This window comes from Hordeum vulgare, chromosome 6H, assembly GCF_904849725.1.
Source record: "Hordeum vulgare subsp. vulgare chromosome 6H, MorexV3_pseudomolecules_assembly, whole genome shotgun sequence".
NCBI lineage: Eukaryota > Viridiplantae > Streptophyta > Magnoliopsida > Poales > Poaceae > Hordeum > Hordeum vulgare.
The window spans coordinates 357,233,672-357,522,029 of NC_058523.1; positions in this window are offsets into that span (position 1 = coordinate 357,233,672).

Genomic DNA, 288,358 nt, shown 5'->3' on the forward strand with positions numbered 1-288,358 from the left:
ACATCTGGTCTTGTGCATAATATCGCATAGATAATAGTTCCTATGGTTGAAGCATAGGGGATGAAACTCATTTTCTCTCTATCCTCCTAGTCAATAGGCATTGAGTTTTAGTCACCTTCACGCCTTGTAGGACACGCAAGAACCCCTTCTTCGACTGATCCATTTTGAACTTCTTCACAACCTTATCATCGTATGTGCTTTGTGAAAGTCCAATTAAGCGTCTCGATCTATCTCTATAGATCATTATGCCTAATATGTAAGCAGCTTCTCCGAGGTCCTTCATTAAAAAACTCTTGTTCAAATATATCTTCACGCTTTCCAAAAGTTATATATTCTTTCCAATTAGCAATATGGCATCCACATATAATATTAGAAACGCTATAGAGCTCCCACTCACTTTCTTGTAAATACAAGCTTCTCCTTAAACTTGTATAAACCCAAATGCTTTGATCACCTCATCTAAGTGAAGATTCCAACTCTGAGATGTCTACACCAGTCCATAAATGGATCGCTGGAGCTTGCATACTTTGTGAGCATTCTATGCATCGACAAAACCTTCTCCTTGCATCATATAACACTCTTCCTTAAGGAACTCGTTTAGGAACATTGTTTTGACATCCATGTAACATATTTCATAATCAAAAAATGCAGCTATTGCCAACATGATTGTGGCGGACTTAAGCATCGCTACGGGTGAGAAAGTCTCATGGTAGTCAACTCCTTGAACTTGAGAAAACCTCTCTTCCACAAGTTGGGCTTTATAGACAGTAACATTACCATCTACGTCCGTTTTCCTATTAAAGATCCATTTGTTCTGATATCCTTTCAAGCTTCAGGTAATACTTCCAAAGTCCACACTTTGTATTCATACATGGATCCTTTCTTGGATTTCATGGCCGCTAGCCATTTGTTGGAATCCGGGCCCACCATCGCTTCTCCATAGCTCGTAGTTTCATTGTTGTCCATCAATATGACCTCTAAGACATGATTACCGTACCACTCAGGAGCAGTACGCGTCCTTGTCGACCTACGGGGTTTGGTAGCAACTTGACCTGAAGCTTCATGATCACCATCATTAGCTTCATCTTTAACTAGTGTAGGCGTCACAGGAACATCTTCGTGCGCCTTACTACTATGTCGTTCAAGTGACAGTACAATAACCTCATCAAGTTCTTTCGAGAGGAACTCTTTCTCAAGAAAGGCCCCGTTCTTAGCAAAAAACACTTTTCCCTCGGACCAGAGATAGAATTTATAGCCAACTGTTTCCTTTGGGTATCCTATGATGACGCACTTATCCGCTTTGGGTTCGAGCTTATCAGGCTATAGCCTTTTTACATAAGCGTTGCAGCCCCAAACTTTAAGAAACGACAACTTAGGTTTCTTGCCAAACAATAATTCATACAGTGTCGTCTCAACGGACCTGGATGGTTCCCTATTTAAAGTGAATGCATCTGTCTCTAATGCATAACCCCAAAATGATAGTGCCAAATCAGTAAGAGACATCATAGAACGCACCATATCTAATAAGGTGACGTAAGCTATGAAACAACTCCACACTGTCTTAAGTGCATGTCAAACTCATAACTCAGATATTCTCCTCCTTGATCAGATCACATAACTTAATGTTCATGTTACAATGATTCTCCATTTCACTCTAAAATTGCTTAAACTTTTCAAACATTACAAACTTGTGTTTCATCAAGTAAATATATATATATCTACTCAAATCATCTGTGAAGGTGTAAAAATAACGGTATCCACCGCGCGCCTCAACACTCATTGGACCACAAACATCCGTATGTATGATCTCCAACAAGTCACTTGTCTGTTCCATTGTACCGAAAAAAGGGGTTTTAGTTATCTTGCCCATGAGGCATAGTTCACACGTGTCAAGTGATTCAAAATAAGGTGACTCCAAAAGTCCATCACCATGGAGCTTCTTCATGCGTTTTACGCAAATATGACCTAAGCGACAGTGCCACAAGAAAGTGGTGCTATCATTAACTCTACAACTTTTGGCATCAATGTTATAAACGTGTGTATCATCACCATCGAGATTCAACAACAACAAACCATTCACATTGGGTCCATGACAATAAAAGATATTACTCATACAAATAGAAAAACCATTATTCTCTGATTTAAATGAGTAACCATCTGACATTAAACAAGATCCATATATAATGTTCATGCTCAACGGAGGCACCAAATAACAATTATTTAGGTTCATAAATAGTACCGATGTCAATGAAAGAGCGAGGGGTGCCGAGTGTGATCACATCAACCTTGAAACCATTTCCCACGCGCATCGTCACTTTATCCTTTGCCAGCCTCCATTTATTCCGTAGTTTCTGTTTTGAGTTGAAAATATGAGCAACCGAGCTAGTATCAAATGCATGCCTTATTATCGGCCAAATACTTGGGGCAATTACGCTTCGAGTGGATAGTTCCCTTGCAATAGAAGCACTGAGTCTCAGGCTTGTGGCCAGCCTTGGGTTTCTTCACAGGAGCGGCAACTAACTTACCGTTCTTCCTAAATTTTCCCTTGTTCTTGCCCTTTCCCTTCTTGAAACCAGTGGTTTTATTCACCATCAACACTTGATGCTCCTTTTTGATTTCTACATCCATGACTTTCAGCATCGCGAATAGATCGAGGGTGACTTGTTCATCTTTGCATATTATACTTCATGTTAAAGCTCTTGTATCTAGGTGGTAGTGACTGAAGTACTCTGTTAGTGACCATCTTAGGTGGAAGCTCAACTCCCAACTGAATCGAACGGATGTAGTACCTAGAAATTTTGAGTATGTGTTCACTGACAGAACTATTTTCCTCCATTTTGCAGGCAAAGAATTTATCGGAGGTCTCATACCTCTTGATTCAGGCCTTAGCTTCAAAAACTAACTTCAACTCATGGAACATCTCATTTGCTCCATGGCATTCAAAACGCCTTTGAAGTCCCGATTCCAAGCCATACAACATGGCACACTGAACAAACAAGTAGTCATCAGCACGCTCCTGCCGAACATTCACAACATCTGCGGACGCGACCAGAGGGCTGATACTCATGATCTCTGTTGGTTTTTCCGTGAAGAGGAATGGGTTATCGTGGAACAAAGTGGGTAAGTATTTCTCTCAGTTATGAAACCAAGGTTTATCGAGCCAATAGGAATACCAACCACAACCATCTTCAGTGGTTGCACACAATACAATAAACAACTTGCACCCAACATGGGCAAGAGGGTTGTGTCCGTGTCAAAACCGGCAGATCTCGGGTAGGGGGTCCCAAACTGTGGAACTTGGATTGATGGGTTGTAGGAAGAAGGGGGAGACAACGGTTTACCGACGTTCTGGCCCTCCTATGGAGGTAACACCTTACGTCCTGCTTGATTGTATTGATGAAGATGATTACAGAGTAGATCTACCCCAAGATTGTATATGCTAAACCCTAGATGATTCAGCCTCTTCTACACGAATAGGGGTCTCTGGTTTATATAGACACCAGGGACCCTAGGGTTTACAAAATACTAACTATAGTCGAGGGTGGATGAGCCGACCTAGTCCTTTCAAGCTTGGAGTCCACTCCAGTCCTTGGAGCCTTCCTTTCTGCGTACGAGGTTGTCAACTATCCAGACTTCGATGATACGGTCCATGGGCCGGCACCCCGAGGACCCCTTAATACATGACTCCCTGAGTGGCCCCTGAACTAGCCTTCCACTCCATTGTGTATAGTATTCGACATCTTCCACACGTATCTGGTAGTCGGCTTGAAAGACGAGTTTCTCCCCCAATTTGTAACATGATGAACTAGTCTTTGGTGAATCCATGAATATTGAAGAGTTGCGGGACCCATAACTTTTAATTTGGCCCTCAAATTTTAATAGTATTCATTGAATACCGTGTGCCTTAAAGTAAGCACACGTCCCAACAATTCAATAGAACCGGAGTCCACCTCCTTTTTAAATAAACAAGGATTCAGGTCTAAGGCCTTATCGCCACTCCCCCTCCACAAGTGCTGCCAAGAAACCCTAGAGTCCCAGCACTTAGATCCATGGCGGGCTCTTCTTCTCGTCGCTTTGTCCCTCAACCAGAAGAATGGGCCTGTTGCTATGTCTCCCAACTTCTGTTGCTAGACCTTCAAGTCCAAGGGTATGTTCGCTCGTCTGATCTCGCGCCCACGCGCACCAGCCTAACCGCCTTCAATGGCGAAGCCCTCGCAGAAAAATCCCCCACCCCACAAAGAGGCGAAAGGATGTGTTTTACTTCTTTCCTACTATGTGGGCTGGGATTTCCCATTCACCCATTTCTGAGGGGTGTGCTACAGTTTTAGGGTTGCAGCTCCATAGTCTCTCCATAATCTGACGCCAGGTTCAATCTGCCACATCTCAGGCTTCGTAGCCCTATGTGAGATGTTTCTAGGTTGCGAACCTCTCTTCGATTTGTGGAGAAAATACTTCTGCCTTGTCCACTGCAATGATGGAACGTCCATTCGGGAAGTTGGTGGGGCCGAGGTGTGGCGTATAGCAAGCACCGGATACCCTGTCGGAACTCTGAATGAGGTGACCGATGAATGGTCTTCGGAGTGGTTTTAATTCGACGATGTTCATTTATTTGGGCCAGTTCCGAGAGGCCTTCCCGAGTACTCGGTGGCTCCTTAGAAGAAACTATTTTGTTGGCGTCCGAAGAGTACCTCCCAAGAGGAGAGCTCGGAAGTGAAGTGCCTACCTTCCAGGGTAAAAATCTTGGCTCACGGTGGGCTGACCATCGTACAAGTGATGACTACCGTAATCACCACGTGCGCCCAACCGCTTCAGCAGCGCATACTCCCTTTGTGGAATTACAACGGGACTAATGACTCAACATACTCCAAGCGGCAAGGACCAAACACCGGGAACCTTTAGCAGTTATTCTGACTGATTTTTTCAATGGGGAAAGGAAGATTTCGCCCGTATCACCTTCAGGGAAGGCTTTGCATCGTATAACCCCGTTCCGTGGATAAGTATATAGATGTTTATAGTTATCTCGTCCATTCAAGTTACGATAGTCGTAAACCCTTTGATCCCCAGCTCGATGACTTTGCTTGTAGGATTGGGGGTGTTGGATCGAGATAATGAAATGCCTCGCTCCACAGCCCAAGGACTTTGCTCATGATGACGACCATTGATTTCACGAGGATCCGGAAATTTCCATTATCTTTGAGGATGGGGTATTTTACCAGGAGAGCCTTGACGGACAAGTGGTGGCCCTTCTGGTCCCTCCCATCTCCAGCAAGAGATCAAAAGGTGGCCACTCGTCGCGGGAATGTTCCAAAAAGTCATCAGAACGTCTCGAACAACGTCTCGTGTTCCCCCGGCCGGGGTTACGTTGATCGAGGAAAAAGTTCCCGAATAGGAGGTGGCAGGAAAAGACTCGACCATCCCTTCAGCCAGGTACACATACCCACCATTTCTCTTTACAATAACATCGATTTCTTTGGTATATTGACAACCCCTTTGCCGATAGTTGTAGAAACCGAGCGTGACCCTTCTTGTATGAAAACATGGCCGAGGTTTTGGAAAGCCAGCCCAACCCACAGTATTCGGCAAATGCTGGGGCTCCGAAAAGTTTTGTGGCACCCAGCCCTGTCGAGGACATTTTAGCAACAAACTCTAAAAATGAGAGCGCCATGAATCATCGGAAGCCCAAGGAGTCCTTAAGACACCCTATCTTCTTTGAGTAAGAGTTTAATGATCTAAACTCGATTGATGCCTATCTTGGCACTTCGTGGAACAACCTCAAAGAAGTGGCCTTGCAAACGTCAGCCAAACTACAGGTATTCATCGGCATTTTGGTAATTGAACCAAAGTTTAGTCCTAGTAGCCTTAATTTGGTCGGAACGGCCGTGTTAAGGCTCAACCTGACCATTGATCTTGCTTTTCCAGGCTTTGGAGCAAGAGAATAAAAAATTTCCCTCGGATGAGCAACGGATCAAAACCGAACTCCAAGCCAGCAGGGAAATTATTTACCAGCGAAGCTCATGGTAAGAGTAATTTGATTGATGGTGTGGCGAATTACATAGGGCCACTTACTTATAAGAAGAAGTTTTGATATAGCAGGCGAATCCATAAGTCATATGCAGAAGGATCTAGACTCATCTCGTGATTCTCAAAGGTATGCTAAATCCTAGCTTGAAGCCGATCATCGTGTATTAGCAAGATGTCGCGAAGAAAAAAACCAGCTCAAGGAGGAGAAGAAAAATTAGGCCGAAGAGATTGAAGATTTAAAAGCTCAACTAGCACATAACAACAAAGAGAATCAATATTTAAAGAGCGGTTTATATTGTAAGTAAATATCCCTGACCTGTTTGTTTGAAAATCACTGTATGATGATGGTATACTAAAAGACTTCCGTCGTTCTTTGTTTCTGAAAAGGTCTCTTGACTGGGCGTCCCATGACAGAAGTCGATTCCTTCGGGGGGATTTGCTACAAGAGCTTTCCGCTGCTCATGAGCAGGCTCGAAAAGCCATGCGGAGTATGATCCGAGCTTTATGACGAGACCAAGTGCCACCACAAGGGATGGCTGAACTATCCGAACTGTTCAAAAGAGCACGGAGCCGTTCCGAGCCGTGGAAGATTTTAGCCTGCCGAGAAGGAGCTCGGCAAGCATGGGCCAGGGTGAAGACCCGCTTCGCCCGTCTTGATCCGAAACTCGTGGCCCAAGTTGGTCCATCAGGCCATGATGGTACAGAGATACCTCTACACACTATTGGAAACAGAAAATTTGCCATGTGCCTAATCTTTGCCGTCAGCTGGCGGTCGACAAAGAAGATCTTTGCCGTCAGCTTACAACTGGCATACGGCAACGAGAAGGCTGATGGCATAGAGATTGTTTGTCATCTGCCTTTTATTTGCCGTATGCTGGCAGATGGCAAAGAGACCAAAGGCAGACGGCAAAGAGGTGCTAGGTCTTTAACGTCTGCTGGCGGATGGCAAATAAAATCAAGGCAGACGGCAAAGGGCTCCCCCATGCGCTCCTAACGACCATTTTCCACCCCCAACCCCCACCTCTTTGCTGTTCGCCCCCAGACGGCAAAAAGCTCCCCCCACGTGCTCCTAACGGCCGACGCTCCTCCCACCCCAACCCCCACTCACCCGCTCCACCCCCTCTCTCTCACCCAGCCACCCGCGCCGTCGCCCCCCTCCCACCTGCTCCCTCTGGCCGCCGCCCAGCTCCACCTCCCTCGCATCGGCGACCCTCTCCCCGTGTGACCCCTGCCCAGCCCCACCTCCCTCCTGGCCGCCGCCCCCCTCCCACCTGCTCCCTCCTGACCGCCGCACCAGCCCCACCTCCCTTGCGCTGCCGACCCCCTCTCACCTGCTCTCTCCCGGCCGCCGCCCCAGCCTCACCTCCCCTGCGCTGGCGAGCCCCCTCCTCGTGTGCCACCTCCCCTGTGTCGACGACCCCCTCCCCGTGTGCCCCCTGCCCAGCGCCGACGACCCCCTCCCCGACACCTAGGCGCCCTCCTTCGCACCCCGGCGCCCTCCGGTGAGTTTTTTTTCTTCTTTTATGTTTTTGTATCTGTTTTTCTACTTCTTTTTTGCTGTTTAATTGTTAGATTAGATTATGTATGTAGTTTAGTGCTAGGTTTAGTGTTAGATTAGATTAGGTTAGTGCTAGGTTTACTGCTTGGAAGAATAAGTAGAAGGAGGAAGAAGAAGATGAAGGAGAAGAAGAAAAAGAAGAAGAGGAGGAGGTGGAGAAGGAAGAAGAAGAAGAAGAAGAAGAAGAAGAAGAAGAGAAAGACGAAGAAGAAAGAAAGATAAGAGTAGAGGAAGAGGAGAAGAGGAGGGGGAGGAGGAGAAAGAAGAAGAAGAAGAAGAAGTAGAAGAAGAAGAAGAAGAAGAAGAAGAGGAGGATGAGGAGGAGGAAGAGGATAAGAAAAAAGAAGAAGAAGAATAAGAAGAAGAAGAAAAAGAGGAGAGCGGAGGAGAAAAAAGAATAATAATAATAATAAGAAGAAGAAGAAGTAGAAGAAGAAGAAAAAGTGGAGAGGGGAGAAGAAGAAAGAAGAGGAAAAAGGAACCCCGACACCCCGGCACTGACCCTCAACCCACGACGCCCGACTCCACTGACCCTCGACCCTCGAACCCTGACGCCACTCAACCTCGACCCCCGACCCCCGACGCCACTGAACCGATCCCGACCCCGACCCCCGACGCCCGACACCACTGACCCTTGACCCCCGACGCCACTGACCCTCGACCCCCGACCACCGACGCCACGGACCCTCGAGCCCCGACCATCGATCCCTGACCCCGCACCCCCGACCCCCGACGCCACTGACCCCCAACCCCCGACTCCCGACAACTCTTCGACCTCTTGTTGACCGAAAAGACCACCGACCCCCGACGCCACTGACCCTCGACCCCCGACCACACCGACACCCGACTACCGACGCCACTAACCCCGACCCCCGACGCCACCGACACCCGACACCACTGACTCCCGATGCCACTAAGCCCAGACCCCCGACACCTCTTCTGCCTCATGTTGAACGAGAAGGTGCTTTTCGGCCTTCCAAAGGCTGACGGGGTCATAGTTTTGTAAATTATAAGGTAGGTCACATATTTTCCGATTATGTTAATTATAAAAATATCATATTTGTGTTGATCGGGTGAATTTCAATGTGCAGTTGTTTGACGACCTCCACTTGCATTGGACAAGCTCCGCCTGTGTGTTTTTTGGTGAGCACAAATGACTTCTCCTCCTACCCCCTCAATTTGCCCTGTTCCGATCTTTGTGCCGATGAAACTTGCTAGCTATAAGTTTCTTCAATCATGAGTATGCATGACCAATATGCGTCTCCCGTTCGAAAGGGCGACATCTATAAATGTGCATGTCTTTGCATATTTATAACCGCCATCCTTTTGAATTGTCCAACGTTGTCCATGGACAACCCAAGTATGTGTAGATTGGGTTCTTTTTCCGTATGTTGTGCCTCGGATCTGATGCGGAATTTCGTTAGTGCCTCCCTGTTGTTCTCCGGGTACACATCCTCTCTGCTTATTGCCGAGACATGTATCAGGAGAACAGCGGGGAGGTGCTACCGAAATTCCGCGTCGGATCTCGAGCAGAGCATGGGAAAACGAACCCAATCTACACATACTCGGGTGGGATTAGGACCTATCTTTACCTATTAGCGTGTAGGTTGCATGTACATAATAAAACTGACAAACTTGATTAGCGGATGAATATAGATGATGAATTATATATTTATTTCTTGTGTGCCGGTAGGTAGCTAGGCAAGATGAGTGATCGTGCTTGGATGTACACGGGTCACCCTAGTCAGAAAGACATGACCCATGAATGGTTAACAAAAACCAAGGGGTTTGTGAAAGCCGCATGTGCAAATGGCCAGCAAAAAACATGGTGGCCCTGTCCCAACTGCGACAACTGGAAAAGTAGACAGAGTTTGAAATGGGTAAACACCTGCAGAAGTGGGGATTTACGCCTAATTATACGGTGTGGACTTTTCATGGTGAGTCTGACCAACGTGCCAGAGCTGAGCTGATTCGTCATCGCACCGACGAGCATGGTACCGGGATCGAAGACATGGTGCAAGACTTTGATGATGCTCGGGATTTGGGCGATGAGATGGAGGAATCTGCAAAGGTCTTCTATGAAATGTTGGAGTCTTCAAAACGTCCTCTCCACAAGCAGACTGAGCTTTTTCAGCTGGATGCCATTGCGCAAGTAATGGCTCAGGAGGCTAAATTCAATCTAGGCAGAGAGTGCTACGACGCGATGATGACAATATTTGTACGCTTTCTACCCAAAGGCCATGTACTGCCTACAAACCTGTACCAGTCAGAGAAAATCCTTCGTGTACTTAAGATGCCCTATGAGAAGATACATGCCTGTGAGAATGGATGTGCCTTATTTAGGCTTAAGTATGCGGCCTTGAACTATTGCCCCATTTGCAATTCTTTCAGGTATATTGTGGTAGACAACGGTATGGGTGAGAAGAATCAGACGAAAATCCCCATTAGTGTTCTTTGGTATATGCCAATCGTACCAAGACTTCAAAGTATTTTCATGGTTGAAGAGACGGCCAGACAGATGACATGGCACAAATTGGGCAAAAGAACCGAACTAGATGCGGACGGGAACAAGATGTTGGTACACACTTCAGATGGTTTTGCATGGGAGCACTTTGATGCATTACATAAGGATAAATCGGAAGATCCAAGGCATCCTAGAGTTGCCATCAGCACGGATGGGTTCGATGTGTATGGTATGACGGCAGCACAATACAACTGTTGTTATGTATTTGTCATTCCACTCAATCTCCCACCCGGAGATATTATGAAAAGAAAGAACATTTTCCTGATGTTGATAATTCCAGGGCCCAACTATCGGGGAAGAATATGAATGTGTACATGCAGCCGCTTAAGGATGAGTTGCAGGAAGCCTGTGATAACGGGATCAAGACATACAACGCCGCTACCAAAACAAATTTCAAAATGCATGTGTGGTACATGTACTCGGCGCATGATTATCCGGCGTTTGCTCTATTCGCCGGCTGGTGTGTGCATGGAAGGTTCCCGTGCACCACATGCAAGGCAGCTCTTCAGTTCCGTTGGCTGCAGGCTGGTCGCAAGTGTTCTTGCTTCGACATGCATAGTCAGTTCCTGGATCCTGATGATAAGTTCAGAAAAGACAAGAAGAATTTCATCAAAGGTAGAGTTGTAAAAAACACTGCACCAGCTGCGTTGACAGGCCAACAGATCCTTGATCAGTTAAATGCTCTCGAGCCTGATCCTTTGCTTCCAGGGTACTTCAAAGGGTATAATACAGAACACGCCTGGACTCACAAGTCATGCTTATGGGATCTGCCTTACTTCAAAGACCTCCTTTGCCCACACAACGTTGACGTGATGCACACTGAAAAGAATATTGCGGAGGCCATTTTTGGTACATTATTTGGCATAGAGGGGAAGTCATAAGATAATCCTAAGGCTAGAATTGGTCTGGAGGCTCTATGTGATAGACCGTTAGAAAACTTGCGACAACGAAAAGGAAAGCAAAGCATAGCGAAGCCAAAGGCATGGTTCAATCTTAAAAGGCCATCTATGACGGAAATGCTATTGTGGGTGAAAATGCGGTTGACGTTCCGCGATGGGTTTGCTGCAAATCTAAAGAGGGGAGCGAGTCTTGAGAAATTGAAAATATTTGGTCTCAAGAGTCATGATTGGCACATATGGATTGAGCGGGTATTGCCGGTGATGTTGCGTGGCTTTATCCCTGAGAATGAATGGCTAGTACTATCAGAGCTGAGCTATTTCTTCTATTCTCTTTGTGCGAAAGAACTATCGCCTGGCGTGCTAGATGAAATGGAAGAGTTAGCGGCGGAGTTGATCTGGAAATTAGAAAAGATCTTTCCACCGGGCTTCTTTAATCCAATGCAGCATTTGATTTTGCATCTCCCGACCGAGGCAAGATTGGGGGGGGGGGGCATTCAAAATCGATGGTGCTACTCAACTGAGAGGATGCACAAGACGCTTCGAGCTAAATGTAAAAATAAACGTAGAATTGAAGCGTCGATGGCCGAGGCATTCATTACTGAGGAGGCGGCAAACTTCGTGACAGCACACTACGAAGCCAAAGATCATCATTTGCATAACCCGAAGCCTTGGTACAATGATGGCGATCCTAAAAAAGGTCGATCCAACCTTAGCCTATTCGAAGGGAAGCTCGCACCATCCGGTGCTTCGAAAGGGAAATCGTTGGATGTCGAAGAATGGCGGACAATTTTATTGTATATCTTCACCAACCTAACAGAAGTGCGGCCGTACATCGAGTAAGTTCTCGGTAAATTATTGTTCCACAACTTCTAATTCCTTTGAAATACTCTTATTCCCGGATATTTGATATAGTCGATACGTCGCCGAATTCTCGGATGGAGCGATCATCGAAAAGGATTCCGTCGAAGAGTATGAGCTTCTCGCAAAGCATGGAGGCGACTATCCCGGTTTCATCTCTTGGTTCAAACAAATGGTAATTAATTACCATTAATGGGCCATTTGATTTCTTGGTCTAATTTACGGCTAATGCATCCATTCTTTCGTATTAAACTTGTAGGATGATGTAGAGTCTATGGACGCCGAGTTGAGACAAGTCGCTAATGGTTTTGACTATAAGGTCAGCTCATTTGACAAATACAACATCAACGGGTATCACTTTCATACCTTTGGCAAAGAGCTATCTATGCCCGACCTAAAGACTACAAATTGTTCTATCTCTGCTATCGATGAAGGAGGCAACGAGTATTATGGAAGAGTTGAAGCAATTTATGAACTTATATTCTATGGTGAAAACCCACCGACCGCCGTAGTCTTCAAATGTTATTGGTTTGAGCCGAGGGAGACTAGAAGGACTCATGAACATATAGAACTAGTCGAAATCAACCAAAACACCCACTTAGATGTTCCCGATGTCTATATTACGGCTCAACAAGCGACACAAGTTCCCGATGTCTTGTTTGCAGATCTACTACAGGTGTGAGGAGGGATACGAGGAGGACATGACAAAGGTTATTGAAACTGAATGTCGCCGCCTACTTCAAAACTTTTGGCACGAGGCTCGGGTGCAGGCTGTTTGAGACTAATATGCCTCGCGGCGTATTAGGAAGGACAAGGCGAAGTGTCACGATCCTAAGATGGATAAGGAGCATTACATGGAGGTAATTACATATTATTAAGGCCTTGTAGTTAGTTTCCTTGAATTGATTCTTACGCGTTGCACTCAAATTTCTCTTTATTAACTTAGGTGCCCCCGAGATGGTGCGTGGATAAGATGGATTGTTGGGAGGCCTTGGTGGATGAGTGGTGCTCCGAAACGTGGGAGGCCAGCCACAACAACGCCAAGGAGAGGCGTGGAAAAATGGTTGGTGCGCCACACCATCAAGGGAGCGTCAACTTAATCCAATTTGGCGAGAACTGGGTATGTGGTTTGCTTCATGCCTCATGCAATTCATTCTTAATGCTATGTTGATCCCTTTACTAATACATTTTTCTTCTCTCTCTCTTTTAGGCGCGTCACAATAAGACGGAGGTGCCAGAGATGTACGACCTGTATGCGATGGCCCATACTAACTCGTACAAGAAGGTCAAGGCATTCTATGAGTCTGACCTCGAGCATCCAAAAAACATCACCAACATCTCCTCCCACCACAAGCTCGTGAAGTACAGAGATCACGGGAAGGTGAGGATAGGGGAGGACTTTAACCAGAGTGAGGGGCCTATTGATCCAGAGCTAGTGATGATAGCTGGCAACGGGAGGCCCCATTGCTCGATCGCCATTGGAGACGGCCTTATACGTTGTCCTAGCACTCTCCGGCAGATAAAGGCACGCCAAACAAGCTCCTGCCCTAAGATAACACCTCATCCACGGCGAGTCGAGCTCGCCATCGAGGTTAGTTTAATGGACTGAACTATCTTTTCGCATTATGTTGTGCGTGGGAACCAATATGATTACAATGCTAACAACGAGTTGTGTTGCAGGTTGCTATTCTGAAAGAGAGACAGAGGCAATGCAAGCGCTTTTGGCGGAGAAGGATAAGGAGATGAAGGAGTTGGAGGAGAGGACGGCTGCGTTGGTGGAGGCGGAGAGGGCAGGAAATGATGCGTCTAACAGGGCCATGTACGAGCTCTTCGTGGTAAGTTTCTTCTTCATATTTTGTCAAATCTTGCATTTTAATGCCTGTTTCATTAATAACTAAAAAGTTTGACTTGTCGAAACAAAATGTACAGTTTATGTGCGAGAAGACCGGCCATGTCCCTCTGGCGATGCCAGTCATTAACATGGCGGGGACGGTGAGTTTCATTTCAATGAAGTGATCTCAAGAGTGTCATCATCCTAACGACACATTGCAAACGATGTTTGGTGCAGAATATATCCCGGAACGCATCGCACGACCCTTCTACAGTGGAGCCTTCTCTAGCTGAAACAAGCCATAGCCACCGTGCTTCACCGTCGTGATGACGATAATGGTATGTTATTTCTAGTGTTTTTCTTAACAACTGCATAATAGCTTCAAAATGACCTATTTTACCCAAGTTAGCTCCGAAATGACCTATAGTTAGCTAGGCTTCCACCTAAATGACATAATTAGCTTAGTTAGCTCCAAAATGGTCTGTTTAATAAAAAATGACCTATGTTTAGCTAATTATCGTCCAAAATGACATAATTAGCTCCAAAAAGGCAAACTTAGCTAATTTAGCTCGAAGAAGAGGACAAGAGGAGAAGAAATAGGAAAAATGAAAAGAATGAAGAAAAAGAAGAAGAGAAGAAGAAGAGAAGAAGGAGGAGAAGAAGGAGAAGGAGCCCTCCTTCTTCTCCTCCTTCTTCTCCTTCTTCTCTCCTCCTTCTTCTCCTTCTTCTTCTCTTCTTCTTTTCTTCTTCTTCTCCTCCTCCTTCTCCTTCTCCTTCTCCTCCTCCTTGTCCTCCTTCTTCTTTTTATTCTCCTTCTTCTTCTCTTCTTTCTTCTTCTCTTTCTTCTTCTTCATAGCTTATTTTCCCCAACAAAGACATAATTAACTAATTATCCTCCAAAATGGCATAATTAGCTTAGTTAGATTCAAAATGGTCTATTTAATAGAAAATGACCTATACTTAGCTAATTATCCTCCAAAATGACATAATTAGCTCCAAAAAGGCATACTTAGCTAATTTAGGTCAAAGAAGAGGACAAGAGGAAAAGAAATAGGAAAAATGAAAAGAAGGAAGAAGAAGAAGAAGAGAAGAAGAAGAGAAGAATAAGGAGAAGGAGGAGAAGAAGGAGAAGGAGCCCTTCTTCTTCTCCTTCTTCTTCAATCCTCCTTCTTCTCCTTCTTCTTCTCCTTCTTCTTTTCTTCTTATTTTCTTCTTCTCCTCCTCCTCCTCCTCCTCCTTCTTATTTTGCTCCTCCTCCTCCTCGTCTTTTTTTTCTTCTTCTTCTTCTCTTCTTGCTTCTTCTCTTTCTTCTTCTACGTAGCTTATTTTCCCTAACAAAGACAAACTTAGCTAACTATCCTCCAAAATGACATAATTAGATTAGTTAGGTAAAAACATCATAAGAACCTTGGTTATCTCATTAAAATAACTAATTTAGCTCCAAAATGACATAATAAGCTCAAAATGGCATAAGAACACTGGTTAGCTCATGAATATTACATACTTAGCTTGTTTTCCTCTAAAATGACATAATTAGCCCATTTAGCTCCAAAAAGACATACTTAACTAATTTAGCTCCGAGAAGAGGAGAAGAGGAGAAATGAAAAGAAGGAAGAAGAAGAAGAAGAGAAGAAGAGAAGGAGAAGGAGAAGAAGAAGGAGAAGGAGGAGAAGACGAAGAAGGAATCCTACTTCTCCTCCTTCTCCTTCTCCTTCTTCTTCTCCTCCTTCTTCTTCTCCTATAGTCTTCGTTTCGTCCTGAATGATGTAGTAAGCTAAATTAGCTCCGAAATGACCTATACTTCTCTTCTTCATCTAGTCTTCTTCTTCTAACTTACTTATTTCCCATTTTGTAGATTACATTCACTTCACGGAAGCTTGGATTATAATGATGGAGTGCTTCAATATGGTTTCTTCTAAAATGGCTTCACGGAAGCTTGGATTGAAACTATTTTAGTAAATGGATATGAAACTTCGTATGTATGGATGAAACTAGTGTAATATATGGTTTGGTATGGATGAAACTTGCATAATATGTATGTATTATGGATGAAACTTATTTTAATATGGTTATGAGTATGGGGCAGTTTGTGTGAAATATATTATATATTATGGATTATGGATGAAACTGTCAAATATATATTATGTATTATGGATGAAGCTGTCAAATATATATATATATATATATATATATATATATATATATATTCCTGTGTGAAAATTGCTGGATATTATTAAAAATAAAATAAACAAGGGCAGTTTGGACCCTTTGTCGTCTACCCACCGACAGCAAAGGGGCTACATCAGACGACAAAGGGCCCAAACTGTCCCTGTTGAAGCAAACTGGGTCAAAAGGGTGCCCCCTTTGCCGTCAGCCCACAAGCAGGACAGACGACAAAGACTCCAACGAAAGGGGCTCGGTGCCACCCTTTGCCGTCAGCCCACAAGCATGGCAGACGACAAAGGGGGGGGGGGTAGGGCAGACGACAAAGGCTGTGTGGGCCCAGCAGGCTGCCTTTAACACTTGACGGAGGTGCCCGCCGATGTGCCGTCCCATATTATTTGCCGTCTCCCCCCACGCAAAGATCATTTGCCGTCAGCAGGCCCAATGCAGACGGCAAAGAGGCCCTTCACCGGATTTTTGTTTGTCATCCAGTTTGCCGTCTGCAGATGGACGACAAAGGCCTTTGTCGTCCGGGGTCTGCCTCTTTGTCGTCATCCATGGCAGACGGCAAAGTATCTGATCCCTGTAGTGACACATGGTGTATGACCAAGTGATGTCGGCTGCCCGTCTATCGCCGTAAGATTGTGTATTGGATACTATAATAGATGATGTCGGCCAACCAAGGGGGTAACTGATGGGGTCATAGTCCTAGGGTAGGGTCATAGGCCTGTCCTACAGGTCCTACCCAAGGACTACCCCACGCAAGGGACAGGACCTTATGTATGCCCGACTGTATTGAGGTGCCCCCATCATCCAGTCGGTAACGGGCTCAGGATCATCCAGTCGGGGACTAAGACTCGGAGGACACCGGACCTACCGACTGGATACACTCGGTGCGTCGTAACCTCTCTGGAGGGAAACTGCCGTGCGTTTCCGGGTGCATTAACTAGCATTTATAGCATACGTTACCTGTAACGCATGCATTCAATCGCCACTACTCCACCCTTGAATCAGAACCGTTGTGGAGGGCAGCGCACTCTATATAAGCCGCCCTCCCCCACTGGTAAAAGGGTTAGAAAAACATTGTACTCCATATTACACTCGGTAACCAGCTCCAAGAGCACTGAGACGTAGGGCTATTACCTCCACCGTAGAGGGGCCTGAACTCATACAACCTCGCCGTAGCTAGGACTCTGCCCATCTCATTCGTACCCTACACATCTACTGTCAGGCTTATACCCACGACAGTTGGCGCCCAACGTGGGGCAGGCGTCTAAGCGACTTCCGGCGAGTTTGCGACTACTTCCTTTCGTCATGTCGTCCGGTGGAGTTTCGAGCATGGGTCACCAGATCCTCTTCGGTGCTCTCTCCTTCGTCGTCGACGATTCGGTGTGGCTTCGGGAGGCACCCCTTGACGTCAAGGCGCTTCCCCGTCGCGGGGCCACGCACTTTCGTGCCGGTGCTCGCGGCGTTCTTCTTCTCCAACAATCGGCTCTGTTGCCGGCTTGCACCTTCGTCACGCGCCGCAACAGGCAATCTCGCAGTCCGCGTCTACAACGTTGGGTGCAGCATGCCTGAGCGCGCCAGTTCGCCTCCTCTCAGGTGGCAGTCCTGGAGTCTGTTGTAGTCGCCCCACGCTCCCAGTGCTCGGACTCGGTTCCGACTGAGCTTCCTACCGAGTACGTGGGTCGTGGGCCTGCAGCAGAAGTACACATGGCCAACTCCCATGAAGATCCTCGTCAAGCTGACCAAGGTGAAGTTGGCGAAGCATCCGGTGCACGTCGTACGCTTCATCGTTCTGCCAGCCGACACACTCAGCGGAGCAACGTGGAGGTGTTCCGCACGCCTCTCCTCAACCTGGCCGCGGCTGCCCAGATTGCCGATTCCCTCCAGCCGACTGATTCAGAGGCAGGAAGGGGAATCGAACAAATCCGAGCCCTGTTGCGCACGGCGCAGCAGCAGAATTCAGCAGTCTCCCAGTCACACAATCGCATCCACAATAGTTCCGTCCATGCAAACACGCATAGATCGGTTCACAGCCCTGGATCTAATCAGTATCGCCATCGCTCACGCACCCCTCCGCGGGGTGGGCCCTATGGGTCCCGGCATCATGATGATCGGCGTTCAGTCGGCGACACCCACGACCCAAGACCCGACGCAAGGGGCCGAATCGCCCAACGAAGAGTTGACAGGGGTCGAGCCCACCGCGATGGACGCGATATGGACCGTCCGAGTGGAAGCAGGGCCATCGTATCTGGCCCCGATTGTTTTAGTCGAGCCATCCGCTCGGCTGATATCCCGCCCAATTTCCGATTGGCTGCGGGAATCGGTAAATTCTCAGGAGAGTCCAAGCCCGAAACATGGCTAGACGACTACCGAGTTGCGGTCCAGATCAGAGGAGGAGACGACCATGTCGCCATGAAGCACCTCCCTCTGATGCTGGACGGCTCAGCCCGAGCCTGGCTGAACCAGTTGGCCCCCTCAAGCATTTACAGTTGGGCAGATCTAGCCCGAGTGTTCATCACAACCTTCGAAGGAACATGCAAGCGCCCTGCAGGTCTTGTGGAGCTTCAGCACTGTGTCCAGAAGCCGAATGAACCCTTGCGCGACTTCTTCCAGCGATGGACGACTCTCTACCACACGGTGGAGAACGTCACCGAGCATCAAGCAGTCTGCGCTTTCAAGGCAGGCGTGCGGTACAGGGAGCTGTACTTGAAGTTTGGTCGAACCGGCGACATCTCCATGAGCAAGATGATGGAGATAGCAACTCGCTATGCAAATGGCGAAGAAGAGGACCGCATCCGGAGCGGTAAACACAAGACAGTCGGCGACGTCGACGGGGGTAACACTCGGAAGCAGAAACCGAAGGTTCCGCCCACACCGCAAGCAGAAGCTGCAGCTGTAACTAGCGCCAAATTCAAGGGCAAAGGGAAAGCGCAGTTCACCCCCAAGAAAAAGCCTTTCAACAATCCCATACTGGACCAGCCTTGTCCAATCCATACGAAGATGGATGAGGAAGGTAACCCCATATACGCAAAACACACCACTCGGCAGTGCCGTCTCCTGATCCAGGGTTTCAGCGAAGGGCAGCCGAGTGAGAAGAATCCTGAACAGGATGAGGAGGACAAGGAGGATCCGTTCCCCCAAGTCCATGCAACCCTCATGATCTTCGCTGACGTCGAAAGCAAAAGTCGACTGAAGCTAGTAAACAGAGAAGTCAACATGGCTGTTCCAACTGCCCCCAAGTTTCTCAAATGGTCTCAGACTGCGATTACATTCGATCAGTCGGATCATCCAACACATGTCCCCACCCCGGGAAGGCAGGCTCTGGTCGTCGACCCGGTGGTGGAAGGAGTCCGACTGCGCAAAGTCCTAATGGACGGCGGCAGCGGATTGAATATTATGTACGCCGACACTCTCAAGGGGATGGGCATTCCGATGTCCAGACTCAGCGAGAGCAATATGCAGTTCCACGGAGTCGTCCCAGGGCGGAAGGCCAAATCACTCGGTCAGATCGCATTGGAGGTCATCTTCGGCTCCGACAAGAATTTTCGCAAGGAGAAGCTCATATTCGAGGTGGTGGACTTCCAGAGCGCTTACCATGCAATTCTGGGCCGCCCGACATATGTGAGTTTCATGGCACGACCGTGCTATGTGTACTTGAAGTTGAAAATACCCGGTCCAAAAGGCGTTATCACCATCACCGGCAACTGCCAGCGAGCCGAGGAGTGTCTGCAAGAGGGGTCGAGGATCGCCGACCATCAGATGGCTGTACTCGAGCTCGAAGAGTACAAGAAGACAGTCGACCCCGCTGACTTAATGCGCTCGAAGAAGCCAGCTTCTGAGTCCGCGTTTCAGTCGGCAAGGGAGACTAAGAAGGTTAGCATCCACCCGATAGACGAGTCTGCCGCCCCGACGAACATCTCCACCACCCTGGATCCCAAATAGGAAGCCGAGCTCACCCAATTCCTCCGTGAGAACTGGGACATCTTTGCATGGAAGCCATCTGACATGCCGGGTGTACCTAGGGAGTTGGCTGAGCACCGACTGCATGTGGATCCCGCTGCTCGACCCGTCCGAGAGCGCCTGCGCCGGTCCGCCGCGCACAAAAGGAAGGCAATCGGAGAAGAGGTGGCTAAGCTGCTAGCTGCCAGATTCATTCGCGAGGTTCACCACTCCGAGTGCCTCGCCAATGTAGTCATGGTGCCCAAGAAGGACAAGTCACTCCGAATGTGCATTGACTTCAAGCACCTCAATAAGGTCTGCCCGAAAGACCATTTTCCACTCCCCCGCATAGATGAAATTGTCGATTCGACTGCGGGGTGCGAGCGTTTATCATTTCTTGATGCCTACTCGGGTTATCATCAGATCCGTCTGTATGGTCCCGATGAGTTGAAAACAGCTTTCATCACCCCGTTTGGGTGCTTCTCCTACATCACCATGCCTTTCGGTGTGAAGAATGCAGGAGCTACCTTTATGCGCATGATCCAAAAATGCCTCCTCGACCAGATTGGTCGCAATGTGGAGGCATACATGGATGATATCGTAGTCAAGTCCCGCAAAGGTTCCGACCTGCTGACTGACTTGGCAGAAACATTCGCCAACCTTCGTAGGTACGATATCAAGCTAAATCCCGCCAAGTGTTCATTCGGTGTTCCCAGCGGAAAGTTACTCGGTTTCTTCGTTTCCGAACGAGGGATCGATGTTAACCCCGAAAAGATCGGGACCATCGTCCGAATGGAGAGGCCGGTCAGAATACACGATGTTCAACGACTCACAGGTTGCTTAGCAGCTTTGAGCAGGTTCATCAGTTGACTCGGCGAAAAAGCACTTCCTCAGTACCGACTCATGAGGAAATCAGATACCTTCGAGTGGACAGACGAAGCCCAAGTCGTGTTCGACGACCTCAAAGTCCTACTTTCCACCCAGCCGGTTCTTACTGCTCCGCTCAGTAAAGAGCCCCTTCTTCTGTATATCGCAGCTACAAATCAAGTCGTCAGTACTGTTCTTACAGTCGAGCGAGAAGAAGAAGGCAAAGCATACAAAGTTCAATGGCCAGTGTACTATGTCTTCGAGGACCTGACCCCTTCCAAGCAGAGGTATCCCCATTATCAAAAGCTTATCTATGGGATCTATTTGACTGCGAAGAAGGTTGCTCATTATTTCCAAGACCACTCGGTATCTGTCGTTTCTGATTCTCCTTTGTCGGAAATTCTCCACAATCGAGACGCGTCAGGCCGAGTGGCGAAGTGGGCGATGGAGATGTTGTACTATGACATCAAGTTCGAGGCCAAGAAAGCTATTAAGTCTCAAGCCCTAGCTGACTTTATAGCAGAATGGGTAGAACAACAGCAACCGACTCACATCTACTCGGCTCATTGGACAATGTTCTTCGATGGGTCTAAGATGTTGAATGGATCCGATGCTGGCGTTGTGATCGTATCACCAAGGGGTGACAAGCTCAAGTATGTGCTTCAGATACACTTTGATTCCTCTAACAATGAGGCAGAGTATGAAGCTCTTCTGTACGGATTGCGCATGGCCATCTCACTCGGCGTCCGTCGCCTGATGGTCTACGGCGATTCAGACTTGGTGGTCAACCAAGTGATGAAATAGTGGGACGTAAGGAACCCCACTATGACAACCTACTGCAATGCAGTCAGGAAGCTCGAGAAGAAGTTTGAAGGTCTAGAACGTCATCATGTTCCAAGGCTGAAGAACCAAGCGGCGGACGAATTGGCTAAGCTCGGATCCACTCGGACACCCGTCCCGAGTGATGTCTGCCTCGAGCACCTCCATCTTCCTTCAGTCAAAGAAGATCCCTTCACGGAAGAGCCTGTGCAACCCAAGAGCGCAACAGACCCGACTGAAGTCGATGTGCCTGCTATGGTTGATCTGGTCACAGAGATTCTGGTAATTATCCCCGAGTGGACTGCGTCGATTATGGCATATATCCTAAGGCAAGAGCTTCCAGAAGACGAAGTCCAAGCCCGAAAAATAGTCCGCAGGTCGAAGGCGTTTACTGTCATTGACGGTCAATTGTATAAGGAGAGTGTTTCAGGCGTTCTCCAATGTTGCATTTCCCCAGAGGAAGGGCAGTTGATCCTAGAGGATATCCACTCGGGAACCTGCGGCCATCATGCTTCGTCAAGAACAATCATCGCCAAGGCATTCAGGGCTGGATTCTTCTGGCTGCAGGCTAACGAAATGGCCAAAGCTATGGTCGATTGATGCGAAGGCTGTCAGTTCTACTCCAACAAGTCCCACAAGCCAACATCTGCACTAAAGACAATCCCACTTGTGTGGCCGTTTGCAGTTTGGGGATTAGACACAGTCGGACCATTCAAGACAGGCCAAGGAGGCTACACACATCTAATGGTGGCAGTCGACATGTTTACAAAGTGGATAGAAGCCAAGCCCATCAAGAAACTCGACGCCTCCACAGCCGTGAAGTTTGTCAGAGACATCATCTCCAGATTCGGAGTGCCTCACAGCATAATCACGGACAATGGGACAAACTTCGAATCAGACAGATTCAAAGGTTTCTGCGCGAATCAAGGTATCCGAGTGGATTTTGCTTCCGTAGCACATCCGCAATCCAACGGACAAGCTGAGCGTGCAAATGGACTTATCCTTCAAGGTTTGAAGCCTCGACTCTTGCGAGAGATAGGACACGCTGCTGGTGCGTGGGTAACCGAGTTACCTTCAGTACTTTGGGGTCTCCGCACCACTCCGAACAGATCAACGGGGTGATCACCGTTCTTCCTCGTCTATGGAGCAGAAGCGGTCCTTCCGAGTGACCTGCTTCACAATGCCCCGTGAGTCGAACTCTTCTCCGAAGCCGAAGCAGAACAAGCAAGGCAAGATGGAGTCGATCTTCTAGAGGAGGAGCGTGAAATGGCACTTACTCGCTCAACAATTTATCAGCAAGATCTGCGACGTTTTCATGCACGACATGTCAGAAGCCGCACGTTCCAGGCTAGCGATTTGGTGCTCCGAGTGGATCAGCAGAGACCACACAAGTTGGCTCCGGCCTGGGAAGGTCCTTTTATCATTTCAAAGGTGCTGAACAACGGAGCATACAGACTCTACAACATTCAGAAGGAGACCGACGAACCCCGCGCGTGGAACGGAGACCTCCTCAAGCGTTTTTATACACGATCGCCGACTGAAGCATTGTAGCGAACAAGTTTTGGAGAAATAATATAGAGTACATTTAGTTTCTTTTGCAGATTCAGAGTTCTTCCGTGGTTGCAGACTATGGTCACAAAAAAACTTAGCTGCGATCCTGCATCGCCTAAGTATTAACTTCCTCCGAGTGTGCACTTTGCGTCACACTCGGGGACTTAGCTGCGATCCCGCATCGCCTAAGTATTAACTTCCTCCAAGTGTGCACTTTGCGTCACACTCGGGGACCTAGCTGCGATCCTGCATCGCCTAAGTATTAACTTCCTCCGAGTGTGCACTTTGCGTCACACTCGGGGACTTAGCTGCGATCCCGCATCGCCTAAGTATTAACTTCCTCCGAGTGTGCACTTTGCGTCACACTCGGGGACTTAGCTGCGATCCCGAATCGCCTAAGTATTAACTTCTCCGAGTGTGCACTTCACGTCGCACTCGGGGACTTACTCGGATGTCATCGCGCAAACAACAGACTACGACAACACCCACTGGGTTACAGAAGAAAAGTAAGTACTTACTAGGGTACTTACTCGGATGTCATCGCGCAGCTCCAAGCTCCGCTGATATAAAGCAGCAGCGGAGTCATAAACCCTCTTGGCCTCTCCAGCCATGAGCTCCGCCCGAACCATGGTCCCCTTGACCGCCCCCACCTGCTCCTCCAGGACACACCGAATGTTGCATTCGGCGTGCGATGAACCGGGAATCAGGGGGAGATCCGGGTTCATCCCAAGGTTCGCCCCCGTAGGTTCCTCACCCGTCAGCGCCGGTTCAGCCGGCGGAGGCGCTTCGTTTGGTAGAGCGTCGGTGGCGGGGGCGGCGGCAGGAGAAGCAGCCTCAGGTACAGGCTCTTCGACGGGCTCCGCGGTCGGGTCAGTTTTCTCCCCTGACAAGCCGAATAACACGGTGCTTCAGAAGAAGAAAGAGATGGAGCAGTCTGCAGGAATAAAATACCCGACTCTCCCACAACGTACCTGGCTGCGATGAAATGACATCATCCGCGTCCATGGGGTCGTCCCCTTGGCGAGCCGGCGAGGTCACAGAAGTGGCAACCCTGTCGAGTGAAGACCATTCCACTTGTAAAACAAGAGTTCACTCGATCAACAGAAAGGACCGAAAACTAGATTCGCTTACGTGGAGGTAACGGGGATGGCCATCCTCATCCGAGGTAGGGCCTTCCGAGGTTTGGACCCGCTCGATTTGGGCGCCTTGGAGGACTGGCCCGCAGGTTCAGTGGCTGCGTCCCTGGCTCTTTTGATACCTCGAACACTCGGTGCAGCCGGGGAAGGTGGCGGGGCACTTGGCGACGCAGGGGGAACTGAAGAGACAGCGGACTCTTGCCGGCGCTTATTCCGATGCTCTGGCCGCGGAGGCAGCGAGTCTGGCTCTACATATTTTTCCTCTTCCTCGCTGTTTTCCTCCTCACACTCTTCGCTGCCGAAGATGTATTCGTCGCTCTCCACGCTTTCCTCCTGGCTGCCTTCTTCATCTTCCTCCTCCAGTTTCCCGCTCGAGACGAGGGAGAACCAGTTGGTCCACGCCTGCAGTTGGAAACGTCAAGCATCACGGGGAGATATAAATGAGTTGCTGAAATTAAAGCAGTTCAACGCACTCGGATAATGCTACTCACCTGATTCGGTGGAGGATTGTCCGCACCATAAGGCGCCACTCGGCGGGCTCCCTTGGGATTCTCACAGGGACCTGTGATTTGGAGCACCTTAGAGGTCACCTTCTCCTCGAGAATGCCCTCCACGTTGGTCCGAGTGGAGTCTTCAGGTCCTGCGTAGTGCTAAATGGCGTGGTGGCGGGCTTGCAGAGGCTGGATTCGCCGACCGATGAAGACTTCCAGCAAGTCCATCCCAGTGACCCCCCTCCTGACAACATCCGCGAGCGCCTCAACCAATGGCTGGATGTATTTCTTCTCCGCTTTCGAGAGAGCGAGTTGCTTGGGAGGAGCAGGGCGGTCTAGACTGAATGGAGGCAGCCCAGTCGACGCGTTCGGACAGGCTATGTCCTGGCAGTAAAACCACGTCGACTGCCAGTTCCTAACCGACTCACTCAACTGCAAAGCAGGGCAAATACTCCGATTCTTCTTCTGAAACCCTAAACCCCCACAAAGCTGGAGGAGATGCGTCTTGTCATCCGATTGACTAAGACGTTTTATGGTTTGGGAGCGGACGGAAAAAATGTGTTTGAATAAACCCCAATGAGGGGGGCAACCGATAAAGCATTCACACAGAACAATGAAGGCAGAAAGATGGGCAATAGCATTTGGAGGGAAGTGATGGAGTTGTGCACCAAAATGATTCATGATACCCTTGAAGAAAGGGTGGGGAGGCAGAGAGAAACCTCGGTGAACGTGGCTGAGGAGCAAGACACGCTCTCCCTCCCGTGGCGCCGGCTCAACCTCGTCGTCCGCCGGCAACCTCCAAGATTTATGCACGAGCTGGCCGTGCTCTACCAGCTCCAGCAGGTCCCCCTCCGTCACGGTGGAGGGGAGAAAGTCTCCCTGGATCCATCCCGCTGGCAATGGCCGCTGCCGCCGCTGGGCAGCCACCGCCTTGCCCTTCTTCTTCCTGGCCCCCATCTTGCTGGTCTGGCCCTTGGTCATGGCGGCGATGGCGAGCTTTCGAGAAGGATGGAAAGAGAAAGGTGTATGAGCGCAAGAGGTGGCGAAGAAGACGGAGCAAGCGAGAGCAGAGGATTCGGCGAGCGTAACCGAAGGGTCTCGTCGCCCGGAGTTAAATAGAGCACCGATTGGGTCGCTGGCGAGCGGGCCCGAAATCTTATCCGCCCAACCAGCCACGACGATATCGGCGGAAGAGTTGAAGGCGCGAGGATCGAGGAGTCAGGCGCTACTCGAGCGCGCTGACGTCGCCCCCGCTAAGCGCACGGAACCCGAAATTTGAGATCCCGGAAATCCGCCGCTGTCAGTTGACCGGTCGTGTCAAAAGATGCCGCGAAGGCACTCGGTTCCCGACAGTCCGTTCTGCATAACACATTCACTCGGATCATCGGCCAAGAGAGATAGAATGGATAGAGGCAAGCAACGCCTAAGCTGAACCTAGTCCAGTCGGATCTGAGCATCGAGCATTGCTTTGACGTTTCAACCCCAATCCATTCGGGGACTAATGATGGGGTCATAGTCCTAGGGTAGGGTCATAGGCCTGTCCTACAGGTCCTACCCAAGGACTACCCCACGCAAGGGACAGGACCTTATGTATGCCCGACTGTATTGAGGTGCCCCCATCATCCAGTCGGTAACGGGCTCAGGATCATCCAGTCGGAGACTAAGACTTGGAGGACACCGGACCTACCGACTGGATACACTCGGTGCGTCGTAACCTCTCTGGAGGGAAACTGCCGTGCGTTTCCGGGTGCATTAACTAGCATTTATAGCATACGTTACCTGTAACGCATGCATTCAATCGCCACTACTCCACCCTTGAATCAGAACCGTTGTGGAGGGCAGCGCACTCTATATAAGCCGCCCTCCCCCACTGGTAAAAGGGTTAGAAAAACATTGTACTCCATATTACACTCGGTAACCAACTCCAAGAGCACTGAGACGTAGGGCTATTACCTCCACCGTAGAGGGGCCTGAACTCATACAACCTCGCCGTAGCTACGACTCTGCCTATCTCATTCGTACCCTACACATCTACTGTCAGGCTTATACCCACGACAGTAACCATGTGTAATGTTTATATTTTGTGTAATAAGACACTTCCCTTCAAATTTATAGCATTTGTCATAAACCGTCCATTGGCTTCTACCTCCCGTGCTTAAATAACCCGGGAGTGTTTCGTACTTTATACCCGATGATAGCAGGAATGAATTTCCGAGAACAATGCAATCTGACCATGTGGTACGAACACAAAAAGACGGTATGAGGGGATTATGCTATATTACGATGAAGCGTAAGAAACATCTTCCGGAAAAAATAGTTCCTTTATGGGTTCCATTTTTCGGGTTGCTAGATAATCTGTAGTTGTTGAGAATGTATTTCTGACTAACACAGATGTGCGATGGTGAGGACTGCCGATTACATTGACCTCATTCACGGCCGACCAAGTTGTATATTAAGTATGCTAGCTTTCGGATTCACCCGTCTGAGGTACGAGTCCAGCCGAACTGGTTGTATCAATCACAGAGGTGCTTCCTTTACTCTCTAGCCGAATAGATTGGGAATGTAGAGAGTGAGCGTAGGAGCGAGGCAACTGAGCTTTGCAAAGATCTGAAGTCCAATTGATGCATGCCTGTGACAGCTCGAGACCGTTGCTCTAGAAGATTCCCCTCTTGTTACATTGCCCCCGTGCGATTAGATTGTTTGTCACATTCATCATCGCATCATGCGCATCATCTGCATTGCATCGGCACTGCGTTGTTGTCTGTTTTCAAAACTTGCATCCGTTCGTAGTTGCCGGCTCTCTCTGTTTGTGTCGTTGATCGTTTGGAGACCAACCACCCCGCACGCGTCCGCGGCATCGTTAAAATCATGTTTTTAGGAGTGTGTATAAAATATTCTCGGATTGGGTTGAAACTAGGCATGCGGTCTTTTTTTAATGTAGGTAGACCGCCTACCAAATTTTGTCGCAATCGGAGTTTGTTTGATACCTGAACGGTCGACCATAGCGACACCATCATCGGTTTATTCGTCAGATGTTTTCGCGATTTAAACATCGTGTCACGGGCTGCCACTTCCCCTCTTCTTGGCCCATCCCACTCTGCACAGTCCAGTAACCCATCCTAGCCAACCCACGATCGGAGCCGTCCGATCGTCATCAAACGCTACGAAAAAGGACAAAACCTCCTAACCTAGCCCCTTCCATATTTATCGACCCCCTGCCTAATTAGCGGCAAACCCTAACTCCTAGAGATCTCTCCCATAGCCGGCGCCACCCACCTCACTTTCGCCATCGTGCCAGTACCGATCCCCCTTGCAGCCAACCAACAACCAGAGCCCGTGGCCACATCCAACCATCTTGACGCGCCCGCGCGCCCGTAGAGGGCTTTGTCCGTGCGACCACGGGAGAGGAGCTCCTGCAGCCACACAATCTCCACGAGGCCGCGTCCACGGCCTCGTCCCCGATCCGCAGGAGCCGATCTTCTCTGCTCGCGAGCCTTGCCCAACCCCCTGCTCGCTGCGCCCAATGCCAAACGGTCGTGTCGTCGATCCCACGCGCGGGAGCCTCGAGCTTCTCCCACGGATGCCCGCGCCAGAAGGAGCGCACATGACTCTGCTGCCTCGCCGGAGTACGCTGTCGCCTCGCCGGCTCGCCGGAAACAGGCCTGTCGCCCGAGTCCCTTCCCTCCCCTTTCTCCCATTTCTATCTCTCTCTCTTGTTAAGCACTCTCTCTCTCTTCTCTCGTTGAACACAGCACAAGAATCATCGTCGCCGCCATGGAGGTTGCCCGTGTGGGCCTCCTCAAGCCCCTCGTCGTTGGGAATGGGTTGTTCGTGCCCGGACCAGTCGTCTCCGTGTTCCCCACCGTTTGGAACCTCCTCCACGCCCCCAAGACCCAACCTCCAGAGCTGCGCTGCACCTGCCTCTGCTCGTCCGGTGGAGACGAACGCCAGCGCAACTCGTGGTCGTTGACCTTGGGTTCACTCGCTTGGGATCCATCCGAGTGCCAAGGCCCAGCGCATGCCTCCTCGTGCCCATCTACATCGCCCAAGCCTCATCCTGCATCAAGCCAGCCCCACGCTAGCCACCGCTGACGTTGTTGCCCTCTATAAGGAAGTTTCCTCCAAACTGAAGTATTCATGTTTTTTTAAGTTCCATTCTCGCATGTTGAGGTTATTTCAAATAGGTGCTATGTTTTTACATGAGCACAGTACTAACCGAAGTCGCCAGCTCCACCCAATTCCATCAAGAGATCGCGGGATCAAATCCCAGTGCTTGCTATTATTCTTAGTTGTTGTTCTCTTTTTTACACATCCTGTGTGCACACATTCATGTTTGTCCTGCGCCCAGAACCAGAACCAACATCAACACACATCTAGCTTAGTGGCTTGGCATTGAGCCATCGAACTAGGGATCTGGGTTCGAATCTCAGCTTCCCCCATTTGTTTTGCCTCTATTTTTTTTCTGCTGTTCTGCAAGCCAATGTCGGCTGCTCTTAGTTCAGTTAGCTCTGGTTTGTCATTTGACCATATTCGATTCCAAGTCACACTGGATGTCCTACCATGTTTGCATCCAAGGGATCCTTGGTTAGAAACCCATGCACCCCAATTTTACCATGTTTCTGTATTTTTTTGCACACGCACATAACTGCACCCCGTCATGGCTAGTTGATGTATATTTGAAGTCCTTGAGTTTAGTGCAGTGGCTAGCAATCTTGTTTTTAACCGAGAGGTCCTGGGATCAAATTCCCTAGAGACAAAATTATTTTGTCTCTATTTTATTTTCTTTCCTTTTTATTTTGCACCTTCTAGTATTTTCTTAGTTGCATGTACCATGTTATTTGTAACTTTGACACGTGGGAACATGGTAACCGGGACCATCCCACTATCTTGCATGAAACACATAGGATCACACTTTCCTGTACCGACCTTCTGATGAGTTGCAGGATCACCGAAATGTTGGTGTGACAGTGTTTTCATTATCGTCGTCGTTTCGTGCCTTGCATAATCAAATCGGACATGCATCATATGTGTTGTACATCAGATTGTGCATCTGTTGTGGTGTTACCGTGTGTTGATTGTTGTTCCGGGTTGTTTCTTCACGATAGTGTTCCGAACCACTTTAGAGTGTGAGGATTTGTTCGACTACGTCGGTTCACCTGCTTCACAGATTCGTTCTTCTTCCAAGCGTGATCTTAGGCAAGATGACCATTTCCCTAGATACCGTTACTATCAATGCCATGCTAGTTGTCTCGTTTCTTTCGTTGTGTCTCGTTGCCTACCAATTGTTAAATGTGAGCCTCTTGTCGTGGGTATAAACCTGACAGTAGATGTGTAGGGTACGAATGAGATGGGCAGAGTCCTAGCTACGGCGAGGATGTATGAGTTCGGACCCCTCTGCGGTGGAGGTAACAGCCCTACGTCTTAGAGCTCTCGGAGCTGGTTGTCGAGTGTGATACGGAATACAATGATTTGCTAACCCCTTTACCAGTGGGGGAGGGCGGCTTATATAGAGTGCGCTGCCCTCCATAACGGTTCTGATTCAGGGGCAGAGTAGTGGCGATTGAATGCGTACGTTACAGGTAACGTAGGCTCTAAATGCTAATAAATGCACCCAGAAACGTACGGCAGTTTCCCTCCAGAGAGGTTACGATGTACCGAGTGTATCCAGCCGGTTAGCCCGGTGCCCTCCGAATGCTACTCTCCGACTGGATGATTCAGGGCCTGTTGCCGACTGGATGATGGGGACTCCTTAATTCATTCGGGGCAGACTTAGGGTCCTATCCTTTGTGTGGGGTAGTCCTTGGGTAGGACCTGTACGGCAGACCTATGACCCTACCCTAGGACTATGACCCCATCATTAGTCCCCGAATGGATTGGGGGTTGAAACGACGAAGCGGTGCTTGAAGTTCGGATACGACTGGATTAGATTCGGCTTGGGCATTGCTTGCCTCTATCCATTTTACCTTTTCTGACCAACAATCCGAGTGGAAGTTCTTGCGAAACCGACTGTCGGGAGCCGAGTGTTTCCGCGACATCTTTTGACGCGACCGGTGAACTGACAGTGGCGGATTTTCCGGGATCTCAAATTTCGGGTTCCGCGCGCTCAGCGGGGCGACGTCAGCGCACTCTAGTAGCGCCTGACGCCTCGATTCTCGCGCCTTCAAGTCCTCCACTGATATCGCCGCGGCCGATCGGGCGGATAAGGTTTCGGGGCAACCCGCCAGCGACCCAGTCGGAACCCTATTTAAATCTGGGCGGCGAGGCTTCTTCGTTACACTCACCGAATCTTTCGCTCTCGCCTGCTCTGTCTTCCTCGCCACCCCCCGCGCTCCTACGCTCCTTCCTTTCCTCCCTCTCGAGGGTTCGCCGTCGCCTCCATGACCAAGGGTCAGACCAGCAAGATGGAGGCGAGGAAGAAGAAGAACAAGGCGGCAGCGCCTGCTCAGCGGCGGCAGCGGCCGCTGCCGGTGGGGTGGATCCAAGGAGACTTCCTTCCCTCTACGGTGACGGAGGGAGATCTGCTGGAGCTGGTGGAGCACGGAATGCTCGTGCATAAGTCCTGGAGACTGCCGGCGGACGACGAGGTCGAGCCAGCGCCTCGGGAGGGGGAGCGCGTCCTGCTCCTCAACCATGTTCACAGAGGTTTTTCTTTGCCCCCGCATCCCTTCTTTAAAGGCATCATGAATCACTTCGGGGCTCAACTCCACCACTTTCCTCCGAATGCCATCGCCCATCTTTCTGCCTTTATTGTTTTGTGCGAGTGTTTCATCGGTTGTCCCCCCCATTGGGGTTTGTTCAAACACATCTTCTCCGCTCGATCCCAGACTATCAAACAACTTAGCCAGTCGGATGATAAGACTCACCTCCTCCAGATCTTCGGAGGTTTAGGATTCCAGAAGAAGAGTCGGAGTAGCTATCCTGCTCTCCAGTTGAGTGAGTCGGTTAGGAACTGGCAGTCGACGTGGTTCTACTGCTAGGACATCGCCTGTCCGAATGCGTCGACTGGGCTGCCTCCTTTTAGCCTAGACCGGCCCGCCCCGCCTAAGCAGCTCGCGCTCTCGAAGGCCGAGAAGAACGGCATCCAGCCTTTGGTTGAGGCACTCGTGGATGTCGTCAGGAGGGGGGTCACCGGTATAGACCTGCTGGAAGTCTTCCTTGGTCAGCGGATCCAGCCTCTGCAGGCTCGCGACCATGCTATGTGGCATTACACGGGGCCCGAAGATTCCACTCGGACCAACGTGGTGGGCGTGACCGAGGAGCGGGTAACCTCGTGGGTGCTCCAAATCACGGGTCCCTGTGAGAATCCCAAAGGAGCTCGCCGAGTGAAGCCTTACAACGCGGATCATCCCCCACCGAATCAGGTGAGTGGCACTAGTCGAGTGCATTGAACTATCTTAATTCCAGTCGTTTGCTTATATCTCCGTGTGATGCCTACTGTTTCCGACTGAACTTTATGCAGGCGTGGACCAACTGGTTCTCCCCTATTTCGAATGGGAATCTGGAGGAGGAAGAGGAGGAAGACAGCCAGGAGGGCAGCGTGGAGAGCGCCGAATACGTCTCCGACAGCAAGGAATCGGAGGAGGAGGAAGAGGAGGAGGAAGAAGATGAGGAGCAAGACTCGCCACCTCCACGACCAGAGCATCGGACCGAGTGCCGACACGAGCCCGCCGTCCCTTCAGCTCCCCCTGCGTCGTCGAGTGCTCCACCTACTGCTCCGGTGGTCCCGAATGTTCGAGGCACCAAGAGGGCCAGGGACGCCGCCGCTGAGCCCGCGGGCCAGTCTTCCAGGGCACCCAAGCCGAGTGGGCCTAAGCCTCGGAAGGCTCTGCCGCGAATGAGGGTTGCTATCCCTGTCACCTCCACGTAAGTGTATCTAGCTTTCGGCTCTTTCTGTTATCCGAGTGAACTCCTGATTACAGGTCGAATGGGTTTCACTCGACAGGGTCGCTACCTCTGCCACCTCTCCGGCCCGCCAAGGGGACGACCCCATGGACACGGACAATGTCGTTTCGTCCCAGCCAGGTGTATTATAGGAGAGTCGGGTGTTTTATCCCATCGCGTCTCCAATTCTATCATAGGGCTTGTTTCTTTCTTTTTCTGAGACGTCATGTTATTCGACTTGTCAGGGGCGATTTTCCTGGACGAGGACGACCAGGGGAGTGCCGACCCTGCCGTGGAGCCTGTTCTTGAGGCTGCTCCTCCTGCTGCCGCTCCCGCCGCCGACGTCCCGCCGACTGAAGTGCCGCCACCGACTGAACCAGTGCTGGTGGGGGAGGAGCCGACTGGGGCGGACCTTGGGATGCCTCAGGAACCTCCGACGATTCCAGGTTCGTCGAATGCTGAATTCAGCATCCGGCGTCTTCTGGAGGAGCAGGTGGGAGCGGCCAAGGGGGCCATGGTGCAGGCAGAGCTGATGGCTGTAGAAGCCAAGAGGGCTTATGACTCCGTTGCGGCCTTGTACCAGCGGAGCTTGGAGCTGCGTGATGATATCCGAGTAAGTGGTCTAGTAAGTATTTACTTTTCCCCTGTAGCCCACTGAGTGTTATTGAATATCAGCTGTTGTTTGCAATGGGTTCACTCTGAGTGAACCCAGTGGGTGTAGTCCCCGAGACTTCTGTCGAGTGCTTGCACCGACAGTTGTCTTTATACACTTTGCCTTGAGTTTGGTTGTGTCTGTAAATAGGATTACCGAGTGCGAGTAATTGTTGCAGTCTGAGTGCACTTACGGTAAGAGTCCCCGAGAGTAAGTTGTACTCAGGTCGGGTAGTATTAGCCTCGGAGGCGTAGGTGATAACATGCATTTCAATAGGGCAGGCCTGCTTGAGGTGCATGCTAGTGGGGTCATTCTTAGTGAACCCACTGGGTGTAGTCCCCGAGACCGCTGTCGAATGCTTGCGTCGGCAGGGGTCTGAAGAACTTAGACTGTTAACTGTTGAACTTTCTGATTGTCCCTTGTTTCTTGTTTGGAGAAAACTTGTGAAATGGGGACGGCCTATGAGGCTCTCAAGGCGGAGAGGAATCAGTTCGCTGGTGAACTTGATGCGGCCATGCTTGCAATGGTCCGCATGAAGGAAGCTCTGGCGGAACGGGAGAAGTCATTGGAGCAGGCGCGTGAAGTGAACAAGGTGTTGACTGAGGAAGTGGAAAGGATGGGGAAGCAGAGGACTGCGCTGATGAGTCAGATGGACGTGCTGAACAAACGATGTAGAGCACAAGAGAAATATGTGAGCAATTGGGCTCGGCAGATGATGACGCGTCTGGCTGGTAAATCCTTATTTTTCTGAGTGGTTGTGCTATGCGCGTAGCACTCGGCGCTTATTGTCTATTTGTCCTATTGTCGCAGATTTTTGCTTTGACGCGAAGCTGAAGCGGCTGACGTGGAGCGTTCGATTCTTGAGAACGTTCCACTCGGCGACGATGCCAATCGGGATCTGCTCCGTGTGCACATCTGCGTGGGCAAAGTTGGTCCTTTCATCGGTCGACTGAGAGAAGTCGTCGGCCGAATTGACAAGGAGCTTTGGCCAGAAGATGAGTCGCGGCAGGAGATGGAGAACCTGATGAGTCGACTGGCGGAGATTCCCAACAGAGTGCAGTCGTGGAAGAAATCTTCAGCTCGTTGTGGTGCAGATGTTGCTCTGTCCCTGGTCCGAGTCCATTGCAAGGAGGTGCGTGAGGAAAAACTGAAGACGCTGAAGGTCACCAACACGAAGAAGCTTCGATTCGAAGACTTCATGGAGATGTTCCTTGAGAGTGCTACCCGCATCGCCAACGTAATCGACTTGGACACTTTCATGGAGCCCTCTAGTCCTGGTGCCGGCCCAGCTGACGCGTAAGAAACTTTATCCTCGGTATTCCGAGTGTTTATCTGTAAGGTACTCTGGCCACTTCTGTTGGCCATCACACTTTTAAATCGGTGCGGGTAAACTTGATCCGCATCGAGTTAGCTATCTTTGCGAGAATTTTGGAATCCGATTTTTGCTCTTTTGTTGCAATGTTGATTCTAGTTTTTGGTTGGCGTTTCTTGGTGAAGCCAAAGGCAAACAGCCGATGCTGGATCGCTGTTAATCTCCCTCCGTGTGTGACGTGAAGTGCACACTCGGAGAAGGTTATTACTTAGGCGATGCTGTATCGCAGCTAAGCCCCCCGAGTGTGACGTGTAGTGCACACTCGGAGAAGGTTAATACTTAGGCGATGCTGGATCGCAGCTAAGCCGCCGAGTGTGACGTTAAGTGCACACTCGGAGAAAGTTAATACTTAGGCGATGCTGGATCGCAGCTAAGCTCCCGAGTGTGACGTTAAGTGCACACTCGGAGAAAGTTAATACTTAGGCGATGCTGGATCGCAGCTAAGGCCCCGAGTGTGACGTTAAGTGCACACTCGGAGAGAGTTAATACTTAGGCGATGCTGGATCGCAGCTAAGCCCCCGAGTGTGAGGTTAAGTGCACACCCGGAGAAAGTTAATACTTAGGCGATGCTGGATCGCAGCTAAGCCCCCGAGTGTGACGTTAAGTGCACACTCGGAGAAAGTTAATACTTAGGCGATGCTGGATCGCAGCTAAGCCCCCGAGTGTGACGTTAAGTGCACATTCGGAGAGATTTAATACTTAGGCGATGCTGGATCGCAGCTAAGCCCCCGAGTGTGACGTTAAGTGCACACCCGGAGAAAGTTAATACTTAGGCGATGCTGGATCGCAGCTAAGCCCCCGAGTGTGACGTTAAGTGCACACTCGGAGAGAGTTAATACTTAGGCCATGCTGGATCACAGCTAAGCCCCCAGTGTGACGTTAAGTGCACACTCGGAGAAAGTTAATACTTAGGGGATGCTGGATCGCAGCTAAGCCCCCGAGTGTGACGTTAAGTGCACACTCCGAGAAAGTTAATACTTAGGCGATGCTGGATCGCAGCTAAGCCCCCGAGTGTGACGTTAAGTGCACACTCGGAGAGAGTTAATACTTAGGCGATGCTGGATCGCAGCTAAGCCCCCGAGTGTGACGTTAAGTGCACACTCGGAGAAGGTTAATACTTAGGCGATGCTGGATCGCAGCTAAGCCCCCGAGTGTGACGTTAAGTGCACACTCGTAGAAAGTTAATACTTAGGCGATGCTGGATCGCAGCTAAGCCCCCGAGTGTGACGTTAAGTGCACACTCGGAGAAAGTTAATACTTAGGCGGTGCTGGATCACAGCTAAGCCCCCGAGTGTGACGTTAAGTGCACATTCGGAGGGAGTTAATACTTAGGCGATGCTGGATCGCAGCTAACCCTCGAGTGTGACGTTAAGTGCACACTCGGAGAAAGTTAACACTTAGGCGATGCTGAATCGCGGCTAAGCCCCCGAGTGTGACATTAAGTGCACATTCGGAGAGAGTTAATACTTAGGCGATGCTGGATCGCAGCCAAGATTTTTTTTGAGACCGAAGTCTGTGACCGCGGAAGAACTTTGAACCTACAAAAAACTCAATCTGCTTTATATTATTTCGCCAATACTTGTTCGTTACATCGCTTCAGTCGACGGTCACGTGTAGAAGCGCTTCAGGAGGTCTCCGTTCCATGCGCGCGGCTCGTCTGTCTCCCTCTGAATGTTGTAGAGTCTGTATGCTCCGTTGTTCAGCACCTTGGAGATGATGAAGGGTCCTTCCTAGGCCGGAGCCAACTTGGGTCTTTGTTGATCCACTCGGAGCACCAGGTCGCCTGCTTGGAACGTCCGACTTCTGACGTGGCGTGCATGAAAACGCTGCAGATTTTGTTGATAAATGGTCGAGCGAGTTAACTCCATCTCGCGCTCCTCTTCCAGAAGATCCACTCCGTCTTGCCTTGCTTGTTCTGCTTCGGCTTCGGAGAAGAGTTCGACTCGTGGCGCATTGTGAAGCAAGTCACTCGGAAGGACCGCTTGTGCTCCATAAACGAGGAAGAACGGTGATCGCCCTGTAGATCTGTTCGGGGTTGTTCGAAGTCCCCAAAGCACTGAAGGTAGCTCGGTAACCCAAGCGCCAGCGGCATGTCCTATCTCTCGCAGGAGTCGGGGCTTTAATCCTTGCAAAATAAGCCCGTTTGCCCGCTCTGCTTGTCCATTGGACTGAGGATGTGCTACGGAAGCAAAATCCACTCGGATGCCCTGGCTTGTACAGAACCCTTTGAATCTGTCCAACTCAAAGTTTGTCCCGTTGTCCGTAATTATGGTGTGAGGTACACCGAATCTGAAGATGATGTCCCTGACAAACTTGACGGCTGTCGAAGCGTCGAGCTTCTTGATGGGCTTTGCTTCGATCCATTTCGTGAACTTGTCGACTGCCACCAACAGATGTGTGTATGCACCTTAGCCTGTTTTGAACGGGCCGACTGTATCTAATCCTCACACTGCAAACGGCCACACCAGAGGGATCATCTTCAACGCAGACGTTGACTTGTGGGACTTGTTGGAGTAGAACTGGCAGCCCTCACATCGATCAACCATATCCTTAGCCATCTCGTTAGCCTGCAGCCAAAAGAAGCCAGCCCTGAATGCCTTGGCTAAGATTGCTCTCGAAGAGGCGTGATGACCGCAGATCCCCGAGTGAATATCCTCCAGAATCAGCTACCCCTCCTCTGGGGAGATGCATCGTTGAAGAACGCCTGAGATACTCTCCTTGTACAATTGGCCTTCAATGACAGTGAATGACTTCGATCTGCGGACTATCTGCCTGGCTTGGACTTCGTCTTCTGGAAGTTCTTGCCTCAAGATATATGCCATGATCGGCACAATCCAATCGGGAATGATAGCCAGAATCTCCATGACCAGATCAACCACAGCAGGTACATCGACTTCAGTCGGATCTGTTGTGCTCTTGGGTTGTATCGGTTCTCTGTGAAAGGATCTTCTTTGACTGAGGGGAGGTGGAGGTGCTCGAGGCAGACGTCACTCGGGACTGGTCTCCGAGTGGATCCGAGTTTTGCTAACCCGTCAGCTGCTTGGTTCTTCAGTCTTGGAACATGGTGGAGCTCTAGACCTTCAAACTTCTTCTCCAGCTTCCTCACTGCACTGCAGTATGTGGTCATGATGGGGTTCCTGACGTCCCACTCTTTCATCACTTGATTGACCACCAAATCCGAATCGCCGTAGACCATCAAGCGATGGACGCCGAGTGAGATGGCCATGCGCAATCCGTAGAGGAGAGCTTCATATTCTGCCTCGTTGTTGGAGGAATCAAAGTGTATCTGCAACACGTACTTGAGCTTGTCGCCCTTTGGTGATATGTTCACAACACCAGCGCCGGGGCCATTCAACATCTTAGACCCATCAAAGAACATTGTCCAATGAGCCGAGTAGATGTGGGTCGGTTGCTGTTGTTCTACCCATTCTGCTATAAAGTCAGCCAGGGCTTGAGACTTAATAGCTTTCTTGGCCTCGAACTTGATGTCACAGTACAATGTCTCCATTGCCCACTTCGCCACTCGGCCTGATGCGAGTCGATTGTGGAGAATTTCCGACAACGGAGCATCAGAAGTGACAGATACCGAGTGGTCTTGGAAATAATGAGCCACCTTCTTCGCAGTCATATAGATCCCATAGATAAGTTTTTGATAATGGGGATACCTCTGCTTGGAAGGGGTCAGGACTTCGGAGACGTAGTACACTGGCCGCTGAACTTTGTATGCTTTGCCTTCTTCTTCTCGCTCGACTGTAAGAACAGTACTGACAACTTGATTTGTAGCCGCGATATATAGAAGAAGGGGCTCTTTACTGAGCGGAGCAGTAAGAACCGGCTGGGTGGAAAGTAGGACTTTGAGGTCGTCGAATGCGACTTGGGATTCGTCTGTCTACTCGAAGGTATCTGATTTCTTCATGAGTCGGTACAGAGGAAGTGCTTTTTCACCGAGTCGACTGATGAACCTGCATAAAGCCGCTAGGCAACCTGTGAGCCGTTGAACATCGTGTATTCTGACCGACCTCTCCATTCGGACGATGGTCCTGATCTTTTCGGGGTTGACGTCGATCCCTCGTTCGGAAACGAAGAAACCGAGTAACTTTCCGCTAGGAACACCGAATGAACATTTGGCTGGGTTGGGCTTGATATCGTACCTACGAAGGTTGGCGAATGTTTCTGCCAAGTCAGTCAGCAGGTCGGAACCTTTGCGTGACTTGACTACGATATCATCCATATATGCCTCCACATTGCGACCGATCTGGTCGAGGAGACATTTTTGGATCATGCGCATAAAGGTAGCTCCTGCATTCTTCAGACTGAAAGGCATAGTGATGTAGCAAAAGCACCCGAATGGGGTGATGAAGGCTGTCTTTAACTCATCGGGACCATACAGACGGATCTGATGATAGCCCGAGTAGGCATCGAGAAACGACAGACGCTCGCAACCCGTAGTCGAATCGACAATTTGATCTATGCGGGGGAGCGGAAAATGGTCTTTCGGGCAGACCTTATTGAGATGCTTGAAGTCGATGCACATTCGGAGCGACTTGTCCTTCTTGGGCACCATGACGACATTGGCGAGCCACTCGGAGTGGTGAACCTCGCGAATGAAGTTGGCTGCCAGCAGCTTGGCCACCTCTTCCCCGATTGCCTTCCTCTTGTGCGCGGCGGACCGACGCAGACGTTCTCGGACAGGCCGAGCCGTGGAATCCACGTGCAGTCGGTGCTCAGCCAACTCCCTGGGTACACCTGGCATGTCGGAGGGTTTCCATGCGAAGATGTCCCAGTTCTCACAGAGGAATTGGGTGAGCTCGGCTTCCTATTTAGGATCGAGGGTGGTGGATATGTTCGTCGGGGCAGCAGTGGCGTCCGTCGGGTGGATGCTGGCCTTCTTCGTCTCTCCCACCGACTGAAATGCAGACTCTGAAGCCGGATTTTTCGAGCGCATCAGGTCGGCGGGGTCGACTGTTTTCTTGTACTCGTCTAGCTCGAGGACGGCCATCTGCTGGTCGGCGATTCTTGATCCCTGCTGCAGACACTCTTCAGCCCGTTGCCGATTGCCTGTGATGGTGATCACGCCTTTCGGGCCTGGCATCTTCAGCTTCAGGTACACGTAACATGGACGGGCCATGAAGTGCGCGTACGGGGGGCGACCCAGAATTGCGTGATAAGTGCTTTGGAAGTCAACCACTTCGAACATCAGCTTCTCCTTGCGGAAGTTCTTGTCGGATCCAAAAACAACGTCCAACGCGATCTGGCCGAGTGAGTTGGCCTTCCGTCTAGGAACGACTCCGTGGAAGTGCATGCTGCTCTCGCTGAGTCTGGACATCGGGATGCCCATCCCCTTGAGGGTGTCGGCGTACATGATGTTCAAGCCGCTGCCGCCATCCATGAGGACTTTGCGCAGTCGGACTCCTTCTACCACCGGGTCGACGACCAGGGCCTGTCTTCTCGGGGTGGGTACATGTGCCGGGTGATCCGACTGGTCGAAGGTGATCGCAGTCTGGGACCATTTGAGGAACTTGGGGTTGGAAGGGGTGGCCATGTTCACCTCTCTGTTTACCAGCTTCAGTCGGCTCTTGCTCTCGACGTCAGCAAAGATCATCAGGGTTGCATGGACTTGGGGGAACGGATCCTCCTTATCCTCCTCATCTTGTTCAGGATCCTTCTCACTCGGTTGTCCCTCGCTGAACCCCTGGATCAGGAGACGACACTGTCGAGTGATATGCTTTGCGTATATGGGGTTGCCTTCTTCGTACATCTTCATGTGAACCGGACAAGGCTGGTCCAGGATGGGATTGTTGAACGGCTTCTTCTTGGGGGTAAACTGCGCCTTCCCTTTGCCCTTGAACTTGGCATTGGTCACGGCTGCAGCTTCTGCTTGCGGTGTGGGCGGAGCTTTCTGTTTCTGCTTCCGAGTGTTACCTCCGTCAACATCGCCGACTGTCTTGTGCTTGCCGCTCCGGATGCGATCTTCTTCTTCGCCGTTTGCATAGCGAGCCGCTATCTCCATCATCTTGCTCATGGAGATGTCGCCCGTTCGACCTAACTTTAGGTACAGCTCTCTGTACCGTACGCCTGCCTTGAAGGCGCAGACTGCTTGATGCTCGGAGACGTTCTCCACCGTGTGGTAGAGAGTTGTCCAGCGCTGGATGAAGTCACGCAGGGGCTCATTCTGCTTCTGGACGCAGTGCTGGAGCTCCACAAGGCTAGCAGGGCGCTTGCATGTTCCTTCGAAGGTCTTGATGAACACTCGGGCCAGATCTGCCCAACTGTAGATGATTGAGGGGGCCAACTGGTTCAGCCATGCTCGCGCCGAGCCGTCGAGCATCAGAGGGAGGTGCTTCATGGCGACATGGTCGTCCCCTCCTCCGATCTGGACTGCCACTCGGTAGTCATCCAGCCATGTTTCCGGCTTGGACTCTCGTGTAAACTTACTGATTCCCGCCGCCAATCGGAAGTTAGGCGGGATGTCAGCCGAGCGGATGGCTCGACTAAAACACTCGGGACTAGACACGATGGCCCTACTTCCACTCGGACGGTCCATATCGCGACCATCGCGGTGGGCTCGACCTCTGTTGACTCTTCGCTGGGCGATACGTCCTCTTGCATCGGGTCTTGGGTCATAAGTGTCGCCGACTGAACGCCGATCATCATGATGTCGGGACCCATAGGGCCCACCCCGCGGAGGGGTGCGTGAGCGGCGGCGATCCTCATGGATCACGGAACGACTGCCTCCCCTGTGGCGCTGATGGGATCCAGGGCTGTGAACCGACCGATGCGTGTTCGCGTGGACGGAGCTGTTATAGATCCGGTTGTGCGACTGGGAGACTACAGAATTCTGCTGCTGCGCCGTTTGCAACAGGGCTCGAATCTGCTCGATCCCTCTGCCAGCTTCTGAATCAGTCGGCTGGAGGGAATCGGCTATTTTGGCAGCTGCAGCCAAGTTGAGGAGAGGTGTGCGGAACAGCTCCACGTTGCTCTGCCGAGTCTGCCGACTAGCAGAACGGCGAGGTGGACGACGTGCGCCGGACGTTTCGCCGATCTCGCGCTCGTTCCGGCCAAACTGACGGGGATCTTCGTGGGAGTTGGCCATGTGAACTTCTCCTGCAGGCCCGCGGCCCGCGTACTCGGAAGGAAACTCAGTCGGAACTGAGCCCGAGTGCTGGGAACGCGGGGCAACCACAACAAACTCCAGAACTGCCACTTGAGAAGACGCGATCTGACGAGCTCGGGCATGCTGCACCCAATGTTGGAGACGCGGACGGCGGGACCGCTTGTTACGGCGCATGATGGAGGTGCAGGTCGACAACGGAGCCGATTGTTGGAGAAGAAGAACGCCGCGGGTGCCGGCACGGAAGTGTGTGGCCCCGCGACGGGGAAGCGCCTCGACGTCGAGAGGTGCCTCCCGAAGCCACGCCGAATCGTCGACGGTGAAGGAGAGACCGCCGAAGAAGATCTGGTGACCCATGCTCGAATCTCCACCGGACGACATGACGAAAGGAAGGAATCGCAAACTCGTCGGAAGTCGCTTAGAGGCCTGCCCCACGGTGGGCGCCAACTGTCGTGGGTATAAACCTGACAGTAGATGTGTAGGGTACGAATGAGATGGGCAGAGTCCTAGCTACGGCGAGGTTGTATGAGTTCGGGCCCCTGTGCGGTCGAGGTAACAGCCCTACGTCTCAGAGCTCTCGGAGCTGGTTGTCGAGTGTGATACGGAATACAATGATTTGCTAACCCCTTTACCAGTGGGGGAGGGCGGCTTATATAGAGTGCGCTGCCCTCCACAACGGTTCTGATTCAGGGTCGGAGTAGTGGCGATTGAATGCGTACGTTACAGGTAACGTAGGCTCTAAATGCTAATAAATGCACCCGGAAACGTACGGCAGTTTCCCTCCAGAGAGGTTACGATGTACCGAGTGTATCCAGCCGGTTAGCCCGGTGCCCTCCGAATGCTAGTCTCCGACTGGATGATTCAGGGCCTGTTGCCGACTGGATGATGGGGACTCCTTAATTCAGTCGGGGCAGACTTAGGGTCCTGTCCTTTATGTGGGGTAGTCCTTGGGTAGGACCTGTACGGCAGGCCTATGACCCTACCCTAGGACTATGACCCCATCACCTCTCAACATTGCCATGAAAACCTTCAACCTTTCTACAACCTAGTAAACCACTGTTTGGCTATGTTACCACTTGCTTAACCATTTGATAGCATTGCTAGTTGCAGGTGCAGTTTATTCCATGTGATAACATGGGTTCCTTTTTATATCACCATATTAATGTTATTTAATTTAATACACCTATATACTTGGTAAAAGGTGGATGGCTCGGCCTTTCTAGCCTGGTGTTTTATTCCACCTTTGCCGCCTTAGTTTCGGCTACCGGTGTTATATTCCATAATTGAGCGCTCCTAACACGATCAGGGTTGTTATGGCGACCCCTTGATAATTCGTCTTAGATTAAAACGGGTCTCGCAAGGCCCAACTTTGGTACTATATTTGCCTAACTAACTAATGAACTGCATAGGGTTCGATTGCCCCGTGGATAATTTAATCAACCCTCGGGCCAGTGCTCCTCATGAGTGTTGGTCCAATCCAGAGCAGCTTATTAATGCCCCCCGGGCAACACGGTGTTTAGGCATGATAACCATCGCTCATCCGTCGTGTTCTGAGAACGACATACGCGGCTCCTATCGGGTACGTCGACACGTCGGGCGGCCTTGGTGGATTAATTTTACCTTTGATGAAATAACTTGTGCATTGGGATTCCGGTGATGCTTTGAGCTATCCCAGAGTTGAGGTTTTCCACTAAGGAATCCGAGGAGATCACGAGTTTCGTGATCGAGGCTTTCTATGCGGCTTGTGGTAATTTGTGATCGACTAGTTGGAGCACCCTGTAGGGTTAAATATTTCAGAAAATTGTGCCCGCGGTTATGTGGCAAACATGGAAGCTTTGTTTAATATCCGGTTCTAGACGACCTGAAGTAAACTTAATTAAAACTTACCAACTGAGTGCGTAACCGTGATCATCTCTTTCGTGAGCTCCTTCTCCGACTGAGGACACTGTGGGGTTATGTCTGACGTAAGTAGGTGTTCAGGATCATCCATTTGATCATTATTAGCTCATGTATGATTATGCATAGATCATCCTGCCTCGTTTATTCTTGTACTCGTAAGTTAGCCACCTCAAATAAATGCTTAGTCGCTTGTTGCACCCTCACCACTTAACCATACCCTACCCATTAAGCTTTGCTAGTCTTCATACCTTTGGAAATGAGATTGGTGAGTCCCTGTGGCTCACAGATTACTACAACACCAGTTGCAGGTATATGTAAAGGATATTAAGACATGAGTGCAATGATTGTTCATTTGGAGTTTGTTCTTCTTCTTCTTCGTCGTCGATCTAGGATGGGTTTCAAGCCGACAACCTGGGATTGCAAGGATGGACTTCATTCTTTTATCGTTTGTTTTCGTCTGTAGTCGTACCCTGCTCTTCTTCATGATGACTGGATATTGTTGCATTGATGTGATCTTGATGTAACTTCTGGCGAGTGTAAGCCAATTATTTATTCTCATCTTTTCAATACATTTAGTTGTAACGATATCCATTCTTGCGAAACGACGAGATGTGTTTCTATCCCTGTCGAGGCCCTCACACCAAAATAAGGATAGGACCGCATCTTGGGCGTTACAAGTTGGTATCAGAGCAGTACCAACCTAGGAGCCCCCTTGATTGATCGAACTTGGCCGACTCAAGTCTAGTGAAAAAAATGCTTTGATTCTAGTTATATATCAGAGAGTAGGTTTCTTTTTACTCCTCTTCTGTGCTCTGGTGAGGAATCTTGACGTAATAATTTTAATTCTACTCCTCTTCTCACTCAATTTTTTTAGGATAACGTGGATATTTTTGGAATCTATATGACGCTGATGTGACAGAGTTCTGACTTGGTGCCTCCTGTTGTGTTGTTTTTATTCTGGGGAGTTGAGCTCTAGGGGATTCTTGAGCACATCATTATCATTTAGATTTCTTAGTATCCCAGAACGGAGGATGTTCGAAATTGCTTCAATGCCGGAGGTGGCAAGATAACCCCGACATCCGCAGTACTGGTGCACAGAGTTCGGGGGTACTGCCATACTTAGTATCATTGTGATCACGAGGGTCTGAGATAGATGAGTTTTCGAGATCTCTGGTTATGTGTTGATGGATGTGATACACTGGACGGGTAGTGTTATTGCTAGGAGTTGAGTGATGAATTATTGCTAGGAGTTGGGTGATGAATTTTACTCCTTGTATCCGTGGACCCGATTCCATGACCAGAAAACTTTGGGAGTTCTTAGGTAGGAATTCAAGTAGTTACTTATACGATAATCTTCCAACAGATGCATGATGTGAGGTTGGGGTTCGATATCTAGTGGATTCGTTTGTTAATGGTCGTCTGGTGTAAGAAGTTTCGATATCTTGTTGCTCCCAATCTATCCTTGTTTCTTGTAGTGGTTGGTTGTCACCTCATATTTGTTGAGATGATTGTCATAAACCCACTACTATCTTGTTCTTTTCGTTGTTGGTTTTCCAACTACCACGGCAATTCTGCTGTCCGGAGGCTCTTCAATTTGATTGTGATGATACTTGTCATTCTCTCTTCATTCTCTTCTTCCGTATGAGCTAGTTCATATTACCTTCTTCCAGAGGCCTTGTGATGTTGCTCTTTTGGGTCTGTCATGTTGTTCTACCAAGATCATGGTGTTCCCTTGTTCTATTTAGTTGTTTGTTATGAATATTATCTATTTCTTCCATCTTATCGAATTTTTTGTCCCATTTTCCTATCGAAGTGCTGCCGAAATTTTCCGTGAATTCTTGCTTCCTTCTCATATCAGTCCTCATCTCTTTGCAACTTTCAAGGATCGTTGGTTTCACTCGTTGGTAAAGAAGCGACTAAGTTTTTACCTCTTGTTCTTTCTCATCCTCTCCCCCCTTTCATTCTTGGATCTCGGGGCGAGATCCTCTTGTAGTGTAGGAGAGTTGTGACAGCCCGAGACCGACGTCCAGAAGATTCCCTTTTTATTTTCCGTTTCCGTCGTGTGATTGGTTTTATTTGTTGCATCGTCATTTAGTTTGCATCGTCGCATCATGCATGGCATCTTGTCAACTGTGTTTTGTCGGTGTTGCTTGTTGCTCCGTGTTGTTGGGTGTTAGTGCTTTGTGAGTGTGACGTCGTTTGTTGGCGTGATGAGAATGCGTGCGTGAGAGTCACCGCTAAACCCTTTTGCACCGAGGACGTAAACCTTCTCTCCCCTCTCTTTTATTTGTTTTGCGGTTTGCTAAAGTTTCCGTTTTAACCCCGTCAAAAGATTCGTCTTCTTTTAAAACCCTTTTGTTAAATGTGGGGCAACCCTTGGGTTTTGATTTTATTTTTCCTTTTGTTTAATTTTTAAAACCGTCTCATTTTCTTTTCTCTTTTAAAAGGCTTTTATTTTATTCTTTAAATAAAAGGGCTTTATGTTATTCTTAAAAAGGGTTTTATTCTTTACTTCTTTAGAAACGCCCAATCTATTTTTATATATAGTTGGGGTTTATTTTATTTTTCAAAGGAGCACAGGCATTTTTTTAAATTTCAGATTAGTTAAAAGTTTTCTTTGTTTAAGATTTTCTGTTTTAATTTTTTTTAAAAAAGCCCCATTTAGAGGAGGCCCAGCCGGCCCAAGGCCAAACCAGGCCTCCAACCCTAGCGCCAGGGAGAGCCAGGCTCGATCCCTCGTTCTCCTCCCGTCCAGCGCCGTCACCCCATCCTCCCCTCGTCCCAGCGCGTCCTCCCTCCCGTTCCCTAGCCCTCTGCCCGATTCCCTCTTCTCCCCTGTGCCGCCTCCTCCATGGCCCGATCCCTAGACCCTCGTCGACCTCGCTGCTCGTCCCGAGCGCGCAGCCCTCGCCGGCTGCCTCCCTGCTCGACGCCCGCCTCCAGGTTCCCTATCGCGCCGCGAGGAGGTGCTCCGCCCCACCGCCAGCAGCTCACCGTTCCGCGCTGCAGCGCCTCCCAGGTAGCCGCGCCCGCCTCGCCGCCTCGCCGCCGGCCACAACCTCCCCCGTCACCAGCCACAGCTCCTGCCGAGCTGCTGTTCCTTGCCGCCGCTTCCCATGCGCTGGTGCCGAGCATGTAGCCTGCGCACGTTGCTGCTGCCCTGCTTGCCTACAGTCGTCGGTGCTGCTTGCTGTTGCTGCTGTGTGCTGTAGTTAGCTGCTGGAGCCGTGCCGTTTTGCTGCTACTGCTATGCAAGCTGTTATGCTTGCTTGCTGCCGAGCTTGTGCTCCTGCTGTGCCTTGCTGATATTGTTGCTAGGTTGCTGTTGCCCGATTTGCTAGTTGTTGCTGTTGCTGCGGTACCATGCCTGCGTTTTGCTAGCTAGCCTGCTGCTGCATGCTGTAGCCGCTGCTATGCTGCTGTCGTAGATGCTGGTGCCTGTAGTTGCTATTGCTGCCGATGCATGCCTTTGCTGCCCTGCTTGCCTGTCGATTCATGCATGCTGCTGCCTTCCCGTGCCCGATGCTAGATGCTAGCCGCTGCTGCCAGCTAATGTAGCTTGCTGCCGCGTTGTTGCTGTGGTGTTGACTGTCGTCGCCGCTTGCTGTTGCCGTGCCCGGCTGCCTGTGGGAACATCGCCGCTTAGACCATCCCCGCCACCATGGTTCGTTGACAAGATCGCGTGTACAACTACGTCCTCGACGACCCCCGGAACGAGTTCGACCATCGTCGCCGAAGACCGTGAACCACGACGCCGAGTATGACTACCGTCGACGAGACCGAGTACCTCGACTTCCACGACGACCACGACCTCCACGACGATCGTTGATCTCCTTCACCGACCTGATCCCCTCCGATTCGCACGCGTTGAAGGTATAACGATGAGACGTGTCATGTACCGAATGCATGTTGTATGAGATGAATGTATGTTTGCACCGTATGTTGCCCATTGCCCGTTGTCTTCTTTCGTCGTGCCTCGACACATGGGAACCCGATATACGGGATCACCCCATTCTTTATTTAACGTTCCCGCACGCGTTCCCAGTACGTTGGCACGAGATCTCGACGAGTTGTCGGGATAGGAACATTGTCGTGGCATCGTTTCCGTTTTGCCGCCATGGTTCCCTCTCGCTCGCCGTGGCGACACATGTTTTCCTTCTCTTCTTACCCGTGATATTTGAACTCCCATGCATGACGCATTCATGGCATATACATCTTGTGTTGCATGTTCTTGTGCCGTAGCTCCGATCTATGCTCCGTGTGTTAACCGAGTAGGATGTCATGTAGGATCATCGCTTCACCCCTTGCCATGCTAACAACAGTTTAAAATTGCCGTGTAAATAATCGAGAGTAAATTAAATAATTACTCGTGGAGTTTCGTCGATATGCAACCCGTTGCATATCGAGCTTCATTTAATGTGTAGTGTTTGCGTGAGGTGATTTGCCATGCCATCCCGTGCATTTTGATCTGATCATGCATCATAGAAGGTTATGCATCATGTCTTGCGTTTGTCGTGGTGAATATTTGTGTTGATGTTTGTTTCCGGTTTGCCCGTCTCGATAGAGTTCCGCAAGCGTGTCGGAATGTGAGGACCCGTTCGACTACGTTGGTTCGCTGACTTCACAGAGTTGTTCTTCTTCCAAGCGGGATCTCAGGCAAGATGATCATTTCCCCAGATACCATTACTATCATTGTCATGCTAGTTTATCGGTTCTATCGTTTATGTCTCGTTGCCTACCACATGTTAAATACCAGCCTCTCAACAATGCCATGAAACCTTCAACCTGTTCAACCTAGCAAACCACTGATTGGCTATGTTACTACTTGCTTAACCCTGTGTTAGCGTTGCTAGTTGCAGGTGCAGTTGCTTCCATGTGATAGCATGGGTACCTTGTCATATCACCATATTAAATGCTATTTAATTTAATGCACCTATATACTTTGTAAAAGGTGGAAGGCTCGGCCGTCCTAGCCTGGTGTTTTGTTCCACCTTTGCCCCCTTAGTTTCGGCTACCGGTGTTATGTTCCATAAACGAGCGCTCCTAACACGATCGGGGTTGTTATGGGGACCCCCTTGTTAATTCGTTTTAGATTAAAGCTGGTCCCGCAAGGCCCAACATCGGTTCTACATTTGTCCAACATAATAATTTTGTTAATATTGAAATGCATAGGGCGTCGTGAACCCGAGGAGTAATTTTACATAAACAGGGGGGCCAGTGCTGATGGTGTTGGTCCCAAACGGTCTGCCTGCGGGGCCACCACGGGGAAACTCGAGGTTTGGCACCCGTAGCTAGTTCCATCCGTCGTGTCCTGAGAACGAGATACGCGGCTCCTATTGGGATCGACAACACGCCGGGAGGCCTTGCTGGATTAGTTTTACCTTTGACGAGATATCTTGTGCATCGGGATTCCGGTGATGCTTTGGGTAATCTTAGAGTTGAGGTTTTCCACTAGGGAATCCGACGAGATCGCGAGCTTCGTGATTGAGGATTTCTATGCGGCTTGTGGTAATTTGTGATGGACTAGTTGGAGCACCCCTGCAGGATTAAATCTTTTCGGAAAGCCATGCCCACGGTTATGTGGCAACGTGGAAACTTTGTTTAACACTGGTTCTAGATAACCTGAAGTTAACTTAATTAAAATATACCAACTGTGTGCGTAACCGTGACTGTCTCTTTCGTGAGTTCCTTCTCCGATCGAGGACACGGTGGGGTTATGTCTGACGTAGGTAGGTGTTCAGGATCATTCATTTGATCAACAGTAGTTCACGTTCTCTATGCGTAGATTTCCCCCCTCTTATTTCTAGTACTCGTAAGTTAGCCACCAAATATATGCTTAGTCGCTGCTGCAACCTCACCACTTTACCATGCCTCACCCATTAAGCTTTGCTAGTCTTGATACCTTTGGAAATGAGACTGCTGAGTCCCCTGTGGCTCACAGATTACTACAACACCAGTTGCAGGTATAGGTAAAGGTTACTTGACGCGAGCGCGTTGATTGTTCATTTGGAGTTGCTTCTTCTTCTTCTTCTTCATCGATCTAGGATGGGTTCCAGGCCGGCGGCCTGGGATAGCAAGGATGGACATTGTTCTTCTTTTGTCGTTTGTTTTCGTCCGTAGTCGGACCCTGCTCTTACTCTTGATGATTATGTAATGTACTGATGTGACTCTCATGTAGCTTGTGGCGAGTGTAAGCCAACTCTTTATATATCTCTTCTTTTCAGTACATGTACTTGTAACGATATCCATTCTTGCGACACGACGAGATGCGCTTCTATCCCTGACGAGGCCTTCGTGCCAAATTGAGGATAGCGTCGCATCTTGGCCATGACAGCTTCGTATGTCGTGTGCACTACCTTGTACTTGATGGCTACTGTAGGATCGAGCCCATGCGATCCTATCCACGAAAATAGCGAACGAAATCTATGTCATGAATTTCTTCCAGCTTGTGTTGTAAGCCTCATCCTTTGTTTTGTTGGAGTATGGTAATTCGAGTTGCTTTGATGTCAAGTGGTGAATTCATATCTTTCCTAAGTGGTGTTCTCATATTTTTATGGGAATGCAAATTCTTTTGCTCAATCAAGTTGTCTTATAAATTCTTTGCAATGGAGTCGTCATGACACTTCTTTTCCAAATGGTGTGCTTCTCTTTGAGTCAATTCTATCCTTTTCGATATTTTCAAGATCAATCTCTCATTTCTTTTCAGAGTTCGTCTCATCTGTCCCAAGTTGTCTTTGTGTTTTCCCCGCCCTCCCTCCCTTTTTCTTCAATGTTTCAATTATCATCCAAATATCCTCCTTTCATTATTGATTTCGCTATCTTTTCTTTTCTTTCGTTCCCGGTTAGTCTTGGTGAATATTCTCAGGAGTTTCGAGTTCATCATTTCCTCGTTTTGTTTTCTTCTCCGATGGAGTCAATTCAAGATTTTGGTGTCATCATATCCTTTTCATCCTTTAAATTCTTCCCATGTTGAAAATTCGTACCAAGCCTCTCTTATTATTCATCTCTCTCGTTTCTACCCGAAGTGCTGAAGATATCTCCGAGTCACCTGTCTTCAATCCTTCCAATTAATTCTAGGTGCTAACCTCGTCAAGTTTTTATTTGTACCGACACAATCAATATTTCTTAGCAATCCATTCATCCAGTGTTTTCTTTCAATGGGCCCATAACCCACTTGTTCTTTCCCACGATCTTATCTGACTCTTGTAATCTTTTCTCGAAGATATCTAATTCTTTTTAAATGTGACGTAAGAATGAATTCCATCAGTCATATTCCTTCCTCAAGGTTAATCTGAATTATTTCATCATTGGCTCAACTTTTCATATTCTTATTCCGGAGTGTCTTAGTTATACTTCGTGGTGTTCTCCTCATCATTTTCAGCTTGGAAGATTGAAGGAGTGTTTCTATCAAATCTTGTCCATTCTTTTGAAGATTGTCATCTCAGCTCGTGCTATCTTCTCAATTGTTGTCAATCATGAGATATTCTCCATATCTATCTGGTGCATTTCATTGTTGTCTTCATTTCTCAATCCTCTCAAGGCCATCATTTAAGAAGATTTCTTAGTTCTCAGATTTCAGCTTTCGCTCTCAAGTTCTTCTCAATTGTTGTCTCTTCATTCGTATCTCAGTTATTCCAGTGTCTCGTTCAAGTTTTCTCTCAGGTGGAGTCTGATCTGCTTGCAATCTTGTATCTCCATTCATTCTTGGTATCATTATTCATTTGTGAATTCTTACCGTTGTTTCTTCCAATATTTCTTCTAGTTCGTGCTCATATCTCTTCGTGAAGCTTCATCTAAATCACGGCAGGGCCTAAATCCTATTCTTTTCATCCTTCATATCTTTGCATCATTCTTTTGTATACGAAGGTTCGTCATGGTGGTTCTTCAAGATTTCATTCATTCTGAATGAGTCCTTCAAGATTCTTATTGGAGAACCTCAAGCATTCTTTCTCTTGCATTACAAAGTGCAATTCTTCCTCCTTTTTGCTTTGAGGTGGTGTTATAGCTTTCTTGATTCATGAGGTGTCTCGTGGAGAATTGTAACAGGAATGGGATATTTAAACACACCAATTCTATGATCATGAGATACTTTTAACCCATGGTTTCTTCGTTGAGTTATCTTGGATTAGATTTCACCTAAAGCTTTCCTAAGGGTTGTTGCTATTATGGTGATTATCCTCATTCCAAGTTCTCAACATATTCTCTTGGTGTAAGAAGTTTTGCCTTTCTTGTTGCATCCAAGCAATCTTTGTTTCTATTAGTGGCTAGTTGTCACGTCATTATTTTGAAATGGTTTCATTAAGCCCACAACAAGCTTGTTCTTTTCGTTGTTGGTTTTCCAACAACTCTGTTCAATTCTTTTGCAAGGAGGCTTGCCAAATTCAATTGTGGTAGTAGTTGTTATTTTCTTCTCCATTCTTTCTTCCCAATGATCTAGTTTCTATTCTCCTGACCGGAGATGTTGTGATGTTGCTCTGTTATTCAAACATCTCAGGTTGTCAAGATCATGATCTTTCCTTGCTTGTCAATTTAGTTGGTTTGTCGTGAATCTTGTCAACATCTTTCCATCTTATCAAATTTTTGTCCTCAATTTCCCATCTATGTGGTGCCGAAATTTTGTGTCAATTCTTTCTTGTTCTTCATACCATTATTCATCTCTTTGCAACCTTCCAGGATCATTGGCTTCACTCGTTTGTCAAAGATGCAACTAAGTTTTCCCTACCGCTCTTTCTGATCTTCTTCCCCTTTTCATTCTTATATGTCGGGGCGAGATCTCTTGTTAGTGTAGGAGAGTTGTGACAGCCCGAGACCGATGCTCCAGAAGATTCCCGTCTTATGCCATTGCCCCCGTACGATTAGATTGTCTGTCGCATTATAAAACACATCATGCACATCATCTGCATTGCATCAGCACTCCGTTGTTGCTGTTTTCAAAACTTGCATCAGTTCGTAGTTGCTGGCTCTCTCCGTTTTGTCATTGACCGTTTTGAGACCAAGCACACCGCACAAGCCCGCGACATTGTTAAAATCTTGTTTTTAAAAGTGTGTATAAAATATTTTCGGATTGGCTTGAAACTTGATGTGCTGTCTTTTTTTAATGCAGGTACGCAACGTGCCAAATTTCGTCGCAATCGGAGTCCGTTTGATACCCGAACGGTCGACCGTAGCGGCACCGTCATCGGTTTATTCGTCGGATGCTTTCGCGTTTTAAACATCGTGTCACGGGCTGCCACTTCCTCTCTTCTTGGCCCATCCCACTCTACACAATCCATTAACCCATCTAAGCCAACCCACGACCGGAGCCGTACGATCGCGATCGCACGCTCCGAAAACGGACAAAACCTCCTCACCTAGTCCCCCTTCCCTATTTATAAACCCCCTTCTTAATGAGGGCCAAACCCTAACTCCTAGGGATCCGTCCCGCAGCTACCGCCAAGCACCTCGCTTTCGCCATCGAGCCAGCACCAATCCCCCTAACAACCAACGCGCAACCAGAGCCCGCATCATCCATCCATCTTGACGCGTCCGCGTGCCCATAGAGGGATTTGTCTGCGCCACCACTGGTGAGGAGCTCGTGCAGCCACACAATCGCCACGAGGCCGCGTCCATGGCCTCTTTCCCGATCCACGGGAGCCGACCTTCTCTGCCCGCGAGCCTTGCCAACCCCCTGGTTGCTGCGCCCGACGCCAACCGGCCGCGTGGTTGATCAAACGCGCGGGAGCCTCGAGCTTACCCCACGGATGCTCGTGCCACCAGGCTCACCGGAAATAGGCCAGTCGCCCGAGTCCCTTCCCTCTCCTTCCTCCCATTTATCTCTCTCTCTCCCTCTCTCTCTCTCGTTAAGCACTCTCTCTCCCTCTCTTCTCACGTTGAACACAACACATGAATCATCGTCGCCGCCATGGAGGTTTCCTGTCCGGGCGTGCTCAAGCCCCTCATCGTCGGGAATGGGTTGTTAGAGCCCAGAACCATCGTCTCCATGTTGCCCTCCGTTCAGGACCTCCTTCGCGCCCCCAAGACCCCACCTCCAGAGCCGCGTTACACCTGCCTCTTCTCGTTAGGTGGAGACGAACGCCAGCGCCACTCGTGGTCGTTAACCTCGGGTTCACTCGCTTGGGATCCATCCGAGTGCCAAGGCCCAGCGCATGCCTCCTCGTGCCCATCTGCATCGCCCCAGCCTCGTCCCGCATCAACCCAGCCCCACGCTAGACTCCACCGGCGATGTTGCCCTATGTAAGGAAGTTTCCTCCGAACTGAAATATTCATGTTTTTTTAAGTTCCATTCTTGCATGTTGAGGTTATTTTCAAATAGCTTGTGGGGACCCCGACTTATCAGTCGAGATCGACGAATGAACGTGCTCAGTGATCCCAGAGATCAATGCTCACCGAACACACATATACCGAATATTAAGAGTCTTACATCCAAGTACCGAATTATTACATCACGTGATCGAATGGTCAAGTTCACAAGGTAGGGCCTATAATGCCAAATCACACTAATCCAACTAGTAGCGGAAATCTTAGGGTTAACCGGGTGCCCATGCCATCAGCCTACACCAACAGGCATTCTGACTGGGAAGCGTCGTAGTTCGCAGGGGTGTTTCCGAAGACGTACTCATCTCCAAACTCCGGTCCTTCTATGTCTGGTCAATAATATAACCAGTGGCAAGCCAATGAGTACTTTTGAATGTACTCGCAAACAGCCCATGCTATGAACAATGCAAGTGAAGGATAATAATAACATGCTTCTTTGGTGGATATCTTCTTAGTGGTAAACAAACATGATCATATGTATGCATCATAAGTAAAGCTACTTTTGGAGAACAGGTTACAGTTATCAATATATCTGTCACGGGCTGAACCTTCCGGGTTCACCCTATATGACAAGTCACCAAACTTGGTCATATCAACTCTTCATATTAACACCATTTAACACACACGCACACACACTTGATTTGTGTGGAAATGACTGGATGTAGTCTAAGCAGGATTACCCAACTGTCCTTGACCGTGGAAACTTCCGTGTCATTCACGACTCGCGGTATATAACGTACTCGAGGTAAGTACCCGATCAATGCCTTTCCCCTGACGATACTAGCCAAAGAGGTCCACTCGATTGGTACCCAGCCCACATGTTGTACGTCTTACGAGCAGCGACTCTGGACAGTACCAACCATGCGGGGACCAACGGTGTTCCTGGTACACGTAAAAACAACATAGTCGCCCTACCTGACACGACCCCATCTCGAGAGTGACCACACATCACTCCCGCCACTAGTAATGTGGCTCTTTGCTAGCACCGACCAGAGTAATCAACACATCCCCGTACCATAAGGGGTAACGTGGTCGTACATGTAAGGTTGGGACGGTCAACACATCATAAATCTATTCTCGTTTCCGAAACCATACTCACTCAAAATACCCGGTACACCACTTCACCAAAAGTGGCCACCTAACTCATCATCACCCTCGGGCATTAGTGGCACCCGACAGGGTTTTCATAAATATTTCATTTATGTCATCATTATGCTCATGCTATTACTATTCTAAGTTTACTTCTCAACATGATATTAGCATGACCCTCACAGGTGGTAGGATCAAGCTCAATGCATGTGCTCTGGAGGAGCCATCGGTAACACCACTTCAATGATTTACCGGTACTTATGATCATATCAACGGAAATATTTTCTACACTAGCATGCATCATAACATATGCTCATACATGGTCAAAGGGTTGCTTGCCTTGGTCAGCTAGGTATCCGGGGTCTTCGAGGTCTTCCGCTCCGACTCCTTCGTCACCCGGGTTTTCTATCGTCGTATAAAGATAATATAATAAGTAGCTCACTCTCAAATAGATCACAAAGTGCTTTTAAAAATGTTGGTTATTTCTGATAAATCTAGGTTGCTATTTTAAAATCAAGTGAACGGAAGCAAAACTATTCCAAATTAATCCTTTTTATTATTAGAAAACAGAATAGTTGCTGCAAAATTCAACCAATGGTTCTATTAAATACTACACATTTTTAGAAGAATAACAGTGGAAAAATCATATTTTTACACTCGTTAAATCTTTTTATAAAAATAATTGAAAATCAAGTTTTAAAATAAATAAAAAGGGCAACAGCCCCTGGCCTGGGACTGGGCCGACCCAAAGGCTAGCCAGCTAGCCTGCCCACGCGCGCGCCGTCGGGTTCGACTGCGGGCAGCGAGGGAGAGAGATGGGCCACCTACAAGTGGGGCACACCTATCGGGGTCGTCTCCTACCTCTGGACAGAGAGGAGGAGGAGCACGCCGGCATGGCTACCGACGTCCTCGGGCCCCAACGAAGCCAGACATAGGTCCGGCTCGTCGTCGCCTACCTGATGGTGGTCGAGACAACGACAGAGAGGCTCAGGTTCACCGGCGATGAGGAAGCCGCGGTGGACGAGTTTCCGGCACGGATTAGCTTGGGTAGGATGGGGCAAAGATCCCTGGTGTCAAGCGGAGTGGTTTGCTGGGCAGAGGGACGCAGAAGCCGACGTGTAGCCGGAGATCGACCGAAGCTCAGAGCCAGAGGGGCCTCGGTCGATCTCGAGCACCGGGGCTCTGCTGGCTTGCTGGGGTGGCTAGGGAGGTGCTAGAGGTTGCGCGATGAGGTTTGAGGGGTGCTAGAGCAAGGGCGAGGGCTATATATAGGCCCGCGACGGTGAGCCGATTCAAGAGCGCCGGTGACTCACCGTGCCGCGCATGGGGGTGCAGAGAGGAGCTGGGGTTTAAACCACGGTCTCAGGACGTGGTTTTGGACTGCGAGAACCTGCTGCGGGGAAGGGAGAGAGAGGCGAGACGAGCATCAGTGGCCGCTCATCTCTGGCCGGTTCTGGTGCGCACGGGCACACGTCGCACTAGATCTTAGCGCAAGAGAGGAGGGGCCCTGATGGTCGCCTGATGCAGAGGGGCTGTCGGGGAAGAGGTTGGTCACCTCGGGGGAGGCTGGAACTGGTCGAGAGCGTCGCCCCCACCTTGGTATTCTCTATAGCGCGCCTAGAGCGCAGTTTTGGCACGCCACGGCATGCTGGCGCGCTCTGGGGTGCTTTGGACGTGTCTAGCATGTCTTGGGTACTAGTTGGGATGAGGCGAGCTGTTGAAGACCCGTGGGAGCTTCGGCTGGTCAAGGGAGATAAGAGAAATAGTTGCTGTCAGCCTTGAGATGAAGCTTAGAATGGGGATTTTGTCATTTCTACTTTGAACCAGAGAGGGGCGAGTTGACTGGGTTGGGCATTGATACTGGCCACCTAATCTGAGAGTTTGGGGAAACGTCTTGGCGTTTAGCTAAGGTTAGGGGGGCTTTTACCCATCTGTCAGAAGGTGCTCGACACTGGTTTGGGGTGGTTGCACCCCACCACTGGTTCTGCAACTTAAAATGATTGGGTTTCGTGCTAAAACATGGTGTTTGACCGACTTTGAGCCCTATTGGACAAGTTTAGCTTTGTAAACTTGAAAACTTCACCAAATAACCAGATATCTTCCTTCCAAAGAGAGTGTGGGTAAATTAAGTCCCACAGATCCCATTTTTGGTGTGGAACCCTCATTTGAGGTATTAGGCACTCCTGCAAAGTTTCAACTCCATTGGACAAACTTTGCAATGTAGAGTTGCTCTAACTTCAATCTAGACAAAATGGGTTTTGCAGTTATTTGGTGTCCTTAATCACCTTGGATCAAGGTGAAACTTTATGTGGACACCAAATATGGCTTAGGGATACCACTGGAATTTTCTAGCAATTTATTGAGAATATTTCCTTTCGAAATATTTCAAAAGGTCAAAACAGACAGAAATGGTTTTCAGGGTTTTACTCAAATAATAATAATATAAATAGGGGTTAAAAATCTTATGTATGGAAAATATATGTCCTTCTGATCACCTCCAAATTTAATCAGATATTTCTAAGGGAGAAAAGTATTTTTCCATATAGGAATTCCATTTCTGGCCTCAGAAATGGACATGCAAATAAATTAGGAAAATAATTCACAAAATAATTATTTTGTGGTTTTGGTGCACGAAAATAGTGCTAGAATCAGATCACCAACATTGGGTGAGAACGCTCCTTGCCATCAAGGGCATGTAGTGCAACTCAAAGCATGGTTTATACTTTAACCAGAAATAAGAAAAGGGTTTTGAAGATAACTTGATCTTGAGATATGTGGTTTTTATCATCACATGATCAAGTATAAAAGCATACAATGACAATCATGTCACTCACAACATTGGTTTTGGAAATTTTTTAATAAACTCAGATTTTTGAATTACAGAAAGAGTGGTAGTGAAAACATGGTGCGAGAGACCTATCCCCCTTAGAAGAATCTCGTCCCGAGATTCCTAAGCTAGGTGCTAAAAACGTACGGAAACTCAGATCGAAGATAGTCTTCACGCTCCCATGTTGCTTCTGCTTCGGTGTGGTTGCTCCACTGAACCTTGAAATACTTAATGGTGCGGCTTCTGGTGCAACGCTCTGCTTCATCGAGGATGCGGATCGGCTTCTCGCGGTAGGTGAGATCTGGCTGAAGGTCGACGGCCTGATGGTCAATGCCCTTGTAAAGATCGGGGAGGTTTTGCGCTTGAAGACACTTCTGAAGTTGTGACTCGTGCAAGACGTTGTGCACACCTAAAAGTTCCGGAGGTAGCTCCAACTGGTAAGCAAGTTCTCCATGCCTTGCCGTGATCTTAAAAGGTCCAATGACCCTTGGAGCAAGTTTCCCTTTAACGTGGAAAGGATTGGTTCCCTTGAGAGGTGTGACACGGAGGTACACCTGGTCTTCAAGGTTAAACTCCAATTCTGTGCGGCGAGAATCCGCATAGCTCTTATGTCGCGACTAAGCTGCCTTTAGGTTTTCTTGGACAAGCTGCACCTTATCTTCTGCTTCTTGCAAGACTTCCGGCCCGAAAATCAGTCATCCACCAGTTTTGGACCAGTTAAGTGGGGTGCAACACTTTGGTCCATGCAACACTTCAAATGGGGCCATCTGGAGACTGGACTGGTAGCTGTTGTTGTATGAGAACTCAGCGAACGGCAGATAGTCTTCCCATTTGGCACCATGTGCCAAGACACAAGCGTGGAGCATATCTTCGAGTATCTGGTTTACTCTCTCCGTTTGTCCGCCCGTTTGCGGGTGGAAAGCAGTGCTGAAAGAGAGTTTGGTTCCGAGGGCTTCTTGGAACTTCTTCCAGAATCTTGAGGTGAACTGCGTGCCTCAGTCAGATACAATCTCCTTGGGAAGTCCCTGAAGGCACACAATACGCTCAATATAGAGACTAGCCAACTTGTCGCCCCCATATGTGGTGCTGACCGGAATGAAATGAGATACCTTGGTTAGATGGTCGACAATGACCCATATAGAGTCAAGGCCTCTGCTAGACCTTGGTAAGCCGGTAACAAAATCAATGCCTACTTTGTCCCACTTCCATTCTGGCACTTGAAGTGGTTGTAGCAGTCCAGCAGGTCACTCTTGCTCAGCCTTGACCCGCTAACACACATCGCACTTGGCAACATAAGATGATATTTCCCTCTTCATGCCATGCCACCAGAATTTTTCTCGAAGATGTTGATACATTTTGGTACCACCGGGGTGAATAGAGTAGGGTGTATCATGTGCTTCCTACAGGATCAAATCCTTGAGTTCTGCCTTGTTGGGTATGCACAAATGTTTCCCAAACCACACTACTCCTTGTTCGTCCACTGAGAATTCTGGGCCTTGCCTTCTTGAATCTTCTTCTTGACGCCTTCAATGCTCTTGTGCCCCTTCTGGGCCTCCTTGATATCATCAACTAGCGTTGGTTTGACTTCGAGGTTAGCTAGGAATCCTGATTCCACTAGCTCCAATCCGAAGTTCTCCATTTCTTCATATAAGGCGGGTAGCCTTTCCTTGAGCATGATGTTCAAGGTGCTCGTCTTCCTACTTAAGGCATCAGCCACCACATTGGCCTTACCGGGTTGATATTGAATGCTCAGTTCATAATCTTTGATTAACTCCAACCAGCTTCGTTGCCTCATATTCTATTCCCTTTGAGTGAAGATATACTTCAGACTTTTGTGGTCGGTGTATATTTCACATCGCTTCCCCAGAAAGTAATGTCGCCATGTCTTTAGAGCATGCACTACGGCTGCTAACTCGAGATCATGAGTGGCATAATTCTCCTCATGCGGACGCAGTTGTTGTGACAGATACGCCACGACTCTGGCGTCTTGCATTAGAACTCCACCGATCTCGAACCTAGAGGCATCACAATATATCACAAACTCCTTGCTGATATCTGGAGTGGCCAATACCGGGGCGGTAGTTAACCTCTTCTTAAACTCCTAGAAGCTTGCTTCACACTCCGGCGTCCATTCGAACTTCTTGCCTTTCTTCAAGAGCTGAGTCATGGGTCGAGCGATGCGGCAGAATCCATCTACAAACTTGCGGTAGTATCCCGCGAGCCCGAGGAAGCTCCTGAATTCCTTCACGTCAATTGGTGACTCCTAGTTGGTTACCGTAGTAATCTTGGAGGGATCAACTGCCAATCCACATGCTGCCATGGTATGACCCAAGAATCCAACTTTGTTCAGCCAGAATTGCATTTGGTGAATTTGCATAAAGTTGGTGCTCTCGAAGCTTTTCCAACAGTAACCTCAAGTGTTGCTCATGCTCTTCTTCGGACTTGGAAAAGATCAACATGTCATCAATAAATACGACGACAAACTTATCCAGGTATTCCATGAAGACCTTGTTCATGAGGTACATGAAGTAAGCTGGGGCATTAATCAACCCGAAAGACATGACACTGCATTCATATAGACCGTACTGGGTCACGAATGAAGTCTTGGGTATGTCCTCAGGTCTTCACTTGGTAATATCCAGATCGGAGATCGATCTTGGAGAATACCTTAGCTCCATTTAACTGGTCAAACAAGTCTTCAATCTTGGGGAGTCGGTACTTGTTCTTCATCGTGACTTCATTGAGGAACGGTAATCGAAACAGAGTCTGATAGTTCCATCCTTCTTGGACACGAACAGAACAGGTGATCCCCAAGGTGACGTATTCGGACGAATGAACCCTTTCCTGAGTTGCTCATCCGGCTGCTTCTTCAGCTCCGCTAGCTCTTCGGATCCCATCATGTAAGGCTTCTTATAGATATGCCTGGATCCGGGAATAAGCTCAATGATGAACTCGATGTCTCGATCAGGAGGAATCCCTGGTAGCTCATCAGGAAATACGTCCGGGTACTCACAGACTATTGGCACTCGATCGAGCCCTTCTCTTGATAGGCTATTAACGCGCGATACTCGAGTGGTTATTGGCTCAGAGACATACTTGACTTTGACCCCTTGGTCGCTTGTCATGGTAATAGCCCTGTTGGCACAGTCCAAGATGCTCTGATGTTTGGCCAACAAATCCATGTCGAAAATTACTTCTAGGCCTTGCGACTTAATGACAATGAGGTCTGCTGAGAAGCTTATCCCATTGATAACAGTCCCGACTTGCCTACATCCTAGATTGGTCCTTAACACTGCTCCCGGGGTTTGAATTGCCATTTGTCCGTTAAGCAGAGTAGGCTTTAAACCACATTTTTCCGCAAGTCTTTGTGTAACAAAAGAATGCGAAGCACCACAATCGAACAATATTGTTGTTGGGGTGGAGTTGACGAGGAACGTACCCAGAATGCAGTCCGGGTCTTCCTGTGCCTCTTCTGCGGAGATATGATTGATCCACCCCTGTTGTGATACTGCTGGTTGCAGGGAGCTTGGTTCTTGCCTGGTGCCCCTTGGCCTTGGTTTAGCGCATTGGGGCGCGGTGCGTCGGGCTTCTTGTTAGTACACTGCCTAGAATAGTGCCATGTCTCTCCACATCCAACACATGTAACTTTTGTTGGAAGGTTGGTCTTGACTCCACTGTTGTTCGGTGGGTTGAATGCTGGCTTGGTGTTGACTTGTTGCTGAGGTTGGTAGTTTTGGCGAAATGTTGGAGACTTGTACTGCTGTTGTTGATAGTTGGGTCTTGCTGGAGCTGACTTCCATGGGTGTGGCTTCAGGTTACTAGGTCCTCCACTACCCATCATCTTGTACTTACGGGTGTCGTCCATTACACGACGCTTATCCTCTAACATAAGGGCCTTATTGACCAGATCGCTGAAGGTCCGGCATTCACAAACAACCAGCTGATACTGGAGTGACTGCTGCGGTCCTTCCATAAAGCGTTCCACTTTGGCGGCCTCAGTGTTGACATCTTCTGGTGCATATCCTGACAGGAGGTTGAACTTCTGCAAATACTCCTTGACGGATCCACAGCCTTGCCTTAAGGCTCGGAATTCCCGCTTCTTAATGGTCATCATTCCGGGAGGAATGTGAGCAGCACGGAATCCCTCTTTGAACATAGCCCAGGTGATGACTTGCCCTGCTCGCATGATCTGAAATCCATCCCACCAAGCTCTGGCTGTGCCTCCGAGACAGCGAGAAGCATAGAGGAGTTCCTCACGATCATCAGTGCATTTTACCAGCACGAGGAGGTCTTCGATAGTATGGATCCAGTCATCGGCATCCAATGGTTCAGTCGTCTTCGTGGATATGGGTGGCGTAGTTTGCATGAACTCAGAGGGAGTAGAGCGACCATTGCCATTACTGTTTTGCGGCGGGTTGTTCACCAAGACTTGAGCCAACTGCTGAATAGCAACATTATTGGCTTGACGTTCCTCTCGGAGAGCTTGAAGGAACTGAGCCATAGTCAAGCTTTTAGGAGGAGGTGGTGGCGGTGGAACATCGTCTTGCTGCTCATGGTGATATCCAGCTTGAGCTTCCCCTACGGTTCCCTGCTGCTGTCCTGAAGAGGCAGAGCCGGGGTTGCCGAAGGTGCTGGTGCGAGTTGCAATCACCATCCTATCAGGGGAGGAGACAGGTCAATTTGCCGAACTGGCCGGAATCATAAGGGATGATGTTCTTAGTAAAAAGGGTCTGGTGTTGTGCTAGTGTGAAATTTTTAAGCCAAAATGTTTTTTGGGAAAGCTAATGCATTAGATTAAAACAAGTCATGAAGTCGCTTACAAGCTGCCTAAGGCAGAATGCGACTTGCATCCAAACATGCTTACACAAGACTCATGGTTCGAATGAACCGATACATGAACTCCTACGCTTAGGGACGAAACTCCTAATTTCCTACGTCGTAATCCTAAGCGATGGACTGCTCGGTCTCATAGGCGGGTTCTGCAGGATCTTCGTCTTCATCTTCATCGGTACTTCCCTCCTTCAGAGGGGCAGGAGAAGGAAGCGGTCCATCACAACATCTCTTCGTTGGTGAGGCAGCGAAGAGTTTAGTATACTCTTCCGTGGTCAGGCATCGACTCTGAATAGGAGTGGCCTGAAGCGGTGGTATTCCTCCTCGGAAAGCAATGCCTGATCGTCCTTCGGGTGCTCCTTCCTTCTTCACCTTGCGGTTCTTCATCTTTTCCATGTGGAGTAGATCCTTGACTTGGTGCAGTTCTTGGCGAATCTTTGTTGACTCCTTGATCAAGAGGTGCGTCAAAGTGTCGGAGGAGAGGCTGAAGTAGGTCTGGAACTTAGTGGCGTCCTGTCCTCTGAAGATGGGTTAAGTGTCCAACTCCCGTCTATCCCATCCTTAACAAAAGGTAGGTTACGAGTAGCTGGCTCGTTAGCCATGTCAGGAAGGATATCGCGAAGATGCACGAGTGCCTCTCGTGCGGCTGTCTCCACTGCTAGCATCAGATCCTCCATTTGTGCTCCTTGAAAGAACCAGCTAGTCGGGGAGTCATTAGACTTCACTATCACATCCACGTGATATTCCTTGGTGTCGGCGTTGACCCAGTGCTCGTGGTAGAGGAAGATGGGCGTGCGGCGTACTTGGCACTTCTCGAGGCTATCACCCAAAAGTAGGGGAAAGCCCGTCTCCAGAAGCATCTCAGGTACGGCGGCCATCTACAAGATGTAGGGGATAAGGTTAGAAAGTTTTTAGTGGGTGCAGAATCTCAGGTTAAGGTCTAAGTGCACTAGTCGTCTTGGCTATCATCCATGCTACCTAAGGCTTGCTATAGTCAGGATGGCTCTCATACCAGCTCTGTGGGGACCCCGACTTATGAGTCGAGATCGCCGAATGAACGTGCTCAGTGATCCCAGAGATCAATGCTCACCGAACAGACATATACTGAATATTAAGAGTCTTACATCCAAGTACCGAATTATTACATCACGTGACCGAATGGTCAAGTTCACAAGGTAGGGCCTATAAGTCCAAATCACACTGATACAACTACTAGCGGAAATCCTAAGGCTAAGCGGGTGCCCATGCCATCACCCTACACCAACAGGCATTCTGGCTGGGAAGCGTCCTAGTTCGCAGGGGCATCTCTGAAGACGTATTCATCTCCAAACTCCGGTCCTTCCATGTCTGGACAATAATATAACTAGTGGCAAGCCAATGAGTACTTTTTAATGTACTTGCAAATAGCCCATGCTATGAACAATGCAAGTGAAGGATAACAATAACATTCTTCTTTGGTGGATATCTTCCTAGTGGTAAATAAACAGGATCATAGGTATGCATCATAAGTAAAGCTACTTTTGAAGAACACGTTACAGATTTCAATATATCTATCACAGGCTGAACCTTCCGGGTTCACCCTATATGCCAAGTCACCAAACTTGGTCATATCAACTCTTCATATTAACACCATTTAACACATACGCACACACACTTTATTTATGCGGAAATGACTCGACGTAGCTTAAGCAGGATTACCCAACTATCCTTGACCATGGACACGACTATTCGAATAGTTTTACACTCTATAGAGGTAGTACGCTGGACCCACAAGATCCGGGAAACTTCCGTGTCATCCACGACTCGCGGTATATAACATACCCGAGGTAAGTACCTGATCAATGCCTTTCCCCTGATGATACTAGCCAAAGAGTTCCAATCGATTGGTACCCAACCCACATGTTGTACATCTCACGAGCATCGACTATAGACAGTACCAACCATGCGGGGACCAACGGTGTGCTCGGAACACGTAAAAACGACATAGTCGCCCTACCTAGCACGACCCTATCACGAGAGTGACCACACATCACTCCCGCCACTAGTAATGTGGCTCTTTGCTAGCACCAACCAGAGTAATCAACACAGCCCCGTCCCATAAGGGGTAACATGGTCGTACATGTAAGGTTGGGACAGTCTACACATCATAAATATATTCCCATTTCTGAAACCATACTCACTCAAAATACCCGGTACACCACTTCACCAAAAGTGGCCACCGAACTCATCATCACGCTCTGGCATTAGTGGCACCCGACGGGGTTTTCATAAATCTTTCATTTATGTCATCATCATGCTCACGCTATTACTATTCTAACTTTACTTGTCAACATGATATTAGCATGGCCCTCACAGGTGGTAGGATCAAGCTCAATGTATGCGCTCTGGAGGAGCCATCGGCAACATCACTTCAATGATTTACCTGTACTTATGATAATATGCAACGGAAATATTTGCTACACTAGCATGCATCATAACATATGCTCAGACATGGTCAAAGGGTTGCTTGCCTTGGTCAGCTAGGTATCCGGGGTCTTTGAGGTCTTCCACTCCGACTCCTTCGTCACCCGGGTTTTCTATCGTCGTATAAAGATAATATAATAAGTAGCTCACCCTCAAACAGATCACAAAGTGATTTTAAAAATGTTGGTTATTTCTGATAAATCTAGGTTGTTATTTTAAAAATATTTGCTTTTGTTTCTAATGAAGGAATATTTTTAAAACAACTAAACTGAAGCGAAACTATTCCAAATTAATCCTTTTTATTATTAGAAAATAGAATAGTTGCTGACTGCGGGCAGCGAGGGAGAGAGAGATAGGCCACCGACAGGTGGGGCACACCTGTCGGGGTCGTCTCCTACCTTTGTCTAGAGAGAAGGCGGAGCATGCCGGCGTGGCTACCGACGTCCTCGGGCCCAACGAAGACGGAAATGGGTCTGGCTTGTCGTCGCCTACCTGATGGTGGCCGAGACAACGAGAGATAGGCTCAGGTTCACCGGCGACGAGGAAGCTGTGGTGGAGTAGTTTGGGGCGAAGGTGGATGGGTAGCTAGGGGCACGAATTAGCTTTGGAAAGATGGGGGAAAGATCACTGGTGTCAAGGGGAGCATTTTGGTGGGCGTAGGGACGTAGGAGCCGACGTGTAGCCAGAGATCGACCGGAGCTCCGAGGCGGAGGGGCCTCGGTCGTTCTCGAGCACCGGGACTCTTCTGGCTTGCTGGAGTGGCTAGGGACATGCTAGAGGTTGCGCGATGAGGTTTCAGGGGTGCTGGAGCGAGGGGGAGGGCTATATATAGGTCCGTGACGGTGAGCCGATTCGGAAGCGCCGGTGACTTACCGTGTCGCACATGGGGGTGTAGAGAGGAGCTGGGGTGGAAACCACGATCTCAGGACGTGGTTTTGGACTGCCAGAACCTACTGCGGGGAAGGGAGAGAGAGGGGAGACGAGCATAAGTGGTCGCGCATCTCTGGCCGGTTCTGGTGCGCACGGGCACGCGTTGCACTAGCTCTTAGCGTGGGAAAGGAGGGGTCCTGATGGTTGCGTGATGCAGAGGGGCAATCGAGGAAGAGGTTGGACACCTCGGGGGAGGCTGGAACTGGCCGAGAGCGTCACCCCCACCTTGGTGTTCTATGTAGCGTGCCAAGAACGCAGTTTTTGCATGGAACGGCATGCTGACACGCTCTGGGGTGCTTTGGACGTGTCTAGCATGTCCTGGGTACTGGCTAGGATGAGGCTAGCCGTTGAAGACCTGTGGGAGCTTCATTTGGTCAAGGGCGACAAGAGAAACAGGCGCCGTCAGCCTTGAGCTGAAGCTTAGAATGGAGATTTTGTCATTTCTACTTTGAACCAGAGAGGTTATAGTTGACTGGGTTGGGCATTGATACTGGCCACCTAATCTGAGAGTTTGGGGAAAAGGGTTTGGGGTTAGCTAAGGTTAGGGGGGCTTTTACCCATCTGTGAGAAGGTGCTCGACAGTGGTTTGGGGTGGTTGCACCACACCACTTGTTCTGCAACTTAACATGATTGGGTTCGGTGCTATAACATGGGGTTTCACCAAGTTTGAGACCTATTGGACAAGTTTAGCTTTGTAAACTTGAAAACTTCACCAAATGACCAGATTTGTTCCTTCCAAAGAGAGTGTGGGTAAATTAAGTCCCACAAATCCCATTTTTGGTGTGGAACCCTCATTTGAGGTATTAGGCACTCCTCCAAAGTTTCAACTCCATTGGACAAACTTTGCTATGTAGAGTTGCTCTAACTTCAATCTAGACAGAAGGGGTTTTGTACTTATTCGGTGTCCTTAATCACCTTGGATCAAGGTGAAACTTTATGTGGACACCAAATATGGCTGAGGGATACCACTGGAAATTTCTAGGAATTTATTAAGAATATTTCCTTTGGAAATATTTCAAAAGGTCAAAACAGTCAGAAATGGTTTTCAGGATTTTACTCAAATAATAATAATATAAATATAGGTTAAAAATCTTATGTATGGAAAATATATGAGCTTCTGATCATCTCCAAATTTAATGATATTTTTCTAACGGAGAAAAGTATTTTTCCATATAGGAATACCATTTCTGGCCTCAGAAATGGACATGCAAATAAATTAGTAAAATAATTCAAAAAATAATTATTTTGTGGTTTTCGTGCACTAAAATAGTGCTAGAATCAGATCACCAACTTTGGGTGAGAACACTCCTTGCCATCAAGGGCATGTAGTGCAACTCAAAGGTGGGGTTTTACTTTAACCAGAAATAAGAAAAGGGTTTCAAAGATATGTGGTTTTTATCATCACATGATCCAGCATACAAGCATAAAATGGCAATCATGGCACTCACAACATTGGTTTTGGAAAAGTTTTAATAAACTCAGATTTTTGAATTACAGAAAAAGTGTTAGTGAAAACAGGGTGTGACATAGCTGCTATGTTTTTACATGAGCACAATAGTAACCGAAGTGGCTAGTTCCACCCAATTCCATCAAGAGATCATGGGATCAAATCCCAGTGGTTGCTATTTTTCTTAGTTGCTATTCTCTGTTTTAGACATCCTGTGTGCACACATTCATGTTTGTCCTGCGCCCAGAACCAGCACCAACACACATCTAGCTTAGTGGCTTGGCATTGAGCCAACGAACTAGGGGATCTGGGTTCGAATCTTAGCTACCCCATTTGTTTTGCCTCTATTCTTTTCTGTTCTTCTACAAGCCAACTCCGGCTGCTCTTAGTTCAGTTAGCTCTGCTTTGTCATTTGATCATATTCGATTCCAAGTCACACTGGTTGGCCTACCATGTTTGGTCATTCTCGTGATGAAACAATGTCTTCCTCTATTTGAACGTGATGAAGTATTTTGTGAAGTTGTCAATTATTTAAGTTTTGTTTGGACCATTTTGTTTGGGCACTAAAATTAGTTTGGAGAGCAAAAAGGCCGAGGCCCAAACAAGAAATAGACTAAGAAGGCTTGGGCCTATAAAAAGAGTAGGCCAAGGCCCAAACTAGAATTTGTCTAAAAAGGCTTGGGCCTAAAAAAAGAGTAGGCCAAGGCCCAAACAAGAACTGGACTAAAAAGAGTAGGCCAAGGCCCAAAAGAAAAGTGGACTAATAAAAAACCTGCTAAGTAAAAGATTCTATCCCAGAAAATAAAAGGCCAAATTATTGGGCCCGACCCATGTAGACAACCGGAATGGACCGGGCTGAATCTTATTTACGACCTTTTCATTTGGTTATAATTCTGCCACGTCAGCCTGCCACAGTGGCTCTGACGTGGTGTGGGCAGATTGCTAGTGACCAAATCATTTGGTCGTTAAACCTACGACCTTCTATTTGGTCATAAAATCCTACGACCAATCCAGAAAAAAAGTCGTTATAGTTCACTAAAGACCCTCAACTTTAGACCTTTTCTTTTTGGTCATAAAAAGGTCACAAATGGAAATCAATGACCATTCAGTGAACAATATTGAAGGTCATTAGTTGACATATTTCTTGTAGTGGATCTCAAGCAAGATGACCATTTACCTAGATACCATTACTATCAATGACATGCTAGTTGTCTCGTTTCTTTCGTTTTGTCTCGTTGCCTACCACGTGTTAAATGTCAGCTTCTCAACATTGCCATGAAAACCTTCAACCTTTCTACAACCTAGCAAATCACTGTTTGGCTACGTTACCGCTTGCTTAACCATTGGATAGCGTTGCTAGCTGCAGGTGCAGTTGATTCCATGTGATAACATGGGTTCCTTGTTATATCACCCTATTAATGTTATTTAATTTAATGCACCTATATACTTGGTAAAAGGTGGAAGGCTCGGCCTTTCTAGCCTAGTGTTTTGTTCCACCTTTGCTGCCTTAGTTTCGACTACCACTGTTATATTCCATAATTGAGCTCTCCGAATACGATCGGGGTGGTTATGGGGACCCCGTTGATAATTTGTCTTAGATTAAAACTGGTCTGGCAAGTCCCAACTTTGGTACTATATTTTCCTAACTAACTAATGAACCGCATAGGGTTTGATCGCCCCGTGGATAATTTAATCAACCCCACGAGCGAGTGCTCCTCATGAGTGTTGGTCCAACCCAGAGCAGCTTATTAACGCCCCCCGAGGCAACCCGGTGTTTAGGCGTGGTAACCATCGTTCATCCGTCATGTCCTGAGAACAAGATACATGGATCTTATGGGTTACGTCAAAAGGTCGGATGGCCTTGCTGGATTAATTTTACCTTTGACGAAATATTGTGCATGGGGATTCCGGTGCTGCTTTGGGGTATCCTAGAGTTGAGGTTTTCCACTAAGGAATATGAGGAGATCACGAGTTTCGTGATCAAGGATTTCTATGCGGCTTGAGGTAGTTTGTGATGGACTAGTTGGAGCACCCCTACAGTGTTAAATGTTTCAGAAAGCCATGCCGGCGGTTATGTGGCAAACTTGGAAACTTCCGTTAACATCCAGTTCTAGACGACCTGAAGTGAACTTAAGTAAAACTTACCAACTGAGTGTGTAACCGTGACCGTCTCTTTCGCGAGCTCCTTCTCCGATCGAGGACCCGGTGGGGTTATGTCCAATGTAAGTAGGTATTCAGGATTATTCATTTGATCATTATTAGCTCATGTCTGATTATGCGTAGATCATCCCCCCTCTTTTGTTCTCGTACTCGTATGCTAGCAACCTCAAATAAATACTTAGTCGCTTGATGCAGTCCCACCACTTAACCATACCCTACCCATTGAGGTTTGCTAGTCTTGATACCTTTGGAAATGAGATTGTTGAGTCCGTGTGGCTCACAGATTACTACAACACCAGTTGCAGGTACAGGTAAAGGATATTAATACCTGAGCACTAATTGTTCATTTGGAGTTTCTTCTTCTTCGTCGTCGTCCATCTAGGATGGGTTCGAGGACGGCAACCTGGGATAGCAAGGATGGACGTCGTTCTTTTATTGTTTGTTTTCGTCCGTAGTCGGACCCTGCTATTCTTCATGATGACTGGATATTGTTGTATTGAGGTGATCTTGATGTAGCTTGTGGCGAGTGTAAGACAACTCTTTATACTCATCTTTTCAGTACATGTACTTGTAACGATATCCATTCTTGCGAAACGACGAGATGCGTTTCTATTCCTGTCGAGGCCCTCCCGCCAAAAAAAGGATAGGACCGCATCTTGGGCGTTTAAATAGCATGGTGCAAATTTATTTCAATTCAAGTTTTATACGAGATGGGTATGTTTAAACATATCCGATTACTTCGTTATGATCCCCCCAGGTGTTATATTTGAATATTTGAATTTACATGAGTATTCAGGAAAAACACAATGTTCGGTTAAGCCTAACTCACATGGAGATAATCTAAGAAGATCCTAGAAAGAAAGAAGAATCAGAAATGTTCGAAAAAGAAAGAGAAAGGAAAAAAACAGAGGCAACGATGTTGGTCTAGAAGTAGAAACGTCAAAGGCGAGCCACGTTCCATGGGTTTAGGTCCATGCGATTGTCTCCTGGATTGCGCAGACGGTAAGCTCATCCCGTTAGAACTGTGTCGATTATGAAGGGGCCTTCCCATTTCGGGTGAAGTTTATGCTTCTACTTTTCTGTGAGGTGAAGCACTAGTTCGCTCGCATTCAATGTCTTGGCCCGAACTTCTCTGCTTTGATAGCGCCGAGCTTGCTACTGGTAAATGTTTGATCGGGCCCTAGCTATGTCACGCTTGCCTTCTAAGGCTTCTAAGTCGTCTTGCCGATCTAGCTCAGCTTTCTTTTCCTCCTACATATGCGCACAGGGAGCATCATGGATGATATCATAGGGAAGGACCGCTTCAGCCCTATATACCATAAAAAATCACATGTACGTTCTAGGGTGGTACGCAAGCCCCATAGTACACAATCGAGTTCCTCCACTCAATGACAGTTGGACTCCCTAAGAGAGCGTACCGGACGTGGTTTAATAGAGCCCATTAGCTCGTTCGACCTGTTTGTTGGTCTAAGGATGGAAAACTGAGGCGTAATCAAGCTTTATGCCCAGATTTGCAGACCAATCCTTCACCTCCTGGGCGTTGAAATTGGATCCATTGTCGATTATTATGTTGTGCAGGACACCATAACGGTGCATGACGCTAGATATGAAATCGATGACCGGCTTGGCTTTGGCGGAACTGACTGGCTTTGCCTCGATCCACTTGGTGAATTTGTCGACTATCACCAGGAGATATTTCTTTTTCTTGGTCCCCCTTTAAGTGGGCTGACCAAGTCCAGACCCCAAACCCCAAAGGGCCAAGTGATCGGAATCGTCCGAAGGGCTATGAGGGGCATATGGCCTTGATTCACAAAGAGTTGGCATCATGTGCAGCGCTGAACAAGTGCGTGGGCGTCTTCTCAAGCTGTTGGCGAGAAGAAACCAGCTCAGAAAGCCTTGCTGACCAAGGCCCAGGCTGATGCATGATGGTCGTGCATGCGTGCGTGTACTTCAGCCAACAATTGCTTTCCTTTGTCTTCTGATATGCACCGTTGAAGTTATTCCGGTGGTGCTCTTTTTATATATCTCACCCTCATGGACCTTATATGCCTTTGATCTGTGGATAATGCGTGGTGCCTCAGTTTGGTCCTTGGGGAGCTCCTTGCGTAATAGATAGGCAAGGAATGGTTCAGTCCATGCAGCAATTACTACCATGATCTCATGTGCTGAGGGTGTTTCCTCAATGGAAGTTCCGCCAATGACTTGATCGTCTTGCTGGGCTATGGCGGGGGGTATGGTTTGCTCCACACTGTCGGCTATTCTGCTCGCAGACTCGTCCTGTCATACCATGGATGGTTAAAATAGCCTTTCCATGTATATGTTATTGGGGACGGGGTCGCGTGTCGCGCCTAAGCGGGCAAGAACGTTTGCAGCTTGATTGTTTACTCTTGAGACGTGATGGAATTCTAGTCCCTCGAATCATGCCGATATCTTGAGTACAACGTCTCTGTATGCTGCCATGTTCGGGTTTTTGGCATCGAATTTGTTGTCAATTTGTGATATGGCGAGGTTGGAGTCTCCTCTTACCTCAAGTCGGCGTACATAATCTGTAGCATTTACCAGACATTGTCCCCGGTAGGAGATGTGAGGATTACCCTGGCTCCTAGACCGGCAAGGGTTTTGGATCCGTTGAAGTACACGATCCAATGAGCATAGGTGCTATACTCTTTGGGGAGTTTGGCCTTCGTCCATTCCGCAACAAAGTCGGCTAGCACTTGAGATTTGATAGCTCTTCGTGGCTTATAGGTGATCTCGAATGGCAGGAGCTCGATGGCCCACTTGGCAATCCGGCTGGTGGCATCCTTGTTGTTAATTATATCGTTCGAGTTACTTCTGATGTCACGCTGAAAATAGTGTCTGAGTTTGCACGACGCCATGAACGTTGTGTAAGCAATTTGCTGGTAGCGTGGGTATCTGGTCTTGCATGGGGTATGTACCTCGAATACGTAGTAGACAGATCTTTATATCCGTAACTAGTGACCCTCAGCATCTTGTTCTATGACGAGGACCGCACGGACCACTTGATTAGTGGTTGTGATGTATAGCAGCATCGGTTCCCCCGGGTAAGGTGAGGTGAGTATAGTGTTACTGGCCAGTAGCATTTTGATTTCCTCCAGGTCCATCGTGGCCTCCTCGGTCCATATGAAGTTTTTAGTCTTCTTCAGCAACCTCTACAGCGGGAGGCCCTTCTTGCCGAGGCGAGTGATAAATCGGCTTAAAGCTGCCATGCAGTCTGCCAATTTTTGGATGTGCGGTAACTCTGTTGGGGTAGCTAGTTCGGACAGAGCTTGGATTTTGGCCGGATTGGCCTCGATTCCGTGTTGTGACACTATAAACCCAAGGAATTTTCCGGTTGGGACTCCGAAGACGCATTTGTCTGGATTAAGCCATATGTCGTATTTCCGTAGGCTAGCAAGCGTTTATCTGAGAACGTCTACGTGTTGGCTGACGTGGCGGGTCTTCACGAGTACATCGTCCACGTATACCTCCATAGTTTCAGAGATTTCTTTTCCCACACATGTCTGGATCATGCGCGGGTAAGTGGCGCCTGCATTTTTTAACCCGAACGACATTGTGTTAAAGCAGAACGGCATGTATGGTGTTATGAAGGCAGTTGTTGCCTAATCACATTCCTTCATTTTGATCTGATGGTATCCGGAGTAGGCATCAAGGAAGCACAAGGAGTCGAGTCCGGCTGTTGCATCGATTATCTGATCTATTTGGGGTAAAGGAAAAGGGTCCTTTGGGCATGCTTAGTTGAGGTCTTTAAAATCGATGCATAGCTGCCAGGATTTATCCTTCTTTGGTACCATGACCAAATTTGCCTTCCAGTCAGGGTTTTTTATGTCCGTGATGAACCTGATCTCCAATAACTTGGCGAGTTCTTCCACCATGGCTTGACGCTTAGGTTCAGAAAATCATCACAGGGTTTGTTTAACCGGCTTAAAAACTGCTATTATGTTCAGGTTGTACTCGGCCAGCCCCCTCGGGATCCCTGACATATCTAAGGGATGCGAGGCAAATATATCCTAGTTCATGCATAGGAAGGCGCGTAGTGCTTCGTCTACTATGGGTTCCAGGTAGGCTCCAATGGATGCGGTCTTGTTGGGGTCCGTTGGATGTACCTGGAATTTGATGTGTTCATACGCCGACTTGAAAATACATCAATTTGGGTCGCTTGCTGAGGACTACGCCATCTTTGTCCACCACTACCCACAGGGCTATTAGTCCTTCAGCAGCCATTGTTTTGGCGAGTACCTCCAAGGCCAGGGATGTTGTCTTTTTTCGGCTCGGAGCACCCTATGGGGATCACTTTCTATCCTCATTATACCATTTGGCCCCGGCATTTTTAGCTTCATATACCCATAGTGTGGTATGGCCTGGAATCTTGCGAAGGCCTCCGGTCCTAATAGGGCGTGGTAGCCACTTTGGAATGGCACGATGTGGAACAGGAGCTCCTCAAATCGGTAGTTATCGGGGGTACCGAATACAACGTCGAGTATTATGCGTCCAATGAAGTGTGCCTCTTCGCCGGGGACAATGCCTTAGAATGTGGTCGAGCTTTGCCTGATCTAAGATCGGTCGAATTGCATTTTATCCAACATATCCTCATAAATGAGGTTAGGGCCGATGCCCCCATCCATGAGTACTTTGATTAGTGTGAAGCCATCAACGATGGGGTTTAGAACTAGGGCACCAGGGGTCCGGTAACTGTTCATTACCGGCTCATCATCTTGGTTGAAGGCAATAGACATGTTTGACGAGGGGTTTGTCTCCGCTACAAGGTTGATTTGATTGAGCTCTTGAAAGGCTCTCTTTCGCCGGCTTACTAAGGAGAATGTTTCGTAGATTGTTAGGATCTCCTACTGTTGGTCGGTGGTGCCCCTGGCCCTTCGTGTCTTGACATCTAGAGGATTACTTCCCTACTTTTCGTGACTTGTCGGATGACCCAACAGGCTCGAAGGCTATGAGTGGAAGGTGTGTTCGGCGGGACAAAGTGTATGGGGGCGTAGTTTGTCTAGCAGTGTGTCGAGGATCGACTTGTCCCTTGATTTTGACTTGTTTCTCTTTTTCGCATGTTCGTAGATAGCGTGTCCCGTAGATGGGGGTGACTGGCTTCTCTGAATTCACTTGCTGTGCTCGATGTAATTAGGCTTGATGCACATCTTCTACATTTGCCATGTGCCCTCCATGGCGCAGTACTTGAGTACCATATTCGATAGTTCCATGAAGGTTCGAACCAGGCGACGGGCTAGGGCGTTGAGGGTGCCCTCGTCCCGACAATGTGTCTGAAAGGCACCTATTATCTCATGGTCGTTGCGTCCTTCGTTCTTTTTAAGAAGGAGGAATCTCTCCCAAAAGTGGTGCACTGACTCAGCCGGTTTTTGAATGACTGCGGGCGGGTTTGAACCGAACCCTGTTCTCAAGGGGTGTTCAGGTTGGGTGGTGGGTGGGTTTAATTTTTGGATTCCCGTTGGCTGTGCTCTCATGAGTTTGGTCGCTGCGTGATACGTCTCCAACGTATCTATAATTTTTGATGGTTTCATGTTATTATCTTGTTAAACTTTGGATGTTTTGCATACCTTTTATTTATTTTTTGCGACTAACTTATTAACTCAGTGCCAAGAGCCAGTTCCTGTTTTTTCCATGTTTTTGACCCCTTTCAGAGGAGGATTTTGAACGGAGTCCAAACGGAATAAAACTGCCAAAAAGATTTTTTCCGGAACAAAAAAAGATCGGGGAGCCGGAGAATCAGGGCATGGGCGACCAGGTTCCCCACAAGCCCTCATGGCGTGGTCAGGGGGGCCCGCGACCCACTCGCTTGTGGGCTCCCTCAGGCTCCTTTGCCCTAGGTTTTGCGCCTATATATTCCCAAAAATTCCATAAAAACCAGGAGATCATCGAAAGTACTTTTCCATCGCCGCAAGCTTCTGTCTCCGCAAGATCCCATCTGGGGCACGTTCTGGTGCCCTGCCGGAGGGGGGATTTGGATATGGAGGGATTCTTCATCAACACCATGACCTCTCCGATGATGCGTGAGTAGTTCACAAGGGACCTACGGGTCCATAGCTAGTAACTAGATGGCTTCTTCTCTCTCATGGATCTTCAATACAAAGTTCTCCATGATCTTCATGGAGATCTATGAAATGTAATCTTCTTTTGCGGCATGTTTGTTGATATCCGATGAATTGTGGATTTATGGTCAGATTATCTATGAATCTTATTTGAGATTTTTTTGATCTCTCTTATGCATGAATTAATATCCTTGTAATTCTCTTCGCTCTATGATTCTTGCAATGGGAGAAGTGCTTGGTTTTGGGTTCGTACCATGCGGTGACCTCACCTAGTGACAGAAGGGGTAGCGAGGCACGCATCGTGTTGTTGCCATCAAGGGTAAAAAGATGGGGTTTTCATCATTGATTTGAGATTATCCCTCTACATCATGTCATCTTGCTTAAGGCGTTACTCTATTCGTCATGAACTCAATACACTAGATGCATGCTGGATAGTGGTCGATGTGTGGAGTAATAGTAGTAGATGCAGAAAGTATCGGTCTACTTGTCTCGGACGCGATGCCTATATGTATGATCATTGCCTTAGATATCGTCATGACTTTGCGCGATTCTATCAATTGCTCGACAGTAATTTGTTCACCCACCGTGATATTTGCTATTTTGAGACAAGCCTCTAGTGAACACTATGGCCCCCGGGTCTACTCCACACCATAATTTCAGCCTTACACTTTTTACTTCGTTGCACTTTCCGCCTTCAGATCTCACTTTGCAAACAATCTTGAAGGGATTGACAACCCCTTTGTAGCGTTGGGTGCAAGCTCTTTTGTGTTTGTGCAGGTACTCTGGACTTGATGAGATTCTCCTACTGGATTGATACCTTGGTTCTCAAACTCAGGGAAATACTTACTGCTCCTGTGCTGCATCACCCTTTCCTCTTCAAGGGAAAAACCAACGCAAACAATTGAAGTAGCAAGAAGAATTCCTGGCGTTGCCGGGGAAGGACTTTTGTTGCCGTAGCAGAAGAATTTCTGGCGCCTTTGCCGGGGAGGATCAAGTCAAGAACTCATCCAAGTAGGTGTCGCAAACTCATCTCTTGCATCTACTTTGTTTGCCAGTTGCCTCTCGTTTTCCTTTCCCCCACTTCACCAGTTTTCCTTTTTTCGTTTGCCTTTTCCGTTGGCCTTTTCGTTCGCCCTTTTTCTCATTTTCTCTTTGTTTGCCTGTGTGCTTGCTTGCTTGCCGAAGTCACCATGAATGAAAACACCAAACTTTGTGACTTCTCAAATACTAATAATAATGATTTTATTAGTACTCCGATTGCTCCCGCCACTAGTGCGGAGTCATACGAAATCAATGCTGCTTTGCTGAATCTTGTTATGAAAGAGAAATTCTCCGGCCTTCCTAGTGAAGATGCCGCATCCCATCTCAATACCTTCATTGAGCTTTGCGATATGCAAAAGAAGAAATAAGTGGATAATGACGTGATTAAATTGAAGCTTTTTCCTTTCTCGTTGCGAGATCGCAAAAAAACTTGGTTTTCTTCTGTGCCCAAAAATAGTATCGATTCTTCGGATAAGTGCAAAGATGCTTATATATCCAAGTATTTTCCGCCGGCTAAGATTATCTCTCTCCGTAATGATATCATGAATTTCAAGCAACTTGATCATGAACACGTTGCACAATCTTGGGAGAGAATGAAATTGATGATTAGAAATTGTCCCGCTCATGGCTTAAGTCTTTGGATTATTATACATATCTTTTATGCTGGCTTGAATTTTGCTTCTAGATATATCTTGGACTCCGCCTCAGGTGGAATGTTCATGGAAATCACGTTAGGGGAATCCACAAAGCTCCTAGACAATATCATGACGAACTACTCTCAGTGGCACACTGAAAGGTCACCTACTAGTAAGAAGGTACACGCAATAGAAGAAATTAACTCGTTGAGTGCTAAGATGGACGAGTTAATGAATTTGGTTGCTAGTAGAAGTGCACCTTTAGATCCTAATGATATGCCCTTGTCTTCTTTGATTGAGAGTAGCAACGCTAGCTTGGACGTTAATTTTGTTGGTAGGAATAATTTTGGCAACAACAATGCTTTTAGAGGAAACTATGTTCCTAGGCCTTTTCCTAGTAACTCCTCTAATAACTTTGGAAACTCCTACAACAATACTCATGGAAATTACAATAGATTACCCTATGATCTAGAGAGTAATATCAAAGAGTTTATCAACTCACAAAAGATTTTCAATGCGTCCATAGAGGAAAAACTACTCAAAATTGGTGATTTGGCTAAAAGCGTTGATAGACTGTCTAGTGATATTGATGCTTTGAAAGTTAGATGTGCTCCTCCCAAGATAAATATGGATGAAACTTTGAAAGCTATGCGTGTTTCCATGATTGAGAGCAAAGAAAGAACCACCCAAATTCGTGCTAGACATGAATGGCTTAAAAAGGCCTGTTCTCGTGATAAGAATCACGAAGATCTTAAAGTGCTTGGTGTGACTCCCATTGAATCTTTGTTTTCTTGTGTCAAACCTAATGATGATGGGCTGGATATGAATCCTCTTTGGTTGAAAAGTGCCCCAATGATTCAGAGTCCATCTATCTTGATGCTAAAAGCATTGAAAGTGGAGTAGAAGATATTAAAACTTTGATTAGTAATGAAATTACTACTATGGATTTCAAGGAATTCAATTATGATAGTTGCTCCTTGATTGAATGCATTTCTTTGATGCAATCCATGTTAAACTCTCCACACGCTTATAGCCGAAACAAGGCCTTTACTAATCATATCATGGAAGCTATGATAAAATCTCTTGAAGAGAAACTTGAATTGGAAGTCTCTATCCCTAGAAAGCTTCATGATGAGTGGGAACCTACCATCAAAAGAAAAATCAAAAACTGTGAATGCAATGCTTTGTGTGATTTGGGTGCTAGTGTTTTCGCGTTTCCAAAGTCTTTATGTGATGTTCTGGGTTTTAGTGAGATTGAAGAGTGTTCTCTTAATTTGCATCTTGCGGATTCTACTGTCAAGAAACCCATGGGAAGGATCAATGATGTTCTTATTATTGCAAATAGGAACTATGTACCCGTGGATTTCATTGTGCTTGACATTGATTGCAATCCTACATGCCCTATTATTCTTGGTAGACCTTTCCTAAGGACTATCGGTGCTATCATCGATATGAAGGAAGGAAATATTAGATTTCAATTTCCTTTAAGGAAGGGCATGGAACACTTTCCTAGAAAGAAAATAAGATTGCCTTATGAATCCATGATGAGGGCCACTTATGGTTTGAGCACCAAAGACGACGATACGTTATTCTATCGCTTTTATGCCTAGCTAAGGGCGTTAAATAATAGCGCTTGTTGGGAGGCAACCCAATGAACTTATCTTTTTATTTCTGTTTTGTTTCATCCACATCATCATAATTATGTTATGATTGTGTTTTTTGTGTTTTTTTGTGTTTAAGCCAAGCAAAACCTTTATGACTAGTGTGCTGCTACTGGATTTGACGAGATTCTCCTACTGGATTGATACCTTGGTTCTCAAACTAGATTGATACCTTGGTTCTCAAACTAAGGGAAATACTTACTGCTCGTGTGCTGCATCACCCTTTCCTCTTCAAGGGAAAAACCGACGCAAACAAGAGAAGTAACAAGAAGAATTCCTGGCGTTACCGGGGAAGGACTTTTGTTGCCGTAGCACTGCGTTCTTCACGGGACCGAGTACCGAACCAGTCGTTGGCCAAGAATCATTCCCGGAGCTGGACAGAAGCTCCGAATCACTGAGTTTGTCTGGGAGAACGGCGACTCGGATGCGTACCCTTCTTAGTTCTGATGATTGGTATGAGGAGCCCTCGACCGGGCATTCGATAGTACTAACCAGATGCGTAATGGGCGAGATGTGGATTTCCCTATCGTCGGGTCTGATCCCGATCCGATCATAGATCATGCCCAGACCATTAGTAATTCCCAAAGATTGGATCTAGTCGAGTAACATGTGCAATGTTGGGGTTTCGGTAGTGCTTGCGCCGCTTGTGTACTCGGGGGCAGCTGGTGTTCCCGATTCCTCGGCGGTACTTGGGATCGCCCTTGGGGAGAGCTCAAATGACGCGAGTTCGGATGCCCCGAACCTGTCTGGCTTTAAGGACGGATTAGGTATGAAGTTTGTCTCGATGATTGGATTCACAGCCTTGGAGGACAAAGCATCAAGGTCCGTGCGCTCCTTCAATGGAGCGAACAGCCGTGTACAAGGCCTCCCTAGGGATCGGCGGTCAACTCTAAGCTCCCGAACCTCACTTCCTTACCAGGGGAAAAATTTCTGATCTGATCGAGGTGGTCGGTCGGATCGTCGTGCAGAACGATGCTTCAGAACGCGAAGATTTGTCCGGGGACAAACAAGTCCCTGTTGCACACCTCCTCGTTAATCACTAGATGTGTCATTGATCCTTTTGGCGATCCCGCATTGGAACTCTCAATGAAAGCACCAATGTTGGTGTCAAAACCAGCATATCTTGGGTAGGGGGTCCAAAAATGTGGACCTTGGATTGATGGGTTATAGGAAGAAGGGGGAGACAGCGGTTTACCCTGGGTTAGGGCCCTCCTATGGAGGTAACACCCTATGTCGTGCTTGATTGTATTAATGGAGATGATTAGAGAGTAGATCTACCTCAAGATCATATATGCTAAACCCTAGATGATTCAGCCTCTTCTACACTAATAGGGGTCTCTGGTTTATATAGACACCAGGGACCCTAGGGTTTACAAATTAGCAACTATAGTCGGGGGTGGATGAGCCGACTTAGTCCTTCCAAGCTAGGAGTCCATTCCAGTCCCCGGAGCCTTTCTTCGTGCGTACGAGGTTGTCAACTATCTGGACTTCAATGGTACGGTCTATGGGCCGGCACCTCGAGGACCCCTTAATCGATGACTCCCTCAAGTTGGCAATCCTCTTGCCTTTTTATTTGCATGCAAGTGAGGTGTGTAGATAATTGTAGATAGCAAGATAAAATAAAAACAAGTAAATAATAGCAAGGTAATGAAGGTTTTATCAACATGTTGTGAATACACAAATGGGCCATAGTTTTCCCTAATGGAATCTCTCATGGAAAAATAGCATATGGTAGGTAAACAAATTATTGTTGGGCAATTGACTGAAAAGCGCATAGTTATGCGATATTCACGGAAATGATCATGTGTATATAGGCACCACGTCCTTAAACAAATAGGTCGACTCCTGCATGCACCTATTACTATTACTCCACTCATCAACCGCTATCCAGCATGCATCTAGAGTATTAAGTAAAACAGAGTAATGCATGGAGAACAATGACATGATGTCGACAAAGTAAACTCAAGGAATATGAATAAACCCCATCGTTTTATCCTTAGTAGCAGCAACACAAAGGAGCATCTTGCCCCTTATGTCACTGGGATATAGAAATTTTCCAAGGTAAACCTACCACAACACACTTCTCTCACCGAATAAATATCGATCTAGTTGGCCGGACTATTTCAATAGTTCGAAAAGAATTACGAAGCTATCATAATCATGCACATAAGAATCATATATGTATTCAGAGGTGATTCAAGTATTTATCATGAATAATCTGAACATAAACCCAGAATTCATCGGATCCCAACAAACACACCGCACAAAAGGATTACATCATATGGATCAAGGCGAAGATGTGATGTTCATGTTGGAAATATGCCCTAGAGGCAATGATAAAATAGTTATTATTATATTTCCTGTTTTGAGATAATCGTTTATTACCCATGCTATAATTGTATTGAATGAAAGCATAAATGCAAGTGTGGATATATAGACAAAACAATGTCCCTAGTAAGCCTCTAGTTGAATAGCCAGTTGATCAAGGATGGTTAAGGTTTTCTAACCATATGCAAGTGTTGTCACTTCATGACTGGATCACCTCATTAGGAGAATGATGTGATGGACAAGATCCAAACTATAATCGTAGTATGTGATCGTGCCATTTTGTTGCTATTGTTTTCTGTGTGTCAACTATTCATTCCTATGACCATGAGATCATGTAACTCACTGACACCGGAGGAATACCTTGTGTGTATCAATCGTTGCAACGTTACTGGGTGACTATAAAGGTGCTCTACAGGTATCTCCGAAGGTGTCCGTTGAGTTAGCATGGATCAAGATTGGGATTTGTCACTCCGTGTGACGGAGAGGTATCTCGGGGCCCAGTCCGTAATACAACATCACATATAGGCCTTGCAAGCAATGTGGCTAATGTGTTAGTCACGGGACTTGTATTACGGAATGAGTAAAGAGACTTGCCGGTAACGAGATTGAAATAGGTATAGGGATACTGACGATCAAATCTCGGGCAAGTAACATAACGAAGGAAAAAGGGAATGGTATACGGGATTATATGAATCCTTGGCACAGAGGTTCAACCGATAAGATCTTCATAGAATATGTAGGATCCAATATGGACATCCAGGTCCCGCTGTTGGATATTGACCGGGGACTGTCTCAGGTCATGTCTGCATAGTTCTCGAACCCGCAGGGTCTGCACACTTAAGGTTCGGTGACGTTCTGGTATAGTTGAGTTATAGGTGGTGGTGACCGAAGGTTGTTCGTAGTCCTGGATGAGATCACGGATGTCACGACGGTTTCCGGAATGGTCCGGAAACGAAGGTTGATATATAGGATTGTTTCATTTGGTCTCCGGAAAGATTTCGGGCATTGCCAGCAGTGTACCGGGAGTGACGAATGGGTTCCAGGCTTTCACCGGGAGAGGCCCACCCACCCGGGAGTGAGCCTAATAGCCCAAGGGTGGCGCACCAGCCCTTAGTGGGCTGGTGAGGCCAGCCCAAGTGGTCTATGTCGGCTAGAAGGAAAAAACCAAAGGAAAGGAAAAAACGGGTAGGTGGGAAGGAAGGAGGAGACTCCTCCTTCCCCAAACCGAATTGGAGTTGGAGTCCTCGTCCTCCTCTCTCGGCCGGTGCCCTTGGGGCTCTCTTGAGCCTCAAGGCTAGCCCCTCCCCTGCTACTATATATACTAGAGGTTTTAGGGTTTTTGAGACACAAATTTGCCACGAGCAACCAAACCTCTACATCGTAGTTCTTCCTCTAGATCGGCTTTCTGCGGAGCTCGGGCGGAGCCCTGCGGAATAGATCATCACCATCACCGGCGTGCCGTCATGCTGCCGGATAACTCATCTACTTCCCCACGTCTCTTGCTGGATCAAGAAGGCGGAGATCGTCATCGAGCTGTTCGTGTGCTGAACGCAGAGGTGTTGTCCGTTCGGTACTAGATCAGAACGGATCGTGGGACGACTGTGATTTGAATCACGAAGCTGTTCCACTACATCATCCGCGTTTCTTAATGCTTCCCGCTTAGCAATCTACAAGGGTATGTGGATCCGATCTCCCTCTCGTAGATGAACATCAACATGATAGGTCTTCGTGTGCGTAGGAAATTTTTTGTTTCCCATGCAACTTTCCCCAACAGTGGCATCATGAGCTAGGTTCATTCGTAGATGTAATCACGAGTAGATAAAAAAAGTTTTTGTGGGCGTTGATGTTCGATTTGCTGGCCTCCTTGGTCTTTTCTCGATTTGGCGGTATTGCTGGATTGAAGCAGCTTAGACCAACATTACTCGTACGCTTATGAGAGACTGGTTTCATCGACCAGCATGCAATTCGTTGCATAAAGATGACTGGCGGGTGTTAGTTTCTTCAACTTTAGTTGAATTGGATTTGATCGAGGCGGTCCTTGGAGAGAGGTTAAATAGAAATTTGCACATCTCCGTTGTGGTTTTGCATAAGTAAGATGCGATCATACTAGATACCCATAGCAGCCAAGTAAAACATGCAACAACAAATTAGAGGATGTCTAACTTGTTTTTGCAGGGTATGCTTGTGATGTGATATGGCAAAATACATGATGTGATATATTGGATGTATGGGATGATCATGTTGTAATAGTTAAATATCGACTTGCAAGTGGATGTTGCGGCAACCGGCAGGATCCATAGGGTTGTCTTAAACTAACGTTTGTGTTTGCAGATGCGTTTACTATATTGCTAGGTTGTAGCTTTAGTAGTAATAGCATAGATAGAACTAAAACCTCGATGGCGGCACGATGATGGAGATCATGGTGTGGCTCCAGTGACGATGAAGATCATGCGGTGCTTTGGTGATGGAGATCAAGAAAGCACAAGATCATGGCGATATCATATCACTTATGAATTGCATGTGATGTTGATCCTTTTATGCACCTTATATTGGTGTGAAAGACGGTAGCATTATAAGGTGACCCCTCACTAAAATTTCAAGATAAAATTGTGTTCTCCCTGACTGTGCACCATTGCAACAGTACGTCGTTTTGAGACACCACGTGATGATCAGGTGTGATAGACTCAATGTTCACATACAACGGGTGCAAAATAGTTGCACACGCGGAACACCCGGGTTAAACTTGATGAGCCTAGCATGTGGAGACATGTCCTCGGAACATAAGAGACCGAAAGGTTGAGCATGAATCGTATAGTTGATATGATTAACATAGAGATGTTTACCACTAAAACTACACTCAACTCACGTGATGATCGGACTTGAGTTAGTGAATTTGGATCATGCCACACTCAAGTAACTAGAGGGATGTGTATTTGAGTGGGAGTTTATTAGTAATTTGATTAGTTAAACTCTAATTGTCTTGAACATAGTCTAAGTCCACTTTGCAATATTTTATGTTGTAGATCAATGGCTCACGCAGTAGCAACCCTGAATTTCAATACATTCCTAGAGAAAGCTAAGCTGAAAGATGATGGTAGCAACTTTGTAGACTGGGCTCATAATCTTAGGCTCATCCTACAAGCTGGGAAAAAGAATTATGTCCTTGATGCTGCGCTAGGAGATGAACCACCCGCTACGTGTGATGAAGATGTTTTGAACTTTTGGCAAGCACGTAAGGAGGACTACTCAGTAGTTCAATGTATAGTCTTGTATGGCTTAGAATCGGGACTTCAACGATGCTTTGAACGTCATGGAGCAGATGAGATGTTCCAGGAGTTGAAGTTTATCTTTCAGAAGAACGCCCGGATCGAGAGGTATGAGACCTCCGATAAATTCTATGCTTGCAAAATGGAGGAGAATTCGTCTGTCAGTGAACATGTGCTCGAAATGTCTGGGTACTCAAACCGTCTAGCTGAGCTAGGGATTGAACTCCCACAAGAGGCTATCACTGACAGAATTCTTCAATCACTGCCACCTAGCTACAAGAGCTTTGTGTTGAACTATAACATGCAAGGGATGAACAAGTCACCCGACGAGTTATTCGCGATGCAGAAAGTCGCAGAGTCAGAACTCCGGAAAGAACATCAAGTGCTGATGGTGAATAAGACCACTGGTTTCAAGAAAAACGACAAAGTCATGAAGGGTAACTCCAAGAAGAGCGGCAAAGTTGTTGCTCCTCCGACGAAGAAACCCAAGGCTGGTCCTAAGCCGGAAACTGAGTGCTATTATTGCAAGGGGATGGGTCACTGGAAGCGCAACTACCCCAAGTATTTGGCTGATAAGAAGGCGGACAACACCAAACCAGGTATATGTGATATACATGTTATTGATGTGCACCTAACCAACTCTCGTCACACTGCGTGGGTATTTGATACTGGTTCTGTTGCTCATATTTGCAACTCCAAGTAGGAACTGCGGAATAAACGAAGGATAGCGAAGGATGAAGTGACGATGCGCGTTGGAAATGGTTTCAAGGTTGATGCAATCGCCATCGGCACAGTCTCAGTTCACTTACCATCAAGATTAGTTATGAACTTAAATAATTGTTATTTAGTGTCTGCGTTAGGCATGAACATTATATCTGGATCTTTTTTATTGCGATATGGTTACTCGTTTAAGTCAGAGAATAATGGTTGTTCTATTTTGATGAGTAATATCTTTTATCGTCATGCACCCAACGTGAGGGGTTTGTTCATATTGAATCTTGATTGTGATGACACACATATACATAACACCGAGATGAAAAGATGTAGAGTTAACAATGATAGGGCCACCTTTTTGTGGCACTCTCGCTTAGGTCATATTGGTGTAAAGCGCATGAAGAAACTCCATGTTGATGGATTTTGGAGTCACTTGATTTCGAATCAATTGACACGTGCGAACCATGCCTCATGGGCAAGATAACTAAAACTGTGTTCTCCAAAACTGGGTTTAGGGTTTAGGGTTTAGGAGATCATACATACTGATGTGTGCGGTCCAATGAGTGTGGAGGCGCATGGCTGATATCGTTATTTTCTCACCTTCACTAATGATTTGAGTAGGTATGGATATATCTAATTGATGAAGCACAAGTCTGAAACGTGTGAAAAGTTCAAACAATTTCAGAGTGAAGTTGAAAATCGTCGGAACAAGAAAATCATGTTCCTACGATCTGATCGAGGGGGTGAATATCTGAGTTTCGAGTTTGGTGCTCACTTAAGACAATGTGGAATCGTTTCACAGTTGACACTGCCTGGAACACCACAGCGTAATGGTGTGTCCGAACGTCGTAATCGTACTTTGTTAGATCTGGTGCGATCTATGATGTCTCTTCTGATTTGTCATTAACGTTTTGGGGTTATGCATTAGAGACAACTGCATTCACTTTAAATAGGGCACCATCAAAATCCATTGAGCCGACACCATATGAGCTATGGCATGACAAGAGGCCAAAGTTGTCGTTTCTTAAAGTTTGGGGATGCGATGCTTATGTCAAAAAGCTTGAGCCTGAAAAGGTGGAACCCAAAGCGGAGAAGTGCGTCTTCATAGGTTGCCCAAAAGAGATAGTTGGGTACACCTTCTATCTCAAATCCGAGGGCAAAGTGTTTGTTGCTAAGAACGGAGCTTTTCTTGAGAAGGAGTTTCTCTCGAAAAAATTGAGTGAGAGGAAGATAGAACTTGATGAGGTTGTGGAAGCTCTGCTCCCTCTAGATGGTGGCGCAGGGCAGAGGGAAATCTCTGTCGAGGCAACACCGGTTGAGGAGGAAGGTAATGATGATGATCATGAAGCTTCGGATCAAGTTCCTATCGGACCTTGCATGTCGACAAGATCACGTACTGCTCGTGAGTGGTACGGGAATCATATCTTATCTATCATGTTGTTAGATAACAATGAACCTGTGAATTATGAAGAAGCAATGGTGGGCCCAGATTCCAACAAATGGTTAGAGTCCATGAAGTCCTAGACAGGATCTATGTATGAAAACAAAGTGTGGACTTTGGAAGTATTACCTGAAGGTCGCAAGGCTATTCAGAACAAATGGATCTTTAAGAAGAAGACGGACGTGGACGGTAATGTGACTGTTTATAAAGCTCGAGTTGTGGAAAAGGGTTTTTCACAAGTTCAAGGAGTTGACTACGATGAGACATTCTCACCCATGGCGATGCTTAAGTCCGTCCGAATCATGTTAGCAATAGCTGCATTTTTCGATTATGAAATCTGGCACACGGATGTCAAAACGGCGTTCCTTAATGGTTTTCTTAAGGAAGAGTTGTATATGATGCAACTCGAAGGTTTTGTCGATCCAAGAATGCTAACAAAGTATGCAAGCTCCAGCGATCCATCTATGGACTGGTGCAAGCATCTCGGAGTTGGAATAAGCGCTTTGACGAGGTGATCAAGGCATTTGGGTTTATACAAGTTGTTGGAGAATCTTGTATTTACAAGAAAGTGAGTGGGAGCTCTGTAGTGTTTCTAATATTATATGTGGATGACATATTGCTGATTGGAAACAATGTGGAGTTTTTAGAGAGCGTAAAGGATTACTTGAACAAATGTTTTTCAATGAAAGACCTAGGAGATGCGGCTTACATATTAGGCATTAAGATCTATAGGGATAGTTAGAGGCACCTAATAGGACTTTCACAAAGCACATACCTTAATAAAGGTTTCAAGAAGTTCAAAATGGAGGAGTCCAAGAAGGGGTTCTTGTGAGTTTTACAAGGTATAAAGTTGAGTAAGACTCAGTGTCCAGTAATTGTGGAAGATAGAGAAAAGATGAGTATCGTCCGCTATGCTTCAGCCATAGGGTCTATCCCGTATGCAATGTTGTGCACAAGACCGGACATCAGCCTGGCCATAAGTATGGCAGGGAGGTTTCAAAGTAATCCAGGAGTGGATCACTAGACGACAGTCAAGAATATCCTGAAGTACCTGAAAAGGACTAAGGAAATGTTTCTCGTTTATGTAGGTGACGAAGAGCTCGTCGTAAAGGGTTATGTCGATGCAAGATTTGACACTGATCCGGATGACTCTAAGTCTCAAACTGGATACGTATTTATTCTTAATAGGGGTGCGGTAAGATGGTGCAGTTTTAAGCAAAGCGTCGTAGCAGATTCTACATGTGAAGCGGAGTACATGGCTGCCTCGGAGGCAGCTAAGGAGGGTGTGTGGATGATGTAGTTCATGACGGATCTTGGAGTTGTGTCGAGTGCACTAAATCCAATAATTCTATTCTGTGACAACACTGGCGCCATTGCTCTAGCAAAGGAACCAAGATTTCACAAGAAGACCATACACATCAAATGATGCTTCAACCTCATCCGCGACTACATCGAAGGAGAGGACATAAATATTTGCAATGTGCACACGGATCTGAATGTTGCAGATTCGCTGACTAAACCTCTTCCACGAGCGAAGCATGACCATCACCAGTACTGTATGGGTGTTAGGGTCATTCCAATGTAAATTGCATAGCAATGTGAGACTAGATTATTGACTCTAGTGCAAGTCGGAGACTGTTGGAAATATGCCCTAGAGGCAATGATAAAATAGTTATTATTATATTTCCTGTTTCAAGATAATCGTTTATTATCCATGCTATAATTGTATTGAGTGAAAGCATAAATGCATGTCCGGATATATAGACAAAACAATGTCCCTAGTAAGACTCGAGTTGACTAGCCAGTTGATCAAGGATGGTTAAGGTTTTCTGACCATATGCAAGTTCTGTCACTTGATGACTGGATCACATCATTAGGAGAATGGTGTGATGGACAAGACCCAAACTATAAACATAGCATGTGATTGTGTCATTTTATTGCTATTGTTTTCTACGTGTCAAGTATTCATTTCTATGACCATGAGATCATGTAACTCACTAACACCGGAGGAATACCTTGTGTGTATCAAACGTTGCAACGTTACTGGGTGACTATAAAGGTGCTCTACAGGTATCTCCAAAGGTGTTCGTTGAGTTAGCATGGATCAAGACTGGGATTTGTCACTCCGTGTGACGGAGAGGTATCTTGGGACCCACTCGGTAATACAACATCACATATAAGCCTTGCAAGCAATGTGGCTAATGTGCTAGTCACGTGATCTTGTATTACGAAACGAGTAAAGAGACTTGCCGGTAACGAGATTGAAATAGGTATAGGGATACCGACGATCAAATCTCGGGCAAGTAACATACCGAAGGACAAAGGGAATGGTATACGGGATTATATGAATCCGTGACATAGATGTTCAATCGATAAGATCTTTGTAGAATATGTAGGATCCAATATGTACATCCAGGTGCCACTGTTGGATATTGATCGGGGAGTGTCTGAGGTCATGTGTACATAGTTCTCGAACCCGCAGGGTCTGCACACTTAAGGTTCAGTGACGTTTCGGTATAGTTGAGTTATAGGTGTTGGTGATCGAAGATTGTTCGGAGTCCCGGTTGATATCATGGGCGTCACGAGGGTTTCTCGAATGGTCTGGAAACGAAGATTTATATATAGGATTGTTTCATTTGGTCTCCGGAAAGATTTATGGCATTGCCGGCAGTGTACCGGGAGTGACGAATGGGTTCCGAGTTTTCACCAGGAGGGGCCACCCACCCAGGAGTGAGCCTAATAGCCCAAGGGTGGCGCACCAGCCCTTAGTGGGCTGGTGAGCCAACCCAAGTGGGCTATGTCGGCTAGATGGAAAAAACCAAATGAATGGAAAAAAAGGGAGGTGGGAAGGAAGGAGGGGACTCCTCCTTCCCCAAACCGAATTGGAGTTCGAGTCCTCCTCCTCCTCTCTCGGCAGGCGCCCTTGGGGCTCTCTTGAGCCTCAAGGCTAGCCCCTCCCCTCCTCCTATATATACTAGAGGTTTTAGGGTTTTTGAGACACTACTTTTTCACGTGCAACCCAAACCTCTACTTCGTAGTTCTTCCTCTAGATCGGTTTTCTGTGGAGCTCTGGCGGAGCCCTGCTGGAATAGATCATCACCATCACCGGTGCGCCGTCACGTTGCTGGAGAACTCATCTACTTACCTGTCTTTCTTGCTGGATCAAGAAGGCGGAGATCGTCATCGAGTTGTATGCTTGCTGAACACGGAGGTGCCGTCCGTTCGGTGCTAGATCGGAACGGATCGTGGGACGACGGTGATTTGAATCACGAAGTTGTTCCACTACATCAACCGCGTTTCTTAACGCTTCCCGCTTAGCAATCTACAAGGGTATGTGGATCTGATCTCCCTCTCGTAGATGACCATCACCATGATAAGTCTTCGTGTGCGTAGGAATTTTTTTCTTTCCCATGCAACATTCCCCAACAGTTCATTGTATTCAATATGAAACAGAGATATTTCCATCTAGGTACTGACTATGGACCCGTAGGTCTATGGTGAAGTAATCACACATTATAGTGAGGGCGGCAAGGTTGATGAAGAAGCCTTCCGTGATTGATCCCAGCTCCGACAGGGTGCTGGAATGGAGCTCTAGATGCCCTCCCGTCGGAACAGAGACCTGTAGTGGCATAACAAGTGTTTCGGGACTCTCCCTCATGTTTTTGGGTAAATGAGAATTGATAAGCGAAATAACAGAGTCGGGTGGGTCACAAGAGAGGCACAATCCATCAGGGCGCCCCCCAGGTCGCGCCCTCTTCGCTTTTGGGCCCTTCATGAGGTTCCATCCTTCTTCCGATGCTCGTTGGTATTCTTTTGCTCAAGAAAAAATCACCAAAAAGTTTCAGGGAAATTGGACTTCGTTTGGTTTGGAAAGCCTGAAAAGTGAAAAACACGTAGAAAACAACAACTCGGACTAGCACTAGGTCAATAGGTTTGTGCTAAAAAATAATATAAAATGGTGAATAAATACCCCAAAAGTATTCTAGAATGATAATATATCAGCGTGGAACAATCAAAAATTAATGACATATTGGAGACGTATCAAGCATCCCCAAGCTTAATTCCTACTCGTCATCGAGTAGGTAAATGATAAAAATAGAATTTTTGATTTGACATGCTATCCATGATGTAACCCTATGCATGTATGCTCCTCGAGAAACGATGAATTAACAACTACTCACATAACAACACTTATAGGTAAAAGGAGAAAATCATTAATATTTCAAAGTATATGATCCTCAAAGATTGTTTTACCCCCCCTCCATCCATCATTATTATATTATCAAGGCATAGCTCCATCTTCACTACTTTAGTACAAATGTCAAGCACCACAGTGTCCAAGTCAGACAATTGGATTGTTCTCAATATGCATCAAACTTTTATTCTTCATGCAATACATGAGCGTGAAGCATTGGACATAGCATAAAGGTGGAATAGAATATCGTGGTAGGTTTCAAAGGGGTAAAAGTGGAGAAGATAGTCTCACATAAATTAGGTGTACCAACGAGCTATGGAGATGCCCGTCGATAGATATCAATGCGAGTAGTAGGGATTGCCATGTAAATGATGCACAAGAGTTATAAATGTATGAAAGCTCCACTGAACCTATGTGGGGTGTGCATCCAACTTGCTTGCTCATGAAGACCTCGGGCATATGAGGAAGCCCGTCATCAGAATATACATGCCAAGTTTATGAAAAAGTGATTCCCACTAGCATATGAATGATATAACATGAGACTCTCTATATGAAGAACAAGGTGCCACTTTGAGGCACAAGTGTTTTAAAAGATAGTATCAAAGTCCCTTCTCTCCTTTTCTCTCATTTTTTTTCTTATGGTGGGATCATTTGGTATCCCCCTTTTATTTCCTCACTGGGACAATGCTCTAATAATGATGATCATCACACTTTTATTTACTTACAACTCAATATGAAAACTCATATGACTCTGAATGAATGTGTCTCGTAGTGTACGAGGATGTGCAAAGATCTAGCGTGGCATGTATAAAAAATATGATGAACGGTGGCTTTCCAAATATACTACGTCAGCTCTATATGAGCATGCAAAGAATTATGATGATGAACGAACTAGTCATGTGAAGTGACGACGACATTTGCATGGCAATATATCTCAGAATGGCTATGGAAATGCCATGATATGTTGATATGGTGGCTGTTTGGAGGAGGATATAAAAAAAGGTTTATGTGCCACAGAGCATGTCATTTCACGGGGTTTGGATGCACCGCCGAAAGTTGTACTGATCCTCAAGGTCAGAACGGGCGATGCACGGTACCGAAGAGGCCATCAAATATGTGGGGGTGAGAGTGCATATGTCCATGGTGTCACATTAGTCATGAAGAACTCATATACTTATTGCAAAGTTTTATTAGTTTTATCAAAAATCAAAATACTACTCACATGCCACGAGGGAGAGGGTTGGTAGGAATTAACCATCCCGTGACTCCGACACAAAACAATAGAAGGATTTCAACGAGGAATATAAATGCTCACACATCATTACCACACTTTTTTATTTTTTTTAGATGAACAAGAAATTACCAGCTCTTAATATCGACACCTATCATAATTAATAATAATGCACTCACGCCTTTTTCATATCACCACATCAATATCATTAACCCACAATTTCTCTATATGTGCTACATGATGGTTTTAATTATCACTCATTAAATACTCATTATTTTTGATCTAGTATTATGACCCATACAAATTGTCGTCACTATTTTTCCAGCTATCAAACAAATATTAGTAAATGATGATATCATAATATTTCTATAAAATGTACATGTCATCGTGCTCAAAAAGACATAGGTGAAGTACTGGAGCAAGTGCTAAGCTCCAAAGATACAAGTGAAGCACTTAGAGTATTTTAACAAATTGTGATGATGTGGTATCTCTCTCAAATAGGTGTGCCAGAAACAATGATTGTGCAAAAATCAAAGTAAAATCAAACAAAAGCAAACGACGCTCCAAGCAAAACTCATATCGTGTCATGAATAAAAATATAACTCCAAGTAACATATGGATGGATTGAGACGAAAAGAGGGGATGCCTTCCGGGGCGTCCCCAAGCTTAGAAGCTTGAGCCTTCCTAGAATATTACCTTGGTTTCCTTGGGCATCGCCACGCTTAGACTTTTTTTCTCCTCAAACCTTTGTCCTTACGGACAATGCCCAAAACTTGAAAACTTCAATCACATAGAACTCAACAAAGCTTCGCGAGGTCCGTTAGTATAAGCAACATATCAAACACTTTCAAATGTTGTTAAAAATTTATTCTTATTCTTATTTATCATTGGGTACTCTATATTAACTTCTCCATGGATTATACCCCCCGATATAACCCTTAGCATCATCAAAATAAGCAACCTACAGATGCAAAAACAGAATTTGACTGAAATAGAACAGTCTGTAGTAATCTGTAATGAACCTATACTTCTGTAAGTCAAAAAAATCTTAAATATTAGGAGGACTTGAGGAATTTGTATAGAAATATTGTGCAAAATGTGAGCTCAAATAGAAATTCCAGTAAAATCAGAGAAATTCAGCATCGGACGTCATAGTTTCTGTTTATGGACCGTATCAATGCTACTCACCATGCAAATCATCCTAAAGGCTTTACTTGGAAAAACACTAATTAGAACATAAAAACACAATAATAACAAAGGCAATAATCATGTTATCATACACTAATGGAAAGTGATAAGCAAATGATTAAGATAACTATTGGGTTGCCTCCCAACAAGCGCTATTGTTTTACGCCCCTAGCTAGGCATATTGCATATTTCAAGTGTTGTCATCTTTGACAGTCAATCGATAAGTGGCCCCCATACTTGATTCATATGGTGGTCTAATTATATTTGTAGGGAAGTGTTCCATTCTTTTCTTTAAGGGAAATTGGAACCTTATATTTTCTTCTATCATGTCAATGGTTGCACCTATAGTTCGTAGGAAGGGTCTTCCAAGTATAACTAGACAAGTAGGGCTGCAATCAATATCAATCACAATGAAATCTATAGGCATGTAATTTTATTTGCAATTAACATCACATAATTTATTCTACCCAAGGGTTTCTTGATGGTATAATCCGCAAGATGCAAGTTTAGGTAACATTCTTCAATATTAATGAGACCAAGCACATCACATAATGTTTTAGGTATAGTTGAAACACTAGCACAAAGCTCACACAAAACATTGAATTAATATTTATTTATATTAATTTTAATAGTAGGTTCTTACTCATCATGCAACTTTCTAGGAATATAAACTTCAATCTCAAGTTTCTCATCATAAGCTTTCACCACAGCTTCCACTATACATTGAGTAAAAGCTTTGTTTTGTTCATAAGCATTGGGTGAGATAATAATGGATTGAAGCAAGAAATACATTCTACAAAAGAGGAATTATCATCATTAAAGTCCTTGTAATCCAAAATAGTGGGCACACCACTAGTTAATGTTTTGACCTCTCCAAATCCACTTTTTTAGTTTTAGCATTAAAATAATCACCCTCCAAACAAACGGGATGCTCCTTCACTAGAGTTGACTCATCTCCAGTCCCTTTATCATTAACATTCAGAGAAGTAAACAAAGTCTCAATAGGAGATGTACCAATCTTTTTTAAGATCTTCATCATGATTCTCGTAAAAACCGGGTGGAAGAGCTTTTTCTCAGAATTTCCTCTTAGGTCTCAACTTAGCGGTCCTATCCTTACTTTAATTAATAGAAATTTGGATATATTTAAGAGTATCATTAAAATCATGCTTAGGACGCAAAGCTTTTTTTTAAGAGTTTCTACTTCAAGAACAATAATATCCATTTTTTTGGCCAAAGTATCTATAACATGCAATTTTTCTTCTACCATAGTATTGAAAACTTTTTGAGAATTATTTCCTTTATTGTGTTCTCACGATCAAAGGATATCCTATTAGAATTTGTAGAGGAATTTCCATAAGAATTACCTTAACCATTAGGATTATTACCGGGATACGGCCTAGCATTGAAATTACCCCTATAAGCATTGTTGTTGAAATTATTTCACAAGACAAAGTTCACATCAGTAGCATCATTATTTTGTTCGATCATGGTATACAAGTGTATATCATTAGGATCAACATGAGTATTTTTATTCGTAACCAAATTCATAAGAGCATCCACTTTTTCACTCAAGGTAGCGATTTCCTCCACAAAATTTACCTTCTTACCAGTTGGAGCTCTTTCGGTATGCCATTGAGAATAATTGGCCATGATGTTGTACAGAAGTTTGGTGGCCTCTCCTAAGGTCAACTCCATGAAGGTACCACGTGTGGCATAATATAGAAGATTTCTAGACAAAAAGTTTAATCCACCATAGAAATTTTGGATAATTATCCACATGTTTAAGCCATGCGTTGGACAATTTCTTATCATCAATTTCATCCTCTCCGAAGCTTGTGCAACATGTTCATCATCTTGTTGTTTAAAATTAATTATTTGATTTCTAAGGGAGATGATCTTAGCAGGAGGAAAATACATGGCAATAAAAGCATATTTACACTTATCCCATGTTCCAATACTATTACGTGGTAAAGATGAAAACCAAGCTTTAGCTTTCTCTCTTAGTAAAAAGGAAATAATTTGAATTTCAGAATATCATTGTCCATGTCCTTTTTATTTTGCATATCAAAAATTTCAACAAAGGTATTGAGATGAGAAGCGGGATCCTTATTAGGACTTCCTGAAAATTGCTCTTTCATGACAAGATTCAATAGTGCAGCATTAATATCAAAAGCATCCGCACTAGTGGCGAGTGATATAGGTGTACTACTAAAATCATTGTTATTAGTATTTGAAAAGTCACACAACTTAGTAGTATCTTGAGACATGGTGACTAAGCAAGCAACATAACAAGCAAGACAAGCAAACTAGAGAGCGAAGATGCAACCTAGTGACAAGCTAAGCAATCAAAGATAAATATTTTTCTCGTGACAAACTAAATATACCAGCAAATAAAAAGAGTAACAAGTGGACAAAATTTTGTGTGGAGTTACTTGGTAGTTGGTGATGATATTCCCCGACAACGGCGTGAGAAATCCTTCCCGATACTCGTGATCTACGTTGGGTTTTCCATGAAGAGGAATGGGTTATCACAGCATAAAGTGGGTAAGTATTTATCTCAGTTATGAAACCAAGGTTTATCGAACCAATAGGAATATCAACCACAACCGTCTTCAGCAGTTGCACACAAAAGAACAAAGAACTTGCACCCAACGCAGACAATAGGGTTGTCATTCCTCTTGTATTGTTATTTGCAAGAAAGTGACGTGTGTAGATAATGGTAGATAGCAAGATAAAATAAGAACAAGTAAATAACAGAAAGGTAATAAAGGTTTTATCAATATGTTCTTAATAGACACGGGGGCCATATCTTTCCCTAATGGCATCTCTCCTGGAAAAATAGCATATGATGGGTAAACAAGTTATTGTTGGGCAATTGACAAAAAAGTGGATAGTTATGCGATATTCACGGCAATGATCATGTGTATATAGGCATCACGTCCATAAACAAATAGGAAAACTCCTGCTTACACCTATTACTATTACTCCACTCATCAGCCGCTAGGGTATTAAGTAAAGCAGAGTAATGCATGGACAACAATAACTTGATGTAGACAAAGTAAAATCAAGCAATATGAATAAACCCCATTGTTTTACCCTTTGTAGCAGCAACACAAAAACACATCGTGTCCCCTTCTATCACTAGGATATAGAAATTTGTCAGGTTGAACCTACCACAATGCACCTCTCTGACCGAAGAAATATCGATCTAGTTGGAAAAACTATTTCAATAGATCAGAGAGAATTACGAAGCTATCATAATCATGCACATAAGAATCATATAGGTATTCAGAGGTTACTCAAATATTTATCATGAATAATTTGAACATAAACTCACAGTTCATCGGATCCCAAAAAATGCACCGCACAAAAGGATTGCATCATATGGATCAAAGCGAAGATGCGATGATCATTGTATTGAATATCAAAGAGGGATATTTCCATCTAGGTACAGACTATGGACCCGTAGATCTATGTGAACTACTCACACATCATTGGGAAGGCGGCAAGGTTGATGAAGAGGCCCTCCGTGATCGATCTCCCTCTGACAGGGTGCCGAAACGGAGCTCGAGATAGCCTCCCGTCGGAATACAGAATTGCGGTGGCGCAAAAAATGTTTCGGGATTCTCCCTTGTGTTCTTAGGGTAGATGATAATATATAAGCCAATCGGGAGGTCCATGAGGGAGGCACAAGCCATCAGGGCATGGCCCACATAGGACGCGCCCTGTGGCCTTGTGGGCCCCTCGTGAGGCCTCCAGCCTTCTTCCAATGCTCCCTAGGCTTCTTTTGGTCCACAAATTCACGGCAATTGGACTTCATTTGGTATGGAAAACATGAAAAGTGAAAACACGCAGAAAACAACAACTAACACTGGGCACTTGGTCAATAGGTTAGTGCTAAAAAATAATATAAAATGGTAAATAAATACCCCAAAAGTATTCTAGAATGATAATATATCGGCATGGAATAAGCAAAAATTATAGATACGTTGGAGACGTATCAAGGGGGTGTTGTCTCAAGAGGACATCAAGGACATAAGCCTTTTGCGAAGTCGTGAGGATAATCCTTAGATTACGGACCTAGTCCGCATAGTTAATTCCATTATATTTCAGCTTAGCTTTCTCTAGGAACGCATTAAAATTCAGGGGAGCTACTATGTAAGACATTGATCACAAATTTTTTTTGCAAAGACAACTTAGACTATGTTCATGATAATGGCTTCAATTAATCATATTACTTAAGAACTCCCACTCAACTCAACAACCCTCATGTTATTCGAGTGTTACATGATCCAAATCCACCAACCCAATTCCGATCATCACGTGACATGAGGTGGTTTCAATGGTGAACATGTCCATGTTGATCACGTCTACTATATGACTCATGTTCGGCCTTGCGGTCTCCTGTGTTCCAAGGCCATATGTGTACATGCTAGACTCGTCAAGTTTAACCCAAATGTTCCGCATGTGCAAAATTGCCTTACACCCGTTGTATGTGAAGGTAGAGTCTATCGCACCCGATTATCATGTGGTGCTTCGAAACGACGAACCTTCGCAATGGTGCAACCTTAGGGAGAACACAATTTTATCTTGAAATTTTAGTGAGGGATCATCTTATAATGCTACCGCCATCTTAAGCAAAATAAGATGCATAAATGGATTAACATCACATGCAAATCATAATAGTGACATGATATGGCCATCATCATCTTGTGATTTTGATCTCCATCTCGAAAGCATTGGTACGATCTCCATTGTCACTCGCATGACACCATGATCTCTATCATTGTGTTTCCATTGGGGTTGTCGTGCCAACTATGCTTCTACCACTATTGCTAACTCATAGCGATCAAGTAAAGCAAAAAAACACAAATAATTAAAGACAACCCTATGGTTCTTTTCAGTTATTGTACTCATCGACATGCAAGTCATGATAATCTATACAAAAACATGATAATCTCATACATCACATATATCTCATCATGTCCTTGTCCATATCATATCACAACATACCCTACTAAAACAAGTTAGACGTGATCTACTTTGTTGTTGCATGTTTTCCGTAGCTGCTATGGGTGACTAGCAAGAACTGTTCTTACCTATGCAAAGCCACAACGGTGATATTTAGGTTGCTATTTGATCTTCTACGAAGACCGCCTCTATCGAATCCAATTCAACTAAATTGGGAGAGACAAACACCCGTCGACCATCTTTATGCAACAAGTTGCATGTTAGTTGATGGAACCGGTCTCTCGTACGTGGACGAGTAAGGTTGGTCCGGTCCTCTTCATCCCACAATAGCGCCGAATCAAAATAATACTAAGTAAGTAAGCAATCTTAATATGAACACCCACAAACACTTTGTGTTCTACTCGTACATGTTATCTACACATAGACCTAGCTCATGATGCCATTGTTTGGGAACGTCGCATGGGAAACAAATATTTTACTATGCTCACCAAGATCAATCTATGGAGATCAACATCTACGAGAGGAGGAGTGCATCTACATACCCTTGTAAATAGCTAAGGGTAAGCGTTGATAAATGCGGTTGATGTAGTCGAACATCTTCGTGATCAGATCATGATCCGTCCTGCTATCCAATCCCGAACGTCCCGATCAAGTGCCGAATGGACGACACCTCCATGTTCAACACACGTACAACTCGATGACGCCCTCACCACCTCGATCCAGTGAGCATGGATGAAGTAGTAGATGAATTCTCTGGCAGCCCAACAACATGGTGGCGGTGGTGGTGGTGTCATCTCGGCACGGCTTCGCCAAGCATTGTCGCGATCAAGACGGTGGAGAAGTACTAGGAGAGAGAGAGTGCAACCCAAGGACTTGTGTGTTTGCTGCCTCCCACTGCTCTCATATATATAGGAGGAGGGTGGAGGACGGCCGGCGTATGGTTTCCCCTAAGTGTGGGCGACGACCAAGAGGTGGCATGCCACCCAACCTAGGGTGGCGCCACCCTATGGGTTTGCCCTCCACCAGCCAAGACGCATGCACCTATGTGTTGAGGAGCATCTAGGCTACAAGGGGCTGGTGTGCACCCTACCCAGCCCATGTGGCGGCTTCGAGGGTGGTGGGCCATTTTCGATGGACCCCAGAACCCTTTCGGCACTCCCGATACAATATAGGTGATGCCCGAGACATTTTTGGTGACCAAAACGGAACTTCCTATATATCAACCTTTACCTCCAGACCATTTGAAAGCTCCTTGTCATGTTCGGGTCTCATCCAGGACTCTGAACAACCTTCGGTTACCAACACAATAAATAAACTATATCTATATCGTTACCGAACGTTAAGTGTTCACACCATGCGGGTTCGAGAATTATGCACACGTGACCGAGAGACATCTACAGTCAATAACCAAAAGCGGGACCTGGATGCCCATATTGGTTCCCACACATTCGATGGAGATGTTTATTGGTCGAACCAATGATGTCAAGGATTCACTTAATCTTGTATGCAGTTCCATTTGTCCATTGGTATGTTGCTTGCCCGAGATTCGATCATCGGTATCTCCATACCTAGTTCAATCTCGTTACAGTCAAGCCTCTTTACTCGTTCTGTAATACAAGATTCCGTGACTAAATCCATAGCCACATTGCTTGCAAGCTTATTGTGATGTTGTATTACCGAGTGGGCCCTGAGAAACGTCTCCTCACACTGAGTGACAAATGCCAATCTTGATCCATGCCAACTCCACACATTCCCTCGAAGATACCTGTAGAGCATCTTACAGTCACCCAGTTATGTTGTTACATTCGATGCACACAAGGCATTCCTCCGGTGTCAGTGAGTTACATGATCACAAGGTCATAGGAACAGAAACATTGACATGCAGAAAGCAATAGCAGTAAACTCGATAGAATCAAACGTTGTGCTTAAGGTTTGGGTCTTGTTTATCACACTATTCTCCTAATGATGTGATTCTGTTATCACATGACAACTCTGTCTATGGCTAGGAAACCTTAGCCATGTTTGATCAACGAGCTAGCTCAGTAGATGCATACTAGGGAAACTTTGTTGTCTATCTACCCACACATGTATTTGAGTTTCCAATCAATACAATTATAACATGGATTCGAACACTGGGGCGTGTATGAAGGTCTCTCCCTGCTTTTTCTCGCCTATCCCACTACTCGATGGAAACGATGAAGGGCTCACTCGATGACGAGGGGAACACAGAACACAACAGTTTACCCAGGTTTGGGCCGCTGCGAAGCATAAAACCCTACTCCTGCTCTTGGTGGATTGGCTCTTGATACGTCCATTTTGCATCATGCTTTCATGTTGATATTTATTGCTTTATGGGTTGTTATTACACTTCATGGTACAATTCTTATGCCTTTCCTCTTATTTTGCAAGGTTTACATGAAGAGGGGGAATGCCGGCAGCTGGAATTCTGGCCTGAAAAAGGAGCAAGTTTGAGATACCTTTTCGGCGCAACTCCAAAAGCCGTGAAAATCAACGAGGATTTATTTTGGAATTTATAAAAAATACTCGACCAAAGAAATACCGGAGGGGAGCCAGCAGGAGGCCACAAGCATGCTAGGCGCGGCCTCCCCCCTGGCCGCGCCTAGGGGGCTTGTGGGCATCCTGGTGGCCCTCTAGCCCCCCTCTTTTCCTACAAGAAGGGTTTCGTTCCAGAAAAAATTAGGAGGAGGCTTTCAGGAGGAATCGCCGCCGCCGCGAGGCGGAACTTCAGCAGAACCAATCTAGAGCTCCGGCAGGGTCGTCCTGCCGGGGAAACTTCCCTCCCGGAGGGGGAAATCGACGCCATCGTCATCAGCAACACTCCTCTCATCGGAGGGGACTCATCACCATCAACATATTCATCAGCACCATCTCATCTCCAAACCGTAGTTCATCTCTTGTAACCAATCTCCGTCTCGCGACTCCGATTGGTACTTGTAAGGTCGCTAGTAGTGTTAATTACTCTTTGTAGTTGATGCTAGTTGGATTACTTGGTGGAAGATTATATGTTCAGATCCTTGATGCTACTCATTACCTCTCTGATCATTAATATGATTATGGTTTGTGAGTAGTTACTTTTTTTCCTGAGGACATGGGATAAGTCATGCTATAAGTAGTCATGTGAATTTGGTATTCGTTCGATATTTTGATGTGTTGTATGTTGTCTCTCCTCTAGTGGTGTTATGCGAACGTCAACTACATAACACTTCACCATTATTTGGGCCTAGAGGAAGGCATTGGGAAGTATGAAGTAGATGATGGGCTGCTAGAGTGACAGAAGCTTAAACCCTAGTTTATGCGTTGCTTCGTAAGGGGCTGATTTGGATCCACTAGTTTAATGCTATGGTTAGACTTTGTCGTAGTTCTTCTTTCGTAGTTGCGGATGCTTGCGAGAGGGGTTAATCATAAGTGGGATGCTTGTCCAAGTAAGGGCAGTACCCAAGCGCCGGTCCACCCACATATCAAATTATCAAAGTAGCGAACGTGAATCATATGAACATGATGAAAACTAGCTTGACAGAATTTCCTACGTGTCCTCGGGAGCATTTTACCTCCTATAAGAGTTTGTCCAGGCCTATCCCTTGCTATAAAAGGGATTGGGCGACTTTGCTGCACCTCTTTTACCGTTGTTACTTGCTACTTGCTACGAATCATCTTGTCACACAACTACTTGTTACCAATAATTTCAGTGCTTGCAGAGATTACCTTGCTGAAAACCACTTGTCAGATCCTTCTTCTCGTCATTGGGTTCGACACTCTTACTTATCGAAAGGACTACATAGATCCCGTAAACTTGTGGGTCATCAAGACTCTTTTCTGGCACCGCTGTCGGGTGATACGTCTCCAACATATCTATAATTTTTGATGGTTTCATGCTATTATCTTGTTAAACTTTGGATGTTTTGTATGCCTTTTATATCTTTTTCGGGACTAACTTATTAACTCAGTGCCAAGTGCCAATTCCTTTTTTTTCCGTGTTTTTGACCCTTTCCAGAGGAGGATTTTAAACGGAGTCCAAACGGAACGAAACTTCCAAAAAGATTTTTTCCGAAACAGAAGAAGATCGGGGAGCTTGAGAACCAGGGCAGGGGGCCACCAGGGACCCCACAAGCCCCCTAGCCGCGGCCAGGGGGGTCCGCGCCTCCCAGGCTTATGGGCTCCCTGGGCCACCTTTGCCCTAGGTCTTTCGCCTATATATTCCCATAAATTCCCAAAAAAATCAGGAGATCATCGAAAGTACTTTTCCACCGCCGCAAGCTTCTGTCTCTGCAAGATCCCATCTGGGGAACGGTCTGGTGCCCTGCCGGAGGGGGGATTCGGATACGGAGGGCTTCTTCATCAACACCATGACCTCTCCGATGATGCGTGAGGAGTTCACCATAGACCTACGGGTCCATAGCTAGTAGCTAGATGGCTTCTTCTCTCTCTTGGATCTTCAATACGAAGTTCTCCATGATCTTCATGGAGATCTATTCGATTTAATCTTCTTTTGAGGTGTGTTTGTCGAGATCCGATGAATTGTGGATTTATGATCAGATTATCTATGAATCTTATTTGAGTTTATTCTGATCTCTTTTATGCATGATTTCATATCCTTGTAATTCTCTTCGAGTTGTGGGTTTTGTTTGGCTAGCTTGATCTATGATTCTTGCAAAGGGAGAAGTGCTTGGTTTTGGGTTCATACCATGCGGTGACCTCACCCAGTGACAGAAGGGGTAGCGAGGCACGCATCGTGTTGTTGTCATCAAGGGTAAAAAGATGGGGTTTTCATCATTGGTTTGAGATTATCCCTCTACATCATGTCATCTTGCTTAAGGCGTTACTCTGTTCATCATGAACTTAATACACTAGATGCATGCTGGATAGCGGTGGATGTGTGGAGTAATAGTAGTAGATGCAGAAAGTATCGGTCTACTTGTCTCGGATGTGATGCCTATATGTATGATCATTGCCTTAGATATCGTCCTGACTTTGCGTGGTTCTATCAATTGCTCGACAGTAATTTGTTCACCCACCGTAATATTTGCTACTTTGAGAAAAACCTCTAGTGAACACTATGGCCCCCGGATCTTGTCCACACCATATTTTCAGCCTTACTCTTTTTCTTCGTTGCACTTTCCGCGTTCAGATCTCACTTTGCAATCAATCTTGAAGGGATTTACAACCCCTTCATAGCGTTGGGTGCAAGCTCGTTTGTGTTTGTGCAAGTACTCTGGATTTGACGAGATTCTCCTACTAGATTGATACCTTGGTTCTCAAACTGAGGGAAATACTTACTACTCCTGTGCTGCATCACCCTTTCCTCTTCAGGGGAAAAACTGACGCAAGCAAGTCTCCGTCAACGTGTGAGCTTTTGGCATTGTTGTTTGAGAAGTAGCATGGGGGAGTGAAGCACCTTTGGTAAGTGGAATTTGTTAAGGAAACATTTATATAGTGTGCTGAAATTTAATGTCACTTGTCACTATGGAAACTAATCCTTTGAGGAGCTTGTTCGGGGTATCTTCACCTCGAACGGAAGCACAAAGAGTTGCTCCTCAACCTGCTGCACCTATTGAAAATATTTGCTATGAATTTCCTTCGGTATGGTTGAGAAACTGTTGGCTAATCCTTTTACAGGAGATGGAACATCACATCCAGACTTGCATCTAATCTATGTAGATGAAGTTTGTGGTTTATTTAAGCTTGCAGGTTTGCCCGAGAATGAGGTCAAGAAGAAGGTCTTTCCCTTATCTTTGAGGGATAAATCATTGACATGGTATAGGCTATGTGATGATACTGGATCATGGAACTACAATCAGTTGAAATTGGAATTTCATCAAAAGTTTTATCCTATGCATCTAGTACATCGTGATCGGAATTATATTTATAATTTTTGGCCTCGTGATAGACAAAGCATCGCTCAAGCTTGGGGGAGGCTTAGATCAATGTTATATTCATGCCCCAACCATGAGCTCTCGAGAGAAATTATCATTCAGAACTTCTATGCTCGGCTTTCTCATGATGATCGCACCATGCTTGACACTTCTTGTACCGGTTCTTTTATGAAGAGAGATATTGACTTCAAATGGAATTTATTGGAAAGAATTAAACGCAACTCTGAAGATTGGGAGCTTGATGAAGGTAAGGAGTGAGATATGAATTTCAAGTTTGATTGCGTTAAATCCTTTTACGAAACAAATACTTTTTCTGATTTTAGCACTAAGTATGTACTTGACTCTGAGATAGTAGCTTCATTGTGTGAATCATTTGCTGCTCATATTGATCTCCCCAAAGATAAGTGGTTTAAATATCATCCTCCCTTAGAAGTCAATGTAGTTAAATCCAATCCAGTTGAAGAGAGAGTCATTGCCTATAATGATCCATTGTTCCTAGTGCTTACATTGAGAAATCACATTTCCCTGTTAGGATAAAGGATCATTCTAAAGCTTCAACTGTGATACGTAGAGGCTACATTAGAACGCCAACACCCCCTGAGCAAATTAGAGCTGAACCTAGCATTGCTATCATCAAAGATCTCCTGTCCGACAATGTCGATGGCCATGATATTCACTTCTGTGAAGATGCTGCTAGAATTGCTAAACCACATGCTAGAGACAAACATAGGCCTGTTGTTGGCACGCCTGTTGTTTCTGTTAAGCTAGGAGATCATTGTTATCATGGTCTATGTGATGTGGGTGCTAGTGTTCGTGCAATACCTCGATCCTTATATGATGAAATCAAAGACGAGATTGCACCTGTCGAGATAGAACCCATTGATGTCACTATTCAGCTTGCCAATAGGGATACTATATGCCCTGTGGGAATTGTTAGAGATGTTGAAGTCTTGTGTGGTAAAACAAAGTATCCTGCTGATTTCCTCGTTCTTGCTACCACACAAGATAGCTTTTGTCCCATCATATTTCGCAGACCTTTCCTCAATACTGTCAATGCTCATATTGACTATGAGAAGCAAACCGTCACTGTTGGCTTTGTAGGTGTGTCACATGAGTTCAATTTCTCCAAGTTTGGTAGACAACCTCATGAAAAAGAGTTGCCCAGTAAGGATGAAATTATTGCTCTAGCGTCTATTGCCGTGCCTCCTACTAATCCCTTAGAGCAACACTTGCTTGAGCATGAAAATAATATGCATATGGATGAAAGGGATGAGGTAGATAGAGTTGTCGTAGAACAATATCCTATCCTTAAGAATAATTTGCTTGTTGAACTACTTGGAGATGCACCCCCACCATAGGGTGATCCTGTGTTCGAGCTTAAACAGTTGCCAGATACTCTTAAGTATGCTTATCTTGATGAAAAAGAGATATATCCTGTTATAATTAGTGCTAGCCTCTCAGAGCATGAAGAAAACAAGTTACTAAAAACTCTGAGGAAGCACCATGCTGCTATTGGATATACTCTTGATGATCTCAAGGGCATTAGTCCCACTCTATGCCAGCACAAGATTAAAACCGATCCTGATTCCAAACCAGTTGCTCATCATCAACGGAGATTAAATCCTCTGATGAAAGAGGTAGTAAGAAAAGAAATACTAAAGCTCCTGGAAGCAGGTATTATCTATCCTGTTGCTCATAGTGATTGGGTAAGTCCGGTGCATTGCTTGCCTAAGAAGGGATGTATTACCGTTGTCCCTAATGATAAGGATGAATTGATCCCACAGAAGATTATTACTGGCTATAGGGTGGTGATTGATTTTAGGAAACTGAATAAGGCCACTAGGAAAGATCATTACCCTTTGCCTTTTATTGACCAAATGCTAGAAAGACTGTCTAAACACACACACTTCTGCTTCCTAGATGGTTATTCTAGTTTCACCCAAATACCTATTGCACAATCTAATCAGGAGAAAACCACTTTCACATGCCCTTTCGGTACCTTTGCTTACAAACGTATGCCTTTTGGCTTATGTAATGCACCTTCCACCTTTCAAAGATGTATGATGGCTATATTCTCTGACTTTTGTGAAAAGATTGTTGAGGTTTTCATGAATGACTTCTCCGTTTATGGGTCTTCTTTTGATGATTGCCTTAGCAACCTTGATCGAGACTTGCAGAGATGTAAAGATACCAATCTTGTCTTGAATTGGGAGAGGTGCCACTTTATGGTTAATGAAGGCATCGTCTTAGGACATAAAATTTCTGAAAGAGGTATTGAAGTCGATAAGGCTAAGGCTGATGCGATCGAGAAAATGCCATGCCCCACAAATATCAAGGGTATAAGAAGTTTCCTTGGTCATGCTGGTTTCTATAGAAGGTTCATTAAGGACTTCTCTAAGATTTCTAGGCCTCTTACCAATCTATTGCAAAAGGATATTCCTTTTGTTTTTGACGATGATTCTGAGGAAGCCTTCGAAATACTTAAGAAGGCCTTGATAACTGCGCCTATTGTTCAACCACCTGATTGGAACTTACCTTTTGAAGTTATGTGTGATGCTAGCGATTATGCTATTGGCGCTGTCCTAGGACAAAGAGTTGATAAGAAGTTGAATGTTATTCACTATGCTAGTAAAACTCTAGACAACACCCAAAGAAACTATGCTACTACTGAAAAGGAATTTTTAGCAGTCGTGTTTGCATGTGAAAAGTTCAGATCTTACATTGTTGATTCCGAAGTCACTATTCACACTGATCACGCTGCTATTAAGTACCTCAATGAAAAGAAAGACGCTAAACCTAGACTGATCAGATGGGTTCTCTTGCTACAAGAATTTGATTTGCATGTTGTTGATAGGAAGGGTGTTGAGAACCCAGTAGAATATAACTTGTCTAGGTTGGAGAATGTTCTTGATGACCCACAACCTATTGATGATAGTTTTCCTCATGAGCAATTGAATGTCATCAATACTTCACGTAGTGCACCGTGGTATGCTGATTATGCAAACTATATCGTAGCCAAATACATACCACCCAGTTTTACCTATCAGCAAAAGAGGAAATTCTTCGTTGATTTGAGACAGTACTTTTGGGATGATCCTCACCTTTATAAGGAAGGAGTAGATGGTGTTATTAGACGTTGTGTTCCTGAACATGAACAGGGACAGATCCTACAGAAGTGTCACTCCGAGGCCTACGGAGGACACCATGCGGGAGATAGAACTGCACACAAGGTATTGCAATCAGGTTTCTATTGGCCCACTCTCTTCAAGGATGCTTGTAAGTTTGCCTTGTCTTGTGACGAATGTCAAAGAATAGGTAATATCGGTAAACATCAGGAAATGCCTATGAATTATTCACTTGTCATTGAACCATTTGATGTTTGGGGCTTTGATTATATGGGACCTTTTCCAAAATCCAACGGGTATACTCATGGCCTAGTTGTTGTTGATAACGTTACTAAGTGGGTAGAAGCTATCCCAACTAGTAGTGCTGATCACAACACCTCTATTAGGATGCTTAAAGAAGTTATTTTCCCTAGATTTGGAGTCCCTAGATATCTGATGACTGATGGTGGTTCACATTTCATTCATGGTGCTTTCCGTAAAACGCTTGCTAAGTATGATGTCAATCATAGAATTGCGTCTCCCTATCATCCTCAGTCCAGTGGTCAAGTACAGCTAAGCAATAGAGAGATTAAACTAATTTTGCAAAATACTGTCAACAGGTCTAGAAAGAATTGGTCTAAGAATCTTGACGATGCACTCTGGGCTTATAGAACTGCCTATAAGAATCCCATGGGCATGTCTCCGTACAAAATGGTTTACGGCAAAGCATGTCATTTACCTCTTGAGCTAGAACAGAAGGCTTATTGGGCAATCAAAGATCTCAACTTTGATTTCAAACTTGCTGGTGAGAAGAGGTTATTTGATATTAGCTCACTTGATGAATGGAGAACTCAGGCATATGAGACTGCCAAGTTGTTCAAAGAAAAGGTTAAGAGGTGGCATGATAAAAGAATACAAAAGAGTGAGTTCAATGTAGGTGATTATGTCTTGCTATATAATTCTCATTTAAGATTTTTTGCACGCAAGCTTTTCTCTAAATGGCAAGGTCCTTACATTGTTGAGGAAGTATATCGTTCCGGTGCCATCAAGATCAACAACACGGAAGGTAATTTTCCGAGAGTGGTAAATGGGTAGAGAATCAAGCATTATATCTCAGGTACACCCATAAATGTTGAAAGCAATATTATCAATACCATAACTCCGGAGGAGTACATAAGGGATATTTATCAGCCTGTTTCAGACTCCAAAAATGAAGAGGTGTGTGATTTGGTAAGTAAACAGACTCCAAAACTTTTCCAGTAGGAATTTTTCTCCATTTTGGAATTTTTGAAAAAATAGAAAAATTTAAAGTAGTCCAGAAAGCGCACCAGGAGACCACAAGCCTGCGAGGCGCGAGCCACCCCCCTGGCCGCGCCTGGGGGGCTTGTGACCACCTCGTGTGCCTCCCGGACTCCGTTTTCTTGCGGAGTACTCCTTTTGGTCGGAAAAAAATCATTATATTTTCTCCTGAAAGGTCTGACCCTCGTATCATGCAAATTTCCTATGTTTTCATTTCGGGCCTGTTTCTGCTGCAGATCTAGATCGCAATGACATCCCCAAAAGCTCCGAAGGACAAGTTCTTCGAGAAGGTCATCAATCCCTACCTCGAGGGAGTACTGCTACACCCTCGATATATCGAGATGCGTGCAGGGATGTTGCACATCCGTGATGTTGAGGGGCCCAAGAACACCGGAAGCGTGGAGGTGAGGCTCGAAGCAATGGAGCAACTAGTCTTCAAGTGCCAAGAGATGGTGGAGCGTGAACTCAACGCCAACCACATGATGATCACAGAGTTCACCAACAAGCACAAGATCGATGCCAATGACATCGGGAAGCACCTCTCCAGGCTCTATGACAGAATTGATCATCTCGAAGCCTAGATCTATGACCTGGAGAATCAAAACTGTGAGTATGAGTATAGATTTAAATCAATATGGTTGGCTGCAGATTTGAGGATTCCGGAGACTCGGTCGTCTTTCCATGATGGAGCATCTATGCCTTGGAAGACGGAGGATCAAACCCATGTTGCAACAACTCCACCACCATCACCTCCAAAGGAAGGCAACTAAGCATGGGTATGGGCAATCCCCTTGGCTTGTGCCAAGCTTGGGGGAATTGCCCCGGTATCGTATCACCAACACATCTTTTGCTTTTACCTTTGCTTAGTTCGATCCTTTTTGGTTTTATCTTTGTCTAGTAGATTAAAGTTCTTAGTGTTTTAGGCTTGAGCTTTGCTTTGTGTCACGCGGGATGTATTCGAGCTCGTGAGCCTTATAATAAAGAGTGTCTTAGTTAAGGGCCTTGTCTCATGCCATGATCAAAAGAATGATAAAAGAACAAAAGCATGAAATATCATGTAATGATCTTATGGGAAGCGATGGCTGCTACGGCAACAGAAATCCTTCTGCTGCCTCTTGAGCTTGCGTTGGTTTTTCCCTTGAAGACGAAAGGGCGATGCCTAAGAGGAGCAGTAAGTATTTCCCTTAGTTTGAGAACAAAGGTATCAATCCAGTAGGAGAATCGCGCCAAGTGCAGAGTACCTGCGCAAACAGAAAGAGCTTGCACCCAACGCTATAAAAGGGGTTGTCAATCCCTTCAAGATTGATTGCAAAGTAAGATATGTAGGCGGAAAGTGCAACGAAGTAAAAGTGTAAGGCTGAAAATATGATGTGAAGTAGACCCGGGGTCCATAGTGTTCACTAGAGGCTTCTCTCAAAATAGCAAATAATACGGTGGGTGAACAAATTACTGTCGAGCAATTGATAGAACCGCGCAAAGTCATGACGATATCTAAGGCAATGATCATACATATAGGCATCATGTCCGAGACAAGTAGACCGATACCTTCTGCATCTACTACTATTACTCCACACATCGACCGCTATCCAGCATGCATTTAGTGTATTGAGTTCATGACGAACAGAGTAACGCTTTAAGCAAGATGACATGATGTAGAGGGAAAACTCAAACCAATGATCAAAACCCCATCTTTTTACCCTTGATGGCAACAACACGATGCGTGCCTCGCTACCCCTTCTATCATTGTGTGAGGTCATCGCACGGTATGAACCCAAAACCAAGCACTTCTGCCATTGCAAGAATCATAGATCAAGTTGGCCAAACAAAACCCACAACTCGAAGAGAATTACAAGGATATGAAACATGCATATAAGAGATCAGAAGAGACTCAAATAAGATTCATAGATAATCTGATCATAAATCCACAATTCATCAGATCTCGACAAACACACCGCAAAATAAGATTACATCGGATAGATCTCCATGAAGATCCTAGAGAATTTTGTACTGAAGATCGAAGAGAGAGAAGAAGCCATCTAGCTACTAGCTATGGGCCCGAAGGTCTATGGTGAACTACTCACGCATCATCAGAGAGGTCATGGTGTTGATGAAGAAGCCCTCCGTATCCGAATCCCCCGTCCGGCAGGGCACCAGAACATGCTCCAGATGGGATCTTGTGGAGACAGAAGCTTGCGGTGGAGGAAAAGTAGTTTCGTGGATCTCTTGCGCAATTTTTGAATTTTTCTGAATTTATAGGCGGAAGAGGTAGGGCAGACGAGCCACACGGGGCCCACAAGCCTGCTAGGCATGGGCCCCCTGGCCGCGCCTAGGGGGATTGTGGGGTCCCCTGGTGTCCCCTTCCTTGGTTCTCAACTCTCGTGCATATCTTCTGTTCCGGAAAAAATCTCTTCAGAAGTTTTATTCCGTTTGGACGCTGTTTAAAATCCTCCTGTGAAAAGGGTCAAGAACACGGAAAAAAAAGGAACTAGCACTTGGCACTGAGTTAATAAGTTAGTCCCAAAAAAGATATAAAAGGCATACAAAACATCCAAAGTTTGACAAGATAATAGCATGGAACCATCAGAAATTATAGATACGTTGGAGACGTATCAAGCATCCCCAAGCTTAACTCCTGCTCGTTCTCGAGTAGGGAAGTGATAAAGACAGAATTTTGGATATGGAATGCTACCTAGCATAGTTGTCCTTTGTAACTTCTTTCATGTGACACGAATGTTCATATCCGTAAGATTCAAAACAATAGTTTTCTATTGACATGAAAACATTAATACTTCAAGCAAACTAGCAAGGTAATCATGAACTTTTGAAATAACAAGGCCAAGGAAAGTTATCCCTACAAAATCATATAGTCCGGCTATGCTCCATCATTCCCACACAACTAATTTAAATCATGCACAACCCCGATATTGGCCAAGTAATTGTTTTTGCACTCTTACTTTCTGAAACCTTTTTCAACTCTCACGCAATACATGAGCGTAAGCCATGGATATAGCACTATAGGTGGAATAGAGTGTGGTGGTAGTTGTGAGACAAAATGGAGGAGATGGTCACATTGACTCGGCGTATCAAAGGGCTATGGAGATGCCAATTAATAGATATCAATGTTAATGAGTAGGGATTGTCATACAAAGGATGCACTAGAGCTATAAGTATGTGAAAGCTCAAAAGGAGAACTAGCGGGTGTGCATCCAACTTGCTTGCTCACGAAGACCTAGGGAAATTTTAGGAAGCCCATCCTTGGAATATACAAGCCAAGTTATATAATGAAAATTCCCACTAGCATATGGTGGTGACAAAACAAGAGGCTCTCAATCATGAAGAACATGGTGTTATTATGAAGCACAAGTGTGGAAAAAGATAATACCATTGTCCCTTCTCTCTTTTTCTATTTGGGCTCTTTGGCCTTTCTTTTTTAAGTGAGCAACTTTGGCCTCTTTTTATTTATTTATTTATTTCCTCACATGGGACAATGCTCTAATAATGATGATCATTATACTTTTATTTACTCACAGCTTAAAGCTTAGAACGATGATGACTCTATAGGAAATGCCTCCGGCAGTGTACCGGGATGTGCAATGATCTAGCTTGGCGTATGACGTTGAAACATCTCGCTAGCTATCTTACGATCATGCAATGGCAATACGAGAGTGACGGCACAAGTCATGAGACGAAACGGTGGGAGTTGCATGGCAATATATCTCGGAATGGCTATGAAAATGCCACAGTAGGTAGGTATGGTGGCTGTTTTGAGGAAGGCATATGGTGGGTTTGTGCACCGGCGAAAATTGCGCGGTACTAGAGAGGCTAGCAATGGTGGAAGGTGAAAGTGCATCTATACCATGGACTCACTTTAGTCATGAAGAACTCACATACTTGTTGCAAAAGTTTTTATTAGTAATCGAAACAAAGTGCTAAACGCATACTCCTAGGGGAAGGGTTGGTAGGTGTTAACCATCGCGCGATCCCGACCGCAACATAAAGGATGAAAATCAATAGATGAATTATGCTCCGACTTCCTAACATAGAGGTTCACTATACGTGCATGTTACGGGAATCACTACCTTTAACACAAGTATTTCTAGATTCACAACGCCCTACTAACATAACTCTTAATATTACCAAATCCATGTCTCAAAACTAATTGAGAAGAATCAAACATTTCTTTCTACTCAATGCACATGAAGATGGAAGTTTTTGTATCCGCTTTGGGTAGCTATCACCTTTGGGACTACTTTCATAGCACAAACCAACTACCAAGTCACGCACCGCCGTGTTCTAAAAGATCTAAGTGAAGCACATAGAGCAAAATTATCTAGCTTAAAAAGATATAAGTGAAGCACAATGAGTATTCTAGCAAATTCACGACGAGTGCATGTCTGTCTCAAAAGGTGTGCAGCAAGGATGATTGTGACACAACAAAAAGAAAAGACTCCTACGATACAAGACGCTCCAAGCAAAACACATATCATGTTGTGAATAAAGATATAGCTCCAAGTAATGTTACCGATGGATTGAAGACGAAAGAGGGGATGCCTTCCCGGGGCATCCCCAAGCTTAGGCTTTTTGGTGTCCTTGAATTTGGCTTGGAATGCCTTGGGAATCCCCAAGCTTGAGCTCTTTCCACTATTTATCCCTTTGTCCATGAGAACATCACTCAAAACTTGAAAACTTCACAACACAAAACTTAAACAGAAACTCGTGATATCATTAGCACAAGAAAACAAACTACCACCTCTTTAGGTACTGTAGCAAACTTTATTTCTATTTATATTGGTGTTAGATTACTGTATTCTCACTTTTTATGGCTAGTACCCCCCGATACTATCCATAGTTTCGTCAAAATAAGCAACCAACTCAACAAAAAATGGAATCTGTCAAAAACAGACGAGTCTGTAGCAATCTGTATACTTTGTATACTTCTGGTACCTCAAAAATTCTGAAAAATTACGACTGCCTGGGAAAAAGGCATATCAACCAGCATCAAAATAAATCAACTCAAAAGCTCTTTCTGAATAAAAATGAAAAATAAGCTCGTGAGCGAAAAGTTTATGTCTTTTTCCAGTAGGATCAAACAACCATCACCAAGACTAGTCATAAAGGTTTTTCTTGGTTCGGGCACAAAAAGAAACACAAAAGACACACTCATAACAGAATTATGATGGTGCGTACGCAACAAAACAGAAAGAAAAATATAAATTCATTGGGTTGCCTCCCAACAAGCGCTATTGTTTAACGCCCTTAGCTAGGCATAAGGTGATGGAATCGTGTATCGTCGTCTTTGGTGCTCAAACCATAAGTAGTCCTCATCATAGATTCATAAGGCAATCTTATTTTATTTCTAGGAAACTGCTCCATGCCCTTCTTTAAAGGAAATTGAAATCTAATATTCCCTTCCTTCATATCGATGATAGCACTGATAGTCCTTAGGAAAGGTCTATCAAGAATGATAGGGCATGTAGGATTGCAATCAATGTCAAGCACAATGAAATCCATCGGTACATAGTTCCTATTTGCAATAATAAAAGCATCATTGATCTTTCCCATGGGTTTCTTGACAGTAGATTCCGCAAGATGCAAATTAAGAGAACACTTCTGAATCTCATTAAGACCCAGAACATCACATAAAGACTTTGGAATCACGGAAACACTAGCACCCAAATCACACAAAGCATTGCATTCATTGTTTTTGATTTTGATTTTGATAGTAGGTTCCCACTCATCATGAAGCTTTCTAGGGATAGAAACTTCCAATTCAAGTATCTCTTCAAGAGATTTTATCATAGCATCGACGATATGATCTATAAAGGCCTTGTTTTGGCTATAAGCGTGTGGAGAGTTTAGTATGTATTGCATCAAGGAAATGCATTCAATCAAGGAGCAACTATCATAATTGAATTCCTTGAAATCCAAAGTAGTAGTTTCATTACTACTCAAGGTTTTAATATCTTCTACTCCACTTTTAATGCTTTTAGCATCAAGATAAATGGACTCTGAATCATTGGCGCGTTTTTCAACCAAAGTGGATTCATATCCAGCCCCATCATCATTAGATTTGACCCTAGAAAACAAAGATACAATGGGAGTCACACCAAGCACTTTAAGATCTTCGTGATTCTTAACACGAGAACACGCCTTTTTAAGCCATTCATGTCTAGCACCAATTTGGGCGGTTCTTTCTTTGCTCTCACTCATGGAAACACACATAGCTTTCAAAGTTTTATCCATATTGATCTTGGGAGGAGCACATCTAACTTTCAACTCATGAATATCACTAGACATTCTATCAACGCTCCTAGCCAAATCGTTAATTTTGAGTAGTTTTTCCTCTATGGACGCATTGAAAATCTTTTGCGAGTTGATAAACTCTTTGATATTACTCTCTAGATTAGAGGGTAATCTATTGTAATTTCCATGAGTATTGTTGTAGGAGTCGCCAAAGTTATTAGAGGGGTTACTAGGAAAAGGCCTATGAACATAGTTTCCTCTAAAAGCATTGTTGTTGCCAAAATTATTCCTATCAACAAAATTAACGTCCAAGCTAGCGTTGCTACTATCAATCAAGGAAGACAAGGGCATGTCATTAGGATCTAAAGGAGCACTTCTACTAGCAACCAAATTCATTAAATCATCCATCTTAGCACTCAACGAGTTAATTTCTTCTATAGCGTGTACCTTCTTACTGGTAGGTGACCTTTCAGTGTGCCACTGAGAGTAGTTCGTCATGATATTGTCTAGGAGTTTTGTGGCTTCTCCTAACGTGATTTCCATGAACGTTCCACCTGAGGCGGAGTCCAAGATATTTCAAGAAGCGAAATTCAAGCTAGCGTAAAAGATTTGTATAATCATCCAAAGACTCAAGCCATGAGCGGGACAATTTCTAATCATCAATTTCATTCTCTCCCAAGATTGTGCAACATGTTTATGATCAAGTTACTTAAAATTCATGATATCATTACAGAGAGAAATAATCTTAGCCGGCAGGAAATACTTGGATATATAAGCATCTTTGCACTTATTCCAAGAATCAATATTGTTTTTGGGCAAAGACGAAAACCAAGTTTTTGCTCGATCCCGCAACGAGAAAGGAAAACCCTTCAATTTAATCACATCATTATCCATATCTTTCTTCTTTTGCATATCGCAAAGCTCAATGAAAGTATTAAGATGGGATGCGGCATCTTCACTAGGAAGGCCGGAGAATTGCTCCTTCATAACAAGATTCAACAAAGGAACATTGATTTCGTATGATTTCGCACTAGTGGCGGGAGCAATCGGAGTACTAATAAAAGCATTATTATTAGTATTCGAGAAGTCACAAAATTTGGTGTTTTCAGTCATGGTGACTTCAGCAAGCAAGCACACAAGCGAACAGAAAGCAAGCGAGAGAAAAAGGCAGACGAAGAAATGGATTTTTTTTTTGTAAATTTTTGTTTTTCAGAAGTGGGGGAGAGGAAAACGAGAGGCAAAAAAGTAAATGCAAGAGATGAGTTTGCGACACTTACTTGGATGAGTTCTTGACTTGATCATCCCCGGCAACGGTGCCAGAAATTCTTCTGCTACGGCAACAGAAATCCTTCTGCTGCCTCTTGAGCTTGCGTTGGTTTTCCCGTTGAAGAGGAAAGGGCGATGCAGCACAGGAGCAGTAAGTATTTTCCTCAGCTTGAGAACCAAGGTATCAATCCAGTAGGAGAATCACGCCAAGTCCAGAGTACCTGCGCAAACACAAAAGAGCTTGCACCCAACGCTATAAAGGGGTTGTCAATGCCTTCAAGATTGATTGCAAAGTGAGATCTAAAGGCGGAAAGTGCAACGAAGTAAAAGCGTAAGGCTGAAAATATGATGTGCAGTAGACCCGGGGGCCATAGTGTTCACTAGAGGCTTCTCTCAAAATAGCAAATAATACGGTGGGTGAACAAATTACTGTCGAGCAATTGATAGACCCGTGCAAAGTCATGACGATATCTAAGGCAATGATCATACATATAGGCATCACGTCCAAGACAAGTAGACCGATACTTTCTGCATCTACTACTATTACTCCACACATCGACAGCTATCCAGCATACATCTAGTGTATTGAGTTCATGACGAACAGAGTAACGCTTTAAGCAAGATGACATGATGTAGTGGAATAAACTCAAACCAATGATGAAAACCCCATCTTTTTACCATTGATGGCAACAACATGATGCGTGCCTTGCTACCCCTTCTGTCACTGGGTGAGGTCACCGCATGGTATGAACCCAAAACCAAGCACTTCTCCCATTGCAAGAATCATAGATCAAGTTGGCCAAACAAAACCCACAACTCGAAGAGAATTACAAGGATATGAAATCATGCATATCAGAGATCGTAAGAAACTCAAATAAGATTCATAGATAATCTGATCATAAATCCACAATTCATCGGATCTTGACAAACACACCGCAAAAGAAGATTACATCGGATAGATCTCCATGAAGATCATGGAGAACTTTGTATTGAAGATCGAAGAGAGAGAAGAAGCCATCTAGCTACTAGCTATGGACCCGAAGGTCTATGGTGAACTGCTCACGCATCATCGGAGAGGTCATGGTGTTGATGAAGAAGCCCTCCGTATCCGAATCCCCCTCCGGCAGGGCACCAGAACATGCTCCAGATGGGATCTTGCCGAGACAGAAGCTTGCGGCGGCGGAAAAGTATTTTCGTGGATCTCTTGCGCAGTTTTGGAAATTTTCTGAATTTATAGGCGGAAGAGGTAGGGCAAACGAGCCACAGGGGGCCCACAAGCCTGCTAGGCGCGGCCCCCCTGGCCGCGCCTAGGGGGCTTGTGGGGTCCCCTGGTGGCCCCTACCTTGGTTCTCAAGTCTCGTGCGTATCTTCTGTTCCAGAGAAATCTTTTTGAAAGTTTTATTCCGTTTGGACACCGTTTGAAATCCTCCTCTGAAAAGGGTCAAAAACACGGAAAAATTAGGAACTGACACTTGGCACTGAGTTAATAAGTTAGTCCCAAAACATATATAAAAGGCATACAAAACATCCAAAGTTTGACAAGATAATAGCATGGAACCATCAAAAATTATAGATACGTTGGAGACGTATCAATGGCTTCACATATAAAAAGAATGTTGATTGAAACTTGTTGAGGGTAGACAAACGTAGACCTTGGTCATTGTTGCAATTAATAGGAAGTGATAAAGAAGGAGAGGTTCACATATAAATATATCATCTTTGACACCATCTTTGATTGTGAACACTCACTAAACTATTACATGCTTAGAAGTAGATGTTGGACAAGGAAGACAACATAATGAATTATGCTTGCTTGGTTCCGAACAATGATTATATGACTAGAGATCCCTAAACATATGATGATTGCTTCCACCCCATTTTAGCAAAAGCTTCTAGACTAAGTAGAGATACTACTTGTGCATCCATAAACCTTCAACCCAGTTTTGCCATGAGAGTCCACCATACCTACCTATGGATTGACTAAGATCCCTCAAGTAAGTTGTCATCGGTGAAAGCAATAAAAATTGCTCCCTTAATTTGTATGATCTATTAGTGTGTGGAAAATAAGCTTTGTATGAACCTGTGATGAGGAAGACATAAAAGCGACAGACTGCATAATAAAGTTCTTTATCACATAAGGCAATATAAAGTGACGTTCCTTCACACTAAGAGGTCGCACATCCAAACCTCAAAAGCGCATGACAACCTCTGCTTCCCTCGGCGAAGGGCCTATCTTGTACCTTTACTTTTTGCCCTTGAAAGAGTCATGGTGATCTACACCAGTTCCTTATTTCTCCTTTTTCTTGGCTAACGTCAGATGCTAGGGAAAGGTCTATATTCATATGTCAACTTGGAGGTAAGTATTCATGAATTATTGTTGTTGACATTACCCTTGAGGTAAATGGTTGGGAGGCGAAACTATAAGCCCCGATGTTTCTTTGTGTCCGACTAAAACTTTGATCTCATGAGTACCACGTGAGTTGTAGCAATTGTAGAAGACAAAAGGATGATTGAGTATGTGGATTTGCTTTACAAGCTCTTACTTGACTCTTTCCGATGTTGTGCTAAATTGCAATTGCTTCAATGACTAAAGGCTATCAGTTGTTAATTCTCGGTAAGGCTATTGATCCATACTTTAATTTGTGAAGGAACTATCACTTTAGCATAAGAGATTATATGATGGTATTGCTGTTCTGACTATGATCATGATGCCTGCATGTTCGTATCTTATTTTGTCGACACCTCTTTCTCTAAACATGTGGGCATCTTTATTGATCCCGGCTTCCGCTTGAGGACAAGCGAGGTCTAAGCTTGGGGGATTTGATACGTCCATTTTGCATCATGCTTTCATGTTGATATTCATCGCTTTATGGGCTGTTATTACACTTCACGGTACAATTATTATGCCTTTTCTCTTATTTTGCAAGGTTTACGTGAAGAGGGAGAATGCCGGCAGCTGGAATTCTAGCCTGAAAAAGGAGCAAGTTTGAGATACCTATTCAGCGCAACTCCAAATGCCGTGAAAATCAACGAGGATTTATTTTGGAATTTATAAAAAATACTGGGCCGAAGAAGTACCAGAGGGGAGCCAGCAGGAGGCCACAAGCCTGCTAGGCGCGGCCTCCCCCCTGGCCACGCCTAGGGGGCTTGTGGGCACCCTGGTGGCCCTCTGGCCCCCCTCTTTTCCTACAAGAAGGGTTTCGTTCCAGAAAAAATTAGGAGGAGGCTTTCAGGAGGAATCGCCGCCGCCACGAGGCAGAACTTGAGCACAACCAATCTTGAGCTCCGGCAAGGTCGTCCTTCCGGGGAAACTTCCCTCCCGGAGGGGGAAATCGTTGCCATCATCATCACCAACACTCCTCTCATTGGAGGGGACTCATCACCATCAACATCTTCATCAGCACCATCTCATCTCCAAACCCTAGTTCATCTCTTGTAACCAATCTCTGTCTCGCGACTCCGATTGGTACTTGTAAGGTTGCTAGTAGTGTTAATTACTCTTTGTAGTTGATGCTAGTTGGATTACTTGGTGGAATATTATATGTTCAGATCCTTGATGCTACTCATTACCTCTCTGGTCATGAATATGATTATGCTTTGTGAGTAGTTACTTTTGTTCCTGAGGACATGGGATAAGTCATGCTATAAGTAGTCATGTGAATTTGATATTCGTTCGATATTTTGATGTGTTGTATGTTGTCTCTCCTCTAGTGGTGTTATGTGAATGTCGACTACATAACACTTCACCAATATTTGGGCCTAGAGGAAGGCATTGGGAAGTAGTAAGTAGATGATGGGTTGCTAGAGTGACAGAAGCTTAAACCCTAGTTTATGCGTTGTTTCGTAAGGGGCTGATTTGGATCCACTAGTTTAATGCTATGGTTAGTCTTTGTCTTAATTCTTCTTTCATAGTTGCGTATGCTTGCGAGAGGGGTTATCATAAGTGGGATGCTTGTCCAAGTAAGGGCAGTACCCAAGCGCCGGTCCACCCACATATCAAACTATCACAGTAGCGAACGCGAATTATGTGAACATGATGAAAACTAGCTTGACAGAATTTCCCATGTGTCCTCGGGAGCGTTTTACCTCCGATAAGTGTTTGTCCAGGCTTGTCCCTTGCTACAAAAGGGATTGGGCCACTTTGCTGCACCTCTATTACCGTTGTTACTTGCTACTTGCTACGAATCACCTTGTCACACAACTACTTGTTACCAATAATTTCAGTGCTTGCAGAGATTACCTTGTTGAAAACCACTTGCCAGATCCTTCTGCTCCTTGTTGGGTTCGACACTCTTACTTATCTAAAGGACTACGATAGATCCCCTATACTTGTGGGTCATCACCTCTCACAGAGGTGGTGCATGAATTAATACAGAGTTCTTGGGCCTCCGGAGGTCGAGCGGCTAGGTGTATTGTGTCTGAATGAACTCTCCCTCTCAAGTATCCTACCCTTTCTATTTATAGCAGAGTCCCGGGTCCTCTTCCCTCATAGCCTCGGCGGGAAGGAATCCCACAGTGGCCAATTTTGAAGGGGAGCAAGGGAACATGCATCCCTGCCCAAAGGTCAACTTTGCGTTTGATCTTCCTTTACTTACCATCTACTTACATGTGCATGTAATTACTTTCTACTACTATACTGATAGACTTGCATGTGTAGGGTGTGCTTGACTTGGTATAATTGCTAAAACTTGCCAACTATTAAAATTGGGAAAAGGTTGAGTTTTTAATTGGTCAAGTTGTCTAATCCCCCCTCTAGACATATAACGTATCCTACAATGTTTTGGATGGGGAGATAGCTAGAGACTTTCTTGCTTCTAATGATAGAGATGATCTGAAAAATGCTATCCAAACTAAAAGAAAAATCTATGATAAAGTAAATGAAATATTATCCTACTACTTCTCCTATATGTGTTAGTGATAAGGATTACGAATTCTCTGTTGATCCTAAGTTAATCACTATAGTGGAATATGATCTTTTGATGATTATGAAACTAGAACTGTTGTGGCACACCTCACTAAGTTAAATGATATTGCCACCTTGTTTGCTTATGAGAAAAATATGCATTATTACTAAATCCTTAATCTTTTTTCCTTTTTTTCTAAAAGGTGATGCTAAGAAATGGTTCCCACTTTTGCTCCTAGTTGTGTTCGTAGCCCCCAGGATATGATATATTACTTTACTAAGAAATATTTTCCTGCTCATAAAAAACAAGTTGCCTTAGAATAAATTTTCAATTTTGTGCAAATTGAAAAATAAAATCTCCCTCGAGCTTGGGGAGCCTTCTCCAACTACTTAGAGCTTTGCCTCATCATCCTCTTGAGAAAAATGAAATACTTGATATCGTTTATAATGGACTAACCAATGCTTCTAGGGACTACCTAGATAGTTGTGGTGGTTGTGTTTTCATGGAATGAACTGTTGGACAAGCTGAAGAATTATTGAATAACATATTGCAAAATGCTGATAATTGGACACTTCCTGAACCACCGCCGGAACCTATCCAAAATAAGATAGTTATTCTATTCATAAGTATAGAAAATATGCAAGAAGCTAAGAGAACTATGAAAGAAAAAGTTACTAAATCTCAATACGTCAAGAATTTATCACCCATTGAAAAATACATGGACTTAACACCCCTACATAGGTAGTAGAGGTAAATTAACTCCGTAGATTTGATGCAAGTGATATACCTTATACCAAAACTCCTAGTCAATGCATGGATGAATTTGATAGTTACGTTGTCAACCAAGAGCACTTCAATAATTATGTTAACGATCAATTACAACATATGCTATGATGACAGATTGCTTGAATGAATTGATGTTTACAATTGCTAATGACGTTAAAGGTCTAGGTAAACATGCTTCCATGGTTCATACTCAATGTTGGTGAACGTTGCATGAAAAAACAAAAAAATTCCTACGGAACACCCTAGATCTATTCTATGGAGATGCTAGCAATGAGAGGGAGAGATGTCTACATACCCTTGTAGACCGAAAGCATTAATGATCTAGAGATCATGGTTCACGTAGTTGTACTCGCGTCACGATCCAATCCGATCCAAGCACCACACGTGAGGTATGTCCAAGTTTAGGACACGTCCGTCTCAGTGACATGTCCTCCTTCTTAATCTAGCAAGAGAGGTAGAATAGGTAAATGATATCTAAACCAACATGACAACATAGTGGTGGTGGTGGTTGCAGAATTCTGGGAGGGCTTTGCCAAGCATGTATCATCGAAACGTGGGAGGAGTTGGGAGAGCCAATAGCCAAGGTTGACGGGTTGGCTACCCCCAAGCACCTCCCCCATCGATATATAAGCTAGAGGGAAGGAGAGGGTGTCCAAAACCCTCCTAGGGCCGACCACAAGGTAGAAAACCGTTTAAACGAGAAGATAACATCTTATCTCTAGATTCAACCCTTTAAATTTAGAGATAAGATCTTATCTCTGGATTTAAACGACATGTGCCTTGGGGAATGGGCACCCAGCCCACGTGGACTGTATCCCCAAACATAGGTCCATGTGGGCCCTTCCCGAGTTACTTGGCCCCGTGATAACCCCTGAAACCTTCTAGAACCTTCCTGGTACGCAACCAAAAAATTAGCAAACTTTTTTGCAACCCTGAATATGACTTCCCATATATAAATCTTTATCTCCGGACCATTCCAAAACTCCTCGTGATGTCCCGGATCCCATCTGAGACTCCAAAAATCTTTTAAAATTTCCACAATTAATATATCAACATTACCCTAGTGCTATCGAATGTTAAGAGAGCGAGCCTGTGGGTTTGAGAATCATCTAGACATGACAGACACACCTCTCTGGTCAATAACAATAGCGTGACCTGGATCCCCATATTAGTTCCTACATATTGCACGAAGATCTTCATCGGGTTAACCACGATTTCAAGGATTTAGTTAATCCCATATGAAATTCGCTTTCTCTAGAGATATGTTACTTGCCCTAAATTTGATCGTCGGTATCTCATACCTTGTTCAAAATCATTACCAGCAAGTCTCTTTACTCGTTCCCTAATACAAGATCTCGTGACTAACTCCTTAGTCACATTGCTTGCAAGCTTCTTGTGATATTGTATTATCGAGAGGGCCCAGAGATACCTCTTCGTCATTCGGAGTGAGAAATCTCACCCTCATCCATGCCAACACAACAGACACCCTCAGAGATACCTGTAGAGTATCTTTATGATCACCCATTTACGAAGTGACATTTGCTACACACAATGTTTTCTTCCGGTGTCACAGACTTGCATGATCCCGTGGTCTTAGGAATAGATACTTGACATGAAGAAAGCAGTAGCCGTAAACTAAGTGATACGCTCAAATGTTATGCTTACAGCCGGGTCTTGTCCATCACATCATTCTCCTAATTATATGATCCCGTTAGCAAATGGCAACTCATATCTATGGTTAGGAAACATTAACCATCTTTGATCAATGAGCTAATCTTGTAGATGCTCACAAGGGAGACTGTGTTGTCTATGTATCCACACATGTATCTGAGTTTCCAATCAATGCAGTTCTAGCATGGATAATAAACGATTATCATGAACAAGGAAATATGATAATGAACAATGTATTATTGCCTCTAGGGCATATTTACAACACTCAACTAGACCAATTTGCTAAGGTGAAAAACGATTTGCTTGTTGAGTTAAATGAGAACATGAATGACAATGTTGTTAGAGTAATGACTAGAGGAGGTAGAACGACCCAGAAACATCTTTATCCTAAAGGTCATCGTAAAAGAATTTAACGAGACTCGTAGAGAATTAATGATGCTGCACCTAGTACAACTACAAATAAAAACAAAAAATAAAAATGATAGGACTTTGCATTCTTCTAGTGAACATGTTATAGGAAAACCAATTGAGAATCATAACGATGTTTCTATTTATGATGCTGAGACACAATCTGGTAGAGAACATTCTCCTAGTGATAATGAGAATGAGAATGATAATAATTATGTGCATGTAGATGCTGAACCAGATAGTAATAAAGAACCTCATAATAATGTGGAAACAGAACCTGTTGAAGATCTAGATAACCCACATCCTAAGAGTAAAGGTTGTGAAAAGGAAGATGTTGTCGCTAGAAAACATGGTAAAGAAAGAGATCCATGGATTCATAAACCTATGTCATTCCCTCGTAAGCCTTACTACAGTAAATACGAGGAGGAGTTTGAACGCCTTGCTGAAATGATTGGACCTATCTTTTTGCGGACTCGTTTGTCTGATATTTTGAAAATGCTTTTGTAAGTTAAGCATGGGAAGGACATTATTACCAACAAAAAAAAGATACCTGAAACTCAAATTGCTACCACACTTGCTAATTATTCTTTTCATGGTGGAGTGCCTAAGATATTGGGACATATGGGTAAACCCACAATACCTTGCTCCATCAAAAGAAGTTACGTTAAAACTGCTTTATGTGATCTAGGAGCTGGTGTTAGTGTTATCCCTTTCTCTTATATAAAAATTGATTTAAAAAGCTTACACCTAGTGAGATATCTTTGCAAATAGTTGATAAATCCACTTTTATACATATTAGAATTTGTGTGGATGTTCCTGTTGTGGTTGCAAATGTTACTATCTTAACAAACTTTGTTATTCTTGAGATGCCCAAGGACGACAACATGTTACGAATACTGCATGGGCTATTATTGATTGGAATAAAAGCAAGGTTACTTTTCATATCAATGGCAAACAACATATGGTGCATTTTACGAAGAAATAGGCTTCGGTAAATAATATTAATGTCATTGAGCCAATTGCCACAATCACTATTCGAGGGTTCAAATTTCCCATTCCTACTACCAAGAAGAAATATGATATTCTTATTGTGGGGAATATGCAAATCCCCATTGAGGTAACTTAGTGTTTTACGAAAATTCTTTGGTTTCATGTCAATTGAAAACGACTATTAATAAGACTTGATCAACCTTATTAATGGATCCTTTTTGAAAGACATGTGGTTGATGAATTTAGTAAGCACAACTCTATCTATCATTAGTTTACTATCTCTTATTCCTAGTTAAATAAAAGAAAATGCGATGATTATCCTATTTTGTGAGTTTCCCGTGTAATAAAAATAACCCAAAAATAAAAATTCTCAAAATACCACAAAATTTTAACATGATTGTTTCTAGAATATTTAAAAAATTCCCGTGCTAAAAATACCCATGGGAGATGCACGTGTCGGTGCCAAGCCAACAGGGCGCACCCTGATGGCTTGTGGGCCCAAGAAGGACCCACTCACTTATCTATTAAGCCCACTCCTTCTCCTACCTCTAGAAAAAAAATCTTGGTTGCTCTCTCTCTCATTTTCTTGGTCACAAACTTGAGATCTCCGATCTCTTTGCTCGGAACTTCATTTTCGAAACTATTTTGAGAGATTGCTCCTTAGTATGTGACAGTCCCACTGATCTAATTAGTTTTTTTGCTTTAGTGACCTATACTTTGCATATGTTTCTGCACTTGGTTCTACAAAAAATGAGCTTGTGATACGTCTCCAATGTATCTACTTTTCCAAACACTTTTTCTCTGGTTTTGACCTCTAACTTGCATGATTTGAATGAGACTAACCCGTACTGACATTGTTTTTAATAGTATTACCATGGTGTTATTTTTGTGTAGAAATAAAATTTCTCAGAATCGAACGAAACTTTTGTGAATTGTTTCTGGAATTTATGAGGATTTATGGAGCGAAAACGTGTCAGACAAGTGTTGCCAGGAGGCCAAAAGCTAACAAGGCGCCCCCTGGCCGTGCCCTGATAGCTTGTGGGGCTTGCGTGGCTCCTTCGGCCCTAATTTCAGTCCTACAAAATCACATGTTCGGAGAAAGTAATCGGAGAGAAGTTTTCATCGTGTTTCACGAGATAGAGTCGCTGCCACCTACTCTTCTTCCTCCGGAGGGCTGATCTGGAGCCCGTTTGGGGCTCCGGAGAGGGGGATTTGTTGTCGTCATCATCACCAACCCTTCTTCATCAACACTTCCATGATGCTCACGACCGGGAGTGAGTAATCCCTTTGTAGGCTTGCTGGAGAACGGTGGGATTGGGTGAGATTTATCATGTAATCAAGTTAAGTATGATAGGGCTTGATCCCTAGTGTCCACTATGTTCTAAGATTGATGATACTATGACTTTGCTTTGCTTAATGCTTGTCAATAGGGCCTGAGTGCCATGATTTTGGATCTGAACCTATTATGTTTTCATGAATATGAGAGTGATTTGGAACCTATCTTGCAAGTTGTAGTAACCTATTATGTGTCTTGATCCGCATACCCCAAGGTAACAATAATTGGGATTCTTTCTCGTGATTGTCGTAGTTTGAGGAGTTCATGTATTCACCATTTGTGAATGCTTTGTTTCGGTTCTCTATTAAAAGGAGGCCTTAATATCCCTTAGTTACCAATAGGACCTCGCTGCCATGAGAGAGTAGGACAAAAGATGCCATGCAAGTTCTTATCGTAAGCACGTATGACTATATATGGAATACATGCCTACATTATATTGATGAATTGGAGCTAGTTATGTGTCGCCCTAGTGTGTAACTCTTACATGATCAATGTCATCTAGATCATTATCCATCACTGATCCACATGCCTACGCTTTACATATACTGAATCTTGCTAAGTTAGTACTGTAGGGTAACGTAGCATAAATTTAAAATTTTCCTACGCCATATTCAGATCTTCCTATGGAGAGAACAACAACGAGAGAGGGGTGAGTGCATCTTCATACCTTTGAAGATCGATAAGCGGAAGCGTTGCTAGAACACGGTTGATGGAGTCGTACTCGCGGTGTGATTCCGATCTAGTACCAAACCACGACACCTCCGTGTTCAACACACATGCAGCCCGGTGACATCTCCCGCACCTTGATCCAGCAAGGAGGAGGGAGAGGATGGGGAAGATCTCCAGAAGCACGACGGCGTGGTGTCGATGGAGAGACAAGGTCTCCCGGCAGGGTTTCGCCAAGCACCATGGGAGAGGAGGAAGGAGGGGAGCAGGGCTGCGCCGAGGGAGAGGGAAAATCGTGTGGCAAACAGCCCCAAAAGCCTCTCTATGTATAGGAGGAGGGGAGGGGGTGCCACCCCTAGGGTTCCCACCCTAGGTGGTGCGGCAGCCACCCCAGATCGGAGTTGCGGCGGCCAGGGCAGGGAAAGGGCGGGGGCGCCCTAGGTGGGCCTTGGGCCTCCCCTGGGCCTAGGGTTTGCCCCCTCTCCACCTCTTGCGCCTTGAGCCTCTATGTGGGAGGCGCACCAGCCCACTTTGGGTTGGTTGCCCTGCACCTTTTGGCTCACGCTGCCTCTTGGGGCTGGTGGCCCCTCCCGGTGGACCCCCGGGACCATTTCCGGTGGTCCCGGTGGTCCCGGTACACTACCGATGTCGCCCGAAACTTTTCCGGTGTCCAAAACCATCCATCCTATATATCAATCTTTACCTCCAGACCATTCTGGAGCTCCTCGTGACGTACGAGATCTCATCCGGGACTCTGAACATCCTTCGATAACCTCGTATAACAATTCCCTATGACCCTATCATCATCGAACCTTAAGTGTGTAGACCCTACGGGTCCGGGATGCATGCAGACATGACCGAGACAATCTCCGGCCAATAACCATTAGCGGGATCTGGATACCCATGGTGGCTCCCACATGTTCCACGATGATCTCATCGGATGAACCACGATGTCAAGGATTCAATCAATCCCGTATACAATCCCCTTTGTCTGTCGGTATAGAACTTGCCCGAGATTCAATTGTCGGTATACCTATACCTTGTTCAATCTCGTTACCGGTAAGTCTCTTTACTCGTTCCGTAGCACGTCATCCTGTGACTAACTTCTTAGTCACATTGAGCTCATGATGATGTTCTACCGAGTGGGCCCAGAGATACCTCTCCGTCACACGGAGTGACAAATCCCGATCTCGATTCGTACCAACCCAACAGACACTTTCGGAGGTACCCGTAGTGCACCTTTATAGTCACCCAGTTATGTTGTGACGTTTGATACACCCAAGGCACTCCTACGGTATCCGGGAGTTGCACAATCTCACGGTCAAAGGAAAAGACACTTGACATTAGAAAAGGTTTAGCATACGAACAATACGATCTACTGCTATGCTTAGGATTGGGTCTTGTCCATCACATCATTCTCCCAATGATGTGATCCCGTTATCAATGACATCTAATGTCCATGATCAGGAAACCATGATCATCTATTGATTAACGAGCTAGCAAACTAGAGGCTTGCTAGGGACATATTGTGATCTATTTCTTCACACATGTATTACTGTTTCCTGTTAATACAATTATAGCATGAACAATAGACGATTATCATGAACAAGAAAATATGATAATAACCATTTTATTATTGCCTCTGGGGCATATTTCCAGCAGTCTCCCACTTGCACTAGAGTCAATAATCTAGTTACATTGTGATGTATCGAACACCCATAGCATTATGGTGTTGATCATGTTTTGCTCGAGGAAGAGGTTTAGTCAACGGGTCTGCAACATTCAGATCCGTGTGTACTTCACTAATATCTAATACTCCACTCTGGACATGGTCCTGGATGGAGTTGTACCGGTGTTTGATGTGCTTGGTCTTCCGGTGAAACCTGGGCTCCATGGCTATGGGAATGGCCCCAATGTTATCACAGAAGAGTGTCATTCGACCCGACGCGCTTGGAACCCTCCAAGGTCGGTGATGAGCTCTTTCATCCAAATTCCTTCATGAGCCACTTCTGAAGCAGCTATGTACTCCACTTCACATGTAGATGCTGCGACGACTTCTTGCTTGCTGCTGCATCAGCTCACTGCCCCAGTATTCAAAACATACACGTATCCGGTCTGTGACTTAGAGTCATCCGGATCTGTGACGAAGTTAGCATCGACGTAACCCTTTACGACGAGCTCTTCGTCACCTCCATAAACGAGAAACATTTCCTTAGTCCTCTTCATGTACTTAAGGATATTCTTGACCGCTGTCGAGTGGTCCATACCGGGATCACTTTGGTACCTCCCTACCAAACTTATGGCAAGGTTTATATCAGGTCTGGTACACAGCATGGCATACATTAGAGAGCCTAGGGTTGAAGCGTAGGGGACAATACTCATCTTCTCTCTATCTGCTGCCGTGGTCGGTGACTGAGTCTTACTCAATCTCATACCTTGCAAAACTGGCAAGAACCCCTTCTTCGAGTTTTCCATATTGAACTTCTTCAATATCTTGTCAAGGTATGTACTTCGCGAAAGACTTATGAGGCGTCTCTATCTATCTCTATATATCTTGATGCCTAATATGTATGCAGCTTCTCCAAGGTCCTTCATTGAAAAACTCTTGTTCAAATAGGCCTTCATGCTCCCCAACATCTCTATATTATTCCCCATCAATAATATGTCATCCACATACAATATGAGGAAAGCTACGGAGCTCGCACTCACTTTCTTGTACAGACACGCTTCTCCATAAACCTCTATGAACCAAAACACTTTAATCACCTCATTAAAGCGAATGTTCCAACTCCCAGATGCTTGGACCAACCCATAGATGGAGCGCTGGAGCTTGCACACTTTGTTAGCACCCTTAGGGTCGACAAAACCTTCTCGTTGCATCATATACAACTCTTCCTTAGGATTCCCATTAAGGAACACTATTTTGACGTCTATTTGCCAAATTTCATAATCATGAAAAGCGGCAATTGCTAACATGATTCGGACTGACTTCAGCTTCGCTACAGGAGAGAAAGTCTCTTCGTAGTCAACTCCTTGAATTTGTCAAAAACCATTTGCGACAAGTCAAGCTTTATAAATGGTCACATTACCGTTTGCATCAGTCTTCTTCTTGAAGATCCATTTATTTTCTATGGCTCGCTGATCATCGGGCAAGTCCACCAAAGTCCATACTTTATTCTCATACATGGATCCTATCTCGGATTTCATAGCCTGAAGCCATTTTTTGCAATCTGGGCCCGCCATTGCTTCTTCATAGTTTGAAGGTTCACCGTTGTCTAACGACATGATTTCCATCACAGGGTTGCCGTACGACTCTCGTGCGGAGCGTACCCTTGTGGACCTTCGCTTTTCAGTGGCAACTTGATCCGAAGCTTCATGATCATCATCATTAACTTCCTCTTCAGTTGGCGTAGGCGCCACAGGAACAATTTCCCGCGCTGCGCTACTTTCCGGTTCTAGAGGGGGTGTAATTACCTCGTCAAGTTCTACTTTCCTCCCACTTACTTCTTTCGAGGGAAACTCTTTCTCTAGAAAGGATCCGTTCTTGGCAACAAAGGTTTTACCTTCGGATCTAAGATAGAAGGTATACCCAATAGTTTCCTTATGGTATCCTATGAATACGCATTTCTCCGGTTTGGGTTCGAGCTTCTTTGGTTGAAGTTTCTTCACATAAGCATCGCAGCCCCAAACTTTAAGAAACGACATCTTAGGTTTCTTGCCAAACCATAGTTCATATGGTGTCGTCTCAATGGATTTAGACGGTGCCCTATTTAAAGTGAATGCTGCAGCTTCAAATGTGTATCCCCAAAATGATAGCGGTAAGTCGGTAAGAGACATAAAAGATCGTACCATATCTAATAAAGTGCGATTACGACGTTCAGACACTCCATTGCGTTGCGCTGTGCGAGGCGGCGTCAGTTGTGAAACGATTCCACACTTCCTTAGGTGTGTGCCAAACTCGTGACTCAAATATTCTCCTCCACGATCAGATCGTAGACACTTAATCTTTCTGTCACGTTCATTCTCAACCTCACTCTGAAATTCCTTGAACTTTTCGAACGTCTCAGATTTGTGCTTCATCAAGTAGATATACCCATACCTACTCAAATCATCGGTGAGACTGAGAACACAATGGTAGCCACCGCGAGCTTCAACGTTCATTGGACCACACACATCAGTATGTATTATTTCCAATAAGTCGGCCGCTCTCTCCATTATTCCTGAGAATGGAGTCTTAGTCATCTTGCCCATGAGGCATGGTTCGCATGTGTCAAATGATTCAAATTCAAGAGACTCTAATAGTCCATCAGTATGGAGCTTCTTCTTGCGTTTAACAGCGATATGACCAAGGTGGCAGTGCCACAAGTATGTGGGACTATCATTATCAACTTTACATCTTTTGGTACTCACACTATGAATATGTGTAACATCACGATCGAGATTCATCAAGAACAAACCATTCACCAGTGGAGCATGACCATAAAACATATCACTCATATAAATAGAACCACCATTATTCTCTGACTTAAATGAGTAGCCGTCTCGCATTAAGCAAGACCCTGATACAATATTCATGCTCAAATCTCGTACTAAATAACAATTATTAAGGTTTAAAACTAATCCCGGCGGTAGATGTAGAGGCAGCGTGCCGACGGCGATCACATCGACCTTGGAGCCATTCCCGACGCGCATCGTCACCTCGTCCTTGGCTAGTCTCCGCTTATTCCGCACTTCCTGCTTTGAGTTGCAAATGTGAGCAACATCACCGATATCAAATGCCCAGGAGCTAGTACGAGCGCTGGTAAGGTACACATCAATAACATGTATATCACATATACCTTTAACGCTGCCGGCCTTCTTGTCCGCTAAGTACTTGGGGTAGTTCCGCTTCTAGTGACCTTTTGCCTTGCAATAGAAGCACTCAGTCTCAGGCTTGGGTCCATTCTTTTTCTTCTTCCCGGTATCCGGCTTACCGGGCACGGCAACGGCTTTGGCATCTTTCTTGAAGTTCTTCTTACCCTTGCCCTTCTTGAAACTGGTGGTCTTGTTGACCATCAACACTTGATGCTCTTTCTTGATTTCTACTTCTGCACACTTGAGCATTGAGTACAACTCGGGAATGGTCTTCTTCATACCTTGCATGTTGTAGTTCAGCACAAAACCTTTGTAGCTTGGTGGGAGAGACTGGAGGATTCTGTCAATTATAGCTTCATCCATAAGTTCGACTACAAATGAAGTCGGACGACCGTGTAACCCAGACATTTTGAGTATGTGCTCACCGACAGAACTGTTCTCCTCCATCTTACAACTAAAGGACTTGTCGGAGACTTCATATCTCTACATGGGCATGAGCTTGAAAAACTAGTTTCAGCTCTTGGAACATCTCATATGCACCGTGTTGGTCAAAACGCCTTTGGAGCCCCGTTTCCAAACTGTATAACATGCCACACCTAACCAGAGAGTAGTCATCACTCCGCGTTTGCTAGACGTTCAGAATGTCTTGGGCTACTGCGGGAGCAGGAGGGTCACCTAGCGGCGCATCAAGGACATAAGCCTTTTTAGCTGCTTCAAGGATGAGCTTCAAGTTATGGACCCAGTCCGCATAGTTGCTACCATCATCTTTCAGCTTGTTTTTAAGAGGGATCATCTTATTATGCTACCGTCTTTCTAAGCAATAAGATGAAAAACATGATAAACATCACATGCAATCATATAGTGACATGATATGGCCATTATCATCTTTGGTCTTTCGATCTCCATCTTCAGGCATCGCATGATCATCATTGTCACCGGCGTGACACCATGATATCCATCATCATGATCTCCATCATCGTGTATCCGTGAAGTCGTCACGCCAACTACTACTACCACTACTACTATAGCTAACCGTTAGCAATGAAGTTAAAGTAGTAAACACATGGCGTTGCATCTCATACAATAAATTAAGACAACTCCTATGGCTCCTGCCAGTTGTCATACTCATCGACATGCAAGTCGTGAATCCTATTACAATAACATGATCATCTCATACATCACACATGCAACATCACAACTTTGGCCATATCACATCACATGTCAAACCCTTCAAAAACAAGTTAGACGTCCTCTAATTTTTGTTGCAAGTTTTACGTGGCTGATTTGGGTTTCTAGCAAGAACGCCTTCTTACCTATGTGACAGCCACAACGATGATATGCCAAGCTATTTACCCTTCATAAGGACCCTTTTCATAAAATCCAATCTGACTAGAGTGGGAGAGACAGACACCCGCTAGCCACCTTTATGCACGGTGTGCATGTCTGTCGGTGGAACCAGTCTCACGTAAGCGTACGTGTAAGGTCGGTCCAGGCCGCTGCATCCCACTATGTCGTCGGAAAAGAATAAGACTAGTAGAGGCAAGCAATTGACAAATCATCACACTCAACATTTCGTGTTCTACTCGTGCATAGAATCTACACATAGAAAACCTGGCTCGGATGCCACTCTAGGGTAACATAGCATAAATTCAAAATTTTCCTACGCCATATTCAGATCTTCCTATGGAGAGACCAGCAACGAGAGAGGGGTGAGTGCATCTTCATACCTTTGAAGATCGCTAAGCGGAAGCATTGCTAGAACGCGGTTGATGGAGTCGTACTCGCGGCGATTCAGATCGCGGTGTGATTCCGATCTAGTACCGAACCACGGCACCTCTGCGTTCAACACACGTGCAGCTCGGTGACGTCTCCTGCACCTTGATCCAGCAAGGAGGAGGGAGAGGTTGGGGAAGATATCTGGCAGCACGACGGCGTGGTGTCGATGGAGAGACGAGGTCTCCCGGCAGGGCTTCGCCAATCACCGTAGGAGGGGTGTGCCGAGGGGGAGGGAAAACCGTGTGCAAAACAGCCCCAAAACGATCTCTATATATAGGAGGAGGGGAGGGGCGTGCCACCCCTAGGGTTCCCACCCTAGGTGGTGCGGCAGCCCCCCAGATGGGAGGTGCGGCGGCCAGGGCAGGAAAAGGGGGGATGGTGCCCTAGGTGGGCCTTGGGCCTCCCCTGCGCCTAGGGTTTGTCCCCTCTCCACCTCCTGCCCCTTGGGCCTCTATGTGGGAGGCGCACCAGCCCACTTTGGGCTGGTTCCCCTCCACCTTTTGGCCCACGCTGCCTCTTGGGGCTGGTGGCCCCTCCCGGTGGACCCCCGACACCATTTCTGGTGGTCCCGGTGGTCCCGGTACAGTACCGGTGACGCCCGAAACATTTCCGGTGTCCAAAACGATCCATCCTATATATCAATCTTTACCTCCGGACCATTCCGGAGCTCCTCATGACGTTCGGGATCTCATCCAGGACTCCTAACATCCTTCGGCAACCTCATATAACAATTCCCTATGACCCTAGCATCATTGAACCTTAAGTGTGTAGACCCTACGGGTTCGGGATGCATGCAGACATGACCGAGACACTCTACGGCCAATAACCATCAGCGGTATCTAGATACCCATGGTGGCTCCCACATGTTCCACGATGATCTCATTGGATGAACCACGATGTCAAGGATTCAATCAATCCCGTATACAATTCCCTTTGTCTGTCGGTATAGAACTTTCCCGAGATTCGATCGTCGGTATACCTATACCTTGTTCAATCTCATATCGGTAAGTCTCTTTACTCATTCCGTAACACGTCATCCTGTGACTAATTCCTTAGTCACATTGAGCTCATGATGATGTTCTACCGAGTGGGCCCAGAGATACCTCTCCATCACATACCTCTCCGTCACACGAGTGACAAATCCCGATCTCGAATCGTACCAACCCAACACACACTTTCGGAGGTACCCGTAGTGCACCTTTATAGTCACCCAGTTACGTTGTGATATTTGATACACCCAAAGAACTCCTACGGTATCCGGGAGTTGCACAATCTCACGGTCGAAGGAAAAGACACTTGACATTAGAAAAGCTTTAGCATACAAACAATACGATCTAGTGTTATGCTTAGGATTGGGTCTTGTCCATCACATCATTCTCCCAATGATGTGGTCCCGTTATCAATGACATCTAATGTCCATGATCCGGAAACCATGATCATCTATTGATTAATGAGCTAGCCAACTAGAGGCTTGCTAGGGACATATTGTGATCTATTTATTCACACATGTATTACTGTTTCGTGTTAATACAATTATATCATGAACAATAGACGATTATCATGAACAAGGAAATATGATAATAACCATTTTATTATTGCTTCTAGGGCATATTTCCAACAACTACTGTTGCTGCTACTATCACACCTGCTACGCAATTGCTATTGTTACTAATTTTACTACTGTTACCAAAATTGCTGCTATGAGTGCTACTGTTACTACTATCATTTGATGTGCTACTAAATCCTTGTTGCACAGAGATACGTGATACGTCTCCATCGTATCTACTTTTCCAAACTCTTTTGCCCTTGTTTTGGACTCTAATTTGCATGATTTGAATGGAACTAACCCGGACTAACGTTGTATTCAGCAGAACTGCCATGGTGTTGTTTTTGTGCAGAAATAAAAGTTCTCGGAACGTCCTGAATATTTACGGAGAATTTTTCTAGACAATATAAAAAATACCTGCGCAAAGATCCACCAGAGGGGATGGGCCAGTGGGCCACAAGCCGTGTTGCCGCGGCCACCCCCTGGTCGCGGCAACCAAGCTTGTGGGGCCCGCGTGGCTCCACCGCCCCCAAACTCAGCTCTATAAATTCACTTTCACCCAGAAAAAAATCAGAAGAGAAGATTTTGTCGTGTTTGTGATATGGAAGCGCCGCCACATCCTGTCCTTCATTTGGAGGACAGATCTGGAGTCCTTTTGGGCTCTGGAGATGGGAAATCGTCGCCATCGTCATCATCAACCTTCTTCCCTCTCCAATTCCGTGAAGCTCTTCATCGTTCGTGAGTAATCTATTCGTAGGCTCACTGGGCGGTGATGAGTAGGATGAGAGCTATCATGTAATCGAGTTAGTTTTGACAGGGATTGATCCCTAGTATCCACTATGTTCTGAGATTGATGTTGCTACTACTTTGCCATGCTTAATGATTGTCACTAGGGCCCGAGTGCCATGATTTTAGATCTGAAATTATTATGTTGTCACCAATATTTGTGTGTTTTACATCCGATCTTGTAAGTTGTAGTTACCTACTATGCGTTATGACCCGACAACCCCGGAGTGACAAGAACCGGAACCACTCCCGGTGATGACCATATTTTGAGGAGTTCATGTGTTCACCAAGTGCTAATGCGTTGTTCAGGTTCTTTATTAAAAGGAGAACCTTAATTTCCTATAGTACCCTTTTGGACCCCGTTGCCATGGGAGGGATGGACAATAGATGTCATACAAGTTCTTTTCCCTAAGCACATATGAGTACACATGGAATGCATGCCTACATCACATTGACGAACGAGAGCTAGCCACATATCTCTCCGTGTTATAACTGTTACATGATGAATATCATCCAAAGGAATCACCGACCCATTGCCTACGAGTTTGTCCCACCACTGCTGTTACTTGTCTTGGTCTGCTGTTACTGTTGTTACTACTATTGGTGCTGGTGTTACTACTGTTGCTACTGCTGTTACTACTGTCGCTTGCTACTGTTGCTACTTGCTAATGTTGTCACTACTGTTGTTCCTTGCCACTTCTGTTACTCGTTACACTGCTGCTACCTGCTACAATTCAGATTCGCTCTTCATTGATGGGAAAAGACAATTTCCGTCAACGGGCAACTTCTGCCGCCATTGATACGACAGTTAGGGATAGTCTGCCGTCAACAGATCGTTTCTGACATCGTTGTTATCATCCTACTTTGCTGCTACTACTTTGCTTGCAGATACTAATCTTTCAGGTGCGGTTGAATCTGATACATTCAGCTACTAATACTCGAGAGTATCCTCTCACCTCCTGCCTGGCGAATCAACAAATTTGGCTCGAATACTCTACTCTCGAAAACTGCCGCGAACCCACGCGCTGGTGGTCGATCAACAAGATTCTTCTAGTTTCGTTGCCGGGGAGTGCTAGCAGCATTTTTCTGGCGCCGTTGCCGGGGAGGTATTTCTATATTCTCTGAGTCACTTGGGATTTATATCTGCTGATCACTATGAAGAATCTGAAGGATCCAAAAACCAAAGTCTTGCCCTCAACTACGAGGGGAGGTAAGGAACTGCCATCTAGCTCCGCACTTGATTCACATTCAGTTATGAGTAAGTTTGAGACATCACCTCCTGCTAGAAATCTTGATATGTCGCCTGTGCTTGATGATGCTTATGATGCTACTATGTCTGATACTGCTAGAGATGCTATGCTTGATACTGCTTTGCCTGATGATGCTAGAGATGCTATTTTGCCTGATGATGCTAGGCTTGATACTGCTAGACATACGACTTTCCATGATGTTCCACTAGGGGTATTCCTTGGTGCTCATATTGCTAGAGTTACTACCAATGCTCGTGATGCTTCTGAAACTGCCGATACTATTGAGATAGAACCTGCTTTTGCTCCTGCTAGATCTAGCTCTCCTAGATATGAATTGCCTGATATACCTGAGGGTTATGTGATGGAGGGAGAGATAGCTGAGGATTTTCTTGCGTGTAAGGATGCCTATGATGCTGAGAAATTACTTCTCAAGTGGAAGGAAAAATCTCTGAAAGCTAGGATGAAATACGACCCGAAGTTTGCCACTTCACCTATCTTTATCACCGATAAGGATTATGAATTCTCTGTCGACCCTGAGATAATCTCTCTAGTCGAATCTGATCCTTTCCACGGTTATGAGTCTGAGACGGTCGTAGCCCATCTTACCCAACTACACAATATAGCCACCCTTTTCACGAGTGAGGAGAAGATCCGCCACTACTATATCCTTAAGCTCTTTCCTTTCTCTCTAAAGGATGACGCTAAAGCCTGGTTCACGTCTCTTGCTCCTGGATGTGTGAGTAGTCCCCAGGAGATGGTCTATTACCTCTGTGAGAAATATTTCCCTGTCCATAAGAAGCAAGCTGCCTTGTAGAAAATATACAACTTTGCTCAACTCCAAGAAGAGAGTCTCCCACAAGCTTGGGGGAGGCTCGTCCAGCTACATAATGCTTTTCCTGATCACCCTCTTAAGAAGAACGAGATACTTGATATGTTCTATAACGGACTTACCGATGCTTCTAGAGACCACCTAGATAGTTGTGCCGGTTGTGTTTTTAGGGAATGAACTGTAGAACAAGCTGAGACTCTACTGAATAACATCTTGATCAACGATAATGCTTGGACTATTCCCGAACCACCTCCTAAGCCAACTCCGAAGAAAAGAGGTATCCTATTCCTCAGTCCCGAAGATATGCAAGAAGCTGATGCCAACTGTTCTTCCCCTTTGCAACGGCACCAGAAGAATGTTGTTAGCACTCTCTGGCAATCAAAACTAGAAGAATGTTGTTGACGGCCCACAAGCGCATGGGATCGCAGCAGTTTTCGAGGGTAGAGTATTCGACCGAATTTGTTGGTTACCAGACAGGAGGTGAGAGGATACTCTCAAGTATTAGTAGCTGATACGTCAGATTCAACCACACCTGAAGGATTAGTATCTGCAAGCACAGTAGTAACAACAAAGTAATATGATAACAACGGTGTCAGAAACGATCTGTTGACGGCAGACTATTCCTAACGATTGTATCAATGGCGCCAAGTTGCCTCGTTGACGGAAATTGTCAGTTCCCGTCAACGATCAGCGAATCAAGATTGTAGCAGGTAGCAGCAGTGTAACGAGCAATAGCAGCGGCAAGGAAAATCAGTAGTGACAGCAGTAGCAAGTAGCAACAGTAGCAAGCGACAGTAGTAGCAACAGTAGCAGAGGGCAAGACAAGTAACAGCAGTAGCAACAGTAGTAGCAACAGGAAAGCAAGACAAGTAACAGCAGTAGCAACAGTAGTAGTAGCAGCAGAGAAAGACAAGTAACAGCAGTAGCAACAGTAGTAGCAGCAGCAGAGCAAAACAAGTAACAGCAGTAGGACAAACTCGTAGGCACTCGGTCGGTGATTTGTTTGGATGATATTCATCATGCAACAGTTATAACACGGAGAGATATGGGGCTAGCTCCCGTTCGTCAATGTGATGTAGGCATGCATTCCGTGTGTCGTCATACGTGCTTAGGGAAAAGAACTTGCATGACATCTATTGTCCATCCCTCCCGTGGCAGCGGGGTCCAAAAGGAAACTACGGGATATTAAGGTTCTCCTTTTAATAAAGAACCGGACCAACGCATTAGCACTTGGTGAACACATGAACTCCTGAAACTATGGTCATCACCGGGAGTGGTTCCGGTTATTGTCACTCCGGGGTTGCCGGATCATAACACATAGTAGGTAACTACAACTTGCAAAATCGAATCTAAAACACACATATATTGGTGACAACATAATAATTTCAGATCTGAAATCATGGCACTCGGGCCCTAGTGACAAGCATTAAGCATGGCAAAGTAGTAGCAATATCAATCTCAGAACATAGTGGATACTAGGGATCAATCCCCATCAAAACTAACTCGATTACATGATAGATCTCATCCTACTCATCACCGCCCAGCGAGCCTACGAATAGATAACTCACGAACGACGAAGAGCTTCATGGAATTGGAGAGGGCAGAAGGTTGATGATGATGATGGCGACGATTTCCCCTCTCCGGAGCCCAAGACGGACTCCAGATCTGCCCTCCAGATAAAGAACAGGTGGTGGCGGCGCCTCCGTATCGTAAACGCAGCGAAAACTTCTCTTTTTATTTTTTCTAGGACGAAAGGGATCTTATAGAGCTGGAACTGGGGGCGGCAGAGTCGTGTGGGCCCCACAAGCCTACCCAATGCCACCAGTGAGGTGGTGGCGGAGCCAGGGCTTGTGGCCCACTGGCCCACCCCCTGAGGTGGAACTTGGCGCAAATATTTTTCTTATTTTCCAAAACTGCTCCCCATAAATTTTCAGGACGTTTGGAGAACTTTGATTTGTGCACAAAAATAACACCAAGGCAATTCTGCTGAAAACAACCTCAGTCTAGGTTACAAATCATGCAAATTAGAGTCCAAAACAAGGGCAAAAGAGTTTGGAAAAGTAGATACGATGGAGACGTATCAACTCCCCCAAGCTTAAAACCTTGCTTGTCCTCAAGCAACTCAGTTGATAAACTGAGAGAGAAAGAAAAACATTGACAAACTCTGTTTGATCTTGTTGTTGTAACTATTTCTAACTCATAACCAGAATTTCAGCAAGATCACAAGTTAACCACATAAGCAAATGACACAAAGGTCTCACGGTAAACTAATATCAATGGCATAATCAGCTAACGAGCAAATAATAATGAGTTTCAAATACCAACACTTGAATCAAAACAAGCATGAAGCAATATGAATAGGTGGTATCTCGCTAGCTCTTTCTGAGACCGCAAAACATAAATGCAGAGCACTTTCAAAGATCAAGGGCTGACTAAACATTGTAATTCATAGCAACGAAGATCCAGTCATAGTCATACTCAATATCAATGAAAAGCAAAGCATAAAAATGACAGAGGTGCTCTCTAATTGGTGCTTATATAAGAGGAGGATGACTCAACGGGAAAATAAATAGATAGGCCCTTCGCAGAGGGAAGCATTGATTTGCAGAGGTGCTAGAGCTCATGCTTTCAAAACAGAGATAATAATTTTGGGTGGCATGCTTTCATTGTCAATGCAATGACCAAGAGTTCTCAATATCTTCCATGCTACTCATGCTATAGGCGGTTCCCAAACATAAAAGTAAAGGTTTAACTCCCCCACCACCAATCAATCACACTCCACGCCTAGCTGAATCCTCGGGTACCGTCCATACTAACATCAATCTGGGGGAGTCTTGTTTTACAGTTATGTTTTCGATTTAAGCGTGGAACTGGGCAATCCAAATATCGGCCCCTTTCTCGTGAATGACAGTGAATAAACACATGTCGAGGATAACACTCCTAGCATGGAAGATACCAATAGCCCTCTGTCACCACATGAGCGGTTCGGGCATGCAAAACAGATTATTTCTTGAAGGTTTAGAGAATGGCACATGCAAATTTACTTGGAACGGAAGGTAGATACCGCAAATAGGTAGGTATGGTGGACTCTCATGGAAAAACTTTTGCGTTTATGGAGGTGGATGCACAAGCAGTATTCCGCTCAGTACAAGTGAAGGCTAGCAAAAGACTGGGAAGCGACCAACTAGAGAGCGACAACAGTCATCAAGATGCAATGAGTTTGACTAACATTGAATGCAAGCATGAACAGGATACAAATCACCATGAACACGAACATCATAGAGGCTATGTTGATTTTGTTTCAACTACATGCATGAACATGCGCCAAGTCAAGCCACCTGAAACATTCAAAGGAGAATACCATCCTATCATACTACATCATAGTCATCTCAAAATCTATGTTGGCATTCAAGACAAACCATTATAAGCTCTCAGCTAAATAAGCATGGCATCAGAAACTATGATCTCTAAGTTGTCATTGCAAACATGGTTCTCTCAAAACAAAGCTAAATCTGGGTCGACAAGCTAGTCATATTTACAAAAACAAAATAGATAGAGTTCATACCAGCTTTTCAGTCTCAGTCACTTCATCATATATCATCATTGTTACCTTTCATTTGCACGATCGAATGATGTGAACAACAATAAGCGCATTGGACTAAGCTGAATCTGCAAGCAAACACAAAGGAGAAGAAAAAATAATATGGCTCTTTTGAAAGCTAAACAGGTAAGCATGCAAGAACCAATAAACATTGTAACAATATCTTCTACCTTGACACAAAGAAAAAGAGAACTATTTACATGGGAAAGCTCCGAACAAGCAAAAGAAGAAAGAAAAATCTTTTTGAGTTTTCTCAAAAGGACACAAAGCGAGAAAACAAGAAAACAAAAATAAACTAGCATGGATAATACAATGGCAAAGTGTGAACACCGGCTAACAAAGTGAAATCATAAGCATGAATGTAAAGTCGGTGAAAACACGTACTCCCCCAAGCTTAGGATTTTGGCCTAGCTTGGTCTACTCCCAAGGTGGGAAATAACCAGCTCCAAGATACTCTGGAGCAGACTGTGGATGCCACTGCTGTGTGAGCTCCTCTGGCTCCCACTGATAAACTAGCGTCTGGTACTCGACTGGCGGCTTGGGCACGGGCACCTGTGGTTGGGCCAAGCCCCAATATGCGTAGATGTCCGTGGGCATAATAGTGTACCTGTGTGCATGAAGATCAAACAAAGAAGGAGCAAGCAAAGTAATAGTCTCTCGACTACCCTGACTAAACACCAGGTTATAAATCATCCGTCTACTAGCATCTCTATCCAGAAAATCATGGCGAACCATGCTGTCATAATCCAGATATCTCTCAGGGAGAAGCATCTCTCCTTCCTCTCCCAGTCTAATGGGTATCTCAAAGTGTCTTGCAAGACGGGTAGCGTAGATACCTCCATAGACGACACCCTTGGAACGGTTCAGGTTCAACCATTAAGATACTATAGCGCCCAAGATATAAGTCTTACCATTATAAAGGCCTTCGTGCAAAACAATAAGGTCTAGAGAACTAAGTGATCCAGCCTCCCCACGGCCAATCAAATATTTTCCCACAAATAGTGAGAAGTACCAAAGCACAGGAAAATGTATGCTAGCAGTTCTATCGCGAGACACTCCTCTCTCCTCTCCAACAGCAATAGAACCAATGAAATCCTCCAAGTCCCATGGACGAGGGTCACGGATATCCCCAACATAAGGTAATTTGCATACATTGCAAAAGTCCTGCAACATCAGGCACTGGGGGACATCGTATATCATGAACTCAACCATAGGAGGATTCTTCCTCGGGTAAAAGTTGAAGCTTTGAACGAAAATATTGGTGAGGAGGACGTATTGTGGGCACTTATCTTCAACGAACGCAGTAAGACCTGCGTTCTCCACCAAGTAATAAAAGTCTTCATAAAGTCCGGCGGCGCGCAAAAATTAGTCACTTGGCCACTCGCACGCTTGAACTTCTGTGACTCGAGGGACTACGTACTTGGGGTGGTTCTTCTCATCCTCCTTGGGGTTATGGCTTGAAGAGCCTCTCAAGAACCTCATCATCTTTCCTTTTCCTAGCTGTGAAAAATTCTGAAATTTTTAGTGACTTCGAAAGAAAAGCGAATAAAGATTAACCCAACTTGTAGCAATTACTCCTACTAGTGCCTAGAGACCATATCACGTGCTAAAACTACTTGGGACCAACTAAAATCAACTTTTCAAGCTCAAGAATAAGGTCACCAAGGTAGCAAGAATTCGCGAAGGATAAAGCAGTAGAGCAAAAACTAATTGGACCAATGGAGGAGTCACTTACCAAGGAGTAATTTCCCCAAAACGGTTCGTAAAATGGTGCTTTGAGCAAGGAGATCAAAAATCACAACGAAATGAGCAAGAACACGGGTTTGAGCTGCGAAACAATTTTTCCTGGAGGTGGAAGAAGAGGCTGGGAGCTGGAATGAGTGGAGGGGGTGCCTGTCGGCCCCACAAGCTTGCACCCCATCACCAGGGGGTAGGTGGCGGTGGCAGGGCTTGTGGCCCACTGGTCTGGCCCCCAGGCCAGCTCTCAGGCCTAGAAAATTTCAAAAATTCCACAAAAAATCATACTAAATTTTCAGGACCATCAGAGAACTTATATTTTCGAGGTATTTTTCTCCGGGACACTAAAACAGAAAACAAGAAAAACTAAACTAATTCTATCATTTTTCGTCTAAGCAAAAGAAAATGAAGACTCAAAACAGAGGTATGTGACTCTTCGATTCATCCGTTTCATGGTCATCAAAAGAAATCCGTCAATGGGATTGATCAAGTCCTCATGACAAAACCTTCTCGAATCTCAAGAGAGAGCGGAGAATTTTCTAATAGCCACTAAGTCACCTCAATGAGGATATGTATCTCCCCAAGAAACAAATCATACTTCATCTTGACACGAGGAATAGTGCATTCAAATCTTCCAATGAGAATCGATGAAGTCTTTTCGATAGTATTGATGCAATGTACTTGATATAGTTTCTTCGGGAAGTGCACGGTGTGCTCATTACCGTTGACATGGAAAGTGACATTACCTTTATTGCAATCTATAACAGCCCCTGCAATGTTTAAAAAGGGTCTTCCGAGGATGACAGCCATGGCATCGTCCTCGGGAATATCCAAGATAACAAAGTCTGTTAAGATAGTAGTATTAGCAACCACAACAGGCACATCCTCGCAAATGCTGATAGGGAAAGCAGTTGATTTGTCGGCCATTTGCAGAGAAATTTCAGTGGGTGTCAACTTATCCAACTCAAGTCTACGATAAAGAGAGATCGGCATAACACTGACACCGGCTCCAAGGTCACATAAGGCAGTTCTTACGTAGTTTCCTTTAATGGAGCAAGGTATAGTGGGCACTCCGGGATCACCAAGTTTCTTGGGAGTTCCACCTTTAAAAGTGTAATTGGCAAGCATGGTGGAGATCTCAAGATCTGGTATCTTCTGTTTATTAGTCACGATATCTTTCATGTACTTGGCATATGGAGACATCATGAGCATATCAGTTAACCGCATCTGCAGAAAGACGGGTCTTATCATCTCAACGAAGCGCTCAAAATCCTCATCATCCTTTTTTTTGGATGGCTTAGGAGGAAAGGGCATAGGTCTCTGAACCCATGGCTCCCTTTCTTTACCATGCTTCCTAGTAGCAAAGTCATTCTTATCATATTTCTTAGGTTGTGGGTTATCAGGATTAACCGTAGGTTCAATCTCCACATCCTCATCATTGCTAGGTTGAGCATTATTATGAACATCACTGTCCATATTGTCACCAGGTTCATGTTCATCACCAGATTGTGTTTCTGCATCAGAACGCAGAGATATCATTAGGTTCTTCAGGTGTGATAGTATTTGGTGAACTGGCATGTAGGTTTCTATCATCGTTCTTCTTCTCCTTAGGATGACTAGGTGGATCAGCATTGATTCCTTGAGAATCTTGATCAGTTCTCTTAGGGTGACCTTCAGGATACAAAGGTTCCTGAGTGATTTTGCCTCCTCTAGTAATGACTCTGACAGAGTTGTCATTTAATTCATTGAGCAGGTCATTCTGAGCTTGAAGTACTTGTTCTACCTGAGTAGTAATCATAGAGGCATGTTTACTCAGAAGCTTCAGATCATTGACATTTCTGTCTACACAAGCACTTAAATGGCTAAGCATACGAGTACTTTGTTCCAAATGTCTGCTAACATAATCATTGAAGCTCTGTTGTTTGGCAACAAAGTGGTCCAATTCATCAAAGCATAGGCTAGCGGGTTTATCAAAAGGAATATCACTCTCGTCAAACCTACGCAGAGAATTAACTTCTACTACCTGTATCGGGTTATCAAGACCATGGATCTCTTTGATAGGTGGTAGATTTTTGACATCTTCAGATCTAATGCCTTTCTCTTGCCTAGATTTCTTGGCTTCTTGCATATCTTCGGGAGTGAGGAATAGAATACCTCTTTTCTTCGGAGTTGGCTTAGGAGGTGGTTCGGGAATAGTCCAAGTATTATCGTTGATCAAGATGTTATTCAGTAGGGTCTCAGCTTGTTCTACAGTTCGTTCCCAAAAAACACAACCGGCACAACTATCTAGGCAGTCTCTAGAGGCATCGGTAAGTCCGTTATAGAGAATATCAAGTATCTCGTTCTTCTTAAGAGGGTGATCAGGCAAAGTATTTTGGAGTTGGACGAGCCTCCCCTAAGCTTGTGGAAGACTCTCTTCCTGGAGTTGAGGAAAGTTGTATATTTCCTGCAAGGCAGCTTGCTTCTTATGTGCAGGGAAATATTTCTCATAGAAGTAATAGACCATCTCCTAGGGACTACGCACACATCCAGGAGCAAGAGAGGTGAACCAGGCTTTAGCATCATCCTTTAGAGAGAAAGCAAACAACTTAGGGATATAGTAGTGGTAGATCTTCTCCTCATTAGTGAAAAGGTTGGCTATTTCGTGCAGTTTGTCAAGATGGGCTATGACCGTCTTAGACTCATCACCGTGAAAAGGATCAGATTCGACTAGAGAGATTATCTCAGGATCGACAGAGAATTCATAATCCTTATCGGTGATAAAGATAGGCGAAGTGGCAAACTTCGGGTCATTTTTCATCCTAGCTTCCCGAGATTTTTCCTTCCACTTGAGAAGTAATTTCTCAACGTCATAGGTATCCTTACACGCAAGAAAATCCTCAGCTATCTCTCCCTCCATAATGTAACCCTGAGGTATATCAGGCAATTCATATCTAGGAGAGCTAGATCTAACAGGAGCAAAAGCAGGTTCTCTCTCAATAGTATCGGCAGTTTCAGAAGCATCACGAGCATTGGCAGTAACTCTAGCAATATGAGCATCAAGGAATACCCCTAGTGGAACATCAGGCAAAGGAGTATCTCTAGCAGTATCAAGCATAGCATCATCAGGCATAGCATCTCTAGCAGTATCAAGCATAGTATCTGTCGTGGTTTTGTCACGACAGATGTCCTCATGAAAGGACTTAGTGTTGGAGCCATCACACCTTGGTGGCGACTCAAAGGGGTTGAACGGGAGCGAGATAGAGATTTACCCAGGTTCCGCCCCTCGAGAGGAGGTAAAAGCCTACGTCCCGCTTTTTGTTTTATTGATGGTGTTTTGATTACAAGGAGGGCGTAACTCGCCTGACCTAGCACTCGATGATTTCTAACCTGCCCTCTCCTCCCCCGGGACTCGCCTTTATATACAGGTCATGTCCTTAGGGTTTACAAGAGTCCTTCCCATCATGCAAGTCATGATTCTTTCTATCTATAAGTCATCGTGCTTTCCAAGACTTGGAGGTCTTCCCAATGATTGATTCTCCACGAGGATCTTGAACCGCCATCTAACTCCTCGGCTCATAGGCCAAAGCTTGAATCACCAAAGGATGATTCGCCCGCTGTATGACCCGACCCAACTAGGGCGGGTCACACAACAAATAATATCCCCAACATTAGGCCCCAGATTGACCTGAACCTGTTCATGCCAACTCTCACCTAGCCAGGGGTGACTCACTCTGCTCTTTTTACGCATCATACACTTTATCCGCCACCCTATCATGGAGATACCCAAGTCACCGAACCGCTTCTTGTTGACATCATCTTATCCCTTTAATATCAGAAGAAAAGATGACGCAATCCCCAACGGATCCTTCGGCACAGATATCCCGAAAATTTTGGGCGCCATTATAGCGAATCTTTATCCCGTCGTCAGTTCCCACGCGAGGCGCCTCGATTCCAGCGCCCGACCCAATAAATAGGCTGGGGGAAGGGGGCAGGGAACATTCCCACCTACCCATTTCGTCGACCCCTTCTTCCTTGCGACTGCACCGAGAGCTCTGTCGCCGTCCGACGCATCTCCACGCCAACTAAGCGCGCAACACTCGCTGCGGATCTTCCTCGGTCGCCTCCGGTTGCCATCACCAGGTCAGTCCTCCGCCATTAGAGGTAGATCTTAGCCCCTCAAGGTTCATCGCTTGCCGGTTTCATAGAACACCTCGAATTCCCCCATAGACGTTGATTAGATCACAACGATAATAATAGGTACGATAGCATCGACCATATCCTCAGTCGATTAGCTCCTGTTTGAAGATCCAGAAAAGGCTCCTGTCAAATCAGCTTTACTATTCTTACCCTAGCCATAGGCTGTTCTTCTTTATCCAGGCTTTTTTCATTCATTTTTGACTACTCTGTAGATCTATGTGTTACTGCCTGTTGTATGAAATCTGTTTGTAAATCTGCCTTTCACCATTTTAGCAAACATCTCTGAAGCTCCAAGTTGTCTCCTTCTGAGCAATAGGAAATTCCTAAATCGCCCTTGTAGTCTAACCCGGCTCCTTGTTGGCGAGTCAACAGACTCCCATAGTCACCTGACAAATGTTCGGTGAGTGAATTGACCTTTTTAACCACTCAGTAAGCACTCGGCGAATTAACTTATCCGTAAACTTTTCCTTTGTGGCCATGGGTACCGTTTTCAAAGCCGATTGGCTCCCAACCAAAGTTACTGAAGCCTTTCTCAATGACTGTATGAAAACGGGAAATCTCGACCCGAAAGAGGTTATCGGATGGCGATCCGGGTTTGGAGAGAAATTCCCAACCCGAAGGAAGGGGAAATAGTTGTCTTCGCTGAGCACCTTGAACGGGGTTTTAAGCCGCCACGGTCAAAATTTCTCAGAGATGGCATGACTTTCATGAACGTGCGCCTTCAAGACTTAGGACCTAACTCGATTAGTAACTTATGTCAGTTCCAAGTGTACTGCGAAGCTTACTTGCGGATGGAACCTTCAGTTCCTTTATTCTGGTATTTTTTCCATTTAAATCGCAAGACCGAATTTTCCACTGGCCCTAGCTTGGAACTTGGAGGTGTCAACGTTCAACGCCGTAGGGACAGCTCATTCCCATCACTCAGCATGCCAAGCCATCCCAAAGGCTAGGGCTAGTCTTGGTTTTATTGCCAAGAAACTTCTCCTGAGGGTGAAAACAATCTCCTTGGCTACAGGGAGGAACGCCTTCCTACAAACTTTAAACTTCCAGACAAGCTTACTGAAGAAGAGGAGTCAGATTTTATCCCGGTGCTATCCGAGTTAAGATCTCTGACAAACAACGGTCTTACCGGGATTGATTTGATCCGCTGCTGGGTTGAATGGTGCATCCTCCCCTTAAGTCGCCGAGACGGCTTAATGTGTGAATTTGATGGCACCTTGGAACATCCCCAGTGCTACTTCCGTACAACACTGACAGAAAATGACATTGCATCCATCATCAAGAAGCTGACCGACGAGCCCTTGGCCAAGTGTGGCCAAATAGGTCTTAAACCATTCTACAAGATCAACCCGGCACCTAAGGTAAATAACTTAACCCGCCTTTACTTTATTATTTCCGACTTACTTGAATTCTGATTCTCATAATAAAAATGCCATTTCAGAAAGGTGACAAATTCTGGTCCAAGAGGCCGAAAAAGGTGGCCGTGAAGCAAGCCAGGACGCCCCCAAAAAAGAAATCAAAGAGCAAAGGCAAAGCCGCCGTTACTGAACCGTCTGATGCGGACGAATCCCAAGTCGGCGATGTATTTTCAGAGGTAAAATTTTATCTTCTTTGTCTTGCCATTCATTGCTATAGTTTTGTGTTTACACCTCTGTATCTCTTGTGTAGAATGAGGGCAACGAAAGCCAAGAAGACTCCATAGAGGTAATTTCTGTTCCCTCCGACTCATCTTCTCCTCCGCCTAAGCAGGCCAGGCGGATTTGTGGGAAGGTTCCCATGTCTCACCCAAATGCTTGTTTGTATCCTAATTTCCTTTTGAAGAAAATGCAATATGCTTCCAATAGGAAAACTCGGAGTCATTCTAGAGACTTGGTGTCCGGGTCACCAACGAAAACTCCTACCAAGAAGAGGCAGAATGAGGTATCCTTTTAACAGCGTCCCCTTTGTTTCCTTTTGGATCATACTTATAACTTGCTCATGTCTTGAGGTATTACTTTCGCAGAATTCTCCCCCTTCGTCGGGCGACTTAGTGATGTCATCCCTTCCACCGATGATCCGTGTTCCAGGGTAAATCCTTATAATACTTACATTGTCCCGATGATGTTGATGTCTGTTTTTGAGCGCACCCCCTTCTCTTTTAGGGCACAAGCAAAGAAAAGGAAAACTGGCGGGTCAACTTCCATTACAGCTCTAGAGCCTATTGAAAAACCGGCGCCGACTCAGGATAACCTGGCAAAGGATAAATCTGATGACCAAGCGGATCTCCCGAATTCTCCCAAGGAAGGTACGAAAACGCCCAATCCGACGAGTCCGTTGAAAACGGCCGAGGATCCAGACGCTGTAATCATCACTGGTACTAGGTTCTCTAAGCCGGCTCCGGCAGTCTTGTCAAAGCACGTATCAACATCAACCCAACCTTCTATTGAACATGAGATTTCCAAGGCCAAGCTATCTCAATACGAAAATCTTGAATTTAAAGAACTCTGCTCCGGCTTTGCAAGTCGCGTGGAGGCGAGTTATGAAATGGAGAAGAGTCTACTCCTTATGATGAAGAATAGACATGAGGTACGCCTTAATGCATACCATCCTCATTAACCCCCAAGGGCCGGTTCATCTGTTAAAAGATGAGCCGGGTCTTGATATTAGAAAAAATCTTTCAACCTGTAACCCCCAAGGGCCGGGTCATCTGTTGAAAGATGAGACGGGTCTTGATATTAGAAAAAATCTTTCAACCTGTAACCCCCAAGGGCTGGGTCATCTGTTGAAAGATGAGCCGGGTCTTGATATTAGAAAAAATCTTTCAACCTGTAACCCCCAAGGGCCGGGTCATCTATTGAAAGATGAGCCGGGTCTTGATATTAGAAAAAATCTTTCAACCTGTAACCCCCAAGGGCCGGGTCATCTATTGAAAGATGAGCCGGGTCTTGATATTAGAAAAAATCTTTCAACCTGTAACCCCCAAGGGCCGTGACATCTGTTGAAAAAATGAGCCGGGTCTTGATCTTGTATAATTTTGTCTAAAAAATTATACATTAGCCCCCAAGTGTCAGAGATGTTGCTTGCAATAATTCTGAGACTTGCCCCTTGATAATATATTTTGACAGGAATCTCTTGCCCAAGCTGAGTCGGCATTTGGCGAATGAAAGAAAAGTTTAGCCGACCAGCAAGATGCGCGGATAAAATCAGAAGAAAAATATCAAGTAATCTTATCTGAGATGGAGAAGCGGAAGGCCGCCCACAATAAGGCTCAAGCTGATCAAGACGTCGCGGTAAAGCGAGCGGAAAAAGCTGATGCAAAATTGGAAGCCGTGCAACAAGAGCTGGCCGGTTTAAAGCAACATATCTCCAACATGGCACAGGCTATCTTTGGTAAGAAAGAAAACCCTGATCTTGCACTTTGTAAAAAATAACTTAGTATGAAGAAGTTACTGACCATCATTATCCCTAATATAGGTCTGAGAGCCGCCAACCTTCAGAATGATTGTCTCCTCATGCTGAACGCGATTTACACATTAACAGAGCAACTGTATACCGGAAGCGTGCTGACCGTGAAGGCAGTGATGGGTGCCAAGGAACCCATAACATCAATCAAAAAGATGCTTGGCTGCTTATCTACCCTTCCGCCTCAGATAGGTGAGCTAACCCGGTCAGCTGCCCGAAAAGTGGTACTGACTACGTTGAGTCAGTGCTTAGCATATGCTCGAGAGTTAAAACCCGAAGAAGTAGCAGCAAGCTTTCCCCAGCTCAAGGATGACGGGTCAGAATTTGCTCAAGAGGATTATCAGTGCGTTGCCAAAGAATCCCGCTTGGCGGCGACTCAGCTTGCAGCAAGCTTGGATTTATCAAAGTATCAAGCTGCATATGATGACAAAAATAAGAAAATAAATCCGCGAACCTCTGTGACAACTAGCTTGACTCCGCGTCGACCCAAGAACCCTTTTGATTTGGAGGCGGATCTCTCGTCATTTTTGAACGATGAAGATGAATTCGCCGCCTGATCCAAGTGTAATTGGGTATTGGGCGACTTGCAAGTTGAAGTCGGTCAGAGCTCAAAGCAAGCTGACCTGGGGACATCAACGGAGTAGTTCTTCATGGATTTGGCCATCAGAGCCATGTAATAAGTCATTTGTAGAAAACAACTTTGTTCCGTGATTTCTTTAAAACCCTTGTGTCGCTCTCAGGGCGTCTTATGATGCTTGACCCGCCATGGCAATAGTGATTTTGATCATCAACCTGTTAGGCTTAAAAACATACATCAAACCACCTCAGTGAGTAATGGATGATAATAAATAATAACCAACTCAGGATGTTAGGGTGAGTCGGAAAAATTTGAAAAACCTTGTGGCAGTGCCAGGAAGGTGAAAGTAGGAATTTCGTCGGCTCGTTCAAGTCGTGACAGGATAGGACGAGTCATATAAACTCAAGTGCTACCCGAGGGAGACTTTTTGTATAAAAAGCTCAAGTATTTAGACCGGCTGATCAGGCACGAGTCAAGCTTCAATGAAGTAGGTTCAGTGAACCAATGGTTTCTCTATTTTCCATGTGGGGCGCTAGCCGGTACCAGACATGTTTTAACCAAGGCGAGTTCAGGGTCCATAAAGCGGAGTAACTCGCCAAGAGTTCCTGGGTCCATATGGCGATTCGACCAACACACAGTCCAGTATAACCATTTGTAATGCGGTAATTTTTCGCAGGCCAAATGGGTAGTAAGGCTGATCTCAGTGAGAGGAAGCCCCCAAGTGACCTATGATTAGGGGAAAGACCGGTCATAGGATTGTAGAAGCGTATACGCTCTTACCACAAAACGACTTGGGAACAAATAGCCCCCAAGTAAGTCGGCCTAATCCACAGAATCATATAAGGCGCCTATGTTTGAATCACGCGCTTGTAGCGACTTGATCCTCTTTGGATTATCGATACCTAGTGTTGTAGTAAGTGCATCACGGCGACTTATGCTCTCTGGTATGGATAGCGTCCATGCTTGGGCGACTTGTTAAGGAGCAAGATAAAATATCCATACTTTCAATAATATGAAATAGCAGGAAAGCCCCCGAGTTCGTGGGCATCAATTTTATTGCTTCATAAAAATGAAAAACTTACAATTTTTCAACAGAAGAAAAAGCAGAGCCAATAGGTCAAGTGTAATAAGGCCGCAAGTGGGCTATATTCCAGGGGCGAGTGGACTCAGCCTCCGTGGTTGGCCGATCACGCCGAAGATCCACCAGATAGTATGACCCGTTGCGAAGGCTTTTGCTCACGACGAACGGTCCTTCCATGGTGGTGATAACTTATGCATGCCAGTGCGATCTTGGATCAATCGAAGCACTAAGTCGCCCTCCTGAAAGGTTTGGCTCTTGACCCGGCGGCTGTGGTTACGCCGCAAGTCCTGCTGATAAATAGCCGATCAGGCGGCAGCCATGTCGCGTGCTTCCTCCAAAGCGTCCAATGAATCTTGACGCGCCAACTCGTTGTCCTGTTCCACATAAGAAGCAACTCTGGGCGAGTCATGCCTAATATCAGTGGGAAGAACAGCTTCTGCTCTGTATACCAGGAAAAAGGCAGTAAAACCCGTAGAACGGTTTGGGGGGTCCGGATGCTCCACAGTACTGAAGGCAACTCCTCAACCCAACATCCTGGGGTGCGTTCCAGGGGAACCATAAGTCGGGGTTTGATTCCTCGCAATACTTCCTGATTCGCCCGTTCCGCCTGCCCATTAGATTGTGGATGAGCAACTGCAGAGACATCAAGCCGGATGTGCTCACGGTGGAAAAACTCCTGCATTGCTCCTTGTGATAGATTAGTACCATTATCAGTAATAATGCTGTGTGGATATCCGAACCGGAAGATCAGTTTTTTCAAGAACTTGACCGCTGTCTCCGCATCACAAGCACCAACAGGTTCTACTTCGACCCACTTGGTAAATTTATCAACCGCCACCAGCAGATGAGTTTTTTTGCTGGATGACATCTTAAAGGGGCCAACGATGTCTAGCCCCCAGACCGTGAAAGGCCAAGTAATAGGTATCATCCTTAGTTCTTGAGCCGGCACATGAGCGTGTCGTCCATAACGTTTGCAACCATCACATCGACGAACTATCTCTTCTGCATCTGCATGAGCTGTCAACCAAAAGAATCCGTGACGGAACGCCTTTGAGACCAGGGAGCGTGACCTGGCATGATGCCCACAATCTCCGACATGGATGTCGTTTAGAATCACGCATCCTTCTTCGGAAGAAACACATCGTTGGAATACCCCAGAAGTCCTTCGCTTATACAATTCACCATTGATGATGACCATGGATTTGCTCCGACGGACAATTTGGCGAGCCAACACCTCATCCGAAGGTAACTCGCCTCGTGAAAGATATGCCAAATACGGAAGAACCCAATCCGGCGTAACACGGAGAGCCGCCACAAACTGGGACTCAAGGTCTGGTATTGCCAACTCCTCTTCTGAGGGCAACCTTACGGAAGGATTATGCAAATATCCAGAAAGACATTGGGAGGAACCGGCTTACGTTGTGAGCCGAGACATGAAAGGGCATCAGCTGCATCGTTAAGGCGCCGGTCGATATGATCAACTTGATAGCCATGGAAATGACCCACCACATCAGATACAGCCCTTCTGTAAGCCGCCATCAGGGGGTCCCGAGAATCCCAAGTACCTGAAACTTGTTGAGCCACCAGATCAGAATCGCCAAGACATCTGACCCGCATGAGGTTCATCTCCTTGGTAAGTCGCAAACCATGAAGCAAGGCTTCATACTCTACAGCGTTGTTGGTGCATGGAAACATGAGTCGGAGAACATAACAGAATTTGTCTCCCTCGGGCAAAATCAACACCACACCAGCCCTCGAGCCTTCCAATTGCCTAGAGCCGTCAAAGTAAATAGTCCAGTACCTGAGGTCGGGCCTGTCTTCCGGAATCTGTAATTCGGTCCAATCGTTGACGAAGTCAACCAAGGCCTAAGCCTTGATAGCCATGCGAGGGGTGTATCGCACGTGGTGCGTCCCAAGTTTGATCGCCCATTAGGCGATTTGCCCTGTCGCTTCTCGGTTTTGGATGATGTCCCCGAGAGGAGCGGAGCTAACCACCGTGATGGGATGCTCTTGGAAATAGTGTTTGAGCTTTCGACTCGCCATAAAGACCCCATAGACCAGCTTCCGCCAGTGCGGGTATCGTTGCTTGGAGAGAGTTAGCACCTCACTAATGAAATACACCGGGCGTTGTACCGGATATTCCTTCCCTTCTTCCTTCCGTTCGACGGCCACTGCCACGCTCACCGCCTTGGAGTTTGCCGCAATGTACAGAAGCATAGGCTCTTTTCCAGTCGGGGCGGCCAAAACTGGCGGGTTGACCAGCTGCTGCTTCAAGGCTTCAAAAGCTTCATTGGCCTCATCTGTCCAAACAGAACGGTCAGATTTCTTAAGCAACTGATAGAGGGTAATAGCTTTTTCTCCTAGGCGGCTTATGAAGCGACTTAAAACCGCGATACGGCCCGCCGTCCGTTGAACTTGATTGATATTCGCTCGTTTCCCAAGCGAAGTAATCGCCTCAATTTTGTCCGGGTTGGCCTCAATGCCGCGCTCAGACACCAGGAAACCCAACAACTTTCCTGCGGGAACGCCAAAGACACACTTGGTGGGATTAAGCTTCATCTGATATACCCGCAGGTTGTCACAAGTTTCCCATAAAGCTTCCAAGAGCATCTCCTTCCTATGAGTTTTAACCTCAATGTCATCAACGTAAGCGTGGACGTTGCGTCCGATTTGGCCACGGAGACAATTTTGGATGCAACGCTGGTAAGTCGCCCTAGCGCTTTTAAGCCCAAACGGCATGGACACATAACAAAAAGCCCCGAAGGTGGTTATAAAAGCTGTCTTCTCATGATCTTCCACAGCCATCTTGATTTGGTGATATCCGGAATAAGCGTCTAGGAAACACAAACGCTCGCAGCCCGCCACTGAATCAATGATTTGATCGATGCGGGGAAGGGCGAAAGGGTCCTTTGGACAGGCTTTGTTAAGATTTGTGTAATCAATGCACATGCAGAAGGTGCCGTTCTTCTTGAGCACCAGAACCGGGTTAGCCAACCACTTGGGGTGGAAGACCTCTACGATGAATCTGGCGGCCAAAAGACGGGCGACTTCTTCCCCGATTGCCTTGCGTCGTTCCTCATTGAACCTGCGAAGATATTGCTGAATCGGCTTTGCTTTTGGGTCAACATTAAGATGGTGCTCAGCGAATTCTCCCGGTACACCAGGCATGTCAGAAGGTTTCCACGCAAAGATGCCCGATTCTCACGGAGGAATTCGATGAGCGCGCTTTCCTATTTGGGGTCCAGACCCGCCCCGATAGTAAACTGCTTGGTTGAGTCGCCAGGGACGAAATACACCATCTTAGTGTCATCCGTTGGTTTGAACTTGAGGGGCGGCTTAGAGTCTGTCGTTGGCTTCTTTAGAGGTGACATATCTCCTGGATCAACATTGGCCTGGTGATATTTGAGCTCTTCTGCAGAGAGGCGACTTCTGCGTAAGCCGCATCCCCTTCCTCACACTCTCTTGCTATCCTCCTGTCACCATCAACCGTGATGGGTCCCTTAGGACCGGGCATCTTGAGTTTAAGGTAAACATAGTAGGGGCGAGCCATGAAACGGGCGTAAGCCGGTAGCCCAAACAACGCATGATAAGGGCTCTTTAACTTGACCACCTCAAATATAAGCGACTCACTCCTGTAATTGGATGCTGTTGCAAACGCAATTGTGACTTTAACCCGGCCTATGGGGTATTCTGATTTACCTGGGACAGTTCCATGGAATACCGTGGTTGACGGCATTAATTCTTTCTCCAGCAGGTTCATCCTTCGAAAAGTGTCGAAGTATAGTATGTTGATGCTGCTACCACCATCCATCAGTACCTTCGATAAGGTATATCCGCCGACTTGAGGAGCCACGACCAACGCTAAGTCGTCGGGGTTGTCAACTCTAGGCGGGTGATCCTCCCTACTCCATGATATAATCTGCTCGGACCAGTGGAGGTACCTAGGGAGTGCCGGCTCAGATACACTGTACGCTAGGTGATTCACCTTTTTATCACGCTTGCAGGCATTGGTGGTGCAGACGTGGTATTGCTCGTTGCTTAATTGTTTGGGACTGTTGTGTAAACCGCCATAATCTTCTTGACCCTGTGGAGCCCCCTGAGGGGGTGGCTGCTGAAAAACCCCGGGCGGGTTATACCACTATTGGTTATGCACTGGATACTGGCCACTGCTTGGCTGCGAGCCGCCCTGAGCCCCCGGTTCAGGGAAGCCGCCGAACGGGTTCTGGCGTTGATTAGGTGCACCGAACTGTTCCTGCCGTTGGTCCGGGTCACCGTTTTGGCCCTTTTTGATCGCCTCCGCCCGAAATTCCCACATCACGTATCAGTCCTCCAGGAGTGAGTCGCCAGTCCGTCCGCCGTGTCATGGTGCGGGCAGGGGCCCTTGAGTATCTCGTTATAATTGCGCGGCTTCTTGCCACAGTAACCCCTCTTCTTCTGGCACTGGTTGCCGTTGTTGGCATTGGTGTTGGCGACGAAGTCCGTGGATCCTTCCTGCTGCCTTCTCTTGCCGTTCCCTCCGTGGTTATGGTGGGCGCGTCCCTGAAGCCGGGTATGATTTTTGTATGACTCGCCTTTCCTCGCTGAGTTGGCCTTGCCGCCATCCTCTCCTGGGTCTTTGGTACCGTCCGCCTCGGCGTACCTAGTGAGGGTGTCCATCAGTTCCCTCATATCCTAGACCTTTCGCTTAAGTCGCCCCAACTTCTGTACCAAGGGCTCATAGTGCAAGTTTTGCTCCAAGATCAGCACAGCCTGAGCCTCCGTGATGCCGTCCGATGAGTGAATGATTTCCGCGACCCGCCGCGTCCAGTGGTGAGCCGGCTCATCAGGGCGCTGAACGCAGTACTGTAAATCGACTATTGTCATTGGGCGCTTGCAAGTTCCCCGGAAGTTTTTGAAGAAACGCTCTTTCAATTTAGCCCAAGTTTGGATGGAGTTGGGGGGCAGGTTTTTCAACCAAGTACGCGCCGTTCCCTCGAGCATCCTCGTGAAGTACCTGGCGCAGATTGCGTCATTTACATCGAGCATGTCCATGGCGATTTTGTAACTCTCAACCCATGACACCGGCTCAAGGTCCGGGGTGTAGTTAGGCACCTTTCTTGGTCCCTTAAAATCCTTCGGCATTCGCTCATTGCGAAGGGTGGGGGGCAAGCATGTTGGGGAACGTCGCATGGGAAACAAAAAATTTCCTACGCGCACGAAGACTTATCATGGTGATGTCCATCTACGAGAGGGGATGAGTGATCTACGTACCCTCGTAGACCGTATAGCAGAAGCGTTAGAGAACGCGGTTGATGTAGTGGAACGTCCGCACGTCCCTCGATCCGCCCCGCGAACAATCCCGCGATCAGTCCCACGATCTAGTACCGAACGGACGGCACCTCCGCGTTCAGCACACGTACAGCTCGACGATGATCTCGGCCTTCTTGATCCAGCAAGAGAGACGGAGAGGTAGAAGAGTTCTCCAGCAGCGTGACGGCGCTCCGGAGGTTGGTGATAACCTTGTCTCAGCAGGGCTCCGCCCGAGCTCCGCAGAAACGCGATCTAGAGGGAAAACCGTGGAGGTATGTGGTCGGGCTGCCGTGGAAAAGTCGTCTCAAATCAGCCCTAAAACCTCCGTATATATAAGTGGGAGGGAGGGGACCTTGCCTTGGGGATCAAGGAGCCCCAAGGGGGTCGGCCGAGTCCAAGGGGGAGGACTCTCCCCCCCAAACCGAGTTGGACTTGGTTTGGTGGGAGGGAGTCCCCATTCCTTCCCACCTCCTCCCTTTTTTTTTTCTCTCTTGATTATCTTCTCCTTGGCGCATAGAGCCTTTTGGGCTGTCGCACCAGCCCACTAAGGGCTGGTGTGTCACCCCAAGACCTATGGGCTTCCCCGGGGTGGGTTGCCCCCTCCCCCCGGTGAATTTCCGGAACCCATTCGTCATTCCCGATACATTCCCGGTAACTCCGAAAACCTTCCGGTAATCAAATGAGGTCATCCTATATATCAATCTTTGTTTCCGGACCATTCCGGAAACCCTCGTGACGTCTGTGATCTCATCCGGGACTCCTAACAACATTCGGTAACCAACCATATAACTCAAATACGCCTAAAACAACGTCGAACCTTAAGTGTGCAGACCCTGTGGGTTCGAGAACTATGTAGACATGACCCGAGAGACTCCTCGGTCAATATCCAATAGCGGGACCTGGATGCCCATATTGGATCCTACATATTCTACGAAGATCTTATCTTTTGAACCTCAGTGCCAAGGATTCATATAATCCCGTATGTCATTCCCTTTGTCCTTCGGTATGTTACTTGCCCGAGATTCGATCGTCAGTATCCGTATACCTATTTCAATCTCGTTTACCGGCAAGTCTGTTTACTCGTTCCGTAATACAAGATCCCGCAACTTACACTAAGTTACATTGCTTGCAAGGCTTGTGTGTGATGTTGTATTACCGAGTGGGCCCTGAGATACCTCTCCGTCACACGGAGTGACAAATCCCAGTCTTGATCCATACTAACTCAACTAACACCTTTGGAGATACCTGTAGAGCACCTTTATAGTCACCCAGTTACGTTGCAACGTTTGATACACACAAAGCATTCCTCCGGTGTCAGTGAGTTATATGATCTCATGGTCATAGGGATAAATACTTGACACGCAGAAAACAGTAGCAACAAAATGACACGATCAACATGCTACATCTATTAGTTTGGGTCTAGTCCATCACGTGATTCTCCTAATGACGTGATCCAGTTATCAAGCAACAACACCTTGTTCATAATCAGAAGACACTGACCATCATCGATCAACTGGCTAGCCAACTAGAGGCATGCTAGAGACGGTGTTTTGTCTATGTATCCACACATGTAAATGAGTCTTCATTCAATACAATCATAGCATGGACAATAAACAATTATCTTGATACAGGAATTATAATAATAACTATATTTATCATTGCCTCTAGGGCATAATTCCAACAGTCTCCCACTTGCACTAGAGTCAATAATCTAGCCCTCACATCACCATGTGAATTACATTGTAATAAATCTAACACCCATACAGTTCTGGTGTCGATCATGTTTTGGCCGTGGAAGAGGTTTAGTCAGCGGGTCTGCTACATTCAGATCCGTGTGCACTTTGCATATATTTACGTCCTCTTCCTCGACGTAGTCGCGGATGAGGTTGAAGCGTCGTTTGATGTGTCTGGTCTTCTTGTGAAACCGTGGTTCCTTTGCTAAGGCAATGGCACCCGTGTTGTCACAGAACAAGGTTATTGGATCCAGTCCGCTTGGCACCACTCCAAGATCCGTCGTGAATTGCTTCATCCAGACACCCTCCTTAGCCGCCTCCGACGCAGCCATGTACTCCGCTTCACATGTAGAATCTGCTACGACGCTTTGCTTGGAACTGCACCAGCTTACTGCACCCCCATTAAGAATAAATACGTATCCGGTTTGCGACTTAGAGTCGTCCGGATCTGTGTCAAAGCTTGCATCGACGTAACCTTTTACGGCGAGCTCTTCGTCACCTCCATATACGAGAAACATCTCCTTAGTCCTTTTCAGGTACTTCAGGATATTCTTGACCGCTGTCCAGTGATCCACTCCTGGATTACTCTGGAACCTACCTGCCATACTTATGGCCAGGCTAACATCCGGTCTAGTGCGCAGCATCGCATACATGATAGAACCTATGGCTGAAGCATAGGGGACGGAGCGCATATGCTCTCTATCTTCATCAGTTGATGGGCACTGAGTCTTACTCAATCTCGTACCTTGTAAAACTGCCAAGAACCCTTTCTTGGACTGTTCCATTTTGAACCTCTTCAAAACTTTATCAAGGTATGTGCTTTGTGAAAGTCCTATTAGGCGTTTTGATCTATCCCTATAGATCTTAATGCCTAGAATGTAAGCAGCTTCTCCTAGGTCCTTCATAGAGAAACTTTTATTCAAGTAACCTTTTATGCTCTCCAAAAACTCTACGTTGTTTCCAATCAGTAATATGTCATCCACATATAATATTAGAAACGCCACAGAGCTCCCACTCACTTTCTTGTAAATACAAGATTCTCCAACTACTTGTATAAACCCAAATGCTTTGATCACCTCATCAAAGCGTTAATTCCAACTCCGAGATGCTTGCACCAGTCCATAAATGGATCGCTGGAGCTTGCACACCTTGTTAGCATTCTTAGGATCGACAAAACCTTCGGGTTGTATCATATACAACTCTTCCTTAACGAAACCGTTAAGGAACGCTGTTTTGACATCCATCTGCCAGATTTCATAATCGAAAAATGCAGCTAATTGCTAACATGATTCTGACGGACTTAAGCATCGCTACGGGTGAGAAAGTCTCATCGTAGTCAGCTCCTGGAACTTGTGAAAAACCCTTTGCCACAAGTCGAGCTTTATAAACGGTCACATTGCCGTCAGCGTCCGTCTTCTTCTTAAAGATCCAGTTGTTCTGAATAGCCTTGCGGCCCTCAGGTAGTATCTCCAAAGTCCACACTTTGTTCTCATACATGGATCCTATCTCGGACTTCATGGCTTCTAGCCATTTGTTGGAATCTGGGCCCACCATTGCTTCTTCATAATTTGCAGGTTCATTGTTGTCTAACAACATGATTGATAAGACGGGATTACCGTACCACCCTGGAGCAGCACGTGATCTCGTCGACCTGCGTGGTTCAATAGAAACTTGAACTGGAGTTTCATGATCATCATCATTAACTTCCTCCTCAACCGGCGTTGCAACGACAGAGGTTTCCCCTTGCCCTGCGCCACCATCCAGAGGGATGAGAGGTTCGACAACCTCGTCAAGTTCTATCTTCCTCCCACTCAATTCTCTCGAGAGAAACTCCTTCTTGAGAAAAGCTCCGTTCTTAGCAACAAATACTTTGCCCTCGGATTTGAGATAGAAGGTGTACCCAACTGTCTCTTTTGTGTAACCTATGAAGACGCACTTTTCCGCTTTGGGTTCCAGCTTTTCGGGCTGAAGATTTTTGACATAAGCATCACATCCCCAAACTTTAAGAAACGACAACTTTGGCCTTTTGCCATACCACAGTTCGTATGGTGTCGTCTCAACGGATTTTGATGGTGCCCTATTTAAAGTGAGTGCAACTGTTTCTAATGCATAACCCCAAAACGATAACGGCAAATCAGTAAGAGACATCATAGATCGCACCATCTCTAATAAAGTACGATTACGACGTTCGGACACACCATTACGCTGTGGTGTTCCAGGCGGTGTCAACTGTGAAACAATTCCACATTGTCTTAAGTGATCACCAAACTCGAAACTCAGATATTCACCCCCACGATCAGACCGTAGGAACTTGATCTTCTTGTTACGATGATTTTCCACTTCACTCTGAAATTGCTTGAACTTTTCAAATGTTTCAGACTTGTGCTTCATCAAGTAGACGTAACCATATCTACTCAAATCGTCAGTGAAGGTGAGAAAATAACGATATCCGCCGCGTGCCTCCACACTCATCGGACCACACACATCGGTATGTATGATTTCCAATAAGTCACTTGCACGCTCCATTGTTCCGGAGAACGGAGTCTTAGTCATCTTGCCCATGAGGCATGGTTCGCATGTGTCAAGTGAATCAAAGTCAAGTGACTCCAAAAGTCCATCAGCATGGAGTTTCTTCATGCGCTTTACACCAATATGACCTAAGCGGCAGTGCCACAAAAATATGGCGCTATCATTGTTTACTCTAACTCTTTTGGTCTCAATGTTATGTACATGCGTATCGCTATCAAGATTCAATATGAACAACCCTCTCACATTCGGTGCATGACCATAAAAGATGTTACTCATAGAAATAGAACAACCATTATTCTCTGACTTAAAAGAGTAACCGTCTCGCAATAAACAAGATCCAGATATAATGTTCATGCTCAACGCAGGCACTAAATAACAATGATTTAAGTTCATCACTAATCCCGACGGTAGCTGAAGTGACACTGTGACGACGGCGATTGCATCAACCTTGGAACCATTTCCTACGCGCATCGTCACTTCATCTTTCGCCAGCCTTCGTCTATTCCGCAGTTCCTGTTTCGAGTTGCAAATATGAGCAACAGAACCGGTATCGAATACCCAGGCACTACTACGAGAGCCGGTTAAGTACACATCAATAACATGTATATCAAATATACCTGATTTCTCTTTGCCCGCCTTCTTATCTGCCAGATACTTGGGGCAATTGCGCTTCCAGTGACCCATACCCTTGCAATAGTAACACTCCGTTTCAGGCTTAGGTCCAGCTTTGGGTTTCTTCGGCGGATTGGCAACAGGCTTGCCGCTCTTCTTCGAATTGCCCTTCTTGCCTTTTCCGTTTCTCTTGAAACTAGTGGTCTTATTCACCATCAACACTTGATGCTCTTTACGGAGTTCAGACTCTGCGACTTTCAGCATCGCAAACAACTCGACGGGAGACTTGTTCATCCCTTGCATGTTGTAGTTCAACACAAAGCCTTTATAGCTTGGTGGCAATGATTGAAGGATTCTGTCAGTGATAGCCTCTTGCGGGAGTTCAATCCCCAGCTCAGCTAGACGGTTTGAGTACCCAGACATTTTGAGCACATGTTCACTGACAGACGAGTTTTCCTACATCTTGCAAGCATAGAATTTATCGGAGGTCTCATACCTCTCAATCCGGGCGTTCTTCTGAAAGATAAACTTCAACTCCTGGAACATCTCAAATGCTCCATGACGCTCAAAGCGACGTTGAAGTCCCGGTTCTAAGCCATACAAGACTGCACATTGAACTATTGAGTAGTCCTCCTTACGTGCTAACCAAGCGTTCTTAACATCCTGATCAGTCGTAGCGGGTGGTTCATCTCCTAGCGCAGCATTAAGGACATAATCCTTCTTCCCAGCTTGTAAGATTAGCTTAAGATTACGAGCCCAGTCTACAAAGTTGCTTCCATCATCTTTCAACTTAGCTTTCTCTAGGAATGTATTAAAATTCAGGATGACTGTCGCGTGAGCCATGATCTACAACACAAATATATTCAAAGTGGACTTAGACTATGTTCAAGATAATTAGAGTTTAACTTAATCAAATTATATGCTAAACTCCCACTCAAAAAGTACATCTCTCTAGTCATTTGAGTGGTTCATGATCCACTTACACTATCCCAAGTCCGATCATCACGTGAGTTGAGTATAGTTTCAGTGGTAAGCATCCCTATGCTAATCATATCATCTATATGATTCATGATCGACCTTTTGGTCTCATGTGTTCCGAGGCCATGTCTGCACATGCTAGGCTCGTCAAGCTTAACCCGAGTGTTCCGCGTGCGCAACTGTTTTGCACCCGTTGTATGTGAACGTTGAGTCTATCACACCCGATCATCACGTGGTGTCTCGAAACGATGAACTGTAGCAACGGTGCACAGTCGGGGAGAACACAATTTCGTCTTGAAATTTTAGTGAGAGATCACCTCATAATGCTACCGTCGTTCTAAGCAAAATAAGGTGCATAAAAGGATTAACATCACATGCAATTCATAAGTGACATGATATGGCCATCATCACGTGCTTCTTGATCTCCATCACCAAAGCACCGGCACGATCTTCTTGTCACCGGCGCCACACCATGATCATCCATCAACGTGTTGCCATCGGGGTTGTCGTGCTACTCATGCTATTACTACTAAAGCTACATCCTAGCAAAATAGTAAACGCATCTGCAAGCACAAACGTTAGTATAAAGACAACCCTATGGCTCCTGCCGGTTGCCGTACCATGGACGTGCAAGTCGATATTTCTATTACAACATGATCATCTCATACATCCAATATATCACATCACATCGTTGGCCATATCACATCACAATCATACCCTGCAAAAACAAGTTAGACGTCCTCTAATTTTGTTGTGGCATGTTTTACGTGGTGACCATGGGTATCTAGTAGGATCGCATCTTACTTACGCAAACACCACAACGGAGATATATGAGTTGCTATTTAACCTCATCCAAGGACCTCCTCGGTCAAATCCGATTCAACTAAAGTTGGAGAAACCGACACTTGCCAGTCATCTTTGAGCAAAGGGGGTTACTCGTAACGATGAAACCAGTCTCTCGTAAGCGTACGAGTAATGTCGGTCCAAGCCGCTTCAATCCAACAATACCGCGGAATCAAGAAAAGACTAAGGAGGGCAGCAAAACGCACATCACCGCCCACAAAAACTTTTTTGTTCTACTCGAGAAGACATCTACGCATGAACCTAGCTCATGATGCCACTGTTGGGGAACGTCGCATGGGAAACAAAAAGTTTCCTACGCGCACGAAGACCTATCATGGTGATGTCCATCTACGAGAGGAGATGAGTGATCTACGTACCCTCGTAGACCGTACAGCAGAAGCGTTAGAGAACACGGTTGATGTAGTGGAACGTCCTCACGTCCCTCGATCCGCCCCGCGAACAATCCCGCGATCAGTCCCACGATCTATTACCGAACGAACGGCACCTCCGCGTTCAGCACACGTACAGCTCGACGATGATCTCGGCCTTCTTGATCCAGCAAGAGAGACGGAGAGGTAGAAGAGTTCTCCGGCAGCGTGACGGTGCTCCGGAGGTTGGTGATGAACTTGTCTCAGCAGGGCTCCGCCCGAGCTCCGCAGAAACGCGATCTAGAGGGAAAACCGTGGAGGTATGTGGTCGGGCTGCCATGGAAAAGTCGTCTCAAATCAGCCCTAAAACCTCCGTATATATAGGTGGGAGGGAGGGGACCTTGCCTTGGGGCTCAAGGAGCCCCAAGGGGGTCAGCCGAGTCCAAGGGGGAGGACTCTCCCCCCCCCAAACCGAGTTGGACTTGGTTTGGTGGGAGGGAGTCCCCCTTCCTTCCCACCTCCTCCCTTTTTTTTTCTTTCTCTCTTGATTTTATTCTCCTTGGCGCATAGAGCCTTTTGGGCTGTCCCACCAGCCCACTAAGGGCTGGTGTGTCACCCCCAAGGCCTATGGGCTTCCCCGGGGTGGGTTGCCCCCCCCGGTGAACTTCCGGAACCCATTCGTCATTCCCGGTACATTCCCGGTAACTCCGAAAACCTTCCGGTAATCAAATGAGGTCATCCTATATATCAATCTTCGTTTCCGGACCATCCCGGAAACCCTCGTGACGTCCGTGATCTCATCCGAGACTCCGAACAACATTCGGTAACCAACCATATAACTCAAATACGCATAAAACAACGTCGAACCTTAAGTGTGCAGACCCTGCGGGTTCGAGAACTATGTAGGCATGACCCGAGAGACTCCTCGGTCAATATCCAATAGCGGGACCTGGATGCCCATATTGGATCCTACATATTCTACGAAGATCTTATCGTTTGAGCCTCACTGCCAAGGATTGATATAATCTCGTATGTCATTCCCTTTGTCCTTCGGTATGTTACTTGCCCGAGATTCGATCGTCAGTATCCGTATACCTATTTCAATCTTGTTTACCGGCAAGTCTGTTTACTCGTTCCGTAATACAAGATCCCGCAACTTACACTAAGTTACATTGCTTGCAAGGCTTGTGTGTGATGTTGTATTACCGAGTGGGCCCTGAGATACCTCTCCGTCACACGGAGTGACAAATCCCAGTCTTGATCCATACTAACTCAACTAACACCTTTGGAGATACCTGTAGAGCACCTTTATAGTCACCCAGTTACGTTGCGACGTTTGATACACACAAAGCATTCCTCCAGTGTCAGTCAGTTATATGATCTCATGGTCATAGGAATAAATACTTGACACGCAGAAAACAGTAGCAACAAAATGACACGATCAACATGCTACATCTATTAGTTTGGGTCTAGTCCATCACGTGATTCTCCTAATGACGTGATCCAGTTATCAAGCAACAACACCTTGTTCATAATCAGAAGACATTGACCATCATCGATCAACTGGCTAGCCAACTAGAGGCATGCTAGGGACGGTGTTTTGTCTATGTATCCACACATGTAAATGAGTCTTCATTCAATACAATCATAGCATGGACAATAAACAATTATCTTGATACAGGAATTATAGTAATAACTATATTTATCATTGCCTCTAGGGCATAATTCCAACAAAGCATGGCACCCCTACGTGCCTGCCGCCTCCAACAAGCGGTGCTGGGCCGGTTTGGATGTCCGGGTGATCCCGACCCGGCGGGTCCCGATGGTCAGGCAGGTTATCCTGGGGAAGGGGTCGCGGTCCGCTGGTTATGGTGGGCTGGTCCTCTGGCCGGCTCCTGGTGCGGCTTGCTTGAGGGGTGGAGTGTAGCCGATCGAGGCTGTGCGAGAACTGGGCGTTTTGAACCACCGCCGTCTTCAACATCTCAATGGCGTTCCTTGCTTCTATTTCAGCCGGGGTGTTGCCATGAATCGGAAGGGATTCTAAATGGCGAGTCGCAGCGAGCACGTTGTCCACCGGGTTGGAAAAGTGACCTCGAGGTGTGTGGAATCGAGGAATGCGATCAACCGCTGGCTGAAGCGGCGGGTTTGGCGGCCGCCCCGGCCCTCCAACCGGAGCGTCTCCTGCCCCGGGAATGCGTGGAGTCTCGAATAGGCGGGTAGGGTTGAGATCAGGGGGTAAACGCCCCTGGTGCCTCCTCTGATGGACAGCGTCGGATGCGCGCTGATGCCTCTCAAGCCGCCAGTTTTCGGTGTTCAAGCGGGCTGTCTCAGCGGTGATTCAAGCTTGCTTGGTCTCGATCCTGGCGGCTTATGCTTCAGCATCTCGCTGAGCCTTTGCAACCCCATCTCTTAGCTTTTTCAACTCGGCATTTATCGTGTCCTGGTTTTCTGTTGTTACAGGGGTCGCCGTGAGCCTTGTTATCTACGCCGCCAAGTCCACCAAGATCGTAGCTGGGCTTCTGGATGTTTCGCCAGTCCCGTCATTTCCTACGGGGTTTTGCTGGGGCTCAGTCGCCCCTGCCACGTAAACGGCGATCTGATGGCGGGTCCGGTCAAGAAATTCGGGGTCCATTGCCAATGAGAGGCCTCCGAGGCAGCCCCCATGTAGAGACTGAATCGAATCTGAGTCGCCCATGGATGATTCGTCATCAGTGTTGACCAGCGTGGTCTCCTGAGTCGCCGATCGTTCTGGTTCCTCAGATCCCTGTGTGAAACCAACAAAGACCGGGCGGGTTAGATTTGACATCGCGACAGGGCGGACATACCTGGCCGGCTCGACGATGTCGGTGAAGTTGTCCGGCTCAGGCATAGGCGATCCAACCATGCCGACAAAGATGTTGATCTTGCCGAAGGGGACTCTGTAGCCGGATTCGATTGAATCGGCCTCGAGCCCCCACAACAAGTTATTGATGTAGTACTTCCCGCGGTGGCTCCGAGTCATGAGCCCCGTCGCGTAGCTCCCTGACCCTGGTAGGGCTCCCTTTGAGAACTCAACTCCACCATGCGCAGGCCCCATGGTGGGCGCCAACTGTCGTGGTTTTGTCACGGCAGATGTCCTCGTGAAAGGACTTAGTGTTGGAGCCATCGCACCTTGGTGGTGACTCAAAGGGGTTGAACGTGAGCGAGACAGAGATTTACCCAGGTTCGGCCCCTCGAGAGGAGGTAAAAGCCTACGTCCTGCTTTGTGTTGTATTGCCGGTGTTTTGATTACAAGGAGGGCGTAACTCGCCTGACCTAGCAATCGATGATTTCTAACCTACCCTCTCCTCCCCCGGGACTCGCCTTTATATACAGGTCATATCCTTAGGGTTTACAAGAGTCCTTCCCATCCTGCAAGTCATGATTCTTTCTATCTATAAGTCGTCGTGCTTTCCAAGACTTGGAGGTCTTCCCAATGATTGATTCTCCACGAGGATCTTGAACCGCCATCTAACTCCTGGGCTCACAGGCCAAAGCTTGAATCGCCAAAGGATGAGTCGCCCGCTGTATGACCCGGCCCAACTAGGGCGGGTCACACAACAAATAATATCCCAAACATTAGGCCCGAGATTGACCTGAACCTGTTCATGCCAACTCTCACCTAGCCAAGGGCGAATCACTCTTCTCTTTTTACGCATCATACGCTCTATCCGCCACCCTATCATGGAGATACCCAAGTCGCCGAACCGCTTCTTGTTGACATCATCTTATCCCTTTAATCTCGGAAGAAATGATGACGCAATCCCCAACGGATCCTTCGGCACAGATATCCCGAAAATTTTGCATGCAGAAACACAATCAAGTGATGAACATGAACCTGGTGACAATGTGGACAGTGATGTTCATAATAATGCTCAACCTAGCCATGATGAGGATGTGGAGATTGAACCTACGGTTAATCCTGATAATCCACAACCTAAGAGATACGATAAGAATGACTTCACCGCTAAGAAGCATGGTAAAGAAAGAGAGCCATGGGTTCAGAGACCTATGCCTTTTCCTCCTAAGCCATCCAAGAAAAAGGATGATGAGGATTTTGAGCGCTTTATTGAAATGATAAGACCCGTCTTTCTGTAGATGCGGTTAGTTGATATGCTCAAAATGTCTCCGTAGGGCAAGTACATGAAAGATATCATGACCAATAAACGGAAGATACCAGATCTTGAGATCTCCACCATGCTTGCCAAATACACTTTCAAAGGTGGAACTCCTAAGAAACTTGGTGATCCCGGAGTGTCCACTATACCTTGCTCGATTAAAGGAAACTACGTAAGAACTGCCTTATGTGACCTTGGAGCGGGAGTTAGTGTTATGCCTCTCTCTCTTTATCGTAGACTTGAACTGGATAAGTTGACACCCGCTGAAATATCTCTGCAAATGGTCGACAAATCAACTACTTTCCCTGTTGGCATTTGCGAGGATGTGCCTGTTGTGGTTGCTAATACCACTATCTTAACAGACTTTGTTATCTTGGATATTCCCGAGGACGATGCCATGGCTGTCATCCTCGGAAGACCCTTCTTAAACACTGTAGGGGCTGTTATAGATTGCAACAAAGGCAATGCCACTTTCCATGTCAACGGTAATGAGCATACCGTGCACTTTCCGAAGAAACGATATCAAGTACATTGCATCAATGCTATCGAAAAAATTCATCGATTCTTATTGGGAGGTTTGAATGCCCTATTCCTCGTGTCAAGATGAAGTATGTATTGCTTGTTGGGGAGATTCATATCCCCATTGAGGTGACTTAGTGGCTATTCGAAAATTCTGTGTTTTCTCTTGCGACTCGAGAAAGTTTTGTCATAAGGATTTGATCAACACCATTGACGGATTTCCTTCGATGACCATGAAATGGATGAATCAAAGAGTCACATACCTCTATTTTAAGCTTTCACTTTCTTTTGCTTAGAATAAAAATGATAGGTTTAGTTTAGTTTTTCCTGTTTTCTATTTTAGCGTCCTGGAGAAAAATACCTCGAAAATAAAAGTTCTCCGATGGTCCTGAAAATCTAGTACGATTTTTTCTGGAATATTTGAAAAACACTAGGACAGAGAGCTGGCCTGGGGGCCACCCAAGTGGGCCACAAGCCCTGTCACCGCGGCCTACCCCCTGGCCACAGGGAGCAAGCTTGTGGGGCCCACAGGGCCACCCTCCACTCATTCCAGCTCCCATCCTCTTCTTCTTCCTCCAGAAAAAATTGTTTTGCAGCTCAAACCCGTGTTCTTGCTCATTTGGGTGTGATTTTCGATCTCCTTGCTCAAACCATCATTCTTCGAACCGTTTTGGGGAAATTACTCCTTGGTAAGTGACTCCTCCATTGGTCCAATTAGTTTTTGCTCTAGTGCTTTATCCTTCACGTATTCTTGCTACCTTGGTGACCCTGTTCTTGAGCTTGAAATGTTGATTTTAGCTGGTCCCAAGTAGTTTTAGCGCGTGATACAGTCTCTAGGAACTAGTAGGAGTAGTTGCTACAAGGTGTGGTTGGTCTTTATTCACTTTTCTCTTGAACTTCAAAATTTCAGCAAAGAGAAATTATGTTCAGGAGGAAGTTTCATGGTGGTTCCTCAAGTAAGAAGGGTCCCCGTCTTTCTTTTTGGGAGCCCGATCCTTATCAACTAAGGGACGCACCGGTACAACCATGTGAATGGACTTCCAATGAGTTCATGATCGAAGCAGGCTTCAAGGATGAGTTTGATACACTTGTCCGCAATGCCGGGTTAGAAGAATTCCTCTCAGCTAAATGTGAATAGTATGTTATTGTCACATCCCTAACCCTTAACCAAGATAGCATTGTGCTCATGTCTTCTTTGCATTTGCATCTAAGAAGTTTCAACAAAAACAACAAAGTGGCAAAGGAAAAACTCAAAACCCTAGCCACCATTTCAATTAAAGGAAATTTCAACTAGTTCAAAATCAATGAACCCAAAATGGCCTCAAGAAATGTTCAAACTTTCTGATAAATCATGAAAGTAAATGAGCATTGGAGAAAACTATTTTCTTGAAACTTTAAGCATTTTAAATAAATGCAAAAGCCACTGGTTTCAAATTTAAAAATTTGAAATCAGAAACTATAATTTTCCAAAAATGTTGAAAGTCTTGGAAATGAGTGGGGATATTATAACAAATATTTCAGGAGGTCTAAAATAGTTTTTACTTTTTGTTTTGGAGCTGAAATAATTAGCAAAGCAATAAATGGGAAAACAGAAAAACAAAAAAAGAGAAAATGGGAAAAGTCTTACCTGTCGCCCAAGCCAGGCCCAGCCCATCTCGCCGCTCGTCCCCTTCCCCGCGCCAGTAGGCAGCAGGAGGTGGCCGCCGCCTCCTCCGGCGCGGCCACGCACCTGCGTGCCTGCCTGGCCGCCAGTTCGCGCTGGCGACGACGGGGATAAGCTCCCCAGAGCCTCCCCTATCCATTCCCCGCCTCGGTTCTCCTCCTCCGCCCGGATCCCCTCCTTCTCCCTGCTGCCGCCATTAGAGCCGAGCTCGAGCTCGAGCTGGCCGTGCCCCTGGCCATAGGATCCCCTCCGTGAGCATGCCATTAGCTCCGCCTCGTCGCCCAGGTCATTCCTGCAGAAGCCGAAGCTTCCTCGCGCCCTGCAACGCCCGCAACGCCGTCGTCTTCTTCCTCCGGCCGCCGGACCTTTCCCGTCGATTCGTCGCCCCCAGGCCTTCCCCGAGCCGTCTGAGCTCTTCTCTGCACTCCCTGTGAGCATGAGGTGGTTTTCCCTAAGTTTTCCCCGTCGATCCCCTCCTCTAGCCCTAGTTTCACCGGACCCCGACGAGCACCGCCGCTGCCGCTCGTCGCCGGTAGCCCTCCGATGTCCAGCTCGTCCTCCCGAGAGCACCAGCAGCTCCAGGACGACGCGTAGATGCCGTAGCAGCTAAGAACTAAGCGTGGATCCCTCTGATTCAAAGCCCCGGACGACGCCCGAGCTTCGGCCGCCGCTCCGGCTCGTCGCCGACGCCTCTTCCGGCGACCCTAGCTCCCCAGATGGTCCTGCCAGATCGGCCACTTCGTTGGCTTGCTGTAGCTGCCAACCGCGTGCGTTTTCATGCCGTGCAGCACCGTCTAGGTCACCTCCGGCGAGCCCTCCGCCGCGGGTTTGGTCGCCGGCGACCACCCAGATCTTGATTATAATAACTTATCACCTGCATTCTCATGCCATGCTCATGCATCATTTTGATTGCATATGATTGTTATTGAATCTTGCCATTCATTTCGGTAGGCTCCGCACCCCCGGATTCCACCGAATATCCGTCCGACAGATATCGTTCCTCCTTTGAGCAACAAGGCAAGCAACCCTTTTTGATCATCACGATGACTCCTATGTTCTTGCTCCTGCACCTATTTAATGCATTAGGATCAAATGCTTCAACTGCTTTTGCCACGATAGTTGGACCCACTTCCTTTGCATGACTTAACCTTGTCACAGTAAATAGCCGAACCTTGCAACCTAGCATACCTGGTAGTTGCTTGAGCTATGATGTGCCTTATCCTGCTATGCATGCTATGCTTAGAGTTGTGTATGGTCTGTCATCTGGGAGATGAACAGAAATGTGGAATGTGTTCGGTGAGCAAAGGTCGTGAGTTGAACTTGATTTGGTAAAGGTACCGGTGAAAGGCTGTGTAGGAGTACATGGCGGGTTGTTTCATTGGAACCGTCCTTAGGAACTGAGTTCCGTGTATGTAATCCAAGACTAGATACTACCACATGATGGGCCCTGAAATATGACCCCGCTCGGCCTATTAATCGCTTAGTACTCGGTCCAGGAGTTGAAAGTAGTTTCTGGTGTTTATAGTAATGCTGGAGGCCGTGCATGGTGCTGACCTGAGAGGTGGACCGTGATGCGGTAGGCAGTGGCACGGTGTACCAAGTGGCACCCGGATGGTGGGCTTGGGAACCCTGTGCACATCGTTTGAGGCCGTGGAGGAAACCTCGGCCGGACTTCCGTACGGGTTACTCTCAGATAGGCGATAAACCTGGACTAGGTACTAGTGTGATTAACGGTCGTGGCCGACTCCCTCGCTGGGCTTCCGCTTGAAGGTTGCCGAGGTGCATGACGTGCACATGGTGATAAGTGGCAGGAGCGTGTGTGACGAAGTACACCCCTGCAGGGTTATGATCTATTCGAATAGCCGCGTCTGCGGATATGGACTACTTGGAGACATATGTTGTTCATAGATAACTTCAATGACTACTCGTAAAAATTGTCAAGAAAAGCGTGAGTGTCGTGGACGGCATTTCCGTATGGAGACGGAATGATTCCACGATAGTGTATTGTTGTGGTGTTAGTGGACTCGTGTGCGAGAAATCAAGTTGTCAAAACTAATTTCAAAAAGCAAGTTGTCTAGCCACGAGTCAAATGCTGGCTTCCCGCATGAAACCCCACAATACCTTTTGATACCTTGCATGAGTAGTTAGTCATCCTAAAGTCTTGCTGAGTACCTTCGTACTCATGTTTGCTTAATAAATGTTGCAGAGGTTGCTAATGACCCTAATGGAGGGTTCTTCGTAGACATCGACGACGACGAGTAGCTCGTGTCCCAGCTACGATCTGGCCCTACGTCGGCTCTGTAGTATAGTCAGGCCATGGGCCTTCCAGTTGCTCTGTCTGTACCCAGACAGTTTATAACTCTTCCGCTGGCTTGTATTGTATGACTGCTATTATGGGTCGTGAGACCCTTAATGTGTAATAATAGGTGTGTGGCTCTTCCGAGCCTCTTAAATAAAGCTTGTATGTTTATGGTTATGTTGTGATGCCATCGATGTATCTATACATATCGGTATGCCATGCGTACGTGTGTCTTACTTGATATGTATGGGGTTCGAACACCTAGTCGTGAACTTTAGTAGCACTCCTTACAAGGAAATGCCCCTTTGTGATCCAACGAGCCTTGGTAGTTCACTACTGCTCCGAACACATTGGTTGACCGGCATGTGTCCTTCTTAGCTGCTGTGTCTGTCCCCTTTGGGGAAATGTCACGCGACGTAATGGAGTCCTTGTAGCTTGCTACGACTCGTCTACGTTCGTTGATGACCGACACCTGCTTTGTTGGGTCATGTATGCCTGTCCTTGTGCGGAACTGCCACTTTGGTTTATGACTAGACATGTCGATCCGGGTTCTTTGACATTGGAATGCTAGCGACACTATCGCATACATGAGTCAAAAGACGCAAACGGTCCCGGCTAAGGTAAGGCTGCAGCCGTGGAGTTAACCGTGCGTGAGGCCACAAAGGGATGCGATGAGTTACAGGCTGGATTCCTATGGCTTAGGATTGGGTCCCGACAGCTCTTCAGTACTTTACACAAAGTGCTGCAATCTGGTGGAAAATGCATCATGCCATACAAGGATTTAGTGGAGCAGAAACCTGGGACGAATTCAAGAACACTCTGTTAAGATCCAGACTTATTCAAAAGTGCTATGATAATCCGAAGGAGAAGACTTGTGCATGCAAGATCTGTGGAGAAATAGGACACACCCAGGAAGAACACCAGGATGGATGTACTCATTGTGAAGAAAATCACCCAGCTGAGGAGTGCCCAAGTAGTCAAGTGACTTGTTTCCTTTGTGAAGGAACCACCCACTACCAAGCTCAGTGTCACGTTTACCCCTAGTATGCCTGAAACCCATAGACCCCGGGACTAACAAGGACCAAGTACTATCTTTTTGGAGAAGGAAACATGGATCAGCAAACATTTTCTTAGGAGCATACGAAAACCCGAGAGTTGTGAAGATACGATAGATGTTTTGTTGAGCTTGCAGAACCAATGGATTATCCGAACTTCGTTCGTGGACAAGAGATATTCTGCAATGCTTGTGAGGATGCCCAAGTGTTAGAATATGAGATTCACTAAGCCTTATACAAGGTAATGATTTCAGTGCGACATGGCTTGGCCACCATGACAATTTACTATTATCATTCTCTTGCTATTCGGAATGGTAAATCTGAGAGACTTACCCATATAGAGAGACGACGTTCTTTGAAGATTTTGTTTAAGCCTTAGAATGGTACAAGGAAAACCCATGTACATGGCACTTGTTGTCACGCGTAGGAAATTTTACGGTGAGGATGAAAACCAAGACCCCTCTCTCTGCAGGATAACCACAAATGGTAGACCACCATGAGAACGATCGATATGTTATTTAGAATTGACCACGAGACTGTCAGTTAAGAAGACCCAGTAACGGAAGAAGCCTATATCAACGGAAAAGCCCTCATTTTTTATGGAGACGTTGTGAATATAATGGAAGATATGAAGACTGTGAGGAGTCAGATGCCAAAACCCCAGAGGATTGTTAAAATCTTGAGGGACCAGTACCTCTCATTTTAAGTGTGGTAGCATCCCACTTTGCCGGAGATTGGATTTGTTAGAAGACCCCGAAACCCTAACCTTTGTTTCTAGCCTCTTCGAATCTCGAGGACGAGATTCATTTTAAGTGTGGTAGTTTGTAACATCCCAAAATTATAAATTTTGGAATGTTAATATAATTATTATTAGATTGTTTGTTGGTTGCCCGAGTGATTGAAACTTGTGTGAAATTTGAAACTTTTCGAAACTTTTGAATGAGAGGGAATAAAATGACTTTCCCCTTCTACGGTGAATTCAAATTCAATCTTTTAGAAGCAACGAGAGAAGATGACATGACTTCTTCAACTATAAAGAATTTGAACGGAGATATTTGCATTTGAATTCTCTTGCATTTTTATTCGTTTTCTTCGTGCAAGAAATGCCGGGAAATACTTTCTGTCAAACAGAAAAGAGAGGAGGAACATGACCCTCAAACCCACGGGCATTTTGAAAGTTGTTTGAACCCTAAAACTTAGAGGGTCATTTGAAAATTATTTGCAAAAGAAAATAAACCTTTTAGGCAATTTTGTGAAAATAATTTTTTCTGAAGTTTTTATTTTTGCCGTGGAAAAATGCCCATCATATATATTTTATTTTTATGATAATTTTAGTATATAAAAACTCTTTATTCCGAATTGATTTGATTTCCTTTTTAACGTTTTAGTTTCCTAGTTTTGAAAATAGGAATAGAATCACTTTTATTAGGAAATAGGAGCTGGCCCAATTAAGCACTTTCCAAATTTGGCCCAAGAAGATCATCTTCTTCCTCTATCTCTTCTCCAAGTGACACAACCTTTCCTTCCATGGAGAGGAGAATCCCCAACTCCGGGATTCGCGAAGCTCTTTCCCTCCCAGCACCTCCCGTCGCCCCTATAAGAACCCCCACACCCTCCTCTCTCCATTTTCCCCAAGAACCATACCTCTCCTCGCCTCTAGCCGCAGCCCCCGCCTCACCGGAGTTCATCTTCAACGACAATTTCTTAATGCTATGCTTGAGTAGACGGGTTATCGGTTGAGTGTATACCACGAGTGATGCGAGGTTGATATAATAATCAAGACCGGACTAAGACAAGATTTTCAAGACCTCGGACGCAATGCAACACTGGGTGAAGGACGGTTGATCGGCTCCCTGGAAAACCCAGTGGATGCCCGGGATGCTGGAGAGGCCATGTCATCCTGCGGAAAGCTTCATCCAGGCTCAAAGAGACGGACGGATATTTTCAAGACTCAAGGCTTACCTGCACAGCCACAAGTCATTATGGGCTCTGGCTTGGTTGGACAACACGGTGACTCTGGACAGGCGGTGCTAGCAGATGTAGACGAACGATAGGAATGGATGGGCACCGACAGGGATTCAGAGGGACCCGTTGAAAGACCATGTTTTGATCATCCGGTCTTCAAACACCCTGAAGTGCGAGGACAAACCCGGAGGCGATCAAATCTTGTGGGGAATGTGTGCAAAACTCTACAGAGTACCCAACCTAATCGATTAGCCGTGTCCACGGTCATGGACAACTTGAGCCAAAGGAACTGAAGTTATCTGGATTCTCATCACCATTATATATATTTGATGAAGGTAATTATAGACAACTCGGGTACGAGAACTGGTTGGCGGAACCATCTCGTTAACAACCAACCTTTGTAGTAACATTTTGCTTTTAGCTCCTCTTGATGTAGGAGAAAACTTGCTTTTCGCTAAAAACTTATAGCCCCACCTGCCATATATGCATATAGTATAGATGATTACTTTTCACCCCTCTCTTATGTGACTTGCCGGCATATTCAATATGCTGACCTACACGGCTGCAACGTCTTATGTTGCAGATAATTTTCTTCGACGAGTAAGAGTACGATTCAGGGTTACGGTCTGCACTCAACTTGCCGTTGGTGTTTATTGGGACTCCACTCCCTTGACTGCTTCCGCTGAGATATTTAAGGTATATATCCGTTTTACGCTATTTACATGTGATTGCACTTTGATATATACATTGATGTACTGTGTGTGCCAGCATACTGATCCAGGGATGGCACAGATACACAGAGGCTTGACTCGTTTTGAGTCGGGTCGCTACAGAGTACGTGTTCTCACCGACCTTACATTCATGCTTATGCTTTCACTTTGTTCGTCGGTGTTTACACTTTGCCAGTGTGTTATCCATGTTAGTTTATTTTCGTTTTCTTGTTTTCTTGTTTTTGTGTCCTTTTGAGAAAACCCAAAAAGATTTTCCTTTCTTCTTCTTCTTGATGGGAGCTTTCCTGTGTAAATAGTTTTCTTTTTCTGTGGGTCAAGGTATAAGATATTGGTTACAATGTTTAGTGGCTCTTGCATGCATACCTGTTTAGCTTCCAAAGAGCCATATTACTTTGTCTTCTGCTTTGTGTTTGCCTGCAGATTTCAGCTTAGTCCATTGCACGAGCACGCTTATTATTGTTCACATTGTTCGATCGTGCAACTGAAAGGCAATAATGATGGTATATGATGAAGTAACTGAGACTGGAAAAGCTGGTATGAACTCTATCTATTTTGTTTTTGTAAATATGACTAGCTTGTCATCCCAGATTCAGCTTGTTGTGAGAGAACCTTGTTTGGAATGAAAACTTAGAGATCATAGTTTCTGATGCCATGCCTATTTAGCTAGGAGCTTATAATGGTTTGTCTTGAATGCCAACATAGATTTTGAGATGACTATGATGTAGTATGATAGGATGGTATTCTCCTTTGAATGATTCAAGTGGCTTGACTTGGCACATGTTCATGCATGTAGTTGAAACAAAATCAACATAGCCTCTATGATGTTCATGTTCATGGTGATTTATATCATGTTCATGCTTGCACTCCATGTTAGTCAAACTCATTACCTCCTGATAACTGTTTTCGCTCTCTAGTTGGTCGCTTCCCAGTCTTTTGCTAGCCTTCACTTGTACTAAGTGGAATACTGCTTGTGCATCCACTTATATAAACCCAAAAGTTTTCCCATGAGAGTCCACCATACCTACCTATTTGCGGTATTTACATGCCGTTCCAAGTAAATTTTCATGTGCCATTCTCTAAACCTTCAAGAAATAATCTATTTTGCATGCCCGAACCGCTCATGTGGTGACAAGGGGCTATTGGTATCTTCCATGTTAGGCGTGCTATCCTTGACATGTGTTTATTTACTGTCATTCATGAGAAAGGGGCCGGTAATTGGAATGCCCAGTTCCATGCTTAAATCGAAAACATAACTGTAAAACAAGACTCCCCCTCGATTGATGTTAGTATGGACGGTACCCGAGGATTTGGCTAGCCGTGGAGTGTGATTGATTGGTGGTGGGGGAGTTAAAACTTTACTTTTCTGTTTGGGAACCGTGTATAGCATGAGTAGCGTGGAAGATATTGAGAACTCTTGGTTATTGCGTTGACAATGAAAGCATGCCACCCAAAATTATTATCTCTGTTTTCAAAGCTTGAGGACTGGCACCTCTACAAGTCAATGCTTCCCTCGGTGAAGGGCCTGTCTATTTATTTTCCTGTTGAGTCATCCTCCTCTTGTATAAGCACCAATTAGAGAGCACCTCTGTCATTTTTATGCTTTGCTTTTGATTGATATTGAGTATGACTATGACTGGATCTTCCTTGCTATGAATTACAATGTTTAGTCAGCCCTTGATCTTTGAAAGTGCTCTGCATTTATGTTTTGCGGTCTCAGAAAGAGCTAGCGAGATACCACCTATTCATATTGCTTCATGCCTGTTTTGATTGAATTGTTGGTATCTGAAACTCATTATTATTTGCTCGCTAGATGATTACGCCATTGATATTAGTTTACCATGAGACCTTTGTGTCACTTGCTTATGTGGTTAACTTGTGATCTTGCTGAAATTCTTGTTACGAATTAGACATAGTTGCAACAACAAGACCAAACAGAGTTTGTCAATGTTTTTCTTTCTCTTTCAGTTTGTCAACTGAGTTGCTTGAGGACAAGCAAGTTTTAAGCTTGGGGGAGTTTGATACGTCTCCATCGTATCTACTTTTCCAAACTCTTTTGCCCTTGTTTTGGACTCTAATTTGCATGATTTGAATGGAACTAACCCGGACTAACGCTATTTTCAGCAAAACTGCCATGATGTTGTTTTTGTGCAGAAATAAAAGTTCTCGGAACGTCCTGAAAATTTACGGAGAATTTTTCTGGAAAATATGAAAAATACCTGCGCAAAGATCCACCGGAGGGGATGGTCAAGTGGGCCACAAGCCCTTTTGCCACGACCACCCCCCTGGCCGCGGCAACCAAGCTTGTGGGGCCCACGTGGCTCCACCACCCCCAAACTCAGCTCTATAAATTCACTTTCGCCCAAAAAAAATCAGAAGAGAAGATTTCGTCGTGTTTGCCATACGGAGGCGCCGCCACATCCTGTTCTTCATCTGGAGGACAGATCTGGAGTCCGTTTTGGGCTCCGGAGAGGGGAAATCGTCGCCATCGTCATCATCAACCTTCTTCCCTCTCCAATTCCACGAAGCTCTTCATCGTTCGTGAGTAATATATTCGTAGGCTCGCTGGGCGGTGATGAGTAAGATGAGATCTATCATGTAATCGAGTTAGTTTTGACGGGGATTGATCCCTAGTATCCACTATGTTCTGAGATTGATGTTGCTACTACTTTGCCATGCTTAATGCTTCTCACCAGGGCCCGAGTGCCATGATTTCAGTTGTGAAATTATTATGTTGTCACCAATATATGTGTGTTTTAGATCCGATCTTGCAAGTTGTAGTTACCTACTATGTGTTATGACCCGACAACCCCGGAGTGACAATAGCCGGAACCACTCACGGTGATGACCATAGTTTGAGGAGTTCATGTGTTCACCAAGTGCTAATGCGTTGTTCCGGTTCTTTATTAAAAGGAGAATCTTAATATCCTGTAGTATCCTTTTGGACCCCGCTGCCACGGGAGGGATGGACAATAGATGGCATGCAAGTTCTTTTCCCTAAGCACGTATGACTACACACGGAATCCATGCCTACATCACATTGACGAACGGGAGCTAGCCACATATCTCTCCGTGTTATAACTGTCGCATGATGAATATCATCCAAACGAATCACCGACCCATTGCCTACGAGTTTGTCCCACCACTGTTGTTACTTGTCTTGCTCTGCTGTTACTGCTCTTACTATTGTTGCTGCGATTGTTACTACTGTTGCTACTTGCTACTGCTGTTACTACTGTCACTTGCTACTGTTGCTACTTGCTACTGCTGTCATTTCTGCTGTTCCTTGCCACTGTTGTTACTCGTTACACTGTTGCTACCTGCTACAATTCTGATTCGCTCGTCCTTTATGGGAAAAGACAATTTCCGTCAACGGGCAACTTCTGGCGCCATTGATACGACAGTTAGGGATAGTCTGCCGTCAACAGATCGTTTCTGATATCATTGTTATCATCCTACTGTGCTGCTACTACTTTGCTTGCAGATACTAATCTTTCAGGTGTGGTTGAATCTGATACATTCAGCTGCTAATACTCGAGAGTATCCTCTCACCTCCTGCCTGGCGAATCAACAAATTTGGGTCAAATACTCTCCCTCGAAAACTGCCGCGAAACCACGCGTTGGTGGCCCATCAACAACATTTTTCTAGTTTTGTTGCCGGGGAGTGCTAGTAGCATTCTTCTGGTGCCGTTGCAGGGGAAGGTCTGTTGTCACAATAGCAATACCCCAGGTGCGTTTGAATTGACCACTCAACTGTTATGGCCAATAAATATTCTTTGGCTCCCCTTGTAACGAATCAATAAATTAGGGTATAAAACTACCTGTGAAGATTGTCGCTATCCCCTATACTTGTAGGATATCAAGACCTTTTTCTAGCACCGTTGCCGGGGAGCATAGTTTTTATTATTATTTTTACTTGAGGATATCCATCAGCCATATGAAGAATATGAAAGATAATCGAACTAAGATCATCTCCTCTTGCACGAGAGGACGCAAGGAACTTCCATCTAGATGTGCTTTTGATTCACCTATTGTTTTGAATTAGCTTGTTACACCACCAGCTATTAACCGTTCTGATATGTCTCATGAAATTGATGGTGCTACTTCTGAAATTAAATATGATACTATTGCTACACCTGTTGAAACTGAAATTGTGCCACTAGGAGAATTACTTGATGCTCATATTGCGAGACCTAGTGAACTTGAAAATGCTGAAACGGATGAAGATACTAAATTACCTGTTACACCTCATCCACCTAATAGATATGAATTACCTTACATATCCAAAGGTTATGTTATGAATGGTGAAGTAGCTAGAGACTTTCATGCTTGCAATGAGAGAGATGATTTGAAAAGGTTACTATGCAAATTAAAAGGAAAAAACTACGATGAAGAAAATGGAAAATGATCCTAAATTTGCGACTTCTCCAATATTTCTCACTTATAAGGATTATGAATTTGCTATAGACCCTGAATTAATTCCTATAGTAGAGTCCAATCTTTTTCATGCTTATGAAAATAAAATTGTAGTTCAACACATAGTGAAACTGAATGATATTGATGTTTTGTTCACCAATGATGAAAAGATATGCTACTATTATATCCTTCAGCTTTTTCCTTTCTCGCTGAAAGTCAAGGCCAAGGAATGGTTTATTTCTCTTGCTCCTGATTGTATCGTAGTCCAGAGGATATGCTTTATTAATTCTCCAAAAAATATTGTCATGTTCACAAGAAACAAGCTTCCTTACTAGAAATATTTAACTTTGTGCAAATTAAAGAAGAGAATCTCCCTCAAGCTTTGCGAGGCTTCTCAAGTTACTTAGAGCTTTGCCTGATTGTCCTCTCAAGAAAAATGAAATTCTTGATATCTTTTATAATGGACTAACCGATACTTCTAGGGACTTCCTAGATAGTTGTGCTGGTTGCATTTTGAGGAAAAGAATTGTTGCACAAGCAGCAGAATTACTAAATACTTCCTCCGTCCGGAAATACTTATCCTAGATACGAATGTATTTAGACTTATTTTTGTTATAGATACATCCATTATATCCATTTCTAGGACAAGTATTTCCGGATGGGGGGAGTAATATATTACAAAATGCTGGTGATTGGACACTCCCTGAACCACCACCGTAACCTATCCAAAAGAAGAGGGGTATTCTATTCCTTAGCCCTGAAGATATGCAAGAAACAAAAAGATCTATGAAGGAGAAAGGTATTAAAATTCAGGAGGTCAAGAAATTACCACCGATTGAAGAAATACATGGACTTGATACCCTAACAGAGGTAGTAGAGGTAAACTCTCTCAGTTCCTTTACTGAATATGATATACCTTATGCTAAGACTTCCGATCAATGCATGGATGATTTTGATAACTACATTGTTAAACAAGAACACTTGAATAACTTTGTTAAGAATCAATTGAATAATAATTCCATAATCATAGACCGCTTATGTGACTTGATATTTAGAATTGCTAACAATGTGAAAGGTCTAGGTAAACATGCCTCTATGGTTCACACCCAACAAGATCAAGTAGCTAAGTCACAAAGTGATTTGGTTGTTGAGATGAATAATATTAATGATCATGTTGTTAGAGTGATGAATAGAGGAGGTATAATGACTCAGGAACCTCTCTATCGTGAAGGTCATCTTAAATGAATAGACCAGGATTCTCAGACAATTAATGACGATACTTCTAGCCCCACTAAGGAGAAGAAGAAAAATAAAAATGATAGGACTTTGCATGCCCCTAGCGAACTTGATATTGAAAAACCTGCTGAGAATCATAATGATGTTTCTATTTCTGATGTTGAGACACAATCTGGTAGTGAACATGAACATAATGATAATGGTAGTGATAATAATGATGTCCAGGTATAATATCCACCAAGTAGTAATGAGGACCTAATAATGATGTTGAGATAGAACCTGCTGAGGGTCTTGATAACCCACCTCCTAAAAATAAATGATATGATAAGAGAGACTTTGTTTCTAGAAAACATGGAAGGGAGAGAGAGCCATGGGTTCAAAAACCCATGCCATTCCCTCAAAAGTCTTCTAAAAGTAGGGACGATGAAGATTTTGAACGTTTTGCTGAAATGATTAGACATGTATTTTTGTGCACTCGCTTGACTAATATATTGAAAATGCCCCCGTATGCTAAGTACATGAAGGATATTATTACCAATTAAAGAAAGATACCATAAACTAAAATTGCTACTATGCTTGCTAATTACCCTTTTGATGGTTGAATACCTAAAAACTGCTTTATGTGATTTAGGAGCTGGTGTTAGTGTTCTGCATTTCTCCCTTTATAAAATACTTGAATTGGATAAAATTACACCCAGTGATATATCCTTGCAAATGGGTGATAAATCAGCTGCTTTACCTATTGGAATTTGCGACGACATCCCCGTTGTGGTTGCAAATGTTACTATCTTAACAGACTTTGTTATTCTTGATATGCCCGATGTTCACAATATGTCAATTATCCTCGGTAGACCTTTTAATATACTGTAGGGGCTATTATTGATTGCAACAAAGCAAGGTCACTTTTCATGTTAATGTATAGCAGCGTACGGTGCATTTTTCGAAGAAACAAACTCTTGGTAACATTATTAATGTCATTCAGCCTATTCCCTCGGTCATCATTGGAGATTTTACCATCCCTCTAACTACTTCGAAGAAAAGGAAATACTATAATCTCATTGTGGGGGATATGCAAATCCTCATTGAGGTAACCTAGCGATATACAAAAAATCTTCGGTTTCATGTTTACCAAAAGCGATTGTTAATAAGACTTAATCAACCTTATTAATGGAACCTTTTCGAAAGACATATGATTGATGAAATGAGTGTTCATAACTCACATTATCTAAAGTTTTTTCTCTGTCCCCTTAGCTATGCAAAAATAAAATATTATGATTACCCTGTTTTCTGAGTTTGTCGTACCATAGAAAAATAAACCAAAAATAAAAAGTCTTAGAATGCCATAAATTTTTAACAAGATTCTTTGTAAAATAAATGAGATTTTTTGGAATAAATATAATGCTAGGGAGACGCACCTATGGGCCACAAGCTAACAGGGCGCCCCTGGCCCCGTCGTGATAGCTTGTGGGACCCATAGGTCACCTTGCCTTATCCCTTTAGCTCACACCATCTCCTAGCTCCAAAATAAATTTCTAGCTCCCTCTCTCCTGTGTTCTTCCTATAAAAACTAAAAATTTTAATCTCTTTGCGCGGAAATCCTTTTCCGAAACTATTTTGAGGAAAATGCTCCTTGGTATGTGACTCCTCCATCCCTCTATTTAGTTTTTGCCTTAGTGTTTTATATTTTGCATAAATTGTTGCACTTGGTGCTACACAAAATGAGCTTGCATGTTAAAATCTTCAAGTTCCAAGTAGCAAGGATGCTTGATATAGCTTCTAAGTACCCATGTGAGTAGTTGCTATCCTTCTCATAAATTTTTATTGACATATTTTTGTCGACCAAAAATTTCAGAAATTGTGTGTAGGAAAATGAACTTCTTAAGGAGTTGTTCTCAAGGAAGGGTTCTTCGAGCCGGAGTCCCAAAGGAGTTGCGGCGAGGACTTAGGATAGCGACATCAATATCTCTCACAACACTGAGGTTAGGGCTTCTGAATGGCCACATACACCCTTCATGAGTGAAGCCGATTTTTATGAAGAATTCATGCAATTTTTGCAAATGTTGGGCTAACCAACTTCCTCGCAGATAAGTGTGATCACCACTATCTCCTTACTAATTCCTTCGTTCAAAACTTTTATTTCATAAACACGACCAATGCTCCCACAATGCATTTAGACTTGTATGCAACAACCTATAAATTGCATCTCAATTGATTTGGTGAAATACGCTTGCTTCCCTATGACAGCGAGATATGTGAGACTAAGCGTGAGGATTTTGAGGGTTTCCTCCTCACCTTAACCATGAGGGAAACTAGGGGCATATTAAACGCCAGCGCTGCATGTTTGCATTTTCCTTCTATGCATTATTTCGCATTGTTTATAGGAAAATGCATAACTGCTATGAAGCAAGGTGGTGGTCTCAGCACCCCAACTCTGGCTATTTTGTGATGCGCACTTTATAGTGATAACACCTACAACCTCGGAGCTACTGTCGCGTGTCGTTTGCATCTTAATCGAAGCAAAGCCATGATGCATGGTGGTATTTACGCAACACACCCGATTAAGTATTTTGAGGTGGCTATATGCCCCACTGATTAGTTGTTTCCCCAGGTCTATCTCGACCACCAATCTAGATAGAACATCATTTCACTGATGCAACTGATATACCACAACACATTCATCATAACTTAGTATACAACGAGATTACTCGCGATATTATTCTGTTGCCTCCACCCTCCTTGTTTAACTTCCATGCCAGGAACGGTACACCATCATGCCAGAGGACATAATTGCATATCGTAAAGAGATAGATGTTGTGGAGGCCGAAGCATAGGATTGGGATGCACAGGCGCATGAGCGTTTTCCTGGACTTGATGGTTACTACGAGTGGTGATTACCAAGCGAGGCAAAAGCCTAATCTTGGAGGAGTACGTATTTCCCACCGACATTACATTCATGCTCACACACTTCACGTAAATTGTCAGTTTTCATCCTCTTTCTTTGTATATTCACATTAGCTTTATTTTTCTGCTTTCTCTTTGTGTGTTTGAAAAACTTTACGAAATCCAAAATTATTTCTCGCTTCTATTCAGTTTTTCTTTTCTGTTCTATTGGTTGTAGCATTAAAAGAAAACCCAAAAATATTTCATTTTGCTTGTCGGGAGCTTTCCCGTGTAAATAGTTTCTCTCGTTCTTGTTTTCCTTTAGTTTATTTTGCTTGCTTAATAAAAATAAAAACTCCAAAAATATTTAAGTGCTCTTATCTGAATTTTATTTCCTTTTGACGAGTCATAAAGAGGGAACAACATGATGAAAATGATGAGTGGTTTTCATATGCATTGTTGCTAATCAAATGAAAAGCCAATATTACCATGTCTTCCCCTTTGTTTAAAACTGCTATGCAGATTCTAGTTTAGTCCATGGCAGCACTGTACTTTTCACTATTATCAAATTATTCGATCATGCAAGTGAAAGTCAATAATGACAATATTTGATGAAGTGATCGTGGCAAAGGAAACTGGTATGAACTCTTCTTGTTTTTCACTTTTGTAAATATGTTTGCTCGGTCGATATTCATTTATATCATGAGTGAATATGCATGTGATGATGCTATCCCACAAACAACAGCACCAGAAATTGACACGTTGTCGGAGGCTGGGCTTGCGTTGGTTTTTCCCTTGAAGAGGAAAGGGTGATGCAGCACAGGAGCAGTAAGTATTTCCCTCGGTTTGAGAACCAAGGTATCGATCCAGAAGGAGGGTCTCGTCAAGTCCAGAGTACCTGCGCAAACAGAAACAAGCTTGTACCCAACGCTTCAAAGGGGTTGACAATCCCTTCAAGATTGTTTGCAAAGTGAGATCTGAAGGCGGAAAGTGCAACGAAGTAAAAAGGGTAAGGCTGAAAATATGGTGTGGAGTAGACCCTGGGGGCCATAGTATTCACTAGAGGCTTCTCTCAAAATAGCAAGTATTACGATGGGTGAACAAATTACTGTCGAGCAATTGATAGAACCGCGCAAAGTCATGACGATATCTAAGGCAATGATCATACATATAGGAATCACGTCCGAGACAAGTAGACCGATACTTTCTGCATCTACTACTATTACTCCAGACATCGACCGCTATCCAGCATGCATATAGTGTATCGAGTTCATGACGAACAGAGTAATGCTTTAAGAAAGATGACATGATGTAGAGGGATAATCTCAAACCAATGCTGAAAACCCCATTTTTTTACCCTTGATGGCAACAACATGATGCGTGCCTCGCTACTCCTTCTGTCACTGGGTGAGGTCACCGCACGGTATGAACCCAAAACCAAGAACTTCTCCCATTGCAAGAATCATAGATCTAGTTGGCCAGACAAAACCCACAACTCGAAGAGAATTACAAGGATATGAAATCATGCATAAGAGAGATTAGAAGAAACTCAAATAAGATTCATAGATAATCTAACCATAAATCCATAATTCATCGGATCTCGACAAACACACCACAAAGAAGATTACATCGGATAGATCTCCATGAAGATCATGGAGAACTTGGTATTTAAAATTCATAGATCATCAGAGAGGTCATGGTGTTGATGAAGAAGCCCTCCGTGTCCGAATCCCCCCTCCGGCAGGGCACAACAACATGCCCCAGATGGGATCTTGCGGAGACAGAAGCTTGCGGCGGCGAAAAAGTACTTTCGATGATCTCCTCATTTTTTTGGGATTTTTAGGGAATTTATAGGCACAACCCCTAGGTTAGGGGACGCTCAGGGGGCCCACAAGCCTGGATGGCGCGGCCTCCCCCCTGGCCGCGGGGTGGGGTCTTGTGGCCCCCCTGGGGCTCCCCTGCCTGGGCTCCCATTCTTCCCGATCTTCTTCCGTTCCTGAAAAAATCTTTTCGGGGATTTTCTTCCATTTGGAATCTGTTTCAAAATCTCCTCTGAAAGGGGTCAAAAATATGGAAAAAACAGGAACTGGCACTTGCCACTGAGTTAATAAGTTAGTACCAAAAAACATATAAAAGGCATGCATAACATCCAAAGTTTGACAAGATAATAGCATGAAACCATCAAAAATTATAGATACATTGGAGACGTATCAAGCATCCCCAAGCTTAACTCGTGATCGTCCTCGAGTAGGGAAGTGATAAAGAATGAATTTTTGATGTGGAATGCTACCTAGCATAGTTGTCCTTTGCAACTTCTTTCACGTGACATGAATATTCAGATTTGTAAGATTTAAAACAATAGTTTGCTATTGACATGAAAACAATAATACTTCAAGAAAACTAGCAAAGTAATCATGAACTTTCAAGATAACAAGGCCAATGAAAGTTATCCCTACAAAATCATATCGTCTGGCTATGCTCCATCATCCTCACACAACTAATGTAAATCATGCATAACCCCGGAATTGGCCAAGTAATTGTTTTCGCACTCTTACTTTCTCAAACTTTTTATAACTATCACGCAATACATGAGCGCGAGCCACGGATATAGCACTATAGGTGGAATAGAGTGTGGTGGTGGTTGTGAGACAAAAAGGAGGAGATGGTCACATTGACTTGGCGTATCAAAACGCTATGGAGATGCCCATTAATATATATCAATGTGAATGAGTAGGGATTGCCATACAAGAGATGCACCAGAGCTATTAGTATGTGAAAGCTCAAAAGTAGAACTAGTGGGTGTGCATCCAACTTGCTTGCTCATGAAGACCTAGGGCAATTTTGAGGAAGCCCATCATTGGAATATACAAGCCAAGTTATATAATGAAGATTCCCACTAGCATATGGTAGTGACAAAGCAAGAAGCTCTCAATCATGAAGAACATGGTGCTAATATGAAGCACAAGTGTGGAAAAAGATAGTAGCATTGTCCCTTCTCGCTTTTTCTGTCTTTTTTTCATTTGGGCTCTTAGGCCTCTTTTTTGGCTCTTTGGCCTCTTTTTTTATTTCCTCACATGGGACAATGCTCTAATAATGATGATCATCACACTTTTATTTACTCACAGCTCAAAGATCACAATGATGACTCCGACGGTGTACCGGGATGTGCAACGATCAAGCATGGCGTATGACGTTGAAACATCTTGCTAGCTATCTTACGATCATGCAATGGCAATATGAGAGTGACGGCACAAGTCATGAGACGGAACGGTGGCAGTTGCATGGCAATATATCTCGGAATGGCTATGAAAATGCCATAGTAGGTAGATATGGTTGCTGTTTTGAGGAAGGAATTTGGTGGGTTTGTGCACCAGCAAGAATTGCGCGGCACTAGAGAGGCTAGCAATGGTGGAAGGTGAAAGTGCATCTATACCATGGGCTCACATTAGTCATGAAGAACTCACATACTTATTGTGAAATTTTTGATTAGAAATAGAAACAAAGTTCTAGATGCATACTCCGAGGGGAAGGGTTGGTAGGTGTAAACCATCGCGCGATCCCGACCACAACACAAAAGATGAAAATCAATAGATCAATTATGCTCTGACTTCCTAACATAGCGGTTCACCATACGTGCATGCTACGGGAATCACTAACTTCAACACAAGTATTTCTAGATTCACAACACCCTACTAACATGACTTTTAATATTACCAAATCCATGTCTCAAAACTAATTGAGAGGAATCAAAACTTCTCTTTGTACTCAATGCACCTGAATATGGAGGTTTTTGCATCCTCTTTGGGTAGCTATCACTTTTGGGACTACTTTCATAGCATAAGCCAACTACCAAATCACGCACCGCCGTGCTCTAAAAGATATAAGTGAAGCACATAGAGCAAAAGTATCTAGCTCAAAAGATATAAGTGAAGCACTATGAGCATTCTAGAAAAATCACGATGAGTGCATGTCTCTCTCTCAAAAAGGTCTGCAGCAAGGATGATTGTGACCAAACAAAAAGAAAAGACTCCTAAGATATAAGATGCTCCAAGCAAAACACATATCATGTGGTGAATAAAAATATAGCTCCATGTAATGTTACCGATGGTTTGAAGACGGAAGAGGGGATGCCTTCCAGGGGCATCCCCAAGCTTAGGCTTTTTGGTGTCCTTGAATTTGTCTTGGGATGCTGTGGGAATCCCCAAGATTGAGCTCTTTCCACTCCTTATCTCTTTGTCCATGAGAACATCACCCAAAACTTGAAAACTTCACAACACAAAACTTAAACAGAAACTCGTGATAACATTAGCACAAGAAAACAAACTACCACTTCTTTTGCTACTGTAGCAAACTTGAATTCTATCTATATTGATGATGGACTACTGTATTCTCACTTTTCCATGGCTAGTACCCCCGATACTAACCATAGTTTCATCAAAACAAGCAACCAACTCAGCAAAAACAGAATCTGTGAAAAACAAACCAGTCTGTAGAAATCTATATACTTCGTATACTTCTCATACCTCAAAAACTCTGAAAAGTTACGACGGCGTGGGAAAAAAGCATATCAATAATCAGCAAAAATAATCAACTCAAAATCTCTTTCTGAATAAAAATGAAAAATCATGTCGTGAGCAAAAAGTTTCTGTCTTTTTCCAACAGGATCAAACAACCATTACCAAGACTAGTCATAAAGGTTTTGCTTGGCTCAAACACAAAAAGAAACAAAAAAAACACAATCAACAGAATTATGAAAGTGTGGACGCAAAAAAACAGAAAGAAAAAGATAAATTCATTGGGTTGCCTCCAACAAGCGCTATTGTTTAACGCCCTTAGCTAGGCATAAGGATTTCAATGATGCTCACATAAAAGATAAGAATAGAAGCACAACGAGAGCATCATAAAGCATGTGAAAATCACATCTAAGTCTAACATACTTCCTATGCATAGGCATTTTATAGGAGAACAAATTGGCAAGACAACCAATAGTTACCAAATGCAAGGAAGAAGAAAGAGACAATAGCAATCTCAACAAAACGAGAGGTAATTTGGTAACATGAAAGTTTCTACCACAATATTTTCCTCTCTCATAACAATTACATGTGGGATCATAATCAAATTCAACAATATAGCTATCACAAAGGATATTCTTTTCATGATCCACATGCATGCAAAGTTGACGTTCTTCAAAAATAGTGGGATTATCATCAACTAAAGTCATGACTTCTCCAAACCCACTTTCAATATTATTGCAAATTTCATTGCAACAAGTAGTGGACATAGCAAAACTAGCATCCCCAAGCTTAGCGTTTTGCATATTTTTAGCATGATTGTCATTAATGAAATCATTGCAATCATGCTTTTCATTCAAGGAGCCCTCGTGAATCATTTCATAAATTTCTTCCTCACAAATTTCAGATTCACGCATCTCAAGCAAAACTCCATAGAGAAAGTCAAGTGCACTCAAGTCACTAGCAATTGGTTGCACATAAGTAGATCTCTTAAAGAGATTAGCAAGTGGGTGAGAATCCATATCACTAGATTTTCAGCAAGCGAAGATGCAAGCATATTGAAGGCACACATTACACAAGCAAACGAAAAAGGAAAACGAAAAAGGCAAACGAAGAAAAGGGCAAACAAAAAAGGCAAATTGGTGAAGTGGGGGAGAGGAAAACGAGAGGTAACTGGCAAACAAAGTAAATGCAAGAGATGAGTTTGCGACACCTACTTGGATGAGTCCTTGAAATTCTTCGGCCATCTGATACGTCTCAAACGTATCTATAATTTTTTATGGTTTCACGATGTTATCTTGTCTTGAAAGTGCGTTATATCGACTAGAGGGGGGTGAATAGGTGATTTTTAGAATTTCATCACTGAGGAAATTCCTTTTGAAGAAATTCCTCACTGATGACTAACTTATAGCGGAAGCAGTAAAGGATCAGAAGTGCAAAGTTTCACAACAATAGTTTTTCAGAGTGAAGAATGTGAAAACAGATTACACTGTGAGCAGGCATGCAGAATACAGATGAGGATTAACTGACGTGGAGAATTTGAGGTTGAGGAAATTCAGAGAAAGTCTTCAGCAAATTTTTCAAACAGTTGCAGTGAAAGTTATCAACACATAATACGAGGAAAGTAAGGAGTTGAGGAATTAGAACCCGTTTCTCAGTGAAGACAGTCGTTGATGACCCAGTTCCAACTGCTGTGACAGTCGTACATCTGGTTTGGAGCGGCTTGGTATTGAAACCAAAGGACACACAGTCCCTACCGTATTCTCCTTGAGCTAAGGACACACAGTCCTAGCCCAACACTCGTGGTAAGTCTTCACGGCAGACTTCCAAACCCTCACAAACTTGGTCACCCGGCGATCCACAATTGACTGCTGGAAAGCTCTAGACCATGATGCCTATCCGTCTGGAGGATGCACAGTCCTCAAAGGTAAAAGGCTTCAGTCCCACACAGGAACAACTTCTTCAGTGATGCTCAATCACTAGGTTTGGTTTGTGGTTTCGGTGTACGGGATATTTCCTCAATGATGAATTACTCTCGAAGACTCTGAGGAATTGGGTTGCTCTTATGACAAGTGTCGGTTTCTAACGGAGCAGCCAACCAGCTAATGGTTGTGGGGGTGGCTATTTACAGCCTGGGAGCATCCCGACATGATTTGGCACTAATGCCCTTAAATAATATGACCGTTGGAGTGGATAAGACCAATGACTTGGCGTGGCTATCGAAATGGTCGGAACCCTCTACTGTGAGAGTCCTCATGTCACTCGTATTCCTCACTTGAGGCTTTTGGTAGGATTAGGCTTGGGTTGAGCATCATGAGGAAATTTATTCCAAAGTGTAACTTCGACCCCCTTTAACAGTACGGTGTTCCTATTACTCAAATGCGAAGAAAATAAAACAGGAAGTGTAAATCTTCATGCTTCAAATTCTTCAGAGTGATTTTCTTCACGACACACCGGATTCCTCGATATGAGTATCTTCATGAGGAATATCAATTTCATCGCAGATTCCTCGCGATTCATTTCTTCACCTTCATACCAATTTCATCAAATGAAGACATATATTTTTAGGGGTCATTATTCTTCAAATATCTCAAACTCCTCAATGACTTATAGATCCTGTGTACACTCACAAACACATTAGATACTTAACCTATAAGTCTTCAAACCACCAAAATCACTAAGGGGCACTAGATGCACTTACATGTCTTCTTTGTATGTTTTATGTACCTTTTTATATCTTTTTGGAACTAACTTATTAATTCAGTGCCAAGTGCCAGTTCCTGTTTTTTCCGTGTTTTTGACTCTTTTCAGATCTGATTTTGGAACGGAGTCCAAACGGAAGAAAAACCCCGAAATGATTTTTTCCCGAACGGAAGAAGTCCAGGGGGATTTTGGGCCAAGCCAGGTGGGCTCCAGGGAGCCCACAAGCCCCCACTCCGCCACCAGGGGGAGGCGGCGGTGGGCAGGGAGCCCACAAGCCCCCACTCCCTGGCCGCCCCCTGACCTAGGTCTTTCTCCTATATATTCCCAAATATTCCGCAAAAAATCAGGGGAGCCTCGAAAATACTTTTCCGCCGCCGCAAGCTTCCGTTTCCGGGAGATCTCATCTAGAGACCCTTCTCGGCAACCTGCCCGAGGGGACTTTGGAGTTGGAGGGCTTCTTTATCATCATCATCGCCCCTCCAATGGCTCGTGAGTAGTTCACTTCAGACCTACGGGTCGATAGTTAGTAGCTAGATGGCTTCTTCTCTCTCTTGGATCTTCAATACAAAGTTCTCCATGATCTTCATGGAGATCTATCCGTTGTAATCTTCTTTGGCAGTGTGTTTGTCGAGATCCGATGAATTGTGGACTTGTGATCAGATTATCTACGATATATATTTGAGTCTTTGCTGATTTCTTATATGCATGATTTTATATCCTTGTAAGTCTCTCCGAGTCTTGGGTTTTGTTTGGCCAACTAGATCTATGATTCTTGCAATGGGAGAAGTTCTTGGTTTTGGGTTCTGCAATGTGGTGACCTTTCCGAGTGACAGTAGGGGCAGCAAGGCACACATCAAGCAGTTGCCATCAAGGGTAAAAAGATGGGGGTTTATCATTGGTTTGAGATTATCCCTCTACATCATGTCATCTTGCTTAAGGCGTTACTCTGTTCTTATGGACTTAATACACTAGATGCATGCTGGATAGCGGTCGACGTGTGGAGTAATAGTAGTAGATGCAGAAAGTATCGGTCTACTTGTTTCAGACGTGATGCCTATGGAAATAATCATTGCATAGATATCGTCACGACTCTGCACAGTTCTATCAATTGCTCGACAGTAATTTGTTCACCCACCATCTACTTGCTTTCATGAGAGAAGCCACTAGTAAACACTACAGCCCCCGGGTCTATTCACATCCATCGTTTACATCTCCGCTTTTACTTTTCTTTGTTACTTTGTTGCTTTCAGTTCTCACTTGGCAAAGAATCTATAAGGGATTGACAACCCCTTCATAGCGTTGGGTGCAAGCTTTTGTGTTTGTGCAGGATCTTGAGATACTCTTCCGCCGGAATTATATCTTGGTTCTCAAACTGAGGGACATACTTACCGTCGCTGTGCTACATCACCCTTTTTGCTTCGAGGGAACACCAACGCAAGGCTCCAAGGCCACGGGGGAAATACTTTGCATACTTGCCTAGGAAGTCCCTTAAGCCGTCGACACAACTATTTATGGCGCCATTGCAAGGGATACACAGCAAAACATCAGAAGTATTTCTAGCGCCGTTGCCGGGGAGGAGAAATCAAGATCTATCCAAGTAGGTCTCACCAACTCTTCTCTTGCATTTACTTTTGTTGCCAGTTGCCTCTCGTTTTCCTCTCCCCCACTTCACATTTGCCTGTTTTCATTTGCCTTTTTCCGTTCGCCCTTCTTCTGCTCGCTTTCTGTTTGCTTGTGTTACCATGTGCCCTCAATATGCTTGCATCTTCGCTTGCTAAAAATCTAGTGATATGGATCCTCATCCACTTGCTAGTCTCTTTAAGAGACCCACTCGTGTGGAACAAATTTCTAGTGAGTTGAGGGCAATTGACTATCTCTTTGGAGTTTTGCGTAAGATGCGTGAATCTGAAAATTGTGAGGACGAAATTCATGAACTGATTCACGAGGGCTCCTTGGATGAAAAGCATGATTGCAATGGTTTCACTATAAATCCTATTAGTGAAAATCATGCTCAAAATATGCAAAACCCTAAGCTTGGGGATGCTAGTTTTGCTTGGACCACTACTTGTTGCAATAATCATGATTGGGGTGATGATCTTTCTTGTGATCTTGAAAATTTGTTCAAACCCCATGATGAATATGATATTTGCAATAATATTGGACGTGGGTTTGGAGACGTCATGACTTTGGTTGATGATAATCCCACTATTTTTGAAGAGCGTAAACTTTGCATGCATGTGGGTCATGAAAATAATATCCTATGGGGTAGCTATATTGTTGAATTTGAATATGATCCCACATGAAATTGCTATGAGAGAGGAAAATATTGTGGTAGAAACTTTCATGTTACCAAATTACCTCTCGTTATGTGGAGATTGCTATTGTCTCTTTCTTCTTCCTTGCATATGGAAACTATTGGTTGTCTTGACAATCTGTTGTCCTATAAAATGCCTATGCATAGGAAGTATGTTTGACTTAGATGTGGTTTTCACATGCTTTAGGATGCTCTCGTTGTGCTTCAATTCTTGTCTTTTGTGAGAGCATTATCGAATGTCTAGCTAAGGGCGTTAAACAAAAGCGCTTGTTGGAGGCAACCCAACAAATCTATCCTTTTTATTTCTGTTTTGTGTTTTCCACACTTCCATAATTCTGTTATGATTGTGTTTTTTGTGTTTCTTTTTGCGTTTGTGCCAAGCAAAACCGTTATGATTAGTCTTGGGGATGATCGTTTGGTCATGCTGGAAAAGACAGAAACTTTCTGCTCACGAAAAGAATTTTCATTTTTGTTCTGTAAGAGATTTTGAATTGATTCTTTTTTATGATGATTGCTTCACAAATTCTTCAGATATTAGTAGTGTTTCAGAATTTTTGAAGTAACATAGGTATATGAAACATACAGATTGCTACACACTGGTCTGCTGTTAACAGATTCTGTTTTTGTTGTGTTGGTTGCTTATTTTGATGAAACTATGTATAGTATCGGGGGTATTAGCCATGGAAGATTGAAAATACAGTAACCCAACATCAGCACAAGTAGAATTTAAGTTTGCTACAGTACGTAAGGAAGTGGTGGTTGGCTTTCTTGTACTAATGTTATCACGAATTTCTGTTTAAGTTTTGTGTTGTGAAGTTTTCAAGTTTTCGGTGAAGTTCTTATGGACCAAAAGATAAAGAGTGGCAAGAGCTCAATCTTGGGGATGACCAAGGCACCCCAAGAGATTCAAGTATGTGGTAAAAGCCTAAGCTTGGGGATGCCCCGGGAAGGCATCCCCTCTCTCGTCTTCAATCCATCGGTAACGTTACTTGGCGCTATATTTTTATTCACCACATGTTATGTGTTTTTCCTTGGAGCGTATTGTATTTAGGATTCTTTTATTTTTGTTGTGTCACAATCATCCTTGCTGCACACCTAGAGAGATAGACATGCACTCACCATGATTTTGTCGAACTTCACTTATATCTTTTGGTAGACAATTCAGCTCACATGTGCTTCACTTATATCTTTTGAGCTAGATACTTTTGCTCTATGTGCTTCACTTATATCTTTTAGAGCACAGCGGTGCGTGGCTTGGTAGTGGATATATGCTTTGGAAGTAGTGTAAAAAAGGGGTAGATATCCAAAGGGATACGCAATCTTCCACCTTCATGTGCATTGATTAGTTAGAGAAGTTTGATTCATCTCAATTAGTTTTGAGTTGTCGTTATGGTAATATTGAAAGTCATGCTAGTAAGGTGTTGTGGATCTAGAAATACTTGTGTTGAAGTTAGTGATTCCCGTAGCATGCACGTATGGTGAACCTCTATGTGATGAAATCCGAGCATGATTAGTCTATTGATTGTCATCCTTTGCGTGGCGGTCGGGATCGCGCGATGGTTTATACCTACCAACCCTTCCCCTAGGAGTATGCGTTGAATGCTTTGTTTCGATTACTAATAAAACTTTTGCAACAAGTATATGAGTTCTTAAAGACTAATGTTGAGTCCATGGTTTAGATGCACTTTCACCTTCCACCATCACTATCTTCTTTGTGCCGTGCAACTCTCGTCGGTGCACAAAAACCACCATTAGCCTCCCTCAAAACAGCCACCATACCTACCTACTATGGCTTTTGCAAAGTCATTCCGAGATATATTGCCATGCAACTACCACCATGACATGTGCCACCACGTCTACATTGCCTTTGCAGGAACGTAATATAGCTAGCATGATGTTTCCATTGATTTCTATGCCATGCTAGATCATTCCCATGGTACACTAGCGAAGGCATTCCATATAGAGTCATAATTGCTCTAAGTTTTGAGTTGAAAGTGTGATGATGATCATTATTGGAGCATTGTCCCATGTGAGGAAATAAAAGAGGCCAAAGAAGCCCATAAAAAATAGGCCAAAGAACTCACCAAAAAAAGAGAGAAAAGGAGAGAAGGGACAAAGCTGCCACTTTTTCCACACTTGTGCATTTTGAGCACCATGATCTTCATGATTGAGAGTCTCTCATTTTTTCACCACCATATAGCTAGTGGGAAATTCTCATTATATAACTTGGCATGTATATTCCAATGATAGGCTTCCTCAAAATTGCCTTAGGTCTTCGTGAGCAAGCAAGTTGGATGCAGACCCACTATTTTTCTTTAAGAGCTTTCACATACTTGTAGATCTAGTGCATCATTTGTATGGCAATCCCTACTCATTCACATTGATATCTATTGATGAGCATCTCCACAGCTCATTGATATGCCTAGTTAATGTGACTATCTTCTCCTTTTTGTCTTGCAACCTCCACTATATTCCACACCATCTATAGTGCTATAACCATGGCTCACGCTCATGTATTGCGTGAGAGTTGAAAATGTTTGAGAAAGTAAAGGTGTGAAACAATTACTTGGCCAATACCGGGGTTGTGCATGATTTAAATTCGTTGTGCAATGATGATATACCATAGCCAGACTATATGCTTTTGTAGGCATAACTTTCTTTTGGCCTTGTTATTTTGAATGTTCATGATTACTTTGCTAGTTTGCTTGAATTATTATTGTTTCCATGTCAATAGCAAACTATTGTTTTGAATCTAATAGATCTGAACATTCACGTCACATAAGAGGAATTACAAAGGACACCTATTCTAGGTAGCATGAAAGCATCAAAAATTCATTCTTATCACTTCCCTACTCGAGGACGAGCAGGAGTTAAGCTTGGGGATGCTTGATATGTCTCAAACGTATCTATAATTTTTGATAGTTTCACGCTGTTATCTTGTCTTCTTTGTATGTTTTATGTACCTTTTTATATCTTTTTGGGACTAACTTATTAATTCAGTGCCAAGTGCCAGTTCCTGTTTTTTCCGTGTTTTTGACTCTTTTCAGATCTGATTTTGGAACGAAGTCCAAACGGAAGAAAAACCCCGAAATGATTTTTTCCCGAACGGAAGAAGTCCAGGGGGCTTTTGGGCCAAGCCAGGTGGGCTCCAGGGAACCACAAGCCCCCACTCCGCCACCAGGGGGGAGGCGGTGGTGGGCAGGCTTGTGGCCTCCCTGGCCGCCCCCTAACCTAGGTCTTGCGCCTATATATTTCCAAATATTCCGCAAAAAATCAGGGGACACTACTGGAATTCACAAAATTGCCGTATGCCTTTCCTTTGCCGTCTGCTGACACATGGCAAAGAGCTTCTTTGCCATCAGCTGGCGCAAAGCAGACGGCAAAGAGAACACCTAACGCAAAAAAATTCTTTGTCGTCGGCCTTCCCTATGCCGTCGGCCAGCGGACGGCAAAGGAACCACAGGCGGACGGCAAAGGGGTGGCAGACGGCAAAGGGAGTGCCACCGTACACCCCCTCCCACCCCATAACGGGCGCTCCCTTTGCCGTATGCCCTCCTTCTCTTTGCCGTCGGGGGGCGGACGGCAAAGCGACCCCCCTAACGGCCGTTTCCCTCTCCTTCTCACTCTCATCCGCTCCGACAGTCTCGTCCGCTCCGATAGTTACTCTCAGCCGCTCGTCCCCTGCCCGCCGGCCGCCTCCCCTCCCGCCGGCCGCCTCCTCCCCCGCCCCCTCCTCCCCTCCCGCGGCACCCCTCCTCCCCGCCCGTCGGTCGCCTCCCCTCCCGCCCCTCCTCCCCGCGCCCGCCCGCAGCACCCCTCCTCCCCGCCCGCCGGCCGCCTCTGCTCCCGCCTGCCGGCCGCCTCTGCTCCCGCCTGCCGGCCGCCTCCCCTCCCCCCCGCCGGCCACCTCCCCTCCCGCCCGCCGGCCGCCTGCCGCGCGCCCCTGCCCCCCTGCCGTCGTCCACCGCCGCCGCCGCCGCCCCCTGCCGTCGTCCACCGCGGTGAGTTGAGTTCTTCTTCTTTTTCTTTAAAAAAAATTTAATTACTTTAGTTAGTTTATTAGGTTAGTTTTTTTTTATTATATATAGGGTAATTTAGTTAGTTTATTTGATTAGATTATTTGGCTAATTAGGTTAGTTAGTTAGGTTAGAAGAAAAAAAGACGAAAAGCAGAAGGAAAAAAATTAAAAAGAAAAAAGGAAAAGAAGAAAATAATTAGAAGAAGAACGAAAAGAAGAAGGAGAAGGAGAAGAAGAAGAAGAAGAAGAGGAGGAGGAGCAGAAAAAAGAAGAACAAGAACAAGAACAAGAACAAGAAGAACAAGAAGAAGAAGAAGAAGAAGAAGAAGAAGAAGAGGAGGAGGAGGAGGAGGAAGAGGAGGAGAAAGAAGAAGAAGAAGAAGAAGAAGAAGAAGAAGAAAAAGAATAGGAGGAGAAAAAGCGGAGGGGGGTAGGAGGAGAAAACAGAAGAAGAAGATGAAGAAGAAGAAGAAGAAGAAGAAAAGAAGAAGAAAAAGAAAAGGAGGAGAGAGGAGAAGAAGAAAGAAGAGGAAAAGGGTACCCCGGCACCCCGAAACTGACCCTCGACCCCCGACCCCTGACGCCTGACGCCACTCACCCCCGACCATCGACCCCCGACGCCACTGACCCCCGACCCCCTACCCCCGAAGCCACTAACCCTCGACCCCCGACCCAGACCCTCGGCCCACGACTCCCGACTCCCGACGCTCGACGCCACCAACCCTCAACCCCCGACGCCACTGACACCCGACGTCACTGACCCTGGACCCCCGACGCCACTAACCCCCCACAACCGACGGCACTAACCCCCCGACCCCTGATGCCACCGACACCCGACACCACCGACCCTCGACGGCACTAACTCCCGACGCCACTAAGCCCCGACCCACGACACCTCTTCTCCCTTCTTTTGAACGAGAAGGTTCTTTCGGCCTTCCAGAGGCCCACGAGGTCATAGTTTTGTAAATTATGAGTTAGGTCACATATTTTCCGATTTTGTTAATTATAAAAACATCGTATTTGTGTTGATCGTGTGAATTTCAATGTGCAGTTGTTCAACGACCTCCACGTGCGTTGGACGAGCTCTGCCCTTGCGTTTGTTGGTGAGCAGAAATGACTTCTCCTCCTAGCCCCTTAATTTGCTCTGTCCCAGTCTTCGTGCCGATGAAACTTGCTAGCTATAGGTTTCTTCAATCATGAGTATGCGTGACCAGTATGCGTCTCCCGTTCGAAAGGGCGACATCTATGAATATGCATTTCTTTGCATATTTATAACCGCCATCCTTTCGAATTATCCATGGACAGCCCGAGTATGTGTAGATTGGGTTTGTTTTCCGGTATGCTGTGCTCCGGATCCGACGCGGAATTTCGTCAGTGCCTCCCCTGTTGTTCTCTGGGTACACATCCTCTCCGCTTATTGCCGAGACGTGTATCAGGAGAACAGCGGGGAGGTGCTGCCGAAATTCTGCATCGCATCTGGAGCAGAGCATGGGAAAACGAACCCAGTCTACGCATACTCGGGTGGGATTAGGACCTATCTTTACCTATTAGCATGTAGGTTGCATGGACGTAATAAAACTGACAAACTTGATTAGCGTATGAATATAGATGATGAATTATATATTTATTTCTTATGCCCCCATAGGTAGCTAGGCAACATGAGTGATCGGTATTGGATGTACACTGGTCACCCTAGTCAGAAAGACATGACCCATGACTGGTTAACAAAAACCAGGGGGTTTGTGAGAGCCTCATTTGCAAATGGCCAGCAAAAAACATGGTGCCCCTGTCCCAACTGCGACAACTGAAAAAAGCAGACAGAGTTTGAAATGGGTAAACACCTGCAGAAGTGGGGTTTTACGCCTAATGATACGGTGTGGACTTTTCATGGTGAGTCTGACCAACGTGCCAGAGCTGAGGTGATTCGTCGTCGCACCGACGAGCATGGTACCGGGATTGAAGACATGGTGCAAGACTTTGATGATGCTCGCGATTCAGACGATGAGATGGAGGAATCTGCAAAGGCCTTCTATGAAATGTTGGAGTCTTCAAAACGTCCTCTGCACGAGCAGACTGAACTTTGTCAGCTGGATGCCATAGCGCAAGGAATGGCTCTGAAGGCTCAATTCAACCTAGGCAGAGAATGCTACGACGCGATGATGATGATATTTGGACGCTTTCTACCCAAAGGCCATGTACTGCCTGCAAACCTGTACCAGTCAGAGAAAATCCATTCGGGTACTTAAGATGCCCTATGAGAAGATACATGCCTGTGAGAATGGATGTGCCTTATTTAGGCTTGAGTATGCGGCCTTGAACTATTGCCCCATTTGCAATTCTTCCACGTATATTGTGGTAGACAACGGCATGGGTGAGAAGAATCAGACCAATATCCCCATTAGTGTTCTTCGGTATCTGCCAATCGTACCAAGACTTCAACGTCTTTTGATGGTCGAAGAGACGGCCAGACAGATGACATGGCACAAATTGGGGAAAAGAACTGAACTAGATGCGGATGGGAACAAGATGCTGGTACACACTTCAGATGGTTTTGCGTGGAGGCACTTCGATGCATTACATAAGGGTAAATTGGAAGATCCAAGGCAACCTAGAGTTTCCATCAGCACAGATGGGTTCAATGTGTATGGTATGACGGTAGCACAATACAGTTGTTGGCCTGTATTTGTCATTCCACTAAATTTGCCACTCGGAGAGATTATGAAAAGAAAGAACATTTTCCTGATGTTGATAATTCCAGGGCCCAACTATCCGGGGAAGAATATGAATGTGTACATGCAGCCGCTTAAGGATGAGTTGCAAGAAGCCTGGGATAATGGGATCAAGACCTACAACGCGGCTACCAAAACAAATTTCAAAATGAATGTGTGGTACATGTACTCGACGCATGATTATCCGGCGTTTGCGCTATTCGCTGGCTGGTGTGTGGATGGAAGGTTCCCATGCACCACATGCAAGGCAGCTCTTCAGTTCCGTTGGCTGCAGGCTGGTCGCAAGTATTCTTGCTTCGACATGCATAGACAATTCCTGGATCCTGACCATATGTTCAGAAAAGACAAGAAGAATTTCATCAAAGGTAGAGTTGTCAAAAACACTGCACCAGCTACGTTGACAGGCCAACAGACCCTTGATGAGTTAAACGCTCTCGAGCCTGATCCTTTGCGTCCAGGATACTTCAAAGGGTATAATACGGAACACGGCTGGACTCACAAGTCATGCTTATGGGCTCTGCCTTACTTCAAAGACCTCCTTTGCCCACACAACATTGACGTGATGCACACTGAAAACAATATTGCGGAGGCTATTTTTGGTACATTGTTCGGCATAGAGGGGAAGTCAAAAGATAATCCTAAGGCTAGAATCGACCTGGAGGCTCTATGTGATAGACCGTTGCAAAACTTGCGACAACAGAAAGGAAAGCAAAGCATAGCGAAGCCAAAGGCATGGTTCAATCTTGAAAGGCCAGCTATGAGGGAAACGCTATTGTGGGTGAAAATGCGGTTGACGTTCCCTGATGGGTATGCTGTGAATCTAAAGAGGGGAGCGAGTATTGAGAAATTGAAAATATTTGGGCTCAAGATTCATGATTGGCACATATGGATTGAGCTGGTAATGCCGATGATGTTGCGTGGCTTTATCCCTGAGGATGAATGGCTAGTACTGGCAGAGCTGAGATATTTATTCCGTTCTCCTTGTGCGAAAGAACTATCGCCTGGCGTGCTAGATGAAACAGAAGAGTTGGCGCCGGAGTTGATCTGCAAATTAGAAAAGATCTTTCCACTGGGCTTCTTTAATCCAATGCAACATTTGATTTTGCATCTCCCGACCGAGGCAAGAATGGGGGGGCCTGTTCAAAATCGATGGTGCTACTCAACCGAGAGGATGCAGAAGACGCTTTGAGCTATGTGTAAAAATAAACGTAGAATTGAAGCATCGATGGTCGAGGCATTCATTACTGAGGAGGTGGCAAACTTCGTGACAGCACACTACGAAGCCAAAAATCATCATTTGCATAACCCGAAGCCTCGGTACAATGATGGCGATCAAAAAAAAGTTCGATCCAACCTCAGCCTATTCAAAGGTAAGCTCGCACCATCTGGTGCTTCGAAAGGGAAATCATTGGATGTCGAAGAATGGCGGACCATTTCATTGTATATCTTCACCAACCTAACAGAAGTGCGGCCGTACATCGAGTAAGTTCTCGGTAATTTATTGTTCCGCAACTTCTAATTGCTTTGAACTAATCTTATTCCCGGATATTTGATATAGTCGATACGTCGCCGAATTCTCGGATGGAGCGGTCATCGAAAAGGATTTCGTCGAAGAGTATGAGCTTCTTGCAAAGCATGGAGGCGACTATCCCGGTTTCATCTCTTGGTTCAAACAAAGGGTAATTAATTACCATTAAGTGCCCATTTGATTTCTTGGTCTAATTTGCGGCTAATGCATCCGTTCTTTCGTATTAAACTTGTAGGCTGATGCAGAGTCTATGGAAGCCGAGTTGAGACAAGTCGCTAATGGTTTTGACTATAAGGTCCGTTCATTTGACCAATACAACATAAACGGGTATCACTTTCGTACCTTTGGCAAAGAGCTATCTATGCCCGACCTAATGTCTACAAATTGTTCTGTCTCTGCTATCGGCGAAGGAGACACCGAGTATTATGGAAGAGTTGAAGCAATTTATGAACTTCTATTCTATGGTGAAAACCCACCGACCGTCGTAGTCTTCAAATGTTATTGGTTTGAGGCGAGGGAGACTAGAAGGACTCATGAACATATATGACTAGTCGAAATCAACCAAAACACCCACTTAGATGTTCCCGATGTCTATATTACGGCTCAATAGGCGACACACGTTTTCTATCTACCATGGGCCTGCCAAACTGATCCAAATCTCAAAGGTTGGGATGTCGTTTATGAAGTGCCACCACATTTTAGAACACCTACCCTCAGTGAAGAGGATTACAAACCTCACATTAACCCAGACACATATGAAGGAGAATTCTTCCAAGAAACACGTATGTCCAAGAAACGTTTCAAGAACCGCTCTACTTCACCCCAGAACATTGAAGTAGACAGCGACAGTAAATCCGTCTTAACACCTGAGCCCGAACAGGAAGAGCTGGAAGAAGAAGAGGTTACTGCTGCGGATGACCTGTCACTTCTTGACCGATTAGATAATGTTGCCCTTCCACATGTTCTTCGTGATAGTGATGATGATGATGCATTTATTGATAATAGTGATGATCATGATGCATATATAGACGAGCACGATTGTTATTAGTTCATGTTAGGTATTCAACTATTATACTATATATAAATTCTGAGTTCATGTTAGGTATTCAATTTTTATTAGTCATGTTGGTATTTATGATGATGATACACTTAAATTATGTACATTTTATTACTCCTGTTGGTATTTATGTTGTACTAATTTCATTTACTCTTTGTGATGACAGGTGTTGAAAGATGGTGGGAAAGGGTCGAAAGCACTCCGCGGCTCCTTCTTCTTCGGCGGGTGATGGGATGGGTACTTCCATTCCTGCCTCGCCTCTTCGGAGAGTGTTGCTCTCTACTATGCAAGGAGCACACCCCGTGAGAGGAGGTAGACCCCCCGCGAAGCCGAGAGGCACTAAAGGTACACGTTGTATTCATGTTGGTATTTACGTTGTACTCATGTTGTATGCATATTGGTACTTATATACATTTTATTACTCATGTTGGTATTTGTGTTGTACTAAAGGTAAACGTGGTCGCGGGAGAGGTAGGGCGGTGGCTGCCACGCCTTCTGAGGTGGCGGCTACACGGTCTCCGCCACCACCCCAAGCTCATTCACCTGAGCACATGACTTCTAGGGTGGATTCGTTTGAGGTGGAGGCTACACGGTCTCCAGTTCACGAGCCTCGGGTCGACGAGCCTCAGGTCGACGAGCCTTCGACCCACGAGACTCGTGTCCCAGAGGCTTCCTTCTAGGCGACTCCGGAGCAAAGCAGGGACGAGGGTACGTCCCAAGAGACCCAGTGGGATGCTGGTAACGACGAGGAGCTGGGTGAGGGGGCTACCGTCTACCAGCGTGGTAGTTCGGGGCTCCCACTCGTGCCAGCGACCCCCGAGCAGAGGTGGTCGATTAGGCCAAATGGGGACAAGTAAGTTAATTTACTCTTATTTAACCTTTTGCCTTCCCGTTTTCTCAAATATCTAATGTTTTGGCTTTAATTTGTCATACTGTAGGGGTTGGATTGTTGCCAAGGGTGTTTGCAAGCCCAACATCGTCCTTGGTGTTCTTTGCTGTAAAAACTTCCCAGGGTTTGTTACGTTGCCCGGTCAGGAGCGAGAGGTAGGAATGACCTGGGAGCACTACTTGGGTGCCCCGGCCCCGCCAGAGGTGGAGATCGACGGTGTTTTGTGCGACACGAGGGCGGACATGGTGATCCGAAAGTTCTGGGTAATTTCTCCTTCACACAATTATAAATCAACCATAGCTATTTATTGTACTAATCGGTGTTGTCTCGTTTGCAGAACTACTACAGGTGTGAGGAGGGATACGAGGAGGACGCGGCACAGGTTATCAAAATCGAATGTCGCCGCCTACTTCAAAACTTTCGGCACGAGGGTCGGGTGCAGGCTATACGAGACTACTATGCCACGCGGCGTATTAGGATTGACAAGGCGAAGTGTCGTGATGCTAAGAGGGAGAAGGAGCATTACATGAAGGTAATTACATATTATTAAGGCTTTGTAGTTAGTTTCCTTGATTTGGTTCTTACGCGCTCAAATTTCTCTTTATTAACTTAGGTGCCCCCGAGATGGTGTGTGGATAAGATGGATTGTTGGGAGGCCTTGGTGGATCAGTGGTGCTCCGAAACATGGGAGGCCAGCCACAACAACGCCAAGGAGAGGGGTGGCAAAATGGTTGGTGTGCCACACCATCAAGGGAGCGTCAACTTAATCCAATTTGGCGAGAACTGGGTATGTAGTTTGCTTCATGCCTCATGCAATTCATTCTTAATGCTATCTTGAGCCCTTTACTAATACAATTTTCCTCTCTCTCTCTTTTAGGCACATCATAATAAGATGTAGGCGCCATAGATGTACGAGATGTATGCGATGGCCCATACTGCCTCGTACAAGAAGGTCAAGGCATTTTCTGAGTCTGACCTCGAGCATCCAGAAAACTTCAACAACATCTCCTCCCACCACAAGCTCGTGAAGTACAGAGATCACGGGAAGGCGAGGAAGGGGAGGACTTTAACTTGAGCGAGGGGCCTATTGATCCAGAGCTGGTGATGATAGTTGGCAATGGGAGGCCCCATGGCTCGATCGCCATTGGAGACGGCCATATACGTTGTCCTAGCACTCTCCGGCAGATAAAGGCACGCCAAACGAGCTCTTGTCCGGAGATAACACGGCATCCACGGCCAGTCGAGCTCGCCATCGTGGTTAGTTTAATGGACTCAACTATCTTTCCGCATTATGTTGTGCGTTGGAACCAATATGATTACATTGCTAACAATGAGTTGTGTTGCAGGCTGCTATTCAGAAAACGAGAGAGGCAATGCAGGCGGCTACGGCGGAGAAGCATATGTGTTGGGGATATTACCTTTGAATGACCCGCCCTGGTAGGGCCGGGTTATTCATTAGGCGATTCACACAAGCAGTTATTTGGGCCTTGTCCTGGCCGGATCAAGGTCGTATGACGGTTTATGATTCCTGGAAGGTCTCCGAGCTTCGGAAGATGGCGACTTAGAGACCACGGGGGTCACGATTGGTAGGAAGGAAAGTATCCTTGTAAACCCTAGGGGTTCGACCTGTATATAAAGGCGAGTCCCAGGGGAGGAAAGGGCAGGTTAGAATCATTGAGTGCTAGGTCCGGCGAGTTACGCCCTCCTTGTAATCGAAACCACATCAATACTAACCAAAGTAGGACGTAGGCCTTTACCTCCTCACGAGGGCCCGAACCAGGGTAAATCGCCGTGTCTCTCCCGCTTAACCCCTTTGAGTCGCCACCAAGGTGCGATGGCTCCAGTACTAAGTCCTTTCACGAGGACATCTGCCGTGACAAAACCACGACAGTTGGTGCCCACCGTGGGGCCTACGCACGGTGGGGTTGAGTTCTCAAAGGGAGCCCTACCAGGGTTTGGGAGTTACGCGACGGGGCTCATGACTCGGAGCCGCCGCGGGATAACCTACATCGACAACCAGCGATGGGGTCCTGAAGTGGATTCGATTAAATCTGGTTACACGGTCCCCTTCGGCAAGATCAACATCTTCATCGGCATGATTGGATCATCCACGCTTGAGCCGGACACCTCCACCGACATCGTCGAGCCGGCCAGGTATGTCCGCCCAGTAATAACGCCAAATCTGACTCGCCCGGTCTTTGTGGGGTTCACGCAGGGTTCGGAGGAGCCAGAACGATCGGCGACTCAGGAAACTACACCGATCAACTCCGATGACAAATCATCTTTGGGCGACTCAGATTTAATACGGTCTTTGCATGGGGGTTGTCTTGGGGGCCTGTCGCTGGCCATGGACCCTAAAGTCCTTGACCGAACCCGCCGCCAGATCGCCATCTACATGGCAGGGGCGACTCAGCCCACGCAAAACCCTACCGGAGGAAATGGAACCGGCGAGACGTCCACGAGCCCAGCCGCAGTCCGGTGGACTTAGCGGCGGAGATCACAAGGCTAATGGCAACTCCCCTCACACCAGAAAACCAGGAGGAGATAAACACTGAACTGGCGAAACTCCAAGAAGCAGTGGCAAAAGCTCATCAGGACGCCGAGATAGAGTCCGCCAGGATCGAGATTCGGCAGGCTCGAATTACGGCCGAAAGGATGCGTTTAAACACCGACAACTGGCGGCTCGAGAGACAGTAGCGCGCGTCTGACGCCGTTCATCTGCGGAGACACCAGGGTCACCTGCCTCATGATCTCAATCCTACCCGCCTGTTTGATACGCCACGAACCCCTGGGGCCGGAGCCGCCCTGGGGGGAGGATCGGGCCGCCCGCCTAATCCGCCGGCTCAGCCAGTTGAAGATCATATTCCTCGATTCCGGACGCCTCAAGGCCACTTTTCCAACCTGGTGGATAATGTGCTTGCGGCAACTCGCCATCTGGAATCTCTTTCGATTCACGGCAACACCCCGGCCGAGATAGAAGCAAGGAATGCCATCGAAATGCTAAAGACGGCGGTGGTTCAAAACGCCCAGTTCTCACATAACCTCGAGAGGTTGCATTCCACCCCTCAGGCAAGTTATACCAGGAGCCGGCCAGAGGACCAGCCCGCCGTAAACAGCGGGCCGCGACACGTCCCACGGGACAACCCGCCTGAATGAAACCCGTCGGGCCGGTATCTCCCGAACACCCAAGACGCCCCGGCCCTCCTCGTCGGGGGCGGAGGGCGAGTTGGGGTACCATGCTTGTCCCCCGCGCTACGTAACGAAAAGATGCCCAAAGACTTCGAGGGACCAAGGAAAGTGCCTAATTATACCCCGGACCTCGAGCCGACGTCATGGATCGAGAGTTATGAAATCGCCATGGACATGCTCGATGTGAACGAGGCGGTTTGCGCCAGATATTTCACGATGATGCTCGTGGGGTCAGCACGCACTTGGTTGAAAAACTTACCTCCCAATTCCATCCAGTCCTGGGCCGAGTTAAAAGAACGTTTCATCAAAAACTTTCGAGGAACCTGCAAACGTCCGATGACGATCTTCGATCTACAGCACTGCGTTCAGCGCCCGGACGAGTCGGCCCACCATTGTTCACGGCGGGTTGCAGAAATTATCCATTCGTCAGATGGCATTACGGCGGCTCAAGCTGTGCTCATCCTTGAGCATAATTGCCATTACGAACCCTTGGTGCAAAAATTGGGGCGACTCAAACGAAAGGTCCAAGACATGGGCGAATTGATGGACACCCTCACTAGATATGCTGAGGCTGATGATACCAAAGATCTTGGCGAGGATGGTAATACTAATTCGCCTAAGAAGGGCAAGTCATCCAAAAATCATACCCGTTTCCAGGGGCGTAATCGTCACAATCAAGGGACCAATGGCAAGCGGAGACCGCAGGAGGAGCCCTCGGACTTAGTCGCCAATACCAACGCCAACAACGACAAGAAGAAGAATCGGGGGTTCAGCGGAAAGAGGCCGCGTAACTATGAAGAGCTACTCAAAGGTCCTTGCCCACACCACGCCACGGCAGACGGTCCGGCGACTCACTCTTGGGAAAACTGCTTCGTGATGCGAGAGTTTCGGGCGGAGGCGATCAAGAAGAGTCAAAACGATGACCCGGACCAGCGCCAGGAGCAATTTGCCGCACCCAACCAAAGACAGAACCCTTTTGGCGGTTTTCCCGAACAGGGGGCTCAAGGAGGCCCGCAGCCAGGCGGTGGCCAATACCCGGTGCACCACCAGCGGCGGTATAACTCGCCAGGAGCTTTCCAACAGCCACCCCCACAGGGGGCTCCGCAGGGTCAGGACGATAATGGGGGCTTTCGCAGCAACCCCAAACAGTTAAGTAATGGGCAGTATCATGTTTTCACCACTAATGCGTGGAGGCGTGATAAGAAGGCGAGTCACCGGGCGTACAGTGTATATGAACCGGCGATTCCCAGATACCTCCATTGGTCTGAGCAGACCATAACGTGGAGCAGGGAGGATCACCCGCCGAGAGTTGATAACCCGGGCGATCTGGCGTTGGTCGTGGCTCCCCAAGTTGGGGGTTACACCCTATCAAAGGTGCTAATGGATGGTGGCAGCCGCATCAATATCCTATACTTTGACACTTTCCAAAGGATGAATCTATTAGAAAAAGACTTGATGCCTTCAACCACGGTTTTCCACGGGATTGTCCCAGGAAAGTCGGCTTACCCCATAGGCCGGGTCAGGCTCACAGTGGCGTTTGGAACTGCGCAGAATTATAGGTCGGAGACACTGATATTCGAGGTGGTCAAATTGAAAAGCCCCTAGCATGCGCTGTTTGGGCGGCCGGCTTACGCCCGCTTCATGGCTCGCCCGTGCTATGTCTACCCCAAGCTCAAAATGCCTGGTCCCAAAGGACCCATCACGGTTGATGGAGATATAAGGATTGCAAAGGAATGTGAAGAAGGGGACGCAGCTTATGTGGAAGTCGCTTGTGCTGCGGAAGAGCTCAAACACCATCGGGCCAATGTTGACATGGCGGATATGTCGCCCCTAAAGAAGCCGACTACAGATTCTGAGTCGCCCCTCAAGTTCAAACCAACGGATGACACTAAGACAATCGATTTCCTGCCTGGCGATTCATCCAAGCAGTTCACCATTGGGACGGGTCTGGACCCCAAATAGGAAAGCGCGCTCATCGAATTCATCCGTGAGAATCGGGACATCTTTGCATGGAAACCTTCTGACATGCCTGGTGTGCCGAGAGAATTCACTGAGCACCATCTTAATGTTGACCCAAAGTGCAAACCCATCCAGCAGTACCTTCGTAGATTTAACAAGGAGCGACGCAAGGCGACTGGGGAAGAAGTCGCCCGCCTTTTAGCCGCCAGGTTCATCGTGGAAGTTTTTCACCCCAAATGGCTGGCTAACCCGGTTTTGGTAATCAAGAAGAATGGTACTTTTCGTATGTGTATCGACCACACAGACCTCAACAAAGCTTGTCCAAAAGATCCCTTCGCTCTTCCGCGCATCGACCAAATCATTGACTCGGTTGCGGGATGTGAACGATTGTGCTTTCTGGACGCCTATTTAGGATATCATCAAATCAAAATGGCCGTGGAGGATCAAGAGAAGACAGCCTTTATAACCCCCTTCGGGGCATTTTGTTATGTGTCCATGCCCTTTGGACTCAAGAGTGCGGGGGCAACTTATCAATGCTGCATCCAAAATTTCCTCCGTAACCAAATTGGTCGCAACGTCCATGCCTATGTCGACGATATTGTGATCAAGACCCGCCAGGGGGAGACGCTACTGGAGGATCTCAAACAAACGTTCGGTAATCGACGGGTATATCAGATGAAGCTAAATCCCACCAAGTGTGTTTTTGGTGTACCTACAGGGAAGTTACTGGGTTTCCTGGTATCGGAGCGCGGCATTGAAGCTAACCCGGACAAGATCGAAGCGGTTACATCCCTTGGAAAGCCGGCGAACGTTAATCAAGTTCAACGACTGGCGGCTCGCATTGCGGCCCTAAGTCATTTTGTGAGTCGCCTGGGGGAGAAGGCGATCCCTCTTTATCAGTTATTGAGGAAATCCGATCGGTTTGTTTGGACAAATGAGGCAGACGAGGCGCTCGAAGCCTTGAAACGCCAATTGGTTAACCCGCCGGTCCTGCCTGCCCCAACTGAAAAGGAGCCCATGCTTCTGTATATCGCGGCAAATTCCAAAGCAGTAAGTGTGGCGGTTGTCGTTGAGAGAAAGGAGGAAGGGAAGGAATACCCAGTGCAACGTCCGGTATATTTTATCAGCGAGGTGCTAACTCTTTCCAAGCAGCGGTACCCACATTGGCAGAAATTGGTATATGGAGTGTTTATGGCGAGTCGAAAACTTAAGCATTATTTCCAAGAACACCCTATCACAGTGGTTAGCTCTTCCCCCCTTGGGAACATCATCCAGAATCGGGAGGCAACAAGGCGAATCGCCAAGTGGGCAATAGAACTTGGTCCCCATCACATACAGTATACTCCCCGCACAGCCATTAAGTCCCAGGCCTTAGTTGATTTCGTCAACGACTGGATGGAGTTACAGGCTCTGGAAGGGCGGCCTGATCTCACTTACTGGACCATTTATTTTGATGGGTCTAGGTAGCTGGAGGGCTCGGGGGCTGGAGTGGTGTTGGTATCCCCTCAAGGAGATAAGTTCTGTTACGTTCTCCGACTCATGTTTCCGTGCACTAAAAATGCGGCGGAATACAAAGCTCTGCTTCACGGTTTGCGACTCGCTAAGGAGATGAATCTAACACGAGTTAGATGCTTTGGCGACTCTGATTTGGTGGCACAGCAGGTTTCGGGTACCTGGGATTCTCGGGACCCCATGATGGCGGCTTACAGGCGAGCTGTGTCTGATGTGGCGGGTCATTTTCATGGTTATCAAGTGGATCATATTGATCGGCGCCTCAACGAGGCAACAGACAACCTCTCACGACTTGGCTCCTAGAGAAAACCGGTTCCTCCTAATGTTTTTCTGGATATCTTACATGAACCATCCGTGATTCTACCATCGGAGGAGGAATTAGCAATACCAGATCCTGAGTCTCAGCTTGTGGCGGCTCTTCATGTCACGCCGGATTGGGTTCTTCCTTATCTGGCTTATCTTGCTCGGCGCGAGTTACCGGCAGATGAAGTTTTGGCTCGTCAAATCGTTCGGCGCAGCAAATCCATGGTCATCATCAATGGCGAGTTATACAAGAGGAGCGCCTATGGAGTTTTTCAGCGATGTGTTTCCTCCGAAGAAGGATGCATAATCTTAAATGACATTCATTCCGGAGACTGTGGGCATCACGCCGGGTCACGTTCTTTGGTATCAAAGGCTTTCCGTCATGGTTTCTTTTGGCTGACGGCTCATGCAGATGCAGAAGATATAGTTCGTTGGTGCGAAGGGTGCCAGCGTTACGGGCGGCAGGCTCATGTGCCGGCTCAAGAATTAAGAATGATCCCCATCACTTGGCCTTTTGCGGTCTGGGGGCTGGACATGGTCGGCCCCTTTAAAATGTCCTCTAACAAGAAGACCCATCTACTGGTGGCGGTTGACAAGTTCACCAAGTGGGTTGAGGCGGAACTTGTTGGAGCTTGCGATGCGGAAACAACGGTCAAATTCTTGAAGAAGTTGATTTTCTGGTTTGGATATCCGCACAGTATCATTACTAATAATGGTACTAACTTGTCCCAAGGGGCGATGCAGGAGTTTTGTCGTCGAGAACATATCCGACTTGACGTTTCTGCAGTCGCTCACCCACAATCTAATGGGCAGGCAGAGCGGGCGAATCAGGAGGTGTTGCGAGGGATTAAACCCCGACTCGTGGTTCCCCTGGAAAAAACCCCAGGGTGTTGGGTTGAAGAACTACCTTCAGTGTTGTGGAGTATTCGGACCACCCCAAACCGTTCCACGGGTTTCACCCCTTTCTTTCTGGTTTACGGAGCAGAGGCTGTTCTCCCTACTGACATAAGACATGACTCATTGAGAGTCGCCGCGTATGTGGAAAAAGACAATGAGCTGGCGCGTCAAAACTCTTTGGACACCTTGGAGGAGGCGCGTGACTTGGCTGCGGCTCGTTCAGCCATCTACCAGCAGGATCTGCAGCGTTATCACAACCGCCGGGTTAAAAGTCGGACCTTTCACGAAGGCGACTTAGTTCTTCGGTTGATACAAGATCGTGCAGGCATGCACAAGTTGTCACCACCTTGGGAAGGGCCGTTCGTCATCAGCAAGAACCTCCGCAATGGCTCTAATTATTTGGTGGATCTCTGGCCCAACAGGCCAACCACGGAGGCTGAGTCAACTCGCCCCTGGAATATTGCCCACCTGCGGCCTTATTACACTTGAGCTCTTAAGCTCTACATTTTGTAAGTTTTTCAGTTTCATTATGAAGTAATAAAGTTACAAATACTCCCTGGCTTGGGGGGTTCTTCGTTAAAAAGCAATTGTGTCATCCTGTCGCGACCTTATGAGCCGATGAAACTTGCATTTAGGGTGTGTGCACGAGCTTTCTGACTCGCCTCATCCTGTCGCGACATTATGAGCCGACGAAGCCTGCATTTAGGGTGTGTGCAAGAGCTTTCTGACTCGCCTCATCCTGTCGCGACCTTATGAGCCGACGAAACCTACATTTAGGGTGTGTGCAAGAGCTTTCTGACTCGCCTCATCCTGTCGCGACCTTATGAGCCGACGAAACCTGCATTAGGGTGTGTGCACGAGCTTTCTGACTCACCTCATCCTGTCGCGACCTTATGAGCCGACGAAACCTGCATTTAGGGTGTGTGCACGAGCTTTCTGACTCGCCTCATCCTGTCGCGACCTTATGAGCCGACGAAACCTGCATTTAGGGTGTGTGCAAGAGCTTTCTGACTCGCCTCATCCTGTCGCGACCTTATGAGCCGACGAAACCTGCATTTACGGTGTGTGCACGAGTTTTCTGACTCGCCTCATCCTGTCGCCACCTTATGAGCCGACGAAACCTGCATTTGGGGTGTGTGCAAGAGCTTTCTGACTTCCCTCATCCTGTCGCGACCTTATGAGCCGACGAAACCTGCATTTAGGGTGCGTGCTTGAGTTTTCTGACTCGCCTCATCCTGTCGCGACCTTATGAGCCGACGAATTTGTTGCTTTTATTTAATGGCATAGCTTTGAGGGTTTTTTACCTTTCTTTCTGATCCCTCTGGGAAATATTTGTTATCACTTACTTGGTTTCACATATGCTGTTTTCAAAACCTAAGTCAGATTGATGATTAGAATTACTTCATCCATGGCGAGTTAAGCATCTTAAAGGAGTCTCAAATATTTCAAAATCGCCTTAAAGGCGACATAAAGATTCTTGCAAGGGGTATCACCACAACAGTACTGACTTATAAAAAAGACCTATTACATGGCTCTCAGGCCAAAATCAATAAGGTTTATTCTGCTGGCGCCTTAGGATCATTCTGTTGTGAGCTTTGGCCGACTTCGATTTGCAAGTTGCCCAGTACCCGGTTGCACTTAGCCAGAGCTGCGAAGTCATCTTCATAAGTTAGGATTGATGCCAGGTCTGCTTCCAAGTCAAAAGGGTTCTTGGGTCGCCGAGGAGTTAAACTGGTCGTCACAAGGGTTGGCGGGTTGACCTTCTTGTTTTTGCTATCATAAGCCGCTTGATACTTTGATAAATCAAGACTTGCTGCAAGTTGGGTTGCTGCCAGCCGGGAGTCCTTGACAACACGTTGATAGTCCTCTTCAACGAATTCTGACCCATCGTCTTTAAGCTGAGGAAAGCCTCCTGCAACCTCTTCCGGGTTGATCTCTCGAGCATACGCCAAGCAGTGACTCAGGGCAGTCAGAACACTCTTTCGGGCGGCTGACCGAGTTAGCTCGCCAATCTGAGGGGGAAGTGTGGATAGGCAGCCAAGCACCTTCTTTATGGAAGTTATAGGTTCTTTGGCACCTGTCACAGCTTTAATAGTCAAGACACTGCCGGTGTACAGTTGCTCTGTCAGCGTGTAAATCGCCTTCAGCATCAGCACGCAGTCTTCTTGAAGATTGGCGGCTCTCGGACCTGAGTAAGGGGTCATGATGATCAGCGACATACGATAAGAATTATTTATAAAAAATAAAAGGAGATCAAAAGTTTAAGTAAGCTTACCGAAGACGGCTTGCGTCATGTTGGAGATATGACGCTTCAAGCCGGACAATTCCTGTTGCACAGTGGCCAGCCTGGCTTCAGCCTTCTCTGCTCTTTTTATGGCGGCATCTTGGTCAGCTTGAGCTCTTTTCAACTCGGCTTTGAGTTTCTCCAGCTCAGCCAAGGCTAATTGATATTTCTCCTCTGACTTAGCTCGGGCGTCTTGCTGACTAGATAAGTTTTTCTTTAAATCGCCAAGCGCCGATTCAGTCTGAGCAAGAGTTTCCTGTTGAAAGAACAAAACAAGGGCAAGCCTCAGAACTATTGCAAGCAATATCCCTAACACTTGGGGGCTAATGTATAATTTTTTCTTTTCAGATGAAATTATACAATATCAAGACCCGGCTCATCCTTTTACTGATGACCCGGCCCTTGGGGGTTACTAGTCGCAAAGTTTTCTAAAATTTTCAAGACCCGGCTCATCCTTTTACTAATGACCCGGCCCTTGGGGGTTACTGGTTGCAATGTTTTTCTAAATTTTTCAAGACCCGGCTCATCCTTTTACTGATGACCCAGCCCTTGGGGGTTACTGGTTGCAAAGTTTTTCTAAATTTTTCAAGACCCGGCTCATCCTTTTACCGATGACCCAGCCCTTGGGGGTTACTAGTCGCAAAGTTTTTCTAAATTTTTCAAGACCCGGCTCATCTTTTTACTGATGACCCGGCCCTTGGGGGTTACTGGTCGCAAAGTTTTTCTCAGTTTTTTAAGATCCGGCTCATCCTTTTACTGATGACCCGGCCCTTGGGGGTTAATGGGAGTAATACAATATAACAAATTTTCCTCATGTTTGTTTTTTAACATTCGCAGCAGGCTTTTCTCCATCTCATAGCTCGCCTCCAGGCGACTTGAAAAACCAGAGCAGAGTTCCTTGAACTCCAGATTTTCATACTCAGAAAGCTTAGCCATGGAGAGTCCAAATTCAGGAATGGCTTGAGAGGAGGATGCCACATGCTTTGACAAAACCGTTGCCGCCGGCTTAGAGAAACCGGTACCAGTAATAACCACAACATATGGGTCTTCTGTTGTCGTCAATGGACTTGGCGGCTTAGGGGCATCCATTGTTTCCTTGGGCGAGTCAGGAAGATCCATTTGATTTTCAGGCTCGGATTGGTCCGGGTTGTCCTGGATCGGCGCTCATTCTTTAATGGGTTCTGAAGTTGAGACAGGAGTTGACCCGCTGGTTTTCCTTTTCTTAGCTTGTGCCCTAAAAGAAGGGACAAGCACATTAAGGAACTGAAAGTTCATTACCCTCAGGATTCAAAGCAAGATTATCAAAAGACTTACCCTGGAACTCGAATCATGGGTGGAAGTGTCGACATCACTGAGTCGCCAGATATAGGAGGAGAGTTCTGCAAGAATTATACGTCCACAGTATAGGCGGGTTACAGGCGTGATTCAAAAAGACATGAAGAATTGTCATTCATAAAATACCTCATTTGGTTTCCTCTTGTTTGTTGCTGGTAAGCCGGACACCAGATCGCCGGAATGACTTCGCGTCTTCCGATTTGAAGTATGTTGTGCTTTCTTCAGTAGGAAATTTGGGTCCAAATAAGCATTTGCTTGTGAGAAGGGAACTTTCCCACAAACTCGCCTGGCCGGCTTAGGTGGAGAAGGAGATGAATCGGAGGAAACAGAAATTACCTCAACAAAGTCCTCCTGGCTTTCGTTGTCTTCGTTCTATTACAAGAAAAGGGAAATATATAAATACAAAGATTAACAGTAGTGGATGGCGAGTGAAAAGAGGATGAATTTTTACCTCCGAAACTGCATCGCCGATGTCGTGGGTATAAGCCTGACAGTAGATGTATAGGGTACGAATGAGATGGGCAGAGTCCTAGCTACGGCGAGGTTGTATGAGTTGTGGCCCCTCTACGGTGGAGGTAATAGCCCTACGTCTCAGTGCTCTTGGAGCTGGTTACCGAGTGTAATATGGAGTACAATGTTTTTCTAACCCTTTTACCAGTGGGGGAGGGCGGCTTATATAGAGTGCGCTGCCCTCCACAACGGTTCTGATTCAAGGGTGGAGTAGTGGCGATTGAATGCATGCATTACAGGTAACGTATGCTATAAATGCTAGTTAATGCACCCGGAAACATACGGCAGTTTCCCTCCAGGGAGGTTACGACGAACCGAGTGTATCCAGTCGGTAGGTCCAATGTCCTCCGAGTCTTAGTCTCCGACTGGATAATTCTGGGACTGTTACTGACTGGATGATGAGGGCACCTTAATACAGTCGGGCATACTTAAGGTCCCGTCCCTTGCCTGGGGTAGTCCTTGGGTAGGACCTGTAGGACAGGCCTATGACCCTACCCTAGGACTATGACCCCATCATTAGTCCCCGAATGGATTGGGGTTGAAACGTCAAAGCAGTGCCCGATGCTCAGATCCGACTGGATTAGGTTCGGCTTAGGCGTTGCTTGCCTCTATCCATTCTATCTCTCTTGGCCGATGATCCGGGTGAATGTGCTCTGCAGAACGGACTGTCGGGAACCGAGTGCCTTCGCGGCATCTTTTGACACGACAGGTCAACTGATAGCGGCGGATTTTCCGGGATCTCAAATTTCGGGTTCCGCACGCTTAGCGGGGGCGACGTCAGCGCGCTCGAGTAGTGCCTGACTCCTCGATCCTCGCGCCTTCAACTCTTCCGCCGATATCGCCGCGGCTGGTTGGGCGAATAAGATTTCGGGCCCGCTCGCCAGCGACCCAGTCGGTGTTAGATTTAACTCCGGCCGACGAGACCCTTCGGTTACGCTCGCCGAATCCTCTGCTCTCGCTTGTTTCGCCTTCCTCGCCACCTCTTGCGCTCATACACCTTTCTCTTCCCATCCTTCTCGGAAGCTCGTCATCGCCGCCATGACCAAGGGCCAGACCAGCAAGATGGAGGCAAGGAAGAAGAAGGGCAAGGCGGCGGCTGCTCAGCGGCGGCAGCGGCCACTGCCAGCGGGATGGATCCAGGGGGACTTTCTCCCCTCCACAGTGACGGAGGGGGACCTGTTGGAGCTGGTTGAGCACGGCCAGCTCGTGCATAAATCTTGGAGGTTGCCGGCGGACGACGAGATTGAGCCGGCGCCGCGAGAGGGGGAGCGCATCTTGCTCCTCAGCCACATTCACCGAGGTTTCTCTCTGCCCCCCCCACCCTTTCTTCAAGGGCATCATGAATCATTTTGGCGCTCAACTCCATCACTTCCCTCCAAATGCTATCGCCCACCTTTCTGCTTTCATTGTTCTGTGCGAATGCTTTATCGGTTGCCCCCTCATTGGGGTTTGTTCAAACATATCTTCTCCGCCCGCTCTCAAACCATTAAACGTCTCAGTCAGTCGGATGACAAGACGCACCTCCTCCAGCTCTGCGGGGGTTTAGGGTTTCAGAAAAAGAGTCGGAATAGCTACCCTGCTCTCCAGCTGAACGAGTCGGTTAGGAACTGGCAATCGACGTGGTTCTACTGCCAGGACATAGCCTGTCCGAACGCGTCGACTGGGCTGCCTCCATTTAGTCTGGATCGCCCTGCTCCACCCAAACAACTCGCCCTCTCGAAAGCCGAGAGGAATGACATCCAGCCATTGGTTGAGGCACTCGCGGATGTTGTCCGGAGGGGGGTCACCGGTATTGACCTGTTGGAAGTCTTCATCGGTCGACGGATCCAGCCTCTTCAAGCTCGCCACCATGCTATGTGGCTCTACACGGGGCCCGAGGACTCCACTCGGACCGTCGCGGTGGGCATACTCGAGGAGAAGGTGACCTCGATAGTGCTCCAAATCACGGGACCTTGCGAGAACCCTAAAGGAGCTCGCCGAGTGGTGCCTTACAGCGCGGACAACCCGCCACCGAATCAGGTGAGTAGCATTAACCGAATATATCGAACTGTTTTGATTTCAGTCGTTCACTTATATCCTCGTGTGATGCTTAATGTTTCCGACTGAATCTCATGTAGGAATGGACCAACTGGTCCTCCCCTGTCTCGAACGGGGATCCGGAGGAGGAGGAGGAAGAAGGTAGCCAGGAGGGGAGCGTGGATAGCGTTGAATATGTCTCCGACAGCAAGGAGTCGCAGGAGGAGGACAGCGAGGAAGAGGAATAAGACGAAGAGCGTGACTCTCTACCTCCACCGCCGGAACAACGGAGTAAGCGTCGACACAAGCCCGTCGTCCCTTCGGCTCCCCCCGCGTTGTCGAGTGCTCTACCTACCGCTCCGGTGGCCCCGAGTGCTCGAGGCACGAAGAGGTCCAGGGACGTCTCCGCCGAGCCTGCAGGCCAATCTCCCAGGGCACCCAAACCGAGTGGGCCTAAACCTGGGAGGGCTCTGCCGCGCATGAGGGTTGCTATCCCGTCACATCCACGTAAGCGAATCTAACTCTCGGCTTTTTATGTTATCCGAGTGAACTCCCGCTTTACAAGTCGAATGGGCTTCACTTGACAGGGTCGCCACTTCTACAACCTCTCCGGTCTGCCAAGGGGATGACCCCATGGACACAGACAACGTCATCTCGTCCCAGCCGGGTATGTTGTAGGAGAGTCAGGTGTTTCATTCCTGTTGACTATACTATCTTTTTCTTTTTCCGAATCATCATGCTATTCGGCTTGTCAGGGGTGATTCACCCGGACGAAGACGGGCAGGGGAGAGCTGACCCGGCCACGGAGCCTGTCGTGGAGCCTATCCTTGAGGCTGCTCCTCCTGCTGCTGCCCCTACCGCCGACGCTCCGCCGACTGAAATGCCTCCACCGACCGAACCAGTGCCGGTGGGTGACGAACTGACTGGGGCGAACCTTGGGATGCCCCAGGATCTTCCCACGGTTCCCGGTTCGTCGAATGTTGAGTTCAGCATTCGGTGTGTCCCAGAGGAGCAGTTGGGAGCGGCCAAGGGAGCCATGATCCAAGCGGAGCTGATGACCGGGGAGGCCAAGAAGGCTTATGACTCCGTTGCGGCTTTGTACCAGCGGAGCTTGGAGCTGCGCGACGACATCCGAGTAAGTAGTCTAGTAAGTAGTTACTTTTCTTTTGTAACCCACTGGGTGTTGTCGTAGTCTGTTGTTTGAAATGGGTTCACTCCGAGTGAACCCAGTGGGTGTAGTCCCCGAGACTTCTGTCGAGTGCTTGCACCGACAGTTGTCTTTATAAATTTGGTCTTTATTTTTGTCATGTCCGTAGACAAGATTTCTGAGTGCAAGTACTTACTGCAGTCAGAGTACTCTTGTTGTAAGAGTTCCCTAGATTAAACTGTCCACAGCTGGAGTAGCTTTAGCCTCGGAGGCGTAGGTGAAAATGTGCACCTCAATAGGGCAGACCTGCTTGAGGTGCATGCCAGTGGGGTCACTCTTAGTGAACCCACTGGGTGTAGTCCCCGAGACCGCTATCGACTGCTTGCGTCGGCAGGGGTCTGAAGAACATAGTTTGTATTGAGAAAGTTGTTGATACCCCTTTGTTTCGTTTTGTAGAAAACGTGTGAGATGGGGAGCGCTTATGAAGCCTTGAGGGCTGAGAAGAACCACTATGCTGGTGAACTAGAAGCCGGAACGCTCGCCATGACTGGCATGAAGAACGTGCTGGAAGTTCGAGAGAAATCCTTGGAGGAAGCGCTGGAGGCAAATAGGGCGTTGGTGGCGGAGGTGGAGAGGCTGAAAAACAGAGGACCGAAGCGTACGATCAAATGACTGCTTGGAACAAATGATGGACAGCTCAGGAGAAGTATGTGAACGACTGGGCTGTCCAGATGATGAGTTGTCTGGCTGGTAAGTCTGATGATTTGTCGAGTGGTTGTATCTTGTGACGAACACTCGGTTTGTAATTTCTATTTGCTCGTTTGTTGCAGATTTTTGTGGTGACACCGAAGCTGAAGCAGCGGCCGTGGAACGATCCATGAAGGACAATGTACCACTCAGCGAGGACGCCAACCGGAATCTACTCCGTGCTTATATCCGCGTAGGCAAAGTGGGTCCGTTCATCAACCGACTGAGAGAAATCTTCGGTCGCATTGAGAAGGAGCTTTGGCAGGAGGAGGAGTCGCGGGAGAAGATGGAGACTCTGTTGGGGCGACTGGGGGAGATTTCGGCCCGAGTGCAATCTTGGAAGAAATCGGCAGCGCGTTGCGGTGCTGATGTGGCGCTATCCTTGGTCCGAGTCCATTGCAAAGAAGTGCGGGAACATAAGCTGAAAGCCTTGAAAGTTGCCAACACGAAGAAACTTCAATTCGAAGACTTCATGGAGACATTCTTGGAGACTGTGACCCGCATTGCTGCTGGAATCGACCTGGATACTTTTGTGGAACCCTCCAGTCCTGACGCGGGCCCAGCTGAGTCATGATCGAAGTTTATCCTCGGTATGCCGAGTGTTTACCTGTACGATATTCTGGCCACTTCTGTTGGCATTCATACTTTTGGATCGGTGAGGGTAAGCTTGATCCGCACCGAGTCTGTTATCGTGTCTAGACTATTGGAGTGACAACGAAAACACTTATTCTTTTGCTTGAATGCTGTTTGGAGTTGAACACTAAATGTGTACTCGTAAAATATTAGGACTTAGGTGATACGTGATCGTATCTAAGTCCCCTAGTGTGACGCAAAGTGCACACTCGGAGGTAGTTATTACTTAGGCGACGCAGGGTCGCAGCTAAGTCCCCGAGTGTGACGCAAAGTGCACACTCGGAGGAAGGTAATACAGAGTCGATGCTTGATCGCAGCTAAGTCTCCGAGTGTGTCGCAAAGTGCACACTCGGAGAAAGTTAATACTTAGGCGATGCGTGACCGCAACTAAATCTCCGAGTGTGACGCAAAATGCACACTCGAAGGAAGTTAATACTTAGGCGATGCAGGGTCACAACTAAGTCCCCGAGTGTGACGCAAAGTGCACACTCGGAGGAACTTAATACTTAGGCGATGCGGGATCGCAGCTAAGTCCGTGAGTGTGATGCAAAGTGCACACTCGGAGGAAGTTAATACTTAGGCGATGCGGGATCGCAGCTAAGTCCCCGAGTGTGACGCAAAGTGCACACTCGGAGGAAGTTAATACTTAGACGATGCGGGATCGACGCTAAGTCCCCGAGTGTGACGCAAAGTGCACACTCGGAGGAAGTTAGTACTTAAACTATGCGGGATCACAGCTAAGTCCCCGAGTGTGACGCAAAGTGCACACTCGGAGGAAGTTAATACTTAGGCGATGCGGGATCGCAGCTAAGTCCCCGAGTGTGACATAAAGTGCACACTCGGAGGAAATTAATACTTAGGCGATGCGGGATCGCAGCTAAGTCCCCGAGTGTGATGCAATGTGCACACTCGGAGGAAGTTAAAACTTAGGCGATGCGGGATCGCAGCTAAGTCCCCGAGTGTGACGCAAAGTGCACACTCGGAGGAAGTTAGTACTTAAACGATGCGGGATCGCAGCTAAGTCCCCGAGTGTGACGCAAAGTGCACACTTGGAGGAGTATAATACTTAGGCGATGCGGGATCGCAGCTAAGTCCCCGAGTGTGACGCAAAGTGCACACTCGGAGGAAATTAATACTTAGGCGATGCGGGATCCCAGCTAAGTCCCCGAGTGTGACGCAAAGTGCACAATCGGAGGAACTTAAAACTTAGGCGATGCGGGATCGCAACTAAGTCCCCGAGTGTGACGCAAAGTGCACACTCGGAGGAAGTTAATACTTAGGCGATGCGGGATCGCAGCTAAGTCCCCGAGTGTGTCGCAAAGTGCACACTCGGAGAAAGTTAATACTTAGGCGATGCGAGATCGCAGCTAAGTCCCCGAGTGGGACGCAAAGTGCACACTCGGAGGAAGTTAATACTAAGGCGATGCGGGATCGCAGCTAAGTCCCCGAGTGTGACGCAAAGTGCACACTCGGAGAAAGTTAATACCGAGGCGATGCGGGATCGCAGCTAAGTCCCCGAGTGTGACGCAAAGTGCACACTCGGAGGAAGTTAATACTTAGGCGATGCGAGATCGCAGCTAAGTCCCCGAGTGTGACGCAAAGTGCACACTCGGAGGAAGTTAATACTTAGGCGATGCGGGATCGCAGCTAAGTCCCCGAGTGTGATGCAAAGTGCACAGTCAGAGGAAATTAATACTTAGGCGATGCGGGATCGCAGCTAAGTCCCCGAGTGTGACGCAAAGTGCACACTCGGAGGAACTTAATACTTAGGCGATGCGGGATCACAGCTAAGTCCCCGAGTGTGACGCAAAGTGCACACTCGGAGGACGTTAATACTTAGGCGATGCGGGATCGCAGCTAAGTCCCCGAGTGTGACGCAAAGTGCACACTCGGAGGAAGTTAGTACTTAAACGATGCGGGATCGCAGCTAAGTCCCCGAGTGTGACGCAAAGTGCACACTCGGAGGAGTATAATACTTAGGCGATACGGGATCACAGCTAAGTCCCCGAGTGTGACGCAAAGTGCACACTCGGAGGAAATTAATACTTAGCCGATGCGGGATCCTAGCTAAGTCCCCGAGTGTGACGCAAAGTGCACACTCGGAGGAAGTTAAAACTTAGGCGATGCGGGATCGCAGCTAAGTCCCCGAGTGTGACGCAAAGTGCACACTCGGAGGAAGTTAATACTTAGGCGATGCGGGATCGCAGCTAAGTCCCCGAGTGTGTCGCAAAGTGCACACTCGGAGAAAGTTAATACTTAGGCGATGCGGGATCGCAGCTAAGTCCCCGAGTGTGACGCAAAGTGCACACTCGGAGGAAGTTAATACTAAGGCGATGCGGGATCGCATCTAAGTCCCCGAGTGTGACGCAAAGTGCACACTCGGAGGAAGTTAATACCGAGGCGATGCGGGATCGCAGCTAAGTCCCCGAGTGTGACGCAAAGTGCACACTCGGAGGAAGTTAATACTTAGGTGATGCGAGATCGCAGCTAAGTCCCCGAGTGTGACGCAAAGTGCACACTCGGAGGAAGTTAATACTTAGGCGATGCGGGATCGCAGCTAAGTTTTTTTTTGTGACCATAGTCTGCAACCACGGAAGAACTCTGAATCTGCAAAAGAAACTGCATCTGCTGTATATTATTTCTCCCAAACTTGTTGGTTACACTGCTTCAGTCGGCGATCATGTATAAAAACGCTTGAGGAGATCTCCGTTCCACGCGCGGGGTTTCTCGGTCTCCTTCTGAATGTTGTAGAGTCTGTATGCTCCGTTGTTCAGCACCTTTGAAATGATGAAAGGACCTTCCCAGGCCGGAGCCAACTGGTGTGGTCTGTGCTGATCCACTCGGAGCACCAAATCGCCAGCCTGGAACGTGCGGCTTCTGACATGTCGTGCATGAAAACGTCGCAGATCTTGCTGATAAATTGTTGAGCGAGTAAGTTCCATTTCGCGCTCCTCCTCTAGAAGATCGACTCCATCTTGCCTTGCTTGTTCTGCTTCGGCTTCGGAGAAGAGTTCGACTCGCGGGGCATTGTGAAGCAGGTCACTCGGAAGGACCGCTTCTGCTCCATAGACGAGGAAGAACGGTGATCGCCCCGTTGATCTGTTCGGAGTGGTGCGGAGACCCCAAAGTACTAAAGGTAACTCGGTTACCCACGCACCAGCAGCATGTCCTATCTCTCGCAAGAGTCGAGGCTTCAATCCTTGAAGGATAAGTCCATTTGCACGCTCAGCTTGTCCATTGGATTGCGGATGTGCTACGGAAGCAAAATCCACTCGGATACCTTGACTCGCGCAGAAACCTTTGAATCTGTCTGAGTTGAAGTTTGTCCCATTGTCCGTGATTATGCTGTGAGGCACTCCGAATCTGGAGATGATGTCTCTGACAAACTTCACGGCTGTGGAGGCGTCGAGTTTCTTGATGGGCTTAGCTTCTATCCACTTTGTAAACTTGTCGACTGCCACCAACAGATGTGTGTAGCCTCCTTGGCCTGTCTTGAATGGTCCGACTGTGTCTAATCCCCAAACTGCAAACGGCCACACAAGCGGGATTGTCTTAAGTGCAGATGTTGGCTTGTGGGACTTGTTGGAGTAGAACTGACAGCCTTCGCATCGATCGACCATAGCTTTGGCCATTTCGTTAGCCTGCAACCAGAAGAATCCAGCCCTGAACGCCTTGGCGATGATTGCTCTTGAAGAAGCATGATGGCCGCAGGTTCCCGAGTGGATATCCTCTAGGATCAACTGCCCTTCCTCTGGGGAAATGTAACGTTGGAGAACGCCTGAAACACTCTCCTCATACAATTGACCGTTAATGACGGTAAACGCCTTCGACCTGCGGACTATTTGTCGGGCTTGGACTACGTCTTCTGGAAGCTCTTGCCTTAGGATATATGCCATAATCGGCGCAGTCCACTCGGGGATAATTACCAGAATCTCTGTGACCAGATCAACCATAGCAGGCACATCGACTTCAGTCGGGTCTGTTGCGCTCTTGGGTTGCACTGGCTCTTCCGTGAAGGGATCTTCTTTGACTGAAGGAAGATGGAGGTGCTCGAGGAAAACATCACTCGGGACGGGTCTCCGAGTGGATCCGAGCTTAGCCAATTCGTCCGCCGCTTGGTTCTTCAGCCTTGGAACATGATGAAGTTCTAGACCTTCAAACTTCTTCTCCAGCTTCCTGACTGCATTGCAGTAGGTTGTCATAGTGGGGTTCCTTACGTCCCACTCTTTCATAACTTGGTTGACCACCAAGTCTGAATCGCCGTGGACCATCAGGCGACGGACGCCGAGTGAGATGGCCATGCGCAATCCGTAGAGAAGAGCTTCATACTCTGCCTCATTGTTAGAGGAATCAAAGTGTATCTAAAGCACATACTTGAGCTTGTCACCCTTTGGTGATACGATCACAACACCAGCGCCGGATCCATTCAACATCTTAGATCCATCGAAGAACATTGTCCAATGAGCCGAGTAGATGTGGGTCGGTTGCTGTTGTTCTACCCATTCTGCTATAAAGTCAGCCAGGGCTTGAGACTTAATAGCTTTCTTGGCCTCGAACTTGATGTCATAGTACAACATCTCCATCGCCCACTTCGCCACTCGGCCTTTGGTTGGAAGGTGTCAGGACTTCGGAGACGTAGTACACTAGCCGCTGAACTTTGTATGCTTTGCCTTCTTCTTCTCGCTCGACTGTAAGAACAGTACTGACGACTTGATTTGTAGCCGCGATATACAGAAGAAGGGGCACTTTACTAAGCGGAGCAGTAAGAACCGGCTGGGTGGAGAGTAGGACTTTGAGGTCGTCGAACGCGATTTGGGCTTCGTCTGTCCACTCAAAGGTATCTGATTTCTTCATGAGTCGGTATAGAGGAAGTGCTTTTTTGCCGAGTCGACTGATGAACCTGCTCAAAGCTGCTAAGCATCCTGTGAGTCGTTGAACATCGTGTATTCTGACTGGCCTCTCCATTCGGACGATGGTCCCGATCTTTTCGGGGTTAACATCGATCCCTCGTTCGGAAACGAAGAAACCGAGTAACTTTCCGCTGGGAACACCGAATGAACACTTCGCAGGATTTAGCTTGATATCGTACCTACGAAGGTTGGCGAATGTTTCTGCCAAGTTAGTCAGCAGGTCGGAACCTTTGCGAGACTTGACTACGATATCATCCATGTATGCCTCCACATTGCGATCGATCTAGTCGAGGAGACATTTTTGGATCATGCGCATAAAGGTAGCTCCTGCATTCTTCAGACCGAAAGGCATGGTGATGTAGCAGAAGCACCCAAACGGGGTGATGAAAGCTGTTTTCAACTCGTCGGGACCATACAGACGGATCTGATAATAACCCGAGTAGGCATCAAGAAATGATAAACGCTCGCACCCCGCAGTCGAATCGACAATTTGATCTATGCGGGGGAGTGGAAAATGGTCTTTCGGGCAGACCTTATTGAGGTGCTTGAAGTCAATGCACATTCGGAGTGACTTGTCCTTCTTGGGCACCATGACTACATTGGCGAGCCAATCGGAGTGGTGAACCTCGCGAATGAATCTGGCAGCTAGCAGCTTAGCCACCTCTTCTCCGATTGCCTTCCTTTTGTGCGCGGCGGACCGCTGCAGGCGCTCTCGGACGGGCCGAGGAGCGGGATCCACATGCAGTCAGTGCTCAGCCAACTCCCTAGGTACACCCGGCATGTCAGATGGCTTCCATGCGAAGATGTCCCAGTTCTCACGGAGGAATTGGGTGAGCTCGGCTTCCTATTTAGGATCCAGGGTGGTGGAGATGTTCGTCGGGGCGGCAGACTCGTCCGTCGGGTGGATGCTAACCTTCTTAGTCTCTCCTGCCGACTGGAACGCGGACTCGGAAGCTGGCTTCTTCGAGCTCATTAAGTCAGCGGGGTCGACTGTCTTCTTGTACTCTTCGAGCTCGAGTACAGCCATCTGATGGTCGGCGATCCTCGACCCCTCCTGCAGACACTCCTCGACTCGCTAGCGGTTGCCGGTGATGGTGATAACGCCTTTTGGACCGGGCATTTTCAACTTCAAGTACACATAGCACGGTCGTGCCATGAAACTCACATATGCCGGGCGGCCCAGAATTGCATGGTAAGCGCTCTGGAAGTCCACCACCTCGAATATGAGCTTCTTGCGAAAGTTCTTGTCGGAGCCGAAGATGACCTCCAATGCGATCTGACCGAGTGATTTGGCCTTCCGCCCTGGGACGACTCTGTGGAACTGCATATTGCTCTCGCTGAGTCTGGACATCGGAATGCCCATCCCCTTGAGAGTGTTGGCGTACATAATATTCAATCCGCTGCCGCCGTCCATTAGGACTTTGCGCAGTCGGACTCCTTCCACCACCGGGTAGACGACCAGAGCCTGCCTTCCCGGGGTGGGGACATGTGTTGGATGATCCGACTGATCGAATGTAATCGCAGTCTGAGACCATTTGAGAAACCTGGGGGCAGTCGGAACACCCATGTTGACTTCTCTGTTTACTAGCTTCAGTCGACTTTTGCTTTCGACGTCAGCGAAGATCATGAGGGTTGCATGGACTTGGGGGAACGGATCCTCCTGGTCCTCCTCATCCTGTTTAGGATTCTTCTCACTCGGCTGCCCTTCGCTAAAACCCTGGATCAGGAGACGGCACTGCCGAGTGGTGTGTTTTGCATATATGGGGTTACCTTCCTCATCCATCTTCGTATGGATTGGACAAGGCTGGTACAGTATGGGATTGTTGAAAGGCTTTTTCTTGGGGGTGAACTGCACTTTCCCTTTGCCCTTGAATTTGGCGCTGGTTACAGCTGCAGCTTCTGCTTGCGGTGTGGGCGGAACCTTCGGTTTCTGCTTCCGAGTGTTACCCCCGTCGGCGTCGCCGACTGTCTTGTGTTTACCGCTCCGGATGCGGTCCTCTTCTTCGCCATTTGCATAGCGAGTTGCTATCTCCATCATCTTGCTCATGGAGATGTCGCCGATTCGACCAAACTTCAAGTACAGCTCTCTGTACCGCATGCCTGCCTTGAAAGCGCAGACTGCTTGATGCTCGGTAACGTTCTCCACCGTGTGGTAGAGAGTCGTCCATCGCTGGATGAAGTCGCGCAAGGGTTCATTCGGCTTCTGGACACAGTGCTGAAGCTCCACAAGACCTACAGGGCGCTTGCACGTTCCTTCGAAGGTTCTGATGAACACTCGGGCTAGATCTGCCCAACTGTAAATGCTTGAGGGGGCCAACTGGTTCAGCCAGGCTCGGGCCGAGCCGTCCAGCATGAGAGGGAGGTGCTTCATGGCGACATGGTCATCTCCTCCTCCGATCTGGACCGGCACTCGGTAGTCGTCTAGCCATGTTTCGGGCTTGGACTCTCCTGAGAATTTACCGATTCCCGCAGCCAATCGGAAATTGGGCGGGATATCAACCGAGCGGATGGCTCGACTAAAACACTCGGGGCCAGATACGATGGCCCTGCTTCCACTCGGACGGTCCATATCGCGGCCATCGCGGTGGGCTCGACCCCTGTCAACTCTTCGCTGGGCGATTCGGCCCCTTGCGTCGGGTCTTGGGTCGTGGGTGTCGCCGACTGAACGCCGATGATCATGATGCCGGGACCCATAGGGCCCACCCCGCGGAGGGGTGCATGAGCGATGGCGATACTGATGAGATCCAGGGTTGTGAACCGATCTATGCGTGTTTGCATGGACGGAACTAGTGTGGATGCGATTGTGTGACTGGGAGACTGCTGAATTCTGCTGCTGCGCCGTGCGCAACAGGGCTCGGATTTGTTCGATTCCCCTTCCTGCCTTTGAATCAGTCGGCTGGAGGGAATCAGCAATCTGGGCAGCCGCGGCCAGGTTGAGGAGAGGCGTGCGGAACACCTCCACGTTGCTCCGCCGAGCGTGTCGGCTGGCAGAACGATGAGGCGGACGACGCGCACCGGATGCTTCGCCAACTTCACCTCGGTCAGCTTGACGAGGATCTTCATGGGAGTTGGCCATGTGTACTTCTGCTGCAGGCCCACGACCCACGTACTCGGTAGGAAGCTCAGTCGGAACCGAGTCCGAGCACTGGGAGCGTGGGGCGACTACAACAGACTCCAGGACTGCCACCTGAGAGGAGGCGAACTGGCGCGCTCGGGCATGCTGCACCCAACGTTGTAGACGCGGAATGCGAGATCGCCTGCTGCGGCGCGTGACGAAGGTGCAAGCCGGCAACGGAGCCGATTGTTGGAGAAGAAGAACGCCGCGAGCGCCGGCACGAAAGTGCGTGGCCCCACGACGGCGAAGCGCCTTGACGTCAAGGGGTGCCTCCCGAAGCCATGCCGAATCGTCGACGACGAAGGAGAGAGCACCGAAGAGGATCTGGTGACCCATGCTCGAAACTCCACCGGACGACATGACGAAAGGAAGTAGTCGCAAACTCGCCGGAAGTCGCTTAGACGCCTGCCCCAAGGTGGGCGCCAATTGTCGTGGGTATAAGCCTGACAGTAGATGTATAGGGTACGAATGAGATGGGCAGAGCCCTAGCTACGGCGAGGTTGTATGAGTTCAGGCCCCTCTACGGTGGAGGTAATAGCCCAACGCCTCAGTGCTCTTGGAGCTGGTTACCGAGTGTAATATGGAGTACAATGTTTTTCTAACCCTTTTACCAGTGGGGGAGGGCGGCTTATATAGAGTGCGCTACCCTCCACAACGGTTCTGATTCAAGGGTGGAGTAGTGGCGATTGAATGCATGCGTTACAGGTAACGTATGCTATAAATGCTAGTTAATGCACCCGGAAACATACGGCAGTTTCCCTCCAGGGAGGTTACGACGAACCGAGTGTATCCAGTCGGTAGGACCGGTGTCCTCCGAGTCTTAGTCTCCGACTGGATAATTCTGGGCCTGTTACCGACTCGATGATGGGGGCACCTTAATACAGTCGGGCATACTTAAGGTCCCGTCCCTTGCGTGGGGTAGTCCTTGGGTAGGACCTGTAGGACAGGCCTATGACCCTACCCTAGGACTATGACCCCATCAGCCGACTTGAGATTCATCGACTTCGGATGGCTCAGCCGCAGCAGCTTTGCCTTTACCCTTGGTTTTCTTTGAGGGCGGCTTGACATTTTTCATGGCTGGCCTTTTGGGCTTCTTGGACCAGAACTTATCGCCTTTCTGAAATAGCATATGTTACAAAAACCACAATACAAATGAAGCATAAGGAGTAAAGACCAAAGGCGGGTTAGATTTGTTCACCTTGGGCGCCGGGTTAATTTTGCAGAAAGGCTTGAGCCCGATTTGGCCGCATTTTCCCGCACGCTCGCCAGTCAGCTTCTTGATAATGGTAACAATGTCCTTTTCTGTTAAAGCCGTATGGAAATAACATTGAGGATGATCCAGGGTGCCATCAAATTCGTACATCAGACCGTCCCGACGACTCAGAGGGAGGATACGCCATTCAACCCAGTAGCGGATTAGGTCAACCCCAGTGAGGCCGTTGTTCGTCAAGGATCTTAATTCAGACAGTATTGGGATGAATTCTGATTCTTCTTCCTCGGTGAGCTTGTCTGGAAGCTTGAAGTTGTTTGGAAGGCGAGTTGGCCTGTAGCCCAGAAGCTTGTTTTCGCCTGCAGGAGAAGTCTCTTGACAGTAGAACCAAGACTCGCCCCAACCTTTGGGATGGCTGGGCATGGCGAGTGAGGGAAACGGGCTATCCCTGCGGCGTTGGACATTGACGCCGCCGAGTTCCAGGCTAGGGCCGTTGTGGAATGCCGTTTGGCGATTCACATGGAAAAAGTGCAAGAATAAAGGAACGGAGGGCTCAATCCGCAGATAAGCCTCACAGAAAACTTGGAATTGGCATAAGTTACTTATGGAATTGGGTCCCAAATCCTTGAAGCGGACGTTCATGAAAGCCATGGCATCTCTAAGAAACTTCGATCCGGGCGGTTTAAAACCTCGCTCCAGGTGTTCAACAAAAACAACTATTTCCCCTTCTTTTGGGGTTAGGTAGATCCTCTCCAAACCCGGTGTGCCAGCCGATAACATTCTGAGGGTCCAAGTTGCCCGTTTTCACATAATCAGCTAGTATGGTATCGTCAACCTTGGTAGGAAGCCAGTCATTTAACTCGCCAAGTACTTTGTCCGCGGACTAAGGGAAGGACTTGACCCGCCATATTAAAAGACTGAGTTGGTTTACTATGGCGACTTACGGAGTGTGGCTATTCACAAGAGCAGCGCTCTAGAGATGATGGGGACGTTCGTTCGAAATATCAAAGTGTGAAGACTACAAACAGCTTTCCGCAAACAGTAGGTAAATGATGGATCTATCACGCAGATTAAAAAAACCTGAGAAAAATGACTGGATGCAGCAATTTATTACCAGGGCAAGATGACGCCCCTCGCTTGATGGAACACTATTCTAAAGATTCACAAGTAAAGACGGATAAATAAAGGTATTCAAAACATTGCCTATCTCATCGACGTTCATGCTAATCGGTTCAGGGTAGGCGACGTCTGCTCGCAAGGAACATCAACAACATGGCAGTGGCTGGAGCTTCAAGAAGGGATTGGATCTATTCCTAAAAATGGGCGGAAGCCTAACCTGATGCTTTCGGACGAAAGAGGCCGACAGCGACGAAGGTTGTTGGAGAAGCACGGAGGTTCCGTTGAGCGACGAGGTCTTCAGCGGCGACGGAGTTCGTGGCGAATGGCGAGATGGTCGACGATGATGCAATGGTCAACGACGGCGGACAGATCGGCTGCGGCGCGAAGCTGGACGACGGCGAGGGCCTAGGGGCGGCGCCGAAGCTTCTCGCGTGAAGGCGGAAAGCACGGTCGGCGGCGGAGTCCGCGGGAGGCGATGAGATTTTCTTGCCGCAGTGATGGGGAGGAGGTTGACGAGACTGGTAGGTGGGAAGCACCAGTCCTATCCCCCCCCCGGTCTATTTATCAGAGCCGGCGCTGGAGTCGAGGCGCCGTGAGCGGGAACCGCCGGGGAATAAAAAGATTCGCTATAAATGCGCGTCGAAGATTTTGGGATAACGATGCGCTAAGATCCGTTGGGATTGTGTCAGTCTTCCCGAAAATCGAGGGATAAGATGAGGCCAACAAGAAATGGTTTGGCGACTTAAAGAATTTTTGGTGCCCGATGGCGGGTTACAATTTCTGACATATGAAGAAAAATTTGGGGCCTATTGGCATGAAAAGGAAGTTCAAGTCAATTTGGGGCCTAATGTTGGGGATATTACCTGTGAATGACCCGCCCTAGTTGGGCCGGGTTATTCATTAGGCGATTCACCCAAGCAGTTATTTGGGCCTTGTCCTGGCCGGATCAAGGTCGTATGACGGTTTATGATTCCTGGAAGGTCTCCAAGCTTCGGAAGATGGCGACTTAGAGACCACGGGGGTCACGATTGGTAGGAAGGAAAGTATCCTTGTAAACCCTAGGGGTTCGACCTGTATATAAAGGCGAGTTCCAGGGGAGGAAAGGGCAGGTTAGAATCATCGAGTGCTAGGTCCGGCGAGTTACGCCCTCCTTGTAATCGAAACCACATCAATACAAACCAAAGCAGGACGTAGGCCTTTACCTCCTCACGAGGGGCCGTACCTGGGTAAATCGTCGTGTCTCTCCCGCTTAACCCCTTGAGTAATCGTCGCCACCAAGTTGCGATGGCTCCATTACTAAGTCCTTTCACGAGGACATCTGCCATGACAAAACCACGACAATAAGGAAATTAGGGAGCTGGAGGAGAGGACGACTGCATTGGTGGAGGCGGAGAGGGCACGGAATAATGCGTCTAACAGGGCAATATACAAGCTCTTCGTGGTAAGTTTCTTCTTCATGTTATTTCAAATCTTGCATTTGAATGTCCGTTTCATTAATAAATAAAAAGTTTGACTTGTCCAAACCAAATGTACAGTCTATGTGCGAGAAGAACGGCCAAGTCCCTCCGCCGATGCCAATCATTAACGTGGCAGGGACGGTGAGTTTCATTTGAGTGCAGTGATCTTAAGAGTGTCCTCATGCTAACTACACATTGCAAACGATGTTTGGTGTAGAATATCTCCCGAAACGCATCGCACGACCCTTCTACAGTCGATCCTTCTCCAGGGCAGCCTTCTCCAGGTGAAACAAGCCAGAGCCATCGTGCTTCACCGCTGTGATGACGATAATGGTATGTTATTTCAAGTGTTTTAATAAAAAATAGCTAGACTTCCATCTAAATGACATAATTAGCTTAGTTAGCTCCAAGAAAGGCTAAATTGGCTAATTATCCTACGAAATTACATAATTAGCTTAGTTAGCTCCAAAATGACCTATTTAATAAAAAATGACCTATAGTTAGCTAAGTTCTCTCCTAAATGACAGAATAAAGCTTACGTAGCTGCAAGATGACCTATTCCCCCTAACTTAGGTATTAAATGGCCTATAATTAGCCTAGCTAGATCCAAAATGGCTTAATAAGCATAGTTTGCTCTGGAATGACCTATTTTACCCAAGTTGCTCCGAAACGACCTATAGTTAGCTAGGGTTCCACCTAGATGACATAATTAGCTTAGTTAGCTCCTAAATGGTCTATTTAATTAAACATGACCTATACTTAGCTAATTATCCTCGAAATGACATAATTATCTCCAAAAAAGCATTCTTAGCCAATTTAGCCCGAAGAAGGGGACAAGAGGATAAGAAGAGGAAAAATGAAAGGAAGGAAGAAAAAGAGGAGAAGAAAAAGAAGAAGGAGAAGGAGGAGGATAAGAAGAAGGAGAAGAAGGAGAAGGAGCTCCTCCTTCTCCTTCTTCTTCCTCCATCTTCCTCCTTCTCCTTCTCCTTCTTTTCTTCTTTTTCTCCTCTTCCTTCTCCTTCTCCTCCTCCTCCTCCTCCTCCTTCTTTTACTTCTTCTTCTCTTTCTCTTCTTCTACGTAGCTTAGACTCATCCAAGAGAGGCTAAATTGGCTAATTATCCTACGAAATGACATAATTAGCTTAGTTAGCTCCAAAATGACCTATTTAATAAAAAATGACCTACAGTTAGCTAAGTTCTCTCCTAAATGACATAATAAGGCTTACGTAGCTCCACGATGACCTATTCCCCCTAACTTCGGTATTAAATGGCCTATAATTAGCCTAGATAGATCCAAAATGGCTTAATAAGCATAGTTTGCTCCGGAATGACCTATTTTACCCAAGTTACCTTCGAAACGACGTATAGTTAGCTAGGTTTCCACCTAGATGACATAATTACCTTAGTTAGCTCCTAAATGGTCTATTTAATAAAAATGACCTATACTTAGCTAATTGTCCTCGAAATGACATAATTAGCTCCAAAAAGGCATTCTAAGCCAATTTAGCCCAAAGAAGGGGACAAGAGGAGAAGAAAGAGGAAAAATGAAAGGAAGGAAGAAGAAGAAGAGGAGAAGAAGAAGAAGGAGAGGGAGGAGGATAAGAAGAAGGAGAAGAAGGAGGAGAAGAAGGAGAAGGAGGTCCTCCTTCTCCTTCTTCTTCCTCCTTCTTCCTCCTTCTCCTTCTCCATCTTCTTTTCTTCGTCTTCTCCTCTTCCTTCTCCTTCTCCTCCTCCTCCTCCTTCTTTTACTTCTTCTTCTCTTTCTCTTCTTCTACGTAGCTTAGACTCATCCAAGAAAGGCTAAATTTGCTAATTATCCTACGAAATGACATAATTAGCTTAGTTAGCTCCAAAATGACCTATTTAATAAAAAATGACCTACAGTTAGCTAAGTTCTCTCCTAAATGACATAATAAGACTTACGTAGGTGCAAGATGACCTATTCCCCCTAACTTAGGTATTAATTGGCCTATAATTAGCCTAGCTAGATCCAAAATGGCTTAATAAGCATAGTTTGCTCCGGAATGACCTATTTTACCCAAGTTAGCTCCGAAACGACCTATAGTTAGCTAGGGTTCCACCTAGATGACATAATTACCTTAGTTAGCTCCTAAATGGTCTATTTAATAAAACATGACCTATACTTAGCTAATTATCCTCTAAATGACATAATTAGCTCCAAAAAGGCATTCTTAGCCAATTTATCCAGAAGAAGGGGACAAGACGAGAAGAAAGAGGAAAAATGAAAGGAAGGAAGAAGAAGAAGAAGAGAAGAAGAAGAAGGAGAAGGAGGAGGATAAGAAGAAGGAGAAGGAGCTCCTCCTTCTCCTTCTTCTTCCTCCTTCTTCCTGCTTCTCCTTCTCCTTCTTCTTTTCTTCTTCTTCTCCTCTCCCTTCTCCTTCTTCTCCTCCTCCTTCTCCTTATTTTACTTCTTCTTCTCTTTCTCTTCTTCTACGTAGCTTAGACTCATCCAAGAAAGGCTAACTTGGCTAATTATCCTACGAAATGACATAATTAGCTTACTTAGCTCCAAAATGACCTATTTAATGAAAAAAGACCTATAGTTAGCTAAATTCTCTCCTAAATGACATAATAAGACTTACGTAGCTGCAAGATGACCTATTTCCCCTAACTTAGGTATAAAATGGCCTATAATTAGCCTAGATAGATCCAAAATGGCTTAATAAGCATAGTTTGCTCCGGAATGACCTATTTTACCCAAGTTAGCTCCGAAACTACGTATAGTTAGCTAGGGTTCCACCTAGATGACACAATTTGCTTAGTTAGCTCATAAATGGTCTATTTAATAAAACATCACCTTTACTTAGCTAATTATCCTCGAAATGACATAATTAGCTCCAAAAAGGCATTCTAAGCTAATTTAGCCCGAAGAAAGGGACAAGAGGACAAGAAAGAGGAAAAATGAAAGGAAGGAAGAAGAAGAAGAGGAGAAGAAGAAGAAGGAGAGGGAGGAGGATAAGAAGAAGGAGAAGAAGGAGGAGAAGAAGGAGAAGGAACTCCTCCTTCTTCATCCCTATTCCTCCTTCTCCTTCTCCTTCTTCTTTTCTTCTTCTTCTCCTCTTCCTTCTCCTTCTCCTCCTCCTCCTCCTCCTCCTTCTTTTAGTTCTTCTTCTCTTTCTCTTCTTCTACATAGCTTAGACTCATCCAACAAAGGCTAAATTGGCTAATTATCCTACGAAATGACATAATTAACTTAGTTAGCTCCAAAATGACCTATTTAATAAAAAATGACCTAAAGTTAGCTAAGTTCTCTCCTAAATCACATAATAAGGCTTACGTAGCTGCAAGATGACCTATTCCCCTAACTTAGGTATTAAATGGCCTATAATTAGCCTAGCTAGTTCCAAAATGGCTTAATAAGCATAGTTTGCTCCGGAATGACCTATTTTACCCAATTTAGCTCCGAAACGACCTATAGTTAGCTAGGGTTCCAGCTAGATGACATAATTAGCTTAGTTAGCTCCTAAATGGTCTATTTAATAAAACATGACCTATACTTAGCTAATTATCCTCGAAATGACATAATTAGCTCCAAAAAGGCATTCTTAGCCAATTTAGCCCGAAGAAGGGGACAAGAGGAGAAGAAAGAGGAAAAATGAAAGGAAGGAAGAAGAAGAAGAAGAGAAGAAGAAGAAGGAGAAGGAGGAGGATAAGAAGAAGGAGAATAAGGAGAAGCTCCTTCTCCTTCTTCTCCTTCTTCTTATCCTCCTCCTTCTCCTTCTTCTTCTTCTCTTCTTCTTCTTCTCCTCTTCCTTCTACTTCTCCTCCTCCTCCTCCTCCTTCTTTTACTTCTTCTTCTCTTTCTCTTCTTCTACGAACCTTAGACTCATCCAAGAAAGGCTAAATTGGCTAACTATCCTACGAAATGACATAATTAGCTTAGTTAGCTCCAAAATGACCTATTTAATAAAAATGACCTACAGTTAGCTAAGTTATCTCCTAAGTGACATAATAAGGCTTACATAGCTGCAAGATGACCTATTCCCCCTAACATAGGTATTAAATGGCCTATAATTAGCCTAGCTAGATGCAAAATTGCTTAATAAGCATAGTTTGCACCGGAATGACCTATTTTGCCCAAGTTAGCTCCGAAACGACCTATATTTAGCTAGGGTTCCACCTAGGTGACATAATTAGTTTAGTTAGATCCTAAATGGTGTATTTAATAAAACATGACCTATACTTAGCTAATTATCCTCGAAATGACATAATTAGCTCCAAAAAGGTATTCTTAGCCAATTTAACCCGAAGAAGGGGACAAGAGGAGAAGAAAGAGGAAAAATGAAAGGAATGAAGAAGAAGAAGAAGAAGAGAAGAAGAAGAAGGAGAAGGAGGAGGATAAGAAGAAGGAGAAGAAGGAGGAGAAGGAGAAGGAGCTCCTCCTTCTCCTTCTTCTTCCTCCTTCTTCCTCCTTCTCCTTCTCCTTCTTCTTTTCTTCTTCTTCTCCTCTTCCTTCTCCTTCTCCTCCTCCTCCTCCTTCTTTTACTTCTTCTTCTCTTTCTCTTCTTCTACGTAGCTTAGACTCATCCAAGAAAGGCTAAATTGGCTAATTATCCTACGAAATGACATAATTAGCTTAGTTAGCTCCAAAATGACCTATTTAATAAAAAATGACCTATAGTTAGCTAAGTTCTCTCCTAAATGACATAATAAGGCTTACGTAGCTGCAAGATGACCTATTCCCCCTAACTTAGGTATTAAATGGCCTATAATTATCCTAGCTAGATCCAAAATGGCTTAATAAGCATAGTTTGCTCCGGAATGACCTATTTTACCCAAGTTAGCTCCGAAACGACCTATAGTTAGCTAGGGTTCCACCTAAATGACATAATTAGCTTAGTTAGCTCCTAAATGGTCTATACTTAGCTAATTTCTCTCTGAAATAACCTATATATACACTTCTTCGTCTAGTATTATTCTTCTAACTTTCTTATTTGTCATTTTGCAGATTACCTTCACTTCACGGGAAGCTTGGATTATATTGATGGAATGCTTGAAGATGATTTCTTGTACCATGGCTTGTATTGAAACTATTGTAGTATATGGATATATATGAAACTTTGTATGCATGTGGGTGAAACTGGTGTAATATATGGTTTGGTACAGATGCAACTTGCATAATATGTATGCACTATGGATGAGAGTTATTTTAATATGGTTATGAGTACGGAAAGAAATTTATTTATGTCAAATATATATATATATATATCCTGATTATTGTTAAAAATGCTGGATATAATAAAAAAATTAAAAAGGGGCCGGTTCCCCCCTTTGCCGTCTGCCCCCACATGGCAAAGGGAGGATGGCAGACGGCAAAGGGGGGAATCTGCCCCCTCTCTCTCCCCTCTTTGCCGTCTGCCCCCACATGGCAAAGGGGTGTAGACAGACGGCAAAGGGGGGAATCTGCGCCCTCTGTCTCCCCTCTTTGCCATGTGCCCCCACATGGCAAAGGGGGGTGGGCAGACGGCAAAGGGGTGAATCAGCCCCCTCTCTCTCCCCTCTTTGCCGTCTGCCCCCACATGGCAAAGGGTGGGATGGCAGACGGCAAAGAGAGGAGGCCTGCCGTTAACACTTAACGGGACCATTGCAGTATATGCCGTCCCAGTTAATTTGCCGTCTACCCCCGCATGGCAAAGATTCTTTGCCGTCCGCTTTACAAAAGCAGACGGCAAAGAACCTCTTCACCGGATTTTTTTTACCGTCTAGTTTGCCGTCTGGTGACCGACGGCAAAGCCTTTGCCGTCCGCCATGGCAGATGGCAAATTTCTTAATTTCAGTAGTGGGAGCCTCGAAAATACTTTTCCACCGCCGCAAGCTTCCGTTTCCGCGAGATCTCATCTAGAGACCCTTCCCGGCACCCTGTCGGAGGGGACTTTGGAGTTGGAGGGCTTCTTCATCATCATCATCGCCCCTCCAATGACTCGTGAGTAGTTCAGTTCATACCTACGGGTCCGTAGTTAGTAGCTATATGGCTTCTTCTCACTCTTGGATCTTCAATACAAAGTTCTCCATGATCTTCATGGAGATCTATCCGATGTAATCTTCTTTGGCGGTGTGTTTGTCGAGATCCGATGAATTGTGGACTTGTGATCAGATTATCTATGATATATATCTGAGTCTTTGCTGATTTCTTATATGCATGATTTGATATCCTTGTAAGTCTCTCCGAGTCTTGGGTTTTGTTCGGCCAACTAGATCTATGATTCTTGCAATGGGAGAAGTGCTTGGTTTTGGGTTCTGCCATGTGGTGACCTTTCCCAGTGACAGTAGAGGCAGCAAGGCACACATCAAGCAGTTGCCATCAAGGGAAAAAGAGATGGGGTTTTTATCATTGGTTTGAGATTATCCCTCTACATCATGTCATCTTGCTTAAGGCGTTACTCTGTTCTTATGAGCTTAATACACTAGATGCATGCTAGATAGCGGTCGACGTGTGGAGTAATAGTAGTAGATGCAGAAAGTATCGGTCTACTTGTTTCAGACGTGATGCCTATAGAAATAATCATTGCGTAGATATCGTCACGACTCTGCACAGTTCTATCAATTGCTTGACAGTAATTTGTTCACCCACCATCTACTTGCTTTCATGAGAGAAGCCACCAGTAAACACTACGACCCCCGGGTCTATTCACATCCATCGTTTACATCTCTGCTTTTACTTTGCTTTTTTACTTTGTTGCTTTCAGTTGTCACTTGGCAAACAATCTATAAGGGATTGACAACCCCTTCATAGCGTTGGGTGCAAGCTTTTGTGTTTGTGCAGGATCTTGAGATACTCTTCCGCCGGATTGATACCTTGGTTCTCAAACTGAGGGAAATACTTACCGTCGCTGTGCTACATCACCCTTTCCGCTTCGAGGGAACACCAACACAAGGCTCCAAGGCCACGGGGGAAATCCTTTGCATACTTGCCTAGGAAGTCCCTTCAGGTGTAGCCGTAGCTGAAGGATTCCTGGTGCTGTCGACACAACTATTTCTGGCGCCATTGCAAGGGATACACAGAAAAACATCACTATCCCACAAACAACAGCGCCAGAAATTGACACGTTGACGGAGGCTCGGCTTGCGTTGGTTTTTCCCTTGAAGACGAAAGGGTGATGCAGCATAGGAGCAGTAAGTATTTCCCTTGGTTTGAGAACCAAGGTATCGATCCAGAAGGAGGGTCTCGTCAAGTCCAGAGTACCTGCGCAAACACAAACAAGCTTGCACCCAACGCTACAAAGGGGTTGTCAATCCCTTCAAGATTGTTTGCAAAGTGAGATCTGAAGGTGGAAAGTGCAACGAAGTAAAAAGTGTAAGGCTGAAAATATGGTGTGAAGTAGACCCTGGGGGCCATAGTGTTCACTAGAGACTTCTCTCTTAAAATAGCAAGTATTACAGTGGGTGAACAAATTACTGTCGAGCAATAGATAGAACCGCGCAAAGTCATGATGATATCTAAGGCAATGATCATACATATAGGCATTACGTCCGAGACAAGTAGACCGATACTTTCTGCATCTACTACTATTACTCCACACATCGACCACTATCCAACATGCATATAGTGTATTGAGTTCATGACAAACAGAGTAACGCTTTAAGCAAGATGACATGATATAGAGGGATAATCTCAAACCAACGATGAAAATCCCATCTTTTTACCCTTGTTGGCAACAACATGATGCGTGCCTGGCTACCCCTTCTGTCACTGGGTGAGGTCACCCCACGGAATGAACCCAAAACCAAGCACTTCTCCCATTGCAAGAATCATAGATCTAGTTGGCCAGACAAAACCCACAACTCAAAGAGAAATACAAGGATATGAAATCATGCATAAGAGAGATCAGAAGAAACTCAAATAAGATTCATAGATAATCTGATCATAAATCCACAATTCATCGGATCTCGACAAACACACCACAAAAGAAGAGTACATCGGGTAGATCTCCATGAAGATCATGGAGAACTTTGTATTGAAGATCCAAGAGAGAGAAGAAGACATATAGTTACTAGCTATGGATCTGTAGGTCTATGGTGAACTACTCACGCATCATCGGAGAGGTCATGGGGGTGATGAAGAAGCCCTCCGTGTCTGAATCCCCCCTCCGGCAGGGCACCAGAATGTGCCCCAGATGGGATCTTGCGGAGACAGAAGCTTGCGGCGGCGAAAAAGTACTTTCGATGATCTCCTAATTTTTTGGGATTTTTAGAGAATTTATAGGCGCAACCCCTAGGTCAGGGGACGCTCAGGGGGCCCACAAGCCTTGATGGCGCTGCCTCCCCCCTGGCCGTGGGGTGGGGGCTTCTGGGGCCCCTGGGGCTCCCCTGCCTGGGCTCCCAAGCTTCCCGATCTTCTTTCGTTCCAGAAAAAATATTTTCGGGGATTTTCTTCCGTTTGGACTCCGTTTCAAAATCTCCTATGAAAGGGGTCAAAAATATGGAAAAAACAGGAACTGGCACTTGGCACTGAGTTAATAAGTTAGTCCCAAAAAACATATAAAAGGCATGCATAACATCCAAAGTTTGACAAGATAATAGCATGAAACCACCAAAAATTATAGATACGTTGAAGACGTATCAGATGACAATTAGAGATCATAGCTTTTCATGCCATGCTTAAATAGCTAGGTGTTGATAACGATTTATCTTGTGTGCCAACATGCATTAAGGTGATTATAATGTGACATCTTAGTATGGTATTTTCCCGTGAGTAATTCGAGTGGTTTGACTTGGCCCATGTGCAAACACGTAGTTCATTCAAAACCAATGCAGCCTTCATGATATTTAAAGTGAGAGTGTTATTATCCTACTCATGCTTTGTCCAAAGTTGATTATTTCCAATGCATGACCGTGACTGCTATTGCTCTCTAGCTGGTCGCTTCCCAATCTTTTGCTAGCCTTCACGCGTACTAAGCAAGAATGCTGCTTGTGCATCCAATATCACTAAAACAAGCTATTCCATACGAGTCCACCATATCTACCTATATGTGGTATTACCCTGCCGTTCCAAGTAAATTTGCATGTGCCACCTCTAAATATTCAATCAAGCATCTGTTTTGTGCACTCATACCGCTCATGGAGCGATGAGGCAATCAGTATCTTCCATGCTAAGTAAGTTACTCTTGCGGGGGTGTTTATTTTCCGTCATTGCATGAGAGAGGTTGGTAACAAGGATGCCCAGTCTTGCTTAATCAAAATTAAATTAAAACAAAATCCTTGGCAAATTTGATATGTTGGAGGGCACCTATGAATTCGGCTAGCCATGGTTGTGTATGGATGGTTGATGGGAGTAAAACTTCACAATTCGGCTTGGGAACCACCAATAATGAGTTTGGCATGGGAGATACTCAAAACCATTGTCGTAACATTGACAGTAAAGAACACCTCCCAAAATTACATTTTCAATCCTGCTTTAAAAACTTGAACTCTCGCACCTCTGCATATCAATGCTTCCCTCTCCGAAGGGCCTATCTATTATTGCTTGCTAGTTCGTTATGTATTGCCATGATTGGGTATGATGCTTAAATTATTATCATGGATGTGTTTATTTATGATTTATGCTGAAAACCTAAACACTAGCTAAACATATATATAATGAAGAGAAAAAAGAGTTTGTAAAAGTTTTCTTTATCACTTTAAGTTTATCAGCTAAATTGCTTGAGGACAAGTAATGAGTTAAGCTTGGGGGAGTTGATACGTCTCCAACGTATGAAGTTTTCCAAACACTTTTTTATCTCGTTTTGACCTCTACTTTCCATGATTTGAATGAGACTAACCCGGACTAACGTTGTTTTCAGCAGAATTACCATGGTGTTATTTTGTGCCGAAATAAAAGTTCTCAGAATGGAACATAACTTTTTGTGAATTATTTCTCGCATTTCTAAGGATATAAGGAGCGAAGACCTACTAGAGAAGTGCTGCCAGGGGGCCACAAGCTAATAGGTCACCCCCTTGGTCGCGTCGTGATAGCTTGTGGGACCCACGTGGCTCCTCCGACCCTAATTCCAGTCCTATATATTCACATCTTCGTAGAAAAATTTCATATAGAAGTTTTCATTGTATTTCATGAGCCGGAGCCGTCGCCACCTCTTGTTCTTCCTTGGGAGGGCTCATCTCGAGCCTGTTTGGGGTCTCTGAAGAGGGCGATTCATCTTCATCATCATCACCTACCCTTCTTCACCAACACCACCATGATGATCACCACTGAGAGTGAGTACTCACTTTGTAGGCTTCCTAGACAGCGGTGGTATTGGATGAGATTGATCATCTAATCATGTTAAGTTTGATAGGACTTGATCCCTAGTGTCCACTCTGTTCTAAGATTAATGTTACTATGACTTTGTTGTTCTTAATGCTTGTCACTAGGACCCAAGTGCCATGATTTCAGAGCTGGACCTATTATTTTTCATGAATATGAGAGTGATTTGGATCCTATCTTGCAAGTTGCAGTTACCTATTATGTGTCTTGATCCGCATACCCCAAGGTGACAATAATTGGGATTCTTTCCGATGATTGTTGTAGTTTGAGGAGTTCATGTATTCACCATGTGATAATGCTTTGTTCTGGTTCTCTATTGAAAGGAGGCCTTAATACCCCTTAGATTCGAATAGGACACCGCTGCCACGGGAGGGTAGGACAAAAGATGGCATGCAAGTTCTTATCACAAGCACGTATGACTATATACGATATACATGCCTACACTATATTGATGAATTGGAGCTAGTTCGGTGTTGCCCCAGTGTGTAACTGTTACATGATCAAAGTCATCTAAATCATTATCCATCACTTATCAACGTGCCTACGCTTTACATATAATGAATCTTCCAAAGTTACTACTGTTGCTGCTACTGTCACACCTGCTACTCGATTGCTACTGTTACTACAGTTACCAAAATCATTGTTACCGTTGCTATTGTTACTACTATCATTTGTTGTGCCACTAAATCCTTGCTGCATTGAGATATTCCAGGTGCGGTTGAATTGAAAACTCAAATGTTATGGCCAATAAATATTCTTTGGCTCCCCTTGTGTCGAATCAATAAATTAGGGTAAAATACTACCCATGAAGACTGTCGCGATGCCCTATACTTGTGGGTTATCAGCTTGCATATTTAATTATTTGAGTTCCTAGTAGTATGGATGCTTGATATGGCCTCTAGGAATCTATACAAGTAATCACTATCAATATTACAAAGTTTTATTAACATAATTTCGTGGACCAAAAATTCCAGAAATTTGTTCATAGGAAAGTGAAACTCTTTACGAGGAGGTCTTTGTGCCAAAGTCCCAAGGGAGTTGCTGGGAGCATTCACGACCAAGACATCCACCTCCCTCACAACGTGGAGGTTAGGCCGTGCAAATGTCCACATACACGATTCATGCCCTAAGCACAATTCTACGAAGAGTTCATGCAATTCATTACAAATTCAGGGCTAACCAACTTCCTCGAAAATGAGTGTGATCAGTACTATCTCCTCACATATTCCTTTGTGCAAAATTTCTAGTTTCTGCATAGGCTTGATATTCCCATGGTACACTTTCAATTATATGTTGAAACTTTGAAATACCATTCATCCAGTTCTGCCAAATATGATTGATTCCCTCTGATGGGGGAATACGCGAGCCTAAACCGGAGGAGTTCGAGGAGTTCCTCCTTACTATAAGTGTGGGTGAAACTAGGGGCGTGCAAAATGCAATAACCACGAGTTTGCATTTTCCTGTTGTGCATTACTTTGCTTTATTTATAGGAAAATGCTTAACTGTTATGGAGTAGGGTGGCAATCTCGGTGTGCCCACCCTTGCTGTCTTGCACCGTGCATTATTTGGTGATGATAGATTTAGCTGAGGGGCTATCATTGCATGCTGCCTACATCGTAATCAGACTAGGGTAAAGATCCATGATGGGTATTTATGCCACTCGTTTAGCGAAACACTTTGAAAATAATATATGCCCCACTGATTATGTGTTACCTAAAGTTTATCTAGATCACCAGTCTATGTTGGAACATCAATTCATCAATGAAGCTCGGGCTCCATACCACATTCGTTATAATGTGGTATATAGCAAGAACACTCACGATGTTATTCTATTACCTGCAACTTCTTTGTTTAATTATCATGCCAGGAACGGATATGTCGCCATGTCATGAGATATAATTGTTTATCGCAATAAGTTGGTTGAGGCACAGGCTGCAACTCAGGCTTGGGACGCTCAAGTACCTCAGCCCAACTACTTACCTCCTGGACTGCCAAGCTAGGAAAAAGCTTAAGCTTGGGGGATTACGTATCTCTCACTGACATTTCATTCATGCTCACACACTTCATATCAATTGCTGGTGTTCATCCTTTTTCATTGTATATCCATGTTAGATTTTATTTTCGCTTTCTTCTTGTGTGTTTGAAAAACTTGAAAAATCCAAAAATATTTGTTACCTCTTTTCAATTTTTCTTTCTCACTTAATTAGTTTGCAGTATTAAAAGAAAACCCAAAAATATTTCCTTTGCATGTTGGGAGCTTTCCCGTGTAAATAGTTTTTATCATTTTTGTTTTTTCCTTCATTTATTTGCTTCCTTCATAAAAACCAAAAACACCAAAACTATTTCACTGTGTTTCACTGAATTATTTTTTCTTTTGCGTAGTGCTTGAAATGAGAAGACCACGATGAAAATGTTGAGTGTCTCTCATATGCATTAATGTTGATCTAACAAAGAGCCAAGATTACCATGTCTTCTCCTTTGCATGAACTGTTTTGCAGATTCCAGCTTAGTCCATGGCACACTTGCACTATTATTATTATCACATTATTCCTTCGTGCAAGTGAAAGGCAATAAAGACGATATTTGATGAAGGGATCGTGGTAAAGGAAGCTCGCATGAGCTCTTCTTATTCTCCGCTTTTGTAAATATGTTTAGCTCGTTCGATCTTAATTCAACATATTATGAGTAAACATATTTTTGATGACAACTAGAGATCATAGTTGTTCATTCCATGGTTAAATAGCTAGGAGTGGACAATGATTTATCTTATGCGTCAACATGCATTAAGATGGTTACGAAGTGGTATGCTAGTATGGTATTTCCCTATGAGTAATTCGAGCGGCTTGACTTGGCCCATGTGCAAACTTGTAGATGATTCAAAACCAATGCAGCCTTCATGATATTTAAATTCAAAGTGGCCATATCCTACTCATGCTAATGTTCAATGTTAATTACTCTCAATGCATGATTATGACCGTTTTCGCTCTCTAGCTGGTCAAATTTTAATCTATTGTTAGTTTTCACCTGTACTAAGCAGGAATACTGCATGTGCATCCAAACTTCTAAACCCAAGTTATGCCAAATTAGTCCACCATACCTACCTATATGCAGTATTACCCTGCCGTTCCAAGTAAATTTTCACGTGCCACCTCTAAACATTCAAATAAACATCTGTTTTGTGTGCTCGTACCGTTGATAGAGGGATGGGGCGGTTGGTATCTTCCATGTTGTTAGATCATATTTTTGCATATGTGGTTTTGGTAATTGATGACAATCCCTATGGACTAATGGTTGCCTTAAGTTATATTCGAAGGATTTGTCCATAGGCACTTCTTGAAGTCCATCTATTGGTTTCAAAGGTATTATCCAAAGAATGGTCATAAAAACACAAGGTTGATCAAAACTAAGTCAAAGAGTAAATCAAGATGATAAACACACAAAGCGTACAATATGTACCGAGAGTGATCAAGTGACCCCATGGTATGGTAAGCATTGTCCATTACGATTTTGTGTACTAACCCATGGTCTCCGTGAGAGTTCTATGCGGGGTTAGGTGTGTTTCCATGGACTCGTGTCAAGTGGAAGATCTTATTCAACCCATGACGGATGACATCAAGTGGTGATCGTCATCAAGATTGCAGTGTGTAAGTTCAAGTGGAGCATCACGAAAATATCATGCTTAAACCTTGCCGTCCATTGTGGTGGCAATGGACTTGTGAAGATGTTATGGAGAGCGGCTCGCCCATAGTGGACTATGGGGGAGCAATTTACAAGTCTTCATCAAGCCAGTGCAATCAAGAAAGGTGGTCCATCTCGATGAAGTCAAGCTCCTCATCATCTAGCTCAAGTGTACTATGTGCAAGATATAGGTTTGTCCTTGATAGGCTGTCTATTTCGGGACAGATTGTCGTACTATCAAGGGGGACTCTCAAGTGAGTAGCTTGATCGTATCGTTCATTGAGAGCTCAAACCATTTGCATCCTTCCATCATCTTTGTTGGTTTTTGTTTGGTGGTTCTCTTTGTGAGTTTTAGAGCTTACGGTCATCTTTATGACAAGCTCGAGTTCAGCAAAAACGGCGTTCATGTGCATCTTCTATGATGTTTTTGATGTTAGAGTTTTTAGCCGGTTCTTCATTCATAGAGGTTTCACATCTCTTTATCATTGGAATGTTTCTACTATCTCTTCTTTCTATAACCATTCATTGTTTGGATAGTACTTGTCGTCTGCTATCCAACAAGCTTGAGTTTGCTCAATTCGGAGCTCGTTTGCGAAAGTTATGGATGTTTTTGTCTTACCTGTTTTACACTATGAGGTTGTACCAGTTCTAACACAGGTTGTACCGGTCGACCAGTACAGCCGGTGTTTATAGCGGTTGTACCGATCCAGGATTGGTCTGGAGGTTGTACCGGCCATGTACCGCTCTACCACCGGACTAGGTTCTGTTTTGGAGTAGTTCTTGGGAGGTTGTGTGCCGGTTATACCTCTATATTACATAGCCTAGTTGTACCGCCCGCATCACCGGTTGTACCGATCTTGTATAATTCTGCACATAATAGGTCGATTTGTGGGGACCTATTTAAGGGGGTCTTCTTCCCCAATGGTTCCCCAACTCTTGAACTCATGTTTTACCCCCATTGTTGACCTTCTTAGAGCTTGCTAACTATGAATCCCTCCAATGATTCTTGCTAGCTCTTGAGGGAAAAGAGAGAGTAGATCTTGATCCACATTTCCACCAATAACTTTCTCCTCTATGTGAGGAGAACCCCTTGGATCTTGATCTTGGAGTTCTTTGTGAGCTCCTTGTTCTTCCTCTCATATTCCTCCATAGCTTTTGTTGTTGTGGAGGAATTTGAGTGTGAGGGACTTGACCACTTCGTGTGTGCTTGCCATTGGATTTTGAGCATAGGTTTGAGTTCTCCACGGTGATAAGTGGAAGTGAAGTTTGAGGAGCTTATTACTCTTGGGTGCTTTGGCATCCTAGAAGCTTGGTGGTTCCTCGGAGTTCAATCATTGTGGTTTAAAGATCTAGGCAAGTGTCGGGGTCTCCAATTAGGTTGTGGAGATTGCCCTGAGCATCTGAGCTTACGTCGAAGCCATATTCCTTTGTGGTGAAGCTTCGTGGTGTTGTTGGGAGCCTCGAATTAAGTTGTGGAGATTACCCCAACCTTGTTTGTACGGGGTCGGTGACCGCCCTCAAGGGTCCCTTAGTGGTGTCACGATATCTTGCATTGTGCGAGTGCCTGAGGAGATCACAGTGTCCCTAGTGTCTTCTTGGACAGCATTGTGCCTCCACACCGCTCCAAACGTAGATTAGCATCCGCAAGGGTGTGTACTTAGGGATACATCATCGTCTCCGCATGCCTCGGTTATCTCTTACCCGAGCCCTTTACTTATGCACTTGACTTTGTGATGCCATATTGTTTCTTGTTATATATCTTGCTATCACTTAGTTGTTTATCTTTCTAATCATAAGTTGTTGGTGCACATAGGTGAGCCTAGTTGTTTTAGGTTGTGTGCTTGACAAATTAAATGTTAGTTTTATTCCGCTTTTGTTCAAGCCTAAAAGATAATTATTTTAAAGTGCTTATTCACCATCCCCCCTCTAGGCGACATCCACATTCTTTCACATTCTAAGCAGGTTATTCTCACGATGGACATTTATTCGCCTCTCATTACAAGAGAGAGGCTGGTAAAAAGGGTGTGCAGTCCTGCATAATCAAAAATAAGTTGGAGAGAACTCCTAGAACAGTTGATATGTTGGAGGGCACCCGAGGATTCAGTTAGCCATGCCTTGTGTATGGATGGTGGATATGACTACACTTTATATTTCCTCTTGGGAACCGCCGATGAAGTGTTTAGCACGGAAGATATCAAAAACTCAATCGTGACGTCGGCACGAAAAGTACGCCACCCAAAATTACAATTTCTTCTCTATTTAAAACCTTGAGTTCTCGCACCTCTGCGAATCAATGCTTCCCTCTGTGAAGGGCCTTTTTATTTAATTTTATGATATTTACTTTCATGTTATTCTCTTTTCTATAGTTAATGTCGGATATGAGAATGACTCAATCTTTTTTACCCTGAATTACAATGGTTAGTCCCTGCTCGGATCTCAAAGGTGCTCTGCATTTATGTTTTGCGATTTCATAAAGGGCTAGAGAGATACCATATCATCATATTATATCATGATTGTTTTGAAAAATTGTTGGCATGTGAAATATTTTCTATTGCTCGCTAGTTGGTTATGTATTTCCATGAATGAATATGATGTCTAATTCTTATCATGGATATGGTTATTTACGGTTTATATGATGAAAACCTGAACACCAGCTAAGCACATATATAGCAATGAGAACAAAAGAGTTTGTAAAACTTTTCTTTATCACTTTTAGTTTATCAACTGAATTGTGTGAGGACAAGAAATGAGTTAAGCTTGGGGTAGTTGATACATCTCAAACGTACATACTTTTCCAAACACTTTTGCTCTTATTTTGGACTCTAATTTGCATGATTTGAACAGAACAAACCGATGAATGGCGTAGTTTTTAGCAAAACAAAAAGTTCTCAGAATTGGATGAAACTTTTTATGAATTGTCTTGGGAAAATATGAAGATTTATGGAGCGAACGCCCACCATAGGGGGCTACGTGTTGGTCACAACCCCCCTGGCATGTCGTGATGGCTTGGGGCCACCTTGTGGCTGCTCCGACCCTAATTCCAGTCCTATAAATTCACAATTACGAAGATAAAAAAGGAGAGAAGTTTTCATCGTGTTTTACGAAACAGAGTCGCCACCACCTCTCGTTCTACCATGGGAGGGATGATCGTCTGTTTGGGGCTCCGGAGAGGGGGACTCATCGTCGTTGTCATCACCAATCCTTCTCCATTAGAAATTCCACGATGCTCACCACCAGGAGTGAGTAATTCCTTTATAGGCTTGCTGGACAGTGATGGGTTTGGATGAGATTTATCATGTAATCGAGTTATTTTGATAGGTCTTGATCCCTACTATCCACTATGTTCTAATATTGATGTTGCTATGACTTTGCTCTACTTAATGCTTGTCACTAGAGTCTGAGTGCCATGAATTCAGATTTGAAGTTATTATGTTTTCTCTGAATATGAAAGTATTTAGATCCTATCTTGCAAGTTGTATGCACCTATTATGTGTCTTGATTCGCATCCCCCAAGGTGACAATAATAGGGATTCTTTCGGGTGATTGCCGTTGTTTGAGGAGTTCATGTATTCACCACGTATTAATGCTTTGTTCTCGTTATCTATTAAAAGGATGCCTTAATATCCCTTAGTTTCCTTATGGACCCAGCTGCCACGGGAGGGAAGGACAAAAGATGACACGCAAGTTCTTATTGCGAGCATGTATGACTATATACAAAATACATGCCTACATTACATTGACGAATTAGAGATAGTTCTGTGTCGCTCTAGTGTGTAACTGTTACATGATTGTTGTCATCTAAATCATTATCCACCACCAGTCCATGTGTTATGCTTTTCATATACTAAATTTTGCTAAGTTACTATTATTGTTCCTACTATTACAATCACTACAAAATTGCTCATGCTACCGTCACTACTACTATGTTGATGTGCTACAATCTCTGTTGCGAAGAGATAGACTAGGTGTGGTTGAATTGATAACCCACCTGCTAAGACCAATAAATATTCTTTGGCTACCATTGTATTTAATCAATAAATCAGGATGTAATACTACCCGCGAAGACTGTTGTGATCCCCTATACTTGTGTGCTATCACACTTCCATATAGTCCATAGGTTCCTCTCCCATGATGACTTCCTCAGTTCCCTTTCACTCGAGCTCAATATGTAGCATCCAAGCCTCATCCTCAACGTTATTGGAGGAGGACGATGACATAGCTCCACACCTCAAAAAATCTGTCAGAAAAACAGCCTGAAACAAGGATAGAGGAGAAACTTGTGATCCAATGGTCAAGACAAATGGGAGTATATATAATGATTTTTTCTTGGTCCGAATATGATTCTAGGAAGAAAACGAGTCGGGGAGGGGCATGAGGTACTCCCAAGCCATAAGGGTGTGCCCAGGGGGGTAGGTCGCCCTATTGGCTTGGGACTCCCTCGGCTAGTTTTTATTTTTGCAATTTTTCTAATATTCAAAAAGTAAGGCGGCAAACGTGGAACAAACCATCGAGTAAAAGGCCAAGTCTTCCACCTTTTACCAAGTATATAGGTGCTTAATTAAATTGCTAGAATAGGGTGATATCCCAAAGATATCCATGTTATCACATGGAACAACCCGCACCTGCAACTAGCAATGCTATAAGAGGGGTTGATCAAGTGATAACTTAGCCAAACAACGGTTTTTTAGGATGCGAAGTGTTAGAGTCTTATTATGGAATTTTTGTAGGCTTGTCACACAAGTCGTAGGAAGCAAGGTAAATATATAGAAGCAATACAACAAGCATAGAAATGATAGTAATAGTATCGAAGGTAATGGCTATCTTTCCTTAAATCCCTCTTGGAGGAGAAACAAACCTGTGAAGTGGATGAATGGGTGTAGTCGAATAAATCCTCACAATCGGAACTCTAGCGAGGAGAAGAAAATCTGGAAACAAACTAAGGACACAACAAACACCACAATATATTTATGACATGATGCCCAAACAAATATGACGTATGTCTATTTAATTATGCATGGCATGGCAAGCACTACAATCAAATACTACACATTAAGTGGAGCTCTCATTGTATATTGAGAAACTCCACATTGAAATTATTTAGTTCACTCTTGTTTAGGTACTCGACAGGTTTAAATGTTGGTTATCATGGCAATAGGTGAAAACATAAACAAGCTATCTATCTAGACATTTTAAATGGGACCAAAAACAACATATAGTATTTTTGAAACGATCCCGTATATAAATTTCGAAATTGGTATATATCTGCCTAAAATATATTTAATATTTATTAAAGAGGAACACAAATAGCACCATGTGATTTACTCATCATTCTAGGCGATTTACATATATAGATCATTAAAATCATAGTTATGGTTAATTAGTTATGAAATAAACCATTTTAACATGACAATTATGCAAATTAGATACAAACAACTTAGTCATTTTTCAGATGCAAGAAAGTTGGATATCGTGGAAGTGCATGAAATTTTACCCATTTTACATATACAAAACATTTCAATATGATGCATGGTTATTTAGTTGTTAGCATTTCCAAATGAAGGCATTTTCTATAATTATGCAAAATAGTGAATAAATAGGAAAATCATCGCGGACGGAAAAAATACACGGGCTAAAACAGTGTGGCCCTACAATGTAATCAAGGCGCAAGTTAACAAAGATGCACTCACGACACTCGATAGGTGCCACACGCTGATCACCTTGGGGTCCCAGGCCCTATCAATGAAGTAGCCTACCAACGGGCACGGCGAGGTAGGGTGGAACGACGCAAGACTGGGCCTGGGCCAGGGCTCGCTAGGCAAGGCTTACGCGGAGGTGTGTGATACATCCCAAACGTATCTATCATTTCTCCTTGTTCCATGATCTTGTGAGTGACATTGTTATATGTTTTGCTACACTTTTATATCATTTTACACATATTTGGACTAACCAACTAACTCAGTGCACCAAGTGCCAGTTTCTGTCTGCTGATGTCTATTTTGCAGGGGCTTTTACACAATTTTCCAAAGCCCGAAAAATTCCAGAAAAAATATATAAAAAATCAGCGAAACAGAAGCTTCCGGATCACCGAAGATGGGCCAGAAGGGGGCCACGGGCCTCCCAGGCGACCTGCTGGCGCGGCCAAGCCCTAGGCCGCGCCAGGAGGCCGCCTGGGTGGGTCCCACCTCCTTCGCTGCCCTCCTTTGGCCTATCTTTAGAGTCCCGAGAGGAAACCCTTCCACAACTTCTAGAATCGCGAATTTCTCCATCGTTCCGCCGCCACAGCACTTCCGAGATCGGGAGTGTCAGAAGACCTCTTCCCGGCACCCTGCCGGAGGGAGGATTGACCTCCGGGAGCTTCTCCACAGCCATGGACGCTTCCCGGATGTGTCGTGAGTAGTCCTTCTTGGACCATGAGTCCATGACCAGTAGCTATGTGATGTCTTCTCGCCAATCTTGTGATTCAATGGTTAGTCCTTGTGAGATGCCCTACATGATCAAGGTATCTATGTAATTCTGTTGCTATTGCTATGCTCGGTTTGTTGGGATCCGATGGATTATGAGATTATGTTGAGATTGTTATGAGTTATGTATTTGATTATCCTTTTACATTATGTTCCTTAGTGATTCATGCATGTTCTCCGTTGCTATTTATTGCTTTGGCCGAGTAGTAGATTGTAACTCCAAGAGGGAGCGTTATGCATGATTGTGGGTTCATGCCCCTCGATGTCTAGCTTGAGTGACGGAAACATGAGACTAGGGGATCTGCTTGTTGCCACCAGGGAGAAAACAACTGTGCTTGTGACCACGGTTGGAAGGATTGTTTACCTTACACATAGTTCGTTAATGCAGTTGTCCGTTGCTTTGAGTTTACACTTTCGGTGGGTCTCGCAACTTAATACCGGCGAGATGTTCTGGATAGATATCTCAAGGTGGATGATTAGTAAGTAGATGCTGATGAATAAACAGTCTACTTGTCTTGGCATACTACCCATTACTATTGAACCTCTAACTATCAAGTAGCATAATTAGCATTGCGGTGCGTTCATAATTCTGTCAATCGCCCAACTATGATTTGTTTACCCAAGCATAGTTGTTTATCGTCTTTTGGGAGAGAGACATAACAAGTGAACATCATGTGACTCCGGTCCATATCACCATCATTGTTTACACCTCCATCATTTACCGCTTTTATTTACTTTTCCGTTGCAATCACTATTACCTTGCCGCTTGTGTTTAGATCCTTTGCAAACTACAAGGCTGGGGAGATTGACAACCTCTCTGTACTCATTGGGAGCAATGTAATTTGTTGTGTGTGTAGGTCCACGTCTTCTGCTAGTGCCAGGGTGGAAGACACCTATTTGTTGATCCTAGGAGTCCTCCTGGTTCAATAAACCTTACAGTTCCCGTGTGAGGGAAAACTTGCTGCTGACTACATCTCAACCTTCCACTTGGGGTAACCAACGGGGTGAGAGAAGTATATACATCATCTCGTCATCAAGCAAAGTTTTCTGGCGCCGTTGCCGGGGACTCTAGTCCTCAAGACCGGGGACGCTATCCTTTACCTTTGCTTTTTACTCTTGTTAGTTTTTTTTTTAGTTTTTTCTTTAGAGTCTTATACCAAAAACCACAAATAATTTAGTTGCTTTGTTCTTGCTTGTTGCTGCTGCTATGGGTTCCACTGAGAACACCAAGTTGTGTCACTTCACTAGTCACAACAACAATGACTTTATCTGCACTCCTATTGCTGCTCCCGCCACTGAAGCCACATCCTATGAGTTTAAACCTCCTTTACTGAACCTTGTTGTGAAAGATCAATTCTCCGATGCTGGAGATGATGTTGCCTTGCACTTGAACAATTTTGTTGAGCTCTGTGATATGCAAAAATATAAAGAAGTAGATGGTGATATTGTTAAACTTAAGCTTTTTCCTTTCTCCTTGAGAGGAGGAGCTAAAGTGTGGCTTCAATCTTTCTCTAGGAATACCATAGATTCTTGGGACAAGTGCAAAGATACTTTTATTGGGAAGTATTACCCACCTGCTAAGATTATCCAGTTGAGGAGCAACATTATGAATTTTAGGCAATTTGATAATGCACATGTTGCCTAAGCTTGGGAACGTGTGAAATCTCTTGTTAAGAATTTCCCTACACATGGTTTGACTACTTGGATGGTTCTCCAAACTCTCTATGCAGGATTGAACTTTACCTCACGGAATCTGTTATACGCGGCCGCAGGAAGAACCTTTATTTCAACTACACTTGGTGCTGCCACAAAGGTATTGGATGAGATGATGACAAATTATTCTCAATGGCACACCGAGAGAGCTCCAACAGGTAGGAAGGTAAACTCTGTTGAGGAGATCTCCTCCCTTAATGATATGGTTGACATGATTACGACTCTACTTGCTAAGCAAGCTCCTATTGATCCTCATGATGTTCCTTTAAATTATTGGGTTGCTCAAGAAAGAGAGGAAGTTGATGTTAATTTTATCTCTAGGAACAACTTTAATAACAATGCCAATAGGAGTAATTTTGGTAGCAATCCTAGACCGTTTCCATCCAACAACAATGTGAACAACAACAATTATCCTAGCACCAAAAACTCCACTACTGAATTAGAGAGCATGCTTAAAGATTTTATCACCTCTCAAAAAGCCTTCAACAAAGTGTAGAAGACAAACTAGAAAAATTAGATAGTCTCTATTTGAAGGTGGACAACATAGCTCATGATGTAGAGATGCTTAAAATTAGGACTTCCCCCTTGAGTAAAGGAACAACACACCCATGAATGCTATCCAAGTCCAAATTAATGAGAACATAAGAAAGCTAGCCAAACTTAAAGAGAGATGGGCTAGAGAAAAGGAAGAGGAAAAGAGAATTAAGAGCCTTCCTACACAGACTACCATTGCTACTATAGAAGTTGTTGAGGATCTCAAAACTTTTAGCACCCATCGCACTCCTAGTCCCAAAGGACCTATTAATGGTGATGTTTAAACCTCAACTATAGGACAAGAAGGTCCTACGAATTTAGAGACTACCAAAATAATGAGCTTAGATGACATATTACTACCACTTTAATTAATGGTAGTAACCTTGATTTTGACAATTGTAGTCTCTCCGAAGTTATCACCTTTTTGCACAGAATGTCTAAAGACCCAGACACTAGTACACTCAATATTGCCTTCACCGAGCATATTAGAAATGCTCTTATCAAAGCTAGGGAGGAGAAGCTCAATCTAGATACTTCTATTCCTAGAAAACTAGAAGATGGTTGGGATCCTATGGTCAAAATTAAATTCAATAATATCTCTTTCTTTGCATTGTGTGATGTTGGAGCTAGTGCTTCCGTTATGCCCAAAAGAATGTATGATATGCTTGATTGGAAACCTTATGATCCATGTTCTTTTGGTGTTCGTCTTGTTGATTCTTCCATAAAGAAACCTTTAGGGAGAATTGATGATGCGCTTATTATTATCAGTGATAATTATGTGCCCGTTGATTTCCTTATTATGGACATTGAATGTGATCCTTCATGTCCAATTATTTTGGGACGTCATTTTATCCGCACCGTTGGTGCTATCATTGACATAAAGAGGGAATTATTAAATTCCAATTTCCTCTTAAAAATGGAATGGAACACTTCCCTAGAGAGAACATTAAGTTACCTTATGAGTCTGTTACTTGGGCAAGTCATTCTTTTGGAGTTGATAACACTTGATCTTCTGGCATTATGCCTAGCTCAAAGGCATAAACAAAGCTCTTGTTGGGAGGCAACCCAATTTGTTTTTACTTTCTATTTTAGTGGTCTTGATGCTTGTTACTACTGTAGCAACATCATTGTATCTTTATTTTTAGGCTTTGTGCCAAGTTATAGCCTCCGATTGCAAGAAAGTTCAAAAGTTGTGACATGATGTCCAGAAACAGATTCTGTGTGCTTGACGGAACAAATCGCCAAAAATCACCAGATCATCTTTTTTATCTGAACTTTTTTGACAGCATGCTCTATATAATTGCCTTTCTGGCATCTGTTCTGAGTTTTTTATTTGAGTTGCAGAACTGCTCCAAATAAATTATTTACTACATGTTGTTCTGTTTTTCACAGATTGTGCCATGTTTTGCGTTTTCGTAGTTTTCCAAATCCTAAGCTTACTTTTTTATTTGCAAAAACATTTTCGCAATCATGAGGAGAGTAGATTTTAATGAAAATCTTTATTTCCAGCAGGTAATGAATTATTTTATTAAGGGTACTAACCACTCTAATCATCTTATGATGAGTTCCGTATGAAGGTAGTTTTCAAGTATGCGATGGGAGATGATGAAAGAAGATATAAGAGTGGAAAGCACTCAAGCTTGGGGATGACACCATGCACCCCAAGAAATATTCAAGGAGAATCAAGCATCTAATCTTGGGGATGCCTCCGTGCATCCCCTTCTCTATCAACAATCATCAGTTCGTCCAACTCCATGCAATATTTTTATCACTTCATATGTCATGTGCTATGCTTGGAGCGTCCTGCTATTTGGTTTTTAGTTTGTTTTAGTTTTGCTTGCTGTTCATAACAAGTCGAAACCTAGCCTACCTTGTTTGGGAGAGACACACGCTCCATTCCACTCTAGAACACAACATAGGTTTTCATGCTTATCCTTTTTGTGTGTTCTTCATCTCTTCGTAGCTACTGTCATGCTTAGCTCTTAGTTTTCATGCTTATCTTTTTAAGGGCTTTTATTTAGGTTGATTTTGGAACTCTCTTCAATTATCATGATTATCTTGTTTAGAGAGTTGGCTCATTGCACTTAGTTGTGTGTCTTGCATGATTAGGTAATTGAGGTTTCTATTTAAGTATAGTAGTAACTTCCAATAGTTTTTAGGTATTGATTTGAGTAATGTTTGGACTATTGGTGCCAAGAGCTTGAGCCTATTAGTGACAGGTGTTGTATTTTGGGAAATCCGTGTGCTTTTCAAAAACTAAAATTAGTTGAGAACTCTAGCTACTAAATTGATCGCTAACCTCTGGAGGGGTTGGAATATATAGAGTACCCTCACGTTACCATGAGTCGAGGATGCGCAAGGATAACCAAACCCCCAAACACTCCTCCTCGGGGTACTTGTCTCATTGTGAATTTCCTAACTAGATAGAGAGTTACCGACAATAAGTGTATGAGTTCTTCGGACTAATGTGAGTATTCGATTGCTGGCACTTCCACCATCCATATTTTGCTACCTCTTAGGTACCGTGTATTGCCCTTTCTCACATTGAGAGTTGGTGCAAACTCCGCGGATGCATCCAAACCCATGACATGATATGCTCTCTCATACATAAGCATCATTATATCTTTCCTCAAAACAGACACAATACATACCTATTAAGTCATTTCCATAGCCTTTCTGAGATACATTGACATGCAACATCCACCATCTCATGACTTGATCTTCATGTCATACATGCTTTTGCTTGATCATAGAGCCGCATGATAGTTGGGCCTAGCTCCAATTATTGTTACATGACGCACTAGTATCATTGCATATCCTGCTACACTGGCAGAGGCATACATTTGCATACATAATGATAGTTTTCACTTGTCTTTATGTTTAGTACTTCTTATAAAGTGTGATGATTTTTCTTTTTATTCATGTAAAACATAGAGTGTTTCCCTTAAGTGAGGAATAGATCCCAGAGAGGACAAACAAAAGATACCAAAGAGGACAAATCATATATAGAAAGAAAGAGACAAAGAGGCCACAAAAAAAGAGAGAAGGGGGCAACACTACTATTCCTTTTGAAAGATCCACACTTGTACTCAATTGCTATATTGGTACTACATGGAGATTATCATTCATGCATAACTATGTGGGGACCCTTACACTATAGAACTTGGTTTGCATATTCTAATGATGAGCCTCCTCAAATAAGCTCTAGGTCTTCATGACCAAACAAGTTGGATGCACCCCCACTAGTTCCATTGGAGAGCTTATACCTTAGCTCATATGTGCATCCGTTACATGGCAGTCCGTACTCCTCACATTATATCTATCATTTGGCTTTCTCTCGCCTATGGTTGTCCTCATTGATGTGCGACTTTCACACCTTTTTCAATTCCTTCCCCATCATTATTCTATTTTCCATCCTAAGTGCCAACATATCTTGCTTACGCTCATCCATTGCATGAGTGCTCAAAATCGAAAGGGAGAGGATCATTTTGACTTGTGCCTGACTAGTGGTCTGGTGATGAGTCAAAATAAGATTCCGAAGGAGACCAATTGTGAAATTTTAGTAGATTGAGTTCTCAATTAAATAAATATTTTATGATCTCAACCCATCTCCCACTTCTTGCACGCAAACATCATTTGGAGACATTCGAGTCACGGACAGCGAGAGATCTTGCACCTTTATGTTCTTAGTTTGCTAAACTCAATACTAGATATAGACTCTTCATTGTTATTGTCTTGACTTGAATTGCATATTTCACTTGCTTTACTTTGAAGTTATTATATGTGTGTTAGCATGTCACCACAAAAATTATTGTGTTATCATTTATCTACTCGAGGACGAGCATAAATTAAGCTTGGGGATGTTGATACGTCCCAAACGCATGTATAATTTCTGCTTGTTCCATGATCTTTTGGGTGACATTGTTATATGTTTTGCTACACTTTTATATCATTTTACACATATTTGGACTAACCTACTAACTCAATGCACCTAGTGATAGTTTCTATCTGCTGATGTCTATTTTGCAGGGGATTTTACCCAATTTTCCAAAGCCCGAACAATTCTAGAAAAAATATATAAAAAATCAGCGAAACAGAAGTTTCCTGATCACCGAAGATGTGCCAGAGGGGGCCTAGGTGCCTCCCAGGAGACCTGCTGGCACGACCAAGCCCTAGGCCGCGCCAGGAGACCTCCTGGGTGGGTCCCACCTCCTCCGGTGCCCTCCTTTGACCAATATTTAGAGTCCCGAGAGGAAACCCTTCTATAACTTCCCGAATCGCAAATTTCTTAATCGTTCCGCCACCGCAGCGCTTGCGAGATCGGGAGCGTCAGAAGACCTCTTCCCGGCACCCTGCCGGAGGGAGGATTGACCTCCGGGAGCTTCTCCAATGCCATGGACGCTTCCCGGACATGGCATGAGTATTCCTCCTTGGACCATGAGTCCATGACCAGTAGCTATGTGATGTCTTCTCTCCAATCTTTTGCTTCAATGGTTAGTCCTGATGAGCTGCCCTACATGATCAAGGCATCTACTAATTCTCTTTCTATTGCTATGCTCAGTTTGTTGGGATCCGATGGATTATGAGATTATGTTCAGATTGTTATGAGTTATATATTTGATTATCCTTTTATATTATGTTCCTTAGTGATCCATCCATGTTCTCCGTTGCTATTTATTTCTTTGGCCGAGTAGTAGATTGTAACTCCAAGAGGGAGTGTTATGCATGATTGTGGGTCCATGCCCCTCGATGACTAGCTTGAGTGACAGAAACATGAGACTAGGGGATGCGCTTGTTGACACCAGGGAGAAAACAACGGTGCTTGTGACCACGGTTGCAAGGATTGTTTACCTTACGCATAGTTCGTTAATGCAGTTGTCCATTGCTTTGAGTTTACATTTTCGGTGGGGCTCGCAACTTAATACCGGCGAGATGTTCTGGATAGATATCTCAAGGTGGATGATTAGTAAGTAGATGCTGATGAATAAACGGTCTACTTGTCTTGGCGTACTGCCCATTGCTATTGAACCTCTAACTATCAAGTAGCTTAATTAGCATTGCGGTGCGTTCATAATTTTGTCAATTGCGCAACTGTGATTTGTTTACCCAAGCATAGTTGTTTATCGTCTTTTGGGATAGAGACATCACTAGTGAACATCATGTGACTCCGGTCCATATCACCATCATTGTTTACACCTCCATCATTTACCGCTTTCATTTACTTCTCCTTTGCAATCACTATTACCTTCCCGCTTGTGTTTTGATCCTTTGCAAACTACAAGGTCGGACAGATTGACAGCCTCTCTGTACTCATTGGGAGCAAAGTTATTTGTTGTGTGTGCAGGTCCACATCTTCTACTAGTGCTAGGGTGGAAGACACCTACTTGTTGATCCTAGGAGTCCTCCTGGTTCGATGAACCTTACAGTTCCCGTGTGAGGGAAAACTTGCTGCTTGCTACATCTCAACCTTCCACTTGGGGTAACCAACGGGGTGCGAGAAGTATATACATACATCATCTCGTCATCAGTGTGGCTAGGCCCTAGCCGAGGGGTGACCCACACGGGCGAGGCATGCTTGATCCTATTGTCCTCCTCATGAAGGAGATCGACACCGAGGAGGCATGACACGAATTCCAGCAAGGGATCTGTGCAGGGAGGCCACGGCGCAGCTGGGTGGCGCCAGATCAGGTAAAGGTGGAGCAGATCCCCTCGATCCCGTGTGGATCCGGGCGGCAGTGAGGTCATCTGGCGGCGGGGAGCTCCGACAGCAGTGTGAGATAGAGGTTCAGTGGTGCTGGGACTAAGGCCGGCAGTATCATGCAGGGGTCGGGGCTGTGGCGAGGTAGGTGGGGTCACCGGCGCTGTCCTCCGACGAGTTCGCCATTAGAAAAGCAAGGATGGGCAAGGACGTGAGTGTCTTGGGAGGCACGCGAAGGAGATGACCTCCTTGCGATTGTGTTGAGTGGCGGGCCCGGGCGGGCCACCGATGGACTCGGTCGGGCCTTGCATGCTCGAGGTGGAGAGCGGTGTGGCTGTGGAGGGCATATCTGCCCAAATGGGCCCGCCCGGCAAGGCACGGTGCCTCGACAGGCCGTTTCGTGCCGGCCCACGTGTTCGGGGTCCAGGCCCAAGCACGGCACGCGTCGTAAATGTGTCGGCCTGCGGCACGCTAGGGCACGCCGGCCCGCGGCACACTGGGAACGCTAACCGGCCCGTTTACTTTTTTTTACAAAAAGAAACAGACCTAAAAACCCAAAAAAATTCAAAAAAATCCAATAAATATATACTTTGACATAGTATTATATGGGATAAATCTAGAGTTTGATTAGCGCCTGCCTCATTAAAACCTTCCATCCAAAAGAAGTAAAAGAGTAGAAGCCATTCTCTAGAAAAGTAGAAATACAAAAAGAAGAAATGATAGAGAAAGGTAAAAAATTACAAATACTACATTACATGCCATGCTTTCGATTTCTAGAAATCCTTCAACCTTGCCCTGCAGCCGCAGCTATAGCCGCCACGTCGGCCGCATCCATTGCCGTCTTCACTTGTGCCGTTACGTGCCTCATCAGGTTCCGGTTCCCGCATTTTGTTTCACTAGCAACTACTTACAACATTGTTTGCACTTTGCAAAAACCTGGCGGAGGCCACCCTCATCTCTAACTATTTCTTCATCATAGAAACTCCAAATTGCACCCCGACGCCTCGCAATACCGTAAAACCAGTTTTGATTTGCATCAGCCATGTTTGTGTGTGTACAATGAGATGGAGTTAGAAATGAGAAACTTGGTAGTATTGTCTTGGTTATCCATGTTTGAGTGTGTGAAATATGTGGGCTAGGCAGCCCTATTTAAGGGGGGATTCAATTTTTGGACTAATTTGACCCTTCAACGGTCACATTTTCAAAAATATGAATTATGCTTTTAAAAAGCCATCCTAAACCCTCTGAAACCCACCTAATCCCTCCTAATCTCCCTCCAACGGCTATGATCTCGGTCTCTCCCGCGCTCCCCCATCCAGTTGGCCGCCTAACGACTTGGCCCCGCTCCCCCGCTCCAACGGTCGGCCGCCCGCTGGCCCGCTCTCCCCCGCCCTGCTCCCCCAGCACCCGAGGCTACCGTGACGCGTGCCGTGTTGTGCCGCTCATGTCGTACCGTGCCACGGGCTAGCCCACGGTAATATTGTCGTGTCGTGCTGGCATGCGGGCTCGGGCTGGCTGCCCGGGCATGGCCCATGGTGTACGCGTGCCTGGCCCTAGCACGATTAGCCCGTGCTGGGCCGGGTCCGTGTCGTGCCTGGCTTGCGGGTCGTCGGGCAGGCCTGTCAAGCACGGCCCATTTGGCCAGATTTGGTGGACAGGCATGGGAAAGAGATAAATACACTAGCAGTCACTAAAGTTGAGGAGAAAGCACACTACGATCACTGGACATCAGAATACGCTCAATACGGTCATTGAATACGTGTTGCGGTGATTATACGGTCACTTGTTCTTCATAGAGCTCTGTATTTTGTCTCATTGACTGGTCAAAGTAGACTTCTGGCCACGCCACCGTCAACTCGTGCGCGCCCCCACCCCCGCCCAGTGCCGTGCAGATGACGGCCCTCGCCGTCCCCGCCGTCCCCGCCGTCACACTCTCTCGCCAATGACCCGCGCGCAGCACCGGGCCGCTTCCTTCTGGCGTGGCGAGCAACGCACAACAATCGCACACTGCTGGTGCTGGAAATCGGAGCTCCACCACCGGACTTGCCATCGAACTTATCTCCCAGCCTGTTCCATCACCAAATATTGCCGATTTTCGAGGCAGCTGTCTGACCGGGGAGAGAAGGGGCCGTACCGAATCATATCGGAGCTGGACTGGGCACACGGGGAGGGATTTGTCCGAGGTGGGGATGGCCAAAGCACTGCCGCCGTCGAACTCCGACTGGGTAGCCGCGAGAGCCCTTGTTCGAGTTGAATGAGCTGAAAACAGATTTATATCATCATCAAGCCATAATCATAAGCTCAACTACTCCACGATCACTAAGTATTATGGTGTTTTTATGAACTCAAATTTTTTACTGTAAGGAGTTAACTGAATATGATCGCTGGAGTAGTTAACTGAATATTGTTCACGTAAATAACAATGTTAACAGAATATTGTGCTGCTGTTGTATCCATTTCTGTTGTTGTTGTTCCTCTCTTTAATTCAGTCAACATAGATGGATAGTTAATTCAGTGAATGATCCAGTGACTAAATTCAGTTTATTCCTGGAATCGCTCGACACTCTATTCCCCTGCTCCTTGTTCCCCGCGTCTTACGGTCGTCGTCGACGCTTCCTCTCCACTCTCCAGGCCGAGCACACGGTCCCAGCCGTCGCCTCCCAGACCGGCGGTTTCTCCACCAAATCGAGGTCCGTGATTTCTCTGCGCATCCAAGCTGCCGCCACCACTGCCCAGTCGGAGCTCGACGGCGGTAGTGCTTTGGCCATCCCCACCTCGGCCAAGTCCCTCCCCGCGTGCCTAGTCCAGCTCCGGTATGATTCTCTACGGCCCCTTCTCTCCCCGGTCTCACAGCTGCCTCGAACGGCGGCAATACTTTGGGATGGAACAGGCAGCGAGACGAGTCCGATGGCTAGTCCGTTGGTGTAGCTCCGATTTCTAGCACCAACAGTGTGTGCTGGCTCTATGTTGCTCACCACACCTAGAAGGAAGTGGCCCGTTGTTGCGCGCGGATCATTGGAGGGAGAGTCTGACAGCGGCGGCGGCCGTCATCTGCGAGGTGCTGGGCAGCGGCGGCGACATGCACGAGGGGACGGTGGCGGGGGAGAACACTATTTTGACTAGTCAACATGACAAAATACGGAGCTCTACAGAGAACCAGTGACTGTATAATCACTACAACTCATATTCAATGAACGTATTGAGCATATTCCGAAGTTCAGTAACCATAGTGTGCTTAGCCCTCAACTTCAGTGACTGCTAGTGTATTTATCTCCATGGAAAATGAGGCTAAGCTTGTTTAGGGTTTCCCAATTTTTATGAGGGGTCGTTTATTTATAGCAAAGGAGGCTAGGTCGTGGGTGTTAGGTCATTTTCGAACCGTTTGATTGCCATTAGGCGATCTGGATCATAGGGGTTAGGGTGAGGCTTTTGTGGTGTGTGTTAGAGGGGTTGGGCTGAGAAGAGAGGGGAGATGGCAGCTTGGCAATGGGTTTCAAATGGACTTCGAGTGTGATGGAATTAGGCACGCAGTTTACCTATAATATAATAAGGTCCCTCATCAACCTTCACCCCATTCCAAGAACATTTCATACGCACTTAGAAAATACTATTTTGATGATGCCACAGTGTGTCCGAGTGTGTTTGGTCTCAAAACGATCGACCATGAGAACAAGAGTAACCGACAACTACAAATGGATGCAAGTTTGCAAAATGATGGCAACAGAGTGTCGATGCAATGCGAATGATGCGATGATGAATGTGACAAACAAATAAATCTCAAAGGGAACTCGAAATAACGGACAAGCATCTCGAGCGTCAGTCTTGGGTTGTTACAACTCTCCCCCACTTACAAGAGATCTTGATCCGAGATCTCTAAATGAGAAGAGCAAGAGAAAATGGAAAATGTAAAACTTAGTTCCTTATTTGACAAATGAGTGAAACTAAAAAAACTTGGTGGTTGCAAAGAGATGAAGGATGACATCAGGAACAAGCAATAATTCGATACCACTCTAGTTGAAATGCGATAGACAAGGAATGCTAAAGAAAAAATTTGTGGAGCACTCTCTTAGAAAAGAGAGACAAAACTTGATAAGATGAAAAGTACTTGAAATGAGGACACAACACTCGGTTAGATGGATAAGAAAGGAAAGAACATGATCTTGATAAAACAAGATGATGGTTCGAACATAACAATATCATAACACCTCCGGAACAAAAGAATGGAAGCTATATCATTGGAAATAAAAAACTAAGAACAAAATGACAATTCCTACCACAGTTCAATTTCAAAAGCATCCTTGTAAAGAAATGATTGAATGGAGTTGTTGGAAAATTAACAACGAAAAGAAAAACCTTGGTGTGGGCTTATGGAAAACATCTCACAATTATGAGGTGACCATCGGCTACTAACGGAAGCAAAGTTTGCATGGGAGCAACAAGAGATGCAAAACTTATTTCACCGAGAGGATAAAAAGAATACTTTTATCATTAGGAAGCACCATAATAGAAACAAACCTTAGGAAAAGCGTTTAGATGAAAACCAATCGAAGATAGCTCCGAGCAACAAATGGTGGGTTTAGTTATCACATTATTGATAAATTCGAGACTCCTCATGACTCAAGAATCATATAACATCGTCAAAATCATAAAGGAGAATGACTTGCACTCGAAATGCAAGACAAAGAATACTTGAGCCCCTCCAACAAAAAAATTGAAGAACACTTCGATAATGAATTAAATATTTACCAAACTATGATGAAAGAACATATGGAAGAACTCTAGAGATCAAACAATGATAAAAAGAATTGATTTTTGAAATAAACAAGATTCAATCCTTGTAAGGATTTAGATGAAGCTTCGGGATGAGATACTTAAGAAAACTTGGAACTCTGAAAAAGAAAATATGAACTTAGAACCAGGAATTTGATATCATAAGAAAACTACAAAAGGTGGAATTAAATCCCCTCATGATTGAAAAGAATAAGAATTATGTTGTGCTTATCCTACATCATGTTAAATTGATTACAAGAAACGGATTTGGCATACGACTTATTCCTCTTGCAAAGATTGAGGAGAGATAAGAGAACAAACTTGAAGAAGTCTTCTATGAAACACCAGTAAGAATTGAAACAAAAGATGATACTACGAATGAATGGAGAAACATGAGAACGAAGAGATCATGATCCCTCTAGTAGAAAACTTATACAAGTCACCGGTAAGAATTTTGACATGAACAACGAAAAATACACAACGAACAAAGAGACATCAATTGAGAAGAATTCAAGAATGAAAGCTAAAAGTTGAGAAGAAAAAATTCTTCTAAAATGATGGTCTTCTAAGGATCAAGAAACAAAAGCAACTTTCAAATGACCCAAATGGGTATGAAATGAATTCCTAACAATCGAAAACAATTAAGAGGATAACAATAAGCTTGAAGCACGAATCTTCATAAGATAGGCCAAGATTTAAGAGAAACTCTCATTTGGTCTTCAAAGCTCAGAGTGATGGCGAGAAACACCACAAAAGTTGTTGAGACAATCCGGGACAATGAATAAAGAAAGGTTAAGCCAACATTGAAAATAACTCGAAGAAATCTTGGAGAAGGAATAAGATTGATGGAATTGATTATTATACCATCCTGAAAGAACTTGAGGACATCTCGAGAAAAGATTCAAAAAGCGAGGTAAGATCCTAGAAAAAACCTATGGGTTATGGGCCTACTCAAAGAAAACACCTTTGAAACTATTCCTTAGAAAGAGATTGCACCTATACAAATTAGGAACCTGATGAGGTGAGACCCTCCAAACAATTTGAAAGGATTTTTAATGGAAACAAGAAACTTCTTAGATATCTTTGCCACTCCGGATAGAACGGAGAGAGGTGAATAAACAAGAGAGGCTTGAATAAGAATTTCCAACATGGGAAAGCACTGGATGAATGAAAATAAGACGATGAACACCGAAAGATTGCATTGAATGAACCCTAGAAGAAAAAGGAGGACGATGAACAATGAAGTCGAAGCTCTTCAGAATCTTGATATGAAAACCACCGGATAGAAACATGGAAGAAAAAAGATGTAGATGCTTCACCTAGATAAAACGACACTTGATTTGATATGTCTCGCTCCGAAATAAAAAGGTGGGCGGTCGGGAAAAACAAAGAAAACTTAGGACATATCACTACTGGAAAATAGTTTTTCGCCATCTGCCAAATCTTTGTCGTCTGCTAGCTGATGGCAAAGAGTGTCTTTGCCGTCAGCTTCCACAAAGCGGACGACAAAGCACTGGCTGATGGCATAGAGTGTTTTTGCCATCAGTCACATCTTTGCCGTCTGCTAGCAGATGGCAAAGAGTCTCACAACAGACGGCAAACATGTAGATGGGCCCACCTGACCGCGGGGAGGTTAGGGCAAACTGAAGTCCCTTCTTTTCCGTCTGCTAGCGGACGGCAAAGAGTCCGAAGACAGACGACAAAGAAGAGGGGGAGGCAGACGGCAAAGCCTCCGTTAGCCCCTAACGAAGGCAACGCCTACCGGCTGCCGTCTCAACATATTTGCCGACCGCTCTCATGAAAAGCTGGCGGCAAAGCTCTTTGCCGTCCGCTTTGGTGAGGCAGACGGCAAAGAAGCTACAATGCCGTCGTAGGCTGACGCAGAAAGTTGCCGACAGTGGGATTCTTTGCCGTTTGTGATGGCAGACGACAAAGAAGCTAATTCCTATAGTGTATGAAACAAACTCCAAAAAAGGAAAAAATGAGGATAGATCTTGAAAGCATTGGAGAGGTTTTAATTATCTTGAAGAGAAGCACTCCGTATGGAAAAGAATTGACATGACAATTTGATTGAGGAAAAAGATTATCACTCCCATAGAAATATGAGTACACTGCTTAGGAAAGATATGAAATCAGCACTTGACATCGAAGCAACTCGAATTACCATACTCCAACAAAACAAAGGATGAAGCTTGCGGATTAAGCTAGAAACAAATACATAACCCATTATGTAGTTGTTGGAACGGTAATCATAGGAAATTACATGAATTCCCACTTGAGAACTCCCGAATTCCTTTGGTTATGCAATCGGGTCCTTGGATACACGGAGTAAAATCCATCACTCAATTGCTAGCATGATACCACACTCCAATGTATCACATCCGTCAACGCATAACTAGAGGTCACATAAACTCATCTACCTCGGACCCTTGTAATCACGATGATTATAAGTATGAAAGTACATGGGATCCCGCTCCCGAGTACTAGGTGTTGCCACACTCTTCGCGCCACAAATAGTGTTGAAACAATTTCGAACATCTTCGCCGTGAGATACTAAGGAAACTGAATGACAGTGATGTGTCGAGAACCCCTGGAGCTCTATTCCCCAGAACAAAAGTCAGTTCAGGCAGGAGGCCCCAAGTATATAATTTTGTCACATCGACATCATAGAGGTTCCAAAATACCCCGTGATCGTAACAAAATTGAGTTTGAAGAGGGGTAGAATTAAAATTCCTGCATCACGATTCCTCACCGAAGCAGGGAAGAGGAGTAAAAATAATTCCTACCCTTTGATATATAACTAGACTCAAAAATAATTCTAGATTCAATTCATCCAAGTTCGATCAATCAATGGGGCTCCTAGGTCGATACTGCTCTGATACCAACTTCTAACACCTAATATGTGGCCCTATCCTCTTGGAAACTTCAAAGTCTCAACAGGGATAGAAGAGCATATCAGAGTTGCTTCGCCAGATGGAAGTTGTCACAATACATGTAATGAAGAGATGGGTAAATGGATTGGCTTACACTCGTAACATGCTACAATACAAATATCTCAAATATGTACGTACATAAAAATCATCAGACAAAATAGCGGGATCTGACTATGGATGAAAACAAACAATAAAGAGACGATGTCGACCCTGCGATATCGGGCTGCCGACCAGGAACCCATCCTATGATCGTCAAGGAAGAAGAAGAACTCCAAATAGAACAAGCATCGCACTCATGTCAAACATTGCATTACGTGCTACTGCCTTGTGTTGTCGTAGTAATCTATGATCCAAGGGGACTCATCAACCTCATTACCAATGGTATAAAGACTAGCAAAGCTTATTCGGTATGGAATGGTTAAGTGGCAATGCTGGAACAAACACTAAGCATTTGAAATGTGGCTAACTTACGAGTACAAGAATAAGAAGAATGGTCTATGCAAAAACGGACATGAACTAGTAATGAGCAAGAAGTCATCCTGAACACGTACTTACAAGTTAATCATAACCCCACCATGTTCTCTTCTTGGTTCAAACCTCATAAGAAGGGACGATAACGGTTACGTACAGGGTTGGTGTATTTTAATTGAGTCTACTTCTATTTTTCTAGAACCGGGTATTATAAAGTTTCCAAGCTGCCACATAACCGCGGACACGCCTTTCTGAATGATTTAACCCTGCAAGGGTGGTCCAACTCATCCATCAAAAACTAACCACAAGTTGTGGTGGAAAACCTCAACCTCGAGATAACCCGAAGTGTCCTCGGAATACCGGTGCACAAGACATTCATTGAAGGTAAAAACAAATCCAGGAAGACCGCACAGCAGGCCAGATCATGATAGGAGCCACACGTATCTCATTCTCAGGGCACTACCAGATGGGGAACATGTCGAGTTGGCTGATACCGAGGTGAAGAGGGGCTGCCAGACATCGCCCAGGTTGGACGAACACTCATGACGAGCACTAGCCCGGGTTGTTGATTAAATTATCCGCAGATTGGCCATTCCGTGTGCAAGTTTTATTAGTTAAGGAAATTTTAGTACCAATGTTGGGCCTTGCCGGAAGAGTTTTATCCCAAAATGAATAATCAAGGGGGTCCCCATAATAACCCCGGGCATGTTGGGAGTGCTCAATATGGAACATGACACGAGTAAACGGAAACTACTGCTGCATTGGTGGAATAAAACACCAATAAAAATGCCAAGCCTTCCATCTTTTACCAAGTATATGGGCGCATTAATTAAATAGCAAGAAGAGGCTGATATCCCAAAGATATGCATGTTATCACATGGAACAACCTGCACCTGCAACTAACAATGCTATAAGAGGGGTTGAGCAAGCGGTAACTTAGCCAAAAAACGGTTTGCTAGGATGTGGAGGGTTAGAGGGTTATCATGGCATTTTCGGAGGCTTCACAAACAAGTGGAAGGAAGCGAGACATAGCGATAGAATCCAGACAACTAGCATAGCAATGATAATGGTGGTATCAAAGGTAATGATCATCTTGCGTGAAATCCCGCTTGGAAGAAGAACAAATCCATGAAGTAGATGACGGGCTTAGTCAAATGAATCCTCACAATCCAAAACACTTTTAGAACTCTAGCGAGTAGAAGAAAATCTGGCAATAAACAAATGATATGGTAAACACCACAACATATTCATGGCATGATGCACAAACAAATATAATGCATCTCCATTTAATTACGCATGGCATGGCAAGCACTACACATTATGTGAAGATCAATATGCAACGAGTTGGATATTGACGAAACTCCATATTCGAGTTATTTAGTTCACTCTTGTTTAGGTACTCGGCAAGTTCAAATGTTCATGGTAAGAGGTGAAACATAAACAAACTATATATCTAGGCATTTTAAATAAGGTCGGAAACAACATATATTATTTCTGAAACGATCCCATATGGAAATTTTAACATTGTTCTATATCTGCCTATAAGAAATTTATATTTATTAAACAGGAAATAAATTTGCACCATGTGATTGTACTCATAATTCTAGGTGATCTACATATATATATTGTTAAAATTGGACTCACGATTAATTAGTTATAAAATAAACCATTTTAACATGGCATTTATGCAAATTAGATACAAACACCAACTTAGACATTTTTAACATGGATGAAAGTTGGATATTGTGAAATTGCATGAGATTTTACCCATTTTATATATAAAAAACATTTTAATCTCATGCACGTTCATTTTGTTTTTAGCATTTCAAGATGATGGCATTTTTCTGTAATTACGCCAAACTCTGGATATCTAGGAACATCGTCGCAAACAAAAAAATCTACACAAGCTGAAACTGTCTAGACCTACAGTATACAGGAGGCGCAAGTTAACAAAGATGCACTCACGGCGCTGGATAGGGTCCACACGCTGCTCACCTTGGGGCCTCAAGGCCTTGTCCATGGAGCAGCCCACGAGCGGGCACGGTGAGGCAAGCTGGGATGGCACGAGGGTGGTCCTGGGTTGCGGCTGGCTGGGCAAGGCTGATGCAAAGGTGCAGCAGGGCCCTTTGTGAGCAGTGTGCCATGCAAGCAAAGTATGCTTGATTCCATAGTCCTCCTCTTGTCTGATATCAGCAGAGAGGATGCACGGCACGAATTCCAGCAAGGGGAGGTCAGGGCGTAGCTGGGCGGTGATACTTGTGATCTGTGTTGGGTTTTCTATGAAGAGGAACGGGTTATTAAAAAACAATGTTGGTAAGTATTTCCCTCAGTTATGAAACCAATGTTTACCAAACCAATAGGCATAAAAAAACAAGCGCCTTTAGCGGCTGCACACAAAACAACAAACAACTTTCACCAAACGTGCGCAAGAGGGTTCTCAATCCCCTTGGTCTCATTATTTGCAAGCAAGTGAGATGTGTAGATAATTGTAAATTGCAAAATAAAATGAAAACAAGTTATTGAAGGTTTCATAAACAAAATAAAATAAAATAAAATTCTCAATCCCCTTGGTCTCATTATTTGCAAGCAATAGACCCAAAGGCATAGTTTTACCTAATGGCATCTCTCATGGAAACACCATATGGTGGGTAAACAAACTATTGTTGGGCAATTTATAGAAAAGATGATAGTTATGTGATATTGATGGCAATGATCATGTGTATATAGGCATCACATCCATAAACAAATAGGTCGACTCCTGCCTACACCTATTACTATTACTGCACTCACCGACCGCTATCCAACATGCATCTAGGGTATTAAGTAAAACATAGTAAAGCATGAAGAACGATGACATGATGTAGACGAAGTAAAATCAAGCAATATGAATAAACCCCATCGTTTTATCCTTAGTAGAAGCGACACAAATATGCGTCTTGTCCCCTTATGTGACTAGATATAGAAATTCACCAGGTTGAACCTACTACAACGCACCTCTCTCACCGAAGAAATATCGATCGAGTTGGCCAAACTATTTCAATAGATCGATGAGAATTATGAATATATCATAATCATGCACATAAGAGTCATATTAGAATGCAACTCAAATATTTATCATGAATAATCTGAACAAAGCCCAAAATTCATTGGATCCCAAGAAATGCACAGCACAAAAGGTTTACATCATATGGATCAAAGCGAGATGCGATGATCATTGTATTGAAGATCAAGAGAGAGAGATTGCCATCTAGGTACTAGCCATGCACCCTTAGGTGTGTGGTGAACTACTCACCATCATCTTGAGGATAGCAGGGTGCCGGAACAAACCTCCATATGGCCTCCCATGGGAACACATATTTGTAACGGCATAAAGAAGTGTTTTGGGGCTGCCTTTAGGGCTTTTGGGATGTATGAGAATTTATAAGCCAGAGAACAGACTCGGGAGAGCCTTGAGGGCCCACAAGCCATCAGGACGCTCCCATGCCGTGCTGTGGTTGCTTGCGGGGCCCTCGGGTGGCCTCCAGCCTTCTTCCAATACTCATTGGTCTTCTTTTGTTCTAGAAAAAATCTCCAAAAAGTAACATCTCAATTGGACTTCGTTTGGTATTGTAATCTTGAAAAGTGAAAAACATGCAGAAAATAGCAACTGTCACTAGGCATTGGGTCAATAGGTTAGTGCTAAAAAATAATATAAATTGGTAAATAAATACCCAAAAAGTATCCTAGAATGATAAAAAATTATAGATATATTGGAGACGTATCAAGAATCCCCAAGCTTAATTTCTTATCGTCCTCGAGTCGGTAAATGATAAAAACAGTATTTTTGATGTGACATGCTACCCATTATGTAACCTGATGCATGCAAGCTCATTGAGAAATGATAAATTAACAAACATTAACATAGCAATACCTACAAGTATAAGCAACAAAATCATTAATCTTTCAATGTATAAGATCATCAAAGATTGTTTTACCCCCATCCATTTTATTATATTTTCTAGGGATGGCTCCATCTTCACCATATTAATACAATTTTCAAGCACCACGATGCCCAAGTTAGGCAACTAGATCATACTTTTTCAATATGCATCAACTTTTCATTCTTCATGCAATACATGAGCGTGAACCATTGGACATAGAATATAGGTAGAATGGAATAAGGTTGTAACTATCAAAGGGGTAAAAAGTGGAGAAGATAGTCTCACATCAATGTACCAAAGGGCTATGGAGATGCTCGTCGATAGATATCGATGCAAGGAGTTGGGATTACGATGCAAATGATGCACTAGACCTAAGTGAGGTGTGTGCTACGTCTCAAACGTATCTATAATTTTTGATGGTTTCATGCTGTTATCTTGTCATCTTTGGATGTTTTATGTACCTTTTATATCTTTTTTGGGACTAACTTATTAATTCAGTGCCAAGTGCCAGTTCCTGTTTTTCCGTGTTTTTGGCTCTTTTCAGAACTGATTTTGGAACAGAGTCCAAATGGAATAAAATCACCGAAATAAATTTTTCCCGAACGGAAGAAGATCAGGGGGCTTGAGGGCCAAGCCAGGGGAGCTACAGGGGGCCACAAGCCCTGTAGCCTCCACCAGGGGGCGACGGCTAGCAGGCTTGTGGCCTCCCTGGCGCCCCCCTGTCCTAGCTCCTTCGCCTATATATTCCCTAAAATACAGAAAAAAATCAGGGAATCCATGAAAACACTTTTCCGCCGCCGCAAGCTTCCGTTTCCGTGAGATCTCATCTAGAGACCCTTCCCTATGCCCTGCCGGAGGGGACTTTGGAGTTGGAGGGCTTCTACATCAACATCGTCGCCCCTCCAATGACTCGTGAGTAGTTCACTACAGACCTACGGGTCCGTAGTTAGTAGCTAGATGGCTTCTTCTCTCTTTTGGATCTTCAATACAAAGTTCTCCATGATCTTCATGGAGATCTATCCGATGTAATCCTCTTTGGCGGTGTGTTTGTCGAGATCCAATGAATTGTGGATTTGTGATTAGATTATCTATGATACATATTTGAGTCTTTGCTGATTTCTTATATGCATGATTTGATATCCTTGTAAGTCTCTCCGAGTCTTGGGTTTTGTTTGGCCAACTAGATCTATGATTCTTGCAATGGGAGAAGTGGTTGGTTTTGGGTTATTACCGTGTGTTGACCTTCCCCAGTGACAGTAGGGGCAGCAAGGCACACATCGTGTAGTTGCCATCAAGGGTAACAAGGTGGGCTCTGTCGTAGATATGAGATTGTCCATCTACATCATGTCATCTTGCTTAAGGAGTTACTCTGTTCTTTTGGACTTAATACACTAGATGCATGCTGGAGAGCGGTCGACGTGTGGAGTAATAGTAGTAGATGCAGAAAGTATCGGTCTACTTGTTTTGGACGTGATGCCTATAGATATAATCATTGCCATAGATGACGTCACAACTTTGTGCGGTTCTATCAATTGCTCGACAGTAATTTGTTCACCCACCGTCTACTTGCATTCATGAGAGAAGCCACTAGTAAACACTACGTCCCCCGGGTCTATTCACACCTATCGTTTCCACTTCGCTTTTACTTTGCTTTGTTACTTTGTTGCTTTCAGTTCTCACTTGGCAAACGATCTATACGGGATTGACAACCCCTTCATAGCATTGGGAGCAAGCTTTTTGTGTTTGTGCAGGCACTTGTGATACTCCTTCACTGGATCGATACCTTGGTTCTCAAAATTGAGGGAAATACTTACCACCGCTGCGCTATATCACCCTTTCTGCTTCGAGGGAACACCAACGCAAGGCTCCAAGGCCGCGGGGAAATCCTTTGCATATTTTCCTAGGAAGTCCCTAAAGGCGTATTTGTAGCAGAAGGATTCCTGGTGCCGTTGCTGAGGAGAATCAAGACAAGAATAGTCTCCCATCAACACATGTTTCTGGCGCCGTTGGAAGGTCTTTTGTTGCAGTAGCAGAAGTATTTCTGGCGCCGTTGCCGGGGAAGGAGAGATCTATCCAAGTAGGTCTCACAAACTCATCTCTTGCATTTAGTTTTTTGCCAGTTGCCTCTCGTTTTCCTCTCCCCCACTTCACATTTGCCGTTTTTGTTTGCCTTTTTCGTTCGCCCTTTTCTCTCGCTTGCCTTTCCTTTGCTTCAGTGCTATGTGCCTTTAATATGCTTGCATCTTCGCTTGCTAAAAATCAAGTAATATGGATCCTCACCCACTTGCTAATCTCTTTAAGAGATCCAATTATGTTGATCCAATTGCTAGTAAGTTGAGTGCACTTGACTTTTTCTATGGAGTTTTGCTTGAGATGCGTGAATCTGAAAATCGTGATGAAGAAATTCATGAAGTGATTCACGAGGGCTCCTTGAATGAAAAGCATGATTGCAATGGTTTCACTATAAATTCTATTAGTGACAATCATGCTAAAAATATGCAAAACCCTAAGCTTGGGGATGCTAGTTTTGCTTTGTCCACTACTTGTTGCAATAATCATGATTGGGGTAATGATCTTTCTTATGATCTTGAAAATTTGTTCAAGCCTCATGATGATTATGATATTTGCAATAATATTGAAAGTGGGTTTGGAGAATTCATGACTTTAGTTGATGATAATCCCACTATTTTTCAAGAGCATCAACTTTCCATGCATGTGGATCATGAAAAGAATATCCTATGTGATAGTTACATTGTTGAATTCGAATATGATCCCACATGTAATTGCTATGAGAGAGGAAAATATTGTGGTAGAAACTTTCATGTTACCGAATTACGTCTCGTTATGTGAAGATTGCTATTGTCTCTTTCTTCTTCCTTGCATACGGTAACTATTGGTTGTCTTGACAATCTGTTTTCCTATAAAATGCCTATGCATAGGAAGTATGTTAGAATTAGATGTGATTTTCACATGCTTTATGATGCTCTCGTTGTTCTTCAATTCTTGTCTTTTGTGAGAGCATCATTTAATGCCTAGCTAAGGGCGTTAAACAATAGCGCTTGTTCGGAGGCAACCCAACGAATCTATCCTTTTTCTTTCTGTTTTGTGTTTTCCACAGTTTCATAATTCTGTTATGATTGTGTTTTTTGTGTTTCTTTTTGCATTTGTGCCAAGCAAAATCGTTATGATTAGTCTTGGGGATGATCATTTCGTCATGCTGGAAAAGACAGAAACTTTCTTCTCAAGAAAAGAATTTTCATTTTTGTTCTGTAAGAGATTTTGAGTTGATTCTTTTTGCTGCTGATTGCTACGCAAATTCTTCAAACTGTCGTAATGTTTCAGAATTTTTGAAGTAGCAGAAGTATACGAAGTATACAGATTGCTACAGACTGGTCTGCTGTTAACAGATTCTGTTTTTGTTGTGTTGGTTGCTTGTTTTGATGAAACTATGGATAGTATCGGGGGGTATTAGCCATGGAAAAATGAAAATACAGTAACCCAACATTAGCATAAGTAGAATTTAAGTTTTCTACAGTACCTAAGGAAGTGGTGGTTTGCTTTCTTATACTAATGTTATCACGAGTTTCTGTTTAAGTTTCGTGTTGTGAAGTTTTCAAGTTTTGGGTGAAGTTCTTATGGACAAAAAGATAAAGAGTGGCAAGAGCTCAAGCTTGGGGACGCGGGGGTGAGGGGAAATCATTTGCATATTTGCCTAGGAAGTCCCTAAAGGCGTAGCCGTAGCAGAAGGATTCCTGGTGCCGTTGCTGAGGAGAATCAAGACAAGAATAGTCCCCCGTCAGCACGTGTTTCTGGCACCGTTGGAAGGTCTTTTGTTGCAGCAGCAGTGTGCATCGAACTTGCTTGCTCATGAACACCTCGAGCATTTGATGAAGCCTGTCATTGGAATATACAAGACAAGTTTATGAAAAAGTGATTCCCACAAGCATATGGATGGTATAACATGACACTCACTATATGAAGAACAAGGTGCCGCTTTGAGGCACAAGTTTCGTCAAGGATAGTAGAAAAGTCCCTACTCTCTTTTTCTCTCATTCATTTTTTATGGTGGGCTCATTTGGCCTCCCCCATTTTTATTTCCTTGCTCGGACAATGTTCTAATAATGATGATCATCACACTTTTATTTACTTACAATTCAATATGAAGATGATAGGACATTATGATTCTGTATGAATGCCTCTGGGAGTGTACCAGGATGCGCAAAGATCTAGCATGACATGTATAAAAAATATGATGAACGGTGGTTCGTCACAAATACTTTGTCAGCTCTATATGATCATGCAAAGCAATATGATGATGAATGAACTAGTCATGTGAAGTGATGATGGAATTTGCGTGGCAATATATATCGGAATGGCTATGGAAATGCCATGATAGGTAGGTATGGTGGCTGTTTTGAGGAAGATATAATGAGGCTTACACAACAGAGTGTGTCATGTCATACGGTTTGGATGCACTGGCGAATGTTGCACCGATCCTCGAGATGAGAATGGGTAATGCACGGTACCGAAGAGTCTAGAAAATATGAGGAGGTGAGATTGCGTATGTCATGGTATCACATTAGTCATCAATAACTCATATAATTATTGCAAAGTTTTATTAGTTTTATCAAAAATCAAAGTACTACTTGCATGCCCCGGGGGTGAGGGTTTGTAGGAGTTAACCATCGCGCGCCCCAACTCCAAACAACACTACGATTTCAACAAGGAATACAAATACCCACACTTCATCACCATGCCTTTTTAATTTTTAGACAAACAAGAAGTTAACATCTCTTAATATCGACACCTCACTAAATTAATAATAGTGCACTCACACCTTTTTCATATCACCACAATATCATTAACCCATGATTTCTCTATATGTGCTACATGATGGTTTTAATTATCATTCATTGAACACCTATTATTTTTGGTCTAGTTTTATGACCCATGAAAATTACAGTCACTATTTATTTAACTCTCAAAAAATATAAGTGAAGAATGAAAGCATAATATTTCTATAAAATATACACGCCAGTGTGCTCAAAAAGATATAGGTGAAGTACTAGAGCAACTGCTAAGCTCAAAAGATATAAGTGAAGCACATAGAGTATTCTAAAAAATTATGATGATGGTATATCTATCTCCAATAGGTGTGTCCAAAAAATTATAATTATCGCAAAGTGGAAGTGGAAGTAAACAAAAGAAAATGATGCTCCAAGCAAAACTCATGTCATGTGATGAAAAACAAATATAGCTCTGAGTGATGTACTGATGGATTGAGACGAAAGAAGGGATGCCTTCCGGGGCATCCCCAAGCTTAGATCCTTGAGTCTTACTAGAATATTACCTTGGGTGCCTTGGGAATCCCCAAGCTTAGGATTTTTCTGCTCCTCATTCCTTTGTCCATCGAGATAATAACCAAAACTTAAAAACTTCAATCATATAAAACTCAAAAAAACTTTCTGAGGTCCGTTAGTTTAAGCAACATATAAAATAATTAAATAATATTATAAGTTTATTCTTATTTTATTTTATCATAAGTTACTATATTCTAACTTCTCCATGGCTTATACCCCATGATAGAATCCATAGCATCATCAAAACAAGCAGACTATGCAAGCAAAAAACAGAATTACTAAAACAGAACAGTTTGTAGTAATCTATAATGAACCTATACTTCTATAACTCTAAAATTTATAAATCAAATAGGAAGACCTGATGGATTTGTACAGAAATGTTGTGTAAAAATCTCAGCTTAAAAGGGCATTCTAGCAAAATCAGAGAAATTCTACAGTGGACGTCAAAGTTTTTGTTGTTGGACCATACCAATTCTACTCATGATACAAATCATCACAAAGGCTTTACTTGGCACAGAAACTAATTGGAACATAAGAACACAATCATTACAGTAATAAAAATCATGTTATCACAAACAAATGTAAAGGAAAAGCAAAAATAAAGATAACTATAGTTTGCCTCCCAACAAGCGCTATTGTTTTACACCCCTAGCTAGGCATGATGAATTCAAAGATGCTCACATAAAAGTAAAGAAATTTTTAAAAAAATATGAGCATCATGAAGCATATGACAAGCACATTTAAGCCTAACCCACCTCCTATTCATATAAAGTTTGTGAGAAAATAAGTCATGGGAGTAGGAATCAACTAGCATAGGAAGGCAAAACAAGCATAACTTCGAAACTTTGAACACATAGGGAGGAAACTTGATATTATTGCAATTCCTACAGGCATATGTTAGTTCCTCATATAATTTTTTGTGGCATCATGAAGGAATTCCCCAATATAGGTATCACATAAATCATTCTTTTCATGATCTACAAGCATATAAAATTTATTACTCTTCACATAAGAAATTTCCTTTCCATTCATGGTAGTGGGAGCAAACTCAACAAAATAACTATCATGTGACACTTGATTGTCATAACCAAGTTGAAAATTTAAATCATGCCGACAAGTTCCATGGTTATCATTACTAATTACAGCATATGTGTCATCACCACAATCATCATAACAACTTTGCTCATCAAAACTTGGGGGACAAAAAATATCATCTTCATCAAACATAGCATCCCCAAGCTTGTGGTTTTGCATATCATTAGCATCATAGATATTCAGAGAATTCATACTAAAAATATTTATATCATGCTTGTCATTAAAGGAACTCACATTAATCATTTTGAAAATTCTTCCTCTAACAATTGAGCACAACTTTTTGAATCACTATTTTCATGAAAAACATTATAAAGACAAAGCATATGAGGCAAACTTAACTCCATTTTTGCGTACTTTTGAATTTTATGAGACAAAGTAAATATACCAGCAAATAAATATAGGAACAAGTGAATGAAAAATTGTGTGAAGTTACTTGGTAGTTGGTGATGATATTCCTCAGCAACGGCGGCAAAAATCCATCCTAATACTTGTGATGTGCGTTGGGTTTTCCGTTAAAAGGAATGAGTTATCGTAGCATAATGTGGGTAAGTGTTTCCCTAAGTTATGAAACCAAGTTTTATCAAACCAAGAGAAATATCAACAACAATTGTCTTCAGCGGTTCCACACAAAAGAACAAACAACTTGCACCCAACACGGACAAGAGGGTTGTCAATCCCCTTGTTAGAGTATATTTATCCATATGTGGTTTTAGTAATTGATGACAATCCCTATGGACTAATGGTTGCCTTAAGTTATAATCAAAGGATTTGTCCATAGGCACTTCTTGAAGTCCATCTGTTGGTTTCAAGGAGTTTATATGATGGCCAAGGTGGTATTCATAGTATTATCCAATGGTTGGTCGTAAGGACACAAGGTTGATCAAGACTAAGCAGAGAGTAAATCAAAATGATCAAAACACAAAGCGTACAAGATGTATCGAGAAGGATCAAGTGATACCATGGTACGGTAAGCATTGTCCATAACGCTTTTGTGTACTAAACGATATCTTCGTGAGAATTCTATGTGGGGTTAGGTGTGCTTCCATGTGTTTGCGTCAAGAGGAAGATCTCATTCAACCTATGAAGGGTGACATCAAGTGGTGATCGTCATGAATATTATGGTGTACAAGTTCAAGTGGAGCATCACGAAGATATCATGCTTGAAGCTTACCGTCCATGTTGGTGGCAATGGACTTGTGAAGAATGTGTTGAAGAGTGGCTCACCCATAGTGAGTATGGGGAGAAATAAAGAAAGGTGGTCCATCTTTAGGAATCCAAGATCATCATCATATAGCTCAAGAGGACTAGGTGCAAGGTATAGGTTTGCCCTTGATAGGTTTTTCTATTGTAGGATAGTTTGTCCTACTGTCAAGGGGGCTCTCAAGTGAGTAGCTTGATCGTACCGTCCGTTGAGAGCTCAAACCATTTGCATCCTTGCATCATATCTTGGTTCTTGTTTGGTGTTTCTCCTTGTGAGTATTAGAGCTAATGATCATCTTCGTGACAAGCTTGAGTTCATCAAAAACGGAGTCCATATGCATCTTCTATGATGTTTTCGATGTTGGCAGTTTTTGCCGGTTCTTCGTTCATAGAGGTCTCACATCTCTATATCATTGGAATTCTCATAAATGCATGTTCTTGATATTTTATGTCGCTGTTGGATAGCTCTTGTTGTTGTGAATTCAACAAGCTTGAGTTTGCTCGATTCGGAGTTCGTATGCGAAAGTTATGGCAGTTTCAGTATCCAGCGGTAGAATCACTCCTCCTGCCAGCGGTAGTACCGCTCCTCGAGCGGTAGTACCGTCCCTGGAGCGGTAATATTTTTTTACTATCGCCCGAGCGGTAGTTCCACTCCCTCGGACATTCTGGGAGCGATACTACCGCTCCTGGCATCGGTAGTACCTCTCCGGTCGGGCTGTTAGTGGGGATAACGGTTGGATTCTTTCCCCCACTATTTAAAGGAGGTCTTCTTCCCCACTAGACCTTATCCATCCAATGAGCTCGTGTTCTTCCCCCATTGTTGACCTTCTTAGAGCTTGCTAACTCTCAAACCCTCCAATGATTCTTGCTAGTTCTTGAGGGAAAAGAGAGAGGAGATCTAGATCCACATCTCCAGCAATCACTTTCTCCTCTATGTGAGGGGAACCCCTTGGATCTTGATCTTGGAGTTCTTTGTGAGCTCCTTGTTCTTCCTCTCATATTTCTCCATATCTTTTATTATTGTGGAGGTATTTGAGTGTGAGGGACTTGACCAATTCGTGTGTTCTTGCCATTGCATAAGTTGCATCGGTTTGAGTTCTCCACGGTGATACGTGGAAGTGAGAAGTTGAGAAGCTTATTACCCTTGGATACTTGGTACCCCTAGAAATTGTTCTTCGTGGATTCTTTGGCACCCTAGAATCTTGGTGGTGCCTTGAAGCTCAACCATTGTGGTGTAAATCTCTGGGCAAGCATCGGGGTCTCCAATTTAAGTTGTGGAGATTGCCCCGAGCATTTGTGGTCACCTCGAAGCCATATGCCATTGTGGTGTAGCTTCGTGGTATTGTTGGGAGCCTCCAATTAAGTTGTGGAGATTCACCCAACCTTGTTTGTATGGGTTCGGTGACCGCCCTCAAGGGTCCCTTAGTGGAAACACGACATCTTGCATTATGCGAGGGCGTGAGGAGCTTACGGTGGCCTTAGTGGCATCTTGGGGAGCAATGTGCCTCCACACCGCTCCAAATGGAGATTAGCATCCGCAAGGGTGTGAACTTCGGGATAGATCATCGTCTCCACGTGCCTCGGTTATCTCTTACCCGAACCCTTTACTTATGCACTTTACTTTGTGATAGACATATTGTTTCTTGTCATATATCTTGCTATCACTTAGTTGTTTATCTTGCTTATCATAAGTTGTTGGTGCACATAGGTGAGCTTAGTTGTTTTAGGTTTTGTGCTTAAAACATTAAACGTTAGTTTTATTCTGCATTTGTTCAAGTGCCTATTCATCCCCCCTCTAGGCGACATCCACGTAATTTTACCTTGGTCTCGTTGTTTGCAAGCAAGTGAGATGTGTAGATAATTGTAGATAATAGTAAATTCCAAAAAAATTAAAACAAGTAAATGTCAGCAACGTATTGAAGTTTTTGTAAATATATGCTGAATAGACCTGGGTCCCATAGTTTTCCTCAATGGCATCTCTCATGAAAACAACGTACTGAATAGACCTGGGGCCCATAGTTTTCCTCAATGGCATCTCTCATGAAAACAACGTAGTATGGGTAAACAAATTACTGTTGGGCAATTGATAAAAAAGCAGATAGTTATCTGATATTCACGGCAATGATCATGTGTGTATAGGCATCACATCCATAAACAAATAGGTCGACTCCTGCGTGCACCTATTACTATTACTCCACTCGTTGACTGCTATCCACCATGCATCTAGAGTATTAAGTAAAACGGAGTAATGCATGGAGAACGCTGACATGATGTAGACAAAGTAAAGTCAAGCAATATGAATAAACCCCATATTTTTATCCTTAGAAGTAGAAACACAAAGACACGTCTTGTCCCCTTCTGTCACTAGGATATAGAAATTCGCCAGGTTGAACCTACTACAACGCACCTCTCACACCAAAGAAATGTCACTCTAGTTGGCCAAACTATTTCGATAGATCGGAGAGAATTATGAACCTATCATAATCATGCACATAAGAATCATATTAGTGTAAAGTGAAGACTCAAATATTTATCATGAATAATCTCAGCATAAACCCAAAATTCATCATATTCCAACAAACGCAACACACAAAAGGATTACATCATATGGATCAAAGCGAATATGTGATGATCATTATATTGAAAATCAAGAAAGAGAGAGAGAGAGAGAGAGAGAGAGAGAGAGAGAGAGATTTCCATCTAGGTACTAGCCATGGACCCATATGTTTGTGGTGAACTACACAGACATCATCATGAGGGCAGCAATGTTGATGAAGAGGCCCTCCATGATCGATCCCCCTCCGACAGGATGCCGGAACGGAGCTCAAGATGGCCTCCTGTCAGAATAGAGACTTGCGGGAGCGTAAAATCTGTTTTAGGATTGCCTTTAGGGTTTTTGGGATATATGAGAATTTATAAGCTAGGGAATGGAGTCGGGAGAGCCTCGAGGGGCACACAAGCCATCAAGGCGCCCCCAGGCCGCATCGTGTTGCCTTGTGGGGCCCTTGGGTGACCTTCACGCGTCTTCTGATACTCATTGGTCTCCTTTTGGTCTAGTAAAAATCTCCAAAAACTTTCAGGTCAATTGAACTTCGTTTGATATTGAAAATCTAAAAAGTGAAAACACGCAGAAAACAACAAGTGGCACTCGGCACTGGGTCAATACGTTAGTGCTCAGAAATAATACAAATTAATAAATAAATACCGAAAAGTATCTTAGAATGATAATATATTAGCATGGAACAATCAAAACTTATAGATACATTGGAGACGTGGATCGGGTCAAGGAGGACAAGATCCCTCCATCCTGTGCGGATCCTCGCGGCAGTGAGGCGATCTGGCAACGGGGAGCTCTGAAAGCAGCGCGAGGTGGCGGTTCGACAGTGTTTGGGGTCGAGGGTGGCAACATCCATGCGAGGGCGGAGTTTTGGCGAGGCAGCCGAGGTCACCGGTGTCATCCTCCAGCGAGGTCACCCCGGCGAAAGCACGGATCGGCCAATGACGTGGGTGCCATGGGAGGCATGCGAGGGAGAGGAGCTCCTTGCAGTTGCGACGAGCAGCAACACTCAATCCGGGCACGGGTGGGATGGTCTCGAGTGGACCCTGCACAGTGGAGGTGGAAGGTGGCTAGCCAAGTGGCGTTGTGGCTATAGAGGGGCATGAAAAACGAGGCGATATTTAGGGTTTCCCGATTTGGGCGAGGGAGTCATCTATTTATAGCAGGGGAGGCAATGTTGTGCGTTTTAGGTCATTTTCGGACTGTTTGATCGACATCCAACGATCGGGATCTTAAGGGGTTAGGGTGAGGCTTAGGTGGGCTGTGTTACACAGGTTGAGAAGAAAGAGCAGATGGAAGCCGGGCAATGGAGTTTTAAAATACCTAAACATCCGACATTTGACCAGCTATAGTGCCACTAAATGTTTAATGGTTGGAGTATCAAACGGACTGCGAGTGTGAGGAAAGTTGTCATGCAGTCTACATACAAAATAATAAGACCACTCGCCAAATTTCACCCAATTCCACGAATATTTTTATATGTATTTAGAAAACAATATTTTGAGAATGTCGCGGGCACCTACGAGTGTGTTTGGTCTCAAAAAGGTCGATGACGATAACGGGAGTAACTGACATCTCTCGTCCATGACCAACCATCCATCTCCCTAGCCTACAGTGTTTTAATCCTGCTGGTTACAAGTTGCTTTGCTTTTGTTGTTTTACTTTCGTTGCTTTGCCACCATTATTTCCGTTGCCACCATCACTTCCATATCATCGTTGCTACTAATATTTCGTTGCCAAGAAAGTATCTTTCAGGTGTGGTTGAATTGAAAACTCAACTATTAAAGCTTATAAATATTATTTGGATCCCCTTGTGTCGAATCAATAAATTGGGTTATCTTACTAGCAAATATGGTTGCGATCCCCTACACTTGTGGCTTATCAAGACTATTTACTGGCGCCGTGGCCGGGGAGCATAGCTTTATTTACAAGTCAACTTGGAGTTATTTTGCTTGCTGTGATTTATCCGCTATGGGTAAGAAAGGAGACCCCAAGGTTCCGATTTTACCATCCAGTACAAGAAAAGGTATTGTTCTTGGCACTAGTGCTGCTCTTGATTCACCTTCCGTTATGAGTAAGTTTGCTTCGCCACCACCACATGCTACTTCTACCGAGTCCGTCACTATGTCTGATACTTTTGATGATGCTTCTACTACTCTTGATGAGACTGGTTTACTTGGTTATTTTATTGAGGTTCAGATTGCTAAGGTTGTGAAGCAGTCTCGAATTGAAATTCTTGTTACACGCTACCCCATTGGTAGATCCTTTGGTTACCCATACTTGAGTGGTATCAAGGAAAGAATTTTTGATGATGATTATATTGAACTTAATGATGATTTATGCAGGGAGCTTATAGAGTGTGCTGACTCTGACTCTGCTGCTATTAAGAAGCTGCTTGAAAAGCATTCTATGAAGAACAAATTTACTCCTGATCTTGAATTTGCTTCATCTCCTATTTGCATTTAGGATGCTGATTTTGATTTCTCTGTCGATCTTTCACTTATATCCACAGTTGAGGTTGACCCCTTTTATGGCATAGAAAATGATGACGCTATTGCACACCTTACCAAACTCATTGAGTTGGGTGGCTTATTCACTACAGAGGACAAGAAGATAAATTATTATGTTCCTAAGCTACTTCCTTTCTCTTTCAAGGGAGATGGTAAAGCATGGTATGATGCCCTGCCATGTTGTTCCACTAAGAGTCCTCAAGATTTAGCTCAATCTTCTGTTGCTAAATATTTTCCTACTCATTAGCAACATGATGCTTTACAAAGAATATATAAATTTAAACAGTTGCAGGATGAGCACCTCCCTAAAGCTTGGGGGTGGTATTCCACTTAACTCAAGGCTAGACCGGGACATGGAATCCCTAAGAATGAATTGCTTGAAATATTGTATGTTGGTCTAACCGATGAATCTAGAACCTATCTAGATAGTTGTGTTGGTTGTGTTTTCAGGGAACGAACACCGGACGATGCTGAAGAACTAATGGGCAAGATAGCTAAGAATCATGATGATTGGTCCATTCCTAAACCACCTCCACCACCAAAGAAGAGGGGTATGCTTTTCTTGATCCCCGAAGTTATGCAAGAACCAAGAAGTCTATTAAAGAGGGAGGTATTAAAGCTGAAGATGTGAAGAATCTACCTGCTATTGAGAAATTATGTGAGCCTACCACTCACCCACCTATGGTAGAGGTACACTCTCTTTTAGAATTCAATGCAAAAGTCATCCCTCATGGTAAGCCCCCTCATCAATGTTTAGATGAGCTTGATAATTTCATTGTCAAGCAAAATCACTTTAATAAGAGGATTCAAAGCCAATTGCATGATAATTCCTTGCTATCAAAAGTTTGCTTGATGTTTTAAGTAGAACTATTAATGATGATAAAGGTCTTGTTAAGCATTTTCATATGGTTCAAACTCAGCTTGAACAAATTTCTAATGTGCAAAAAGATTTTCTTTCTAACAATGTCAAACAAGTTGATACACATGCATATGGTATAAAGACCCGAGGTGGTACACACACCCAGGACCCCCTCTATCCGAAGGGGCATCCAAAGAGGATCGAGCAAGATTCTCAATTGCAGGAAGAAGACGTTGTCAACTCCCCGAAGAAGAAGAAGAATAAGAAACATAAGGAAGCTGACAACTCCAATGATCCCATTATTGATGAAGAACCTATTGTTGATCCTAATAGTATATCTACTTCCGATGCTGAGACTGAAGATGGTGCTGAACCTGATAAAGATAATGAGAA